Raw genomic sequence first — 288358 nt, 5'->3', positions numbered from 1 at the left:
TTAGATCTTTTTCATTCATATGTAAGTATATCACCATGTAGGGTGTTATCCATGAATATTGTTAGGAAACAGAGTAGGATTATTGATTAAAAAGCATTTTAACAGGTTTAAGAAATGTGTTCCTGTGTCTGTGTTCTTAAACTGCAATTCCCAGCATGCTATGTGATCCACTGGGCTGATACGAACTGCTATGAGCCTTACATTCACACATCTGTTAGTAAGCCACTGGTTGTCATTTGATTTATGCATAAATGTTTTCTTTGACTTCAGTTTTCATGCACAATAGATAATGCCTGCCCGGGGTTAGCAAAAGAGTAGCCAAAGGTAGGAAACATGTTGGAGCCCTAAACAAGAACCTTCATTAAGAGACTAGTTAAAACAAGCAAACCAATATTGCAATATAATTTCCTACAGACAACATGTTTGCCAGTTGGATTGGGAACCTACAAATTAGAGGATTACTCTGTTTGCCCAGTATTTTACTTTCTTCCACTGCCGTGGACATTTATATACTGTATATAGCACCAGCACATTCTGTGGGGTTTACAAATGGGAACATACACAGTAATAAAACAAACCCAGGAATTGTCCTACAGATAATGATGCAAGACCCTGCTTGCAAATTTACAATTTATAGGATAACAGCTTGATGATAACCAGTATTTTTATGTTCCTCATAAAATGATACATGTTTTCTACATTTATGTATTTATAGAGGCATTATATCTGATAGCGTAGGTACTGTACAAGCCCATGTGGTGCTGGACAAACCCACTTGGTGCTGGACACACCCACATAGCACTGGCCGCAGTTCCTCCCCTTCTCACAATAGGCCATTGATCATTTACAGTCCAAGGCTCAGACTCATGTGGCCCTTAATCTGGCCTTGGTTTTGAATGAAGTTTGCATGAGGTGAATTTTCAAGGAACGTGTGTAGGTTTGGAGGCTAGCTTACATTCTTATTAGTGAGAGAGGGCTTTCCACAGCTAAAAAAAACCCCAAATCCTGTAACAGCCACTGCCGTATCTATAATGGGTGCAGTGTGTGCAGTGCACACGGGCCCCTGGGTCCAGAGGGGGCCCACACCGCACACACTAAACCCATTTCTTCTATATACTTACCTTTCTGGTGTCCGAGTGTGGATCCCTTCTTCTCCCGAGTCCCGTTGCCGGCAGCCGCAGCAGCGCTGTTAGTGCTCTGTCTGAGCACTAGAGACTCTAGCACAGTGCCAGAGTCTACAGCGAATGTGCAGGTCTCCCAAAAAATGGCCGCGCCATTATTCCAGAGACTTGTGCATGCGCTGTAGACTCGGGCACTGTGCCAGAGTCTCTGGTGCTCAAACGTAGCGCTAACTGCCGGCTACGGGATGGGAGAGGAGGGGGCCCACACTCGGAGACTGCACACAGGTCCCCTCCTCTCTAGATACGCCCCTGGTAACAGCTATTGTGAGCATTTAATAAGTGTGGATGAGAGACGCAAATCCTAAGAGGAGCAGTGGGGTCGAGTTGGGAGATAATATTGTTGATAGCCTTGTATGGGGGCAGACCGCACATGCGCAGCAGCTATTGTTGGGGTTACCCCTAGAAAACTCGTGTTTTCAGGGAATAAGCCACAAATATTTAATGATACATGGGCCCCAATGAGAGCAAACATTAAAGTTTTTGTAGCCTCTTGTGTGAGATACGGGGGTATCCTAGATATTTTTCTTAGATGTATGTAACTTGTACAGGGTTTGGAACTTTGGATACAGATTGAATGTGAGAAATAAAGGACATTTCTGAGTGTAGGATTACATCTAGGCATTAAGTTTGAGGTGTGGGTTTATTGTCGCGTCAGCAGGAATATAGATGTCAGAAAGTTAACTTCTGGTGACTGGTGGCAATATAATTAAATCTGTTCTTCAAAGATTGAGTTTGACTTGGGGAAATGACATCTAAGATGAAATGTAAACCACCAGCAATAATCCTTGGAAAATAGCAAAAAGCCTTATAAGATAGGGCTTTTGTGTTTTAACAAACTAACCCCATAGTAGATTTACGTCCTAAAAGGTGCAAGTGTATTATTCTGCAGGTCTCCATGTGTCTCATTTGTGGAAAGAAATCTTTACTATGCACAGCATGTGTTAGACATGCCCCTTCCCACCCCCATTCCATTTCTCCAACCGTAGGAGTATCAGGTCTGCAACTGTGCATGTTTGTGCATTCAATAGGGGGTTTTCATTAGGCAATGCTACTGAGATGCGATTGCATCTACCCACAATCCCCCGCAGTGCCCACGAGCAGGACCTGCACTGCACATGCGCTGATTGGGAGATGCGATCGCATCTCAGTTATGCGAATGCCTCTACCTGATTGACAGGTAGAGGCGTTCACAGTACGGTATGGGGCAGCGACAGGGAGTTACGGGGGTGGTGACATAGCACCTTTTGGTGGGCATGGCGTCAGAAAGGGGCGTGTTCGGGGTGGCCGCAAAATGACATATGCAGCCGATGCGACCAGGAAAATGGCCACCCTGCACCTGTCTTCACAGTCTGGCTGCAAAGGGAGGGGGCATCCACAAATCACATCGCTGCCGGGTATTTGCAATGCTGGATGGTCTTGCCCTGTGCTGGGCGGCCTCCAGCATGTGATCACAGCCAGCTGCAGTTTTGCTAAAATAGCTGAATGTCTGAACAAATTTAAATCATGCAAAATATCTCAAACCAAACGGCCTCACGTATTTACCTACAGCCCAATGTACAGGAACTGCAGGACACAATGTAATCTGCCATACACAGTATTTCTCTGGGGCTTGGCAGCAGTTCACGTAATACATGACCTATATATCCAAGGGTATGGATCAGCAGATCTACATGGAAAAGGTCTACAGTCATTAGGTAGACAGTAGGAAATGTCGACAGGGTCAAAAGGTTGACACATGAAAAGGTCAACATGACAAAAGGTTGACACAAACAAGGTGGACACAATATTTTTTTGGTGTTTTCGCCGTCACAGCACGTGGAAGCCCAATTAGTGTACCGCCATGCTTCAGGCAAGGTGCCTCGCTCCACTGGTGATGCGTTCGGCACAGGTTAATGATCTCACCAACGGGAGCAGAGTATATAGTTGTCACTAGGATGTATCACCGGCGTTTGTGCAGAGTTCAGTCTCATACAGCTGAACTCTGCACAAACGCCGGTGATACGTCCTAGTGACGGCTATATAATCTGCTCCCGTTGGTGAGATCATTATCCTTAATAAAGGGTAGTAGCATAGCATACCCAACTGGTGGTTTTAAACAAACTGGGCTTACATTTCAAACATGGATTTTGTCCAGGATTATATGTGAAACGTTTGGCCCATAATCCAATTAATGGACTATTGAACAGCTTCTAACATATTCACACCTGGTCTGATTATCATATGAGATTTATTATTGCCACTCATTACATTTGATGCTGTTTTTATTTTTTGGTAAACAGTATTATAATATGTGATTAAATTGCATCTTATTTAACTATATTATAAGCACTCCTTTCTGCTACCTTTAACAAGGCTGTAAGTTGTTACTTTGTATCTACACCAGACCACCAGATGGTCAATTAGGAGCAGCTATCCTTTTTAAAAAAATTAGTGACTTTTTATATAGCTATTTCTAGGTGCGTCCGATTTACTTGCTGTTGAAAGTCTGGTTGTATTTATTATATGACCTGAAAAACACCATCGTCACCACGAATGAAGAAAGTATGTTAGAGCAAATCCAAATTCAAATCTATGTTAATTGTTCTGTTTGATATCAAGGGTGTTATTTTAGCAGACTGGGTACCAGTACTCCTGGAAACCTGCTTTGCATCAATTACTGAGGTAAAGAACAAAACAACAGAGCTATTGAGACAGCTGATAAATAATGAGCTACAGCATAGCTGTGTGTTTCAGAATAGGATATGGGCGGTCATTCCGACCCGTTCGCACGCAGTGGTTTGTTGCTGCGGTGCGAACGGGTCTGGAATGCGCATGCACGGCAGCCGCACTGCTCATGCGCATCGTTGCCCGGCGACATGGGTCGCCGGGTTACATCGCGACCAACGAAGAAAGCGGTCGCAGAGCCGACCGCAAGAAGATTGACAGAAAGAAGGCATTCCTGGGCGTCACCGGACCATTGCCTGCCGTTTTCGGGGAGTGGTGAAGAAAACGCAGGCGTGTCCTGGAGAACAGAGGGCGGATGTCTGACGTCAAAGCCGGCCCCAGCATCGCTGAGATCGTCGCACAGGGTAAGTATGTCCAGGCCTAGTCTTGTTCTGCATTAAAAAAATTTAGCTTAGCAGGGCTGCACAAGCGATCGCAGCCCTGCTAAGCTAAAATACACTCCCCCATAGGCGTGGACTAGTTGATCGCAGCAGCAGCAAAAAGTTGCTGGCTGCGATCAACTCGGAATGACCACCATAATACATTCATGTTAATAGGAGCCTTTTCCATGATTGGCCTCTTACAATCCAAAAACTTCAGCTATTGATAGTGGTGTGATTGAGTCTTTGGACAGCTTGATAACCTCTTCCTAATACATTTCTTATACACCAATTCCCTATCCAAACATCCCAAAGGTTAAATACAACATGAGTCAAAGCATTTTCCCATCTCTATATTTAGCCCTTGAAGTTGAGACTTGCAGTGGATTATTTTTAGCTCTCTTTCACGTAACCCAGTCTTTATCACTTCTTGTTCTTTTCTCATCCTGTTTACAGATTTCCAACTAAGACAAAAGTCATACAGGGAAATATACAATTTCAGGAGACTATTTCTACTCGCTGGTTTTGATCCATTTAAAGAGGGTTAGCAGCCAGCACCTACGTTACAGCATTGCCTATGGCTGTGTCACAGCGCGGCCCGAGAAATGTGTATAACCCTTTGTACTGATGTGAAACATACTGTAGCGGAAAATGAAATTACATTTTTTCATTTTCCTCCAAAATATCTAATTTAAAGGGCTCTGTTTATATTTCATGGCTATGTTTATTGTCAATTTGTGATTTAATCTGGAATAAGGCAAACAGTTCCTATGAATACGTTATCATCTAAATCAAAGGATGGACAAAATATGAAGGCCAAAAATAAATGAATTGGTTTCTTACAAGTGCAGGAAAGCAGAACAAGATCATGCATGCTCTGATTCCTGGCATTGAGAGTTTTAGCGTGCCTTAATCTAACAAAAAGACAGGTGTGTGGGCCCGCCAAACACTGCTGTGCAAATCCAAAGTCATGCAGAAAGTCAATCAACTTTAATGTACACACAAAACAAAGACATGTTTCCACTAATCTGGTCTCTCTTTCCAGCATAAGCTTCTTTAAACAACTTTAAAAATATATTCTTATGCTTTTAAGTATCTTTTTTCACTATATTTTACTACGTATTGCCTGCTTTGTGTATGTGTTTATATATGGAAACTCTAAACATGGTAAGTGCACAACGTTAAAGAAAGGAGTGGTGTCTGCTTACAATTATAGTGCTACAAACAGGAACCTGAAGATCTAATTAGGAACATGAAAACTATAATTTGGGTAGAGGAAAAAATAGATATATTTAGGAACATTTCTTTCACCAACCTACAATATCTTGAGGACTTGTATATTTTCAGTCATATCCTGTTTATTATACCTTTTGTATATGGATATATTTTTGTGTATGCGTTACACAACACTGTATGATTTACATCAAGCTTACGTACTAAACTACATTTAGCTGCATGAGAAAGGAATAAACGGAGTCTCTGTCATGTAGCAGTTCTGGGATTGTTCCCGTAAGCAGTATGATATTACCATTCAGTATAAACATGACTGCTAGGCTTTCATCTATAATACATCCAGTGACTCTAACTAGTGTGTATAAATGCTTTTCTCTGTATAATCTGTATAAAGTATTTATATTCACTGCTTTTCATTCATGCACTGGGTTGTTTTGATTGCTGCACTGGAAGCTGTAGAGAGTACAATAGGCTACCTGGTGGTGATACTGAGCACTATGAAGTCACTATCATGATCAGAATGTTATGTTTATTAATGCTCTTTGTTTATACACAGTCAGCATTTTCTGCAGTGCGGGGCTGATGAAACCACTATGTACAAAGGACAGATGTAAAATGAGCAGCAGGCCATCTTCATAACTGATATATGAAACTAAAATTCTGTGTGTGTGTGTGTGTGTGTGGGGGGGGGGGGGGTGTACATTAATGCTGCTCCTAATTAATTCTGGTTTACCAAGAGACAACAATAAAAAGGAAATGATTACTACTAGACCACCAATAGGAGTGCAGTTATTGGAAATTAATGATCATATATATTAAAATATAAACATTCAGGCTTGGACTGATCCACAGGGGTACAGGGGAAACCGCCGGTGGGCGCCACTGCCTGGGGGCCCACCTCCTGCTCTAAGGATCAGGTTCCAGGCTGTGCACTTGAATTATACATTATACATATGTTATCTTATACTGGACTATTGTGTATTTTCTGCAGTGCATTGCTGTTATTAATCTGTTAATAATCTGGTACATTATTTGGCATGCAGCAGCTGAATTTACTGTATATATTTATGAAGAAGCTCAGACGTTGCACTCTGTAATGGTTAGTCAAACCAATGAGGTAGCAGGCCACACCCCCTCTGCAGACTGGCCACAACCCTAGCATGGGCCCCTACCACTGCATTCCCCCAGTGGGCCCTACAAGCCCCAGTTCGACACTGTAAACATTTATTGACTAATTGACAAACAGCGTACACTTAATATAATGTACCAATAAACATACATATAATAAAAACAAAAACAATATAACATAAAAATTGTGGACTAGCTATATCTTAATCAGCACGGTGACTGATAGCGTTGATATCAGGTGCCAGGTAAATTACGCTATCACAGTATATTAATACTCATTAAGATCCATCATATGTTGAAAGGACCAAACAATAGTGTGTTTGGCTTTAGGGATAGACAGCCAAATCAAAGGATAAATAGAGGAAAAATAACTCCTGACTGTATGGACTGAGAAAATCCAGTCCAGGAGCTGATAAGCATTGATTGGCAGACACAGCGTTACTCATGATAGTGCACAGTCAGGGAACTTGATGGTGTAGGACCCGGTGATTGATAATATTCCCCAGCCAAGGCTCCAGAGGTGAAGGGTGATACTCTCTGGTCAGTCTGACATACAGCACTGCTGTTGGAAACAAGATGTTGGAAACAGATGTGGTAGTGCAGTTAATAAAAGCTGGTAATAATGGAATCTCCTGCCATCCTATCACAGAACACACAGAGTGTAACGAACTGGACGGTCCAGAAGTAGATCTCACCGTGCTGCTGTAGTGACCAGGTCAGCAAGGCTTGATATAAGCGTATTGGTAGCTAATGAAAGTCAGCACATATAGTCAATCAATCCATCACCAGTAATTGTGATTGCGACAACTTGGAATCATAATCCACTGTAGTCAGAGTCCATATAAAAGCACTTTAACGTGTTTCTCCATTCAATAGCGTGATGGTTTCTTCAGAGGGAAATACAGTGCTTACCCACAGTCATGTATTTATAGCACCCCTTAACCACTGAAGGACAAGCTAATGGGTCAGGTGATAAGGTCCACAAATCTATAGTATATGCTAAGGCACTTGCGGCATTAATTACACATATGTTTAAATTATATTCTTTGGGAATATCATCTGTTGGTAGATCAAGACTCAGATAGAAAAACGCATAGAGACAGCTGCCTGCCACATTTAAATGTATGGAGAGGGTGGTGACTAAATAATGGCTGACTTAGTGTCCAACATGGTCTGCTGCCATGCTTGTATACTGGTTCAAAAGCATAGTGAATTCTGCTAGGTAATTACAATTGACTACAACCACCAACATATTCTGCTGCACTATGGTGGTCATTCCGAGTTGTTCGCTCGTTATTTTTTTTCCGCAACGGAGCGATTAGTCGCTAATGCGCATGCGCAATGTCCGCAGTGCGACTGCGCCAAGAAAATTTGCTAAGAAGTTTGGTATTTTACTCACGGCATTACGAGGTTTTTTCTTCGTTCTGGTGATCGTAGTGTGATTGACAGGAAGTGGGTGTTTCTGGGCGGAAACTGGCCGTTTTATGGGTGTGTGCGAAAAAACGCTACCGTTTCTGGGAAAAACGCGGGAGTGGCTGGAGAAACGGGGGAGTGTCTGGGCGAACGCTGGGTGTGTCTGTGACGTCAAACCAGGAACGAAACTGACTGAACTGATCGCAGTGGCAGAGTAAGTCTCGAGCTACTCAGAAACTGCTAAGAACTGTCTATTCGCAAATCTGCTAATCTTTCGTTCGCAAATCTACTATGCTAAGATTCACTCCCAGTAGGCAGCGGCTTAGCGTGTGCAAAGCTGCTAAAAGCAGCTTGCGAGCGAACAACTCGGAATGAGGGCCTATATGTTTATATGCAAAGCTAATTCTGCTAGGTATGAATGATATAGACCCAGTTTAATGTTTGTGGAATGCATGGTTATTTTTGTAAGGTAATTTACTGCTTGGCATTTGAGGGGGTGGGGTGTGGCTACAGATTTCAATTATTGGTTTCACTTGTAGTAGTCCTCTAGTTAAGTTCAATGGTGTAGGCTGTGCAAAGCCGTTTGGCTGTGCGTTTACTATCTAAGCGCGCATTTTATCAAAGCGTGATAAAATTGCCACATAACAGCAGCGTTCTATCAGCGTTCAATCGAGGTGAAAAAGAAGGAAAACAGAAGCACACCAATCTAACAAAACAAAGAAAACTGAAGAACTAATAACAAATGTGAGTCACTTCTCAGATCACTCACCTCCTGATTGTTGCATCTGATTAAATAGCACAGAACTACCTTGGCCAATTCAAAAACTATCCATTTCACCTACAAATGCTTGTATCTGTATTATTGTAATTTTGTTTTTTAAGCACAGCTGCACCAATGCAATTTTACCTGCAAACACTTAAAACATCTAACATAATTACCATCGCTTCTTAAACCTCTTACAATCCTTTCATTTCTTACACTCCAGATACAATTCTGAACCCACTTTATCTACGCTTTTGACTCATTTCATACTAAATCTACACCCATTTCCTGTTACCCCACTTTCATTCACCTCTGCCCCATGGTCCTGCTACCCCACAACTCAGCCCTGCTCCCTCTCTCCCTTCCCTGTCACCTCCCCACACCCCCATCCACATCACACTGACCTCCCTCCTTGCCCACCTCCTGCAGTTTCCCCTCCTAGCTCAGGCACCCGCACCATTACCACTCTCTCATCATCCCTGCCCTCAAAGTTAATCTCACCTCATCGCTACAACAACCCTGATAATCTCATTCACATCTCTCCCACAAACTCATACCCCCTATCCTGTGCCCTCTGGAATGCCAGATCTGTTTGTAACAAACTGGTCCCCACTCATGACCTTTTCATTTCCAACTCCCTACACATGCTAGCCATTACTGAAACTTGGATTACGCCATCTGACACTACTTCTCCTTCTGCTCTCTCTGCTGGGGGCCTCACATTCACACCCCCCCCCCAACCTGGGGGTCGCCATGGGGGTGGTGTAGGGGTCCTTTTACCTTCTAGTTACTCCTACCAACTCATACCACCAGAACCATCCCTTACATTCTCTACATTTGAGGTCCATACTATACGCCTCTTCCAACCAGTACATCTTAGAGTAGCTGTCATTTACCGCCCCCCTGGCACTGCTTCCAAATTCATCGACAACTTTGCTTCCTGGCTTCCTCACTTCCTCTCTTCTGACATTCCCTCCATTATCCTAGGCGATTTCAACATCCCTATTGACATCCCCACACAATCCTCTGCCTCTAAACTCCTTAACCTCTCACTTGGTCTCTCCCAGTGGACCTCCTCACCCTCCCATGTGAATGGGAGCTCACTGGATCTGGTCTTCACTCACCGCTGTGATATTTCTGATTTTTTCCAACTCCCCATTTCCCCTCTCTGACCACCACCTGCTCTCCTTTAACCTATCTCTCTCGACTTCCCCATCTCTACCTCCTAAGGCTACCATCACTAAGTGTAACATTGAAGCTATTGACACCACATTCCTTTCCTCCTTGTTTGACTCACTTCTCTCTCCTATTCTCTCTCTCTCATGCCCTGAACAAGCTACCTCCACATATAATGCATCCCTTACTTCTGCTCTTGACTCTGTTGCTCCACCAACCACTATTCACCCTCGCAAATTAACACCTCAACCCTGGCACACCAAATGCACCAGATATCTGCAAAAATGCTCACGTACTGCTGAGCGACACTGGAGGAAATCACGCTCTTAGGCAGACTTTCTCCATTTCAGACTTATGCTTTCATCCTTCAGTGCTGCCCTTTCTCTTGCTAAACAGTCATACTTCAAGAACCTCATCTCCTCCCAGTCTTCCAACCCCCGGCACTTCTTTACCACTCTCAACTCACTCCTCTGCCCACCTCCACCTCGTCTCCCTTCCTCACTCTCTGCTCTTGACTTTGCCACTTACTTCACATCCAAAATTGACTCCATACGTCAGGATATCACATCACACCAGACCATCAGTAACCAGCCTTCTCCCATCCCTTACCAACCCTCCCCATCCCTCGCACCAACTCTGACATCTTTCTCCCATGCATCTGGAGAGGAAGTCATGGCCCTCATTCGTTCCTGTCCCCTCACCACCTCCCCACTTGACCCTATCCCCTCCTGCCTCCTCCGCTACCTCTCTCCTTCTGCTTGTTCCCATCTTTCCCACCTTCTCAATCTCTCCCTCTCATCAGGCACTGTCCCCTCTGCCTTCAAGCATGCACTCATCTCTCCTATTCTTAAAAAACCTACCCTTGATCCAAACACTCTCTCCAACTACTGACCCACCTCTCTCCTCCCTTTTGCCTCCAAACTCCTTGAGTGTATTGTCTACAACCGCCTTACTTCCTTTCTTTCCTCACACTCACTGCTTGACACATTCCAGTCTGGCTTCCGTCCTCTCCACTCCACTGAAACTGCCCTTACAAAAGTATGCAATGACCTCCATGCTGCTAAATCTAAGGGACACTACTCTCTACTTATTCTACTGGATCTCTCTGCTGCTTTTGACACTGTGGGCCATCCTCTCCTACTGCAAATCCTTCAACCCATTGGTCTGCGTGACACTGCCCTTTCTTGGCTGTCCTCCTACCTTTCTGAACGTTCATTCTCTGTCTCCTCTTATGACTCTACCTCCCCCTCACTTCCACTAACTGTAGGGGTACCCCAAGGTTCTGTCCTTGGTCCTCTTCTCTCCTCTCTCTATACGTCCTCACTAGGTAAGCTCATTAGTTCTTTTGGTTTCCAATATCATCTCTATGCTGATGACACTCAAATCTATCTTTCCTCTCCAGACCTCTCCCCTGCTCTCCTCACTCGTATCTCCAGCTTTCTCTCTGCTACCTCTTCCTGGATGTCCCAGCGCTTTCTTAAACTTAACATGTCTAAGAACGAGCTGATCATCTTCCCTCCCTCCCGCATAACCTCACCTCCTACAATCTCATTATCTATTGATGGCACTACTATCTCCTCTAGCCTCCAAGTGCGCTGTCTTGGAGTAATCCTTGACGCCTCCCTCTACTTCAAACCACACATTCAGCACCTCTCACAAACCTGTCGTTTTCATCTAAAAAATATTTCCAGGATTAGACCCTTTCTGACCCAGGATGCTACTAAGACTCTTATCCACTCACTGGTCATCTACAGACTGGACTACTGTAATCTCCTCCTAACTAGCATTACTGACAAATACCTCTCTCCACTCCAATCTATCCTCAATGCTGCTGCCCGGCTCATCTTCCTCACCAAATGCACTACGTCCACCTCTCCTCTCTTACTAGACCTTCACTGGCTCCCCTTCCCTTTTAGAATCCATTTCAAGCTTCTCACACTTGCTTACAAAGCCCTCACCCACTCCTCTCCCATCTACATCTCTGACCTTATCTCCCTTTACACTCCCACCCGTCCTCTTCGCTCTGCTAATGCATGCCGACTCTCCTGCCTACGGATTACTTCTTCCCACTCCTATCTCCAAGATTTTTCACGTGCTGCACCACTTCTCTGGAATCCCCTACCTCTCCCCCTCAGACTCTCCACCTCTCTACAAAACTTCAAACGGGCTCTCAAGACCCACTTCTTCACCAAATCCAGCCAAATCTCATCCTAAACCTCTGTTCCACGCTCTCTATGTACCCCATCTGTCTCACCCCTGTCTGTCTACCCCTCCCCTTTAGAATGTAAGCTCTCACGAGCAGGGCTCTCTTCCCTCATGTGCTTATCCTTTTCTTACTTTAATAATATTCAACTGCACCAAATCCAGCAGTCTTCTGACACCTGATACTTATTCCAGTGTCATCTGCTGATGTAGCTATGTTTATTTACCCTGTACTTGTCCTATATTGTCGTCAACTGTAAGTTGCTGTTTTCCTGCTTGAATTTTAGTTTATGTACTCTGTAATTGGGCGCTGCGGATCCCTTGTGGCGCCATATAAATAAAGGATAATAATAATAATAATAATAATATAGAGGCAGGACTGTCGTTACCAGGCCTTATGGTAATACCAGTCCACCCACCCGAGGCCCCTTCTAGGGCCAGCCGTGAGAGCTGACTTTATTTATGAATATTTCATTTAGTAATTAATCATTTTTATACAAATGTAACTTTTTTTTACTGACAATTGACATCTCCATTGTCACTTCAATTACTCAGCCATTTATGTGTTAGTGTTATTGGCTCCATAAGCTTGACCAAACTCATTGAGACAAATGGTTTAGACCACCAGTCCCGCAAATTATCAACGGCTTATGTTTGGAGGATATCTGTCTGTGGAATTCAGCAGGATAGTTATACCTCTTCCAGACCTCGAGCTTTGAACACGGGTTATTGGCACATGAGCGCGCATAACCCAAGATTAAGCGGTCTGAAAGATGCCAGGGGAAATATAATAGGTCGAGCGGTATTTCATCCCTGGTAGTGAGCAGGGTTGAAGTCATGTTCAACCCGGCTCACTGCGGTGTGAACAGGAGCTGGGTCCATGCGACCCATTTCTCGTTCACACTGTGTGAACGGGTGGCACTTGGTCGCACCCTGGGAGTTCCCATGTCAGGCTCCCGGGTGCGACCTGCCTCAGACGGTCTGAAAGGAGTATTACTGTCTTGACTTGTGCATGAATGATGAAATCCTTAAAACATGAGCTGTTGGGGGTGCATGAGAACAGGGGTTAAGAAAGGTTTATAGCAGTGGTTCCCAAAGTCTGTCCTCAAGAACCCCAACAGTTCAGATTTTCCAGGTTTCACAGAATCATACATGAAATAATTTGCTCCACCTGTGGATCTTTTAAAATGTGTCAGTGAGTAATAAATACACCTGTGCACCTGCTAGGTGACCTGAAAAACATGAACTGTTGGGGGTCCTTGGAGACAGAGTTTGGGAACCACTGATTATAGTTACAAGATACAGCTACAAGGGAATCGGTAGGATTTACCAACGATTGGGATGCCGGCTGTCAGTATACTGACAACAGTATCCCGATTATATATGCATCCCAGAATATATATGCATCAGTGATAGTGTTATTATAACTAGGTAATCTACACTCATTTGCATTTTGGATCTGCTCAGAATATATATGCATCAGTGATAGTGTTATTATAACTAGGTAATCTACACTGTCAATGTGTATATTATAAGCTATATTGTATTCTAGGATGAAACTTTATTGCAGCTTTGAAATAGTTGGTAACTGCTATCTTAGTGTTTGTTTTTAGTTGAGTTTTATGGCATGCTCTGTAAACGGGGGTGGGATGTTAGGCCTTGATTGCAATTACTAGAGACACATGGATACTTACCATTCATAAGGATAGATGCCTGGCTGAACAACAGCCAGCTGAACAGGGCTTTATTAGAAGGGCTTATTTAAAAGGGTTATGAAAATATTACAATATAGACTTACCCAGGACTTACCAGGACGAAAACAGACGGAAACAACCCACCGACAAAACAGAAAACATCGTCCCTTCCTTTCATTCCCAATCATCTGTGTATTTCAGCGTATGTAAATATTTTACCAACTAAAATCCTCATGACCCCTAAGAACAAAATGCAACCAATTTGGTAGACAACTATATACTTTGTGATTTACATGCGATTGTACATACCTGTTTGTCACTTTGCTCTATAATGCACAGTTAACATACAGCAGAACAACACCAGTAAATAGGCACCTGAACTTTTAACTTGAACAGGTAAAACCTTACACTCTCAGCCTAAAAAACACTGGCTTCATCTCAAACTAACTATGTTCCACAAATTGATTTTCTGCATTGCTCTTCATGGAGTATTCATAAAGGCCATTGCATCATTCAGTCTCCCAGCAACTCAGCCCTCTGTACATGTTGCCCCCTCAATTCTACACTCCCCTCTTATTAGCACTCATGAGCTTTTTACTTCCTTATACTCATTGACAATAACATCTACAACCTCTCACCATAAAAAACTTTCACAAACCTCTGACACCCACATTTATCTCTCTCTTCTGCTTCTGATAGCTGGTGACATTTCACCAAATCCAGGACCCAGCCACTTGCATCACTCGCATTCACCTGATTCACAGCAACATAGAAATCCAGCTAACCTCATAAACATCACATGTCTTCCATCACCCTCCAGATCACTAAAATGTGCCTTATGGAATGCACGCTCTGTTTGTAACAAATTAACATCTATCCATGACCTCTTCATATCTAACAACATCAATCTGCTGGCTATAACAAAAACCTGGCTCACACAATCTGACACAGCCTCCCCTGCAGCACTGGCACATGGTGGTCTCCACTTTACACACACCTCCAGACCCGATAACCATAAAGGAGGAGGAGTTGGACTTTTACTTTCCCAATCTTTTGCATATACTGTTCTACCACAGGTTCCATCACTCACATTTACATCATTTGAAGTACATTCTATTAGGGTTTACTCTCCTTTCTCTCTGCGTGTTGCAGCTATCTACCGCCCACCTGGGCATCCAAAACAATTTTTGGAAGATTTTTCTGCCTGGCTCCCTCACTTTCTATCCTCTGACATCTCCACCATTATCATGGGTGATTTCAATATTGCTATTGATTGTCCAATATCTGCTGCGCATGCCTCCAAACTACTCTCTCTAACCTCCTCTCTTGGCCTCTCCCAATGGACTGACTCCTCTACTCATCAGGCAGGCCACTGCCTTGATCTAGTATTCACCAAACTATGCTCCATCTCTGAACTCACTAACACTCCTTTCCCCCTATCAGATCACAACCTTATCACCTGCATGCTTTCCTCTGTTAATTCAAACCCTGTGTTGCGGAAGTTCTCCAATCTTCCTCAAACTCGCAGACATATTAACACAATTAATCTACAAGAACTTTCCACTTCACTCCAACAACTGCTTTCACCTATTTCTGCATTCACCTCTCCTGAGATGGCTGTATCACACCTTAATAAGACTCTAGAACTAGCCCTTGATGAAGTGGCTCCAGCTACCCATCACACTCCACGTAGGCCTAGATGTCAACCATGGCACTCCAAATCAACAAGACAACTACAAAAACTCACACGAAAACTTGAACGTCAGTGGCGTAAATCTCGTATTTCAAGTGACTTCCTCACATATAAGACAGTCTACCATTCTTATAAAAATGCCCTGGACACTGCCAAACAAACATATTTCCAAACTCTTATCTCTGCTCAAGCCTCTAACCCCAAACGACTCTTTAATACATTTAAATCACTTCTGAATCCTCCCGCACCTACCCCACCAGCCACTATCAAGGCACAGGATCTTGCTTCCTACTTCAAGGAGAAGATTGATAAGATCCGAGATGAAATGGTATGCTCTTCGGCAGCCAGTGACCTGCTCCGTTCTGTACCTGAACCCTCTGGCACTCTTTCTTCATTTGATCCCACAAATGAAGATGAAGTATCATCACTCTTCTCATCCTGCTTCTCTACTACCTCTCCTCTTGATCCTTTACCCTCACAAATAAGTAAAGCTCTGTCTCTGGTGCTCATCCCTACCTTAGCTAACATCTGTAATCTCTCTCTCTCTACTGGTATTTTTCCTTCACTTTTCAAGCATGCAGTGATTACTCCCATTTTAAAAAAAACAAAATTCTGACCCTAATTCTCTCTCAAACTACCGCCCTATCTCTCAGCTCCCTTGTCTCTCTAAGCTACTTGAGAGACTTGCCTACACTCGACTCACACACTTTCTTAACTCATACACTTTGTTGGACCCACTTCAGTCAGGCTTCCGATCCCAACATTCCACAGAGACGGCACTGACTAAAGTGGTTAATGATTTGGTCACTACGAAGTCTAAAGGCCACTACTCACTACTTATTCTTCTAGATCTATCTGCTGCATTTGACACTGTAGACCACTCTCTTCTCATACAGACACTACAATCCCTAGGTCTTAAAGACACAGCCCTTTCTTGGTTCCTATCGTACCTATCTAATCGCTCCTTCAGTGTTCGCTTCTCTGAATCTACCTCCTCTTCGCTACCTCTTTCAGTTGGAGTACCGCAAGGCTCAGTCTTGGGTCCTCTGCTTTTCTCTATCTATACCTCATCTCTTGGTAAACTAATCAGCTCTTTTGGTTTTCAGTATCATCTGTACGCAGATGATACTCAAATCTACCTATCCTCCCCTGACTTGTCCCTATCTGTACTGGACCGTGTCACTGAATGCCTTTCTGCCATCTCATCCTGGATGACATCTCGCCACCTCAAACTTAATATTTCAAAGACAGAGTTAATTATATTTCCACCGGCCAATAGTAGGTACCAACCTGATTTCTCTATCACTGTTGAAAACTCGACTATCTACCCTACCCCACAAGCTCGCTGCCTAGGTGTCATCCTTGACTCTGATCTGTCCTTTGTTCCCCACATTCAATCTGTCTCAAGATCATGTTACATGCATCTAAAAAACATATCCAAAATACGACCATACCTTACACAAGACACTGCTAAAACTCTAATCCACGCTCTCATTATCTCCCGCATTGATTATTGCAATAGTCTCCTAACTGGTCTTCCCAAAACAAGACTCTCACCACTACAATCCATTCTGAATGCAGCGGCGAGGCTTACCTTCCTCGCTAGACGTTCATCGTCTGCAGAGCCACTCTGTCAGTCCCTCCATTGGTTACCTGTACTCTACCGCATTCAATATAAAATACTTTTACTCACACACAAGGCCATTAACCAAACTACACCAACGTACATCACTTCGCTTATCACAAAATATCTCCCAACCCGACCTCTTCGCTCTTCACAAGATCTGCGTCTCTCATCCACACTCATTACTCGCTCCCACTCACGACTGCAGGACTTTCATCGGGCTGCACCCACCCTGTGGAATGCCCTACCACGCACAATAAGACTCTCCTCTAGTCTCCAAACCTTCAAGCGTTCCCTCAAAACTCACCTCTTTAGGCAAGCGTATCAAATTCCTGAACCGCCCACATAACTTTCATAAACCTTCCTATCAAATTACATCCACTCTTTACAGTCCACACATATCCTCACATGTCTTCTCATTCTATGCAATAGATAGCACCTTTCCTTGTGTACATATGCCTATTTCCCTATAGATTGTAAGCTTACGAGCAGGGCCTTCCTACCTCTATGACTGTTATCACCCAGTTTGTTATTGTTATTTCAAATTGTAAAGCGCAATGGAATTTGCTGCGCTATATAAGAAACTGTTAATAAATAAATAAATAAATAATTGTCAGTATGCAGGCAGTGGGGCAAGTGCAAATAGTCCCATTGCAGGCTCGCTGCGCTCGTCATGCTGCAGGCTCGGTAGCTCTCTGCGCTCGCCACAGGTTCTATTCCCACTCTATGGGTGTCATAGACACAGACAAGAGGGAATAGTCCCTGTTAGCCAGGATTCCGGCTTTTGGCATTGCTTGCGGTCGGGATACCGGCATCAGTAACATAACTGCATACCGCTACGAGTCTCCTTATCAGATTGTACACGTGTACACATGTGAATATATTCACATTCTTTTAAGAATATTGGTGATTCTTTGTATATGCTGAATGTGACTTTTATTTGACTACATTTCTTAATGTCTCATGTATTTTTCATGTCACACCCTTGATTTAACAGTCTGTATATGGATCAATTAGATTGAAACTGTATAAATGTTCAAGTATTACTAGTTTCAGATAAGGGAGAGAGAGAGAGAGAGAGAGAGAGAGAGAGATGGTAAGAAACCTTCTTTAGACATCACAGTAAGCACTAATTTTTATTATTTATTACCAGTTATTTATATAGCGCACACACATTTCTCAGCGCTTTACAGAGAATATTTGGCCATTCACATCAGTCCCTGCTCCAGTGGAGCTTACAATCTATATTCCCTACCACATGTACACACACACATTCACTCTAGGGAAGCCAATTAACCTACCAATATATTTTTGGATTTTGGGGGGAAACCAGAGTACCCGGAGGAAACCCACACAAGTATGGGGAGAATATACAAACTCCACAGAGTTATGGCCATGGTGGGAATCAAACCCATGACCTCAGTGCTGTGAGGCAGTAATGTTAACCATTACACCATCCGTGCCAGCTGCTGTTGTTTCGGACACTTACATATTGATCCCTCCAGCTAATATTATCTAACCAATAATCAATTATTCCTATGTTTAGTTCAATTATTACTGTTCATTGAAAGCAAGGGTATAGAAGATTTAAAAATGGGAAAACAGCACTGATGTATGAAAGCCCTTAGATCTTCCCAGTAAAGTGACTAATAAACATATATATATATATATATATATATATAAAAATAACTTATTTTGTTTCTCTAGTCTTTGATATAGGAACATTACTGGGAAATTCTAAAGGCTGTCTTTCCTGTTTTGAACTTCTCTGTTCCAAGTCATTGTCCTGTCCACAGCAAATACTGAAAATGTGATCTTCTGCAGGTCTTAAAGTTATCTCTGGATCATTTCATGTACTCCCTGCATAGGAGGTTGAAATATACAATAAACATCTAACTCCGCTAAAGCTCTGCCAAATAACTTTTTTATTCATAACACAGACTCTTCAGACATCTTATCTATTTGTGTTATACCCTGCTTAGAAGTTTCTTAATGTCCAAGTACTTGGTTGTGAACCCAGAATTCTATTGGTGGTATCCAATTAGCAGCAAATCGCGTCAATTGTTTGTGTGAATATTTCTTTTCTGCACCTATCACGTGAAAATTTCTGCAAAAATGTCTTTTCGCGGGTATGCGCACTCCCTTTTTTCACCCTATCCTACTCCAAACATGCGAAAATGGGATTTGTGTGAAAAAAAGTAAGTGAAAAATCAGGGTGAAAATAGGGAAATCAGCCTGTACCTGGCAAACTAACATAGGACAACAGTATAGAAGTGTATTATAGGTCATATTAAATATATGTGAGGCACTTATATTGGGTGAAATGGCTGTTAAATCCATTTTTTTTATAGAAAAAAAAGATAAAAGCAAGTTTTTTCCAGCAAAATAAGTGCTCAAATTGAATTTGGGATAAAAATGGGTTTAAGTATATATTTGGGTCATTTTATGAGAAAAAGTGTAAAAAGACCAACTACGACCACCTGCAAGCCTAAAAACACTTGTCCCACCCATAAAGCACCCCAATATACCTATACTATACCTTGAACCCCAAATTCCATCACTTTACACTTTTCACCCCAAAACTGACATGTTAGTTGTTTGTTTGTTTGTTTGTTTGTTTGTTTGTCTGTTTGTTTGTTTGTTTGTTTGTTTGTTTTTGGAGGGGGGGGTGTCCCAGGGGTTCTGAGCGAAATTACAACATTTTTACCTTAACATAGGGATTTTCCCTAACTTTTCACCTGCTCAGAGTAGTAAAAATTGCAGTAAAATTATTGCGGAAGACGTTTTTGACGCTAATTGGATTCACAGTAAAGGTCCATTTTTCACTGGGTTTTGGTATACAGGTTGAGTATCCCATATCCAAATATTCCGAAATACGGAATATTCCGAAATACGGACTTTTTTGAGTGAGAGTGACATAGTGAAACCTTCGTTTTTTGATGGCTCAATGTACACAAACTTTGTTTAATACACAAAGTTATTAAAAATATTGTATTAAATGACCTTCAGGCTGTGTGTATAAGGTGTATATGAAACATAAATGAATTGTGTGAATGTACACACACTTTGTTTAATGCACAAAGTTATAAAAAAATAAGAATTTACTTACCGATAATTCTATTTCTCGTAGTCCGTAGTGGATGCTGGGAACTCCGTAAGGACCATGGGGAATAGCGGCTCCGCAGGAGACTGGGCACAAAAGTAAAAGCTTTCTGACTAGCTGGTGTGCACTGGCTCCTCCCCCTATGACCCTCCTCCAAGCCTCAGTTAGGATACTGTGCCCGGACGAGCGTACATAATAAGGAAGGATCTTGAATCCCGGGTAAGACTCATACCAGCCACACCAATCACACCGTACAACTTGTGATCTGAACCCAGTTAACAGTATGATAAACGTAGGAGCCTCTGAAAAGATGGCTCACAACAATAAACTACCCGATTTTTGTAACAATAACTATATACAAGTATTGCAGACAATCCGCACTTGGGATGGGCGCCCAGCATCCACTACGGACTACGAGAAATAGAATTATCGATAAGTAAATTCTTATTTTCTCTGACGTCCTAGTGGATGCTGGGAACTCCGTAAGGACCATGGGGATTATACCAAAGCTCCCAAACGGGCGGGAGAGTGCGGATGACTCTGCAGCACCGAATGAGAGAACTCCAGGTCCTCCTCAGCCAGGGTATCAAATTTGTAGAATTTAGCAAACGTGTTTGCCCCTGACCAAGTAGCTGCTCGGCAAAGTTGTAAAGCCGAGACCCCTCGGGCAGCCGCCCAAGATGAGCCCACTTTCCTTGTGGAATGGGCTTTTACAGATTTTGGCTGTGGCAGGCCTGCCACAGAATGTGCAAGTTGAATTGTACTACAAATCCAACGAGCAATCGTCTGCTTAGAAGCAGGAGCACCCAGCTTGTTGGGTGCATACAGGATAAACAGCGAGTCAGATTTTCTGACTCCAGCCGTCCTGGAAACATATATTTTCAGGGCCCTGACTACGTCCAGCAACTTGGAGTCCTCCAAGTCCCTAGTAGCCGCAGGCACCACAATAGGCTGGTTCATGTGAAACGCTGAAACCACCTTAGGGAGAAATTGAGGGCAAGTCCTCAGTTCTGCCCTGTCTGAATGAAAAATTAGGTAAGGGCTTTTATATGACAAAGCCGCCAATTCTGAGACACGCCTGGCTGCAGCCAGGGCTAACAGCATGACCACTTTCCATGTGAGATATTTCAATTCCACAGTGGTGAGTGGTTCAAACCAATGTGATTTTAGGAGACTCAACACTACATTGAGATCCCAAGGTGCCACTGGAGGCACAAAAGGAGGCTGTATATGCAGTACCCCTTTTACAAACGTCTGAACTTCAGGCACTGAAGCCAGTTCTTTTTGGAAGAAGATCGACAGGGACGAAATTTGAACCTTAATGGACCCTAATTTTAGGCCCATAGATAGTCCTGTTTGCAGGAAATGCAGGAAACGACCCAGTTGAAATTCCTCTGTAGGGGCCTTCTTGGCCTCACACCACGCAACATATTTTCGCCAAATGCGGGGATAATGTTTTGCGGTTACATCCTTTCTGGCCTTGACCAGGGTAGGGATGACTTCATCTGGAATGCCTTTTTCCTTCAGGATCCGGCGTTCAACCTCCATGCCGTCAAACGCAGCCGCGGTAAGTCTTGGAACAGACAAGGTCCCTGCTGGAGCAGGTCCTTCCTTAGAGGTAGAGGCCACGGGTCCTCTGTGTTTATAATTCTCAATACCTTGGGTATGAGAGGCAGAGGAGGGAACACATACACTGACTGGTACACCCACGGTGTTACCAGAGCGTCCACAGCTATTGCCTGAGGGTCCCTTGACCTGGCGCAATATCTGTCTAGTTTTTTGTTGAGGCGGGACGCCATCATGTCCACCTTTGGTTTTTCCCAATGGTTTACAATCATGTGGAAGACTTCTGGATGAAGTCCCCACTCTCCCGGGTGGAGGTCGTGTCTGCTGAGGAAGTCTGCTTCCCAGTTGTCCACTCCCGGAATGAACACTGCTGACAGTGCTATCACATGATTTTCCGCCCAGCGAAGAATCCTTGCAGCTTCTGCCATTGCCCTCCTGCTTCTTGTGCCGCCCTGTCTGTTTACGTGGGCGACTGCCGTGATGTTGTCCGATTGGATCAATACCGACTGACCCTGAAGCAGAGGCCTTGCTTGGCTTGGGGCATTGTAAATTGCCCTTAGTTCCAGGATATTTATGTGAAGAGACGTTTCCATGCTTGACCACAAGCCCTGGAAATTTCTTCCCTGTGTGACTGCTCCCCAGCCTCTCAGGCTGGCATCCGTGGTCACCAGAATCCAGTCCTGAATGCCGAATCTGCGGCCCTCTAGAAGATGAGCACTCTGCAACCACCACAGGAGAGACACCCTTGTCCTTGGAGATAGGGTTATCCGCTGATGCATCTGAAGATGCGATCCGGACCATTTGTCCAGCAGATCCCACTGAAAAGTTCTTGCATGGAATCTTCCGAATGGAATCGCTTCGTAAGAAGCCACCATCTTTCCTAGGACCCTTGTGCAGTGATGCACTGACACTTGTCCTGGTTTCAGGAGGTTCCTGACTAGCTCGGATAACTCCCTGGCCTTCTCCTCCGGGAGAAACACCTTTTTCTGGACTGTGTCCAGAATCATCCCTAGGAACAGTAAACGTGTTGTTGGAATCAGCTGCGATTTTGGAATATTTAGAATCCACCCGTGCTGACGTAGTACCACCTGAGATAGTGCTACTCCGACCTCTAACTGTTCCCTGGATCTTGCCCTTATCAGGAGATCGTCCAAGTAAGGGATAATTAAGACGCCTTTTCTTCAAAGAAGAATCATCATTTCGGCCATTACCTTGGTAAAGACCCGTGGTGCCGTGGACAATCCAAACGGCAGCGTCTGAAACTGATAATGACAGTTCTGTACCACAAACCTGAGGTACCCTTGGTGAGAAGGGTAGATTGGGACATGGAGATGAGCATCTTTGATGTCCAGAGACACCATATAGTCCCCTTCAGATTTAAAATCGGTCTCACCGAGCCATCCGGCTTCGGTACCACAAACAGCGTGGAATAATACCCCTTTCCCTGTTGTAGGAGGGGTACCTTGATTATCACCTGCTGGGAATACAGCTTGTGAATAGCTTCCAATACTGCCTCCCTGTCGGAGGGAGACGTTGGTAGAGCAGACTTCAGGAAACCGGCGAGGGGGAGACGTCTCGAATTCCAATTTGTACCCCTGTGATACTACCTGCAGGATCCAGGGGTCCACTTGCGAGTGAGCCCACTGCGCGTTGAAATTTTTGAGACGGGCCCCCACCGTGCCTGAGTCCGCTTGTAAAGCCCCAGCGTCATGCTGAAGACTTGGCAGAAGCGGGGGAGGGCTTCTGATCCTGGGAAGAGGCTGCCTGCTGCAGTCTTTTTCCCCTTCCTCTGCCCCGGGGCAGAAATGAGTGGCCTTGTGCCCGCTTGCCCTTATGGGGACGAAAGGACTGAGTTTGAAAAGACGGTGTCTTTTTCTGCTGAGAGGTGACCTGGGGTAAAAAGGTGGATTTCCCAGCCGTCGCCGTGGCCACCAGGTCTGACAGACCGACCCCAAATAACTCCTCCCCTTTATACGGCAAAACTTCCATATGCCGTTTGGAATCCGCATCACCTGACCACTGTCGTGTCCATAAACTTCTTCTGGCAGAAATGGACAACGCACTTACTCTTGATGCCAGGGTGCAAATATCCCTCTGTGCATCTCGCATATATAGTAATGCATCCTTTAAATGCTCTATAGTCAATAATATACTGTCCCTATCCAGGGTATCAATATTTTCAGTCAGGGAATCCGACCAAGCCACTCCAGCGCTGCACATCCAGGCTGAGGCGATTGCTGGTCGTAGTATAACACCAGTATGTGTGTATATACCTTTTAGGATATTTTCCAGCTTTCTATCAGCTGGTTCCTTGAGGGCGGCCGTATCAGGAGACGGTAACGCCACTTGTTTTGATAAGCGTGTGAGCGCCTTATCTACCCTAGGGGGTGTTTCCCAACGCGCCCTAACCTCTGGCGGGAAAGGGTATAATGCCAATAATTTATTAGAAATCAGCAGTTTTTTATCGGGGGAAACCCACGCTTTGTCACACACCTCATTTAATTCATCTGATTCAGGAAAAACTATGGGTAGTTTTTTCACACCCCACATAATACCCCTTTTTGTGGTACTTGTAGTATCAGAAATGTTCAAAGCCTCCTTCATTGCCGTGATCATGTAACGTGTGGCCCTACTGGACATTACGTTTGTCTCGTCACCGTCGACACTGGAGTCAGTATCCGTATCTGGGTCTGTGTCGACCATCTGAGGTAACGGGCGCTTTACAGCCCCTGACGGTGTTTGAGACGCCTGGACAGGCACTAACTGATTTGCCGGCTGTCTCATGTCGTCAACAGTTTTTTGCAAAGTGCTGACACTGTCACGTAATTCCTTCCATACGACCATCCAGTCAGGTGTCGACTCCCTAGGGGGTGACATCACTATTACAGGCAATTGCTCCGCCTCCACATCATTTTCCTCCTCATACATGTCGACACAATCGTACCGACACACAGCACACACACAGGGAATGCTCTGATAGAGGACAGGACCCCACGAGCCCTTTGGGGAGACAGAGGGAGAGTTTGCCAGCACACACCAGAGCGCTATATATATGCAGGGATAACCTTATATAAGTGTTTCTCCCTTCTATAGCTGCTGTATAAGTATTTTCTGCCAATTAGTGCCCCCCCTCTCTTGTTTTACCCTGATTCTGTAGCAGGACTGCAGGGGAGAGTCAGGGAGCCGTCCTTCCAGCGGAGCTGTGAGGGAAAATGGCGCTTGTGTGCTGAGGAGATAGGCTCCGCCCCCTTTTCGGCGGCCTTTTCTCCCGCTTTTTTTAGGAAAACTGGCAGGGGTTAAATGCATCCATATAGCCCAGGAGCTATATGTGATGCATTTCTTTAGCCATATAAGGTTTAAAACTTGTTTTATTGCGTCTCAGGGCGCTCCTCCCCAGCGCCCTGCACCCTCAGTGACCGGAGTGTGAAGTGTGCTGAGAGCAATGGCGCACAGCTGCAGTGCTGTGCGCTACCTTATTGAAGACAGGAACGTCTTCTGCCGCCGATTTTTCCGGACCTCTTCGCTCTTCTGGCTCTGTAAGGGGGCCGGCGGCGCGGCTCCGGGACCCATCCAGGCTGAACCTGTGATCGTCCCTCTGGAGCTAATGTCCAGTAGCCAAGAAGCCCAATCCACTCTGCATGCAGGTGAGTTCGCTTCTTCTCCCCTTAGTCCCACGATGCAGTGAGCCTGTTGCCAGCAGGTCTCACTGAAAATAAAAAAACCAATTTAAAACTTTTACTCTAAGCAGCTCTGGAGAGCTACCTAGCATGCACCCTTCTCGGCCGGGCACAAAAATCTAACTGAGGCTTGGAGGAGGGTCATAGGGGGAGGAGCCAGTGCACACCAGCTAGTCAGAAAGCTTTTACTTTTGTGCCCAGTCTCCTGCGGAGCCGCTATTCCCCATGGTCCTTACGGAGTTCCCAGCATCCACTAGGACGTCAGAGAAATATTGGCTAAAATTGCCTTCAGGCTGTGTGTGTAAGGTGTATATGAAACGTAAATGCATTCTGTGCTTAGACTTGGGTCCCATCGCCATGATATCTCATTATGGTATGCAATTATTCCAAAATACAGAAAACTCCAATATCCAAAATACCTCTGGTCCCAAGCATTTTGGATAAGGGATACTCAACCTTACTATGCTTAGTTTAGTTTCAGGTAATGGCAGAAGTAACTAAATAGGGACGCATAGTCATCATTTACAGTCTACTAGTACAGGGTCAGACCGCCCCACAGAGGAATCCCCCGGTGGGCCCCACTACCTACTTCTCTAGGGATTAGGTTCCAGACTCTGTCATAGTGCACTTTATTTATACATTATTAATTTGTTACATTATACTGCACAGAACTATGGTGTATTTTCTACAGTGCATTACTGTTATCAATCTGGTACATTATTATGCATGTACTAGCAGTGTTTACTGTATATATTTATCATGGAGCACAGCCCATGCACTCTCTAATGGTAAGCCAAACCTCTGTGGTGGTTGGCCACACCCGTACTCAAGCCTTGCCACACCCTTAAGCATGGGATCCTACCACTGCATTTCCCTGGTGGGCCCTTCATGCTCCAGTCTGACACTGTACTAGTACACTTACCATGTCTCTGTGAAAGCCCGGAGAGATGAGGCACCTGACTGCTGTGGGGACGGGGCCAGGCACTTCTCATTATTAGGCCACAATGATGCAATTCTCATAGAAACACTAAATATTCGCCCTGCTCCCTTCTTATAAACCATAGAATACAGTTTATTTTCATTGGTTTTGAATATGATCGTTCAGATGGTGGCCTTCATTGATGACTAGTTACCAGCCCGTCAAAATAACGGAATAGCATAACAGTAATATCAGCGGCAGTGGCTGAACAAAGCAAAACTTTAATTACTCTGTCGGGCACCATTTAGTGGATTTGCATTTTTTTTTTTTTTTTCAGAAAAAGATGCGATTTTACGAATCACTATGGATTAATTCACATGGAAGTCACATGTCAAATGCAACTTTGTACTTCACATCATGACAATTTACCATTGGTGCAAACATTGTCCAAATAACATTGGTATAACTGGAAATCGCAAATTTACTAAGAATCGTTTTTGTTAAATCGTTCCACACCAAAATTGCGACAAAGTCAGACCTCAGTGCACTGATTTTTTTTTTTTTCAACCATGTTCACATGGAACAGACATTTTTTGTCTAAGACCCATCAAAAGTACCAACAAAATCTCGCAAAAAATCACGGATGTGTTCAAACTGAAATCTAAATTGCAGTGTAAAAATAAAGCAGCCAGTATTTAACCTGCACAGAAACAATATAACCCACCCAAATCTAACTCTCTCTGCACATGTTATATCTGCCTCCCCTGCAGTGCACATGGTTTTGCCCATTAGAGGAAAATGTTGTTTTTCAATCAACCTTGAATTAGGCCCTTTCTCCAATAGGACTAAAGGCGCTTAACAGATAGAATGAACATAATACAGTGCAGAAACAATGAAGTACAGAAAAGCTTGAGAGCATGGAGATGCTAAAGGGATAGTAAGGAAATGCTTGAGTAAACAGGAAAGTCTTGAGTCTGTATTTGAAGGATTCTAGAGTGGGTGCCTCTCGAGCTGTGCGGGGAAGTGAGTTCCATGGAGTTGGAGCCGCATGGATGAATTACGGGAGATTCTTGGTACTGTTAAAAGTCCTTTATCTACAGATTGCAGTAATCAAGTGAGATTATCAAACCTAGGAGAGAGATACAGTAGAGAGAAATGAAGTAATAATAATAATAATAATAATAATATATTTTTTTTATATAGCGCTCTTTCTTCAATAGGACTCAAGGCGCTTAACAGATACATTGCATAATATAGTACAGAAACAATGAAGTACAGAACATCTTTTCATAAAATACAGAAGCATGTAGGTACTAAAGGCTGTCTTCCTACCTCTCTGACCGTTCATTCTCTGTCTCTTCTCATGACTCCACCTCCCCCTCACTTCCACTAACTGTAGGTGTACCCCAAGGTTCTGTCCTTGGTCCTCTCCTCTTCTCTCTCTATACATCCTCACTAGGTAAGCTCATTAGTTCTTTTGGTTTCCAATATCATCTCTATGCTGATGACACCCAAATCTATCTTTCCTCTCCTGACCTCTCCCCTGCTCTCCTCACTCGTATCTCCAACTGTCTCTCTGCTACCTCTTCCTGGATGTCCCAGCGCTTTCTTAAACTTAACATGTCTAAGACCGAACTGATCATCTTTCCTCCCTCCCGCATAACCTCACCTCCTACAATCTCATTATCTATTGATGGCACTACTATTTCCTCTAGCCCCCAAGTGCGCTGTCTTGGAGTAATCCTTGACTCCTCCCTCTCCTTCAAACCACACATTCAGCACCTCTCACAAACCTGCCGTTTTTATCTAAAAAATATTTCCAGAATCAGACCCTTTCTGACCCAGGATGCTACTAAGAGTCTTATCCACTCACTGGTCATCACCAGACTGGATTACTGTAATCTCCTCCTGACTGGCATTCCTGACAAATACCTCTCTCCACTCCAATCTATCCTCAATGCTGCTGCCCGGCTCATTTTCCTCACCAAACGCACTACGTCTACCTCTCCTCTCTTACTAGACCTTCACTGGCTCCCCTTCCCTTTCAGAATCCATTTCAAGCTTCTCACACTCGCTTACAAAGCCCTCACCCACTCCTCTCCTATCTACATCTCTGATCTTATCTACCTTTACATTCCCACACATCCTCTTCGCTCTGCTAATGCACGACGACTTTCCTGCCTACAGATTACCTCCTCCCACTCCTACCTCCAAGATTTTTCGCGTGCTGCACCACTTCTCTGGAATTCCCTACCTCTCCCCCTCAGACTCTCCACCTCTCTACAAAACTTCAAACGGGCTCTCAAGACCCACTTCTTCACCAAACCTAGCCAAATCTCATCCTAACCCTCTGTTCTACACTCTCCATGTACCCCATCTGTGTCTCCCATGTCTGTCTACCCCTCCCCTTTAGAATGTAAGCTCTCACGAGCAGGGCCCTCTTCCCTCATGTGCTTATCCTTTCTTACTTTAATAATCTTCAACTGCATCAACTCCAGCAGTCTTCTGCCACCTGATACTTATTCCAGTGTCATCTGCTGATGTAACTATGTTTATTTACCCTGTACTTGTCCTATACTGTCATCAACTGTAAGTTGCTGTTTTCCTGTTTATTTATGTATTTTGTAATTGGGCGCTGCGGAACCCTTTTGGCGCCATATAAATAAAGGATAATAATAATAATAATAATAATAATAATAATAAAGGGACATTATGGAAATACTTCAGTAAACAGGAAAGTCTTGAGTCTAATTTTGAAGGATTGGGGCCTCTCACACTGTGCAGGGAAGTGAGTTCCATAGAGTCGGAGCCGCATGACTAAAAGCTCGACCCCCAGATAAATTGCGGGAGATTCAAGGTACTGCTAAAAGTCCTTTATCTACAGAGTGCAGTAATCGAGTGGGGCAGTATGGAATCAGAAGCTGATTCAGGTACCTTGGGCCCTGGTCATGTAGTGCTTTTAAACTCAGTAAGCCAACCTTGAAGATGATTCGCCGTCTTACAGGCAGCCAATGAAGGGAGTAGACAGTGTCGGACTGGGGCATGAAGGGCCCACTGGGAGAATGCAGTGATAGGGGCCCATGTTTAGGTATATGACCAGCCGCCACAGAGGCTTGACTAACCAGTTGAGAGTGCCTGGGCCCTTTGATAAATATATATAGTAAATACTGCTAGCACATGCATGAAAATGTACCAGATTAATAACAGCAATGGACTGTAGAAAATATACCATAGTCCTGTGCGGTATAATGTAACACACACACACACACACATATATATATATATATATATATATATATATATATATACATAATTCAAGTACACAGTCTGAAACCTGATCCATAGAGGAGGAGGTGGGGGTTTCCCCTGAACCCCTGTGTGACAGTCCAACCATGGGAGTAGAGGATGGGTGTTATGTAGCTAGAACGGGGCTGGTTGGTTAACAGCCTGGCAGCTGTGTTTGCACCAGCTGTAAGCGGTGCAATTCTTTTGCTGGGAGACCAAGGTAGAGGGCATTACAGTAGTCTAATCTAGATGATACAAATGCATGTATGACTTTTGGCAGATCATCTGAGGGAATTAAGTGCTTGATTCTGGCTATGTTCCTCAGGTGAAAGAATGAGGATTTGATTATGGCTGATATCTGATGTTTAAGTGTCAAGCCACCATCCAGGACAATGCCAAGATTCCGCACACGATCAGTGGTTTGTAATTCTGAATCCCCAAGTGTGAGTCCAGTTGGTTGGCTATGCTGTGGTCTTGTCCTTTGATATTGCGGTCCTATCATAAGGACCTCTGTTTTATCCAGGTTCAGTCGCAGCCAACTGGCACTCACCCACTCCTGGAGCTCAGCTAGACATCCATTTATGGTTGCTATTGGTTTATCAGTGCCCGGAGCAAAGGACAAGTACAATTGTGTATCATCTGCATAGCAGCGGTAGACCAGGCCATGGCGCCTGATTATTTCACCCAGTGGGAGCATGTATAATGCAAAAAGCAGGGGGGATAGTATAGAGTCTTGTGGGACACCACATGGCAATGGCACTGATGATGATGAGTATACTCCAGACGATACTCTCTGTGACCTGCATGTGAGAAATGATTTGAACCAGCTTAGGACTGTGACATCCAGCCCACAGAAATTTATCAGTCGCTCAATCAGAAGCCCATGGTCCATGGTATCAAATGCTGCAGAGAGATTGAACAGTCACCTCTATATCTTGCCATCAGAAGATCATTTAACACACGCACCAGGGCTGTTTCAGTGCTATGTCTTCTCCTGAATCCTGATTGGAATGGATCATACATATTATGGGTTGTCAGGTGGGTTTCCAGTTGATTTGCAACCTCTTTCTCAATAACCTTTCCTAGAAAAGGAAGGTTTGATACCGGTCTGTAGTTGGTCATGCAGTCGGGATCTAAATTAGGTTTTTTAAAAACAGGTCTAACAATTGCTTCCTTTAGGGGTCCAGGAAAAATGCCTGTCTGCAAAGAGCACTGAACAATTTTTGCAAAGACAGGACCAATTATATCCATACACCCTATTAGAAGCTTGGTTGAGGCAGGGTCCAGATCACAGGTGGTGGGACGCAAAATCCGAGCAATTTCAGCAATGTTCTTTTTCATCCACTGGGTCAAAGCTGGTCCATGAAGGCAGGTGGCTTATATTGGCAGGCTTTGTAGTTTGGCACTCCTTTTATGGCACTGTGGAGATTCCAGCCTGGATGGTGGATATTTTATTGCAAAGAAGTTTGCAAACTCGTTGCATCTTGCCTGGGAGAGGGTTTCATCAGTCTGCAGGCATGCTGGCTTGCAAAGCATCTCCACTGTGCGGAAAAGTTGAGCTGGCCTATTGTTTGCTGCTGTGATCTCATTTGACAGGAACTGTGATTTCTTATGGGTGATTGTCAATTGATATTCTTTATTATGCTTTATTAGTTTTATTTTGTCATCCACTAGGTTAGCCTTCCTCCATCGTCTTTACAGTCTACGCCCTCTTTTCTTGAGCTCACTAACACTGTGGACGAACCAGGGAGCTCGACGTTGTGGTTTACGAGGTCTTATACGCACAGTGACGATAATATCAATTGCAGCCATAACATCCCTATTATAATAACGGACTTGGGAGCAGGGATCTTCACAGGCACCCAGTATAGCAGAGAGATCCAGATTTCCTCCATCGTCTTTACAGTCTACGCCCTCTTTTCTTGAGCTCACTAACACTGTGGACGAACCAGGGAGCTCGACGTTGTGGTTTACGAGGTCTTATACGCACAGTGGCGATAATATCAATTGCAGCCATAACATCCCTATTATAATAACGGACTTGGGAGCAGGGATCTTCACAGGCACCCAGTATAGCAGAGAGATCCAGATTTGCTGCAAGAGCCTGGGGAGTCATACCCCTCCTTGGACGATACCTGGGCAACTACACGGGCAAAGATCTAATTTGAGGGGTTGCAACTGAGAAACAAAGCGAATGGTGGGCTGACCACATGACTGGGTTTATTTTTAGGTCAGTGACTTCTAATCCAATCTGAAAGACAAGGTCGAGAGTGTGACCACTTTTATGTTTGGCAGAAGGAATGACCTGTGTGAAGCCTAGACCTTCATTGTGCACAGGAGGTCTTGGCCAAGGCGTGAGAGCTCATCATCCACCCATGCACTGAAATCTCCAAGGATAAGCCATCTTTGATGTTCCAGAATCAGGCCAGCAACAGTGTCTGCAATTTCTTGTAGAAATATCTTTCCATATCCAGGGGGCCGGTAAATGAGAACTACTCTGAAACCTAATCCGGTGGAACTCCGGGCAGCAATGCACTTGAATGAGTGAGTAATTTGAATAGGGTGGACCCTATTGTACCAACCAATCAGCTTCTAACTGTCTTTTTACAGGCTGCGGGCCTATATGCTAATGCCGCCACAGCTGTAATAAATGTGTACGCAGATACTATGCAAAACTGTGCAAATGCTGCATCTGCCTAGTTATGTAATGAGATGCCCAGTGGTGGCATTGCCAGTCACAGCGGCTGTGTACAGAGATGCAGTATAACTCACAGATAAGTCAATTATCAGGCTTCTGTATAGTCCTATGGTTGCGCAGCGTGGATGCAGGAAGTGAGATCCCGGAGCCACTGGTACTGCACATGGGATCACAGGCGCAGACTGAGACACTCCCCATAAATGATTATGTTTTTGATGCTAATCCCCCATAACCTCCTCCAAATGGTCCCTGACTGCTGACTGTCAATAACTTTGCAAATAAATCCACTGTACAATGTTGTAAGACCATTGCAGCACATATGCAGTTCAACTGAGACGCGTGCTCAGTCGGCCAATCATCACTCCACTACTAAAACAAATAGGTTTGTGTACTTCTCTGAATCAGTGTTTGAAAACTGACAGAAACTGATTGGTTGGTGCTTTATCTCTCTCCACTTTATCGCTCTCCAAGCTTTTATAAATCTCCCCCATGGTCAGAAGCACATCTCAGTCTCAGAGTTAATTTACCTAGTAGGTACATTATATTGTATGCACTGTCCCAGGTGATCATTGGAAACAGAGAGACAGTGTTTGTTTTTAATGCATAGTGCACAATTTGCGGCATGCGCTAGCGGCATCAAGTCCTAGTTCTGATTGAGGAGGCACTGTTGCAATTTAAAACCTCCATCCCCACGTGTAGGTTTGCATTAACTGCTGTGAAGTGAAAGAGAGGAAGACGCAGAAGGATAGAGAGGAGAGAAGACCTCCTTAAGAAAAAAAAGATGCCGTAAAGCATAGAAGACCACCCGGACAGAAGCAAAGAAATCGCTGGTAAGGATGGGTCAGCAGCAGAAGGACAAAGAAGAAAAGGAGTTGGTGAGAAGCCCTTGGGTCAGCAGAGAGCTTCCCAGGTGAAGGCTGCACCTGGCAAGTTGACAAGGCCCAGCTATGGCGCTACACTGACCTCTGCGGGGCAGAGACGAAGTAGAGGAGGCACCCCACTCACTAGAGCTGTTTTGCCTGCCAGGGCCGGTTGAACCAGTGAAGTTCCTAGTGGGACACCCACTCCAGTAAATTTCACTTAAAGTTGGCATTAGGCTGTGGGCACAATTAGAGTTGGCAATAGGCTAAAGCCCATAATTGGGCACTAGGCACATGGGCATAAATAAAATCGAGCACTAGTCCCTTTGGCTTAATTAGATTCAGGCACTAGGCCTGTGGATAGTAAAAAAAAGAAGAAGCTTGATAAGCCCATGGGCAGTAATAGATTCAGGCGCTAGGCCCTATGCACAGGTTCCTGTATAGGGGTGTGAGGGCGCTTGCTGGCCATGTTTTCTGCCCGTTCTGCCTGTTTTCTCACCTGAAATACAAAACTGTACCTGTGTAATGGCTACATGGCACCACAGGTTTAAAGTAAGCCCTGCATCTGTGTATATCAGTGTGCATTCCTACCTCCATGACAAGGTAGGCTGTGACCCCTTGTCCACACAGCGTAGTTGTGTTCCACTTTCGGGGGTCAGTTTTAGGGCCCATGTGTTGTAGTTAGGCTAGTGTGGGAGTGATAGGGTATGGATGTTCGGAATTCAGACAGGGGAAGGTAAGTATACTTACCTGGCCCCCCTAACCCTATCTCCCACCCCCTCCGCGCAGCCTATACCGGAACATCAGATCATCACCATGAGAACATTGGAAAACATTGTATGTTTAATTAACTCAGTGACTGCTCATCTGAGCAGCTGCCATTACACTCTGGGGGGTTGAAGTGGGGGAATTTACGATTCCTGGGTGGCTGCTCTTCTGTGCAGCTGCCGGGTGGGGGGTTCTCGTGTGCTGACTCATCAGCAGTGATCGGCAGCATGACAGACACTGGGGGAGGGTGCAAGGAGGCAGTGGGGATGGGAGGACAACTGCAGGAAAATTATCTTCCGGCAGCCGGACACTCTGTGTATCTGACTGGTTGCATCATTTGCAACCTGATCAGAGAATGCACTGTCTGGTGTGTTCACAAATGATGCAACCATGCCAGGCAAGTGAATAAGAGCCTATTCACATGCTTGCCATGAACTCATCATCACAGGGGGCATGGTCATGGCCAGGGAATCTTACGAGGGTTTCCTGTAGTGGCTGTTCATGCATAATATGCAGCCTGCGCTTGCACTGATCCACCTAATGTTCACAGCACACACTGCCAGTCCAAGTGTTCTAAGGGATACCAGATAGGAAAGAGAATGGGGGAAAGAGGATGAGAAGGAATGAGGTAAAGAACGGGAGACAGTAAGAGAATAGGGGAAGAGAGAGAGAGAGAGAGGGAGAAGATAAGTCCACGCAATACTCGGCGCAACTTCTTTATAAATAAAACCTGGTGACAAATGTAATAATACAACAGTTCACCAGAACCTCACTCTGATCTGACAATTACCATAACCATTTTGACCATGTCTCTTTCCCAATAGTCCTAACCCTACGTGAAAGTTGGGACAGATTTAAGATCCTCTAGTTTGTAATCTTAGCACTCTTGCCTCTTTGGGGGTCATTCCGAGTTGATCGCTCGCTAGCTACTTTTTGCAGCCGTGCAAACGCATAGTCGCCGCCCACAGGGGAGTGTATATTTGCTGTGCAAGGGTGCTATCGCATGTGCAGCCGAGCAGTACAAAAATAGTTTGTGCAGTTTCTGAGTAGCTCTGAACTTACTTAGCCCTTGCGATCACTTCAGCCTGTCCGGTTCCAGAATTGACGTCAGACGCCCGCCCTGCAAACGCTTGAGCACACCTGCCTTTTTCCAACCACTCCCAGAAAATGGTCAGTTGACACCCATAAACGCATTCTTCCTGTCAATCTCCTTGCGATCGGCTGTGCGAATGTATTCTTAGTTAAATCCATTGCACAGCAACGACACGCTTTGTACCCGTAAGACGCTCCTGCGCATTGCAGTGCATATGCATGCGCAGTAGTGACCTGATTGCTGCGCTGCGATAAACGGCAGCATGCGATCAGGTCAGAATGACCCCCTTTGTCTCTTTGTTAATATACAGTTTTGTTTTATATATGTATTCCCAATTATAAAATGCAGCAATGCTGCATAAAATGTAAAAATAATAATTTTAGGTTGATTTTAATTTGTAAGTGAGCAGAAGCCATTTTCATATGTATAAATTACATTTTAAATATATTGTTGTAGATGAACCCATAATAAATATCAGAAGACAACACAATACATAACAGGTTAGTAGCCCAGCTTTTTCCACTGTATTTCCCTTTAACTTAAGTACAAATATAGTTATATATATCTGTGAAAAACAAACATTGCTTTAATACTTTCTCTAGTGCTTTGACTTAATTTTGTGGCAGTAAAGTTTACAGCACTTTTATTGACCAATCAACTTGTTGAGGACTAAAGTTCACTATTAATACCAGCTCAGTTCAAAGCACTGTCACTAACCTCACGTGGCTTAATTCAAGGAAAAATGTGTAATAAAGGTAGTGAATGGCAGCTTAACACGTAGTATGCTCCCTGCATTTCTTTTTAGCATTAAGGTTAATAGTTTGACCCCTTTAGTATTGTTGAAATCCACTGGGGGTATATTACAAAATCTATTGGAGAAGAGAGAAAAAGCTGTACACTAAATTGCTAAGATATGTTAGTCTTCTCTAAACTCAGAAACAAAACATCTCATTTCCAATTTCACTCATTTTAACTATTTTTTATTTTTAAATACACGTACTCAAAAAATACATTGGCATGTAGTATATATTTTTTTTATAAATATATTAGTTATTTTCTGTGAGTAAGATTTTTAATTCACATTGTAGCATACTTGTATCCATTGCCTTTGCATTTTAAAGTAGTCGACTATCTTATTTATAAAACAGCATAAAAACATAATGACAACACCCCAGATTATAGGCATAGCACATATAAAAGGTCCTTACTGATGGAGTAGGAGGGTGCTACTGTGCATACTCCATATTAGTTCCTACAGGGAGGCTTCATTACCTAACCAAGATGGCCACTGAACCTGCTACTGCACATGCGTGGCGACATCTTGTCACTGTGTTAGTGCACCACAGTGGTAGACAGATGTCTTCCATTTTGCTTCAGGAGAGACCTTGCAATCACTGCAATACCGTTACAGAGAACCACAATAGAGAGCCTGGTACTGCTTGTATCCATACCACTACCCAGATACAGTCACCAGCATAAGCTTCACTCCATGTTTTTCTACTGGGAAAGCATAACTGTGAGTAAATTTCTATTTCAAGGTGAGGAATAGTTCACGAGCATTGGCTAGTGAGGAGGTTATGTAAACTGGGGAAGAAAGCAACATGTGGGGCACAGATTGGTGACGTGGCAGCATAGAGGTATGGATGGGCAATATACAGGCTATATTGTGTTGATGCAGAAAAAGTGAAGGTAAGACTGTGTATATGAATTTTATCACAGAAAATGGTGTTTGTGCGCCATTTCGAAAATTAAATAAACTGCAGGTAGTGAGTGAAGTGTTTGCCCAGCCTATTGTATTTGCTTGTCAATGAAGTTATAGGGGCAGGGAGACACTTACAAAAAGTAGGTATCTTGCTCACGGGAGATCCAGGCAGCAGGAGGTCTGGATAAGAGAGGCAAGCATTATGTCAAGGGGGCAGGACCATGATGATGCAATAAACAGCGAATCAAGTCATCACGCGGGTGTTTGGTCTACTTTCCCGTGAGCCAGAATAGCTTCACTGAATTCTACTGCCTCCCAGAAATACAGAAGAATAGGCAAATATGGTCAGGGCCCCCACTAATTTCTTGTCTAAACGCCCCATATACCTTAATTTGGTAATGCAACACTCATTCAGACATAAGTATTAATTGAACGTGTATGAGATCTGCTGTTAAACACTATCACAAATGACAAAAAAAAAACAAAAAAACATTTTTTCCTGTTTTGTACAAAACAATGATGCATAGGTCTTCCAGGCGCAATAAATGTGCAGCCACTCGTATACAGGGCCTAATTCAGACCTGATCACTGAGCAGCGATTTTTGCTGTCCTTCCTTCAGATAGTCACCGCCTACAGGGGGAGAGTATTTGAGCTGTGCAAGTGTGTGATCACAAACTGATTTTGTGCAGTCTCTGCGCAGCCCAGGACTTACGCAGCCGCTGCGATTACTTCAGCCTGTCCGGGACCGGATTTGACGGCAGACACCCTCCCTGAAAACGCTTGGACACACCTGTGTTTTTCCAGACACTCCCAGAAAACGGCCACTCACAAACGCCCTCTTCCTGTCAATCTCCTTGCGATCGCCATGCAATCGTTTTTTTCGCACCATCCCGAGACTATGCACCGATGCTCGGTGTAGTAGTCCGACGTACCTGTGCATTGTGGTGCATACGCATGCGCAGTTCGGACCTGATCGCAGCCTGTGAGAAAGCGCAGCCTAGCAATCAGGTCTGAATTACCCCATAGTACAGTACAATATCCACCTAATGCTCACAGAATAAGTAGAGTCACAGTACAGATGTCCCATGCTATAAATAGCGTGATATGAAGACCAGACAGTGTTGATCCTCCAAAAATATCTTCGTAATGTCAGCCATGGAGAAAACAAGAAATGTATAATAGTGTAGTACTGCAAACAATAAGTAAAGATACCTTTATGAGCTGAATAATACAGGAGATTGTGTAAGCATTTCATTCGAGTGGATTCACAGACATCCCCCTCTTTTCTACCTACATACTGTACTTTGGAGGGGTTGATTCGTGTGTGTGTGTGTGTGTGTGTGTGTGTGTGTGTGTGTGTGTGTGTGTGTGTGTGTGTGTGTGTGCGCGCCAACTTACATACAATATATTTTCCTATTTTGTTTATGGTATTTTTTTTTTAAACAGTTTAACCATTTTTGGGAGCACTGCACATACAGACATCACCTGAATGGGTGTAGCATGGTACGCCGGCGGCCGGGCTTCCAACAGGCAGCATACCAGCACCGGAATCCCGTCTGCCGGCATACCGACAGCTGGGAGAGCGCAAATGTGCCCCTTGTGGGCACGGTGGCGTGATACGCTATCTATTTTCCTTCCAGGGGGGTCGTGGACCCCCAAGAGGGAGAAAAGATGTCGATATGCCGGGGGTCGGGATTCCGGTGCCGGTATACTGTGCGCTGGAATCCCAACAGTCGGCAACCTAAATACCACCCCACCTGAATAGGTTGTGCAAAGTAAATGAAAAAAGTTTTCCGTACATTTGTTTTACAAAAACATAGCCATCCAATTACAGCTCAGAGATGCGAATACCTGGATGCTTGCTCCAAGCTGTCCTTTGTCATTTGCAAATGACTACTGAATTGTTGGCTTGTATATAAATGTGTTGGCAGGGTGCTTCCTGCCTTACTGCGTAATCATGACTGGATTTAAAGATTTTATATAATGTATACAGTACATTGTAGCTATATATTATCTAAAAATATATTAAGTATATCTTACAAATATATCCCCATCTTCTCTGTCCATCATGCATTATGGTAAATGGCTGAACTGAGCGACAAATTAATATTATTTTATTTACATTAGTATATTGAAAACTTAATTCATTTGCGTGGAGAAGCTAGGAGAAAATGCCATTTGCCAAAATGTGCTGTGTCTATTGATCATTTTGTTTAGGCTTCTGCAACGTTCTCTTACCATGTGCCCTGTAGGCATGGCTATATTTACATCACTGGAAGCACATTACGCCCTACCCAAATTACTGTACTGCTCACATTCCTGCTCATACAATATGCTAAGATGGTATCTGGATGTTAGGTCAACACTAATAAGGTCGACCACTAATGGTCGACATGCATCATGTCGACATAGGAAAAAGGTTGACGTGGCAATGGTCGACACAGAAATAGGTCAACGTGAGGGTTTTTTTACAATTTTTTTATTTTTTTTACTTTTTCACACTTCACTATGCACGTTGACTACGATTGGGAATAGTAACCTGTGCCAATTGCAGTGGCAGCGGAGCAAGGCACCTTGCCTGAAGCATGGCGAGCAAAGCGCTAATTGGGGTTCCCAATTATTTTACGAAGAAAACAACAAAAAAACATAAAGAAACTCATGTCATCTTTTTTCTGTGTCACCCTTTTCCGTGTCATCCTTTTTCCCATGTCGACCTTTTTCCTATGTCAACCATGTGTCTGTTGACCTTTTAGGGTCGACCTAGACACTGTCGTCCTTTTTCAGGTCGACCCATTGATACATACCTACTAAGATCATGCCCTTCTCTATAATTATTTAGCTAGCCATACACTAGACCACCTTTCATCCAACCATTCAATCTGGTAACGTATGGCAGCACATGACATTCAGCTATTTTTTTACAAATCCCCGGAAAAAGCACAAAAACTGTCGTTCAGACAAGTTGCTTAAATCAAATAGATTAACTTGAGTTATGCTGCCCCAGTTAATTTATTGCACATCAGTCATCAGCATTGTCTCTGTTTAATCCACCTCCATTGATTTTTTATTCCCTCAGTTTCATGAACAGAAACAGTTGCTACATAATCACTGCGCAAAACAATAACTACCTCTTGGTATCTCAGACAGCCACAGGACTATTGTGGCTTATACTAATTCTTTACATGCCATCTACGAACTACTCACAGGGACCAATCCAATTACGTGCGGGTTAGGTCCTGCGAGGCATTCTCACAGTGAACTTGCGCTGTGAATTATACTTGCAAACCAATACCAAACTCACATTGATTTTCTAGATAACATTCACTTTAATTGTGCACACTCTCCTGAGCAGGTGAAAAGGTTGGGAAAATCTTTATCTTATAGTAAAGATGTTGTTTTACAGTACAGAACCTCCGGTACATTCATCCGAATGAATAATCCTGCACTTGTATGGGTTTAAATAACATTATTTACCCAATAAACACATGTCAGTTTCCAGGGGCGGATTGGGATGGAAAACCAGCCCGGGAAATTTCTGGAAGCAGCCCTAATGGAAGTGGGGTCTGTTGAAGGGGTGGGGTATGTTGAGAGGGTGGGATACTCTTCATAGAGCCTGACACAGCATTCCTTGCATCTTTTGCTGCAGTTGGGCCTCTGACATTTATGCTAATTCTACTACATAACCCTTCCATGGTGGCATTTGTCTATTCTCACTATATAGAGTACTTTACTGTCCTAATCAGTGGTCATTGCTTAGTCTGGCTCAAGTTCAGAACATGGGCACCCTGGTCTATTAGTTTCACTATTCACGTGGACATCTAATGGGAACAGTAACCTGTGGCAAGCAAAGTGGAGCGAGCCGCCCCGCCCGAAGTATGGCAAGCGACGCAAGCCCACGATGGTACATTTATTGTTTTCACCAGTGTAGTTATACTAATTCAAGGGATCCCATATTCTGAACTTGAATCCTCAGTTCTGCTAGATTCCTTATGCTCCTACACTATATTTTTGTTACATTCTGTGGTATGCGGTTAACTCGTCGAGATCCTGACTGTCACAATACCGATGCCGGGATCCCGACGGTGGGGGGCACCATACTGCTGCCGATATACCAGTGAAGTAGATCATTCCCCTTCTATGGGTGTCCACAACACCCATAGAGGGAGAATAGAACCTGAGGTGATTGAAGCTTGCCACCGAGCCTGCAAGGGGCTTCGTTTTGCTTGACCCCCTGCCGGCATTCTACCGCTCAGGATGCCGATGTCGGGATACAGATGGTAAATCATACCGAACCGCAGTCTCATCTGTACCTTTTATCCTCTTTCTTCTTTGTACATTCTGTCATGTGGTAAAGGGTAGGGTTGAGGATGCCGCACAAGACTAAGTGAGATTAAGTAAATATGTAATTGATATGTGTTTCCAAGAAAACCGACGAACCAGAAAAGCTTCCGGAATTGATCACCATCTACCATTGAACAGAAAAAGGTTCTTTTTTAGGTAGAAAAAAGAGGGTGATTGTCGATGGTGCTCCCATGGGTCTATTACATAGGTAATAAAGACAGGAGAGAAAGGAAAAAAGTGACCCTTGTTGGGAGCACTCCCTCTTGGAAACAACTATGATAGAAATTATGTATAGTGTATTGGATATTAAAACGTAACCTTTAATTTTAATGAATAATATGGGAGTACACACAAAAAATGTTTAAAAGATGATTAAATAATTTGAATCGTAAATTCGGGAATGCAACTGTGAACATAAGGATGAAAAAAACATTAAATAAAAGGCAAACGTGCGGCACAAGTTACGGCAAAACCAAGAGATTTACCCGCCAGGTGTTGATTACTGCAGTAGGTGCAATAGCAAAGGTATTGCCTTCAAACTTGACCTACAACACCTGGTATTCCTTAGTGGTCAACCACCTAAGTACTGACCAGGCCCAACACCGTATTGCTTCCAAGATCGGACGAGATTGGGCATGTACGGTGTGGTATGGTAGTAGATTTAAAGTTAATGAAGCAAAGACCTATAATGGGTATGCAGTTGTTGAATCCACCACAAGGCTGGTTGTGAAATGGGCAAAAAGTCTCTTAAAAAAGAGACCTATGTTTAACCATCATTGCACCAAGGTGTATTCCAAATGTATAGGTATACAGAGGTTTTAAATCATATGGTCAACCGATTTTGCCAAAAATAGCCGCCAATATGTTGCTTATATTTGTGCTATGCAACATTGATCCCAGAGGATTTTTCACATGTAGTAGGGCAATAGTGGACCCTAGTTATTCTGATGACATGCCAGCCAAATTTTTGAAATATCAAAACATGAATGTGTTGCAAGTATAGTTAGTACTGAAAATGCAAAAGGTCCTGAGCAATACACCATACTCCCCCTCCCCCTTCACACAGCGTATGGGGCAGGAAATGGGAATGCACCAGAAACCATGTATTCAGCTAAAACGACAGATTGGCAGGAGTGGATAGATAATTAGGGAATAAATCTCAAGAGACGTGATCTCCACTATCCACACTAAGGCTAACTAATTCATTAGAGCCTGAAATGTCAATTACTGTCTTGATTGCAGTCTGTAAATAATTGTACTTGCAGTATAGAAGCACACAAATAGTATTGTATGTGCTGTATGTCCACAGTGAGTCAAATAAGAGTTGTGAAACAAAATGTGAAAAAAACCCCAATTGTCAAAGTGAAAGGTGGATTGTTGCTGATTGTATATAACTTCATCAGCAACAGAGTGATACTAAGAAGTATCAAAATTGTTTCTTTATATGTATAGCACCTAACAGCAGCAGTTTGTAATATACAATTAAAGGATTGAATGAAATAAATAAAACTTTTTGCCTTATTATAGAAGCGGCATAAATTTGCCTGAATGAGACCGATGCACACAGTGTTTAATTACAGTTGTGCGTGGCTGGAGAGCGGGAGACAGAATAAAAATGCAGGATATATGTGGAGAGATACTTGCAGACGCCTGTGCGTGTGTCCTGCTGTTTTGATGCCGCTGACAGCTCGACGTGACGAGCTGTGTGTCTAAGCGGCTCCCCTGGTCTCCTCTCCTGCCGATGCCGCTGACAGCTCGGCGTGACGAGCCGTGTGTCTAAGCGGCTCTCCTGGTCTCCTCTTCTGCCGGTCTCCTGGTCACGTGAGCGCACTCACCGTGACCTCGTTCACCTCCCAACGTACGTTTCACAGGATGCTTGTTCACGGGTAGTGTGAACGTTAGAAGTGCAGACCTGGTTTATATTCAGAAGAAATGATTGTTAATTGATTACACTAGGTGGTGATTACGATGTAAAGGTCTGACTGCGCTTTATGAGCTTGATAAGAAAAAAGCAGGGTTAGATATGTTGCACTGAATGAAACTCCTTCGGATAATTAGTGAATGTATGCCTGCAATATATGTAAAAAGATGTCTTAAAAGGTGGATTTGAATGAATTGATTAAGGAAGGGAATTGTGTGAGAGTGCTGAAAGACATGTGTGTGCTGTGTAGGAAAAGAGTCTGAATATAAACCAGGTCTGCACTTCTAACGTTCACACTACCCGTGAACAAGCATCCTGTGAAACGTACGTTGGGAGGTGAACGAAGTCACGGTGAGTGCGCTCACGTGACCAGGAGACCGGCAGAAGAGGAGACCAGGAGAGCCGCTTAGACACACGGCTCGTCACGCCGAGCTGTCAGCGGCATCGGCAGGAGAGGAGACCAGGGGAGCCGCTTAGACACACAGCTCGTCACGTCGAGCTGTCAGCGGCATCAAAACAGCAGGACACACGCACAGGCGTCTGCAAGTATCTCTCCACATATATCCTGCATTTTTATTCTGTCTCCCGCTCTCCAGCCACGCACAACTGTAATTAAACACTGTGTGCATCGGTCTCATTCAGGCAAATTTATGCCGCTTCTATAATAAGGCAAAAAGTTTTATTTATTTCATTCAATCCTTTAATTGTATATTACAAACTGCTGCTGTTAGGTGCTATACATATAAAGAAACAATTTTGATACTTCTTAGTATCACTCTGTTGCTGATGAAGTTATATACAATCAGCAACAATCCACCTTTCACTTTGACAATTGGTTTTTTTTTCACATTTTGTTTCACAACTCTTATTTGACTCACTGTGGACATACAGCACATACAATACTATTTGTGTGCTTCTATACTGCAAGTACAATTATTTACAGACTGCAATCAAGACAGTAATTGACATTTCAGGCTCTAATGAATTAGTTAGCCTTAGTGTGGATAGTGGAGATCACGTCTCTTGAGATTTATTCCCTAATTATCTATCCACTCCTGCCAATCTGTCGTTTTAGCTGAATACATTGTTTCTGGTGCATTCCCATTTCCTGCCCCATACGCTGTGTGAAGGGGGAGGGGGAGTATGGTGTATTGCTCAGGACCTTTTGCATTTTCAGTACTAACTATACTTGCAACACATTCATGTTTTGATATTTCAAAAATTTGGCTGGCATGTCATCAGAATAACTAGGGTCCACCATTGCCCTACTACATGTGAAAAATCCTCTGGGATCAATGTTGCATAGCACAAATATAAGCAACATATTGGCGGCTATTTTTGGCAAAATCGGTTGACCATATGATTTAAAACCTCTGTATACCTATACATTTGGAATACACCTTGGTGCAATGATGGTTAAACATAGGTCTCTTTTTTAAGAGACTTTTTGCCCATTTCACAACCAGCCTTGTGGTGGATTCAACAACTGCATACCCATTATAGGTCTTTGCTTCATTAACTTTAAATCTACTACCATACCACACCGTACATGCCCAATCTCGTCCGATCTTGGAAGCAATACGGTGTTGGGCCTGGTCAGTACTTAGGTGGTTGACCACTAAGGAATACCAGGTGTTGTAGGTCAAGTTTGAAGGCAATACCTTTGCTATTGCACCTACTGCAGTAATCAACACCTGGCGGGTAAATCTCTTGGTTTTGCCGTAACTTGTGCCGCACGTTTGCCTTTTATTTAATGTTTTTTTCATCCTTATGTTCACAGTTGCATTCCCGAATTTACGATTCAAATTATTTAATCATCTTTTAAACATTTTTTGTGTGTACTCCCATATTATTCATTAAAATTAAAGGTTACGTTTTAATATCCAATACACTATACATAATTTCTATCATAGTTGTTTCCAAGAGGGAGTGCTCCCAACAAGGGTCACTTTTTTCCTTTCTCTCCTGTCTTTATTACATTCTGTCATGCCCTACACCTTACTCTTGTTCCACTTCACTTATTATATAGTCTCTCCTTTATTTTATCATAGTAATATTATTCTCATTATCTTTACTCTTCGTCCTTTACTTTCTCCAAATTTCTCTTTTTAGTTTCCTTAATTTTTTATCTGTCCACGCTCTCATGCTACATACTCATACTATATTATACCGCACACAGATCCCTTTCCCTCTATATTACAAAACACGCAAGTACATGTCCCTCTATACTACAACACACACAAGTCCCTGTCCCTCTGTGTTAGAAAACACACAAATCCTTATCCCTTTATATTACCAAACCCAAGTACATGTCCCTATATATTACAACACACGCAAGTACCTGTCCCTCTATAGTACAACAGTCCATATCCCTCTACATTACAACTCACGCAAGTCCCTGTCCCGCTATATTACAACACACAAGTCCCTGTCCCGCTATATTACAACACACAAGTCCCTGTCCCGCTATATTACAACACACAAGTCCCTGTCCCTCTGTATTACAGCACACGCAAGTACTTGTCCCGCTATATTAAAACACGCAAGTCCCTGTCCTTCTATATTACAACACCCGCAAGTCCCTGTCCTGCTATATTAGAACACACAAGTCCCTGTCCCTCTATATTACAACATACACATGTCCCTATCCCTCTATATTACAACTCACAAGTGCCTGTCTCTCTATATTACAACATGCAAGTCCCTGTCCTTTTATATTACAACACGCAAGTCCCTGTCACTCTGTATTACAACACACACAAGTACTTGTCCCTCTATATTACAACACGCAAGTCCCTGTCCCTCTATATTACAACACGCAAGTGCCTGTCTCTCTATATTACAATACGCAAGTACCTGTCTCTCTATATTACAACATGCAAATACTTGTCCCTCTATATTACAACACACAAGTCCCTGTCACTTTATATTACAACACACAAGTCCCTGTCACTTTATATTACAACCGCAAGTAAGTCCCTGTCCCTCTATATTACAACACGCAAGTACCTGTTCCCTTTTCTTGACTCTTTACACTCTTTGAAGCCTCTTTAGTCTTTATACTTTAGTCTCATTTATTTTGTCTTCCTTTTTCTCCATAATAGCTTACTGACATATTTTCCTTCCTAATCCCTGACATAGAGCCTCTTACTTGCCTTATTCATTCTCTCTCTCTATCACATACTTTTCTTTGCCACCTCAAATCATTTTCTTTCACTCCACTTTTATTTTCATTAGTAATCCATATACCTCTCTGTCCAATCCCTCATCCCTTCTTCTACTACATCTTACTGTACTTTACCGTGCACTGAGCTACTGAACCTCTTTCTGCCCCTGTAGTCGGTTCAGTCACTTCTCTGCAGCAGAGCAGTGCCGAGTGCTAGCCACGCCCCCTACATGACGTCATGCCTAGTCCGGAGCTTGCTGTATGAGGAAGTGCTGCACGGACTTCAGCATCACTGGCAGTTGCTGTGCACTGTGTGCAGGGGCCGTTTCCAAGCTCTGCCTGATCGGAGCTGAGCTCCGATCGCGGCCGGAGGCCAGGTGGAGGGGTGAGTCAGCCTGCTAAGGGGACAGTGGGACCGGCCAACCAGGAACTGGCCCGGTGTCCCGGCGTCCCAATCCGCCCCTGTCAGTTTCATGTGAAAAGTTCAATAATGGGTTAAATGATGTGGGACTGGTACATGGAGGTGTTGTATTGATGGGAGATGGATTTTAGAACTTGCATATGAGAGGTAAAAATGGGCCTAATACAGACCTGATCGCAGCAGCAAAATTGTTCTCTAATGGGCAAAATCATGGGGCTCATTCCGAGACGATCATTCACACTGACATGCGGGGGGACGCCCAGCACAGGGCAACCCTGCCCCACATGTCAGTGCCCCCCCCCCCCCGCAGAAGTGCAAAGGCATCGCACAGCGGTGATGCCTTTGCACTTCATGAGTAGCTCCCGGCCAGTGCGGCTTTAGTGATAAACTGAAGCGTACGATCGGGTCAGAATGGCCCCCCATGTGCAGCGCAGGTGTGGCAGATATAACATGTGCAGAGAGAGTTACATTTGGATGGGGTGTAACTCTCTGAAATCTAAATTGCAGTGCAAAAATAAAACAGCCAGTATTTACCCTGCACAGAAACAATATAACCCACCTAAATTTAACCCCTGTATTGCATGTGGCCCAGATATATAAGTTGCCACTTTTTGGTAGTCCAGGATTCCAGAAGGCGGTTTGCCCACTTTTTCATGCACTTCTCCCAGGTCACATTTTGCAGTCTTGCCGCTACTACCACAAAATGCCATTTCCAATTGGATATTGCATTTCTTGGGTGCGCGCATACATGCAATAGTTTCATAAAACAAACACATTGAATTGACCCCACAGTGGGTCTGATTCAGATTTGGTTGGAGTAGCTCTGCATGTTAATGCAGCAGGAGGTGTCTACTAAAAGTAGATGCCGTCTGCTGCAGTAGTGATCAAACCTGCGACCTAGGCACAGCATCGGATCACTGCAACACCACTGGGCAGCTTGCGGCACACATGGGGACATACAAGTCACCTGTTGCAGAGGCCAGGATATCTATGTCCAACAGCGGAGATCCATGGCCTCTTCCCTTCCCCTAAATGGCGGCAGCATGCCTCCGTTTTCACAAACGGAGACCATCATCGCCTACTCCCCACCCCCAAATGGCACCAGACTGTCAATCACTGCATAGAAAGGGCCCTGTGCATGTGCAAAGTATTGAACATCGGTACATTGCGGCATACGCCACAGAAACGCCAGGACCTAAATGAGATCCAGTATGTAAAACTAATCACAATCTACTTCTAATCTTTCTAAATGCTTAATTAAGACCCACACTTATTTTTAGATTTAAAGTAAACCTCACTAATATACTAAAATCATTATCGTAATTAAGAGAACTGCAACCAAACTAATAGTAGCAATATCTTCAAACACACCTGTGGTGAGTGCAACTAATTGGTGGAATTAATACTTCTTGGGTGCTATAATTAGCCCTGCCCCTTTCAAAATGTCTGTGATCCTTAAGCCCCATACACACTAGGCGATATTTTGCACAATATCGCTCAGAAAGGTCTTTCTTATCACCTAAATGGTACACTCATTATCCTTAACAATGCGCACTCCTGCACGTCGTTAACAACCCCCTCCATCATCTGTAGATGTACAGACGAGGGAGGTCCTCGTTAACGACAGCCATGCTGCAGATACAGCATGGCTGTCGTTCCCCCCACCGCCGCCCAATTCCCCACTGGCATCGGCAAGTGTTTATGCACTTGCCTATGCTGGCACCCCGCTGAATCCCTGCCGCCGCCAATATCGGCATCGGTGGGTGCTCAGCTAGTGTGTACTGGCCTTTAGGATCGATATATCTGCATGTTTTGGATACAATACAACCTGTTGTAAAACCAAAGCACAAAAAAACCTCCAGAGCATACAGAGGTCAGAGGGGCATTCCATAGCAGCATGTGTAATGTGACTGTGGTTGCCATAGTAGTCCATAACACTGCACATTTATAAATTATTTATAGCAGCCCCGAAGAAACAAACCAAGAAAATATAATTTTCTCACACCCTGCCACATCTAATTTTTTCTTGGTATTTCGGATTTAATAACAGTGCAAAATAATGTCTGTACCATTTTGCCACACTCTTACTTGCATCTATTATTAAATAAGCCCTATTATGAGTGAGGGGAAAGAATGTATCCTTGGGATCTGGAAAGCTAACCTTAACGTTTAAACCCCCTTCACGTCGCATGTTGTAACTGGTATATTACCGTTTCATTACCGTTTTGGTACCTTTCACACTGAACCCGGTTCTCCCATAGAAAACAGTGGTTGTCATTTTAAATGGACTTTTCTGGCCCACACATTATTAATAATTAATTATTAATAATTTGGCTAGTCGTACGATGGAACCCAGCAGCTTCAAGCATCTTTACCATGTTTTTGTAGATTACTGCATCCTTCACTGTCCCAGTGATTTGTCTAGCAATTTCTTCATCCCCTCTCATCCTAAACAGCTCCCTAACCTCCTCATCACTCCAATTTGCCATTTTAAACTGTATTCTGTATTAAAAAAATGCTTCTTCACTTTCATGTTTCCTCCAGTTTATTTCCTGCTTCTGACTGGTGACATCACGCATGGAGACAGCCTATCACCTTCTGTGGTTTGGAAATACAGTTTCAAAGCCTTTCACATTGCACAATGAAACGGGTCTGAACCGTATAGGACCCTGCTTTTTAACCGTTTTAAAATACCAGTAATCTGTAACCAGTAAATTCAAAGTGGCCCTTTCACACCGCAGCTAGAACCGTTTTGGAAGGCTTAAAAAATGGCAATTTACCAGGTTATAGCTGCGGTGTGAAAGGGGTATTAGACTACAAGAAAAATCACAACATCCCAGTTTACTAAACTAATGGTGTAGTTGATGTTTACAAGGAAATAGACGAGTTACACAATTTCCACGTACAAATATTTACAATGTAAAGCAAATACTCCTCAGTGTATCTGTGCACATACAGGTGGCTACTTACACGCGTTGTGCTGTCAGAGTGGCTCAGCTATTACTCGTATAATAACATCAGCTATTGCATGTAGCTGTCTCATCACTGTCTTACTTACATAGTTGCATGTGCACATGTCAGTAAATCACCCCTTTATTAGCTTGAAAAACTAAAATGAGAATATGTGCGATAAATTTAAGAGCAAAAAAAAAAAAAAAAACAGAATAAAAAAGAAAATAAGAGCAAGGGCCTTTGCATGATGGCTGATGGCTTTCCCTCCTGCTCAGTACAAAGCCTCTCTGCCAAAGGAAAGTAGGAATGAACTTTGCTGAGACGATAACTGGAGAGGGAGATGATGTGTCTGTAATAAGATGGGGATAATGGGGAGAGCGGGGAGGAATGGCTGGAGAGGGTAGCAGCTGGGGGAAGGGGGCTGAGGGGCCACACAGGGGTCACAAGAAGACTTCCAACATTAGCAGCAGACACACAGACAGACAGAGGGACCTAAGGGAGCAGCCCAAATCTGCATCTGTGGTGCAGCAGCAGTGAGAGAGCTGGGGGTGGCTCCCTGGGCTGGAGCTGGCTTATTGGTAAGCAGCCTAGTACTGATCTCTGTATGCACTGACTAGGGATGGATCGTATTACACCCAGTGCCTGCTCTCGGTGCGCTGTCTCCTGGCGTGCCCCGCTGCTGCTGCTGCCGGAGGCAGGGACTGTATGAGGGCACAGCGCTCCCAGCTCCCTATGAGGTAAGCGGCTGATCAGTGCCCAGGCTGCGTGCCATTATCAGAGGGGCGCTGCCAGCAGCCAGGGCACAGCCCCGCTCCCTGACACGCAGCACTCTTCTCCTCGGTGGCAAAGTTTCTCCAGGCAAGTGTCCTCCGTGCCCTGGGGAGGTGGCAGCGCTGGTCAGAAATAGCCCCCCTAGTGCCTGGTGAAGTTGTAGTGGGAGCTGCTGCTGCTGCTGTGTGCTGTGTGTACTGAGCTGTGTTGGGGGGATGGGAGTGGGCAGGGGGAGGAGGAGGTGTGTGAGCAGGGGGGTTAGGGCAGTCCACTCACTCTCTCTCTGCCATTTCATCAAGCTGGAGCTTTGAAGATCAGAGAGCTGAGTACACACAGCCGGGCCTGGGACGCTGCTTCTGGGGTCTGCAGGACACTGGGACTATGGGCACAGCCTGGTAAAGCCCGCTGGATTTGCCCCGGGAGCTGCGGATGGGAGCCCTGCCTCTGTGGACTAGTAGCAAGGAGGCTGCACTGCAAACTTAGATGGATACCAGGATTTGTGGCGTGTGTTTGGGGATGGGAAAGTAGCTCCTGGGAGCCCCTGATGAGTAGTTCCCTGTAGGTAAGTTGCCCTGGTCCTGTACTCAGGCTGATAGTTAAGCAATGTTGTGTGCTACCTGTGTACATGCGGAGAGAATTGCAGCAATGTGTGTGTAGTATGTTACCAGCCAGGAGTGATCCCTGCTTCTGCACATGCAATGGGTTGGCATGATACATGTGCTGTGTGTTACATTGTGTTATTATGTAGAGAAGGCAGCAGGATGGAGATGCCACAGTATACGCTCCCCTTGTGTCTGCTGCGCTTTCCTTGTCTGGTGTATTATACCGATGGCTGTGTTATTTCTCTGCTGGAACTTTGTATCCCATTTATCATTGTTAGCGTTGGAGAGGGCACGCTGGCATGATGTACCCGGGTCCTCCCCAATGCCCCCGGGTACGGAGAGAGCTGCATTTCATCGCGGACATAAATTATGCATGGGAACAAATAGGAGGACAGTCAGTTCGGTGCTATCTCCTTGCAGGGCTGGAGCAGAAGCCCAGCCTCCAGGCAGCTGACTGCTTTCTTACAAGTACAAACAAGAGCAACTTTTTGTTTTCTGTGCAATTATTATTTTGTCTGAGGACCTCCTGAAATGGATATGGTGGATTCCTGTGCAGGTGTAAATATCTTATTCTTAAAGACTGAACGTAACTGAGAGGTCACTGTGTGTGCAGGGTATGCTGTGCTAGAGAGACTGGATTGCAAATCTGGTGTTAGTGCAGTGCACCACCTACTGAAACCACACCTCGGTGCTGAGAGTGCCATGGTGCACTGTAATAGCGATTTGGGCTTTGCTGGGTTTGGGCAAATGATGGGTTTCCATGTGTTGTGGAACTATAAGACCCATCACACCCTGCCACGGCACACTGGGACTAACTATGTTGTCTAGCTGTTCCCTTCAACTGTTATTGTTGTTACTATTTTCGGCTTACGTGTGTGTGTGTGTGTGTGTGTGTGTGTGTGTGTGTATGTATATATATATATATATATATATATATATATATATATATATATGTTGACACTTTGCATAGGTATTGCACTTGCATGAAATATGATCTGTAGAAGTTAAGCTTTGTCATTTTTAGCATTTCTGTGTTTGGAAATTGGTGCTCATTCAGCTGCACTGGAAATGATGATTGTCCATTTGTTCTGCCTAAGAATGGGTGGTATAGCAATTATTAAACCCAGTGCCTGTTCAGTATATTCCTTATTCTATATAATGTGATTCTTTGCCAGTTATGCACAAAGCGTTTAGACTGGTGTGCAGCTTCTTTAAGGTAATAAGCAGAAAGCTATTTTCTTGAAGCTACACTTGCCTGGGGCTAGGCATTCATGTGGTTCCTGTAAATATACACCTGAAGAACATCCTGCAAACCAAATTGCCTGATGACACAGTACCTGTAAACATTTACCTTGCACAAAGAAATCCGTGGAAAGATGAATGTGTCCTGTCATTCATATCTAATTGCATACTTCAAGCATCTAATTATACCTGCTTAAAGAAATGAGAACACCTTTGAAGGCATTGTTGAATTTGTCAACCTACATATATCAGGCATAAAACAAATTATATGGAGACGGAAAATAAATGTGTTATTACCAGTCTAGCATAGAATAAATTGCTCAGTTTCCTACCTTTGAATCATTAGTTGGTTTTTGTCCCACTATCAAATATATAACATAGGAGGTGATTCTAAGCTACAACTCCCAACATCTTCAGCCGGCCACTGGTAGCTGTAATTAAGTAACAGGTAGCTGACCAGATGCTCCCCCGACCACGTCTGTGGCTTAGGCTAATCTTTCTTATGTGTCGCTGCTTGTATGGGAAAATGACGTGAATAACACTGATTCCTTCAGGCATTTTTGCAAAAAAGAACCGTATAGATAGTAAGAATATAGCGTTTGGAAGAACTCCAATGAATATAATTATCACTGAATAAATTAGGGATAGTGAGGTCATGACTTAATACCGCAGCGTGAGTACAGTGTAGTGATGTACAGCCGTGTTATCATCCATATCAGATATGTCCTGTTTTTATCTGTCTCCCAAGAAAGGAATATAAAACAACCTATCATACATAGTGGGACTGAATACAACTACAGTACAACTAAAGTTACCTACTCCCGCTTAACTAGGCTCTAAATACAGAGGAAACAAAGGGTGCTTAATCATGGCATAGAAAGGGTATTACTTACCCGTGGCTGGATAAATATGTTCTCGTGCAATAGTAAAGTGTATGTAATTAAAACTGTGAATGCTTTGCTCACGTCTGTTAGGAGATATGATCTGTTTTCATACATTAGATAAGCCATTACGGTTACAGTCAGAAATCTGTGTAAGCCATTAAATTAAGTTCTTACTAGCTTGGAGAATCGCTGCCAATTTCAGCTTCAGAATAAATTGTGTTCAGGTTTTTTTTCTTGTTGCCGAGAAATGTTGGAGGAAAATCATATTTTAACGGTCCAATGTCAATTCCAGAAGCTGCGGGGGGCATGTCATGGTCTATATTAAGTGTCACAGGCACAAGGCTCAGCACAGCTAATAATAAGTTGATTTAGTTTATTCAAACAGGAAGACTAGTAAATTGTCTCGCATCCAACAGGCTAATGTGTAAGTATGAGCAGTCATGAAATGGCTAGTGTACACACATAACATGAGGTGTGTCTCTTCATCCTAACTTTCTTTTTTCATTGCTCTTTTGTTTACTAACCCATATTAGCATTTTAACAGCAGCAAACTGAACTTCTGCCTTTGTTCTTCAACTTGAGCACATTGTGTAGATCATCCATCATTCTGTCCTTGGCCACAACAGGCTACTGGCCCCACATCCATTCCCAGCTATAGAGGAATTATCCGACTGTGAACAACACAGCTGCCTTTATCATTTTCTTCCCTTTCATATCAGCCAGCATTGTTGCTCCGTAGCAACAAAAGTTAACATGGTGAACACAAAATGAGTTTTGTTTTAGAGGAGGTACGTTCTGCTTGGGGCTCTCCAGGTACGGTTAGGCTACAATGCCCATGATTTGGGCAGCAGAGTGGTTAACATTGTTTACCTCAGAGCATGGATCATGAGTTTACTTTTAACCGAGCCAATGTCTATGTGGAGTTTGCATGTTCTCCCCACATTTGCTTGGATTTCCTCCTGGTACTGGGGTTTCTCCCACACTCCAATAACATGCTGGTTCCTTAATTGGCTGCGGACAACACATTAACCCTAGAGTGTGGATTTGATGCCATGGCTATATAACTCCTGCCAATTAGACAACAGAAAACATCATTGTGTCTGCTTTCAAGTGGAGATTTAAGCGACTTTGTCTTTATTAATACTTTTTAACATAGTAATTGACAGAGAATGTCCCCTTTGTCTGTTAAATGTCCTCAGCCTTAGCACCTGGTAATTAGTTTCCAAATTGAAGCCTGCAGATTGCAAAAATTAGTGTGAACCACTGTAGTGCCATGCCATGCAGGGTTTAGGGAAAATGTGTAGACTGGCTGCCACTGGGCAATTGCAGTTTACCTACACTTGGCATGCACTGAACACTCCCTGCAGCGTTTCTATGAAATTACGTCTACTTGAGCTGTAGGCTCTGTAAAATAGTACAAGCGTCTGTACTCTGGTTGCAGACACTTACAACTTGATATGCCAGGTTCTTTATTGCAGTGAATGTACTTTCTTAGCAGCTTAAAGAACCATGCAAAATTGTCTAAATGTGTTAATTCTATTGTTTTTAAAGGAGAAATCAATACTAACAAGTGTTTTTTTTTCTGTTGCTGCTCAGTATATAAATAAAGTGCCCTTAGGTATGTCGCAATAGACACACATGGAAGTAGTATACTTTGGTGTCATTTACACAAGTCACATTAAACTATATTTAAATCACATTTGTATAAACAGTGTTTGGTGATGTTATGACTTATAATTAGTGTTAGTGATGTCATCACTCTAGTATCCAATCAGGAGACTTATATATTATAAAGCATAATATGCCCCTTACTGTTCATTATATGTCATGGTATCTTACGGTGAGGTATAGTTTTATTATTATTTACAGTAATACGTACATAATGAAATATATTAAGTGTTATATAAATATCTATATGTTGTTTACTTTTATCTATTAATATCAGTGGTGTAGCGCTATAACATCCCATTGCTTTCTAGCATCCACATAGCCAATAGACTTGATGTATTCACAATTTTAAGAACGTGGTATTGAAACTCAAGAATACCTTTTGCAATTGGTAATTTGTAAGAGTAATGTAGCATCATTGGAGATAGATTTAAAAACCTTGTTCAGATAATGGGGGAACATGTCATCTAGCTGTATCCTTTTGTGTGTTTTGTCACTAATCTCCACATCCTCCATTGTCTCTAGAAAAGTGAATGTACAATTTGGGCTGTTTCTTTAATGCCTCTGGCTAGGGAAATCGCCTTTCAAATATCAAACCAAGCTAACACTGGGATTAAAAGCACCTCTATCAAGTGCAAAGCCATTGTCTCTGTGTCTGGACCACTCCCATCATCTTCAGAGATCACAGAGTTAGGTTCTTTTATCTGGAGGTAGAGGATATCTGAGTACTCTTGTGAAGCATACACTTCATTTTAAAACATTTACTGTTTATAGGGTGGATCCATCCGTTTTGTTTCTCTGTGGTTACATTTATTTTTACTAGCCTCAAAGTATTGTATACCAAAATAAAAGTAAACCACAAGACTGTTTATATGTAGCCTAGGGATATTTGGGCGTGGATACGTGTTCAGTGCCACTCATGGTATGCAGCTTTGTGTAACGTTCCTGGAAAGTTTAAACAATGTGCATTCTGCAAATAAACATATATAAACTAAGTACGTGTATTTGTTTAGTGCCAGTGATATGTCCAAGATTGTTTTTGTCTTTTTAGTCTCTTGCAACAAATAAGCTTGACATCAAACTAATTGAATAAAGGAACTGTGCCTGTGGCCTTATTGATGAGGTTGACATTAAGCAGCTTTGAAACTGGCATATTTCCACAGCAATGACTTTCAGGTAGACACTGAAGCAAAATGGGCACAAGTGGTTGGCACTGCGGCCATGGGTTTGATACCAGCAGGACACAATGGGGGGAATTCAATTATTATTGCGCCCTGATCTCCCATCTAAAGTGATGGGAGATCACAGGGGCGATATTCGATTGATCCCCGTTAACTCACTGATCATGCCCATTAGTGTCTGGTTTAGCTGCGTAAAGCAGCTAAACCCGACTAAACTAATGGGTGCCATCTCGAAAAGTGCCAAAATGGGTCACTTTTCACACAATTCAGCTCACACCTCTATGGGGGGTGTGATCTGAAATGTCAGCACCAGCAGGCGATTACACCTAAACGGAGCTACAATTGAATAGCAATTAAATTTTAATTGTCCCTGTGTTTATATGGTGTGTATGTGTGTGTGTGTGTGTGTGTGTGTGTGTGTGTGTGTGTGTAATTTGGATAGTAATTTCCATTGTTTTGATATAAATGTCCTTTAATATGGTACTTAGATTGTAGGCTGTATTACCATCTAATCACTGAGTTTGACTCCTCTCCATGCAGCTGCCTATCCTGGGGCTCCGTTGTTCCTCAATACTGAAACGGTAAAACCTTTAAGATCATCACTTTTAAAATGGCTGCAGTAAAGGAACTGACCAATCTCATTGGCTGTAGCTTCTTATTGGCCTTACCAATCAACTCTTCCCCAGCCCATCACACTGTCTCACAGCATAGTATTTGGCTGTATTTGATGAAACAACAGAACTTGAAATAGCTGCATGGAGCTGTCCCAGGGGCTCTGAGGAAGGAAAGGAGAGTACAATTTAGCAATTAAGTGGGAATACAGCTTCAGAGTTTGCAATGTATTAGTGTGAATCATTGTAGTATCATGCTGGGTTCAGAGAAAATTTATCAGACCTGTCCAACCCGCCCAACCGTCGTTCAGTGATGGAGATCATCTCCATACATCTGTACAGTTTATGAAGGCTATTCTATTATCACTCAGTTGCTCCTCCATGTCAGCTGGTCTGCTGCACTGTCATGCAGTCTATTGTTAGCTTAAGGGTGGTTGCAGTCTAAGGTGGGAATTCAATTGTTATCACCGCCCGATCTCCCGTCTAAAATGGCGATAGGTCGCAAGGGAGATATTCAATTGATGCTGGTTATCGCGCCTATATGTGTCAGGTTTAACCGTGTAAAACAGCTAAACCCAACTAAACTAAAGCAAAGAGTGCCGTATGGGCGCCTAAACAGGTCACTTTTTTGCACATTTCAGCTCACCACCCCCAGTGGGTGCGAGCTGAAATGCCGGCGCCGGCAGCTGCTTGCCCCAGACAGGAGCAATAATTTAATAGCTCCATGGGGCTGCAGGAGAGACAGTTGCCAGCGCTAACAATTGAATTCTTCCCTAAGTGTTCAGTGACTGTCCAATTGTCTGAATGTGTAATCAGTATGGCACTTTTTACCTGGCCACTCTTCCCCCACTAAAAGCTGTTGAGACACCCACAGGGCATGGGTATTGAGTGGACATGGCCTAATCTGGGAGGCATGCCCACACTTCTTCTCACTTAAAATCAACATAAATAATATACATGCACCACTTGCTTTAAAGGGGGACATTTGTCCCTCACTGCAGCTGTCTCTAGCACCCACCAACAAGCCTGAAAAATACTTTACAAATAGAGCTTAGATGTATGTTAGCTTAGAAGAAAAAGCTGCTAAGTGAGACTTTTTATTTGGCAAGTATTATTTGATTGTCCCGGGCTACCTTGGAGATGGTGGATTGGTAGATCCAGGTAGGAGGTGTACTGGTGTGGCACCGTGAATTGAAATTTGCAGATATCACTGACTTTCCGGAAATATATGCCAGTATAAGGTAAATAGACTCCGGGGTCTACACTGTGAAACAACATTTTAAATCAATGTTCTGTGTGGAGAGTGGCATTCAATGTTTAGGTAAGGTGTAATGAATTCCAAATCCTCTTATTAATATTTCGTTCTTTCCTTTGGTAATTGAGTCCCTTTAGCGTAACCAGGTATGTTTGTTCATGCAGTTAGCTTTGATAAGAGTTTTGTTATACAGATTTCTATTCTTGAAAGGAAGCATTTATTGATTTTGTAGATGAAAAGTCATACAATGTTGTTCTCAATTAAAAAAAAGAAATCCAGTAATATAGCATTACACTAATCTTTCTTCCTTTTTCTGATGTCAGTAATTTCTCAGTACAGAGGCACAGCTCACAGTGTTCATGTGAGGTGGCACTTGCTGAGTCACTGACTCCTTTATCTTCCTGACAGGAGTTTCAGAAAGTGCAGCTAGCTTCTGCCTTCTTATCAGGCATCCCACATTTCTGAAGGCTAGACAAATCACTTTGTTGGAGTAGGGAGCCCTGAGACAAGAATGAAAAAAGATAGAGACTTCAACTGTATGTTAACAAATTCTAAAAAATAATTATAATAAATATTTTTAAACATTTAGGTGGGAATTCAAGTGTGTTTGGGCATCTACAGTTCCCATCTAAAGTGACGTGAGCTATTCAATTTTCTATACCGATGAGCGCGAGTATCGCGGACATCCATTATTTCTACTCGCACCCTCCGGAGGTAGTGAGCAGAAATCTGCGAAAAGTCCTTTGTTTGGGCAGCTTGCCCAGTACTTTGCATTTGGGTGCAACAAGTGCGATAGGAAATGGGAACCCGTGGCACACACGCCCATCTGCAATGCAATTGAATATCACCAGTAGGATGCCCATTGTTCAAACGTGGCCAAAAGCAATTTAATTTCCCCCTTATAGTGCATTACTGCATTATTTTGTTTTGTGGACATGAAAACTGAGAAGTTATATTTTTTTTCAAGGAAGTTGCCCAATAGCAGATTTTGATGGCGGCCGCTGCAAATACAGTGTTTCTCTCCTGAGCCAGTCAATAAAGAAGCTCCACGTTTGTCACGTGAGAGGAAGGAGGAGTGTCAGTTTGTTGCTATGGCGAGGGGCTGGGTTTTCTGCTCACTACATCATGTCATGTGACTGTAGTTGGGGTAGTTGCATGACACTTGGCAGACTGTAACTCATTAATAGCGGCTTGAATGAAAATTGCAATGAAAAAAATGAACAAATCCTTGGGGCAGATTAAATTAAGCTCATTTTCCCATTATAGCTTCACGAGAAGTGCTTTTGCATACAAATCTGCATATGACGGTAAAGAAACGTTTGCTTATTTTTGAGTGCGAGCGCAAAAACAAGTGATGTTTAGTGTACCAGTTAAGGCCAGTACTGACTGGAGAGATGTGTGCTGAGCGATCTTAACAGAGACCGCTTAGCACACATCTCTCCCCCCGCTCAGCACAGCACGATGTGCTGAGTGAGGTGGGGGATGACCGGGGGCTGCTCACTTCACACAGCGCTGAAGTGAGCGACCCGCTAGATTGAGCCTGCATGCAGGCTCAATCTAGCAACGGCGATAGCGATGCGCGGGGCCATGCATTGCTATCGCTGGGGGGCATACACACGGCAGATCCGTGCTTAATGCTTAGATTTTAAGCACGGATCTCTCCGTGTGTACCCCCCTTAACAAGTGTGATTTATGTAAAAAAGCAAACAAAAAAAAACAGTTTTTTTTTTAAATGCTTATCAGGCACAGTAAGATTATCCATAGACAAGACATCCTGACCGTACATACTGCACACCTGTCTGGCTGAATCAAAAAGATCAGACTGTTGGCTAGGTCTTACAGGGATGGCACAGGGGGCCTGATTCAGGACCTATTGTTACTGCGGTGCATGTCGCAAAGTACTGATGTTTGATTCATTGCACTGGACCCATACTGTCAAGGGCGTAGCTACCATAGGTGCAGGCAGTGCAGATGCTATGGGGCCCAAAGCTGAGAGGGGCCCACCTTCCCTGTCAAATTTACATGTGTTGTATACATTTTTCGCCATTGGGTGGTACGTAGGGGTCCTTTCAAACTTTTTCCTTGGGGCCTGTAATATATCTAGGTATGCCCCTGGACCTGCTCATTGTAGTGTGGTATATAAAGAACTGGAGGGCATTTTAATGTTATATAATATGAACCGGCGAGCACTATATATCATAATGTGAATTGGGGGTACTGTGCGGCATAATGTGTACTGGCAGCTCTGAAATGTGACATAGGGTGAACTTAAGCACTACTGCGATTCATAAAAGAAACTAGGGCACTACTATGGGGCATAACATTAAATAAGGCTCTACTATGGTTCAGAAAATGAACTAGGGCACTATTCTAGGGCATAAAATTAACAACTGCTGCAAATAAGTGTCTCTCTAGAAGCATTGGGACAGGGGCCCCTTTTAAATGTTGCTATGGGGCCCTCAAAGTTCTGGCTACGCCTCTGCATTCTGTGCATGATTTGGACGGGTCCGCAATGTTACACACAGTATAGCGTGAGACTGTTAGTGACCAACAGTCTGATGCCTTTTGGGGGTCAGGGAGGGGCTGGTGGCAGTCTCCATTTACTAAAACAAAGACATGTCACCACCGCTGCTGGAAAGGAATGAGGCCAGGACCTCCATCGGATAACGGAGATTTCCTGGCCTCTTTGTTGCATCTGTGGCAGCCGACTTGTGCAACCTCATTGGTCATGCAGCCGGCCAGTGGTGTTGCAGATGATCCGATGCCACATCTTGGATCACTATTGAAAAAGCAGTAGGCATGATGCCCCCTGCTGCATTACAATAGTAGTGCTAGCGAGAAGAGGTGCTGTTGCCAGCGTTTCAACGCCGTTAACGCAGTAATTCCTCCTCCTAATTTAATTGAACCTTTTGATTATTCTTTTTCATTTTTTATGCTTTAGTTACTGTAATTCTGTGGATGAAGAGTGTTTGGAGAATTGAGGACAATTTATACTCAGCACCTTATGACAAATCTCTTAATTTCAGTGTTGAACAATAACGTTTAGTATTTATAAAGTGTCTTCATTAACTGAAAAAGTTGTGGCATGTTATCTTGTTGTATTTGGAATGATAGTGGATTATTGCAGAGGGGGGATGATATTGCATAGATTTGTCCTTTCTTGCTCGACACACACACACACACACACACACACACACACACACACACACACACACACACACACACACACACACACACACACATATATGCAAAGAATTTTGTTTTATGAAGCAAATAATCAATAAATGTCATCACAAGAGATTACTTGATTAAATTTATCACATAGGACGTAAGATTGAACAGGCTTTACAAGCAGCTTCTATAGAAATATCCATTATTAGTGGGCCATGCACCTGTCTACCACTGTATAGCTGAAGACTGGGCTAGCACTGTCACTAAGAATAACAATACCATTATAGGCAGGAGATACACTGTATTGATGGGCTATTTCTGGCATGACTGGAGTTATTCTGCACGTTGAGTAGGCTACATAAACTTTGGATATACATTTGGTGAAATATATTATGCGATGTGTGATATGTAATAAATGATATATAGTGAATGACCCCACAGTCACCTTCTGCTTTGACTTGGCTTTAACTTTATTTTATGAATTGCCCCACCACCAATTTTAGATACGGAATACCCCAAAGCACTTTAGACCGGTAGTCCTTTCAGTCATATATGTGATCCAAATGAAAACATCCATAATGTATTGTACTTTCCTTCCAATAACTATATCCCCAGTGTAGAAAATATATAGCGGAACCACCTTTACCACAGTAATTATCAAGACATTAGGTAGAATCATCCTCCTGATACTCCAATGAAATATTGCTTCAATTCTAAATTTTTTTAATTTTTTTATGGCAAATAAGAAATGAGTACAGTATTTTATGTATATGCTGTGGCTTAAGGCAGTGTTTAATTTCCAAATGACTGGGTTCCTGTGCAGCATGTGTGATGCTGGGATTGGCCACAGATAATACTACCATATGTTTCCACGAACCAGACGCTCTGTTACAGCTGCTAATGATAGGGTTGGGGTAAAGGTTTGGATAATGAAACTACCAGCTGTATATGTATACATTCCAAATATGAAATAGTGTTTCAGCATGTCACTGTTTCGTTATAGCAACATAAGACATGCTACCTTATTAATACATAACCCTTTCATCTGGGAGGCTATATGATGGCATAATAAATACTTGTCAATTGTTTGGCGCATTCTTCTCAACACAATCCCCTTTATCTTTTGTTTTAGTTACCTTAACACCTCTTTCCTCTCTGTATGCTCTGTATGCCAGCCGTCTCCTACCCAGCCACTGTAAGGCCATCTATTTAATGTAAGAAGAAAGGAAAGTGACAATTTGCAGGTCATATTTAATTTTATGTTTCCTAATATATTTTCAATTTTCTGTGACTCGGCCGTATTTATTACTGCAATTACTCTGGAAGGTCTTGATTTGCTGTGTGTTTTAAGACTGTAAAAATGACATTAAAATGTTGTTTTTGATATAGGCTGTAAAAATGTTATTTCAGGGTGATTGTTACATTCCATTTGTTAGCTGTGTAAATATTCAGAGCTATGCATCTAACGTTATGCTGGCAGCAAAAGTGGAACAAATGGGTTCATTATTATTGTAATCGAGGCAAAGTTTCACTTTAACTATATTCATGGGAGATACAAAAGTGTATTTCATATGTAAATAAGGGCCCTATGATCACAGCATTGACTCATCATTGCACCATCTCTGTTTGTTCCAAACTAAAGTTGGACAATTTAAAGAAGAGTTAGTAATGGGTATTTTGGCTTATCTGAGCTTTTCTTACTGAGAAGGCACCCAGCATGATTATTAAAGAACGACAATACTGTATAAAGCTTATTTATTTTTTCATTATTTAGGTGAAGCTTATCATCTATATATTAATAGCAGAAGGACAACTTTTATGAGTGACATATTTCTATGATACCGTTGTCTGTGCATATACCAAATTAAAGTTTTTTTTTTGTTTGTAGATTTGCAGAAAAATATTGGCGTTTTAATTGGTTGCTTCGTTTCGGAGTTATGTGGCAAAATGTCTGTCTGCTATTTGCAATGCATCACCATTGTGCTCTGGAAAATGTGACAGTTGGTGAATTCTCCCTGTGCACCTGCTGGGTGACCTGGTACATGTGACCCGCTGGGTGGTCTGGAAACTGTGACAGTTATTTGCAGCCACCCACTAAGAAGGGATTTTTTTTACTCCTAGAGGGTGAAAAGGGCTAAAATGTTCCGCCCAGCAAACCTTTGTCTGGTTTGCTGGGCGGAACATTCTTATAATGTCATCAGGAATATTTTGTTGGGAACAAAGTGATCAAAAGTGGATCACGTATGAAGATTGTGTTTTTCTGGAAAGAATTTAGGGGGAGATTTATCAAAGGTTGGCTAGAGATAAAGTGGAGAGAGAGTACCAACCAATCGGCTCCTAATTGACATTGTTCAAACAGCCTGTAACATTAATGATTGGTTGATACTTTATCTCTCTCCACTTTATTTCTCTCCAAGCTGTGATAAATATCAACCTGCATCATTAAGAAGGCAGCTATGGCAAGTACAATAACATTAGTTTGTCTAGTTATTAACCAATGTGTACCCTCTAAAAGAATTTAAAGGACAACTAACACACCCCCCAGAAAACTTTTTTTGATATAAATATTAAAGGAACTGACTTTCATATTCAACATTCATGAAATTTTACGTATGTTAGGCTATAGTCCTTCCCATATCACAACCAGGAAAGTACATTTTGGTCAGTTTAAAACCAAGTCTCTTAATATGAGCCAATAATCCCAAATATAAACTTTATTTTCATAAAAAATGGTGTGCCGTCGCTAGTCATAAACCTGTCTGAATTTACTAATCTATACATGTGATTTCCTCCCAGAATGTGGGAGGGAGTTACTCAACTCTATGCAGCTCTAGACTTCGGTGCTCCTCCCATTTTTACCCTTCTCATTTCACAGTTATGCATTATAGCAGTGGTTCCCCAAGGCACCCCAACAGTCCAGGTTTAAAGGATATCCATGCTTAGAAACAGGTGACTTAATTAGTACATCAGTTAGTGTGGTTATACCATCTGTGCAGAAGCAGGGATATCCTGGAATACCTGGACTGTTGGGGTGCCTTGAGGACCGCATTTGGCAACCACTGCATGATAGCAAAATCTTGCATTCTCACTTTCAGCAAGGGTATGTGATAGCATAGACTGTCCTGTATGACTTCTTAAGGTGGTATAGTTATAGCAGTGCCTGCGATGCAGTGCACACATCAGTCATACATATGGTAGCCTCTAATTTGCAGATTTTAATAACAAAATTGATTTCTCTATACCAAAGAATGGCCATCTGCTTTCTCATCTCACGAGGCTTACAGACAAGCCTTATTACTGAATAACATGTATATTATTACTACTACCACTTATTTATATAGTGAACACATATTCTGCAGTGCTTTACAGAGAATATTTGGCCATTCAAATCGGTCCCTGCCCCAGTGGAGCTTACAATCTATTTTTCCTACCACATGTATACACACACACAGGGTTAATTTGTGTTGGGAGCCAATTAACCTACCAGTATATTTTTGGTTTGTGGGAGGAAACCGGAGTATCCGTAGGAAACCCATGCAAGCACGGGAGAATATACAAACTCCACACAGTTAGGCCCATGGTGAGAATCGAACCCATGACCTCAGTGCTGTGAGGCAGTAATGCTAAGCATTACACCACCTGTTCTGCCCCAAAAAAATGTATAGGAAATTATCCTTACTTATCTGTATGAGAGCTGACGAGGAGCTGCATATACACCCACTAGTATAGCGTGAGTAGACACTGTATATGTCCAGAATATGAGACTATGCAGAGTTACATGGAATTGGGGCTCTGACCTTTTAATACCGCAGAGGTAAGAGGCATTCTCGCTGAGGGTGTGTTCATGCAAATGTGGCCATGCAGAGCAGCACGGTAAACGGATACACGTATCAGAGACGTATCTTTTCCACGTTATATAGGTCAGGTATACATTGGTAAAGATGACTTGTAATAAACCAGGACCATATAGTATGTTACCCATGTAGAGACACCGCCCCTATAGATGCATACTGTGCCTTTTTTTCGTGCTCGTGTCTTTTCAGTTATGTACGCCTGTTTTACTCCCAACTCTGTATAAGCACCATGGTCTTTTTAGTAGTATAAACTTTCATTTGAAGCGTTACATTACGTTATTGGATTGTCATGTGGCCCTTGTTTGTATTGTTCATTTCCAGCGCTGGGCGCCGTGGCCAAGTTTTCTCATCTGTGAAAACAAACGAGTCTTTGTAATTCATGAAATGTACCTCGGCCGCTATGCTACAAGTCTGTATTGATTATTGAAATACAAACTGAGCCAGGGGTGTTGTGTGCTGGCACCAGTAGATGGTACATGACAATTCTCATCAAATGCAGTTTGAGTCTTTCTGCCTTCATACCCAGTTGTGTTTGCAAGACGGATCAAGTGTGCTGCCATAGCCTCGTACAGATCAGCTCTGATTATTTATCTGTCAAACAGAACAATGTCTCTACGCACGCAGTTCTATCATGTCAGCCTTTGGCTGCACAGTCTAATCACTTCTTATTCTGTGGTTTGCAGAAGAGGTGTAACTGTAATTTATGCAAGTCTTTAGTTTGTAATTGGAAGGAGTGATCCGGTGTATGCCAAGTCATTGAGCTGTCTGAGGCTGCAGCTGAAATAAGGGGCTTCTGTCGCCCCCTGTACTACATAAACATCTTTATTGGTGTATTGTACACTTAGGAGCTGATCAGAAACAAGCTTGGATTTAATTGGTTCTCTACGCAACACCAAGAAAAGAAGATGAAAATATTGCTGCCTGGGATTGCGGCTTGGTTATTAGCAGATACCTCATCATTATACACATTGTTTACTCTCTGTTGAGGAATAAGGATGGTCTGAAAAAGTGTACGACCACAGTTTCTGGTGGCCATTTCTCATGTATTTACATGAACATTCACTGCACCTAGTCCCATCTGTATGATCTGCATTGTTCATTTAAGATGGGATATGAACAGGTGACAGTTACATGTGATTTCTGCTTATCTCAGCGATAGAAAATCTTTTATTGCCCAAATTCCTTAGAAAGTGTAAAAGGGGCAAATGAGTGACACAGAGTACCCTTGCCACTTTGCCAGCCATTCCTGGAGGTGTTGGTTGGCACATGCATGACCCAACTTTGCCGGTTCACACATGCGCAGAAGACTGGGTACTCAGACTTGAGATTCCAACCTTACTTTCAATAATATAACAAAAATAAGGTAAAAACCTGTAACCCCTCCACTCCAACAAATACCTTTTAAGATGTTAAATATAAAATGGCGGTGCTTCTACTTCCACAATCCTCTTCATGCTTTGCATTGATGACCTTTAACCAGGGTCTCTCTCCAGCAATACCTGGAGATAACATTCCTGATCCATTTCTCAGCCCCATCTTTTCTATTCCAGTCAGTGTCAGTTGGATAGAACACAGCACAGAAGGGAGCAGCTCAGTGTATATGACCCTTATAGCTTCATGCCGCAGTAAGTGAAAAGTTGCAGTCAGGGATTCCATACAGGTCTCATCAGATATGACTGGGATTTCTGGTGTATGTACTGTTTGTGTTTCAAAGACCTTTTAAAACTGTTAAACAACGTTCTAATCATATGCTGGCCATTTGCGCGGGTGTAGTAGGTTATGTCGGCGGCCGGGCTCCCGGCGACCAGCATACTGGCGCCGGGAGCCCGACCGCCGGCATACCGACAGTGTGGTGAGCGCAAAGGAGCCCCTTGCGGGCTCGCTGCGCTCGCCACGCTGCGGGCACGGTGTATTTTATTCTCCCTCCAGGGGTGTCGTGGACCCCCACGAGGGAGAATAGCTGTCGGTATGCTGGGTGTCGGGATCCCGGCGCCGGTATACTGTGCGCCGGGATCCCGACATTCGCATACTGAAGACCACCCATTTGCGCTGCATACAGAAAACACGTAGTGCAGCTTCCTAGAGAATGATGAATAAGTTGTGCTCGCTTTGGGGTGTAAAGTATTTTCCATCTCAGAAGTAGACCACTGCCTTTCAGATGGCAAAGCTTGGTACTGATAGCAGTGTCAACTCACTTTGTGCTCTCGGGCCTCAAGCACAAAATAATATTATGGGCTCACTGGAGCAGGGAATCGTTTATGCCTGCAAAATTTCCAAATGCACTCGCGGCACGAGGAGTAAAAAAAATGCTATATATTATTAATGGCATTTTTGTCAAATAGGAGAATTATTTAGACTGAGCCCATATAATATAATAATCTTACGTTTATACATTATTCAAAACAAGATTTTAAAATAAAAGTGCAGTTATCTTAGGTTTTCAGATTTTTTTTGCATGAAATAGACCGTACAAAGTGCTTTTACTAATCAAAGTAGCATTTAGTTCTCAGAGTGAATCAAATGAAGCACTAAGCACCAGCATCATTAAAAAGCATTGAATATATTTTTAAGATTTCTGCCAGCTTGTTCCCCCGTTCAAGAGGGAAGGATTGGTTTTCTATAATATTAAAAGCTGGCAAACAACTGAAATATAACTAGCACTACCAGAAGCCAATTAAGATCAAAGCCGACATTTTCAGTAGTGAGGCTTCATCGTTTTAATATTAAACATTTTTTTCACTTTGACATAGATCAAGAGGTGTTAATGCAGATTCTTTGAAACAAGTCAAGTAGTGTTTTTAAGTGACAGAACTGCTATTTGTTCTATCACAATCAATTAGTATCATGCCCTGGAATCCTCTGCATTTCTCCAATGCTGTATCTGAAGTATCAGTTGCTGACAAACAAGAAGAGCACTGTAAGCTTTCATCGCAGAAGACATGTTTGGAGGAGGGAGGGAAAGAAGAGACTAAGTACACAGTTATGTAGAACAAAGCACACACATTTGTATTCATCCCTCCCACATAATCTGAACAAAACATATACATGCATTAGATCAGAAAGTAGGCAGATGTTACCGTTGTAGAAATCATTAAAAAAAATGGTCATACTGGCAATCAAGACACTTTGGTGTCAGAATAGGGTATTATCACATGCTTCTGAAGCCCACTGCAGTGACAGTCTGGTAATGAGCGTTACCATCAAATTGACAGCCGCGTCTGAGCATAAGGAATCAATGTGATTTATTTTACAGCAGTTTATTTTTCCTCATTGAGCTTTGCCATTTATGGTATGGCCATAGTTATATTAAGAGAGCAGAGTCACCTGCATTCCTGGTGTACAGCTGATCTGCAGTAGCTTGCACGCCCAGCAAATGAGCCCCCCTTACCTGTTGAATGGTACAGTAGGAGCATACTTGCCAAGTCTAACCGATTGTCAGGAGACTACCTGAAATAGCAGCAATCTCCCTGGCGAGTGTAGCAATCCCCATGATTGCACCTTACCCCCCATTATGTAGCTATTAAAAGGAAATGGGATCATCTGTGCCATATCCCTGTATTGGTTATAAGGCACAGAGTGATCCCTATGGCTCCATGCATTTTAAAATAAGATTTTTCATGGCCACTTATATAGAACCACATGTAAAACACAATACATGAGCATGCCTGGAAATACAGCAGTGTCTTTTCATTAACAGGTAGCTCTTACTAACTGCTTTGGGGCTCATTTATATTTGGATGTAAGCAGCGGCAGCGCAGACCATACACAGTATGGGGGGTTTAAAACATACTGAACATTCCTCACAGATGTATAATACATGTCCGCTTTAACACTGCGCTTATAGGTGTTGCTTTCACAATCTCCCTGAAAAGCTGTTCAGAAGTAGGCAAGTTAGAGCAGGGGTGGGTGCATTTGAAGTGAATGATAATAAAAGTGTACATGGATACTTTCTTACCCACTATTAACAATACAAATGTAGTATTGCTGTGCCGCAAGTTCTTTCTACGTTGCTAGACATTATCCAAGTGGCTGCCTGTCCCATGCACAGACAATATTGCACTTTTGGGATATCATACACAGTATAACCTTTTATTTATAAAGAAACCAGTCTATGATTACAAGAGTGTAAGTTGATCATCCTTCTTGTAGGACCTGTATGCACTGATATTCAGGATGCCATTTAACAAATAATGTGATTTTGCACAGTAAGGTATGATTCCTTATACTGCATGTTGCTGCTATAGGAGCCTGCTCATGGGTAGCCATTAGACCGTGTATGTGCAGATGGTAGGATGAGGGGCATGGAGCCTGCTGGGAACAGAGCAGAAGATCCCTTTTGGCATCTCCCTCCCCATAGGGACCAAACAGCTGATGGCATCTCCTGATGGTGATACCTATTGGGTTAAGCTTTGTAAATAGCCCCAGACCACAGTTCATGTTGAGAATAATGCTGACTGCAATCTACTTATCTGCACACAGGAGATACCTCTGATCAGGGGTGTATCTAGGGGTCTGGGCGCCCCTGGCAAAGTAAGTGACTGGTGCCCCCATATTTGAAATAGGGGAGGTGCATGTGCAAAAAAGGGACATGATCTTGTGGGAAAGGGGCATGACCATACAATAGATCCCCCAATTCAAATTATGCTACACAGTAGTAACCCTTAAACACATTAAGGGGTATATTTAATTGAAGTCGAATGCTGCCGTCTGACCTATTCAATCTAACCCCAAATTATTCGACAAGTCGAGGAATTTGACTTGTCTAAAAAGCACGTGGATCGGCGGAATAGCTGCCGATCCGCGTGCTTGTGTCGAAAACGGGGTCAAAACTGATAGGTTTTGGCCCCCTTTTAACCATCTCAATTCGACTTTAAAAAAAGTCGAAGTGAGATGCAGAAGCAGAGACGGGGAGAGCCGCAGGCAGACGGGGAGAGCCGGAGGATGTATCACAGCCGCCGTTCACATCAGCATCCACCCGGCTCCAGAAAGCGAGACCTCGCTTGCTGGAGTCAGGTGGATGCTGATTCGAGGACGGGGAGAGGCAGAGGCGGGGGGGGGGGGAGATGGGGGAGAGCCACAGCCAGAAGGGGGAGAGCAGCGCTACAGCAGCGGTGTAGCGCTGCTCTCCCCCGTCTGCCCGTGGCTCTCCCCCGTCTAAGCTCCCGCATCTCAATTCGACTTTTTTTAAAGTCGAATTGAGAATGCATTTAATAGCCCAGGTCGGATCCATTCCAACAAATGAATGTCGGAATGGATCCGACTTCAATTGAATATACCCCTTTGTCCACACAGTAGCAGTTCCCTTTACACATTATGCCCACACAGTAATTCTTATAACACTGTGGAGACATCTGCAGTGCCTGGCCTGGCTGAGGAGGCAATGCCACCCAAGGCCAGGTAGTATAATCAAATAGTAGTGCAAAGAAGTGCAGTGCAGCACACTACCCAGTGGTGCAAGTAGAAAAAAGTCTTCGTGGTACTGTGCGTGCATGCCTTTGGCCAAAAAATGGGTGTGGCCACACCACATGGGGCATGGCCAAGGAAAATGGAGCCGTGATACACATATGACCCCAATAGTGCAGTGCCAGATACACATATGCCCCAATAGTGCAAGATACACACATGCCCCCACAGTGCCAGATACACACATGCCCACACAGTGCCAGACACACACATGCCCCCATAGTGCCAGATACACATAAGTCCCCATAGTGCCAGATATGCCCCCATGATGCTAGCCATGCCCCCACAGTGCCAGATATGCCCCCACAGTGCCAGATATGCCCCTACAGTGCCAGATACACATATGCCCCAACATTGCCAGATGTGCCTCCACATTGCCAGATACACATGCCCCCACAGTGCCAGTTATGCCCTTACAGTGCCACATATGCCCCCACAGTCATATAGTCTTCGTCCCCATCCCCCTCCCAGCACATAGCCATAGTCCCCTCTCAGTAGACAGCCATAGCCCCCACCTCCCCAAGCAATAGCCGTAGTCCCCCCAGCAAATAGCCATAGTCTCCACCTCTCCCATCACAGTCATACAATAGTCCCCACCCCCCTCCCATCACATAACAATAGTCCCCTGCCAGCATAGATAGTCATAGTCCCCCTCCCTGCAAATAGCCCCTCACCTCCCCAAGCACTTAGTCATAGTCCCCATCCCCCTCCCAGCACATAGCTGTAGTCCGCCCTTAGCACATAGTAGTAGTCTCCCCTATTCCCAGCACATACATAACCTCCCCACACAGTACATAGCCCTAGTCCCCACCCCACAACATCCCAGCAGATAGCCATAGAGTCTGGCAATACCTGCTGTGCCGAGCTGCCTGGGATGGCGGGCGGAGAATCACTCAGCAGGCAGGAGCTGGCGCCGGTGTGTCTGTCACCGCAACAAACTACATGAAGAAACTGAAAATAAACTACAGCTCCCAGCAGCCCTTGCCGCCAAGAGCTCCCTACAGCAAGGGTTGCTGGGAGTAGTAGTTTATTTTCGGTTTCTTCCCTGTAGTGCATTGCGGTGCTGGACACCGGCGCCAGCTCCTGCCTGCTGAGCAATCCTCCACCCTCCATCCCAGGCAATGCACAGGCAGCTCGGCACAGCAGGTATTGCCAGACACTATGGCTTAAGAGATTCCACCCATTGGCCGAGTGTGGCACCGTCGGAAGGCGCATCCTGCTTGGCTGGCGCCCCTGGCGAGTGCCATCCTGGCCAATGGGTAGATACACCCCTGCCTCTGATATCTCCTGCTTACAGTTTATGGTACAGTATATTGCAGAGACACTAAATAAGGGCCTTAAGCATGTGGAAACCACCATTCCTGCTTGATAATAGGCCGCATAAACCTGTGCTATGAAGAAAGTGCTTTTTTCTTTACGTGTATGCTAATAATTTACAACTAATTTACTTATCTATAGAGATACAGTATGCAAAATATTGCTACATTTTCTACATATATTGTATACTATGGGTTTCTAGACAACTCGGCAAGTTATGACAAGTTCAGATCTGAAAATGAGGCAAAAGATGATGGTTTGGCTCGTTTTCAGATCAGTGCAAACCAAGTCACATCCGAGTCGCTCATCTGTACCTAGAACTGGATCTATCATTTTTCTGGGCAACATGGTTTCTGTTTCGATCTGAACAAGGTAAGAGTGTTTCTCTACTCCCACAAACTATAACAAGTATGCAGTTTGTATATAAAATATACACCAAAACTATTAAAACTAGAGATGAGTGGGTTCGGTTTTAATCGGATTGACCCAAATCTCCTTATTGGCTATCGGACGTCACGTGTTTTGGTTAGCCAATAAGAAAAATCCAGAAAATAAGAAATTTCGATAATTCTGGCGTAAAGCACCAAGTAAATCCGAACCCGCTCATCTCTAATTAAAACATGTATATATTGAATTGGATTTGTTTTGTTATATGCACATATACTGATTTCAGGGACCTGCATGACTAAGAGATGTTAATACCTATGTGACATATCTTCCAATACAATACATTGGCCCTCATTCCGAGTTGATCGGTCGCAAGGCGAATTTAGCAGAGTTACACACGCTAAGCCGCCGCCTACTGGGAGTGAATCTTAGCTTCTTAAAATTGCGACCGATGTATTCGCAATATTGCGATTACTAACTACTTAGCAGTTTCAGAGTAGCTTCAGACTTACTCTGCCTGTGCGATCAGTTCAGTGCTTGTCGTTCCTGTTTGACGTCACAAACACACCCAGCGTTCGCCCAGGCACTCCCACCGTTTCTCCGGCCACTCCTGCGTTTTTTCCGGAAACGGTAGCGTTTTCAGCCACACGCCCTTGAAACGCCGTGTTTCCGCCCAGTAACACCCATTTCCTGTCAATCACATTACGATCGCCGGAGCGATGAAAAAGCCGTGAGTAAAATTACTTTCTACATAGCAAAGATACTTGGCGCAGTCGCAGTGCGAATATTGCGCATGCGCACTATGCGGAATTTCACTGCGATGCGATGAAAAATACCGAGCGAACGACTCGGAATGAGGGCCATTATACGTTACATGTGGTCAGGTGTGTTGTATACCCTACATGTGGCCATGTGTGACACTGGAAAGCACAGTGTCAATATTTGCAGATGATACTAAACTGTGCAAGGTAATTAAATCAGAAAGTGATGTGGTGTCTCTACAGAATGACTTATTTAAACTTGAAACCTGGGTGTGTAAATGGGGAATGAGGTTCAATATAGGAAAATGCAAAGTTATGCATTTTGGGACAAAAAACAAACATGCATCCTGCACTCTTAATGGGGACAATATAGTGGTAACTGTGGTGGAAAAAGATTTGGGCGTGCTCATAGATAATAAGCTTAATAACAGTACACAATGTCAAAATGCAGCAAAGAAGGCAAGTAAAGTGCTCGCATGCATAAAATGGGGCATTGAGACAAGGGACGAGGATGTAATCCTGCCGCTGTACAAATCATTGGTACGTCCGCACCTGGAATATTGTGTTCAGTTTTGGGCACCATATTATAAAAAAGATATCGGGGAACTAGAAAGAGTTCAAAGATGAGCTACTAAACTGATTAAAGGGTTAGTGACACTGGAGTACGAGGAAAGGCTTGCTAGGTTAAATATGTATACACTAGAAAAGAGGCGTCTAAGAGGAGATATTATTAATATCTTCAAATATGTAAAGGGTCATTACAAGGAGCTATCAGCGGATTTGTTTATTAAAAGAACTCTGTATAGGACACGTGGGCACTCGCTGAGGCTAGAGGAGAGAAAATTCCGTATACAACGTAGGAAAGGGTTCTTCGTGGTAAGGGCAATAAAGATTTGGAACTCCCTGCCAGAGAATGTAATAACGGCAGACTCTGTAAATACATTTAAGAACGGACTAGACACATTTTTAACTGGAAAAAGTATCCATGGTTATAGCATTTAACATAGTGTCATTAATATCTGGGAGTGGTAACAATCATAGTTGTCAATTGGTAATAAACTATTACTTCAGCAGGTGAATTATAATATGAAAATTTTTACACAGAATACAGGTTGAACCCAATGGGCATTTTGCCTCTTTTCAACCTCACTATGTAACTATGTAACTATATGTTACATGTGGCCAGGTGTGTTGTATATGTTACATACAGCCAGGTGTGTTGTATACGTTATATGGGGCCAGGTGTGTTATATACCCTACATGTGGCCAAGTGTTTTGTATACCCTACATGTTGCTAGGTTTGTTGCATATACATGTGGTGATGTGTTGTATATGAAACACGTGGCCAGGTGTGTTGTATACGCTACATTTGGGTAGGTGTGTTGTATACACTACATGTGGCTAGGTGTTTTGTATATGCTACATGTGGCTAGGTGTGTTGTATATGCTACATGTGGCTAGGTGTGTTGTATACACTACATGTGGCTAGGTGTGTTGTATATGCTACATGTGGCTAGGTGTGTTGTAAACGCTACATGTGACTAGGTGTGTTGTATACGCTACATGTGGCTAGGTGTGTTGTATACGCTACATGTGCCTAGGTGTGTTGTATACGCTATATGTGGCTAGGTGTGTTTTATACGCTACATGTGCCTAGGTGTGTTGTATACGCTACATGTGACTAGGTGTGTTGTATACGCTACATGTGACTAGGTGTGTTGTATACGCTACATGTGGCCAGGTGTGTTGTATATGCTACATGTGGCTAGGTGTGTTGTATATGCTACATATTGCTAGGTGTGTTGTATATGCCACATGTGGCTTGGTGTGTTGTATATGCTAGATGTGGCTAGGTGTGTTGTATATGCTAGATGTGGCTAGGTGTGTTGTATATGCTGCATGTGGCTTGGTGTGTTGTATACGCTACATGTGGCTAGGTGTGTTGTATACGCTACATGTGGCTAGGTGTGTTTATACGCTACATGTGGCTAGGTGTGTTGTATATGCTACATGTGGCTAGGTGTGTTGTATACTACTATCTCCTCTAGCCCCCATGTGCGCTGTCTTGGAGTAAACCTTGACTCCTCCCTCTCCTTCAAACCACACATTTAGCACCTCTCACAAACCTGCCATTTTCATCTAAAAAAATATTTCCAGGATCAGACCCTTTCTGACCCAGGATGCTATCTCCAGACTGGACTACTGTAATCTGCTTCTGACTGGCATTCCTGACAAATACCTCTCTCCACTCCAATCTATCCTCAGTGCTGCTGCCCGGCTCATCTTCCTCACCAAACGCACTACGTCCACCTCTCCTCTCTTACTAGACCTTCACTGGCTTCCCTTCCCTTTCAGAATTCATTTCAAGCTTCTCACACTCACTTACAAAGCCCTCACCCACTCCTCTCCTATCTACATCTCTGATCTTATCTCCCTTTACACTCCCACCCATCCTCTTCGCTCTGCTAATGCACGCCGACTCTCCTGCCTACGGATTACTTCCTCCCACTCCTACCTCCAAGATTTTTCATGTGCTGCACCACTTCTCTGGAATTCCCTACCTCTCCCCCTCAGACTCTCCACTTCTCGATAAAACTTCAAACGGGCTCTCAAGACCCACTTCTTCACCAAACCCAGCCAAATCTCATCCTAAACCTCTGTTCTACGCTCTCTATGTACCCCATCTGTCTCACCCCTGTCTGTCTACCCCTCCCCTTTAGAATGTAAGCTCTCACGAGCAGGGCCCTCTTCCCTCATGTGCTTTCCTTTCTTACTTTAATAATCTTCAACTGCACCAAATCCATCAGTCTTCTGCCACATGATACTTATTCCAGTGTCATCTGCTGATGTAACTATGTTTATTTACCCTGTACTTGTCCTATACTGTCATCAACTGTAAGTTGCTGTTTTCCTGTTTGATTATTTGTTTATGTACTCTGTAATTGGGCACTGCGGAACCCTTGTAGCGCCATATAAATAAAGGATAATAATAATAATAATATGCTACATGTGGCTAGGTGTGTTGTAGGACCTACATGTGGCCAGGTGTGTTTTATATGCAACAAGTGTCTAGGTGTGTTGTATAACCCACATGTGGCCAGGTGTTTTGTATATGCTACATGTGGCCAGGTGTGTTGTATATGCTACATATGTCCAGGTGTGTTGTATATAGTATCACAAGAAAGGGGTGTTCTTGGATGTTACACATGATATGGTGCAAAATGAAGGTAAATTTCTAACATAAATACAACATTTATAGCTTGTAGGAGTATGAACTGTATTACACAATGTAATGAAGAGCTGGTTGTTGGTGTTACTTAAAGTCAAGAGGATAAAAAGGGGCTTCTGTCTGGGTCACAACAAATATAGGAGTAATGCTATAGGTGGGTTGCTTTCAGAAAGCTTGAGCATCTAATTGCTGTACATAAGTTTAGGCGATCATGTTATGCACACTTTCACAGACAAATGCCTGATTCTGAGACGCACGCAATGACAATGTACACGTAGCTGAGGGATTATTTGTTACTCCACACGCACCAAAAAGTCTGAAAATCCCTGCAGTGCTTGCCGTACCCTGAGTGTATACACAGAAGCTGTGCAGTCGGCTCAGACAGTATCAGATACAAATCGGTGGGCGTTACTTGGAAATGGCCTGAAGTGAGTGTTAGGGGAGTGTCATGGGTGCAAGTGGCTGCGTTATCAGGCGCACAGTGCTTCCAAAGTGGCCATGTAGTGTTTTTGAGATCTGGTGTATATGTCACATTTTGCTAGGCGTGTTGTGTATGGTACACGAGGCTGGATGTGTTGTATACGCTACACGAGGCTGGGTGTGTTGTATACGCTACACGAGGCTGGGTGTGTTGTATACGCTACACGAGGCTGGGTGTGTTGTATATGCTACCTGAGGCTGGGTGTGTTGTATATGCTACACGAGGCTGGATGTGTTGTATACGCTACACGAGGCTGGGTGTGTTGTATACGCTACACAAGGCTGGGTGTGTTGTATACGCTACACGAGGCTGGGTGTGTTGTATACGCTACACGAGGCTGGGTGTGTTGTATACGCTACACGAGGCTGGGTGTGTTGTATATGCTACACGAGGCTGGATGTGTTGTATACGCTACACGAGGCCGGGTGTGTTGTATACGCTACACGAGGCTGGGTGTGTTGTATACGCTACACGAGGCTGGGTGTGTTGTATACGCTACACGAGGCTGCATAAGGTACACAAGGCTGCATCTATTATGGATGCAGTGTGCGCGGTGCACATTGGCCCCTGGGTCCAGGGGGGTCCATACCTTACACCCTGCACCCATGTTTAATCACTTAGCAGAGTCCCACATCGAAGCTGCAGCCATGACAAAAATCACCAGCAAAGTGGACGCTCTGCATGCACAGTAGTGAGTAGTCGCAGGAATACGTGGGCATCATGTTTACAGAGACCAGCACGTATGCAGTAGACTCTGGCTGAGTGTGCTGTATATGGTATGCATGGTTCAGTTGTTGTATACGGTACAAGAGGCTAGGAGTGTCATATACGGTACATGTTGCTGGATTAGTTGTATATGGTACATGTGGCTAGACGTGTGTATATAGTACATGTGGCTAGGTGTCTTGTATATGGTACATGTGACTACACGTGTTGTATATAGTACATGTGGCTAGGTGTCTTGTATATGGTACATGTGGCTAGGCGTGTTGTTTATAGTTCATGTAGCTAGACATGTTGTATATTGTACTTGTGGCTAGGCGTGTTGTTTATAGTACATGTGGCTAGACATGTATACTGTACTTGTGGCTAGGCGTGTTGTTTATAGTACATGTGGCTAGACATGTATACTGTACTTGTGGCTAGGCGTGTTGTATATAGTACATGTGGCTAGACATGTATATTGTACTTGTGGCTAGGTGTCTTGTATATGGTACATGTGGCTAGGTGTGTTGTATATAGTACATGTGGCTAGACATGTATATTGTACTTGTGGCTAGGTGTCTTGTATATGGTACATGTGGCTAGGTGTGTTGTATATAGTACATGTGGCTAGACATGTATATTGTACTTGTGGCTAGGTGTCTTGTATATGGTACATGTGGCTAGACGTGTTGTATATAGTACATGTGGCTAGGTGTCTTTATATGGTACATGTGGCTAAGCGTGTTGTATATAGTACATGTGGCTAGACATGTTGTATATTGTACTTGTGGCTAGGTGTGTTGTGTATGGTACATGTGGCTAGTCGTGTTGTATATAGTACATGTGGCTAGACATGTATATTGTACATGTGGCTAGGTGTGTTGTATATGGTACATGTGGCTAGGTGTGTTGTATATAGTACATGTGGCTAGACATGTATATTGTACTTGTGGCTAGGTGTCTTGTATATAGTACATGTGGCTAAGCGTGTTGTATATAGTACATGTAGCTAGACATGTATATTGTACATGTGGCTAGGTGTGTTGTATATGGTACATGTGGCTAGACATGTTGTATATTGTACATGTGGCTAGGTGTGTTGTATATGGTACATGTGGCTAGTCGTGTTGTATATAGTACATGTGGCTAGACATGTTGTTTATTGTACATGTGGCTAGGTGTGTTGTATATGGTACATGTGGCTAGTCGTGTTGTATATAGTACATGTGGCTAGACATGTTGTATATTGTACATGTGGCTAGGTGTGTTGTATATAGTACATGTGGCTAGTCGTGTTGTATATTGTACATGTGGCTAGACATGTTGTATATTATACATGTGGCTAGGTGTGTTGTATGTGGTACATGTGGCTAGGCGTGTTGTATATAGTACATGTGGCTAGACATGTTGTATATTGTACATGTGGCTAGTCGTGTTGTATATAGTACATGTGGCTAGACATGTTGTATATTGTACGTGTGGCTAGGTGTGTTGTATATGGTACATGTGGCTAGTCGTGTTGTATATAGTACATGTGGCTAGACATGTTGTATATTGTACTTGTGGCTAGGTGTGTTGTATATAGTACATGTGGCTAAACATGTATATTGTACTTGTGGCTAGGTGTCTTGTATATAGTTCATGTGGCTAGGCGTGTTGTATATAGTACATGTGGCTAGACATGTTGTATATTGTACTTGTGCCTAGTTGTGTTGAATATGGTGCTTTGTATACAATACATTTATATATCACCAAAAGAGTTTTACAATTGAGTAATCACACAATAATAACCAAGACTTCTTAGTAACAGACAAAAGGCCTAATTTACTAACTACTTACTGTTTGCAGCAGCTTTGCAATTTCAATCCTTAGGAATGCAAATGCATACCACTCAGTCACGCAGAGGAGTTTGCATACCTGCGCCGCAATCGCAGGACCTCACCATTGGGGAAATGCAGTAAGAATCACATCAGCGATCCTTGCTAAATCACCCCCAAAGATAAATACAGTTCTTTTAGCCAGATTTATACATTGGAAAAAAGAGTAAACATCCCAAAATATCAAATTTAATATAGGATGTTTCATTTGAATGAAAACAATTGTTTCAAGATGGTGTTATTGATTTAAATTGTATAACTAAAAACGGTCAAACTGTGATCTTTCACCAACCATATCTGAATAAAATTGTCCAAACAAAACCAGTCAAATATCTGGTTACGGCAGCCAGATTTGTAGCAAAATTATTATTTTTTTAACAATTTACTATCAATTGGCTGTTCTAGGCAGCCAATTCAATGCACTAGAAAGTAGAGAAACAAAACTACATCAAAACTATGTTATGTACATAAAGCCGATAAACTTCCATCCTTATGTGGAACTCATCAAAGTAATGCACATGCGATAAACACCTGTAAATATCACTAATGTTGTCAAATGGCTAATCTTACAAAACACACAATACTGTGAGGGTGACCAATAAAGGGTTAAAGACAGAGGGGTCTATTCATGAAGCAGTAAAAATTGTGGAGGAGTCGCACCCAATCAGCTGCTACGTATAATTTTATAGAATGCACTTTGTAAATGTTACCTCAACATCGATTGGTTTCCACGGGCAGCTTCTCCACTGGCTCACTTACCCACTCTTTTCACTTCTTCATGAATAGACCCCGCAACGTTCTGCTACCATCACTTCAGTGTTCATTAAGAAAACATCTGCATTATGTGCAATAATTACCCTCTACTGTAAATGATCACCTATATTATAAGTCGCCTGATATATCTGTATACAAGCACAAGCCTGAACTCGAAGAGGGCGTTTTATGCACATGTTAATGTACACTACTCTATACTTTGTCATACAGTCTTCATGACATACACAGTTGTACAGAGTTCCTGTAAACTGCTTCCTCTAGAAGGGTCACCAATATGTGAATGCACTGTCTGAGTTATATCACACGTAAAGGTAGTAAACCTGCGCAAATTACTAAATGAAGTGATTTACTGAAAAAATATTTATATGGATTGTGTGTTTAGGTAATTGTGTTGTCACAATGTGTCACTTTTGCAGACTTGTTTATATAAAGAAAAGAAAATGTATAAATATACGGCTTTGAATGATATTTGAAAAATCACTTAATGTGTCGGTTTACAGCAATGTTTCGTAAATTATGAAATATATTTTCATACTTGTCACAAATATTTATGCTGTGTCTACTTCAAAAACATCTCATGTTGCTTAGGACTGTGTCAGAGTAGTAATAAAAAGTATTTTTGGTTGCCTCACAGTTTGCTTTAGAATGGAAGAGATTTTTTAAATCCCGACTTCACTCATGTCTCCACTTGCCGACCAGACCAGCTTTGCACCTGGAATAAATTTTTTTTTTTTTTTAATGTTGTTTTGCTGGACAAGCCAAGCAATTATTTTTATTATTGCTTTATTCTGGAACGATAGAGCTTTCTTATGATAGTATTAATACAATGCAATCTACGAAATATACCCCTTAAATTACTCTTGTCACATGACTCTTTTTGCCAAAATAAGTTTACATTTAATGTGGGTGTTTGTTGCTTTTTTTTGTTATTATTGTTTTATTCATGTTTTTAAAATCGTTTTGTTTTTTTTTCTCTAATTTATTTAGGTTTATATTACTAGAGCATAAGTTCACAGGCAATAATGTAAAATTACACACATTTGCACAGTGTGTAAAGTGTAACTCCCGCAACACCACCTACATACATGAACCAGAATTGTTATGTATGTTTATTATATGAGTCTTAAGTTTGTGAGATAATTGTTTTGACAAAAATCCGTTTGCAAAATGGTGAGATTGCTATAACTGTGATGATTCTGGTATGTCCAATTAAAAGAGATTGGAACTGATAACACAAATATTGTGACCAACCAAATTATGTAGTGAACCAAGTTAACATTCTAACATTATTACATGGAAGAATGCATCTCATCAGAGTGACCTTTACTGCATAAAATTATCTATACACACACACACATATATTATATTATTCATTTATATATATATGATGAAAATGTAATTATTTACATTGAAACGTTGACAGACAGTATCCTGGGAGTTTTGTCTTGATTCATTCGCCGAGAGTGCCGCCTATACAGATGTGGTATTTTTGAGGGAGGTTCATTCCTCTCCCATTGGGAAGGCACCGGCTGTTTGAAATATTTGGAAATTCATGGAGTGCCACCTGACTGGTCGATATATATATATATATATATACAGTCCCGGAGATGCGGCACTCTGGTTCACTTAACAAGCAACAGGCGGGTGTGGACTCCCAGTATGTGTCAACGTTTCAATATTTATTTATATTGTCATCAGGATACAAATAAAGAAAAAACAAACATACCTTTATGCAAGCCCATCACCACGTGAATGCCGGCGTTGGGAGCGGGACTGCACACCCGCCCCTTTGCCGCGCTGAAAATGGACGTCATAGACCTGCGTCTAATTAGTCCCAGTGTTGTCACCATAGCAACCAAAACAAGCCTAGAGACATAAAGCGCACTATAAACACAAACGTATTAATACCATTCTAAACAATGTTCATCCCTAATCTCATAAGGGACATATGGACAAACAGACAAATTTTAGAAAGATAAAAGGAATTTAGGGGTACTCATGGCAATATATTACCGTAATGCTGCATAAGATACATTTTCATTAAGTCCCTTTGGGGCAATTACATTAAGACGATGGATCCATTGCGCTTCACAGCGCAATAATTGTAGGGATCTATTGCCCCCTCTAATATTGATAGGGACAGTGTCAATCATACGGTAACGGAGACTCGTGAGAGGGTGTTTAAAAAGTGCAAAATGGCGAGCTACGGGTTGATCACTCGTGCCCGATGTGATTGCTGCCCGTATAGCTGCCCTATGGTTGCCCATACGTTCTTTGAATTTGCTCTCAGTTTTACCAATATACGATAAACCGCAAGGGCAAATGATTTGGTAGATTACAAAGGAAGAATTGCATGTAAAGTGATGTCTGATAAAAAACTGTTTTCCTGAATGAGGATGACAAAAAACGTCTCCCGTAAGGAGAAATTGGCAAGTAGTACAGGTACATTTAAAGCATCCTACTCGAGTATTAGACAAAAAAGTAGCTTTCTTAATAGGCCGTACAGAGGTCAAAGTTTTGACCAAAGAATCTTTTAAATTTTTACCTCTTGAAAAACTGGGCATTAGCCCATGTTCCTGTAAATGTAATTTGTCATCACTTTGGATGATAGGCCATAATTTTTTTGCTTTATTCATAATGGCTGATGAGCGAACATTATATTGGCTCACCCAGGGTAACTTATTTTTATTTTTAGGGGTTCCAGATTCTATTACATCCCCTCTGGTCAATAAGTTAGTTCGATCCAACTTTAACACTTTGTCTTTGCATTGTAATAACAGGTTAAGTTTGTACCCACGTTCCAGAAAATTATCGATCATCACATCTAGTTGCTCAATTGCAACCCGCCTATCACTATTAATCCTCATCACCCTTACCATTTGCGAATACGGTAAACCGTTAATTAATGCTCTGGGGTGGCAGCTTTGTGGTTTCAATAGCATGTTTCTATCAGTTTCTTTGGAAAAAAGTTTAGTGTGCAGGCTCCTATTTTTAATGGATACATTTACATCTAAGAAATTAATGTTGTCATTACTGTAACTATAGGTAAATTTAATTGGATTCTCAGAATTATTGTGAATTTCTATTGCTTCTATAAGAATCTGTATATCACCTCTCCATACCAGAAATAAATCATCTATATATCTAACAAACATAAGAATCTTAGATGAAATAATCTCATTTGAGAAAAATAATAGATGCTCAATTAAGAACATCACCACATTTGCATAGGCTGGAGCCATAGAGCTCCCCATTGCACACCCCTTTGTTTGCAAATAAAACCGGTTATCATAAAGAAAAAAATTGTTATAAAGGATGAGTTCAAACATCTGGAGGATCACATCAATCACTTCATCAGAATAATCACTTTTAGTTTGTAGAAATAGTTTAAGCGCATGCAAACCCAAGGAGTGCGGTATAGATGTATACAAACTAACAACATCTATTACTACCAAATAGCTATCATCAGGAATCTCAGTAATAGTACTCAACCGGGTTAAAAAAGTAGTCGTATCAAGTAAGAAGGTTGGTTCCAATTGAATCAAAGGCTGCAGCAGAGAATCCAAAAAGGTTGCTAAAGGTTGCAGTAACGATACTGCAACCTTTAGCAACCTTTTTGGATTCTCTGCTGCAGCCTTTGATTCAATTGGAACCAACCTTCTTACTTGATACGACTACTTTTTTAACCCGGTTGAGTACTATTACTGAGATTCCTGATGATAGCTATTTGGTAGTAATAGATGTTGTTAGTTTGTATACATCTATACCGCACTCCTTGGGTTTGCATGCGCTTAAACTATTTCTACAAACTAAAAGTGATTATTCTGATGAAGTGATTGATGTGATCCTCCAGATGTTTGAACTCATCCTTTATAACAATTTTTTTCTTTATGATAACCGGTTTTATTTGCAAACAAAGGGGTGTGCAATGGGGAGCTCTATGGCTCCAGCCTATGCAAATGTGGTGATGTTCTTAATTGAGCATCTATTATTTTTCTCAAATGAGATTATTTCATCTAAGATTCTTATGTTTGTTAGATATATAGATGATTTATTTCTGGTATGGAGAGGTGATATACAGATTCTTATAGAAGCAATAGAAATTCACAATAATTCTGAGAATCCAATTAAATTTACCTATAGTTACAGTAATGACAACATTAATTTCTTAGATGTAAATGTATCCATTAAAAATAGGAGCCTGCACACTAAACTTTTTTCCAAAGAAACTGATAGAAACATGCTATTGAAACCACAAAGCTGCCACCCCAGAGCATTAATTAACGGTTTACCGTATTCGCAAATGGTAAGGGTGATGAGGATTAATAGTGATAGGCGGGTTGCAATTGAGCAACTAGATGTGATGATCGATAATTTTCTGGAACGTGGGTACAAACTTAACCTGTTATTACAATGCAAAGACAAAGTGTTAAAGTTGGATCGAACTAACTTATTGACCAGAGGGGATGTAATAGAATCTGGAACCCCTAAAAATAAAAATAAGTTACCCTGGGTGAGCCAATATAATGTTCGCTCATCAGCCATTATGAATAAATCAAAAAAATTATGGCCTATCATCCAAAGTGATGACAAATTACATTTACAGGAACATGGGCTAATGCCCAGTTTTTCAAGAGGTAAAAATGTAAAAGATTCTTTGGTCAAAACTTTGACCTCTGTACGGCCTATTAAGAAAGCTACTTTTTTGTCTAATACTCGAGTAGGATGCTTTAAATGTACCTGTACTACTTGCCAATTTCTCCTTACGGGAGACGTTTTTTGTCATCCTCATTCAGGAAAACAGTTTTTTATCAGACATCACTTTACATGCAATTCTTCCTTTGTAATCTACCAAATCATTTGCCCTTGCGGTTTATCGTATATTGGTAAAACTGAGAGCAAATTCAAAGAACGTATGGGCAACCATAGGGCAGCTATACGGGCAGCAATCACATCGGGCACGAGTGATCAACCCGTAGCTCGCCATTTTGCACTTTTTAAACACCCTCTCACGAGTCTCCGTTACCGTATGATTGACACTGTCCCTATCAATATTAGAGGGGGCAATAGATCCCTACAATTATTGCGCTGTGAAGCGCAATGGATCCATCGTCTTAATGTAATTGCCCCAAAGGGACTTAATGAAAATGTATCTTATGCAGCATTACGGTAATATATTGCCATGAGTACCCCTAAATTCCTTTTATCTTTCTAAAATTTGTCTGTTTGTCCATATGTCCCTTATGAGATTAGGGATGAACATTGTTTAGAATGGTATTAATACGTTTATGTTTATAGTGCGCTTTATGTCTCTAGGCTTGTTTTGGTTGCTATGGTGACGACACTGGGACTAATTAGACGCAGGTCTATGACGTCCATTTTCAGCGCGGCAAAGGGGCGGGTGTGCATTCCCGCTCCCGATGCCGGCATTCACGTGGTGATGGGCTTGCATAAAGGTATGTTTGTTTTTTCTTTATTTGTATCCTGATGACAATATAAATAAATATTGAAACGTTGACACATACTGGGAGTCCACACCCGCCTGTTGCTTGTTAAGTGAACCAGAGTGCCGCATCTCCGGGACTGTATCTTTATCTCTATGAGGGCACCGGTGCAGGTGATGTTTTTCGTTGAAGGGAGTGCCAGACTGACATGAGTTTTATATATATATATATATATATATATATATATATATATAGCATACACAGTAGTCTGTAGCAAGACCTCAGTGCTGTGCAGCAGTAATGCTAACCACTATATAATCTGTGGTTGGCTGTGGCTTCACTGACTGACACTCTATTAAACAGCACTGTAGCTGCATTCACATGCTTATGGTTACAGTGCAGGGAATTCACTATTGGTACCTATTCTTTATAATCAAAAAGTTAACGGTACTGATGACAAAATCACTAGCTGGTCACACATCTGCATACAATGGCTAGGGGAAGCGGTGAGGTAACCCGTAGCAATATGGGGCAGTATTAAGAGCAAGGTCGGAATGGCCCACAGCGGTACAGGGGAAACCCCCAGTGGGCCCCACTGCCTTGGGGCAAACCCCCTCCTCAAGGGATCAGGTTTCAGACTGTGCACTTGTATTAAATATCATTCACATCAATCACATGTTACATTACTGCACAGGACTATGGTGTATTTTCTACAGTGCATTACTGTTATTAATCATGCATACACTACCAATATTTACTACATATATACAGTATTTACCAAGGGGGTCAGACCATGAACTTGCTAATGGTTAACTAAGCCTCTAGGCATGGGCCCCTACCACTGCATTATCCTGGTGGGCCCTTCATACCCCAGTCCAACACTGATCGCGAGGCTCAGCTCACCAGCAATTGTTTTTTTAAAATATGTCCTTACATTACTTCTAAATTTCACCGCACCAATGCTGGTAATATCGCCCTCGGTCCTGCATGCACAGCACGGGAGCGCGTATCGTCAGCGACATAGGGGGTCACTCCGAGTTGATCGTAGCTGTGCTAAATTTAGTACATCTACGATGAGGAACATAGACATGCGGGGGGACGCCCAGCACAGGGCTAGCCCGCCCCGCATGTCAATCCCTGCCTCGTTGCTGAAGCACAGCGGCGATGCTTTTGTACCTCAGGAGTAGCTTTTATGTGCTGGCTGGGAGCTACTCGTCGCTGGCCGGGTCGCAGCAGCTGCGTGTGACGTCACACAGCTGCTGCGGCCCACCCCCTGCGCGGTCCGGTCACACCTGCGTTGGGTGGACCGCGCACACAAAACGGTGGCCAAACGCCGCCGTGCCGCCCCCTCCCACCCAGCGACCGCCTCTGTCTGTCAATCAGGCAGAGGCGATCGACTAGGCAACGACAGCCGCCGGCTGTCAGCTATGCGCCGGCGCATGCGCAGCTCTGACCTGAACGCTGCGCTGCGTAGAACTTCAGCGAGTATTCAGGTCAGAGTAACCCCCCTACTTCATACATAATAGACAATATCGCCAGCGCTGTGTCAGTATCGGCCACATTGTTCATTTTATCGTCTAGTGCAGGCTTTTTCAACCAGTGTGCCGTGGCACACTAGTGTGCCGCAACCAGTTGCAAGGTGTGCCGCGGAGCCAGAGCAGCTTCCTGCACCTTCAGAGTGAACTGTTGGCCCGGGCTCTTCTTAGAGGATCAGTCGTACTCTGGCCATGACGTATGCCTTGATGACGCAGCGGTGTGATATCATAGGTCACAGCCACTGCGTCTCACCACCCAGCCAGCCCACCCGCCTGTATACACATTTTCCAGTTCCCGCCTGCATACACAGCTTTCCTTGCCCACCCACATCCACACTTGTCCGACCGCCCGCTGCTCAGTATTCGCAGCACTCCACTATGAACAACCCCCGCCACTGAGGGACAGGGAGGAGAACAGCTAATTGGTAGGGGCTAATATTTTTTATGTTATTTCTCCTGTGGGGAGCAGTAGGATTTATGGATTTATGGGGGGAACAATGTGAATAATTCAAGTGGGGAGCAATAGGATTTATGTGGGGAGAAATGTGATTTATGTAGGGAGCAACATGATTTATGTGGGGAGCAATGTGATTGTTTTTCCTTTGTAGGCCAATGTATGTGGATTCTTTTTTTTACTGTGATGGCCAATGTGTGTTTTTAGTTTTTTTCTGTGGGGAACTGATGGTGTGCCTTGGCAATTTTAAAATGTTGTTCGGTGTGCCGTGAGTAAGAAAAGGTTGAAAATCACTGGTCTAGTGTGTACCCAGCTTTTGTCTTTTTGTCATTGCAAGGAAACATAAACCATTTGCCATTGTATCTTTCCCCAACATTCTTACTGGATGTGTATCACATTCTAATCCCTATAAACATTAAACTCCAAATTCCTGCAGTGATGAGATCCCAGCTGTCAGATTAAAAATTGTTACTTTGAAATAGTGACACTGAGAAAGTGATGGCAGCATGAGATCCTGGCGTCCTTAGACGGGTTACTTTATATGCCAGCATCACAGGCTTTTGGGGCAGCAGACAATGTGCTAGTGTCAGTAAGCACTTCCAAAAAGAATATGCTGATGTCTCTCTGATATAGTCTTAGGTGAGTGAAACTACACTGCTCAAGCGCTCCAGCATTACAGTCAATTGTACAATTGTCAAGCTGGACATACACAAAGATCAGGACACATTACCTGTCAAAAGGTATTTTAGATTTTTTTCACTTTAATGCATATAAAATGCAAAAATCGAAATCAAACCATCTTGCACACAGCTGAAACAATGTCAAATAGCTATTTAGGTAGCGTATATACACTGCTCAAAAAAATAAAGGGAACACTAAAATAACACATCCTAGATCTGAATGAATGAAATATTCTTATTAAATACTTTGTTCTTTACATAGTTGAATGTGCTGACAACAAAATCACACAAAAATTATCAATGGAAATCAAATTTATTAACCCATGGAGGTCTGGATTTGGAGTCACCCTCAAAATTAAAGTGGAAAAACACACTACAGGCTGATCCAACTTTGATGTAATGTCCTTAAAACAAGTCAAAATGAGGCTCAGTAGTGTGTGTGGCCTCCACGTGCCTGTATGACCTCCCTACAACGCCTGGGCATGCTCCTGATGAGGGGGCGGATGGTCTTCTGAGGGATCTCCTCCCAGACCTGGACTAAAGCATCCGCCAACTCCTGGACAGTCTGTGGTGCAACGTGGCATTGGTGGATGGAGCGAGATGATGTCCCAGATGTGCTCAATTGGATTCAGGTCTGGGGAACGGGCGGGCCAGTCCATAGCATCAATGCCTTCGTCTTGCAGGAACTGCTGACACACTCCAGCCACATGAGGTCTAGCATTGTCTTGCATTAGGAGGAACCCAGGGCCAACCGCACCAGCATATGGTCTCACAAGGGGTCTGAGGATCTCATCTCGGTACCTAATGGCAGTCAGTCTACCTCTGGCGAGCACATGGAGGTCTGTGCGGCCCCCCAAAGAGATGCCACCCCACACCATTACTGACCCACTGCCAAACCGGTCATGCTGGAGGATGTTGCAGGCAGCAGAACGTTCTCCTTGGCGTCTCCAGACTCTGTCATGTCTGTCATGTGCTCAGTGAGAACCTGCTTTCATCTGTGAAGAGCCCAGGGCACCAGTGGAAAATTTACCAATCTTGGTGTTCTCTGGAAAATGTCAAACGTCCTGCACGGTGTTGGGCTGTAAGCACAACCCCCACCTGTGGACGTCGGGCCCTCATACCACCCTCATGGAGTCTGTCTCTCATCGTTTGAGTAGACACATGCACATTTGTGGCTTGCTGGAGGTCATTTTGCAGGGCTCTGGCAGTGCTCCTCCTGTTCCTCCTTGCACAAAGGCAGAGGTAGCGGTCCTGCTGCTGGGTTGTTGCCCTCCTACGGCCTCCTCCACGTCTCCTGATGTACTGGCCTGTCTCCTGGTAGCGCCTCCATGCTCTGGACACTACGCTGACAGACACAGCAAACCTTCTTGCCACAGCTCGCATTGATGTGCCATCCTGGATGAGCTGCACTACCTGAGCCACTTGTGTGAGTTGTAGGGAGGTCATACAGGCACGTGGAGGCCAAGCACACTACTGAGCCTCATTTTGACTTATTTTAAGGACATTACATCAAAGTTCGATCAGCCTGTAGTGTGTTTTTCCACTTTAATTTTGAGGGTGACTCCAAATCTAGACCTCCATGGGTTAATAAATTTGATTTCAATTGATAATTTTTGTGTGATTTTGTTGTCAGCATATTCATCGATGTAAAGAACAAAGTATTTAATAAGAATATTTCATTCATTCAGATCTAGGATGTGTTGTTTTAGTGTTCCCTTTATTTTTTTGAGCAGTGTATATACGCTACCTAAATAGCTATTTGACATTGTTTCAGCTGTGTGCAAGATGGTTTGATTTCGATTTTTGCATTTTATATGCATTAAAGTGAAAAAAATCTAAAATACCTTTTGACAGGTAATGTGTCCTGATCTTTGTGTATGTCCAGCTTGACAATTGTACAATTGACTGTAATGCTGGAGCGCTAGACAGAAAATAAGATATGTGGGGAAGATGTAGTGATCTAGCAGTTTTACAGCTGATTCGTCAGTTTGAATTCTAGTTGTACTATGAGAAACGTTCTGTAACACACAACACAGACATTCGGTAGATGAAGAAGAGGGATACAAAACCAGACATTACAAACGGAAACATTATTTTATTGTTCACCTACTATTGGCAATCACAATGATTCTGGGTGCCGTCATTTAATGCCCCCCATGGTCTTGTACTGGATTTATAGCATTTAAGGGGGGGGGGGGGGTGTGTTTGTATTTCCTTTCACAAATATTATGCATATTTATTATTATTTATTACCAGTTGTTTATATAGCGCGCACATATTCCCCAGCACTTTACAGAGAATAACTTGGCCAATCACATCAGTCCCTGCCCCAGTAGGGCTTACAAACTATATTGCCTACCACATGTACATGTACACACACACACACATTCACGCTAGGGTTAATTTTTTTTTGTTGAGATCCAATTAACCCACTAGTATATTTTTGGATTGTGGGAGGAAACCGGAGTACCCGGAGGAAACCCACGCAAGTACGGGGAGAATATACAAACTCCACACAGTTAGAGCTGTGGTGGGAATTGAACCCATGACCTCAGTGCTGTGAGGCAGTAATTCTAACCATTACACCATCCGTACTGCTCTGTGCATATATGTTGTATACTGATTGTTAAGGTACATTTTTATCACCTCTGCCTGTCCTTTTTAGCTTTTGGTTTTAACGGAGACAATACAGATTACAGGTCCCTATTTTATAAAATAGGTGTACGTCTTGTTAGTGCTCCTGTATATAGTAGAGCACTGTAATGTGGTGCCGTAACCTTACTATGGGCTAGATTGTATCCGGACTATAGATCTACACTAAAAAGGTCTACAGTCAATAGGTCTACCACTAATGGTAGACATGCATTAGGTCGACAGGGTGAAAAGGTCGACATGGACAAAAGGTCAACATGTAAAAGGTAGACAGTTCAACAGGTTGATAGGTGTAAAAGGTCGATAGTTTCAAAAGGTCGACATGATAATGGTCGACACACATATGGTAGACAGGTTTTTTTATTTTTATATTATTCAACTTTTTCATACTTTACCATCCATGTGGACTACGATTGGGCATAGTAACCTGTGCCGAGTGCAGCGGTGCGAGGCACCTTGCCCAAAGCATGGCAAGCGAAGCAGTACACTAAGTCGATGCTAATCACAGAAGAAAAAAGGGAATAAGAATTGCTGAGAGGAATATATATATATATATATATATATATATATATATACATACAGCTGTGATTGTGGTGTCTTATTCTCCGAGCTCTGTATTAGTTTGTCACTGCTCTACTGGGTAAAATAGTGTAGGTGACAGAGTTAAGAGAATGTATTCAATGGTATTGTGCCAATAATTGTTGCTTTGGGCAAATACAATTAAAACCTTTTATAAAATAATAAATGATTAGAATGATTATTATCCTTTATTTATATGGCGCAACAAAGGTTACACAGCACCTTACCGAAAGGAAACAACTGTGTAATGGAAACCCTATTAGTGTGAGCCCAAGGCTGCCTGCCCCCCAATAAAAATCTTTCTATTCCCAGACAATGGCAACTCTGGACATATAATATTGTTATATTTTGGGTATCAACTATAAAGAGTAAATACACCAGCTATGACATATTTCCGTTTGGTGGGATGAAAAGAGATGGAAATTTTTAGCCCATTTCCAAAAAATAAAATAAACTATTTCTCTGCAGTGAAAAGCCACTTTATTCAGCGCATATTTCAATAAAGTAATAGAACTGACAAATTTGTACATGGGTTTGTAACAAATAACATTTAACCCAGCCACCCGTGTAACATGAATTGTTATTGTAGATAAATCCGCAGGGAAAAGACTGATAAATTAACAGTTGAAATTGACAAGTGACAAGACTTTTGGAAACATCATTTATCTTCTTTCAACAGTGAAGGTGATATCCATGCATTTCAAATGATGCCTTTTCCTGTATCCAGAACTGTGAAAATAACAGGCAGCAAGTTGAGTAAGCGTGCCGTTCCTCCCAAATCCTTATTTATAACAGTCTTAGCGCGCACCAGGCTATTATTCCCTAGTGCTACTAAACTGAACACTTTCTTGCAGTATATCTATTATGGACTTCATAACTCTTTGTATTTATTGCAGGGCATACCTCAGCATGTAGCAAGTTTCCAGCATGTACCTTTCGTGCAATCGCACATCTGTGCGTGCTGTATGTCTTTCTGGATGAAATAAAACATTTGTTAAATCTTTGCTGGGAGCATTCCAGAACTGATGAGATTTTTAAGAATGAGATCTAGTAATAACAACCTCCTCCTTATATGGAGTAAGATTTCGTAATACGGGCATCTGCGAAGTAAGAGTTTCCATAGCATTCAGTCCAGGTTTGGGAAAAACCCAGGTTTTAAAAAACAAAACAAAAAAAATACTTTTTGGGGGTTTAAATCGCTTTTTTTTTTTTTGTTTAAACCATTTATTTTTTTTGCAGTAATGTTTTAATGGAAAAAAAAATCAATCATGTATTAGAAACCTCGCTGTTTTAATGCTTCCTAACATTAATAATGTTGTTAGGCTTTAATTTGATATATTTTAAATATTTCAATAAAACCAATTTCTCTAACGTCCTAGTGGATGCTGGGGACTCCGTCAGGACCATGGGGAATAGCGGGCTCCGCAGGAGACAGGGCACATCTAAAAAGCTTTTTAGGTCACATGGTGTGTACTGGCTCCTCCCCCTATGACCCTCCTCCAAGCCTCAGTTAGGTTTTTGTGCCCGTCCGAGAAGGGTGCAAACTGGATGGCTCTCTTAAGGAGCTGTTTAGTAAAGTTTTTTTTTAGGTTTCTAATCAGTGATTCCTGCTGGCGACAGGATCACTGCAACGAGGGACTTAGGGGAGAGACTTGCAACTCACCTGCGTGCAGGAGGATTGAAGTTTTAGGCTACTGGACACTGAGCTCCAGAGGGAGTCGGAACACAGGTCAGCCTGGGGTTCGTCCCGGAGCCGCGCCGCCGATCCCCCTTACAGACGCTGAAGAAAGACGGCGGAACGGAGGTCCGGAAACAGGCGGCAGAAGACTTCACAGTCTTCAGAGAGGTAGCGCACAGCACTGCAGCTGTGCGCCATTGTTGCTACACGGCTCACTGACACGGTCACGGAGGGTGCAGGGCGCTGCTGGGGGCGCCCTGGGCAGCAATATAAATACCTATTTGGCAAATAAATACATCACATATAGCCATTAAGGCTATATGTATGTATTTAACCCAGGCCAGTTTTCCTAATAACCGGGAGAAAAGCCCGCCGTGAAAGGGGCGGAGCTTATTCTCCTCAGCACTCAGCGCCATTTTCCTGACCAGCTCCGCTGGTGAGGAAGGCTCCCACTCTCCCCTGCACTACAGAAACAGGGTTAAAGAGAAGGGGGGCATAAATTGGCGATATAATTATATATTAAGAGCCCATATATAGAAACAACACCTTCTAGGGTTGTTATATACATTATGGCGCTTTTGGTGTGTGCTGGCAAACTCTCCCTCTGTCTCCCCAAAGGGCTAGTGGGTCCTGTCCTCTATCAGAGCATTCCCTGTATGTGTGTGCTGTAGGTCGGTACGTGTGTGTCGACATGTATGAGGAAAATGTTGGTGAGGAGACGGAGAAAATTGCCTGTAATGGTGATGTCACTCTCTAGGGAGTCGACACCAGAATGGATGGCTTACTTATGGAATTACGTGATAATGTCAACACGCTGCAAGCCGGTTGACGACATGAGACAGCCGGCGGACAAATTAGTATCGGTCCAGGCGTCTCAGACACCGTCAGGGGCTTGTAAAAACGCCCATTTACCTCAGTCGGTCGACAGACACTGACACGGACACTGACCCCAGTGTCGACGGTGAAGAAACAAACGTATTTTTCCTTTAGGGCCACAAGTTACATGTTAAGGGCAATAAAGGAGGTGTTACGTATTTCTGATACCACAAGTACCACAAATAAGGGTATTTTGTAGGGTGGGAATAAACTACTTGTAGTTTTGCCTGAATCAGATAAATTAAATGAAGTGTGTGATGATACGTGGGGTTCCTCCGACAGAAAGTTATGGGCGGTATACCCTTTTTCCCGCCAGTAGTAAGGGCGAGTTGGAAAACACACCTTAGGGTGGACAAGGCGCTCACACGCATATAAAAAACATGGCGTTACCGTTTCCAGATACGGCCGCCCTCAAGGAGCCAGCTGATAGGAAGCTGAAAAATATCATAACAGTATATACACACATACTGGTGTTATACTACGACCAGCAATCGCCTCAGCCTGGATGTGCAGCGCTGAGGGGGCTTGGTCGGATTTCCTGACTGAAAATTTTGATACCCTTGACAGGGACAGGATTTTATTGTCTATAGAGCATTTTAGGGATGCATTTCTATATATGTGTGATGCGCAGAGGCATATTTGCATTCTGGCATCAAAGAGTAAATGTGATGTACATATCTGCCAGACGAAGACACGACAGTGGTCAGGTGAGGCAGATTCCAGACGGCATATGGAAGTATTGCCGTATAAAGGGGCGGTCCATTGGACCTGGTGGCCATGGCAACAGCTGAAAAATCCACCTTTTGTTACCCCGAGTCACATATTGGCAGAAAAGGACACAGTCTTTTCAGTCTCAGTCCTTTCGTCCCCATACGGGCAGGCGGGCGAAGGCCAGTCATATCTGCCCAGGGGGAGAGGAAAGGGAAGAAGACTGCAGCAAGCAGCTCATTCCCAGGAACAGAAGCTCCTCACGGCTTCTGCCAAGTCCGCAGCATAACGCTGGGGCCGTACAAGCGGACTCAGGTGCGGTAGGGGGTCATCTCAAGAGTTTCAGCAACACTCGCAAGGGAACTCCGGGATCCTACATGTAATATCCCAGGTGTACATTGGAAATTCGAGACGTCTCCCCCTCACACAATTCACAGGCTGTATTCCCAGCAGGTGATAATCAAAGTACCCTTCTTACAACAAGGAAGGGGGTAGTATTCCACACTATATTGTGGTACTGAAGCCAACCGGCTCGGTGAGATCTGAAATATTTGAACACTTACATACAAGCGTTCAAATCAAGATGGAGTCACTCGGAGCAGTGATAGCGAACCAGGAAGAAGGGGACGATATGATGTCACTGGATATCAGGGACGTTTACCTACAGGTCCAAATTTGCCCTTCTCACCAAGGGTACTTCAGGTTCCTGGTACAGAACTGTCACTATCAGTTCAGACGCTGCCGTTTGGATGGTCCACGGCGCCCCGGGTCTTTACCAAGGTAATGGCCGGAATGATGATTTTTCTTAAAAGAAACATGGACGCTTTCCTGATAAGGGCAAGGTCCAGAGAACAGTTGGAGGTCGGAGTAGCACTATCTTAAGTAGTTCTACGACAGCACGAGTGGATTCTAAATATTCCAAAATCGCAGCTTTTTCCGACGACACGTCTACTGTTCCTAGGGAAGATTCTGGACACAGTCCAGAAAAACGTGTTTCTCCCAGTGGAGAAAACCAGGGAGTTATCCGAGCTAATCGGGATCCTCCTAAAACCAGGAAAAGTGTCAGTGCATCATTGCACAAGAGTCCTGGTAAAAATGGTGGCTTATTACGAAGCAATTCCATTCGGCAGATTTCCCGCAAGAACTCTTCAGTGGGATCTGCTGGACAAATGGTCCGGATCGCATCCTCAGATGCATCAGCGGATAACCCTATATCCAAGGAAAAGGGTGTCTCTCCTGTGGTGATTACAGAGTGCTCATCTTCTAGAGGGCCGCAGATTCGGCATTCAGGATTGGATGCCGGTGACCACGGAGGCCAGCCTGAGAGGCTGGGGAACAGTCACACAGGGAAAGAATTTCCAGGGAAGTGTGATTAAGTCTGGAGAATTCTCTCCGCATAAATAAGCTTAGAGCAAATTTATAATGCTCTAAACTTAGCTAGACCTCTGCTTCAAGGTCAGCCGGTATTGATCCGGTGGGATAACATCACGGCAGTCGCCCACGTAAACAGAAGGGCGGCACAAGAAGCAGGAGGGCAGTGAAAACTGCAAGGATTTTTCGCTAGGCGGAAAATCATGTGATAGCACTGTCAGCAGTGTTCTTTCCGGGAGTGGACGACTGGGAAGCAGACTTCCTCAGCAGGCATGACCTCCACCCGGGAGAGTGGAAACTTCATAGGGAAGTTTTTCAACATGATTGTGGACCGTTGGCAAAGACCAAAGGTGGACATGATGGCGTCCCGCCCGAACAAAAACGGGACAGGTATTCCGCCAGGTCATGAGACCTTCAGGCGATAACTGTGGATGTTCTGGTAACACCGTGGGTGTACCAGTCTGTGTATGTGTTCCCTCCTCTGTTTCTCATAACCAGGGTATTGAGAATTATAAGACATAGAGGAGTATGAACTATACTAGTGGCTCCGGATTGGCCAAGAGGGACTTGGTACCCGGAACTTCAAGAAATGCTCACAGAGGACTAAGGGCCTGGGGAGCTAAGAAGGGACTTGATTCAGCAAGTACCATGTCTATTCCAAGACTTACCGCGGCTGCGTTTGACGGCATGGCGGTTGAATGCCGGATCCTGAGGGGAAAAGGCATTCCATAAGAGGTCATACCTACCCTGGTCAAAGCCAGGAAGGAGGTGACCGCACAACGTCATCACCACATGTGGTGAAAATATGTTGCGTGGGTGAGGCCAGGAAGGCTCCACGACGGAAATTCAACTAGGTCGATTTCTACACTTCCTGAAAACAGGAGTGTTTTGGACCTCAAATTGGGGTTCATTAACATTTAAATTTCGGCCCTGTAGATTTTCTTCCAGAAAGAATTGACTTCAGTTCCTGAAGTCCAGATTGTAAAGGATGTATTGCATATACAGCTTTTTTGTGCCCCTAGGGGCACCGTGAGATCTCAACATAGTGTTGGGATTTCTTAAAATCATATTGGTTTGAACCGCTCAAATCTGTGGATTTGAAATATCTCACATGGAAAGTGACCATGCTGTTGACAAATATCTCACATGGGAAGTGACCATGTTGTTAGCCCTGGCCTCGGCCAGGCGATTGTCAGAATGGGCGGCTTTGTCTTACAAAAGCCCATATTAAAATTTTCCATTTGAACAGGACAGAACTGGGACTCGTCTCCAGTTTCTTCATGAAGGGGTGTCAGCGTTTTCACCTGAAACAACCTCTTGTGGTGCCTGCGGCTACTAGGGACTTGGAGGACTCCAAGTTACTAGACGTGGTCAGGGCCCTAAAAATATATATATATATATATATATAGTTAGGACGGCTGGAGTCAGAAAGTCTGACTTGCTGTTTATACTGTATACACCCAACAAGCTGGGTGCTCATGCTTCTAAGCAGTCTATTGCACGCTGGATTTGTAGTACAATTCAGCTTGCACATTCTGTGGCAGGCCTGCCACAGACGAAATATGTAGATGCCCATTCCACAAGGAAGGTGGGCTCATCCTGGGCGGCTGCCCGAGGAGTCTCGGCATTACAACTTTGCCGAGCAGCTACGTGGTCAGGGGAGAACACGTTTGTAAAATTTTACAAATTTTGATACTCTGGCTAAGGAGGACCTGGAGTTCTCTCATTCGGTGCTGCAGAGTCATCCGCACTCTCCCGCCCGTTTGGGAGCTTTGGTATAATCCCCATGGTCCTGACGGAGTCCCCAGCATCCACTAGGACGTTAGAGAAAATAAGAATTTACTTACCGATAATTCTATTTCTCGTAGTCCGTAGTGGATGCTGGGCGCCCATCCCAAGTGCGGATTGTCTGCAATGCTTGTACATAGTTATTGTTACAAAAATCGGGTTATTACTATTGTTGTGAGCCATCTTTTCGGAGGCTACTTCGTTTTGTTATCATACTGTTAACTGGGTTCAGATCACAAGTTGTACGGTGTGATTGGTGTGGCTGGTATGAGTCTTACCCGGGATTCAAGATCCTTCCTTATTGTGTACGCTCGTCCGGGCACAGTACCTAACTGAGGCTTGGAGGAGGGTCATAGGGGGAGGAGCCAGTACACACCATGTGACCTAAAAAGCTTTTTAGATGTGCCCTGTCTCCTGCGGAGCCCGCTATTCCCCATGGTCCTGACGGAGTCCCCAGCATCCACTACGGACTACGAGAAATAGAATTATCGGTAAGTAAATTCTTATTTTTTTACAGCTTATTATTCCTATTACATCTGAATATATATATATATATATATATATATAGAGAGAGAGAGAGAGAGAGAGACTAAACATATTAATACATACAAAGTACACTCATAGATATATGAAATTGAAAATAAGAACAAGTTAATGTTAAGCATTAGTCTTAATTATTATAATTAAACAAATCTCAATAGTAATACTAACTGGAAAATGCAAAAGCACTTGTCAGAGAAACACACACACACACACACACACACACACACACACACACACACACACACACACGGAGGAGTTAAGCTTAAGCACTGGGCGTGTCACTGGCATTAAACATTTTGAATAAAAACAAATTTTAGTATAATACTTTATTTTTTTTAATAAGTCACTGCACCACTGCAAATGAGTGGTTTAAACCTGCCAACCCATAAGGCAGTGGTTCCCAAACTGTGTGCTTTGGCTCCATGAAGTGCCTCGTGACACTTGCAGAGGTGCCTTGGATTGGTGGTCAAGAACCAATTCAAATTATTTATGGTCAATATAATAAGCAAAACTAGTGCTGGTGGCTGTCAGTCATACAATATGGGGACAAACAGAAGCAAATCTTGTCCCTCACCACACAATTGAGCCTAAGGATGACATATAAATACAATTTACCTAAATTAATATTTCTTTCTAAATTTCTCAATAAGAAATTTTTGGTCTAGGGGTGCCGTGAAAAAAATTCTGATACTCTAGGGCGCCGTGATTCAAAAAAGTTTGGAAACCACTGCCATAAGGCATTCTCTTTGCACGGTATCCGGACTCCAGGTCGACAACAAAAAGGTCGACACACCTTAGGTCGACGTCAATTGGTCGACACACCTTAGGTTGACATGGACAAAAGGTCGACAGGAACAAGGTCGACATGGAAAAAGGCCGACATGAGTTTTTCACAATTTTTTTCTTTTTTGGAACCTTTTCATACTTAACGATCCACGTGGACTACGATTGGAACGGTAATCTATGCCGAGCGGAGCGAAGGCACCATGCCCGAAGCATGGCGAGCGAAGCGAGCCATGCGCGGGGACGCGGTGCACTAATTGGGGTTCCCGGTCACTCTACGAAGAAAACGACACCAAAAAAACATAAAAAACTCATGTCGACCTTGTTCCTGTTGACCTTTTTCCATGTCGACCTAAGGTGTGTCGACCAATTGGCGTCGACCTAAGGTGTGTCGACCTTTTTGTTGACGACCTGGAGTCCCAGACCCCTTTGCACAGGATGTATAGTCTAAGAGGGTATCCAATTAGCCCCGATGCCATTTCCGAAGAACAAAGCGAGCGGTTATCACGATTAATGACTGATGGTCATTATCACTGTTTCCACTTAGAGGCCGTTTTGATCAGCCGAAATTGGACCCGCGATTGCATGAAAAATCATGGGATCGGTGATCCCATGTGTTATTGTGGCTCTGGCAGGCCACTTCTCGTGAATTATGCTTCGGGTGCCTGAGGCACCCAAAACATAATCCCTGATAAGTGCCGGCATCAGGGATAAGAGCGCTCCACATCAGGGCAAATTGGATAGCCCTCGGCGATACAATTACCCTGGGTAATTGGATGCCCCCCTAAGCCTGAAGTAATACATTTCTATGCTGGGCTATAACAATATTTCAAGTTGTATGTGTTGTTTGGGCCAGTAGATGATGTGTATAATTAATTCATATTTCTTTACCTGACCACGAGCTTGTGTTAATTCAAGACTATAGGAAAGCACCGGTTGCAATAACAGAATAAATAGAAAATATGTAACTGTTTCAAATATAACTAAAGTCTTGTACAGCCATCTGTAGCACCTCTTCTTTCTGAGTTGTAGGATTATCCACGGCAGAAGTTCTGTGCTACATAAAGTTTACCATGTATACTGTAAGATTGGTAGATTACACACATATATGAAACAGTAACAAGAAAAGAGGAGACCTGACTATCAAATACTTGGTATATTTACTTAAGCTTTTATGCAGCTTTGCCAGCAGAATTGATATCGGCAGCAGTAATATTAAATGCAAACCATGCGTGTTGTACAATTAATATTACTGCCGTTTTTAAATTCTACCGCCTAAACCGCCGGCAATCTAGTTTTGTAAATATACCCCTTGGGCTCAATTGATGTATTTGCTTTAAGTTAATGCTACTATCTTCTGGGATTCATAAAACACTGCTGCAGTCACGTTCCATTTCAGATCACTTTTGTATTTGTATTTTGTAGCGTCTGTCCTAACAGGTTAATTTCTATACACAGCAATCCTATCACCCATGCATATGTAATATCTTACCATCAATATATCATAGAACTGCACAAGGGTTCACTAAGGAAACTGCAACCTCTGTGTTTCTTATACTGTAGGCCTGTTCATCCAATGATTACACCAAGGGGTATATGCAATTTCGGGCGAATTCCGGCAATTTTTCGCCCGTTTTTAAATTCGACACAATTCGACCGTCGAATTCCGGCCGGCGGGTGCCGGAATTCGACATATTCAATAAAAAACGGATTCGACAGTCCCGCTGTCGAAAAACGGACCAATTGACGGATTTTGAATCGACTTTTCAGATGGTACAAAAAACGGTAAAAAAAAACGAAAAAAAAATTGCGTGGGGTCCCCCCTCCTAAGCATAACCAGCCTCGGGCTCTTTGAGCTGGTCCTGGTTGCCAAAATACGGGGAAAAAAATGACAGGGGATCCCCCGGATTTTAACAACCAGCACCGGGCTCTGCGCCTGGTCCTGGTGCAAAAAATACGGGGGACAAAAAGAGTAGGGGTCCCCCGTATTTTTTGTACCAGCACCGGGCTCCACTAGCTGGACAGATAATGCCACAGCCGGGGGACACTTTTATACTGCTCCCTGCGGCCGTGGCATTAAATACCCAACTAGTCACCCCTGGCCGGGGTACCCTGGAGGAGTGGGGACCCCTTCAATCAAGGGGTCCCCCTCCAGCCACCCAAGGGCCAGGGCTGAAGCCCGAGGCTGTCCTCCCCATCCAAGGGCTGCGGATGGGGGGCTGATAGCCATGTGTAAAAATGAAAGAATATTGTTTTTTTGCAGAAGAACTACAAGTCCCAGCAAGCCTCCCCCGCAAGCTGGTACTTGGAGAACCACAAGTACCAGCATGCGGGGGGGAAACGGGCCCGCTGGTACCTGTAGTTCTACTGCAAAAAAAAATACCCAAATAAAAACAGGACACACACACCGTGAAAATACAACTTTATTTCACACATGCCGACACATACATACCTATGTTGACACGCCGACTGCCACGTCTCCAATGTCGACGAATTTGGGGTACCTGAAAATAAACTTAATACTCACCTAAATCCAGTGTCCTGTGATATTTGTAATCCACGTACTTGGCAAAACAAAAAAACGCATTTACCCGATCCACACGGACTGAAAGGGGTCCCATGTTTACACATGGGACCCCTTTCCCCAAATGCAGAGACCCCCCGTGACTGCTGTCACAGAAGGTCCCTTCAGCCAATCAGGGAGCGCCACGTCGTGGCACTCCACTGATTGGCTGTATGCGCGTCAGAGCTGTCAGACGCGCATAGAAAGCCCCCTCCATTATCTTCAATGGTGGGAACTTTGCGGTCAGCGGTGAGGTCACCCGCGGTCAGCGGCTGACCGCGGGTAACCGCACCGTTGACCGCAAAGTTCCCACCATTGAAACTAATGGAGGTGCTGTGCGATGCGCTGTCTACCAGCTCAGAAGCGCATAGGGAATCAGGAGAGTGCCAGGACGTGGCGCTCCCTGATTGCCTGAAGGGACCCTCTGTGACAGGAGTCACAGGGGGTGTCAGCATTCGGGGAAAGGGGTCCCATGTGTAAACATGGGACCCCTTTCAGTCCGTGTGGATCGGGTAAATGCGTTTTTTTATTTTGCCAAGTACGTGGATTACAAATATCACTGGACACTGGATTTAGGTGAGTATAATTTTATTTTCAGGTACACCCCGTGGATTCTACTTGGACAAGTGGACCGAACGTCGTGTCAACATAGGTAAGTATGTGTGTGTGTCGACATGTATGTAATAAAATTGTACTTTCAAGGTGTGCGTGTCCTGTTTTTATTTGGGTATTTTTTTGCAGTAGAACTACAGGTACCAGCGGGCCAGTTTCCCCCCCCCGCATGCTGGTACTTGTGGTTCTCCAAGTACCAGCTTGCGGGGGAGGCTTGCTGGGACTTGTAGTTCTTCTGCAAAAAAACAATATTCTTTCATTTTACTCAAGGCTATCAGCCCCCCATCCGCAGCCCTTGGATGGGGGGGACAGCCTCGGGCTTCACCCCTGGCCCTTGGGTGGCAGGGGGGGGGACCCCTTGATTTAAGGGGTCCCCACTCCTCCAGGGTACCCCGGCCAGGGGTGACTAGTTGGGTATTTAATGCCACGGCCGCAGGGAGCGGTATAAAAGTGTCCCCCGGCTGTGGCATTATCTGTCCAGCTAGTGGAGCCCGGTGCTGGTACAAAAAATACGGGGGACCCCTACTCTTTTTGTCTCCCGTATTTTTTGCACCAGGACCAGGCGCAGAGCCCGGTGCTGGTTGTTAAAATACGGGGGATCCCCTGTCATCCCCCCCCCCCCGTATTTTGGCAACCAGGACCGGCTCAAAGAGCCCGAGGCTGGTTATGCTTAGGAGGGGGGACCCCACGCAATTTTTTTTTCGGGTTTCTAACCCATTCCAGAAAAAAAAAAATATATATATATAAATAATACTTGTGCCTCCTAAATAGACAAACCAAGTACCTAATCCCTTCTAATATAAATAGATATGCTCATTGCAATAAAAAAAAACAAAACAAAAAAAACATGTTTTTAAAATTTTTTATTACATTCCGCCAGCAAAGTGAGGCGGATTGAAAATGACGAATTTACTGTCAAAAAGCACTGTTGTCGAATTTATATTCTTCAATTGAATATACTTTTGTCGAAAAGCCGCATTTGTACCATAGCAGAAATGTCGAATTTGTCAAATGTCGAATTTCAAAAAGTCGAATTTGAAAAGTCCGTTTTTTTGACGAAAAGTACTGTTATTGCATTGTCGAAAAAAAATTTTGGGCGAAAAAGTCCAGTTTTTCGACATTTTCGGGAATTCGACCGCAATTGCATATACCCCCAAACGTCTTTGCAGTTTTATCTTCAGTGCGTACAATTTTAATCATTACAGTCTTAACTTGAATGTTTTTATTTCATATGTGCATTCAGTTACTGAGTGAGAGTGGTGTAAAATTTGTCTGCACAAGTACATTTTCAGTTTTGATTAACACAAAACAGCAATACATAAGTTTAAAAGAAAGCAAAATAATTGTAATAGAAGGGGAAGTATAATGTCTTGTGTTGACTTGCAGCAGCCAGGGAACTCATTCAAAAGTTGTTCACTAAATGCTGCCATTTTTCTACGATACCCTATAGTCAGTGACCTTCCTTAGTCAATAAAGTGCCCTACTAGCAGTGATCAAAATATTTGCAGGACTTATGGTTACTAGTTTACATACTGTGATTATATGCAGCACAACATCAGCTGCTTAACATATATAGCAGCTTCCAGTCAACAAGATCATGGAAATCTTTTGTAGTTCAACATACATTTATATAATTTTTCTCTTACAAGGAGTTTTAAAATAAGATGTTTAAATTTGGGACTAAAAGCTTTATCCTATTATCCCCATCATTTTCTCCCAATGCCGGCACTTATTTGGGATTATGCTTTGGGTGACTCAGGCACCCAAAGTATAATACGTGATAAATGGCCGCCGGAGCCGCGATAACACATGGGATCGGGGACTTATCCCTGAACCCATGGGTTTTTGTGCAATCGTGAATCCAATTTCTGACGATCAAAACAGCCTCTAATTGGATACCGCCATAATGACCATCGGCATTGAGGCTAATAGGATACCGCCCCTAGGATATTATTCTTAGCAGTATTTAAGATCTTTTTATAAAATTGAATGTGAGTATGATGTGGAGGCAGAACATGACATGCATTAAATAGAAATAAATTAGTATGCAATTATAGTTTATGGTTTTGTGTTTTGTTTTTGTTCCAGGTGAAATCTATTTTCAGAACGTGGAGAGTGATCCAATTTGTGAACCATGAGGCTCTGTCTGCTTCATGCTGGCATGGTGCTCCTAACACTAACATTGGTCTATGCAGTTAGCTTTCCCGAAGATGATGAGCCCATCAACATCGTAGATTACCATTGTAAGTACATATTCACTTATCTTCAAGTGAACACACAGGAGATAGGCGATTTTTTGGGCTGAACTTGAGAAGGTAGCTTGTGTGGGCAACCTATATGTGGGCCATACAGCTACGGCCCCGTTCTGCCGATCTGAACGATGGGCATCGATAATCAGCCATCTGATGGTGGATCGGAGGAAATAGGGACGTTAAAAATACCAGCCTCATCGATCCTAACCATTTTTTAGTCAGAATTGGCAAGACGGAGGAAATCCAACATGTTGGATTTTTCAAATCCCCCGACCCCAGAGTTGGAAGTACGGGGAATTACCCTGATCTCTGCCTGATGTATGGGTCCCATTACATTATTTTACTGTGCTGTAGTCCGCTACATTTCTTCTAGAGCCTGAATAAAATACTTGCTTATGTGACTCTCTCAAATGAGCACAGGTTAATAGCTGTCAACATAATACTTTTCAGCTGAGGCATCTAATGCGATAGTGGTCTGAGCAGACGTGGGATCTTTATTAGAAATGTATGTATATTAAGTTAGATAAGTGTATTTTTTTAATAATCTTTTTCAGTGTTTATAAAATGAGAGTCTACCATGATCTACCATGAAGAAAAAGGGGAATTGTCTTGTGCAGTTGGTCAATACTAAAATATATGGACATGTTCAGGGACAAATCTATTAACTCTTGGGACTACCCCTGGAAAGTAGCGACATCTGCCAGCTGTAAAACGGTCTGAACAGTAATGAATGTACCTATTCTCTAATGAAGACATTCATAAAACCTAAACTGTTGGCGACACCCAAGGAGAGATTGGAGATTTACCTGTTGTCTATACACTGCACTTCAAGTCCCAGTAATGCTATTAGTCTCCTATGAATTATTAGTCTAAATTCTCACTAATATCAGTTAGCCCACAAAAGGCTATCTGCTTGACAGCCCTGCCTATCACCTATATGCAGAGTGCCCCAGTAATGGCCGCAATGGGGGCGTAGCTATACCCCTTTGTGAATTGCAGGATTCTCTGCAGAATCTTAACCAGCAAAAAAGGTGTGTGGCCATAGCATATTTGGGTCAAGGCTACACCTCACTGGCAGGACTCCAGACAGGTGCGGGTATTTTGTAGACCCTATCGGCACCCCTGGTGAAAGATACAGAATAAGGGAGCAGACTGAGTGAATGGGCAGGAAATATTGCCAAGGCAGAGCTAGCTTGTAGAGACACAATTACCCTGCCCATACAGAAGAGAGAATTTGTGAGCTACTTCCTTTCCCGGACATCAGTGCTAATCTTGCCGTATGTGAGTGCACAGCTTCATATAAGTGCACCTTATGGTTATTTAAAGCAGATCTTTTGAAAGACTACACATAATTTAAAAGGGCTGCAAGTCACATTTGCTGACATTGGTCATATTTTCTTCATTTATATTCAAGACGATGCAACAGGGATTTGCTTTAAACCCTTCTACACCTAGTGTATACAGCTAATCAATTCTGTGCATTGATTCTTTGGCTGTGTAATTCAGAATGATGGTGTATCCTATTTTAACTTGCAGATTCAAGGCAATATCCAGTATTTAGAGGACGCCCTTCAGGCAATGAATCACAGCACAGCTTGGACTTTCAACTGATGTTAAAAATTCGAGACACACTTTATGTTGCTGGAAGGTAATATTCTTTTAATCTGTTTACTTAAATTTGACTTTTATTTTTGTTGTTGTGCTTTCAGTCTTAAAATACTCTAATACTATTTAGTAAATAAAACATGTAATCTCTGTTAGAGCTATGTGTTTCAAGCTTAGAAGGTAATGGAACAGCAATAACGACCTACTGAGTTGCACTGAGCCACTGTGTGGCACAGCTTAGCTTTCTGATGCATTATCTCCTAGTAAGAGTCCTGTTCTGAGTTCTGTTACTGGGGGTTCTGGTATTGTGCTGCATCACATGCTTCTGTTGGGCCTGGTATTGTGCTGCATCACATGCTTCTGTTGGGCCTGGTATTGTGCTGCATCACATGCTTCTGTTGGGCCTGGTATTGTGCTGCATCACATGCTTCTGTTGTTGCATGTCAGCCTAGCTAGTGCAATAATAATACACCTTGTAACCTGTAACTTGTAACCTACAGCTTGCTAACATATTACAGGTTGAGTATCCCATATCCAGATATTCCGAAATACGGAATATTCCGAAATACAGACTTTTTTGAGTGAGAGTGAAATAATGAAACCTTTGTTTCTCTAACGTCCTAGTGGATGCTGGGAACTCCGTAAGGACCATGGGGAATAGCGGGCTCCGAAGGAGGCTGGGCACTCTAGAAAGATCTTAGACTACCTGGTGTGCACTGGCTCCTCCCACTATGACCCTCCTCCAAGCCTCAGTTAGATTTCGTGCCCGGCCGAGGTTGGATGCACACTAGGGGCTCTCCTGAGCTCTTAGAAAGTAATAGTCTTAGATTTTTTTATTTTCAGTGAGACCTGCTGGCAACAGGCTCACTGCAGCGAGGGACTAAGGGGAGAAGAAGCGAACTCGCCTGCTTGCAGCCGGATTGGGCTTCTTAGGCTACTGGACACCATTAGCTCCAGAGGGATCGACCGCAGGCCCAGCCTTGATGTTCGGTCCCGGAGCCGCGCCGCCGTCCCCCTTACAGAGCCAGAAGCAAGAAGATGGTCCGGAAAATCGGCGGCATGAAGACTCTGTCTTCACCAAGGTAGCGCACAGCACTGCAGCTGTGCGCCATTGCTCCTCTCACACACTTCACACTTCGGTCACTGAGGGTGCAGGGCGCTGGGGGGGGCGCCCTGAGGCAGCAATAAAAACACCTTGGCTGGCTAAAATACCTCAATATATGGCCCCAGGGGCTATATATGAGGTAAATACCCCTGCCAGAATTCCATAAAAAACGGGAGAATAGGCCGCGAAAAAGGGGCGGAGCCTATCTCCTCAGCACACTGGCGCCATTTTCCCTCACAGCTCCGCTGGAAGGAAGCTCCCTAGCTCTCCCCTGCAGTCTACAAAGGGTTAATAAAGAGAGGGGGGGGACTAAATTTAGGCGCAGTATACATTATATATAAAAAGCTATAGGGGACATAACTCAGTTAGTCCCTGCATTATATAGCGCTCTGGTGTGTGCTGGCATACTCTCACTCTGTCCCCCCAAAGGGCTTTTGTGGGTCCTGTCCTCGTTTAGAGCATTCCCTGTGTGTCTGCGGTGTGTCGGTACGGCTGTGTCGACATGTTGAATGAGGAGGCTTATATGGTGACGGAACAGAGGCCGATATATGTGATGTCGCCCCCTGTGGGGCCGACACCAGAGTGGATAGATAGGTAAAAGGTATTAACCGACAGTGTCAACTCCTTACATAAAAGGGTGGATGACGTAACAGCTGTGGGACAGCCGGCTTCGCAGCCCGCGCCTGCCCAGGCGTCTCAAAGGCCATCAGGGGCTCAAAAACGCCCGCTCTCTCAGATGGCAGACACAGATGTCGACACGGAGTCTGACTCCAGTGTCGACAAGGTGGAGACATATACACAATCCACTAGGAACATCCGTGACTTGATCCCGGCAATAAAAAATGTGTTATACATTTCTGACTTTAACCCAAGCACCTCTAAAAATGGGTTTTAGGTTTGGGGAGAAAAAACAGGCAGTGTTTTGTTCCCCCATCAGATGAATAAATGAAGTGTGTGAAAAGCGTGGGTTCCCCCGTTAAGAAACTGGTAATTTATAAAAAGTTACTGATGGCGTACCCTTTCCCGCCAGGAGGATAAGTTACGCTGGGAGATATCCCCTAGGGTGGATAAGGCGCTCACACGTTTGTCAAAAAAGGTGGCACTGCCGTCTTAGGATACGGCCACTTTAATAGGTACCTGTTGATAAAAAACAGGAGGCTATCCTGAAGTCTGTATTTACACACTCAGGTACTAGACTGAGACCTGCAGATAGTGCTGCTGCAGCGTGGTCGGTGACCCTGTCAAACAGGGATACTAGTTGGCAAACATAAAAACATATTAAAGACGTTGTCTTATATATTGGGGATGCACAGAGGGATATTTTGCCGGCTGGCATCCAAAATAAATGTAATGTCCCTTCTGTCAGGAGGGTATTAGAGACCTGTCACTGGACAGGTGATGCTGACTTAAAAAGCGCATAGAGAGCCTTATAAGGGTGAGGAATTATTTGGGGATGGTCTCTGGGACCTCGTATCCACAGCAACTGCTGGGAAGAAATAATTTTACCTCAGGTTTCCTCACAGACAAAGGTACAGTCCTTTCGGCTTCAGAAAAGCAAGCGGGTCAAATGGCGCTTCCTTTCTGTACAGAGACAAGGGTAGAGGGAAAAAGCTGCACCAGTCAGCCTGTTCCCAGAATCAAGATTCTTCCCCCGCCTCCTGTGAGTACACACCATGACGCGGGTGCTCCACAGGTGTAGCCAGGTACGGTGGGGGGCCGTCTCAAAAATTTCAGCAATTAGTGGGCTCGCTCACAGGTGGATCCCTGTTTCTTTCAAGTAGTATTTCAGGGGTACAAGCTGGAATTCGAGATGTCTCCCCCCAGCCGTTTCCTAAAATATGCCTTGCTGACAACTCCCTCAGGCAGGGAGGCTGTGCTAGAGGCAATTAATAAGCGGTATTCCCAGCAGGTAATACTCAAGGTGCCCCTACTTCAACAAGGACGGGGTTACTATTCCACACGGGTTGGGGTACCGAAACCGCATGGTTCGGTGTGACCCATTTTATATTTAAAATCCTTGAACATAAAAAAATTCAAGTTCAAGATGGAATCGCTCAGGGCGGTTATTGCAAGCCTGGACGAGGGGGATTACATGGTATCCCGGGACATCAAGGATGCTTACCTGCATGTCCCCATTTACCATCCTCGCCAGAAGTACCTCAGATTTGTGGTACAGGATTACCATTACCAAGTCCAGACACTGCCGTTTGGACTGTACATGGCACCGAGGGTGTTTTATCAAGGTAATGGCCGAAATGATGATACTCCTTCGAAAAAAGGGAGTTGTAATTGTCCCGTACTTGGACAATCTCGTTATAAGGGCGAGGTCCAAGGAGCAGTTGGTAGTCGGGGTAGCACTATTTTGGAAAGTGCTACAACAGCATAGTTGGATTCTAAACAGTCCAAAGTCACAGCTGGTTCCTATGACACGTCTACTGTTCCTGGGGATGGTTCTGGACATAAACCAGAAATAGTGTTTCTCCCGGAGGAGAAAGCCAAGGAGTTGTCATCTCTAGTCAGAGACCTCCTGAAACCAAAATAGGTAGCGGTGCATCATTGCACGCGAGTCCTGGGAAAAATGGTAGCTTCCTACAAAGCAATCCCATTAGGCAGGTTCCATACAAGAACTTTTCAGAGGGACCTGTTGGACAAGTGGTCCGGATCGCATCTTCCGATGCATAGGCTGATAACCCTGTCTCCAAGGACCAGGGTATCTCTACTGTGGTGGCTGCAGAGTGCCCATCTTCAAGAGGGCCGCAGGTTCGGCATACAGGACTAGGTCCTAGTGACCATGGATTCCAGCCTTTGAGGCTGGGGGGCAGTCACACAGGGAAGAAACTTCCAGGGACTTTGGTCAAGTCAGGTTATTTCCCTACACATAAATATTCTGGATCTGAGGGCCATTTACAATGCCCTGAGGCCAGCAAGGCCTCTGCTTCAAAACCAGCCGGTACTGATCCAATCAGACAACATCACGGCAGTCGCCCATGTAAACCAACAGGGCGGCACAAGAAGCAGGATGGCGATGGCAGAAGCCACAAGGATTCTCCGATAGGCGGAAAATCATGTGTTAGCACTGTCAGCAGTGTTCATTCCCGGAGTGGACAACTGGGAAGCAGATCTTCTCAACAGACACGACCTCCACCCGGGAGAATGGGGACTTCCTCCAGAAGTCTTCCAATAGGATTGTACACCATTGGGAAAGGCCACAGGTGGACATGATGGCGTCCCGCCTCAACAAAAAGCTATAAAAGATATTGCACCAGGTCAAGGGACCCTCAGGCGATAGCTATGGACGCTCTGGTAACACCGTGGGTGTACCAGTCGGTTTATGTGTTCTCCCCTCTGCCTCTCATACCCAAGGTACTGAGAATAATAAGAAGGCGAGGAGTAAGAACGATACTCGTGGATGGCCAAGAAGAGCTTGGTACCCAGAACTTCAAGAATTTATATCAGAGGACCCATGGCCTCTGCCACTCAGACAGGACCTGCGGCAGCAGGGGCCCTGTCTGTTCCAAGACTTACCGCGGCTGCGTTTGACGGCATGGCGGTTGAACGCCGGATCCTGAAGGAAAAGGGCATTCCGGAGGAAGTCATTCCTACGCTTACTAAAGCCAGGAAAGAGGTTACAGCAACTCATTATCACCGCATATGGCGAAAATATGTTGCATGGTGTGAGGCCGAAAGGGCCCCAACAGAGGAATTTCAACTAGGTCGATTTCTGCATTTCCTGCAAGCAGGAGTTAATATGGGCCTAAAACTAGGCTCCATTAAAGTACAGATCTCGGCTCTGTCGATTTTCTTTCAAAAAGAACTAGCTTCAGTACCTGAAGTTCAGATATATATAAAAGGAGTGCTGCATAGTCAGCCCCCGTTTGTGCCTCCTGTGGCACCTTGGGATCTCAACGTGGTGTTGAGTTTCTTAAAATCACATTGGTTTGAACCACTAAAAACCGTGGATCTGAAATATCTCACGTGGAAGGTGGTTATGTTATTGGCCTTGGCTTCTGCCAGGCGAGTATCAGAATTGGCGGCTTTGTCTTGTAAAAGCCCTTATTTGATTTTCCATATGGATAGGGCAGAATTGAGGACTCGTCCCCAGTTTCTCCCAAAGGTGGTGTCAGCGTTTCACCTGAACCAGCCTATTGTGGTGCCTGCGGCTACTAGGGACTTGGAGGACTCCAAGTTGCTAGACGTTGTCAGGGCACTGAAAATATGTTTCCAGAACGGCTAGAGTCAGAAAATCTGACTCGCTGTTTATCCTATATGCACCTAACAAGCTGGGTGCTCCTGCTTCTAAGCAGACTATTGCTCGTTGGATTTGTAGTACAATTCAGCTTGCACATACTGTGGCAGGCCTGCCACAGCCAAAATCTGTCAATGCCCATTCCACAAGGAAGGTGGGCTCATCTTGGGCGGCTGCCCGAGGGGTCTCGGCTTTACAACTTTGCCGAGCAGCTACTTGGTCAGGGGCAAACACGTTTGCAAAATTCTACAAATTTGATACCCTGGCTGAGGAGGACCTGGAGTTCTCTCATTCGGTGCTGCAGAGTCATCCGCACTCTCCCGCCCGTTTGGGAGCTTTGGTATAATCCCCATGGTCCTTACGGAGTTCCCAGCATCCACTAGGACGTTAGAGAAAATAAGAATTTACTCACCGGTAATTCTATTTCTCGTAGTCCGTAGTGGATGCTGGGCGCCCATCCCAAGTGCGGTTTATCTGCATTACTTGTACATAGTTATTGTTAACTAAATCGGGTTATTGTTGAGCCATCTGTTGAGAGGCTCTATTGTTTCATACTGTTAACTGTGTTTCATATCACGAGTTGTACGGTGTGATTGGTGTGGCTGGTATGAGTCTTACCCGGGATTCAAAATCCTTCCTTATTGTGTACGCTCGTCCGGGCACAGTACCTAACTGAGGCTTGGAGGAGGGTCATAGTGGGAGGAGCCAGTGCACACCAGGTAGTCTAAGATCTTTCTAGAGTGCCCAGCCTCCTTCGGAGCCCGCTATTCCCCATGGTCCTTACGGAGTTCCCAGCATCCACTACGGACTACGAGAAATAGAATTACCGGTGAGTAAATTCTTATTTTTTTGATGGCTCAATGTACACAAACTTTGTTTATTACACAAAGTTATTAAAAACATTGTATTAAATGACCTTCAGGCTGTGTGTATAAGGTGTATATGAAACATAAATGAGTTGTGTGAATGTACACACACTTTGTTTAATGCACAAAGTTGTAAAAAAATATTGGCTAAAATTACCTTCAGGCTGTGTGTGTAAGGTGTATATAAAACATAAATGTATTCTGTGCTTAGACTTGGGTCCTATCGCCATGATATCTCATTATGGTATGCAATTATTCCAAAATACGGAAAAATCCGATATCCAAAATACCTCTGGTCCCAAGCATTTTGGATAAGGGATACTCAACCTGTACTACACAATAGAGTATTCCTTATGCTGTTACTTTTCTTACTTAATTTTTATTGAAGACTTGTAAATGACACACCACACAAATCAAGAATAATTACGGAATAAAATCAGCCACATACACAAAAAACAGACAATTAACTTTCCATATATACAGTCATAGATTACTAACGGAAGGGATGACAAAGAAGACGGGGATTGCAACCTGTGAACGGGTCGAATGCGTGTAGATTACAGTCAAGGTTTCTATAACCATAAAATGAAATGTGTGGTGAAATACAGAACTAGGAATTGGCATGGAAACATCATATTACTATAGTTTTCTTCAGGTTTTCATTTAGTGCCAATATCAGGCACAGTTCTCAATTTGAGGTTTGGGCACATTACCACCAGACCACCATGTATTGCCCTGCTAAAAAGTACAATATTCTGTTCATGTAGGAGAAGGGTAATAAGATCCCAGTTACATTTGTAGATCTGTAGATCTGTCTGTTAAATTTGTCACTGGCTAATGTGTTTTACATTTCAATGAATGAGAAGTGATTTTTTTTGTATTATTATTAGTTTCATATTTCTTCATGAGCATACACAATGTAACAGAGATATGTATGTTTCTTTTTGGCCAAACTTGGTCCTCAGGATCCCTAACAGTTCCTGTTTTCCAGACCACATGTGGATCTTTTAAAATGTGTTATGGTGGGTACACACTAGAGCGACGAGTATTCGGTTCGACATCGGAACGAATCCCCGTCAGCCCTAAATTGTGTGTACACACTGGGGCGATGCTAATGAAGGTCGGAACAAACATGTTCCGTTCTCCATAAGCTTAATACAGGACGCTAGCGACAATGCTTGGTTCTATGTGCAGCACATAGAACCAAGCGTCCATCGCTAGCGGCCGTGGGAGCGCGCAATCCCCCATACACAATGAGCAATGTAGGCAAAATGTCGTTATGAAATGGCATTTTGTGCCGACATCGCTCTAGTGTTTACACAGTTTTAGTAATGAATGTACCTGTGCATCAACGCAATGGTCTGGAAAACATGAACTGTTATGGGGTCTCATTTTTTTTAAGGGGGCAATCACTTACAAGACCTTTTAAGTGTTTGCCCCCTTAAAAAAAAAAGTCTGAGATCGTCCGGCATCCCGCACCTCCGACGATTTCGGAATCCATTACATCCCACCGATGACATATACCAAGAGCTTTTCTCTTTTAGGGGATATGTATCAAAGCCTTGGAAAGAGAAAAGTGGAGACACCAATCAGATTCTGACATTTATCATCTTTGAATTTAAAGTTAGATACTAATTTGTTGCTTTGGGCTATACACCATACCGCTCACTGTGAGTCTCTGTGTATGTACTATACACCATACCACTCACTGTAAGTCGCTGTTTATGTACTATACACCATACCGCTCACTGTGAGTCTCTGTGTATGTACTATACACCATACCGCTCACTGTGAGTCTCTGTGTATGAACTATACACCATACCACTCACTGTGAGTCGCTGTGTATGAACTATACACCATACCGCTCACTGTGAGTCGCTGTGTATGAACTATACCTCTCACTGTGAGTCGCTGTGTATGTACTATACACCATACCACTCACTGTAAGTCGCTGTGTATGAACTATACACCATACCGCTCACTGTGAGTCTCTGTGTATGAACTATACACCATACCGCTCACTGTGAGTCGCTGTGTATGAACTATACACCATACCGCTCACTGTGAGTCGCTGTGTATGAACTATACACCATACCGCTCACTGTGAGTCGCTGTGTATGAACTATACCTCTCACTGTGAGTCTCTGTGTATGTACTATACACCATACCGCTCACTGTGAGTCTCTGTGTATGTACTATACACCATACCGCTCACTGTGAGTCTCTGTGTATGTACTATACACCATACCACTCACTGTAAGTCGCTGTGTATGAACTATACACCATACCGCTCACTGTGAGTCTCTGTGTATGTACTATACACCATACCACTCACTGTAAGTCGCTGTGTATGAACTATACACCATACCGCTCACTGTGAGTCTCTGTGTATGTACTATACACCATACCACTCACTGTGAGTCTCTGTGTATGTACTATACACCATACCGCTCACTGTGAGTCGCTGTGTATGAACTATACACCATACCGCTCACTGTGAGTCGCTGTGTATGAACTATACACCATACCGCTCACTGTGAGTCGCTGTGTATGAACTATACACCATACCGCTCACTGTGAGTCGCTGTGTATGAACTATACACCATACCGCTCACTGTGAGTCGCTGTGTATGAACTATACACCATACCGCTCACTGTGAGTCGCTGTGTATGAACTAAACCTCTCACTGTGAGTCGCTGTGTATGTACTATACACCATACCTCTCACTGTGAGTAGCTGTGTATGTACTATACACCATACATTCGCTATGAGTACATAGTTACATAGTCAGTGAGGTTGAAAAGAGGCAAAATGTCCATTGGGTTCAACTTGTATTCTGTGTTAATCTGTTTATATTATAATGCGCCTGCTGGAGTAATGGTGTAGTACCAGTTGACACCTATGAATCTCACCACTCCCAGATAATTTAATGTCAGTATGTTAAATGCTATAGCCCTGGATACATTTTCCAGTTAGAAATTTGTCCAATCCGTTTTTAAATGCATTTACAGAGTCCGCCATTATTACCTTCTCCGGCAGGGAGTTCCAAATCTTAATTGCCCTTACCGTGAAGAACCCTTTCCTACGTTGTGTACGGAATTTTCTCTCCTCTAGCCTCAGCGAGGGCCCACGTGTCCTATACAGAGTTCTTTTAATGAACAAATCCGCTGCTAGCTCTTTGTAATTACTCTTTACATATTTGAAGATATTAATAATGTCTCCTCTTAGTTGCCTCTTTTCTAGTGTATACATATTTAACCTAGTAAGCCTTTCCTCGCATTCCAGTGTTTCTAACCCTTTAATCAATTTAGTACCTCGCCTTTGAACTCTTTCTAGTTCCCCGATATCTTTTTTATAATACGGTGCCCAGAACTGAACACAATATTCCAGGTGCGGACGTACCAATGATTTGTACAGCGGCAGGATTACATCCTCGTACCTTGTCTCAATGCCCCATTTAATGCACGCAAGCACTTTACTTGCCTTATTTGCTGCAATTTGACCTTGTGTACTGTTATTAAACCTATTATCTATGAGCACCCCCAAATCTTTTTCCACAAGTTACCCCTATATTTTCCTCATCTAGAGTGTAGGATGCAAGCATGTCCTCACTATACTGCTCACTCTGAGTCGCTGAGTATGTACTGCACACCATAATGCTCACTGTGAGTAGCTGGGTATGTACTATACACCATACCGCTCACTGTGAGTCGCTGAGTATATACTGTACACCATACTGCTCACTGTGAGTTGCTGCTGAGTATGTACTATACACCATATCACTCACTGTGAGTCTCTGAGTATGTACTGTACACCATACTGCTCACTGTGAATCGCTGGGTATGTACTATACACCATACCACTCACTGTGAGTCTCTGAGTATGTACTGTACACCATACTGCTCACTGTGAATCGCTGGGTATGTACTATACACCATACCACTCACTGTGAGTCTCTGAGTATGTACTGTACACCATACTGCTCACTGCGAATCGCTGTGTATGTACTTTACCCCATACCACTCACTGTGAGTCTCTGAGTATGTACTGTACACCATACTGCTCACTGTGAGTCACTGCTGAGTATGTAATATACACCATACCACTCACTGTGAGTCTCTGAGTATGTACTGTACACCATACTGCTCACTGTGAGTCACTGCTGAGTATGTAATATACACCATACCACTCACTGTGAGCAGCTGAGCATGTCCTTTTCACCATACTACTCACCAGGGATGGACTAGAGTTCTAAAATAGCCCTGGTATTCTACTCTGCTCGCACGACAAGGGACAGTGTCCTCATCTCATGTGGGCATGATCACATCTTATGGGGGTGTGCCATGAGTCACGGTGGCCTGGCTGTGCAGCACACCCCTATCTCTGTATGCAGGTCAGCCCCGTCTCTGTGCAGAGCTGCTCGGCTAGGCTTTTAGGCTCGGTGTCGACAGGTTCTATTCCCACTCTATGGGTGTCGTGGACACCCACGAGTGGGAACAGTCCCTGTTAGTCAGCATGCCGACTGTCGGGATGTTCAGGTGGTAGGATGAAGGTGTAGGTATTATGACCGCCAGTCACATAACTACATCACTTCTGGCCAGTCCACTCACCTACTGTGAGTAGCTGAGCATGCACTTCTCATTATACTGCATGGAACTGTAATTGTCTTTCTTAGATCTCATTGGCCCGGATTTATTAAGCCTTGAAGAGTGATAAATAGCACGGTGATAAAGTACCAACTAATCAGCTCCTAACTTCAATGTCACAGGCTGTGTTTGAAAAATGACAACTAGGAGCTGGTTGGTTGGTACTTTACCACCATGCCATTTATCACATTCCAAGGCTTGATAAATCTGGGCCATTGTGAGAAATGTTTCAGACCTGGATGGCAGGCCTGGCAATATGCTTTTGTTTCCTGCAAATCTCATGATTAGGTCTCATTTCTTAGCAAAGAAAATTTCCCAGTAATGCAGAATGATTACTCTTTACTTATAAAGAAATGTTATCACCTTAAGAAATAAGATTCATGAATCTCTAGTGGAGCATACATTTGTGCAACAATAGCTCGCTAGAACATGCATACCCAGCTCAGGACCACAAAGAGAATGAGAGTTAGATTGCTCCATCACAAGTAGACACAAATGAAAGTGATACTTTTACTTCACAGGGAAAAACTGTAACCCAGCGTTAACCATCTTCACTCAGAGAAACTTTAGTAGGATTGCAGATCGTTTGTATTGTCTGACAAGGGACCTGAAAGTATAATTACAATGCTATGCATGAATAAATATAATGCCAGCACTTTCTCCATTTCCTGAAGTGGCTCTGTCTTTTTCTCCTACAGAGATCAGGTTTATGCCGTAAATTTAAACGAGGTGCACAAGACTGAAGTGACACCAAGCAGAGTAAGTGAAAGTAATACAGGAGCTGCCATCAAAAAGCTGCATTGACTTTTAAAAGCTAAAGAAAGAAAATGGCATTCAGAGTACATTTTATAGTTTGCTTATTTTGTTTATTCAGAAGCTGACATGGAGATCAGGTCAAGCCGACCGGAAGAATTGTGCGATGAAAGGAAAACGCAAGGTATGTTTTGGACTAACCTCTTGAAGTATCAAAAGATACTGTTGATGGGGTAAATATTGTAACTTCTAATGTTACATGTATTTGTTATTTCAGGATGAATGCCATAACTACATCAAGGTTTTTGTTCCAAGAAATGATGAGATGGTTTTTGTCTGTGGCACGAATGCTTACAATCCCATGTGTAGATATTACAGGGTAAGTGAGGCATCTTAGCACTTATGTCTCGGGCGCACATCACTTCACATGTGATCTAGGAACATGTCCAAGCAAACAATGACAGTTCCACATAGAGTTTTAACAGAACACAAATTGGGTCAAGGTAGTGTTGGTGTAAGAACTGGAAACTTAATGGTGGTGTTATGGTGGTCATTACGAGTTGTTCGCTAGCTGCTTTCGGCCGCTGTGCAGCGATCAGGCTAAAAAATGGCACTTCTGCGCATGCGTATGCGGCGCAATGCGCACGCGCGGCATACTATTACAGTGAACGATGTAGTTTCACACAGGGTCTAGCGAAGCTTTTCAGTCGCACTGCTGACCGCAGAGTGATTGACGTGAAGTAGACATTTCTGGGTGTCAACTGACCGTTTTCAGGGAGTGTTCGAAAAATCGCAGGCGTGGCTGGTCGAACGCAGGCGTGTTCATGACGTCCAAACAGGAACTGAACAGTCTGAAGTGATCGCAAGCGCTGAGTAGGTCTGAAGCTGCACAATTTTTTTTTATAGCCGCTGTGCGATCCTTTCGTTCGCACTTCTGCTAAGCTAAAATACACTCCCAGAGGGCGGCGGCTTAGCGTTTGCATGGCTGCTAAAAACTGCTAGCGAGCGATCAACTCGGAATGACCACCTATATCTTCACATGGGTCGGTGTTCATAGTTCCAGTGGGATGGTGGAACAACCTCTTTATGCAGGTGCACCTCTTGTAAAATAGGTTGTTACAGTGCAGTAATCTATGTTGTATCATTAAACTCTGTAGATTAAGCTAACAATCAGTAGGCTAGTCTCAAGTCATCCTTTTTATCTTCATCTTTTGCAGTTAAGTTCTTTAGAATATGATGGGGAAGAAATTAGTGGCTTGGCAAGGTGCCCATTTGATGCTAGACAGACCAACGTTGCTCTCTTTGCTGGTAAGAACATTTGCTGTATGTTTTTATAAGGCTATTTGATTTATCATTGCCAGGAGCAGAAATAAAAGAACAGCCATGTACTTATGTAAACTCCTTACATACCAACTGGCTAGCCATGTCATTAGAGTCTCGGAGTATAAACAGTAAAGTGCCAGTTAGATTGTTTTTCAGAAATGTTCTTTAGATTTACATAATTTTTTTCAAATCATTAATCTGTGTGTCTTTGTAATGTTATATGTTAGTAAATAATTAAAACCACTGTATGAAAACACCAAGTTCATGCCAAAGATTTCAGCTTATTGCTGACTGTGTGGTAGGAAGGTTGACATCTATGTATAATAACATATAACAGAACTGAACAGCAGCTTGGTATTCCAGAGCGTGCTGGAGAATGTGACAGACTGCTCCTCTTCCCAAGAAATTCTATAGCAGATGAGGGAAATACGGGATCTGTGCAAAAGGCACGTAGGGTTCCCAAATCATTTCTGGTTAACAGAAGTGGCCTGCTCTCACTATATTACACTGTTCTGTTCTTCTATTTTCTATACTGGCTCTTTTTTATGGCAATTAAAACTGTCCAAAGAAGATTCTGAAATACAATATAAAATGTAAATAGCATTTTTGTTACAACCCAACCGTTTAGTTTTTTTCAGAATCTTTATATTGCAATCACATCTAATATATACATTGTGTTGCTTTTACATTTGGTTGATTGCAGTTTTGTATGCAATCAGCTCTTTTCTGTTATGACGTCTTTTTGTTGACTGCACGACATTTTCATGGGTGCGATACAAATTACTGACGCCGACATCCAGACAATTAAAATGCAGACAGGGACGGGGTAATTATTTTACCCCTCCCCTGTTCCCTACCCTAACCCATCTGGGGTGGCAGCTAGAGGGGGTGTCAGCTGGGGCTAAGACTCGGGGGGTGACGAGTAGGGCTAACCCCCCCCCCCAACCTCTAGTGCCTAACCCTAACGTCGTTACCCCCCCGGGCCCTAACAATCACCTTGATACTTACCTTCAGGATATTGGCAGTCGGTGTTCCGGTGCTGGGATTCTGAGTAGTGTTGGGATTCTGGTGACGTTGACATGAACACCGGCATCCCACGTGCCGGAGTGCTAACCGAATCCCTTTTTCACCTATGGTATTTTTTAAAATGTGTTTTAAAATCTGTCTTATGAAGATGTGTTGATCGTAAACTTTATCCTTGTGGGAAAAGCATTCTGTCTGAATATAATTCATTTGAGAAAGCATTTTAATAACTGCTGCATGTATAGCTCCCTATTTTTAAGTTGGTCATCTCATCAGGAGTTCTGCTTTATTTCTTAGAAGGGAAGCTATACTCTGCTACCATGGCTGACTTCCAAGCCAGTGATGCTGTGATCTATCGAAGCATGGGGGATGGATTTGCTCTGAGGACAATTAAATATGACTCCAAGTGGCTAAAAGGTACTTGAGACCTGGCTTTTATTAATAATGACATAGAGATCAGACACCTACTTGATTTGGGAATGAAGCGTAACACAGTTTAATAGTATTTCTCAGAAATACACTGCATATTAAACACCCTGGATCCTTTTCGCTATGACACGGCTATATCTAGCATGCTGATGCATCAAGGTCTTTACTCTAAATGCATATTTTTTCCCATTTGCAAAATGGTTTATGATTGATTCTGCAGTAAAAAAAAATCTTAACTGTAATGTAAATCCTTTGAGGCCCTTTTACACTCCATTAGGCAGCATTAAAGACTGCAAGACCAATTAAGCTTGAATCCCCCCCGTATTTATACATCAAGTCAGGGATATGTAAGCTCACCGTGTTTGCATTTTACATATGAATTCAAGATGTGTTTTGCGTGGAATTTAGCTGATATATGTATCCTGTCTGGCTGATTTTCCAGAACCACATTTTCTGCATGCGATAGAATACGGAAGCTATATCTACTTCTTCTTTCGGGAGATTGCTGTGGAGCATAATAATTTAGGCAAGGTAAGTGCAGATTTGGGGGCGTTCCAAGTCCGAGGATTGAAATGGTGCTAGCAGAGATGCAGAGGGAAGTTCTCAGTAGAAATCAAGTTTACCAGCTAGAACAAGTCAGTGCTTGCGAAACCTCTCTGCTGTTATAAAATTATCCATTAGCCTTGGGGTGTTCATTTTCATCTGCTTCTTAGCCACAATTTCTATTACTGTGATATGTGCTTCGCTCTTCTTTAATTAATCTTCAAAGATGGACTTTACGTGACCTAGAAAACAAATGTACATTGTGAAGACTAGGGGGGTAATTCAGAGTTGATAGCAGCAGCAAATTTGTTAGCAGTTGGGCAAAACCATGGTGGTCATTCCGAGTTGTTCGCTCGCTGCTATTTTTAGCAGAATTGCTAATAGGCTAAAATCCGTCAGTTCTGCTCATGCGTATGCACAGCAGGGCGCACGCGCTAAGCAATTTTACACAAAACTATGCTATTTTACTCACGGGCGAACAAAGCTTTTCAATCGCTCTGCTGATCGTAGTCTGATTGACAGGAAGTGGGTGTTTCTGGGCGGAAACTGACCGTTTTCAGGGAGTGTGCTAAAAAACTCATGCGTGCGAGGTAAAAACGCAGGAGTGGCTGGAGAAGCGGGGGAGTGGCTGGCCGAACGCAGGGCGTGTTTTTGTGACGTCAAACCAGGAACTAAACGGACTGAGCTGATCGCAATCTAGGAGTAGGTCTGGAGCTACTCAGAAACTGCATGGAAATACTTATAGCAGAATTGCTAATCTTTCGTTAGCAATTGCTAATCTTTCGTTAGCAATTCTGCTATGCTAAGATACACTCCCAGAGGGCGGCGGCTTTGTGTTTGCATTTCTGCTAAAAGTAGCTACCAAGCGAACAACTCGGAATGAGGGCCCATGTGCACTGCAGGGGGGCAGATATAACATGTGCAGAGAGAGTTAGATTTGGGTGGGTCATTTTGTTTCTGTGCAGGGTAAATACTGGCTGCTTTATTTTTACACTGCAATTTAGATTTCAGTTTGAACACACCCCACCCAAATCTAACTCTCTCTGCACATGTTATATCTGCCCCCCCTCCCCCCGCAGTGCACATAGGGGGTCATTCCGAGTTTATTGCTAGCTGCCGTTGTTCGCAGCGCAGCGATCAGGCTAAAAATCTGCATTTTTGCGCATGCGTATGCTCCGCAATTCGTAAGCACGACGTACGGGTACAAAGCCCATTGTGCTTGTGCACAGGCTCTAGCGAAGTTTTCAGTCGCACTGGCGGCCGCAAGAAGATTGACAGGAAGGAGGCATTTCTGGGTGTCAACTGACCGTTTTCAGGGAGTGTTTGGAAAAACGCAGGCGTGTCTGAAAAAACGCAGGCGTGGCTGGGCGTTCGCTAGGCGGGTGTATGACGTCAAATCCGGACACAAATAGGCTGAAGTGATCGCAAGCGCTGAGTAGGTTCAGAGCTACTCAGAAACTGCACAAACTATTTTTGCAGAGCTCAGCTGCACATGCGTTCGCACTTCTGCTAAGCTAAAATACACTCCCCAGTGGGCGGCGGCATAGCGTTTGCACAGCTGCTAAATCTAGCTAGAAAGTGATCAACTCTGAATGACCCCCAGGATTTTGCCCAACTGCTAACAAATTTGCTGCTGCGATCAACTCTGAATTAGGCCCTAGGTGTCTTATAGATTGGTAAATTCAAAACTAATAATAGTACATGGCTTATTCCAAAATGGCTGACAGAATCCTGCCTGACCCTGATTAAGAAACCACTTTATTTCTTGGCAAGGATTAAATGCATAAATATGTTTAGATTTCTACAGAGGTTCCATTGTGCCTCCCAAATGTTAAATATTTAAATGACACAAATGCAGTTTATGATACTTTGGCTACATTATGGACATTCCACTGTAAATTATTAAACTATTTACGCATGGTTAATTAAATACTTTACAAAAGGTGGGGAATCTGTGCGAGTGTTGTGGGCTTTGTTCAGCGGTGCATTAAAATGGACATCAGGCTGTAGTTAAATACAGTCTGCTTTCTTTCAGGGCTTAATTCGGATAAACTGGAGCTTGCTGAAAGCAAACTTGTGCACAGTATTGGGAAACTAGGAGAAGCTACCAGTATACACTTGTCCTTTTTTGTCAATTTATACAGTAAACTTCTTTTTCTTTAAAAAAAAAAAAAAAAAAAAAAAGGAATTCAGATTATTCACGTGCTTTAAAAATAGGAGTGTCACGCAGGACTAGAACATGAGGCATTTAATTGTCACCTAAGGGATTGTGGGAGTAAACATGCAGATTCTTCACACAATTATTTAAGTGAGGATTAAATCACGTTTTCTTAGTTTGAGGCAATTTAATAGCAGGACCATCTGAATATTATTATTATCTTTATTTATATGGCGCAAGCAGGTGTCCAATGCGCCGTCCAGGGAAAATTATAATGATACATAAACTAATCACTATCAAAACAGTACAAGGGGAAATCAAACAGTGAAATATTTAGACATCTTAGTGAGTTGCTGTTAATAACAGTGGCAACAAATGCCCTGTGAAGGGCACACAGAAAGGATCAGAGTCGCTAACTTTTAATGCAAAAGCACTGGAAACCGGTATAGCACAGGGAGAGAACCAGGAGGCTGGAGGGCTCACATTCTAGGGGAGTAAAACGAAATAAAAAGGAGCGCTAAATAAATTAAAAACAATCGACCAAATAATAATAAAAATTGCAAACACCTGTGAAAATAGAAATGGTTAGTAAATAATGTTTTTAATGTATTTACTAACCATTTCTATTTTCACAGGTGTTTGCAATTTTTATTATTATTTGGTCCATTGTTTTTAATTTATTTAGCGCTCCTTTCATTTCGTTTTACTGCTATTAATTATCTAAAGGAGCAGCTTCACAATTTCCTTTGAAGCGCGGGTCAGTCATCACATTCACATTCTAGGGGAGTTACATTTTAAATAGGATTTTACTATAATCTGTTTTAGGCGCTTTTGGCTCATTGTAACCTTCTGACGCTAACGTTTATAATTACTCTTGTTGATTTCTAGTAGTCTTACGTTTTGGCTGTGGTTGGGTTTTTCAGGCTGTTCATTCCCGTGTGGCACGCATATGCAAAAATGACCTGGGGGGATCACAGAGAGTCCTGGAAAAACACTGGACATCATTTGTGAAGGCAAGGCTCAACTGCTCTGTTCCAGGGGATTCTTTCTTCTACTTTGATGTTCTGCAGTCTATAACAGACATAATAGAAATCAATGGCATTCCTACTGTTGTTGGCGTGTTTACTACACAGCTAAATAGGTAAAGAGGAGAACAATCTGACTTCAAATAGAGTCCTTCACTTTCTTCTTGGTTTCACAATAGTTTCCATTTAATAGTGCACACCAGAGAAATTCACATTTTTTTCTTTTCTCCTCTCAGTATACCAGGTTCAGCGGTTTGCGCTTTTACTATGGATGACATTGAGAAGGTATTCAGAGCAAGATTTAAAGAACAAAAGACTCCAGACTCTGTTTGGACAGCTGTACCAGAAGACAAAGTACCCAAACCAAGGTATTAAGCAAAAAGATTGGCTCTACAGATAGTAACGATAGATACAAAAAAAACACAGCTCTGAAAAAATGGTTGTTCTCCCCTCTGTATTTAAAAGGAGTTTTGGCTTCATATATCACAGGACTTTGTGACAAGTGCTATATTGCTCCCATTTACCAAAGGTTCTCCTTGTTTCAGGCCCGGTTGTTGTGCTAGGCATGGCCTTGCTGAAGGATACAGGGCCTCCACTGAATTTCCAGATGAAACTCTGGCCTTTATAAAGTCCCATCCATTGATGGATTCCGCAGTTCCTTCTATCACCGAAGAGCCTTGGTTCACTAAAACCCGTATCAGGTACAATATTAAGTATAAAGGCACACTTCACATGGGATCTTCAGCTATAAAATATTTTTCTATGTTGAATGGGATAATGGCAAAAAGAGAGATGCAATGGGGTCATATTTTGAGGAGACATTTAAAGTGCTGAGCCAGTATTCAGCCTGTCGATTCACTGGGCTCAAAAAAATCACTCCTGATGGGGCGATTCAATTGTTTTTGCGCCCCCGCACTTGCATCTAATCTCCTATCACTTTAGACGGGGTGGTATTCAAGTGATTGTTTCGGCAGGCGTGAGTAACTGGGAGGGTATCCGGACTCTGAGTCGACACCACGTAGGTCGACACCCATTGGTCGACAGTGAATAGGTCAACACTAGAAATATGTCGACACGGACAAGGTCTTCATGCAAAAAGGTCGACATGAGTTTTTAAAAAAATTTTTTTTTTTTTAACTTTTTCATACTTTACGATCCACATGGACTACGATTGGGAATGGTAACCTGTGCCGAGCGCAGCGGTAGTGGAGCAAGACACCTTGCCCGAAGCCGGACACGGTGCACTAATTGGGGTTCCTAGTCACTGAAGAAAGAAAACGACATAAAAAACCATGAAAAACTCATGTCGACCTTTTTTCATGTCCACCTAGCCACTGTCGACCAATAGGTGTTGACCTAATGGGTGTCGACCTAGACACTGTCGACCCTGAGTCCCATACCCACTGGGAGCCCAGTGCTTTTCGCACGTCGTGCCAAAATAGACATGTAAAAGTGGGTTTAGACGTGTAAAGTGGTTAACTCATGTTAACTATTGGGTGTGCTGCTGAAATGCGTCCAAAAGCTGGACTTTTCACACATTTCTCCTCACCACCCCAGGAGGGTACGAGCAATAATAATGGGCAACGTCCTTTCAGGGCAACAATTGAATAGCTCTATCGGGCGCTGGGCACCCTAAAAAAATGTAATCCCCCCCTCCTTAGACTAAATATTAGTTCATTCCACAAAATGGCTGCCAGCTCTTTGTACAGGTTACTGGTCTACTTTATTTGGTTATTGTGAATAAAATTATGTTTTTATATTTTAAGTGAGAATTATCATCTCTATCTATCATTCAATTCTAAAAGCCAGTGTAGTATTATTCTTCTTCTTCTTATTATTATTATTATTATAACTACTGTATATTTTGTTTATTCATTTCAGGTATAGATTGACAGCTGTAGCTGTGGACCACCTTGCTGGCCCTTACCTCAACTATACAGTCATATTTGTAGGCTCCGAAGCTGGCATTGTTCTGAAGATCTTGGCTAAAACTAATCCATTATCTTTGAATGACAGCGTATTGCTGGAAGAAATTGACGCCTACAACCGTGCTAAGTAAGCATTACCTTGTACAAAACAAATGTATTGATTCCACGTTAGTCTCCTGTATCAAGTAGAGCAGTTTCAGTCTGTTTACTTCTATTGATAGTAGGAAAAATACCTTTATAATAAGAATATAGGTTTAAACCTGAAATGATATATTTAACACAATAATCTGTACATCAATAATGTATATTTTCTCTGACGTCCTAGTGGATGCTGGGAACTCCGTAAGGACCATGGGAACTCCGTAAGGACCATGGGGAATAGACGGGCTCCGCAGGAGACTGGGCACTCTTAAAAGAAAGATTAGGTACTATATCTGGTGTGCACTGGCTCCTCCCTCTATGCCCCTCCTCCAGACCTCAGTTAGAATCTGTGCCCGGCCAGAGCTGGATGCACCTAGTGGGCTCTCCTGAGCTCACTAGAAAAGAAAATATTTGTTAGGTTTTTTATTTTCAGTGAGATCTGCTGGCAACAGACTCTCTGCTACGTGGGACTTAGGGGAGAGAAGCAAACCTACCTGCTTGCAGCTAGCTTGTGCTTCTAAGGCTACTGGACACCATTAGCTCCAGAGGGATCGAACACAGGGCCCGACCTCGATCGTCCATTCCCGGAGCTGCGCCGCCGTCCCCCTTGCAGAGCCAGAAGACGGAAGGTAAAGATGAAAAACGGCGGCTGAAGACTCCTGTCTTCATTAAGGTAGCGCACAGCACTGCAGCTGTGTGCCATTGCTCCCATAGCACACCACACACTCCGGTCACTGTTGGGTGCAGGGCGCTGGGGGGGGGGCGCCCTGGGCTGCAATTAGTTTACCATTTTGGCACAAATAGCACATAATACAGTGTATAACACTGTATATGTGCAAAAACCCCCGCCATTAACATTATAAAAAGCGGGAGAAGCCCGCCGCTGAGGGGGCGGGGCTATCTTCCTCAGCACAGCCAGTGCCATTTTCTCTTCACAGCTCCGCTGGAAGGACGCTCCCCAGGCTCTCCCCTGCAGTATCCAGTACAACAAGGGTAATAAAAAGAGAGGGGGGGCACATAAATTTAGGCGCAATTTGTGTTAATAAGCAGCTATTGGGAAAAATCACTCAGTATAGTGAAAATCCCTGTGTTATATAGCGCTGTGGTGTGTGCTGGCATACTCTCTCTCTGTCTCCCCAAAGGACTTTGTGGGGTCCTGTCCTCAGTCAGAGCATTCCCTGTGTGTGTGCGGTGTGTCGGTACGGCTGTGTCGACATGTTTGATGAGGAGGGCTACGTGGAGGCGGAGCAGGAGCCGATAAGTGTGATGTCGCCCCCTACGGGGCCGACACCGGAGTGGATGGATATGTGGAAGGTATTAACCGACAGTGTCAACTCTTTACATAAAAGGTTTGATGACGTAACAGCCTTGGGACAGCCGGCATCTCAGCCCGCGCCTGCCCAGGTGTCTCAGAGGCCATCAGGGGCTCAAAAACGCCCGCTAGCTCAGATGGAAGACACAGATGTCGACACGGAGTCTGACTCCAGTGTAGACGAGGATGAGACAAATGTACAGTCCACAAGGACCATCCGATGCATGATTACGGCAATGAAAAATGTGTTGCACATTTCTGACATTAACCCGGTTACCACTAAAAAGGGTATTATGTTTGGGGAGAAAAAACAGCCAGTGACTTTTCCCCCATCTGATGAATTAAATGAATTGTGTGAAGAAGCGTGGTGTTCCCCTGATAAGAAACTAGCGATTTCTAAGAGGTTACTGATGGCGTACCCTTTCCCGCCAACGGATAGGTTATGCTGGGAGACATCCCCGAGGGTGGACAAGGCGCTCACACGATTATCTAAAAGGGTGGCACTGCCGTCTCAGGATACGGCCGCCCTAAAGGAGCCTGCAGATAGAAAGCAGGAGGCTATCCTGAAGTCTGTATATACACACTCAGGTACTATACTGAGACCTGCTATTGCTTCAGCATGGATGTGTAGTGCTGCAGCAGCATGGTCTGATACCCTGTCAGACAACATTGATACCCTCGACAGGGATGCTATTTTGCTAACCATAGAGCATATAAAGGACGTCGTCTTGTATATGAGGGATGCACAGAGGGACATTTGCCGGCTGGTATCTAGAATTAATGCAATGTCCATTTCTGCCAGGAGAGTATTATGGACTCGGCAGTGGACAGGTGATGCTGATTCTAAAAGGCACATGGAGGTTTTGCCTTATAAGGGTGAGGAATTGTTTGGGGACGGTCTCTCGGACCTCGTATCCACAGCAACAGCTGGGAAGTCGACTTTTTTACCTCAGGTTCCCTCACAGCCAAAGAAAGCACCGTATTATCAAGTACAGTCCTTTCGGCCTCAGAAAGGCAAGCGGGTCAGAGGCGCATCCTTTCTGCCCAGAGGCAGGGGTAGAGGAAAAAGCTGCATCAGACAGCCAGTTCCCAGGAACAAAAATCCTCTCCTGCTTCCACTAAGTCTACCGCATGACGCTGGGGCTCCACAGGTGGAGCCAGGTGCGGTGGGGGCGCGTCTCCGGAACTTCAGCGACCAGTGGGTTCGCTCACAGGTGGATCTCTGGGTTCTACAAGTGGTATCTCAGGGATACATGCTGGAGTTCGAGGCGACTCCCCCTCGCCGTTACCTCAAATCAGCCTTGCCAGCGGCTCCCAAGGAAAGGGAGGTAGTGCTGGCGGCTATTCACAAGCTGTACCTTCAGCAGGTGATAATCAAGGTTCCCCTCCTTCAACAGGGACGGGGTTACTATTCCACAATGTTTGTGGTACCGAAACCAGACGGTTCGGTGAGACCCATTCTAAATTTAAAATCCTTGAACACTTATGTAAGGAAGTTCAAGTTCAAAATGGAATTGCTCAGGGCGATTATTGCAAGCCTGGAAGAGGGGGATTTTATGGTGTCGCTGGACATCAAGGACGCTTATCTGCATGTCCCCATTTACCCACCTCACCAGGAGTACCTCAGGTTTGTGGTACAGGACTGTCATTACCAATTCCAGACGTTGCCGTTTGGTCTGTCCACGGCACCGAGGGTATTTACCAAGGTATTGGCCGAAATGATGATACTCCTTCGGAAGAAGGGAGTTATAATTATCCCGTACTTGGACGATCTCCTTATAAAGGCGAGGTCCAAGGAGCAGTTGTTAGTCAACGTAGTACTATCTCGGGAAGTGCTGCAACAGCACGGCTGGATTCTGAATATCCCAAAGTCGCAGCTGATTCCTGCGACGCGTCTGCTGTTCTTGGGCATGATTCTGGACACAGAACAGAAGAAGGTGTTTCTCCCGGTGGAGAAGGCCCAGGAATTGTCATCTCTGGTCAGGGACCTCCTGAAACCAAAACAGGTGTCGGTGCATCACTGCACGCGAGTCCTGGGAAAGATGGTAGCTTCTTACGAAGCAATTCCCTTCGGCAGGTTCCATGCAAGGATCTTTCAGTGGGATCTGTTAGACAAGTGGTCCGGATCGCATCTTCAGATGCATCGGCTGATCAGTATACAGATGTGGATAAAACCACAGGGAACCAGCGCTCAAACCCTATTTGTAGTGGTGAGTGATACGGTTATAAAGTGAAGCTAAAATCAATAATGAAAAAGCAGGTAATATACTTAAGGTTGTTTATTCTAAGATGCTGAGATACTTTCTTTCCCAACAGGTATAAATTCGGTTTAAAAGTCAATCAGTGATTGGGGCACGCTCCTGGTTTGAGCTTAAATTCTGAAGTGCAAGGTTCAATTGAAAGAACAAATGCTGTAATCTTTGTAAAGTCGAAAAAAAGAAAAAGAAAAATGCCACAAAAAAATATTAATGATAATATGTACTAAAGTCCAAACGGTTTACAAGTCTATACAGACAGCGGCGTCCCGCTAATCTGTGCTCTGAAGTGAAGGATTCTCTTGTGAAGTGATGAACAGTTGACAGCGGTAGTGTATGCTTTGGTTAGAGTGGAGAATAAGGACCCTGGACTGGCGCTGACTCCCAGAGGAAGACCCTAACAGGTCGAAACGCGTTGGAGCTACCCATCTATACTACATTGGACTGAGGACGAATATTCACTACAAAGAAGGACAGTACTGCTAATCCTTTCCGCAAACCATCCGGTCACGTGATCCGGAGTTCCGGAAGCAACCGGTTGCCAGGCGACGGAAGAAGCCCGAGACAGAGGAGAGTGGAAGGCGGAGGGGAAGGGAGAAGGTAAGTCCCTGTAGGAGGAGGAGAGGCGCGGCCGGCCGCTCGGAGAGCCCCGGCCGGGTCCACTTCGCCTCTGTGACAGGCGCACACCCCAGGTAAGCGGCCCCACAGAGCGGGCCTGATTCGGGCGCTCTACTGTGGGACGTGCTGCAGGAGGAATAGCGCCAGTCCAGGGTCCTTATTCTCCACTCTAACCAAAGCATACACTACCGCTGTCAACTGTTCATCACTTCACAAGAGAATCCTTCACTTCAGAGCACAGATTAGCGGGACGCCGCTGTCTGTATAGACTTGTAAACCGTTTGGACTTTAGTACATATTATCATTAATATTTTTTTGTGGCATTTTTCTTTTTCTTTTTTTCGACTTTACAAAGATTACAGCATTTGTTCTTTCAATTGAACCTTGCACTTCAGAATTTAAGCTCAAACCAGGAGCGTGCCCCAATCACTGATTGACTTTTAAACCGAATTTATACCTGTTGGGAAAGAAAGTATCTCAGCATCTTAGAATAAACAACCTTAAGTATATTACCTGCTTTTTCATTATTGATTTTAGCTTCACTTTATAACCGTATCACTCACCACTACAAATAGGGTTTGAGCGCTGGTTCCCTGTGGTTTTATCCACATCTGTATACTTACCATTTAAGGGGGGGTGGGACACCCCTCATTACCAGCAGCACAGCCCGCCTCAGATTAACACCTCAGTGCGCAGAGAACCCATTTCTGCATCGGCTGATCACCCTGTCCCCGAGGGCCAGGGTGTCTCTGCTGTGGTGGCTGCAGAGTGCTCATCTTCTCGAGGGCCGCAGATTCGGCATACAGGACTGGGTCCTGGTGACCACGGATGCAAGCCTCCGAGGTTGGGGGGCAGTCACTCAGGGAAGGAACTTCCAAGGACAGTGGTCAAGTCAGGAGACTTCCCTTCACATAAATATTCTGGAACTAAGGGCCATTTACAACGCCCTGAGTCAAGCAGAACCCCTGCTTCAAAACCAACCGGTGCTGATTCAGTCAGACAACATCACGGCGGTCGCCCATGTAAACCGACAGGGCGGCACAAGAAGCAGGATGGCGATGGCAGAAGCCACAAGGATTCTTCGATGGGCGGAGAATCACGTGCTAGCACTGTCAGCAGTGTTCATTCCGGGAGTGGACAACTGGGAAGCAGACTTCCTCAGCAGGCACGACCTCCACCCGGGGGAGTGGGGACTTCATCCAGAAGTCTTCACGCTGATTGTAAATCGTTGGGAACGGCCACGGGTAGACATGATGGCGTCAAGCCTCAACAAAAAGCTAAAAAAATATTGCGCCAGGTCAAGAGACCCTCAGGCGATAGCTGTGGACGCACTAGTGACACCGTGGGTGTACCAGTCGGTTTATGTGTTCCCTCCTCTTCCTCTCATACCCAAGGTACTGAGGATTGTAAGAAAGAGAGGAGTAAGAACTATACTCATCGTTCCGGATTGGCTAAGAAGAACTTGGTACCCAGAACTACAAGAAATGATCTCAGAGGACCCATGGCCTCTGCCTCTCAGACAGGACCTGTTACAGCAGGGGCCCTGTCTGTTCCAAGACTTACCGCGGCTGCGTTTGACGGCATGGCGGTTGAACGCCGGATCCTAACGGAAAAGGGCATTCCAGATGAAGTGATTCCTACGCTGATAAAGGCTAGGAAAGACGTGACAGCACAACATTATCACCGTATATGGCGAAAATATGTTGCTTGGTGTGAGGCCAGGAAGGCCCCTACAGAGGAATTCCAGCTGGGTCGATTACTGCACTTCCTACAGTCAGGAGTGACTATGGGCCTAAAATTAGGATCCATAAAGGTCCAGATTTCGGCCCTATCTATTTTCTTTCAAAAAGAACTGGCTTCACTGCCTGAAGTTCAGACGTTTGTTAAGGGAGTGCTGCATATTCAGCCCCCTTTTGTGCCTCCAGTGGCACCTTGGGATCTTAACGTTGTGTTGGATTTCCTGAAATCCCACTGGTTTGAGCCACTTAAGACCGTGGAGCTAAAATATCTCACGTGGAAAGTGGTCATGCTATTTACCTTAGCTTCGGCTAGGCGTGTGTCAGAATTGGCGGCTTTGTCGTGTAAAAGCCCTTATCTGATCTTCCATATGGACAGGGCAGAATTGAGGACTCGTCCCCAATTTCTCCCTAAGGTGGTATCAGCGTTTCATTTGAACCAACCTATTGTGGTGCCTGCGGCTACTAGGGACTTGGAGGACTCCAAGTTACTAAGATGTAGTCAGGGCTTTGAAAATCTATGTAGCCAGGACGGCTGGAGTCAGGAAAACTGACTCGCTGTTTATCCTGCATGCGCCCAACATGCTGGGTGCTCCTGCTTCAAAGCAAACTATTGCGCGCTGGATCTGTAACACGATTCAGCAAGCTCATTCTGCGGCAGGATTGCCGCATCCTAAATCAGTAAAAGCCCATTCCACAAGGAAGGTGGGCTCTTCTTGGGTGGCTGCCCGAGGGGTCTCGGCTTTACAGCTTTCCCGAGCTGCTACTTGGTCGGGTTCAAACACATTTGCTAAGTTCTACAAGTTTGATACCCTGGCTGAGGAGGACCTTGCCTTTGCTCATGCGGTGCTGCAGAGTCATCCGCACTCTCCCGCCCGTTTGGGAGCTTTGGTATAATCCCCATGGTCCTTACGGAGTTCCCAGCATCCACTAGGAGGTCAGAGAAAATAAGAATTTACTCACCGGTAATTCTATTTCTCGTAGTCCGTAGTGGATGCTGGGCGCCCGTCCCAAGTGCGGACTTTCTGCAATACATGTATATAGTTATTGCTTAACTAAAGGGTTATTGTTATGAGCCATCTGTTACTGAGGCTCAGTTGTTGTTCATACTGTTAACTGGGTATGGTTATCACGAGTTGTACAGTGTGATTGGTGTGGCTAGTATGAGTCTTACCCTGGATTCCAAATCCTTTCCTAGTAATGTCAGCTCTTCCGGGCACAGTTTCTCTAACTGAGGTCTGGAGGAGGGGCATAGAGGGAGGAGCCAGTGCACACCAGATATAGTACCTAATCTTTCTTTTAAGAGTGCCCAGTCTCCTGCGGAGCCCGTCTATTCCCCATGGTCCTTATGGAGTTCCCATGGTCCTTACGGAGTTCCCAGCATCCACTACGGACTACGAGAAATAGAATTACCGGTGAGTAAATTCTTATTATTAGAGCTATTGTCCATATCTGACGTAGGCCCCAGACCTCTGTGTGTCTGAACAGCCACCACCCAGAAACGCAGCAGCAGTACATTGCCAATACCAATGCATCTGAACCACTACTGCGCCTCTGTGCATACACACCACCTTTTAGTGACGTAGATGCATGTGCAGTTGTAGAACATTGGCCATTTGCGATCGGCTTTGCTTGCGACTTAGAATCAACCCCATTGTATCAGTCCTGTGCAGCCTCCGATTACCAGCACTGTGCTAATGGCAAATAATGGACATAATGGTAGCACAGGGATGGTAAAAGCAAGGGGCTGGATTAAGGGGATATTGATCAAAGCTTGACGAGAGATAAAGTAGAGAGAGAGGTAAAGTGCCAATCATGTTACAGGCTGTGTTTGAAAAATGTCCGCCAGGAGCTGCTTGGTTGGTACTTTATCTCTCTCCCACAGAATGTGTAAAGTCATTTCTGAGCTTATGTGGTGGGTGCCTAGTAATAGCCGGGAGGGGAGAGCCTCATCCGATTTGTAAGCAGTTACTACGCTAATGAGGTAGCCTGGTTTTTAGTACACAAAGGGGATCTCAATGAAAGTCCATGGGTTGATTAGTTATCTCCCCCTGCTTTCGCCAAATGCTTTTGACGGGTGTGGTATGTTTCCCCGGCGGTGGGGATCCCGGCACCCAGCATACCGGCGCCGGGATCCCAACCGCCGGAATGCCAGCAGCTGGGAGAGCTCAAAAGAGCCCCTTGCTATGCGCGCCACGCTATTTATTCTCCCTCCACGGGTGTTGTGGACACCCCAAGAGGAAGAATACTTGTCGGTATACTGGCGGTCGAGATTCCGGCGTTGGTATTGTGAGCGCCGGGATCCCAACAGCCATTATATCAAGTGCCACCCACTTTTGACAACAACATTATTTAAGAGCATGTTTAGTGCATTGAAAATATGTTTTAGATAAAATTTCTAAAGGTCCATCTGGTGCAAAGGCTGCAGGAAAACCAGCTCTGCTTTGTAAGAAAACGGGGAGTGGACCTTTTCACTGCAGGTTGTGTTTACTTAGAGATAAGTAATCCGCTAAATAAGCACAGTTTGTGCTTTCCAGCAGAATGTGTAAGACAGGTGTTTTAGAGAATGCTCACTGACCAAATCCACAGAGGAATGAAATAATATCACACAATATGCTGACATAGAGCTACGTTTACGTTTCTCCTTTTATTTATTTCCTTTTCTGAAAAATAGATGTCTAGAACAACAGCTCCAGTATTACATTTCCATATGCTGGAATCCAGTGTTAGCTATGTTTAGATGTGAGTAGCCTGGTGTCGTCCTCATAGGGGTGAATTAATCTATGTGGCAGACACATTATCTAGAAAGTTCTCAGTAGGTTCCCAAACTCTCTGCCCAATGTGAGTGTTCCAGGGGAAATCTCTGCCCACTGTGAGTGTTCCAATGAAACTGTTTGCCCACTGTGAGTGTTCCAGGGAATATAACTTCTATACGGATGAACTTTATGGAAGGGTCATACAAACAATTAAAATGCTGCTATTTTAGGATGATGGTTAATTGCTGAAAAACTATTATATAGTAATGTCAGGGTACTACTGTGGGAGCTGGAGTGTGTAAACATAGTGGCTAATCAGAAATTACAGATGCCGTTTGCAGTCAATAAAAAAGCCACAACTATTGCAAGATACGGGTAGGTCAGCACCAGAAGCATATGCACCCCGGTTTCCACAACACATATGTCACTTACACTTACACCCATGTTTATAGCCATTTATTTTGCTGGAAACATGCAGTTTGGCTGTCCATAATACTTCACAGCAAAAACTACTCTCCACCTGTTGCATACGCACCCAATTGCTGAGCATTTGCAAGCAGACAATCAAAAGTTGTTCACTTTTACTTATGGCTGTGATCATCCAATATATTTGCACCTGCCCATGACCTCCTGCTAATGTATACAAATGTGTCCAGTCTGCATAGCTTGAAATTGGGAAAATCTTCCTCAATGTACTCGGCCTAAGTTAGAATTCCCGACTCTTCAGGCAGAAGCGGCCAACATCCCATCTATAGGTCAGAATTCAGATGGACACTTTTCTGCGAATGAGAAGAGCAGTTTAATGCAAGATGTGCTACTATCAGACCCACAATAACCAGTTTTGAGTCTTCATTCATTATTATGTCACACTTTAAACCCAACATCACTTTTAGGACAACAGCAATTTGGAGCAAGGTTTTTGATGCTGTGGGAGAAGAAATTATTATTTGATTTTTGAGAGTTAAGGCCCGTACACACTGGCCGATATATCGGCCGTTCTCTTGAACGGCCGATATATCGCGGGTCCGTCGGCCAGTGTGTATGGCCGATACGTCTGTGAACTCCGTCGTTCACAGACGTATCACGTCGGCCCCGCAACACAGCTGACGGCCAATATATCTAACGATATATTGGCGCGTCGCTGTGTGTTACCGGCGGTCGGCCGACCGCCCGTACACATGCTGCGGCAGCCGGCGGTGATTGACAGCTGAACTGGGCAGGCGTGTGTACACGCCCACCCAGTTCGTGACGTCAGTCCCCGATGGATCGGGCAGTGTGTATGCACAGCACACTGCCCGATCCGTCCATAGATATATCTGCCGGTCAATTGATCTGCAGATATACTGTATCTTTCCAGTGTGTACCCACCTTAACAGTATTTTTAAGCAAAACAAGCAGGAATGCAGAATGCTGTATTTTTAAAGCGGCAATCAAATGATTTCCTCTTTAAAAATTTGGGCATTCTCGGACGAAATACTACACCTCTGGCAAACTCGGACCCTATTACATTTACCCCGAAAACTTTGGTTTTATGTTTCAACCACCAAGCCTTAAACTACAAACACAACTCCCCATGTGTATGAATCACACATTATCGTCTCTTTTGTAGGTGTTATGGGGACAGTGAAGAAGACCGAAGAGTTCTATCTCTACAGCTGGACAAAGATCACCATTCCTTATTTGTGGCATTTTCAGGATGCATAATAAGACTCCCACTTAGTCGTTGTGATCGATACGGCTCTTGCAAAAAGTGTGTATCATTTTCTTACCGAATGGTTGCCAGATTGCTTCCGATTACATTGGGAGTCCTACTTACATCTTTCTCATTTATCTGCAGGTCTTGCATCAGTTCAAGAGATCCTTACTGTGCGTGGCTGAATCATGAAACCTGCGGCAGAGTAGAACCTGGCATATTGTAAGTGAGAGTCCTCTCTATGGCTGATTGTATTGATATAATGAAGGTTACCGGAATGCCTAAAGCATTTTATTAGGATTATATATGTCTTCTTTCCCCCACAATGCTTGTCAGTGTGACTGAAATGACTTGTGTTTAGTAATAGAAATTGCTGTGTGTGTTTTATATTGTATTTCTAACGTAATACTTCTGAGACAGAAAACATTCATCCTAGCAGGAATAGTAATATCTGCTTTCAATCCAGTTGGGAGATAAAGTATTGCACCTCTGGAGAATCCTATTAATTATCACAGAACAATCCTGCTGTACAAACAAGTGTAAATTGGCTTTCTATGTTTACACAATATTGTTCGTCTTGTTGGATCTTGCAGTTCTGATATTTTTTTATACGTGTAAAGTAGGGACAATGTAGAATGCTGGCTCTGAATAGTCCATAGTAACTATTTTCTTTCCTTGCTGTGTGCAGCTTTGGGTATGAACAGGATGTGGAGCATGGTAACACGGCACAGCTTGGAGATTGCCATGGTAAGTGCCTAACATTGATGTCTCATTACAGCCTTTTACTCTGTACAAATTACACCCAGAAACGCACATACTGTACCACTTTTCAACCTTAACTCGTTTTGTTTCATGAACTAAGCTGTCTTGCATTTACTACCAAAAATGAAATGTTGTTTTTCTTAGTATATTGCATTTTTTGGGCTATGTGCAACTGCTTAAGGACTTAAACAAAAGAAGAAACGTAGTTATAAAATAAATTCTATTTTTGCTTTTCATTAAGACTTTATAACTTTTTTTTTTTTGTTTCATTTGGCTTCTTTTTACTGATGACATGTTCCTTTAATTTTAGAAAAAATGCCTACTACAACTACACCAGATTACAAAATATTTGGCGATCCAACATCTGGTTAGTTTTATTAATTTTATCTAAAACAAACTGCCTTTTCTTTCGGTTCAGCATTTTCTGCTCTTATGACCCCCCCCCTTCTTCCCAAATCCCTTTCGCAGTTGGCCTCATTTCTGTGCTTCCACTTCATGCACTCACTTATTGCAAGGAAAGATAGCCCTTTTTTTGTTTGTTAATTTTTAAAAGGAATAGATCAATCACCTTTGTGTGACCGCATGTTGCCCGATTGCCCGTCATTGATTGATGCGTCAAATATTTTATTAAAAGTCTAATTAGTATGTGACATTTCCACAGCATGAAAGCCAGACAGCTTTCATTACAGCTATCCATACATTTGTCAAAACATGTTTCTCATCTATTAGTTATAGATGACGGTCACATTTTTCATACTACATCTCTATATTTGATTGCACATTTACTCAAATGTGTATTCCTGGGCTTTAAACGTTTGTCTTGTTCTGTTTTGTATGACTTCAATGGCTCAAAGTAATGAAACAAACGTAGCAACATAAATTCATTTATTAGACTTATTTACAGATTATGCTGTAACATAATATATTTGTTTGGTATAAATAAGTAGAGCTGTATGTCTGAATACAATTTAATGAACATTTGTTTGCTACCACAGACATTGAAGTTTCTTCCACTTCTCTAACCACAATGACAAGTAGCCCAGTCATTCTTCCTAAAGTGATTGGTTCCTGGAAACCCAGGATGACTGGCTCTCGGGAATTTGTGTATGAAGATGACCCAAACTCCTCTGATTATATTGATACATTAACAGGTGTCCCAAATGGTAAGGCCTTAAAGGGGAAGAACTTAAACTGAGTGAAAATCTGCAGCCACCAAACTACATTTTCGCAGTTTAAATGATGTGTATTCTAAGACATGCAGCAAATCTATATCACAGTGCTGCTCTAAGTGGGCTGACTGTGATTTCTGCACCCTGTAATACAGTATAACACTGTGTACTATGCAGTAACAAAGTAACTACTATTAGTAGAATGTGTGGCAGATTTCCACTCAGACATGGCAGTGTATTTTTGTTTTTGCTTCTTTTATGTTGAATGCTTTTTTTTATTATTTATTTCATCTTTTGCTTTTTTATTTTGTTCACTAATTGTGCGGAAAAGTAGTGTTACTTAGCTCAGAAAAAAATAAGATTATACAAGATATATTTTATATTCCCAGAGAAGTTATGAGACATTATATTAAATCATTTTAGGATTACATGATTTTATAGGGGTCTTTCACTCCACACTGGTACATTGGTAGAGATTTTTACCATTTGCATAATACAGGCCCATTGCCTGCAGGAACCTGCAGGCAATGGGCCTGTATTTGGGGAAATCTGCTGAAATTATAGACACCATACACTTTTACCGCTGGTGCAAGGTTTCTCCAGAAGAGATCCAAATTATTGTTATAGCTTTAAGGAATTTAGTAGCAGGTTACAAGAAAGCAGGGAAAATACACGCAGGCTTCCATATTTATTTGTAGCTCTGCTAAAACACCTGATTTTGCATATACGCATTTGTACACATTGGGATCTAAGGTTGACCCCGGTCAGTGGCCATTTTTTTTTTTAACCAGAGCGGCTGCGTGTGACGGCACACAGCCGCCTCGAAAATGGTCCCACCCTGCCCCCATTTTTCCAGGGCCACCCACGCAACACCTTAACCCCGCACCCACAACACCATCGCCAGTCAATCACATTGTGGTTGCATCTTTCGGGGATGCGACCATAATTTCTATGGCCATGCAGCCACTGTGTGCCCGCTACACATGCGCAGTTTGCAGCCACTGTGCGCCAAATGCCTATATGCAGGCTGGTCTAAATACCCCCCATTGTCTATAGCAAACATTATTTACAGTATATTCTTAGATTTTCTAACCTTCACACTACAATTCTGATTGATTACAAGGACAGTACCACAATTTTTATAAATTGGATATGCTACATGTGCAGCTAGCTATCCAGGGTCAAAACATTCACGATCACTAAATGAGAATCCGATCTCATCTCACTAGCTAATCAAAGTCTAATGCTACGCAAGTTACTTTGATTCAGTTCCTGTCCAGAATCCAAGATTGAAACAATAAGACCCTGTTTATACTATATTGCCTCGAAATCTTGGACTACACTACTGCTAGAGTGCAACTATTGTGACGTATGTAACTGCTTGCCACTATTACATGCAACCAGCTGAGCAATCTGTAACCTCTGGTTCATATAGGGATTGCCATGTACAGATGGTCTGGTGGGTTGCAAGCAATAGTGAAAAACTGTCACAAGTGTCACGATTGTCGGTGTAGTGCAGCGCAGCCATAGCTTAGAAGTCAGTAGCGTATAAGTATTTTTAAAGATTTGGACTTGAATAAGTTTAGTAAGTTCATTGATGTGAATAAATGGAGCCTAGAATCACATGGTTAGGTCAAAGGCATATTGTCTTATTTAAAGGTTTCTATAAAAAATCAGAGGGCCTATCATATCATCACCCATAGCACACTACACATCTGATATCTCTATGCGTCTGCCATTTTTCAGTTAAAAAAAAATATATTTACTGCCCAGTGATTAGATCAAGGTTTGGCCGCTTAATTTATTTTTATTTTTTTACTATTCTGAGTACCTTTTTTCATCTGTGTTCTTTTTTGTTATGTACTATTTATATTGTATGTTTTTATGTTCCTTTTTTATTGAGTTATTCAGTTCTTTTCTCAGTTCTGTGTTCAAGTTCATTTTTTTCTTTGCACACTGCCAATAAAGCTGATAACCCAGAGCATTTCTCGCTGAATGTTCAAAGGCCTTCCCACTAACATAAACCAGCTTTCTCTATACTTATAACATTTACTCCGTTTTAGTAGAAATGTTTCTACCACAGAATAAAGTAAACAATACAGCTTAAGTTAGAGCACATGTCTTAATTCTAACCACTTGTTTAAACTTTCAGAGTATTTCCCTTTCAGGCTTTCCTATGTGTGAAGAGTTTAACTTCTTGTATGTCTGAGGTTGCTCACTTACCTTCTTTGAGAGGTTAATGAACACTAACCTAATTTTTTTTCTCTGTAGGTTAGATCTAGAATCCATCCTTTATTTCTTCATGTACAATACAGTTAAAAGATTGTCAGTGAAACCCCCCTTCTTTTTTAACATAAATAGGTAAAATGAAATGAAATGTAGCTTAATGTAGAATATTCATTAAAAAGTAGACCGTAATATTGTAACAGCTCTACATCTATCAGTGGACCGTATGGGCCGGATATAATGACGCTCTAGTTTTTTTAAAGGGGAAATCATTTACAAGGCAAAACCATGCCTTGTAAGTGATTGCCCCTGTAAAAAAAAGGTCTGAGTTTGGCCGGCACCCTGCACGGCCGCCAAACTCGGGCATCATTACATACGGACCTATGTATCTATTCTACCCTGTGTTAGTTAACAACAAGCAGTGTAGATCCTGTTATGCCTCAAGCTTAATACACTTTGGGCCTGATTCACCGGTGCACACAGATAATGCACGGCTGCAAATTCTCACAGATTCTCAAGTACGAAAATATACAAACGGGAGTTCAAGCATTCCCCTTGTACACTGCCAAGCAGCCGACTTCACAAGCCCTGCGATGCCTTTATTGCATATGTGAGCAATGCTCAAGTGCGCTGGTGGTCCTAATTTCTCCACCATTGAATGCAACATCAACTATTGAGTTGCCCCTGCCTGGCACATGGTCTCCCTTGTAACTTTCTTAAGATATCACAGTCACATGCTGAACATGCATATAACACACCCATGACTCCTCCTCTTTTTGCGAAGACTTTAGGTTGTACGTAAATGCATATGCCATTGCTTAGTGTTTCTTGTGTGCACCCATAAGGATTTCTTTTGTAGTGCGCATGTGCAGTTTGACACTTACTGCTTCTAACGTGCATTCTCTCAGCTGCATACCTCTCTGAATCTGGTACTTCGTGTTTAAGAGAATAGAATAATATTTACGCTGTATTTAATTCCCAGGGATAAGCATTCAGCTGCTCTCATCCCTGAGAATCATAGAAAAGCAACATCACAGTTTTTCCAACGCACCTGTATGGGGTGGCCGCGAGGTGTCAGAGGAATGCCGAAACTTTGGCGCCATCATCACTAATTGAATTGCTCCCTATAAGTCTTATGTACTTTATAAATTCATTAAGGGGCCCATTTTCAACAAGTGATAAAATTTGTTGTGAATGCTAAAACTCGTTGCGTATGATAAATGGTGCTCCAGCCAATTGGCTCCCAACTGTCATTTTTCAAATATTTGGCAGTTAGAAGTTGAACACATGATGGTTGGGAGCTGATTGGCTGGAGCACCATTCATCATACGCAATGAGTTTTATGATTTACAATGAGTTTTATAGCTCATTGATAAATGAGCCCCTAAGTATTCACTTCTGCCTTTGTGGTCCAGGACAGACACGTAGGAAGCACAGGTGGACATATCTGCAGTTAGAGATTGTGAGCAGAAGCCCCTTGGACATTTTTGTTGGTCTTAATATTCGATGATGTTCAGATTGTGACCTGGACACTGACTGTCACTCTGTTATGATTTGTTCCCAATCTTTATGTATACAGGATTTATTAATTATTAATGTACTTTTCCTTACAACTCAAAGTGTTGCAAAATATATTTGCCTGACATTCGCATATATATTAAAGTGACAGTATATATCTATATGCAGTAATGGAAATGGGTATGATGTGATGAAAATGTAATGTAAATAAAATAAGCTTGTTTTAGAGGAGACCATCTGCAGTGTTGAAGACATTCGTTTTTTAAACGTTTGGGCCTGATTCAGATATGAACGCAATGCCAATATTCTTAAAGTTGAACGATTATCAGCTGACTGTGCATGCACCATGGTCACACTGCGCATGTACCAAGGTACCTTGGTGATGCCGCTCACAGGCAAGATTTCTTTGCAAAGTGACAATCAGGGACTGTTTGGGGGAGGTAAGAGGAGGTGTTGCCAGAAACACAGAGGTGTCACCAGCCGCTTTCGGGGCCCGTCTCAGCCTACATCTGCGATCCTGAATGCAGAAAATTGCAGCCAGCGTCTCAGTACCTGCGGCCATTCTGCATGAACAGAGAGTTACTTAGATGGTTGATTATCAAAGAATCTGCGACCACTGTTGCGTGTTTGTACGCAGCTTCTGGGATCTGCGAGGCTGTTGGTGAGAGTCCAGGCAGCTGTGGCTTTAGAATATTTTAGCTTGGTAGCTGCTTGACAAAAAAAAACGCAGCTGTGATTGCATTAGCGACCACATTGGAATCAGGCCCTTTGTCGTTTAAAGAGAAAATTGTTTTTTGTTTGGTTCAGCGATGTCACATTGTTAAGCAATATATGGTAATTGCTTTCAGATATGTACTGATTCCTCCACAATACATGCAACAAGCTGCCTGCACAGCGTGCAGTGCTGACCAAACTGTCCAAATCCACATTGTGTGGGCTTATAGCCAATCAAAAGTAGATCAAATTTAACTGATTTTCATTCTGGTATAGTCAAAACAGGGTCACACGATGACATCTACTTGTGTAGGGTTATTGTCTGGAAAGTAAGTGCATACTTTTTCAAATACTTGTTCTTATTTACCAGGGCATAATAAACAATCATCTACTACTCACCAAGTCCTAAAATTGTATAACTGTAATACCATGTGACAAATATCCTGCAACACTTTTACTTTGTCATTCGTATTCAAAAATAAGATTTTAAACCTACCGGTAAATCTTTTTCTCGTAGTCCGTAGAGGATGCTGGGACTCCGTAAGGACCATGGGGATAGACGGGCTCCGCAGGAGACATGGGCACTTTAAGAAAGACTTTGACTCTGGGTGTGCACTGGCTCCTCCCTCTATGCCCCTCCTCCAGACCTCAGTTAGAGAAACTGTGCCCAAAGGAGATGGACAGTACGAGCAAAGGATTTTAGTTAATCCAAGGGCAAGATTCATACCAGCCACACCAATCACACCGTATAACTTGTGTTAAACTAACCAGTTAACAGTATGAAAAACAACATAGTTTCGGTTCAAATCCGATGAAACTATAACATAACCCTTATTTAAGCAATAACTATATACAAGTCTTGCAGAAGTAGTCCGCACTTGGGACGGGCGCCCAGCATCCTCTACAGACTACGAGAAAAAGATTTACCATTTACCAGTAGGTTTAAAATCTTATTTTCTCTAACGTCCTAGAGGATGCTGGGACTCCGTAAGGACCATGGGGATTATACCAAAGCTCCCAAACGGGCGGGAGAGTGCGGATGACTGCAGCACCGATTGAGCAAAGGCAAGGTCCTCCTCAGCCAGGGTATCAAACTTGTAGAACTTAGCAAATGTGTTTGAACCCGACCAAGTAGCAGCTCGGCAAAGCTGTAAAGCCGAGACCCCTCGGGTAGCCGCCCAAGAAGAGCCCACCTTCCTTGTGGAATGGGCTTTTACTGATTTTGGTAACGGCAATCCTGCTGTAGAATGCGCTTGCTGGATCGTGTTACAGATCCAGCGAGCAATAGTCTGCTTTGAAGCAGGGCCGCCAACCTTGTTGGCTGCATACAGGACAAACAGTGCTTCTGTTTTTCTGATCCTAGCCGTTCTGGCCACGTAAATTTTCAAAGCCCTGACCACATCAAGGGACTCGGAATCCTCCAAGTCACGCGTAGCCACAGGCACGACAATAGGTTGGTTCATATGAAAGGATGAGACCACCTTAGGTAGGAATTGAGGACGGGTCTGCAACTCCGCTCTATCCATATGGAAAACCAGATAGGGGCTTTTATGTGATAAAGCTGCCAATTCCGAAACTCACCTAGCCGAAGCCAAGGCTAACAACATGACCACCTTCCACTTCCAAGTGAGATATTTTAACTCCACCGTTTTGAGTGGTTCAAACCAATGTGACTTAAGGAAACTTAACACCACGTTAAGGTCCCAAGACGCCACCGGAGGTACAAAAGTCTGTACTTCAGGTAGAGAGGCCAATTCCTTTTGAAAGAAAATGGATAAGGCCGAAATCTGAACTTTTATGAAGCCTAATTTTAGGCCCAAATTCACTCCAGTTTGCAGGAAGTGAAGGAGACGACCCAGATGGAATTCCTCCGTAGGAGCATTCCTGGCCTCACACCAAGAAACATATTTTCTCCATATTCGGTGATATTGTTTTGATGTCACGTCCTTCCTAGCCTTTATTAGCGTAGGAATGACCTCATCCGGAATACCTTTGTCCGCTAGGATCCGGCGTTCAACCGCCATGCCGTCAAACGCAGCCGCGGTAAGTCTTGGAACAGACAGGGCCCCTGCTGCAGCAGGTCCTGCCTTAGAGGAAGAGGCCACGGATCTTCTGTGAGCAATTCCTGTAGATCCGGATACCAAGTCCTTCGCGGCCAATCTGGAACAATAAGGATTGTTCTCACTCTTCTTTGTCTTATTATTCTGAACGCCTTGGGTATAAGAGGAAGAGGAGGAAACACATAGACCGACCGAAACACCCACGGTGTCACCAGGGCGTCCACAGCTATCGCCTGAGGATCTCTTGACCTGGCTCAAAACCTTTTTAACTTTGTGTTGAGACGGGACGCCATCATGTCTATCTGGGGCAGTTCCCACCGATCTGCGATCTGCGCGAAGACTTCCTGATGAAGTCCCCACTCTTTCGGATGCAGGTCGTGTCTGCTGAGGAAGTCTGCTTCCCAGTTCTCCACTCCCGGAATGAACACTGCTGACAGTGCGCTTACATGATTTTCCGCCGAGCGAAGAATCCTGGTGGCTTCCGCCATTGCCACCCTGCTCCTTGTGCCGCCTTGGCGGTTTACATGAGCTACTGCGGTGACATTGTCCGACTGAATCAGAACTGGTTTGTCGCGAAGTAATGCCTCCGCTTGACGTAGGGCGTTGTATATGGCCCTCAACTCCAGGATGTTGATGTGGAGACAAGTCTCTAGACCCGACCAAAGACCTTGGAAATTTCTTCCCTGTGTGACTGCTCCCCAACCTCGGAGACTTGCGTCTGTGGTCACCAGGATCCAGTCCTGAATGCCGAACCTGCGACCCTCTAGGAGGTGAGCACTCTGCAGCCACCACAGGAGAGACACCCTTGCTCTGGGGGACAGGGTGATCCTCTGATGCATTTGTAGATGTGACCCGGACCACTTGTCCAGTAGGTCCCATTGGAAGGTCCTCGCATGGAACCTACCGAAGGGAATGGCTTCGTACGATGCCACCATTTTCCCTAGGACTCGAGTGCAGTGATGCACTGACACCTGTTTTGGCTTCAATAGGTTCCTGACCAGAGTCATGAGTTCCTGAGATTTTTCCATTGGAAGAAAAACCTTCTTCTGGTTTGTGTCCAGAATCAAGCCCAAGTAGGTCAGACGCGTCGTAGGAACCAGCTGTGACTTCGGGATATTGAGAATCCAGCCGTGTTGCTGTAACACCTTCAAAGACAGAGACACGCTGTCCAGTAACTTCTCCCGAGATCTCGCTTTTATGAGGAGATCGTCCAAGTATGGGATAATTGTGACCCCTCGCTTGCGCAGGAGCACCATCATTTCCGCCATTACCTTGGTGAAAATCCTCGGGGCCGTTGAAAGCCCAAACGGCAACGTCTGAAATTGGTAATGACAATCTTGTACAGCAAATCTCAGGAATGCCTGATGAGGAGGAAATATTGGAACATGAAGGTATGCATCCTTTATGTCCAGGGAAACCATAAAATCCCCCCCTTCCAGGCTGGCGATGACCGCCCTGAGCGATTCCATCTTGAATTTGAACCTTTTCAAGTATAGGTTCAGGGATTTTAAATTCAAAATGGGTCTGACCGAACCGTCCGGTTTCGGAACCACAAACAGGGTTGAGTAATAACCCTTTCCTTTGTGCAGTAGAGGAATCTTGACCACTACCTGTTGAAGATACAATTTTTGTAACCGGCGAGGAGGCACCTCTTCGAATTCCAGCTTGTATCCCTGAGAAACAATTTCTATTGCCCAGGGATCCACCTGTGAATGAACCCAGATGTGGCTGAAAAGTCGAAGACGTGCCCCCACTTGAGCGGAATCCCCCAGGGAAGCCCCAGCGTCATGCGGTGGATTTTGCAGAGGCAGGGGAGGACTTCTGTTCCTGGGAACTAGCTGTGTGCAGCTTTTTTCCTCTGCCCTTACCTCTGGCAAGAAAGGACGATCCTCGTACTCTTTTGCTTTTATTCGAACGAAAGGACTGCATTTGATAATGAGGCGCTTTCTTAGGCTGTGAGGGAACATAAGGCAAAAAAATAGATTTACCTGCCGTAGCTGTGGAGACGAGGTCCGAGAGGCCTTCTCCAAATAACTCCTCACCTTTGTAAGGCAAAGACTTCATATGCCTCTTTGAGTCGGCATCACCCGTCCACTATCGGGTCCATAAGACTCGCCTAGCAGAAACAGACATAGCGTTTATTCTGGAACTTAGCAAACAAATGTCTCTTTGAACATCCCTCATATATAATGCAGCATCTTTTATATGCCCTAGGGTCATTAAAATGGTATCCTTATCTAGGGTCTCAATTTCCGTAGATAAGGAGTCTGTCCATGCTGCGACAGCACTACAAACCCAGGCCGACGCCATTGCCGGTCTAAGAATTGTACCTGAATGTGTGTAAATGGACTTCATGGTAACCTCCTGTCTGCGATCAGCAGCATCCTTGAGGGTAGCCGTATCTTGGGATGGCAGCGCTATCTTCTTTGATAAACGTGTTAAAGCCTTGTCCACCTTAGGAGAAGACTCCCATCGTATCCTATCCGTTTGCGGGAAAGGATACGCCATAAGAATCCTTTTGGGAATCTGCAGCCTCTTGTCTGGAGTTTTCCAAGCCTTTTCGCACAGCTCGCTCAGCTCATACGAGGATGGAAAAGTGACCTCAGGCTTTTTCTCTTTATACATGTGTACCCTCTTGTCAGTGACAGGGGGCTCCTCTGTGATATGCAAAACATCTTTTATTGCAATAATCATATATCGAATGCCCTTAGCCACTTTTGGCTGTAATTTTGCCTCCTCATAGTCGACACTGGAGTCTGAATCCGTGTCGGTATCTGTGTCCATTATTTGGGACAATGTGCGCTTCTGAGACCCGGAAGGTCCCGGTGACACAGGGACAGGCATGGTCTGACTACCTGACTGTTCCCTAGCCTCAGCCTTGTCTAATCTCTTGTGTAATAAATTTACACTAGCACTCAAGACATTCCACATCGCCATCCAGTCCGGTGTCGGCGCTGCCGACGGAGATCTGACATTCATACACTCCCCCTCCTCCTTAGGTGAGCCTTCCACTTCATACATGTCGACACACGCGTACCGACACACCCCACACACACAGGGAAGCTCTTATCTGAAGACAGTTCCCCACCAGGCCCTTTGGAGAGACAGAGAGAGAGTATGCCAGCACACACCCCAGCGCTATATAACCCAGGCAAAACACAGAATGTTTCCCCAGTAGCGCTGAAATAACATGTTTTTCACCAATTATGTGCCCCCCCCCCTCTTGAAAAACCCACTGTCACCTCAGTAAGCAGGGGAGAGTCCGGTGAGCTTCCTCTCAGCGCTGTGCTGTGGAGAAACAATGGCGCTGGTGAGAGCTGAGGGAGAAGCCCCGCCCCCTCGGCAGCGGCCTTCTGTCCCGCTCAAATTATTCAAAAACATGGCGGGGGCTCTTTATATACATGTACAGTGCCCAGCTGTAACATGTATATATGTGTTTATGCCATAATAGAGGTTTATATTGCTGCCCAGGGCGCCCCCCCTGCGCCCTGCACCCTTACAGTGACTGGAGTGTGTGAGGTGTATGGAAGCAATGGCGCACAGCTGCAGTGCTGTGCATTACCTCAGTGAAGATCACAAAGTCTTCTGCCGCCTTTGAAGCCTTCTTACTTCTCATACTCACCCGGCTTCTATCTTCTGGCTCTGCGAGGAGGACGGCGGTGCGGCTCTGGGACGAACTCCAGGGTGAGACCTGTGTTCCGACTCCCTCTGGAGCTAATGGTGTCCAGTAGCCTAAGAAACAGGACCTTGAAACTCAGAGAAGTAGGGCTGTTTCTCTCTCCTCAGTCCCACGATGCAGGGAGTCGGTTTCCAGCAGTGCTCCCTGAAAATAAAAAACCTAATTAAAATACTTTCTTAGCAGGAAACTCAGGAGAGCTCCCTGCAGTGCACCCATCACCTCTGGGCACAGTATCAATCTGAGGTCTGGAGGAGGGGCATAGAGAGAGGAGCCAGTGCACACCCAGAGTCAAAGTCTTTCTTAAAGTGCCCATGTCTCCTGCGGAGCCCGTCTATCCCCATGGTCCTTACGGAGTCCCAGCATCCTCTAGGACGTTAGAGAAAAATAAACAATATAAATATGAAGCCATGTGTAAAAAAAAAAAAACCTTAATACTTTCATATTAATAAAGATGATAATTCCTAGGAGCTCACAGAGAATTCAAATAGCTACTGTACATGCTGGGATCCACAGACCTATGTCAACATGATAACTTTTAAGTTAATGACTTTACTATTACTAACAGAATAACAAGTCTGTCTTTTATAGAATGGTAGACCCGTAAAACAAAACATTACAGTACAGATTGGGTTTGCAAAATTTCATGTGGACAAAACATATTTTCTGAAAATGCCTCTTAACTGACAGGAACAAAGTAGAGTTGTTTGGTCTTCGTATCACCACAAAAACCTCATAAAGTCCATCAAGCCCAATGATACGGGTGGTGGCAAGTTGTCATTGTTTTGCCTTACACCTATTTAGACTACCATATACTACAGGTAGATGTAAGGCACTCTATCCTACAACTAAGGCTTGGCCAAAATTGGATTGCATAACAGAGTAATGATCTTAAATACTCCAGTATATCTACAACTGAAAGGATTAATGCTTTGCAATAGACAGGTCAAAGACCAGGCAAACACGTATTAAGATGCTATTGTTGAATCTTGTGAAAACTGTGCACAAATTAATGTTTTAAATTATCGATGAATTGAAGCAGTGTTGGAAGGTGCAATTTACCAAATTTCCTTAACGAGACTGATAACCACATCCAGAAAAGTTACTGTACATGAGTACAGCTAAAGTTAGTTCCACAAGATTTTGAATCACGAGGCATACATACTTTTTGATATATTTGTTGAATTATGATGACAGAGTGTAATCTGGTATGTGTTATTTGTCACAAGGATAGATTTATCAAATTATAGGACTAGATGAGAACAAGATGATTGGTGTTTTATGTTTTCGTACATAGAAATACAGATTTGAAAGATATTGTACTTCTCAGATGACTAGTTACATATATTTGATGACAAGAAGTAATGATACTCCGTAGCAGTAAATTAGTTCAGGATATGTGGTATCTGGGCTGCCATGAGAAGTGTCAAGCCCTGGTACTAAGGTGGGCGATGCTATGATGTTTAGTGGTGTGGCCACACGTGTTATGTATCACAGACCCCATGAGTAAATGCTGCAGTACCGCTCTGTGGTAGGGTAGCATGCTAATGAGGAGGGCATGGTCACACCATTTAGGGTATGCGGCTGTGCCACCATGGCAGGCACAGGCCCTGGTACATTGTACCCACCCCTTCTCTCTTTCCACCCTTAGTAATATATATTTACATTATACATTTCTACTATAATATATGTTGGAATATGCTGAGAGATTGTTTTATAACACATAGTAATTATATTCTTCCTGATGTCAAAACACCAAAACAAGAAATCTGTATCTTGACAACTAATAAAACCTTCTATAACTTTTCATGTAAACGTAAATATAGAATCAAACCTTATATTAGGCAGTAACGTATACTGTTCTACAACTCCCATAGCAAATTATTTGCTCATTACAAAGTAGTATTTGTTAAAAGTACATTATCACAAAAACAGTACAACTGACAATTAAATTTACCTTAAATGCAATATTATATTGTGCATCGCGGTATTTGTGTACAGCATTGCAGAAAGTCAGGTCAGCCATTACTCCAAATACATGGATACCACCACTCATTATATTGCAACATTTATTTGCTCTGTTTCATACAGCACTTTGAGAATGAGCAACCTCAATCATCAACACATAAATACTTCCATAAGAATTCACAGCCTTTATAGCATGACAGTGTGGATCTTTATGAAGGCAACCCCAGGAGCACCTTCTATTTACACATGTGTGTCTCAAATGGCCCACCCAGCCCACATCAAGAGGCATGTGCAGAAATCTTTAGGAGATTGAGATTAAAGAAGAGTTTAAACATTACACCAAAGTCTAACCTCCTACACAATTAATACCTGCTATTTCAAATGCTTTAATCCCAAAACACAGTTAGAATTAGCCTTTTTTGTGACTCAAATAAGAGTATGGGGACATAAGAACCTCTTTGTTAACAAGTAACTTTTTTATAATAGTGCTTGGAATGCCCCCATAAAAGCACTTCTCCACCAAAGGGACCAAAAAGTGAATATTTCCCCCACGACTCTACAAAGCACATTAAATAACAGCCTCTTCCCCAACTCTTTGACAAGCCCACTGCAGCCTGGTCTGGTGTCCAACATAGCAGGGAGGCCACTCTCATGTCCCCCTAATCCCAGCTGTTCACCGCAGAAGTGATGCCTCAATTAGTGGAGACTTCAAAACAGTATGCTCCCCACCTCCCAGAGGCTACCATTCCTGTGTTGAAAAATGCTGGGTCTCTGCCCACCCATTCCTGACTGTGAGGGCTGGATAATTAACAAGAATTGGACACCTAAAACACCACCTCAGCCATCCTATTATAATGGGCAGCAGATTAGGTGGTTTGACCATTACTAGTTTCTTTTACACGCTATGGCTGTTTGACCAATTCACTTATGACTGTGGGCTGAACATGCACTTATTTAAGGACCATATCTTGCATATTCTTGCACTATGCATGCTCTAGAATATATCATATGCAAGTTCAGGCGATGCAGAGTCATTTGCATTTTAGTTACATCTACCCTTATAACTGAAGAGGCATTATTGGGCATATATATGTCTGTTTCTAGGTGTATTATTTGTACCAGGAATAGGCTGGTGATAATGGTGATGAGGAGCAATCCAAATGTACTGATAGGGGGTGGGTGTACTGAAAAGGCACACACTGGTACAGGTACACATCCGTGCATTCAATATAGGAGCCTATAGATGATATGCATTCACTGTGCATGAGATGATGTGAGTTTGGTACATGTATTATCTGGACATATTTACTATTGCGGTCACTATCGCAGGTATGTTTCGTCACTTACAGGTATACAGTATTTAATTACTATCCAATTTGTTACTGTTGACAATGAACATTTGTTGCCCGGTCTTTAGAGAGCGGTTATTTTGTTATCCCTCAGTAAGGCTTGTACATCCTTGGAATGTAGGACTGCATGGAGTAAATCATTTCTGACCATGTGCTGGCATCTTGGAAACTTTTTAATTTCTGTAAAACTGTCTAAAAGCAAGTCTGGCCTCTAATATAAATGATGTTCCTTCCCTTCTGATTTTCTGCTTGACTTTCCATCAGCGTTATTATGTGGTTGTGCTATTTCATCCTTGACTATGTGTAATCATATCATAACAGCTAAAATCCTATTAAAATAAGAAAACATGGCTGCAAGCACAAGGACCTAGTCCAAATGCCATAAAATCAAGGGCTCACGTCACCGCCTAGAAATGACTTTATATGGTTATTTCCATGGTTTGTTTTTACAAACATTACTTTTAACAGGATCATAATTGTCCCTTAAAATATCTGTGTATACCTTGTATTTCTTCAAGTATTTTATTCAATAAAAGTTCTCAATTTCGCAGTACACAAATTAGTATATTACAGAGCACAAGCCGTACCTAGCACAAAATATAATTGCCGCTATGTTGTAGCTGTCACTCGATTTAATTTTCAAGTTCATCATTCACTCTTTCCAATTTGTTTCCTATCCTGATTGACACTAGGACTGATAGAAAGGAGACGGAGAATGGAATGCAAATGATTCTATTAAGATAAACACATTTAATGAGATGTCACTGTTTTGAAGATAAATTACTTGTTCTAAGTTGCTTAGATATGTCCTGAAATTTGGCTTCTATTTATTTTTACAGGTGTAAGATGGGAAGTACAGTCAGGAGAATCCAACCAAATGGTGCACATGAATGTCCTGATCACGTGTGTCCTGGCTGCATTTGTCCTCGGAGCTTTCATTGCAGGGGTGGTCGTCTATTGTTATCGGGAGATGTTTGCACGGAAATCGAGGAAGATACACAAAGATGCAGAGTCTGCACAATCCTGTACTGACTCAAGTGGAAGTTTTGCCAAACTTAATGGATTGTTTGACAGCCCTGTAAAAGAATATCAGCAAAGCATTGATTCACCCAAGCATTATACAAATATATTGACTAGTAGAAAGGAGTTGGCGCCCAATGGTGAAATGAAGTCCATTATGATGGACAATCAAGGACAGCCACCAGAACTAGCTGCACTTCCAACTCCTGAATCTACACCAGTGCTTCAGCAAAAGAGCCTACATCCCATTAAAAACCAATGGGAAAAGACGCAAAACAACTTCAACATTTCACGCAAAGAAACTCCTCTTAAAAGTCCGCAGTTTTTTCCATCCAGTCCTCCTCCTCACTCACCTCTAGCTCATGGACAAATCCCAAGTGCCGTTGTTCTTCCAAATGCCACCCATGACTATAATACATCTTTTTCAAATTCAAATGCACACAAAGCGGATAAAAAACTTCATAACATTGAGCATTCTTTGGTAAAACAGTCAAGTAAAAGAGATCATCGTCGTTCTGTGGATTCCAGGAACACGTTGAATGACTTTTTAAAACATCTGAATGAGTCTACTGGAAATCCCAAAGGAATGATGGCAGATATTCAAGTCGCTCATCAGAACAGCCACCAGGCTCCACATCAGACATTAATGCTTGATACAATGGGAAACTTGTCAGAAATTCCACCTAAAGTCCCCAATAGGGAAGCATCCTTGTATTCCCCCTCTTCAACTCTTCCAAGAAACAGCCCAACAAAACGTGTGGATGTGCCTTCCACACCAAATGGGCAAATGACATCTTTAGAAATGCAAAGAAGCTATCATAAAAACTCTTCACAGAGACATTCAATATCAGCTCTCCCTAAAACTATGAACTCACCAAATGGTGTTTTGATTTCAAGACAGCCTAGTGTTAATAGAGGTGGTTACATGCCTCCAAGTCCTAATCCAAGGGTGGACTACATCCAAGGAACACCTGTAATTGTCCATCAACAGACTTCCTTATCACGGCAAAGCAGTTACACAGGGCATGGAACTCTTCCTCGTATGGGAATAAAGAGAACACCATCTATAAAACCGGATGTGCCACCAAAACCCTCATTTGCTCCACAAAATACATCAGTTAGACAGCTAAATAAATATAGCTACTGAGACCTGTCATCTTGTTTCAGATGTATATGGTGATGAAACATGGTGTTGTCCTAGAAACTGTCAGGCAGAGACATGGTTGCTTGCTGAACCTGTCCCCATATAAGTGGCCAAAGAAGCTGTCTTTAATTTGTCAGTATCACCTTTTGCCAGAGACAGGAACTGCCGGATATGCTTGTAAGGAACAAAACAAAGGAAAGTGCTGGTCATTTTACTTCTTTTGTTTGGAGCAAAGTGGACATGTAGCACAGTGGGGGCTACTTTACAGTTAAAAAAAAAACTGATACAGTACTAAGATTTAAAATATACTTGAAAAACGGGCTTTCATTTTAAACTGCCGCTGTGTGTAGCCATCCCATTAAATGTGAACATATTAATATGTATGTATTCACCTTGCCTCTTGCACAACTATCAGAAAAGTGTCTCAATTAAAGGTTGCATTTTAGGCAATTTACCTACTATCGTCTCAACACTAAAATATATCATCCGTCATCCGTGGTGTCACTCCATGTGTCACAGTTAATTCTGACGTGTGTGTGTGTGTTTTGTATGTGTGCTTAAGCCATACATACAAACACTTCTGCACGTAAGGATTCTCATTGCAATTTCTATGCTATGATACTGTTTACATTGAGCATGACTGGACAAATAGTTAATATCCTTCCACTAGTATTCTGCTGGTTGTGCAGCTGAGGGGAAACAGCTGTCTCTCCTCTCTGCCTTCCAGGGTAATTGGCTTGGCTGAACATGGTACCTCGTGCAAGAATGTAAAGATTTCTTAGAACTGTTATGCTGCTATTAAAACATTATTGTGTGATTCACTGGACATGCTGGAGAGAATCTATCTTCATGGTTGTTTGCTCTTAGCATTAGTTAATAACTAGTGCTACTTGGCCACTGTGAAATTAATCTCATTCATTTTAACTAGTGTTAAAAGAAACAATGGCTAGGGAACAAAAAAATTATATTTTTTTGTACTTGGAAAAGTAAAGATAATGCAGGTCTCCTTACATGAAACTATTAGTTATACAAGTCTATGGAAACATTGATGGCTGATGGGATGGCATTGGGCATAGCTGTAAGATGCTATACCCAGTGATCATTGCCATCAAGGGTGTTGAATCGCCCAGAGCTATGAACAAACTATGAAGACTGAATAGTAATGGCTTCAGATAGTGGATGAATAGTGATGTATTCTCAGTCCATCTGACATGTGAAGTCAGTATGTTAGGGATCTACAGATACTGTATAAGGTTCAGTCCTACTGTTTCATTGTGAGTACATGTTATTGCTGAGCTTGTTAACACAAGAAGATATTCTAATGGAACACCTTAAACAATAAGCAATTTTAGCCTGTAGACTATATCTGAATCTCTATACATTTCATTTTTGTACTTCTTTTTTTTACTCTATTCTTTAAAAAACAATCTGCACTAATAGCTTTGTGGAGGCAGTGTTAGCTTTTCTTTGAATGTGAGGGGGAAAAAATGTGTGTGTATATATGTTACCAGTGTTTTTAAAAGGGCAGTGGTGGTAAATAATGAAGATAAATAGCATATGTGGTCTATATTTTTCTAATGGTATTCTCTGCTTATAGCAGAACTCAATAGATCTCTCCTTATTAGAAAAGTAAATGGCCACTAAACTTAAATATAAGGTCACCCTTTATGAAATGGCATCTGGTAACAGTTATAAATATCTATGCAAAAGTTTACAGTGTATACACTTTTTGGTGACTAGCTAAGTGTGTCCATTATTAGATATACCTACAAAGTACTCCATTATCATTAAAAGCCTTATTTCAAAGTATTTTGGGCTGTAATAAATCCTGGTAAACCTTTTGCATGTATGTTTGTGAATGTTATTTGTAGCTCTTTCATATAAAACTTCTTTTCGTTTTAGGATTAATAGTCCTTGAAATGGCTAGTATTTTGGATGAAAAGATTCAATGCTTTTTAATACCGGGGAGGCTGTGTAAACCTAGAGAATATAAAAGTTCATGTGTCCGGAACATAACTAAGAGTGAAACCAACGCATTCAGAGCCTTTAGGCAGCGCATACAGCCTCTCAAACTCCTACAGAAGTAAAAAATGACACAACTGCTATGTAACATAAAAATAATATACAGTAGTTGTGTACATTATGGCCACGCTGCCCAGAATGAAATAAAGAATTTTACATTAGTGCAATTACAGTACTTGTATTTCATGTACGAGTGATTTTTGGGTCATGCAGGTAATGACAATATTCTGTAAATATGTGTGAGGGTAGCCGAATCTGTGCATTTTGTGCCTTATTCATAAAAATACAATTTACTATAGTATGTCAAGTGTCTCATTATAGCACACTATTTTTTTTCTGGGTGTCCGAAACCTTAGGAAGAAACCCTGTTAATTAATAGGATGAACACCAGTTGGAGTTGCTTCCATATTTACTAAGACAGACTTTCTGCTACAGAACATTAAGGGATCAAGATCAAGCAAATTCTAAATGACCATAAAGATTTAGAAGCTAATGCAGCACCTGCTAGAATTGTGTTGTACTGTTTACAAGTACCTCTCATTGACTGATGTTTAACACAGATGTCTTATCATTTTAAAGATCCACAGAAATATAATAAACGTTATGGAGTATAACGTAGACTGTTTTGATAGCAGAGGTTGCATTTGTTTTAGTATTATACAAAACAGAACCTGATTTAAATGATGTCTAATTAGATTATATTTTATACACAGAAGGGAAACAGAACTCATTGTTTCACTATTTTCTTTTTCTTTTTTTGTATAAAATGTATCTATTAAAAAACATATGTTAAACTGTATTTCTCGTGGCCAAAGCTGAGAACTCTAATTTTTAGATTTATTTTTTTGGGGAGGGGGAGGGAGACATAATTTAATTAATACCAGTTATGCAATTTATGTCAACGTTATCATTCATTTTAAAGTGAAAATGCTGATGTGTTTTCATGTGTAAGATTGTGGTGTGAGCGCACTAGAGATTGAACAGCCAAACCACAAAATTTGTTAATCTGGATAACATTGTACTGCCTTGTAGACTGTAATGTGAGTTCTATCAGTATTTATGTTGATGTTTCTAACATTCAATCTAGGCTAAAAATTCTTTTAATAAAAAGTGCTTTATCCATTTGTGCAAAAGTTTAAAAAAAATTAGATTGTATCTTTTTTTTATATTTGTCCAGCATATAAAAGTAACCATTGAAATAAGTTGCTCTCTCCTGTTCTGTAGAGTACTTTAACGTGTAGATATCTTGTAAAGTTGTATTGTGAATGTGTAAATAATTCTGTACTTTTGGGTTTTTAACACAGCATGTAAAGTTAAAATAAAATACTCAAGTGAAATAATGATTTTTGGATCTTAAATTAATTATGTTTGGAACAGAAAAATATAGACAGAAGGCAGGCAGTCACAAGACTTTCATTATATTTAAGTTTTGTCTTATTTGTGACATGTCAACATTTGGGTACTTTTTTTTTTATCATTCTAAGCTTTAAAAAACTGCCATATAGTAAGTCGTTATTTGAACAGGAAACTGAATCTGTGAATGCCTTACATATGGAACTTCTCTCCTCTGTGTTGAGGCACCATGGCCGGTTCTAGCCCTTGTGGCGCCCCAGGCAAATATAGGGGCGTGGCTTCATACAGGGGCGTGGTCAGTTACGCCCCCTGTAGAGTTGTGCCCCATGTAGCGTTTTGCCCCCATTTGTGCCCCCTGTAGAGTAGCGCCGCTTAAAAAAAATTAATACTTACTATCCCCGCTCCTGATTCCCGACCGCTGCTGACCTCCGCCGTGCCGCTCCTCGGATCTATGGGAGAGACGTCATGACGTCTCTCCCATAGCACAGCATAGACACTAGAGGTAAATTATGACCCATAGCGTCTATGTGCCAGTCCCACAATGCTGTGCGGTGCACGATGATGTCATCGCGCATGCACAGCAAAGGTCCTCTACACGAAGGGAAACTAGACGGGTAGCGTCTACCCGTCTAGTTTCCTTCACAGCGCAGCACAGCACCGGGGGGCACTGACCAACACTAGCGGATCTTGCCATGGCGCGGCGCCCTCCGGACGGCGCAGGAGCCCTCCGGAAGGCGGCACCCCGGGCAAAGTCCCATGTGCCCGTGGCAAGATCCGCTACTGTGGGAACCTCATCTCTTCATTCATTATTTGTAAGTGTCTTTAAGTATTATAACAAAGGTGGCTTGATCTAGTTACAGAAATAAATATATTTCAAATATTTATTAAGTACAGGGACAATGCTTGAATTAATGTTGGATGTATATAATGATGGATATACTGTAAGTAAAATGTGACAGAGGTGCTGCTTGGTACTGCCACCTGAAGTAGTAGTGAGAGCCACATTAATGCTGTATAAGGCCCCAAGCAGATAGCCAGGTTTGGAGTGATGACGTTCATCTCAGCAGTGGCATCCCATTTTCATCATTCCAGTATTGCCTAATATTGATTATACCGCCATTTATCCTGTTACGGCATCATTGATTATGTATATTTGACATTGGCAGTGATCCCCGTGTGACTAGCACCATCATTGCTTGCATGTTACGGCAGCACTGTGCCAGATTATACAAGCGCTGCCTATATATTAATTATACCATTAAGGTGAAATTCTTGTCAGTCTTGTCAAAGCAGCCAACAACACTATGATCACACATTTGCACCAGCCCTATACCTGGTGCAAGAAAGCCATTATAAAGCAGATGTATCTCTGCACATGACTGAATAGCCCACAATTCCACCTACACACCCTAGGAACACAGCCTGTTGTCACCCTGTTACATCCATATAGGAGAGATGCAGGTGAGCTGTGTTCAACTCTGAATCTCCGGTAGTTTAAAGTTGAATATGCTCAGCTCAGAAGCAAGCGCAGTGCGAAAAGTTGCAAGATCATCTACAAAATGGGCTTGAATAAGGCTCATAGTCTAGACCAGTGATTCTCAAATAGATGTAGCGACACCGTAGTCTATCATGGAGAGGAAGCAGCAGACTCAATAGGACTAAGAGGAAATTAAGGGTAAGTAACTATAATATAGTAAAAGGGGAGGGGTTTCATAAGGTAAAAATGCTGGGAGTCTGTGCTTTTGGTGGGTATGGTGAGATGGGCGGGTTGAGGGTAAGAGTCTGTTCTTTTTTTATGGGTATGGATGAGGGGAGTTAGGGGTATTATGGGTGTTTTATGGGGTTGGGTACGAAATACCAGCGGTCAGGATCCCGACAGCATAATCCTAATGAATCCCAGTGAGTATTCTAGCCCTAACCCACCCCTTCTGCGACCTAACCCTAACTAGCCATCCCCTTTGGCAGCCTAACCCTAACTGACTCCCTAGTGCAGAGATTTTCAACCTTTTACAACTCGCGGCACACTGAACAAGATATAAATATTGCCAAGGCACATTCAAATATATTGGTGATGCATGATGCAGTTGTGGGTCCTAGGATTCATGTCGCAGCTTCTCCATAGGTAACACCTGAGCGCATCTGAGAAAGCCAGAAGAGCCCAACATTGCCCGGGCCCAAAATGAGAACTGGCTCTGCAACCGCTAAACCCACCAGTATTGATCGTTCCAGGGCCTCAGTAGAGGCAAAACACTGACAGGCCTGGCTGTGCTTCTGTGGCGGCACACCTGGAGACTGCTCAGGGCACACTAGTGTGCCATGGCACAGTGGTTGAAAAACACTGCCCTAGTGCCTAAACCTAACCGGAAAACTAACCCTAATACCATCTGGATCCATTCTGACTGCATCCCGTTTTATGTAAAGAACTTATGAGTGTGGGCAGCAAAGTTAATTAATTTATATATTCAAATTTTGTGTCACGTATGTAATAGTCACTCTTCAGCATGTCATGACTTAAAAAAAAAGTTTGAGATCCACTGGTCTACATGTATTACCTATTACATTTGTCTGCATTGAGTTCACTCCTCATTTGGTCCAAGTCCTTATCTTAGGTTTAATAATCATACCTTGCATAGTTTCCTCTGCAAATATTGACACCATTCTTAGACTTTCTACAAGATCATTATTGCAGGGAATCACTTTAATGCAATCTGAACATTCCATTTCTAACAATGGTCTGTCTGCTTCCTATCGCTCACACATCTACTATGTACATATTTGCTTCTCTAGTCCCAAAGCTTTTATCTTACGTCCTAGAGATAAGCAGAGGTGCAAAGTACCTGCAATAAAGTGTAATAATTCCACTGTTGATGTGCCATTCTGTGGAAAGACATTCCTCACTGTGGGGATGATGATGAGTTGGGGAAAAAGCAAAGAACAGCAAGTAACTCTGCACCTTGGTAAAATCTTGCTGTACTGCAGGTGGGGCAGAGGTAACACGTGCAGAGAGATTTAGATTTGAGAGCAATGTGTCCAAATTAAAATTTCAATTGTGTAAAAATAAAGCTGCCCAGCATCCGTGGGCATGCGTGAGCCAGTGTCACTTCTGTGCTGGGATGCGGCCACTGCAGGGAGTCCCCACCGGCAGGGGTGGATTTAGGGGTAAGGGAGTAACAACCGCCTCCAGCCTGCCTAATTTTATTATTTGTATTGATTTGTTACAAGCCCTCATTTGATGATACATAATCTAATAAAATAATAATAAAAAAGCCACTAACTATGAAATGTTTTATTTTTAATTATGTATACAGTACATATTTACTAAGTGCGACAGCTTACAGGGGCAGTATGTGCATATCCTACCGGTTTATACCTTACTTCATTCAAGATGGCATATTGGGCCCTTATTCAGGTTAGATCGTTGGTGCAATGCAAATGCATATTCCCAAATTTCTGGCCAGTGCACACGCGCAGGACTTGTTCTGCGCGTACGCAGCCCAGGATATGCGATCGCAGCCCAGGAGATGCTGTTGACAGGCAGAGGCGTTTGCAGGGAGGTCGGGTCGGCGACGCGGCATTGTGGTTGCGTGGCATCGGAAATACAGATGGGTCTGGCCCGTTTTCGGGGCGGCCACGTGACGTCACACACATCCATTGCAAAGAAAAAAATGTCCGCACTGCGCCTGCCTTCGCAGCCAGGAGCTACCCTTGTTTTGCGGGGTCTGCGATGTGATCACAACTGAATTGCTGGCTGCCATTAGCATGCTGGGCGGCCTTTCCTTGTGCTGAGCGGCCCCCAGCATGAGATTCTCACCGGTTGCAGTTTTGCTAAATTAGCGAAACTGCAGCTGAAGCTGAATAAGGTCCTTGGTACAGTACAGTGGAAATATTTTGCCGTTACTGGTACTTTTTGGGCTGACGTTAACAATACAAGCATCCAAGTGCCACCCCCAAACAAGTGCCACCCCTAGGCACATGCCACACGTGACATGGGAAATTCCCCACTGCCCAACTGTTGTCTGGACCAAAGTCATTTCTTTTTGGTGTGCACTACACCTACAGCTACTCAGTACTAGTAGGGCTCGTCCTATGCATTGTGTGTGCATATGTGAGGATGAGCCCCACATGCAGGCCCGATGCTACCCGCTCAGCAAAGGGATGCAAAGCAGGTAGGCACTAGGCTGGGAGAGGTGCACTCCCTGCTCTGCATCCCTGTGCTGCGCCTGGCCTCCCTGCTGCTGCAGCTGCTGTGCCTGTCACACCGTTTGACAGGCAGCGGCGCCGGCAGCTTGAAGCTCCCCTCTAGCCCTTTGCAGTGCCCGTCCGTGTCCTGGCCGGAAAGGGGCTGGGGCTTCACTGCGCCAAGGGGTGGGGCTACACAGGACCATGCTGCAGGAGGAGGACAGAAACTGCTGCAGATCCATCCAGATTCCAGCCAGCCAAATGGTATGTTGAAGGAGAGTGAGAAAGTGTGTGTGTGTGTGTGTGTGTGTCTGTTTGTATGTATGTGTGTGTGTATCTACAGTATGTGTGTATATCTATGTGTATGTGTATCTACAGTATGTGTGTGTGTGTATCTATGTGTATGTATGTATGTATCTGTGTGTGGGAGGGGGGGCATAATTTGTAAAAAAAAAGGCACTTCTGAGGGCATTACATAGGCGTGCGCTCGGGAGGTTTCTGTCCTCCCTGAGTTCGCCTAATCATGTCCGGTCCCCACCTCACAGTGCCGATCGAAACTCCCTGCGCCCAAGCCCGCACCCGTCCATTCTAAATTTGGTGTAGGCTGCCAGCCAATCAGAGTTCGTGGACTGGCCGCGGCGGCTCTTGATTGGCTGCCGGACAGCAAGCTTTGATAGGCTGACTGCTGGCGCCATGTTTCAAATGGCCGCCGCTACAGGAAGGCTTCTGTCAGTGAGGAGCGAGATTTAGGAGAGACGCTCCTCCCCTCACACAGAACAAGAAGCCGCAGCGAGCCAGTAACAGCAGCGGTGGTGAGCACTATTGGGGGGATTATCTGTATCTTGCACCTCTTTGGGGGGGGGGGAACACAATCTGTATCTGACAACGCTGGGGCCATACTGTGTTGCGTAATGTGAATTTCTGCTCATACTGTGTTCCTTTATGTGAATTTCAGCTTATACCGTGTTGCGTAATGTGAATTTCGTCTCATACTGTATTGCGTAATGTGAATTTCTGCTCATACTGTGTGCCTTAATGTGAATTTCAGCTTATATCGTGTTGCATAATGTGAATTTTGGATCATACTGTGTGGCGTAATGTGAATTTCTGCTCCTACTGTATATATGGAAAGAACCAGCGCTATTAAATACATTTAAAATAAATATGTGATGATGCTAGACAGTATGTATGAAGTAAAAAAATATTTTTAATTAACTTCATACATACCGTCTAGCATCATCACATATTTATTTTAAATATATATAATAGCGCTGGAGAGCATGGGGACATGTGTGACAAATGCTGGTGTCCTGTGTAAGAGGAGTCTGATGGTATAGAAAGAGCCCAATGTGGCTCTGACGTCACGTGTGTAAATTTAAAACTTTACTTCTGTTGTATTAAAACTGAAATGTTCTGCCCCCTAAATCGCCCATACTTTACAGATTGTCCCACTCAAAACAGGGTGTAGATGACGGGGGTGCAAGGGGTGTGGGCTGTGTGTGTGTGGTGGGAATGCACCTCGGCCGACCACTCGCTCGTTCCGCCACTTGGTCAGGGATAGGTTGCAGAAGTGTAAGCAGCGATAGGGTGCAGCGGCAGCTAGGGCTCAGGGTTATGCTGTAGCAGACAGTCAGTACCGGCTGGTTTCATTTTATTTCTCTGGGGTGTATTATATCTACATTATCATTAGGAACTAGAGAGAAATTAGATTAAGCCATGTGATTTTACTGAGAGAATGTAAAATACTGCTAGACACGCCCCTACTGCGGTGCACCCCCTAATAAAATTAGCTGTGCACGCCTATGGGGCATTATAAATAACCGGCGCTACTACAGCAGCTATTATGCATACAACCGTCGCTACTACAGGGGCTTTTATGTGTATAACCGGCGCTACTACAGGGGCTATTATGCGTATAACTTGTGCTACTACAGGGGCTATTATGTGTATAAACCACTAGTATGCGCAGGGTAATGTGAATAAGATTGTGCTGCTGTGTGGCGTCATTTGGAATGGGGGTACTATTGTGTGGCCACTCCCCTTCCTTGTGAGATCACACCCCTTTTTGCAGCACGCTGTCCCTTGCCCACATGTCTTCTGTAACAAAGGGGTTACAAGTCTCCACCACTGGTCTTGTGCTATATTAGTGCTATTTAACATGAAACTAGACAATATACTTGAAAACAACTATCACAATAAATAAATAAATTCCAGTACTGCCATTATTTTCTTGAAACTCTCCCGCCGTTTTAGATTTCCTTTTTAAGCTACTTTTCTAATGCGATGTTAAGATGCATTAGCGCTCATTTAATTCCATTTGCATGCCCCATATAAACGTCAATATGTGGATTTTCTGTGGTTTTTATTAAAGTCATAAATATCTAATTTGCAGCTACGTATCATACATCACTAGGCTCAGGCGACTAGAACATAATTAGCTGCAGGCTCACAGCTAAGCACACTGCTGTGGTTGGAGAACCTTGCATATTACTCTGATGTATGTCATAATTCTCTCCCATCTTTTACTGTGCCTCTGCAAATGCACAACTAAAATATGGACAAGTACAAAGCAATATGTTTTATTTAAAAATAGTTCTGAAAACAGTCTATTACCCTGTGTCAGAAGGCTGATAAATAAGAGTAACAGCAGCACCGTGCGAAATGTACTGCAGAACACTGCGTCTCAAATACACAACTTCATGGACACACCTGTACAGATCGGTTTCAAAGGCATTGTGATCTCTTCCTGCCCCACTGTCATTCAGATGCAGGCAGTGCTGAGCCTACTCATTTTCAGTAGCCTTAGGAAGAAACTGTCAGAGGGAAAAAGTGGAACAGACATTCAGTAATAGGTAGCGATCTGTCAAGCTGTGTAGGGTTAGCATGAAATTACCAGCTTATGCTCCTGCAATTCATGAAAAAGAAACGGTCATTGTTAGCACACAACATTCCTATTCACCAACAATGTAGCAATGTTATATTAATGTGTCATTGATTGAGATTAATCTGTATTATCTATCTGCAATCTATTAATTGTTAAAGAGGCAAAGCTATTTTCCTATGTGTGCTTTCTACTTATACAGTGTGTTCTTAGCTGCATACTCTAAAGGAGGGTACAGACGGAGAGATCGTGCTTAAATTCTAAGCAATCTGATGGATCTCTCCGTGTGTATGCCCATAGCGATAGCAATACACGGCCCCGCATGTCGCTATCTCTGACTCAAGATTTGGCATGCATGCCAAATCTAGTAGATCGTTTACTTCACTGCTCTGTGAAGTGAGCGCCCCCCCACTGTCACCCCGCTTCGCTCAGCACACATCGCAATATAACATGTGCAGAGAGAGTTATAGGCCCTACAAACTGGCCGACAGCACTCAAAGATATGAATGATCTCGTTCATTAATGAACGAGATACCATTCATATCTTTGAGTGTGGAGGCACCAGCGATAAACGATGCGCGTCCCCGTGCTCGTTCATCGCTGGTGCACCGTCGGCTGTGCATGCAGGCCAATATGGACGATCTCATCCATATTTGCCTGCACTTCAGTGGAGCCAGGTGACGGGGTGAGTGAAGAAACTTCACTCCCCCCGTCACTGCCCTCCCGCCGCCGGGTCGCCCGTCGGCCGTATCCGCCGTCGGGCAGCACGGCGGCGGATCTTTATATGTGTAGGGCCGATTAGATATGGGTGGGGTGTCTAAGGCACCCCTGCAAGTATCCTGAGGAACTGTCATACAGTATTGTCCTCAACTGTTTCATTATTAACAACTGTCATTCTTAGGGTATGATGCCTCTAATTGAATCTTCTCCTTATGTAGCTAGGTAAAAACAATCCGAATAAGACGTTTTCGCACAGCGGGCAATCAGATCTAAACTGCGCATGTATATGCACCGCAATGCGCAAGCGCGACAGACCATAGCAACAGGGATCGCCGGTCAGCGACGGGGTGGTCTGAAAATTACGAACCAACTGGTGATCGCAAGGTGATTGACAGGAAGAGGCCGTTTGTGGGTGGCAACTGACTGTTTCCAGGGAGTTTCCGGAAAAAATGCAGACGGGACCCGGCATTTTGAAGGAGGGTTTCTGACGTCACTTCCGGCCCCGATCATCGCAACGGCTGAGTAAGTCCTGGGCAGTGCAGAGACTGCACAAACTTATGTTTGTGCAGCTCTGCCAATGAATGCGATCACACACCTGCAAAAAGGTAATACCCTACCCTGTAGGCGGCGACTAACTGGTCACAGGAATGCAAAAAACTCACCCTAGCGATCAGGTCTTAATTAGGCCCTATATTTCTTAATGTTTTCCTAAGTAAAGGAAAAACTTCTTTGTTTAAAGTCCTCTACTCAAAGGGAAACAGAACTGCTTAAGTCTACTGTGGACATTGAACCAGAAGCACCAAATAGTATTATTCTCTTCTTGAGCTATTGTGCAGATTGGCATACTAGTTACTTTACTTGCTGGAACATACAAGGAACAATGACAAGAACCTTTTATTTACTTCTCCTTCAGTGTGTAGAATTTGTTTAAATTAGATCATTTTTAAAATGTAATTTATCTGAAGATGATTAGCCAGTAACCTGTTTTCGCTTTTGGTAGGAACTTGACCAATGGTCCTACTTGAGATTTTGGCTGAAGCTGTGTGGCAAGCTACTAAGTGCAGCTATCTCAGCATAGCAGGTGCTAAAAATCCACAAAACAATCAGTGGCTAGTGGCTGAGTCATTTGGACAAGACTAATAGTGACAGCAACATTTGCAATTTTTCATATTTGTGGAGTTTTAAGTAATACACTAATAACCTGTGCGCAAAATAATGTTGTGTTTACAGAGTTTGAACAATAATAAGACTTTGAGCATTCTTCCCAGTGGTTGGCTTTCAGCAGGGGCGGATTTAGGGGTGAGGGCACCCCCAGGTACAACAGTAACGGATGCCCCCCACCTGCCTAATTTTATTAGTTTTATTGATTGGTTATAAGCCCTCATTTGACTATAGCTAACTTAATAGAATAATAAAAAAAGGCACTAACTATGACATTTTTTATTTTTTGTTATGTATACATATTTACTAAGTTGGACAGCTTACAGGGAAAGTATGTGCATGTCCTACCCGTTTACACTCCATTCAAGATGGAATATGGTACAGTACAGTGGATATATTTTGCAGTTACTGGTAATTTTTGGGCTGACAGTTTCAACACATACATCAAAGTGTCGTCCCCAAACAAGTGCCGCCCCTAGGCACGTGCCTCATGTGCCTAATGGGAAATTCTCCACTGGCTTTCAGAGATCTGTTTCACCAACATCTTGATTACTGAAAGTTGCCAATCACTACTGTTATATACAGGGACGTAGGGAGGGTGGATCAAGTGGAGCTCGAGCTCCAGGCGCCGCTGGAGACAGAAGGCGCCAGCTCCCTGTAACAAAGCTGAGAGCTGGGATCTCAGGGTAGGAGGAGATGACTAAAAGAGAGGAAGGGGTGGCCACCACATGGCCTGCATGTTCCATGTCACTGATTGCAGTGCAGAGTCCAGTACAGTGTGGCGTGGTGTGTTAGGGAAGTGGGGAGGTTTGGCGGCTTGTCAGAAGAAGCTTCCTGGCTGTCAGGTATCTGCATTCAGTGATCTGGAACATGCAGGCAGTGTGGTGGCCACCCCTTCCCTTTCCTCAGCCCTTTCCTTCTGCCCACAGAGGCCCAGCCTGTCAATTACATAGAAGCTCCGCCCTTCCAGCCTAGAACGAGGAGCTGCTCTGCTGCTGCCCACTTGGTGAGAATTACTGTGTGTATACTGTGTGTATATGTGTGTGTATGTGTTTATGTCTGTGTATACTGTGTGTTTATGTGTATATGTCTGTGTGCGTGTAAATGTGTTTGAAAATGTGTGTATACAGTATGTCTGTGTGCATGTGTGTTTGTGTATACATGTATGTGTATGTTTGTGTATATATTTTTGTATACCATATATGTGTGTGTATATTTGTGTTTGTGTATGTATATGTCTGTGTATAGGTGTGTGTGTTTATGTATATCTGTGTGCATATTTGTGTATTTATGTGTGTTATATATCTGTGTATATGTGTGTGTGTTTATGTATGTTTGTGCATAAAAATGTGTGTGAATCTATGTATGTATTAGTGATGAGCGGGTTCAGTTCCTCGAAATCCGAACCCCCCCGAACTTCACCCATTTTACACAGTTCGAGGCGGACTCGAATCTTCCGGCCTTGCTCGGCTAACCTGAGCGCGCCCGAACGTCATCATCCCGCAGTCGGATTCTCGCGAGATTCGTATTCTATATAATGAGCCGCGCGTCGCCGCCATTTTCACTCGTACATTGGAGATGATAGGAAGAGGACGTGTGCAGCGTTCTCTCAGTTGTGTTCAGTGTGCTGCAAATATCTGTGCTCAGTGTGCTGCAAATATCTGTGCTCAGTGTGCTTGCAAATATCTGTGCTCAGTGTGCTGAAAATATCTACGTTCTCTGCCTGAAAAACGCTCCATATCTGTGCTGCATTGTAGTATATAGTAGGAGGACAGTGCAGAATTTTGCTGACCAGTGACCACCAGTATTATATCAGTACGGTACAGTAGTCCACTGCTCTACCTACCTCTGTGTCGTCAAGTATACTATCCATCCATACCTGTGGTGCATTTAAGTTTTGCGCAGTATATATAGTAGGAGGACAGTGCATAATTTTGCTGACCACCAGTATATAATATATATAGCAGTACGGTACAGTATGCCACTGCTCTACCTACCTCTGTGTCGTCAAGTATACTATCCATCCATACCTGTGGTGCATTTTAGTTGTTGTGCGCAGTAGTAGGAGGACAGTGCATAATTTTGCTGACCACCAGTATATAATATATAGCAGTACGGTACAGTATGCCACTGCTCTACCTACCTCTGTGTCGTCAAGTATACTATCCATCCATACCTGTGGTGCATTTTAGTTGTTGTGCGCAGTAGTAGGAGGACAGTGCATAATTTTGCTGACCACCAGTATATAATATATAGCAGTACGGTACAGTAGTCCACTGCTCTACCTACCTCTGTGTCGTTAAGTATACTCTCCATCCATACCTGTGGTGCATTTAAGTTTTGTGCAGTATATATATAGTAGGAGGACAGTGCATAATTTTGCTGACCACCTGTATATAATATATAGCAGTACGGTACAGTAGTCCACTGCTCTACCTACCTCTGTGTCGTCAAGTATACTATCCATCCATATTCCATACCTGTGGTGCATTTAAGTTTTGCGCAGTATATATAGTAGGAGGACAGTGCATAATTTTGCTGACCACCAGTATATAATATATAGCAGTACGGTACAGTAGTCCATTGCTATTGATATATTACTGGCATATAATTCCACACATTAAAAAATGGAGAACAAAAATGTGGAGGGTAAAATAGGGAAAGATCAAGATCCACTTCCACCTCATGCTGAAGCTGCTGCCACTAGTCATGGCCGAGACGTTGAAATGCCATCAACGTCGTCTGCCAAGGCCGATGCCCAATGTCATAGTAGAGAGCATGTAAAATCCAAAAAACAAAAGTTCAGTAAAATGACCCAAAAATCTAAATTAAAAGCGTCTGATGAGAAGCGTAAACTTGCCAATATGCCATTTACGACACGGAGTGGCAAGGAACGGCTGAGGCCCTGGCCTATGTTCATGGCTAGTGGTTCAGATTCACATGAGGGTGGAAGCACTCATCCTCTCGTTAGAAAACTGCAGTGCCACTCCTAGATGGGCCAGGTGTTTGTGTCGGCCACTTGGGTCACTTAGCTTAGCCACACAGCTACCTCATTGCACCTCTTTTTTTCTTTGCATCATGTGCTGTTTGTGGACTATTTTTTGAAGTGCCATCCTGTCTGACACTGCAGTGCCACTCCTAGATGGGCCAGGTATTTGTGTCAGCCACTTGGGTCGCTTAGCTTAGCATCCAGCGACCTTGGTGCACCTCTTTTTCTTTGCATCATGTGCTGTTTGGGGACTATTTTTTAAGTGCCATCCTGTCTGACAATGCAGTGCCACTCCTAGATGGGCCAGGTGTTTGTGTCGGTCACTTGGGTCACTTAGCTTAGTCACACAGCTACCTCATTGCATCTCTTTTTTTCTTTGCATCATGTGCTGTTTGGGGACTATTTTTTAAATCTGCCATCCTGCCTGACACTGCAGTGCCACTCCTAGATGGGCCAGGTGTTTGTGTCGGCCACTTGGGTCGCTTAACTTAGTCATCCAGGGACCTTGGTGCAAATTTTAGGACTAAAAATAATATTGTGAGGTGTGAGGTGTTCAGAATAGACTGGAAATGAGTGGAAATTATGGTTATTGAGGTTAATAATGCTGTGGGATCAAAATGACCCCCAAATTCTATGATTTAAGCTGTTTTTGAGGGTTTTTTGTAAAAAAAAAAACACCCGAATCCGACCAAAAATTTTCAGGGAGGTTTTGGCAAAATGCGTCCGAATCCAAAACACGGCCGCGGAACCGAATCCAAAACCAAAACACAAAATTCAAAAAATGGCCGGTGCACATCACTAGTATGTATGTATGTATGTATGTATGTATGTATGTGTGGTGGAGGGTGGAGGCGCCGTGACATGGCCCTGCTCCGGGTGTCATGTCTCCACACTACGCCTCTGGTTATATAGCAGTAATACTGTATTTGTTTACGGTAATTAGAAATAAATAGGAGACAATGGGGTACATTTACTAAGCAGTGATAAGAGTGGAGAAGTGAGCCAGTGGAGAAATTTTCCCATCAACCAATCAGCAGCTCTGTATCATTTTATAGTATGCAAATTATAGATGTTACTTCAGTGCTGATTGGTTGCCATGGGAAACTTCTCCACTGGCTCACTTCTCCACTCTTATCACTGCTTAGTAAATGTACCCCAATGTCTGCAATATTGTTTATTCTCTCCATTTGGTCTCTAACTCTACTTTTTTAAACTAACACATGTATTACTAGATGGGCCAAGTGGTTTTTATATACCATCAAATTCTATGTTTCTATGTATTAACAAACACATGAAGATTATCATTTAATAAGAATCAGTTACAAGCTTTAAAATCACAATGCACCTATGCATACACAAACGTGTGCCTAAATATGCGGGTTGGTGTGTGTTCTGGAAACAGGAAAATATTACACTACAAAGTCCAACAAAGTGTTAGCCCTACATGACAACCCCTTTATTCATTTTAGCTTTGCAGTTTTTCCTTGTACTGTAGTTTAAATATATACAATAATGTGCAAAAGTTTTAGTTAGGTGTGGAAAAAATGCTGCAAAGTAAGAATGCTTTAAAAAAAAAATAGAAGTGTTAATAGTTTATTTTTATCAATTAGTAAAATTCATAGTAAATGAACAGAAGAGAATTCTAAATCAAATCAATATTTTGGGGGTGACCACCCTTTGCCTTCAAAACAGCATCAATTTTCTAGGTACACTTGCACAACGTCAGGGATTTTGTAGGATTATACTCAGGTGTATAATGAACCAAACAGGTATAATGATCATCATTTTCATATGTAGGTTGAAACACCGTCATTAACTGAAACAGCTGTGTAGGAGGCTTAAAACTGGATGAGGAACAGCCAAACTCTGCTACATAGGTGATGTTGTGGAAGTCAGAGGTCATACACCACGGCAAGATTGAGCACAACAACAAGACACAAGATAGTTATACTGCATCGGCAAGGTCTCGCCAAGGTAAAAATTTCAAAGCAGACTGGGGTTTCAAGATGTGCTGTTCAAGCTCTTTTGAAGAACCACAAGTAAACGGGCAATGTTGAGGAACGTAGACACAGTGGTCAGCCAAGGACACATCATGCTTACTTCCCTTCAAAATCGGAAGAGGTCCAGCAGTGCCATCAGTTCAGAACTGTCAGAAACCAGTGGGACAGAGGTACACCCATCTACTGTTCAGAGAAGTCTGGCCAGAAGTTGTCTTCATTAAAGAATTGTTGCAAAAAAAGCCATTCCTTCAACATAGAAACACGGCTTAGTGACTCAATTATGCACAAAAACATAGGAACTGGGGTGCAGAAAAATGACAGCAGGTGCACTGGATTGAGGAGCCAAAATGTTAAATATTTGGTTATAACAGAAGGCAGTTTGTTTCCCCGAAGGGCTGGACAGTGGTACAATAATGAGTGTCTGAAGGCAACAGTTAAGCATGGTGGAGGTTCCGTGCAAGTTTGGGGCTGCATTTCAGCAAATGGAGTTGGGGATTTGTTCAGGATTAATGGTGTCCTCAGTGGTGAGAAATACAGGCAGGTACTTATCCATTATGCAATACCATCAGGGAGGCAGCTGATTGGCCCCAGATTTATTTAGCAGCAGGACAACAACACCAAACATAGGGGGTCATCCAGATCTGATTGCTAGGCAGTGATTTTTGCTGTCCTGCGATCAAAAAGTCGCCATCTACAGGAGGAGTGTATTTTCGCTGTGCAAGTGTGTGATTGCATGTGTAGCAGAGCTGCACAAACTGATTTTGTGCAGTCTCTGCGCAGCCCAGGACTTACTCAGCCGCTGTGGTCATATCAGGCTGGTCAGGGCCGGAGCTGACGTCAAACATCCACCCTGAAAACGCTTCAGTCCGCCTGCGTTTTTCCAGACACTCCCTTAAAACAGTCAGTTGCCACCCACAAACGGCCTCTTCCTGTCAATCACCTTGCAAACGCCCGTGCGAATGGATCCTCCGCACCATCCTGTCACTGACCGGTGAAGCCCGTTGTAGCCATTTGACGCGCCGGCGCATTGCGGTGCATGCGCAGTTCGGATCAGCGATCTGATCTGAATTAGTCCCACTGATTAACTTTTGTTAATTGATAAAAAACTATTAACACTTCTATTTTTAAAGCATTCTTACTTTGCAGTATTTTCTGCACAAAAATATTATCTATTCATACTTTTTATATATATTTTTCCCCTACACTTCTGCTTAGTTTCAGTCTTACATTATTTATAATAGTGATAGGACATCAGGACTGACTTTATTATACTTTTGTATATTTGAATGTTGTTATTATACTGATCAAGAGCACCTAGAAGTGAACCCACAGCTGAAGGCTCACAATGCAACCTATTATAGGGGGTCATTCCGACCTGATTGCACGCTAGCTATTTTTTGCAGCACTGCGATCAGGTCAAAACTCTGCAAAACTGCGCATGCACCGCAATGCGCAGGCGCGTCGTACGGGTACAAAGTGGGTCGGTGCTGGGCGATGGATTTAACGAAGAATCCATTTGCACAGCCGATTGCAAGAAGATTGACAGAATGAAGGCGTTTATAGGTGTCAACTGACTGTTTTCAGGGAGTGGTTGGAAAAATGCAGGCGTGTCCAAGCGTTTGCAGGGCGGATGTCCGACGTCAATTCCGGGACCGGACAGGCTGAAGTAATCGCAGCGGCTGAGTAAGTTCAGACCTACACAGAAACTGCACAAACTGTCTTTGTACTGATCGGCTGCACAAGCAATCGCACACTTGCAAAGCGAAAATACACTCCCCCATAGGCGGCGACTATCTGATCGCAGCGCTGCAAAATATAGCTAGCGAGCTATCATTTTGGAATGACCTCCATAGTACTGAGAAGAGACCTAGGCACGGATATAGCACAGTGCATTGTATGCTGTATTAAACTACCCTCAGTCAGATGCAGTTTTATAACACAAACCATATTTTTTTATTATACTTGCCTAAAGTCATAGGCGTGCGTTGAGGTGGCCTGATTCAGAGTCACATGCAATGCTGATGTTCAAGTAAGTGAACAATTATTTGCAACCATGCATGCCTGAGAATATCTAAAAACTCCTAGGTGCAGTTGTGATCAATTCAGACGGTATTAGAAAGGTGGTGGAAAAGCGATGGGCTTTCCTGGGTGGTGACTGACAGGTGGTTAGTAGTGCACGCAAATATGGTCCGCTGAGTGGGCGTATTATGGGAGGGTCATGGCCGTGTCAAAGCAAGTGGATGTGTTAGCAGATGCACAACGGCAAGCATAGGAGGCTGTGATAATACAGTAAAATTGCACCTGACATAGGGCTGGTGCAATTTTCAATGGTGGGACCATTGGTGGGATACAGTATAAGGACACCCCAATTGGTATTGCAGACTACACGGTAACACGGGCACCAAAAGTGGGTGTCTCAGTCCTTGCACATTTGGCTGCAGGGATGTACACAAGGGAAGGAGTATGCAGATCATTTGCATAAACTCCCAGACAGGTGACCGCCAATACACGCTGCTGCGTTTGCTTTTGTGTGCGACTCACAATCAGCCTCAAGGCATGCAGGATGTGAGCTCACACACTCCTTGTTCTGCCTCAAGCTCTATCTTATGTGTATTTTCCCTGCATCTTGGTTGGCTCTCACGGAATCCAAGATGGCCGAGGTGAAAATGTTCCACATTTGCTGTGAGTGAATGATTTTTTATGACATGTACAGATGGAGCCGCTCTCATCTAGTGCAGCTCCATCGCAAATGTGCACTCCCGGCAGGACTAGGCGATCCGGCTCCTAGCCCCGCTATGGAAGTGCACAGAGACGTTCCCATTGTAGTGAAAGGGGCGCGTACGCATCAAGGACGAGCACACGGCCCGGACGCTGCGTGGCTCCATCTGTACAGTAAACACAGGGACTGTCATGAGATATGGAGCGGCGTGGTAATACTACACTAGCACCTTATCTATAAATTATGTGGCAGCTCTTTGCATGAGCATTTGTAATCTGTAACAGCCCCTCCCCCCTTTCTTGGCATCCCTAGGTGGACTACGAACATTTAAAGTGCAGGTGCTCAGAACAGTCATAAATTCCTGGCCTTCACATGAAAGAACAAAATAATATTTTCCAATAAAACTGCCCAATTTTTGCATTGATTCATATGACTCATAGTATTGTTGTAGGTGATGTTCTGTAGTTCATTGCAATCTATTTAAAATAAAATAATAAACTAAGATTTGTTGAAATGAAAATATATGGGTTCAGTATGATTTCCCGATGGATGGGATTCCGGCTATCAGTATACCGACAGCAGCATCCCAACCATCAGAATCCCGACAGCCCCCTAATTAGCCTCACCTTTTCCCTACCCTAACACTCCCTTCTGGGTGCCTAACCCAAGCCCTCTCCGCTTGGTCTCTATCCCTAACTCTCCCTTCCCCGCTGCCTAAACCTAACCCTCTCCGCTTGATGACTAACCCTAACCTCCCCTTCTAAGTGCCTAAACCCAACTCTCCCCCCCACCCCAGCCCCCCCCCCCCCCCCCCCCCACACACACACACACACACACACACCAGGGCCGAAACTAGGATTTCTGTCACCCGGGGCAAGGTAGTCATTTGACCCCCCCCCCCCCCCGCAAAAAATAAATAAAATTATTTTACAATAAATAAATAAAAATAATAAAATAAAAAATAAATAAATAAATAAATAAATAAAAATATTATATATATATATATATATATATATCTCTTTCAGAACTTTTTAACCTGAAAAACTGCCTTTTCTAACATAAATTTCATATCCAGGAAAAAGTGTCCCCATTTTACACATTGCGGCAGGAAAAAGTGTCCCCATTTTACACATTGCGGCAGGAAAAAGTGTCCCCATTTTACACATTGCGGCAGGCACGTGTCCCCATTTTACACAGTAAGCTGGCAAGTGTCCCCATTTTACACATTGCGGCAGGCACAGGTCCCCATTTTACACATTGCGGCAGGCACAGGTCCCCATTTTACACAGTACGCAGGCACAGGTCCCCATTTTACACAGTACGCTGGCACAGGTCCCCATTTTACACAGTACGCTGGCACAGGTCCCCATTTTACACAGTACGCTGGCACAGGTCCCCATTTTACACAGTACGCTGGCACAGGTCCCCATTTTACACAGTACGCTGGCACAGGTCCCCATTTTACACATTACGCTGGCACAGGTCCCCATTTTACACAGTACGCAGGCACAGGTCCCCATTTTACACAGTACGCTGGCACAGGTCCCCATTTTACACAGTACGCTGGCACAGGTCCCCATTTTACACAGTACGCAGGCACAGGTCCCCATTTTACACAGTACGCAGGCACAGGTCCCCATTTTACACAGTACGCTGGCACAGGTCCCCATTTTACACAGTACGCTGGCACAGGTCCCCATTTTACACAGTACGCTGGCACAGGTCCCCATTTTACACAGTACGCTGGCACAGGTCCCCATTTTACACAGTACGCAGGCACAGGTCCCCATTTTACACAGTACGCTGGCAAGTGTCCCCATTTTACACAGTACGCTGGCACAGGTCCCCATTTTACACAGTACGCTGGCACAGGTCCCCATTTTACACAGTACGCTGGCACAGGTCCCCATTTTACACATTACGCTGGCACAGGTCCCCATTTTACACAGTACGCAGGCACAGGTCCCCATTTTACACAGTACGCTGGCACAGGTCCCCATTTTACACAGTACGCTGGCACAGGTCCCCATTTTACACAGTACGCTGGCACAGGTCCCCATTTTACACAGTACGCTGGCACAGGTCCCCATTTTACACAGTACGCTGGCACAGGTCCCCATTTTACACAGTACGCTGGCACAGGTCCCCATTTTACACAGTACGCAGGCACAGGTCCCCATTTTACACAGTACGCAGGCACAGGTCCCCATTTTAAACATTACGGCAGGTGGTGGGGAGAGGGAGGGAGGGAGAGAGAGAGAGAGAGAGAGAGAGGAAGGGAGAGGGGCTGACTTACATTTGAAGCGGTTCTCGCCGCTCTTCAGCCGCCTCTCCCTCCTCGTCTGCGCGGCTCCGGGCTCCCCCTTCAGTTCTCCCTCCTCCGGCGGGGTTTCGTTGAATGACGCGTTTGCGCCGTGACGTCACGACGCAATCGCGTCATTCCGCGAAACCCCGCCCCCGAGCTGGGCACTCAGGAGAAGGGGGTTTAAAAGTGCCGCGGCGGTGTTTGGGGGTCTCGGCGCCCCCTCCAATCCGGCGCCCAGGTCGCCTGCCCCCCTAGCCCCCCCCTAGTTTCGGCCCTGCACACACACACACACACACACACACCGTGTGTCAGGACTCCAGCATGTCCTGCTGCAAGAATGATCAGGATGCCAGCTGTCAGTAATGTGACACCGGCATCCCGAGCGGCGTCAGTATGTGGACGCCGGCATTGCGTCCTCCTTCGGGATTTCGGCGTCGGTATATTGATCGCCAGAATCCCATCTGTCGGGAAGCTAACTGCTTCTCATATACAGTATATAAGGTGCGCCATTCATCGTCTTTAATAAACCGGCATGTTTCAGTGCTTTACTGTACTGTTGTCAGGAAATAAGCAAATAACAAACATGTCTTACCTTAAGTACTGTGCCACCCAAAGTGAAACCGCGCCATAAGCCATGGACCGAGTTCCTACTTGGGCGTCTGTAAATTACGTCATCGTGCTCTGACCAGGTGCTGGTCGCATATATCATGTGACCAATCACCATGACAATGCAAAACCACTGTACAGCAACAGCACTGTCAATATAAAGCAAATACACATATAAAAATACAATGTATTCAAGCGATTTAGACAAATAGTATATCAATAACACATGAAATCAGCAATATAATAAACATCAATATTTAATAAGCAGAGAATACGAGATTTTCATTGAAACCATGGGTTGCAATGACTTCAAGCGGATAGATCCACTGCTCACACTGTAATAATAAGAGCTTACGGTCGCCTCCTCTCACTGGCTTGGGAATTGACTCTATCATCTATTAAACAAATTGTATAAGTTATGATTAAACTTAGCCAAGTGGCATGCTACTGGTTGGTCACTACTTTTGCTTTTCAAGGCAGCTCTGATGGAAGAATTATGGGTAGCGATACTTTCTTTAAATTTACATTGAGTTTTTCCAACATATGACACTCTGCATGGATAAATGATTTGGTAAATTACATATGAACTATTGCAAGTGAGATGGTGATGGATAAAGTATTTTTACCAGCAATTAAACATTGACATGTCACACAGGTATACCTAAAGCATCCCATTTTTTTAGCAATCAAAAAATGTGTAGAAATGATAAGCTCCATATCTGTAAAGTCTGGCTTTACAAGGAGATCCCATAAATGATGCCCTCTTGATTAGCATGCCATTAATTCTGTATTGGCTATTGACAAAGCACCATTGGTTTTAAGTATATGCAAATGTTTTTGGGCTATAGTTTTGATAAGAGATGACCTGACATTAAATTGGTTCACCTTGGTAGGACCTCATTAAATCTATTCTTGATTATCTTCTCCAACAAAACCTTATAATCCATACATAAAACCTTTTTTTTTTTAGCTACCAAATGAGTACTGAAACAACCACGCGTAACAATTTTCCAATAAACTGTGTCAATCTGTGTACCGGCAACTAGTACACACTGTGTAACGGCAACTAGAATATAACTGTGTCAATCTGTGTATCGGCAACTAGTACACACTGTGTAACGGCAACTAGAATATAACTGTGTCAATCTGTGTATCGGCAACTAGTACACACTGTGTAACGGCAACTAGAATATAACTGTGTCAATCTGTGTATCGGCAACTAGTACACACTGTGTAACGGCAACTAGAATATAACTGTGTCAATCTGTGTACCGGCAACTAGTACACACTGTGTAACGGCAACTAGAATATAACTGTGTCAATCTGTGTACCGGCAACTAGTACACACTGTGTAACGGCAACTAGAATATAACTGTGTCAATCTGTGTACCGGCAACTAGTACACACTGTGTAACGGCAACTAGAATATAACTGTGTCAATCTGTGTACCGGCAACTAGTACACACTGTGTAACGGCAACTAGAATATAACTGTGTCAATCTGTGTATCGGCAACTAGTACACACTGTGTATCGGCAACTGGAATATTACCACTGACATGTCTAATGCAGATCATCTGTGAATATGGTAATCCTAGTTTTAAACTGTTAGGGTGACAATCACTCTACAAGAAAGTGTTGCGATCTGTCTGTTTATAATGTACTGCTGTCATTAGTGCGGCTCCATCTAACTTTCACATCTAAAAAAAACAATAGTACCCTGTTTGATTCTGACTGTAAATTTTACCTGGGCAATCTTTAAGATTATGATCATCCATAAAATCTCTGAAAGGACGGTCAGCATCATGCCACACAATAAACAAGTCGTCTATATAACTAGTATAAAACCACACCTTCAAGGCTACGTCTAGGTTATCCAAAAATATTCTCTGCTCAACAAAAAACATGAAAGCATTGACAAATGCCGGGGGTACCGCTGAGCCCTGGGCAACCCCCTTAATCTGTAAATGATATCGATCGTCGAACATAAAATAGTTTTTAGTCAAAATAAACTCCAAAAGCAGCAGAAAAAAAAATCTATATACCCATCATCAAACAGATCACTCTTTTCTAATAAATCTTTAACTGTAAGCATTCCCACCTTGTATAAGATCACTGTATAAACTGGTAACGTCTGCAAACACCATCCATAATTCATATGTAACATTATTGCAGATTATCCAATTCTTTGAGAAACATAGTTGTGTCCAATAAAAAGTTCAGATGTTTCTGGACTAGCGGTTATAGAACAGAGGTCAAGTATATAGATATTGGTTAGGAGCGCAATCATCCAGGAGGGGGATTAACCCATCTATGAATCTTTGGGAGGGTATACAGTGATGATTATATATATATATATATATATATATATATATATATATACACACACTGTTAATAACCTATCCATTTTCAGAAGGGAAATATTCACATTACAACACAGTCATAAATAAAAATGATATAGGATGCATCTAGCTTACAGGGAAGTGCACGATAGACAGGCATCATGCCAACCTGTTACACGGTTTTCTGCCGACCACTCATTTAAAACCAGCTATTGTGATTTTACAGCAAAAAAATGCTTTTGAACTGCTGTTGAAAAGGGAAGTGCTCCAGTTGGATCACAGGGTGAAAAGAGAAAAGGAAGCTGCTCAGGATAATTGATGGGGAATGTGAGTTGCAAGTCGCACAGGAACTCTGGAGTGGCACCGGCCCAGGGGGATCACGTTCAGCTGAAGGTAAGCAGCACTTGATTAAGAACGGGTTTTTTTCCTACCGAATAGGGAACCCTAGGGAGTTAATTGGCAATGTTTAAATAGCAGGATAAAAAGAAAGGATTGAATTGTATTCAGTGTCTCCACAATGGGGATATGCCAAGATTAGTGCCACCAAAGTTGTTAAACGCTAACACATTTAACCTCTTCCACACCTAATAGTTTTTCTTTGTTTTTATTTTTATTTAATAGTAAGAGTCTGAGGTAAGAACACAATTGCAGCTACCCTGACAGCTTCCTGCTGCTCATTGTACATTAAACTTAGTCTGTTTAAGCTCACAATGATATGCTCATTTTAAATGACTGTTTGTGTGGCTTAGTATGAATTCCTGAGTGACTTTTGTTGCTAATACATTCATTCATCAGGGGAATAATGGTTTATAGCAGAAAATGTGATGTAGCCATTGCAGCCTAAAACAGAATACATTTGACTGAGTAATTAATTCTTTATATTCAGGCTTCTCTTATTTATCACTTTTGGAGATAGAAGGTTTAAACATCTGGGGTTTAAATTGTGGGCACCATAGACTTGGCACCAGGGATGGGTGAGCATGTACTCTGGAGGAGACAGGGGACGCTGCCAGGGGCAGACAGCCCATGATTTTATATTCCACAGTTTTAGTGATTAACCACCGCGATCGCCCACCCAGTTCCAGTGGCAGAACAGTGCTAAGAGGAGCAGCAACAAAAAGGCAAAGTGCGCAGCCGCATGCTGCCCCTAGGGGGTGCAGCTCTTCATCTTCCCTCTGATCTGCCCCCTCCATCCGGACCATCACATCTGGACCACTGCTCTTCCCTGTTTCCTACACATCCCAATTCAGGTAAGCTTATTCCTACTCACCCCATAAGCAAAGGCCCTATTTAGAGGTGGTTTCAATTTACCCTGTAGCCTCCCCTTACCTTCTTTTTTCCATTTGCACACACTACCCACCTTTCCTCTGCGCCCCTTCACCACCATCTTTTCTGCAGCCCAGTCTTTCATAGCTAATTAAATCTGCCCCATAAGACTCACTCCAGAATTTAATCAGCCAGGACACTGGTCACTGAGCAGTCCTTAAAATAAACTTAACTGTATTTCTCATACGTCCTATGGGATGTTGGGGACTCCAACAGGACCATGGGGTATAGACGGATCCGCAGGAGCTTGGGCACACTATAAAGACTTAAACTGGGTGTGAACTGGCTCCTCCCTCTATGCCCCTCCTCCAGACCTCAGTTAGACTTTGTGCCCAGGAGTGAATGGACACACACTAGGGGAGCTCTACTGAGTTTCTCTGAAAGATTTTAGTTAGGTTTGTTATTTTCAGGTAGACCTGCTGGCTACAGGCTCTCTGCAGCGTGGGAGTGAGGGGAGAGAAGCAGGACCTACTTCTTCTTAGTTTAAAGGCTCTGCTTCTCGGCTACTGGACACCATTAGCTCCAGAGCGTTCGATCACTTGGTTCGCCTAGCTGCTTGTTCCCGGAGCCGCGCCGTCAATCCCCTCATGAAAGCCGGAAGAAAGAAGCCGGGGGAGTATTGGAAGAAAAGAAGACTTCAGTGACGGCAGAAGACTTCAGTAACGGAGGTAACAGCAGCGGTAGTGCTGCGCTCCATGCTCCCACACACCAACGTCTCTGGCAGGGCGCTGGGGGGGAGCGCCCTGGGGGCATGTTGCTGAGGGTCTACAATGCTGGTGGGGGACATATTTCGGTGCCTGGGCACAGCGTATGTTCACTCCACCAGGGTGCCGCAGGGGGGAGAGACAGCGGTAGCGCTGCGCTCCCTGCTCCCACACATACCATCACCTGCAGGGTGCAGGGCGCTGGGGGGGAGCACTCTGGCCAGCATATAGCATATAATATGTAGTTCACTGGCGGGGGGACATACTTCGGTTCCCGCCCCGCCAGTGCGCCGCGAACGGGAGGGAGCAGCAGCAGTAGCGCTGCGCTCTCTGCTCCCGCTCTCCATCGGCCTGCAGGGTGCAGGGCGCTGGGGGGGAGCGCCCTGGGTGGCATTTATAAAAAGGATCCCGGGCGGGGGAATATACCCGGACACCGGGTGTCTTCGCCCCGCCAGGGTACCGCAGCATGCACGCTGCGGTCCATGGCTCCCACACACCAACGGCTTCCGTGGGTGCGGGGCGCAGGGGGGGGGGGGGGGCGACGCCCTGGGCTGCGTTGGGACATAAAGCGAGTTATACAGGGGGTTAACCCCTGTATATAGGGTCCCCAGCTAGTTTTTGGGTTTATATATTTTTATAATTTGAGCGGGCTTAAGCGCGCCGGGAAGGGGCGGAGCTTAGCCCTCACAGGGAAATCAGTACCATTTTCCTCAGATCCCCGCCAGGACTTGCTGGATAGTGAGTTGGAGGGGGGGCACAGTGTTTTAAAGCTATATAGGTGTCATATAGCCTTAGGTTTGATAAGGGGCGCATAATTACATATATTCACGGTTTCCTTGTTTGTACCCACTATTGGTTAGTCGACATATGTCGGCAGGTGTGAGGGCTTTGTCACAAGCTGCTGTGGGGATAACTGTCGGCTTCGCCAGCGCATGGCAGTACTTGATTCGGGAAATTAAGTATTAGCAAATTGGTGTTTGTGTGATTAAAACAGTAAACACGATAGGCGAGATACAGTTGTTTGGGGATGCCCTGTCGGCATCAACGGTATTTCCTGGGTAAAAAAAATAAAAAAAAAATGTCAGGCTGTTATTGCCTTGTACCTGTATATATATATATATATATATATATTTATATAATCATCACTCTATACCCTCCCAAATCTGTATCGGTTGAAACAGCTGTTGGGCTGTGCCTGTATGTGTACACTTGTCGCCTTGATATGGAATAAATCTTCTTCATTTTCTCATCTAAACCGTGAGTGCTGGCTTGTTTTGCTTTTTCCAATGAGCTGGATAAGCGAGTGCCTTTATGTTATTTTACTGCCTTGCACCATCTATTCATTCTGTACTATGGTTTTGAGTGCTGTCATTTTTGCTCTTATATATTTTTATTGGAATATGTGGGGGGAGTGTTATCAGAATTGTATTTGTATCCTTCCTTCGGACCCCTCGGGGTTCCGTGATTATTTTTTGCCCGCTTACTATTCCTTTCTGTCGACATTTACTAAGTTTCTGTCAACCTCAATGTTCCTGGTAGATCCACATCGGGGGCGTGTCAGTACATGGTCATACACATTCACAACACATTACCGTCACTAGAGACCTGACAGGTCTGGCCAATCCACTTGCATATAGGTTATATCTATATGTGTATATATGTAGATATAGGTTTATATATGCATGGTTAGGATATATGTGTTTTATTGTGTATTACCTGATGTATATCCATGAATGCTGAAATAATGGTATTCTTATCATGTACTGGTTGCTCTGTTGATTAAGCTCTAGATTGGCCATGACGAGTTGCTTCGATCCTCTCAAGGAGTCCCAATATTCTTCTCTTCACATCGCGGAGAGAAAATTATGACAGTCAACTCCTGGCCGACGCAGAGCCCGGTCGCAAGGGATCATACACCGGCAGCTAAGTGAAATTTTATTTCTATACTTTGACCATGTTGCGCTGTATGCACTTGAGGGAGTGTTGTATTCGGGTAGGCATCCGATAGAATTACCCTACCCAGTGTGGGTAGGCTTGTCTATGTTTATTCTACCTTATAACATTGCAGCAGGCTGCCACGTGACAGAGGTGTGACCGGAAAAATGCTGAGGATGTCTCCGGGAGATGATGGAGGAAGGTATACAGCTGTTTGGTGGCCTATGGTCAGTCAATCTCGGCGGATTCCTCTGGTAAGTCTAACTTCGTGTGTTAGCCTCTTTCACAACGGTTGGTGACGCATTCTTTTGTGGGATGTGGTCATTTTAACCGGTTCGATACAGTCCTTTTTTCTGTTCTGTGTAGTCAGGGGAAGGTGAAAAGGTAAGAGTTCTGCAGCCTTGTTAGGTACACAGAAGTGGATGTCGTTTTTGTTTCCTCCACATCCACCACTTGTCGCTGAGTCTATCGGGCTGGTCCCCGCTCCGGCGAGCACTTGTCTACTATGCTTCGGTTGGTCAAGAAATAGACTGGGACCTGTGGGTTATTTATAGAATCCAAAGGGGAACATTTGGAGTTACGGTTGTTTCCCTTTACTGTTTTTCTAATAGTTCTTGCCATTCCATTCTGGAAGGGAAGATAGTACACAACGCCGTACAGAGGTGCGTCAGGATTAGAGCATTATCCGGTGGTCCCTGTATAAAGGTGCAAATCGTTGTTTCTCTCTGACTTTTCCTTGACACAGGGATCGGCTGTTGTTTCCAACAACACAAAGGTTGGAGGTGGTTTTTTCAGAGTTGATAATGACCAGTAAACGTTCGGGGGTTTTCCATGTGAAAAGAGGTCTGCAGATCCAGGGTTGGATTGGTTTTCCTGTGACACTTCATCAAGGTGTTCAGTTATTTAACCGGTTGGCTGCGGCCGGAGAGGCCTTTTTTGGTGAGAGGCTTTATTGCCGGAGTGGTTTTCAAGAGACCAGTTGAAAAGGTGGTCCGGGTCTCACCTGCACACGCACATGAATATAAGCCTAACGGCCAGGACATCGCTCCTGTGGTGTCTGCTCGGTTCTCTCCTTCTAGAGCAGGCTTTTTAAACCAGTGTGCCGTGGCACACTAGTGTGCCGCGACCAGTTGCAAGGTGTGCCGCGGAGCCAGAGCGGCTTCCTCCACCTTCAGAGTGAACTGTTTGCCCGGGCTCTTCTTAGAGGATCAGTCGTGCTCCGACCGTGACCTATGCTTTGAAGACGCGGCGGTGTGATGTCATAGGTCATGGACGCTGCGTCTCACCACCCACATCTTCCAGTTCCTGCCTGCATACACAGCTTTCCTTGCCCACCCACATCCACACCTGCCAGACCGCCCGCTGCTCAGTATTTGCAGCACTCTACAATGAACAACTCCCACCACTGAGAGACAGGGAGGAGGACAGCTGACTGGTAGGGGCTAATATCTGTTATTTTATTTCTCCTGTGGGCAACAATAGGCACCTTGATAAAGACCATACTGGTTGAAACGCGTTGGTGTTTCCTGCGGCCCTGAACTCGGTGAAGGTAAAAGCTTAATAGGGGAAGCTTCTGTATTACCCCTATACGCCCATCATTGTGCCTTCCACCGAAGGTCACTTAGGGTACGCATGCTAAGTCTTTTAATTGTAAACGTGTTTAAATAAACTTTTATAAGTCTGCACTATGATTCCCCAATATTTGTCTTTCATGTACCACTGCTTGAGGACAGAGACAAAGAATTGAAAAACGGTTGGGTTGACTGAATTCAAGTTTTATCACGTTTACTGTTTGGTTGGAGGACCCAGGACGAGGCCAGATAAGAGAATCTACATTTGACTGTTAAAATTAATTTTATTGGGACATTGCTTCAAACTATTGGCCTGATCTTCTATATTCAAAGGAGATCAGCAAAAGGATTGACTGTAGTATATATATTTTTTTGAACTTTAACCGGCTTTGAAATTGATCCACTGAGACTGTTCTTTCATACCCATTCTGAACGCTAAACGTAGAAGGTTTTTTTAATTTACTGACATCTAATAGAGTGTCTTATACCCTTGATCAGTGCGCAGGAATTGTGTTTTTTGTGTTTAAACAATAGGATTTATGTGGGGAGAATAAGGATTTATGGATTTATGGGGGGAACAATGTGAATAATTAATGTAGGGAGCAACATGATTTATGTGGGGAGCAATGTTATTGTATTTTCTGTGTAAGCCAATGTATGTGTTTTTTTTACTGTGAGGGCCAATGTGTGCTTTTTGTTTTTTTCTGTGTGGAACTGATGGTGCGCCTTGGCAATTTTAAAATATTGTTCGGTGTGCCGCGAGTAAAAAAAGGTTGAAAATCACTGTTCTAGAGGAATGAAGGTTCGGGTTCTGGGTGTAAATCCTGATGTCCGTGCATATAGATCTCCGAGATGGAGGAGCAGTACTTGCAAGAGACGTGTTTCCAGGGGAGAGTTGGAAAACTTGTCTGATATAAACTTGCTTGAATTAAGAGTTAGTTTCGACAAACGTATTCTTCGTGTTCTGCCCGTGTTAGTTCTGCTCGACGTCTTGTCAGCAGTGGCATAAGTGAACTGCTATGGCGGAACAAGGAGCAAAGCGGCAATGGCAGTAGATGCATAGTTTTGCCGTTGGGTGGAGAGTCTGGTAACCGCTATATTAACAAGCTTCGTTCCGGAGGTGAACGACGGAGAAATAGATTTCCTCTGCTGCCGTGATCTCCATCCGGGAAAAATTCGGTCGTCATCGAGGAGTTTTCACAGTCGTGACAAGTCTTTGAGGATTGTCGCAATTGGATATGTTGGCGTCTCGCCTCCAGGAGAGGCCTCAGGGTTATTGTTCCAGGTCAGGGGACGCTTAAGCTATAGCAGTGGACAACCTCGTGACACCATGGTTTTTAGTCGGTCTAGGTGGCCTCTCCGCTTTCATTTTGGTTTGAAGGTGATGAACGTGGGATGAACTAAGGTTCAGGCGATCCTCTTGGATTCGGTCTTACCACGGAGGGGTTGCTATCCAGGTGTTCATGATTTACTCATAGAAGATTCCTGACCTTTTTCTTTACAACAGGATCAGGCCGTGTTTCAAGACTTACCGCGGCTGCGTCTGACGTTGGGCGGTGGAATGCCATATCCTAATCCGAAAGGGTGTTCCCAGTGAAGTCCTTTCCTTAATTCGTTAAGTTACGGAAGAAGTAACGGCTAAGCTTTACCACTGTATCCAGGAAGGCTCCTATGGAAGCTTTTCAGCTAGGTCGTTCTTATCCATGCTTTACAAACCGGTGTGGAGGCAAGTTTAGAGTTGGAAGTGTGGCCTAATAGTTTCTTTACGAAAACTTTTTTCTTGGAAAGTGGTCATGCTCTTGGCTTTGACATCCGTAAAGCGGGTGTTGGATGTGGTGGTTTTGTCTCACAAGAGCCTTGTTTGATCTTTCGTGTGGATAGAAAGGAATTGAGAACTTGTTTAGTAGTTCTGCCGAGAGTGGTTTTCTGGGTTTCCCAGAATTTGCCCTATATTGATGCCGGTGGTTACTTAGGCATTAGCTGATTCAAATTCCCTCGATGTAGTCAGGGATTTGAATATTTAGGTCGCCAGTTTGGTTACGCGCTGGATTTGGATGCTATTTGGCATGTTCGTTCTACGGCTGGATTGCCGTCACCGAAGTCGGTGGAGGCCCATTATACTGGGAAGATGGGCTCTTCTTGGGCGGATGCCCGAGGAGTCTCAGCGGGTCAACTTTGCAGAGTGGATACTTGGTCGGGTTCAAGCGCTTTTGCTATGCTCTGCAAGTTTGATACCCTGGTCGAGGGGGACCTTTTGTTTGCTCAATAGGTGCTGCAGAGTCGTTCGCACTCTCCCGCCCGTTCTGGAGCTTTGGTATTGACCCCATGGTCCTGTTGGAGTCCCCAGCATCCTCTAGGACGTATGAGAAAATAGGATTTTGGTACTTACCGGTAAATCCTTTTCTCTTAGTCCGTAGAGGATGCTGGGCACCCGTCCCAGTGCGTACTGTGTCTACAGTTATTGCTTTTGGTTATACTTTCGTGGTGTTTCTTCTCTGTCAGACTGTTGCTGATGCTGTTCAGGCAATGGCATGAGGTGTCTTATTATTGGTTGTGTTAGCACACAGGTTGTGTTACTTATTCTTTCAGCATGTGGCTGTGTCTTTTTCATGCCGTAGGCTGGTTTTCTATTGAATGCCACGTTCTGCGGTATGTTCGTGGTTTGAGCTGGTATGACACTCACCGTGTTTAGAAATTCTTTCCTCGAAATGTCCATCTCTCCTGGGCACAGTTTCTGACTGAGGTCTGGAGGAGGGGCATAGAGGGAGGAGCCAGTTCACACCAAGTTTAAGTCTTTATAGTGTGCCCAAGCTCCTGCGGATCCGTCTATACCCCATGGTCCTGTTGGAGTCCCCAGCATCCTCTACGGACTAAGAGAAAAGGATTTACCGGTAAGTACCAAAATCCTATTTTTGTGTTTTACACTGCAGCACCAGAAAAGATCAGTCCTGGGCAGCAGGGCTGTAATAGTAAAGCGCCGGGCATAGGGCTTACTGTAGTGTGTAAGACCCCTGTAATAGTAAAGTGCCAGGCATAGGGCTTACTGTAGCGTGAGACCCCTGTAATAGTAAAGTGCCGGGCATACGGCTTACTGTAGCGTGTAAGACCCCTGTAATAGTAAAGCGCCGGGCATAGGGCTTACTGTAGCCTGTGAGACCCGTGTAATAATAAAGCACTGAGCATAGGGCTTACTGTAGCGTGTAAGACCCCTGTAATAGTTAAGTGCCGGGCATAGGGCTTACTGTAGCCTGTGAGACCCGTGTAATAGTAAAGCACTGAGCATAGGGCTTACTGTAGTGTGTAAGATCCCTGTAATAGTAAAGTGCCAGGCATAGGGCTTACTGTAGCGTGAGACCCCTGTAATAGTAAAGTGCCGGGCATAGGGCTTACTGTAGCGTGTGAGACCCCTGTAATAGTAAGGTGTCAGGCATAGGGCTTAATGTAGCGTGCGAGACCCCTATAATAGTAAAGCACTGGGCATAGGGCTTACGGTAGCGTGTGAGACCCCTGTAATAGTAAAGTGCCGGGCATAGGGCTTACTATAGTGTGTAAAACCCCTGTAATAGTAAAGTGCCAGGCATAGGGCTTACTTTAGCATGTGAGACCCCTGTAATAGTAAAGCACTGGGCAGAGGGCTTACTGTAGTGTGAGACCCCTGTAAAAGTTAAGTGCTGGGCAAAGGGCTTACTGTAGTGTGTGAGTCCCCTGTAATAGTACAGCGCTGTAAGGAATCAAAATGTGCGGAGTTGCAGCACTGAGAACAATACATGTGGATAGAGCATCTAATGTGTTGAGCGTCGGACACAGGGGGTGATCAGACCTGATCGCACACAGGCATTATTTTACAGTGCTGCGATAAGGTAGTTGCTGCCTACAGGGGGAGGGGGTAATCAATGTGCAGGGGTGCGAACGCTTGTGCAGAGAGCTGCACAAACAAAATTTTGTGCGGTCTCTGCACAGCTCAGGACTTACTCAACCGATGCGATGATCCGGCGAGGAGCTGACGTCAGGAATCCTCCCTCCAATCGGCTGGGCACGCCTGCGTTTTTCCGGACACGCCCTAGAAATGGTCAGTTGACACCCACAAATGGCCTCTTCCTATCAATCTTTCTGTGATCAACAGTGCGATCGCTTTCTTCTTTAAATCCGTCACTATCCGGCAATCCCCATCTCCGGCGGCCGACACGCCTGCGCATTGTGGAGCATACGCATGCGCAGTTCAGACCCAATTGCACCACTGCAAAAAAAGCTAGAGTGCGATCGGGTCTGAATGACCCCCCACATTACTTGTTGGCTATACACCTATTTGCAGGCTGCCAGTATAAGGATTCTTAGGCAGATGCACACACTTGTTAGAGGCGCACACACACACTACTTTTTGGGCCCATACCATTCTATTCATTTCAACGTATCCCACATGCTGGCCACGCCCCCTGGCCCATTCAGTTCTGGAGAAGGTGCCATGGCCTCATGATATGCCTGTGCTTGATATTGCACCCCAACAGGCACACATACTTCAAAGAATTGTTTAAAATTTTTGTTAAATTTAGCTTCTGTGTCAATTTTATGGCGCAGTGGTATTATGCTTGTTATCAGTGCATACAAATCGCCATTAGAGATGAGCAAGACTTTATACATTCGTCAGATGAATATTCGCTTCTCTTTTGGCTGTGAAATTGTGTATGTTCTGTCCGACAGAATGTGGCCTTATATGTTTCCTCCCAGTGCAACTACAACCACTCAGCACAGAGACGGAGTCCAATGTAATGAAGATTAATACTACTCAGTGCTATAAAGTGAGCAGTGCAACTAGTGCTGCCTCCCAGGGCACGGGGCCGAAGGGGAGTAACCAGGGCTTAAAGTGGTCCTGGAGAGGTGGGGGAACTCATCTCCACTATCACCTGCGCACCATAGGCGCGCGCCGCAGAAAGGGGTGTGGCCTCACTAAGAAGGGGCGTGGTCACACAATAGTACCCCCAATTAAAAATCAGCTCCATTACACCTAATTACATCACTGTTACTTTAACATTAATGAAAAAACTGAGCCAGCCTAAAACTACACCTGCAACCTGGGAAGCATATAAGTTAACCCAATACACAGCCAAGATGGGGGTAGGGGACCCCAGCTGGATACATACAGAGCAGTATCACTATATAAACACAGCGAGGGGGTCTCAGCCCCGGTACTCACAGAAAGATCCCGAACAGCAGTGCAACAACTCCGAGCTCCTGTAGCTGCACCCTCATCGTCCACTGCAGGGGCAAACACAGGATTTGGTAGGGTGGGGGGCGTGTGTGTGTGTCATATATAAATAAAATGCCCCCGCACACACACTGGGACTGCAGACTGTACATACACACACACACTGGGACTGCAGTCTGCCCCACCACACCATGACTGCAAATTACAAACACACACTGGGACCGCAGACTGTCCCCCCCACACACTCACAGACACTTAAACTGCAGAATACATTACACACATGCTCATCCCCCCCCCCCCTCCCACACACACACATACATACACAATAGGACTGCAAATTACACACACACACATATGCTGGGACTGCAGATAGTACACACACACTCCCCTTCTCCCTCCTTCCCCAGGGACAGCAGCAGCTCACATCTGACCTGTGTAAGTGTAATTATGGGAGGCACTGGCAGCTGTGGACTGGAGCCGAGGAAGACGGGAGTTCCTGCCGAGGAGTAGTGCAGTGAGTGTCCCCTGCACTGCTTGGGAAATGAAAGGGCTGCACGGAGCTGTGCCGCGGCAGCACAGATCACAGTTCAAGCTTGAGGATTCTCTCACAAATAAATAAACAATAATCGGTGCACTGCGATGGGTCTGCCTGTCAGTCCTCCTGCATCGCAGTGCAATGATTATTGTTTATTTATTTGTGAGAGAAGCCACAAGCTTGAACTGTGAAATGTGCTGTCCACCGGCATCATAGAGATGGGGACAGCCGGTGGCACTGCACTGGAGGGAGGCGGCTATCCGGGGACTGCTAGACGCGGGAGAGAGGAGGGAGTACACCTCTGTCAGTGGGACGGAGGAGTAGCAGAGTGCGTCAGTGGGTCCCAGCTGTAGTGAGGTTTGACGTTGTCTGCAGCCGTCAGCCATTCCTGCGGACCGGCTGCTGATCAAAAGAAGAGGCCGCTCTTTGAATCTGATTATGGCGCCGATTGTGCACCAATCACGGCTAGCGGACCGCCAGCCAATGAGAAGGTGCCACTAGGCAGCTTCTCATTGGCTGGCGGTGCGCGAGCCATGATTGGCTCACATGCTCACCCACTTTTTTTTTTTAAAAAAGCCTTGCTTTCTTTTTATTGGCAGCCGGTCCGCCCATGAGCCAGGATTGGCTGGCGGCTGCTGCAAGTTTCCAAGTACACTGAGCAGACGCTAGTGGCCGGACGGAGGCGGAACTGGTTCCGCCTTCAATTTGAAGTGACGGAACGCAGTTCCGGCCCACTTTAAGCACTGGGAGTAACAATTGTTGCCCCTGAAGCACCTGTGCCCAGCTTGTGGGATGACTGGATGGGCACTCACTGCTCCCAGCCTCCTCTTTGTGATGATGTAAAAAACTATTACGCCTACAAAAGAATCTATTCTTTTTTTATAAGACATTTTAAGTGAATGAAAAATGTAACACAACTTTTACATTCACTGGAGTGTTTAAAATCACAAATGGCAGACATGACACCCCTGTAACTAAATCTGGTTTGCATGTGTGAGATTTGTTCCTTAAAATAGAAATGAAAGTCTAGCAAAGTATCCAGTGCACCCAAGAAAGTGATGCAGCTGGCTAAAACCTATTATAAAGCAATTTTGTGAGTTTAGAAAAGCACAAGAAACTGCATATGGCAGGGAACGGAATGGGGAATTCAAACAGGTTGTACAATGTAAGTGATTCTGTTTTCAGCAGCAGTGAACCTGCTAATGGAATACACAAAATGGGAACATAGAGCTTGAAAACTGGCAGATTAAACCAGCCCCGAGGAAAATCTCCCTGGATAGGGTTCTGTAATGATAATGACACCGGCTGTAATGATGCTAAGAGCGGTAAACTAAATTAAAGAATATACAGAGGATTAAACATAATCTTAAACTGTAAATTAGATCAGTATTTTAAGTTAAACAACTGCAAAAAAATAAAGTTTAAAAATGCATTGTGTTTTTTCTTCAAAGCTAGCATAGAAACCCAGAGCTCCTAGGAAGAAAAATTCAATCTACAATATGTAATGGCTGAACCAGCCAATAGACAAAACTGCATGAGGAGTGCTGCCTGGTTCACAATCCAGTTATCTGGGCTCCAGGCCAGTCTCTGGTATGAGGCCTTTTTGAACACAGAAGAGGGAGATATGAGGGAGGGAGGTCAAGGACCAAAAAGCACTATAATTATATCTTTATATAATTATATATGCTGCAGTGATATTTTATCATATTAGATAATCTACACTCATCATTTGCAGTTTGGGTCTGCTTAGAAAATACATGCTGCAGTGATAGTCTATTATATTAGGTAATCTATACTGTCAAATTTATCATAAGATATATTGTATTCTAGGATGATACTTTATTTCAACTTTAAATAGTTGGTAAACTCCTATCTCAGTGTTTGTTTTAGTTGAGTTTTATTGCATGCTCTGTAACTGGGGGAGGGGTGTTAAATTAATCCTTAATTGCAATTATCAGACACAAATGGATACTTACCATTCTTAAGGAAAGATGCTAGGCTGAACAGGGTTGCCTAAGAAGGGTTGTTTTAAAAAAGTTAAGAAAATATTACTATATAGACTTACACAGTTCTTAAACAGGATGAAAACAGACAGAAACATCCAACCAATGTTGCAACAAAACAACCACCCTTCCTTGCCTCCTCAATAAAAATCATCTTTGCATTTAAATGTATGTATATATCTTTCAAACTGTAATCCTCATGACCTCTAAAAACAGAATGCAACCAATTTTGTATAAAACCAGTTGTATTGTGATGTGAATGTGACTGTACTGTGTTTGTCATTTTGCTTTGTCATGCTCAGTTAACATACAGCGGAACAACAACAGTAAACAGGCACCTGAACTTTTAACTTTAACAAGTGAAACCTTACACTCTAGCCTAGATAATTTTGCTTTAATCTCAAATGAACCATGTACCACAAATTGATTTTCTGCATTGCACTTCATGGAGTATTCATAAAGGCCATTACATCATTTAATCTCCCAGCAACTCACCCCTCTGTATATGTTGCCCCCTCAATTATTCACTCCCCTCTTATGCTAGCCATACATCAGACCAACTTTTCTCCAACACTCCAAACTTCCAACCATCCAACTTGTCTGTTCAACTAAAACAGTGCTCCACACATCTAACCAACTTTTCATCAGTGCTCCACACATCTAACCATCTTTTCATCAGACCAACCAACCTGCCAACTTCTATCCAACTTGTGATGTCACGGAAGTAGGCAAACAGTACTTCAGTTTTGGGGGTGTTTTAATTCAAAATATACAGAAGTGTCTTTATTTCAGTGAAACTGGGCTTTTCTTTCATCACCATATATTTATTAAATTCACTTATTTTTATAGTAAACTATGGATCCCAGCATGGTTGGCCTGCCAAGGCAAGTTGGAACTTGGAGAACCACAAGTACCAGCATGCGAGGTATTAATGGGCCTGCTGGTACTTGTAGTTCCACAGTAAAAGAAATACAGAAATAAACACACATACACACACCTTGAAAGTATAAGTTTGCTTACACACTTACCTACATCCCACGCCTCCATTCATGTCCCCTTGTCCAGTAGAATCCATTAGGGTACCTGTAAAAAAAAAAAAATACTCACCTACTTCCAGTGAAGATTGGTCCTCAGACATCCAGGGGTTAAAAAAAGTTTTCCTGTTAATTATGCAGGTATTAGCTCCACTATAGCTGAAGATTTTATCTCATTGTGGATACATTTTTAATTCTAGACTTACAATGTAACAATTGGAAAAACAAATAGTTTCAGTTATGTTCAGTTAGGAATGGAATTCTCACTGCTCAATTATGAGCAGTATAATACCCCTTTTACACATGCAGCAAAAACCCGGGTTTTTGCAGGTGAATGCGCATCAACCTCGGTTTTTGGTATGTTTGAAAGGAAACTAGCTGAGAAGCAGTCAGGCTGAGACCTGGGAATGTTCTGCTTTACAGTCCTGGGAAATTCCCAGGTCGCATGAGTACAAACAAGTACAAACAGCTCGCACCCACAAATAAGTGTGGCTGTATGTGGCACTCGCAGTACCACCAGACTCACAGATTTTTGTTCTAACCACCTACTGGTATTCTCACTGCAGCTAAACACCATTCATTATTACAGTACATGTAAGCTCTCACAAGCACGGCCCTCTCCCCTCATGTGCTTTTCCTTCTCTTACACTATGCTATACTCAATACTCCCTTCGATGGCACCATACTCTCGGTTTTCTGCCACCCTGTTCCAGTGCCAGGTTTTGCTGATGTAGCTATGCTTAAATACCTTGTACTTGTCCTATATTGTCTGGAACTGTATGTGCTGTTTTCTTGTTCTGCTCATTTGTTTATGTACTCTGTAATGGGCGCTGCAGAGCCCACGTGGCACCATATAAATAAATAAAAATATTATTATTATTATTATTATTATTAATAATAATATTATCTACATATTTTGGACTCATGGTTTGCGCCAGCTTCACTGTATAGTATAACAGTATATGAAGCTATATGTGCGTTGGCTCTTATTGTGGCGGCGCTCGCAAGTGGCGGGAGGGGATGGCACTGTGGAATTGGTGTGCCCACATCTCGCTCTCCATCACGTCTCTCTCTCACCCCCCACATCTCAATCTCCATCACGTCTCTCTCTCACCCCCACATCTCGCTCTCTATCACGTCTCTCTCACAACTTGTGATGTCACAGAAGTAGGCAGAAAGCCCAACACAGTAATGCCCCCTGCACAATATTATGCCACACACACACACCGCAATGCCCATGATACATTATGCTCTACAGTAAAGCTTCTAATTACTTATAAATTACCTGCTCATTGCCAAAGGTTTCACGTGTTGAGTGTCATGCCCCTTGCCAGGGGTTTCATGTGCTGAGTGTCTTGCTATTTGCCAGCAAGTGTGCGCAGCCAGGCAGGAATGTACCAGCAGCAGGTCAGTGCTCCCATCTCAGTGTCTGCTCTTTCACCAGTCTAGTGTCCCCCATCATTACTGCCCCCCCAACCAAGTGTCTCCCCCTCTCAGCCAGCCCACTTGCCCATTTTACTGCCCCCCTTTCCCATCCTGCCCAGTACTCAAAATTTTCCACGGGTGCTCAATCGCAGGAGCACCCACAGAATCGGCGCCCATGTGTGTGTGTGTGTGTGTGTGTGTGTGTGTGTGTATAATGTGTGTGTGTCGTGAGGTGGGACTCAGCAATCAGACGTCTAAATAAATGACACTAAGGATCCCCTCTGGTGAGTCTCACCAAAGGGGGTCCTTTGTGTCATTTATTCTGACATCTCCACCATCATCATGGGCAATTTCAATATTACTATTGATTGTCCAAAATCTGCTGCTCATTCCTCCAAACTACTCTATCTAACCTCTTCTCTCGGCCTCTCCCAATGGACTGACTCCTCTACTCATCAGGAGGGCCACTGCCTTGATCTACTATTCACCAGACTATGCTCCATTTCTGAACTCACTAACACTCCTTTCCCCCTCTCAGATCACAACCTTATCACCTTCATGCTCTCCTCCATTAATTCAAAAACTGTGTTTCTGACGTCCTCCAATCCTCCTCAAACCCGCAGAAATATTAACACTATTAATCTTCAAGAACTTTCCACCTCACTCCCAACAACTGCTTTCACCTATTTCTGCATTCACCTCTCCTGAGATGGCTGTATCACACCTGAACCAGACTCTAGAAATAGCCTTTGATGAAGTGGCTCCAGCTACCCATCACACTCCATGTAGGCCTAGATGTCAACCATGGCACCCTAAATTAAAAAGATATCTACAAAAACTCACATGTAAACTTGAATGTCAGTGGCGTAAATCTCGTATTTCAAGCGACTTTGTCACATATAAGATTGTCTACTACTCTTATAGAAATGCCCTGGACACTGCCAAACAAACATATTTCTAAACTCTCATCTCTGCTCAAGCCTCTAACCCCAAATGAATCTTTAATACATTTAAATCACTTCTGAATCTTCCCTCACCTACCCCACTAGCCACTATCGAGGCACAAGATCTTGCTTCCTACTTCTAGGAGAAGATTGATAAGATCCAAGATGAAATTATATGCTCTTCTTCAGCCAGTGACCTGTTCAGTTCTTTACCTGAACCCTCTGGCACTCTCTCTTCATTTGATCCCACAAATGAAGATGAAGTATCTTCACTCTTCTCATCCTGCATCTCTACTACCTCTCCTCTTGATCATTTACTCTCACAAATAAGTAAAGCTCTGTCTCCGGTGCTCATCCCTACCTCAACTAACGTTAACTAACATCTGTAATCTCTCTCTCTCTCTACTGGTATTTTTCCATCACTGTTCAAGCCTGCAGTGATTACTCCCATTTTGAAAAAACAAAATTCTGACCCTAACTCTCTCTCAAACTACCGCCCTATCTCTCAGCTCCCTTGTCTCTCTAAACTACTTGAGAGACTTGCCTACACTCGACTCACACACTTAACTCACACAATTTATTGGACCCACTTCAGCCAGGCTTCCGTTCCCAACACTCCACAGACAAAGCACTGACTAAAGTGGTTAATGATTTGGTCACTACGAAGTCTAAAGGCCATTACTCACTTCTTATTCTTTTAGATATATCTGTGCCTTTGACACTGTTGACCACTCTCTTCTCATACAAACACTAAAATCCCTAGAGCTTAAAGACACAGCCCTTTCTTGGTTCCTATCCTACCTATTTAATCGCTCCTTCCGTTTTAGCTTCTCTGAATCTACCTCCTCTAAGCTACTTCTTTCATTTGGAGTACCGCAAGGCTCAGTCTTAGGACCTCTGTTTTTCTCAATCTATACTTCATCTCATCTGTTTGCAGATGATACTCAAATCTACCTATCCTCCCCTGATTTGTCTCTATGTGTACTGGGCCGTGTCACTGAATGCCTTTCTGCCATTTCATCCTGGATGATGTCTCGCCACCTCAAACTTAATATTTCAAAAACAGAGTTAATTAGATTTCCACCGGCCAATAGTAGGTACCAACCTAATATCTCTATCACTGTTGAAAACTCGACAATCAACCCTACACCACAAGCTTGCTGCCTAGGTGTCATCCTTGACTCTGATCTGTCCTTTGTTCCCCACATTCAATCTGTCTCAAAATCATGTTACATGCATCTAAAAACCATATCCTAATACGACACTTCTAAGACTCTAATCCATGCTCTCATTATCTCCCGCATTGATTATTGCAATAGTCTCCTAACTGGTCTTCCCAAAACGAGACTCTCACCACTACAATCCATTCTGAATGCAGCTGCAAGGCTAATCTTTCTCGACAGACGTTCATCGTCTGCAGATCCACTCTGTCAGTCCCTCCATTGGTTACCTGACCCGACCTCTTCGCTCTTCACATGATCTGTGTCTCTCATCCACACCCATTATGTGCTCCCACTCATGACTGAAGTACTTTCTTCGGGCTGCACCCACTCTGTGGAATGCCCTGCCACGCACAATAAGACTCTCCTCTAGTCTCCAAACCTTCAAGCTCTTCAGGCAAGCGTATCAAATTCCTGTACTGCCCACAAAACTTTCATAAACTTTCCTATCAAATTGCATCCACTCTGCACAGTCCACACATATCCTCACATGTCTTCTCATTTGCTTCCTCCCAACCCCGGTCCATCATTGCTGTGTGACCATATCATACAGCCCACCAAGAACCTTTGCAATCTGGTGGACAACTATGCAGTAGATAGCATCTATCCTTGTGTACCATGCCTATTTCCCTATAGATTGTAAGCTTGCGAGCAGGGACTTTCTGCCTCTATGACTGTTTGTTATTACCCAGTTTTGTTATATCATTCTTATTTCCAATTGTAAAGCGCAACAGAATTTGCTGCGCTATATAAGAAACTGTTAATAAATAAATAAATAAAATCTTTCGGTAGTGTGTGTGGATACATGCATGGTCTCCATAGCAGAGGCGGAACTACCGCCAGTGCAACCAGTGCATTGCACTGGGGCCCGCCACTGTCCAGGGGCCCAAAGCATGTAATGAGTCAAACTGACTCATTACATGCCGCTGTCAGCTGCGGGCAACCGCTGCCCGCAGCACACAACCGCCCGCAGGACACAGGAGTCAGAGAGGAGCGCAGCGGTCACGGGCATGGGGGTAAGAAGAAGAAGGGAGGTGGAGGAGGGAGCCGCAGCAGTGCTTTGTTACTGGTTGATGCGCTGCTGCTGCTGTCCCTCTGCTTCACTATAGGCTGTCTTCCGAGAACAACCTATAGTGAAGCAGAGGGACAGCAGCAGCAGCGCCTCAACCAATAACACAGCGCTGCTGCGGCTCCCTCCTTCACCTCCCTCCTCCTCCTTCTCTCCTGCCCGGGAATCGTGATCAGAAGCTGCACCGAGGAGCCTGAGCCAGCGGAGAGGGTAAGTATAATTCTTTCTTTTGTGCAAAAAGGGTGAATCTGCCTGCCGCAATGTGTAAAAAGGGTGAATCTGCCTGCCGCAATGTGTAAAAAGGCGGAATCTGCCTGCCGTAATGTGTAAAAAGGGGGAATCTTTGCCGCAATGTGTAAAAAGGGGGAATCTGCCTGCCGCAATGTGTAAAAAGGGGGAATCTTTGCAGCAATGTGTAAAAGGGGGGAATCTGCCTGACGTAATGTGTAAATAGGGGGAATCTGTCTGCTGTTATGTGTAACAAGGGCACGCTGTCTGCCGTTATGTGTAAAAAGTGTACGCTGTCTGCCGCTATGTGTAACAAGGGCACGCTGTCTGCCGTTATGTGTAAAAAGGGCACCCTGTCTGCCGTTATGTGTGAAAAGGGCACGCTGTCTGCCGTTATGTGTAAAAAGGGCACGCTGTCTGCCGCTATGTGTAAAAAGGGCACGCTGTCTGCCGTTGTGTAAAAATGGGACGCTGTCTGCCGTTATGTGTAAAAAGTGCACGCTGTCTGCCGCTATGTGTAAAAAGGGCACGCTGTCTGCCGTTATGTGTAAAAAGGGGGACGCTGTCCGCCGTAATGTGCACTGCCCCTGTTTTGCATGCAGGGGTGGGGCTCCGATGCCGTTTCTTGCACACAGTGCTAAAATGTCTAATTACGGCACTGTTGCTAGGTATCCATTCCTCTGGCCCTGAGCAGGTCCCCCTCACCAGATCCTCTCCAGGGGTGAGGGGGTGGACTTGGATGGGATGGGGGGGGGGGGGGGCAACTCATTTTGTCGCACTTGGGCCCACCGCTCGCTAGTTCCACCACTGCTCCATAGAAAAATGTATTTAAAATATAGTGCCTAAAGAATTATACCCTGACAAAATATTTACCTTTTGACACATTACATTTTGCCTTATATCAATCAACTAATGAAAAAAAGGCTACAGTTCTTAAAATGAATAAACATTAAGACTAGAATAACAAGGTTGGAAACATGATCAGTCCCCGATTTAAAACTTTGCTGCAATTTCAGTCTACCAGCTTTGAGCGCATTGATTGGAGAATATTTGCCCATACTTCCTTGCTGAATTGTTCAAATTCAGTCATGTTTCGTGTTCAGTGGCCAAGTCCATACACAGTTTTTCTTCACTTGCCACTCAAAGACATTCATCTTCTTGGCCTTAAGCCACTGTTGTTTTCTTGGTGGTATATTTAAGGTCTTTGTTGTGCTAGAAAGTGAACCACCTGCTCATCTTTAGATGTCTAGCAGAGGGCTGCAGGTTTTCCTCAATTAGGGTGTCCATCTTCCCTTCAATCCTGGCCAATTGCCCAGTCCTTAATGAAGAGAACCCCCCACCCCCATATAATATTGTCACCGCCATGCTTTACAGTAGGTTAGGTATGTTTTGTGCGGTGTGCTGTGTTTGGTTTTGGCTAAACATGGCACTTGGAGTTCAGTCCAGAAAGTTCTCTCTTGGTCTAACCTGATCATACAACCTTTTGCCACATGGCATCAGAATCTGCCAAGTGTGTCACTTTTTCAGAGGAGGCTTCTTTATTTGCACCCTGCATACAGGCCTACCCTGTGTCAAGCTTGTGAAATAATTGTCACATACACAGACTAATATCAGCCATAATGACTTGTAAATCCTTCAAAGATGCCATTGGCTTCTTGGTAGCTTCCCTGCTCAATATCCTACCGTCTCGGTCATCCAGGTGTTGGCGCCATACACTTTCCACTTCTTATTAATGCATTGAACAGTACAGTACTCAGAGGGAGATTATTAAAAGTCTTTGAAACCTTTCTGTATCCTTCTCCTAGCTTGTATCTCTCAACAACTTTATTCTGGAGCCCCTTTGAAGGCACCTTTCCAACCATGGTGAATTATTTGCATTACCATGCACTACTAGCAGTGCAAAAACAGCCGATTTAGTTATGTAGTAATTAAAACCACTACAATTAATGTAAATTATCCTGCTGTGTGATCTGGAAGGTCAATGGCTGTATCAGAGCAAGTGTATAATGGTTACTTTAAGGGTATGATCACTTACCCAAACCATGTACAGTATATTAGTAATGAAATTATATTAATTGTTAATATTTTGTGTAAATGTTATTTTCGTTTTCAAGCAGAGGATTATAATATGTAAATAAAGCTTTCATTGTATGTATTTTACTTTCCAGGTTGTAATGTGTCAAAGTTAAGGCTTTTGAGAGGTATGATGATTTTCTGTAGGCACTGGATGTAAATGTTAAAAAAAAGAAAAAAAAATCCAGACATTTTATTTCACAATAATTCTCTTGCTTTAAGTACAAAAAAAAGTAGTTTAAATTACACTGATGTTTCTTGAAAAGTTCAGAGCTTACATCAATTTAGCCAAGATTTGTGATAACATTCATACGCCGGAAATCATATTGAAGCTAATTGTGAATTAAATGAGACAACCTCATTAATCTCTTTGCACCTAATGATGTACTTTTTAATGCTGGGCATGCACATGCAGATAAAATGCCTGTCACACCGACAGGCATTTTATCTGGCAACCTGTGACCCTGCAGATATTGTGGACATACAATGTGAGATCTGTCACAGTGTATTGGTCACGACATCTGTGCTCTGCCCCAGGGGAGGAAACATGTCCGCTGGTCACTTGCAGCAGGATATACACTGCCTAATGAGGCTGATTGTCAACTGAGAAAATATCATAACAGACAGACATGCTGGAGAATCCATTGATGTTTTCTGATTGATTGCCCATATGCACTCTACAATTTCTGGGTAATCTGCTGATATCGGGTGGATCGGCCAGCTAACTGCAGCGTGTATGTCCAGCTTTAGATGGAGAACTTACCTGTTTAAAGTTCTGCTTACTGAGCGGCAGGCTCAAAATATACATATAACTGTAATGCCCCATAAATGTGAGGAGTCAAGAGAGGTTGTGTGAGGAGAGTTCTAGGAGAGAGATACTGTACGAGTGAGAGGGGACAAAGGAGAAATGCCATGTGTTATGACAGAGTATATATGGACATAGCAGAAAACACAGCTTAGAGAGCACCTGATTTGTGTGAGGGTGCATGCTATGAGGAAGTTGTATGAAATCTACAGAGGAACTCAGGCATCAAAGGTCACATTGCTGCAGCGGTCATGCAACGGCGGTCGCAGTGAAAATTTATTTTCAAAGTGTTTGACAGTGAGGCAGCATTTGTGGGCAGTAACAGGGGTTTGTCACTCAAATATAGGCGAGTCAGCACCATTGTACAGCCAAGTCACAGCCTGTGGCTGTGCTCCTGTACTCAGCAAAAATGGCTCCAGCGTCTTACTTCTGATGGCCACGCTGCATGACGATAGGGTTACTAAAGTCAATGACTGACTGATGTGCATCCGTTGGTTGGTACAAATGCCGGTGGCTACAATATATGCGTTATTTGAAAAAGTTTATTAGGTTATGCATAAATTTTAAGTAATAGCAAAGATGAGATCGACATTAAAGTAGACATGAGCCGGTTCGGTTCTCAGAGAACCGAACCCTACCGGACTTCACGTCACGAGCCCGGACCCACCTGACTCGGAAACCGGAACGAGGCAAAACGTCATCATCCCGCTGTCGGATTCCATATAAGGACTCGCGCGTCGCCGCCATTTTTACTCCGGCATTGGAGAGTGTAGAGAGAGGACGTGTCTCCGTTCTCTCAGTGTCCTCAGTGTCCGTGTCTTGTGCTGCATCTGTCCAGTCACAGTGGTTGTGTCCTCTGCTGCCATATGTCCAGTGCTGCTGTATTAGTCCAGTCCATTGCAGTGGTGCTGTGTTGTCCTGCAACAGTCCAGTAGTGGCGTCCCTGTGCTGTTCGTATATTTCCAGTGGTACTGCTGTATATGTCCAGCGGTACTGCCGTATATGTCCAGCGGTACTGCCGTATATGTCCAGCGGTACTGCCGTATAAATCCAGTAATCCTGCAGTATAATTACAGTGGTCCTGCCATATAATTCCAGTAATCCTGCTGTATAATTCCAGTGGTACTGGCGTATAATTCCAGTGATCCTGACGTATAATTCCAGTGATCCTCCCGTATAATTCCAGTAATCCTGCCTGTATAATTACAGTAATCCTGCCGTATAATTCCTGTGATCCTGCCATATAATTACAGTAATCCTGACGTATAATTACAGTAATCCTGCCATATAATTACAGTAATCCTGACATATAATTACAGTGATCCTGCCATATAATTACAGTAATCCTGACGTATAATTCCAGTGATCCTGCCGTATAATTCCAGTAATCCTGCCGTATAATTACAGTGATCCTGCCGTATAATTACAGTGATCCTGCCGTATAATTCCTGTAATCTTGCCGTATAATTACAGTAATCCTGCCATATAATTACAGTGATCCTGCCGTATAATTACAGTAATCCTGCCGTATAATTCCAGTGATCCTGCCGTATAATTCCAGTAATCCATATATAATTCCAGTGATCCTGCCATATAATTACAGTGGTACTGGCGTATAATTACAGTGATCCTGCCATATAAATCCATGATCCTGCCATATAATTCCAGTGATCCTGCCGTATAATTCCAGTAATCCTGCCGTATAATTACAGTGGTACTGGCGTATAATTAGTGATCCTGCCGTATAATTACAGTGGTACTGGCGTATAAATGGGGCGGTATGGATGGTGTAATGGTTAGCATTACTGCCTCACAGCACTGAGGTCATGGGTTCAGTTCCCACCATGGCCCTAACTGTGGGGAGTTTGTATATTCTCCCCGTACTTGCGTGGGTTTCCTCCGGGTACCCCGGTTCCCTCCCACAATCCAAAAATATACTGGTAGGTTAATTGGCTCCCAACAAAATTATCCATAGCGTGAATGAGTCTGCGTGTACATGTGGTAGAGAATATAGATTCTAAGCTCCACTGGGGCAGGGACTGATGTGAATGGGCAAATATCCTCTGTACAGCGCTGCGGAATATGTGTGCGCTATATAAATAACTGGTAATAGATAAATAAATAAATCCAGTCATACTGCTATATATATATATATATATATATATATATATATTCTCTGTTGCAAAGTGGATTTCTGAGGCCATAACAGCTATGCTGGTGTTAGACGTGCATCTGGTATCCACCATTAGTGCAGTGGGACTTCAGTGCCAACCCTAGATGGACCAGGTGTTTGTGCCGCACACTTGTGTCGCTTAGCTTAGTCATACAGCTACCTCATTGCCCTCTTTTACTTCTTGCCATGATGTGCTATTTAGGTACTATTTTTTTTTAAGTGCCCTCCTGTCTGACACTGCAATGCCACTCCTAGATGGGCCAAGTGTTTGTGTCGCTTAGCTTAGTTATACAGCTACATCATTGCACCTCTTTTACATCTTTGCATGATGTGCTATTTGGGGCCTTTTTTTATATCTGCCCTCCTGTCTGACACTGCAGTGCCACTCCTAGATGGGCTAGGTGTTTCTGCCGCACACTTGTGTCGCTTAGCTTAGTTATACAGCAACCTTGGTGCACCTCTTTTTCATCTTTGCATCATGTGCTGTTTGGGGCATGGTTTTTTCAAGTGCCATCCTGTCTGACACTGCCGTATAAGTCCAGGGGTACTGCTGTATTAGTCCAGGGGTACTGCCGTCTACGTCCACCCATTGCAGAATTGTTGAAAAATGACAGGGGCATGCTGGAGATGCTGTCAGTGGACTGAAAAATTGCTGGCCACTTTCGACATTCAGTCTCTGCATGCCACTACTAGATGGGCCAGGTGGTTGTGTCGCTTAGCTTAGTCATACAGCAACCTCTGTGCACCTTTTTTTCTTCTATGCATCATGTGCTGTTTGGAGCCTATTTTTTAAATCTGAAATCCTGTCTGACACTGCAGTGTAACTCCTAGCTTGGCCAGGTGTTTGTCCTGCTTAGCTTAGTCATACAGCCACCTCGGTACAATCTTTTGGTCTAAAAACAATATTGTGAGGTGTGAGGTGTTCAGAATAGACTGCAAATGAGTGGAAAGGAATGTTAATAATACCATAGGATCAAAATTACCCCCAAATGCTGTGCTTTTAGCTGTTTTTATGTTTTTTTCCCAAAAATCATCCAGATCCAAAACCAAAACCAAAACACGAAAGGGTGGTTTTGACAGAACCGAGCTAAAACCAAAACACGAGCAGGGAATTAGAACCAAAACCAGAACGCAAAACACGAAAAGTGCCCGCCGCACATCTCTACATAAAAGCATAAATAATAAAGAAATATCACAACAATGATTAAGATCCAATACATTATGGCCAAGAGGACAATATAATTAGTATGTCCTACTGTACATCTCAGACTTATGAATATAGAAATGACATAACAATATAAAACAAACATGAAAAAGAAAAAGAAACCCACCCCCCACCCCCCCAAAAAAAAAAAAACAACAACAAAAAACACACAGGAATTTCAAAAGCTCAGTACAATATTTCCTATAGGTTGTAAGCTTGCGAGCAGGGCATTCCTACCTATATGACTGTCTGTTATTACTCAGTTTTGTTTTATCATTGTTTCCAATTGCTGCAGAATTTGTTGTGCTATATAAGAAACTGTTAATAAATAAGTACATAATATAAAGGAAATATTACACTTCAGTATCCTCCTCTCTCTGGGTCCAAACAAGACAGACTTAATAGATTAAGATAATTGACTGTAAAGGTGCCAGCTAGCAGTTTCACAGAATTTAAATATTTTAGACATTTCAGAAGAATCCAAATATTCAATAAATAAACCACATTTTTTGTAGAACTGCTCAACCCCAGTTTCAATATCAAAATATACTAGTTGCATCAGAAACGCCCAAAGCTCACCCAAAGTCAGAGGGGCAGGCATTATTCAACGGCATAATAAGATCTTTTTGGCTGTGTGTGGATAGTGGATAGTAAAAACTGTGCTCGACCTATTATGTTGGTATCTGCCAAGGTTGAGCGCAGTTTTTCTTCTAAATATATTAAACTGAAGAAAGCACTTACAAATTCCATTACCTTATCCCAACAGCACCTGATCTTAGAACATTCCCATTGGTTATGGAAAAAGGTGGTGTCAGGACACTTATATTTAGGACAAAAACCCGACTTATCAGCCATCATGTGTTTTCTTCTACTCTGAGATATGCAGTAAGAGCCCTATGCATAATTTTCACGAGTCTCCTGCAACATAAATGAATGCAGAAAATGCATTGTATCATCAGAATGATGGACGAGGCCAACATATCATATCCGTGGTACACACCAGAATGATGTAATGAACGATACAACAATCCCGCGTTCTGTCCTTCATTACACTGCACTGGGACTCATGCGATATCTTATGATTAGTCGATCAGAAGATATTGCTTGCGACCGACGGGAACGTATACTTGCACATGCACACTGCCCAATATGCACAACATGTTGTTCCAATTCCTCCAAAAACAACATATCGTAGCAATATTGACCAGGTGTGTACACACCCTGACTCCTCACCAGATAAAGATTAAATTCATCATTATGATTTTATGAGATGACTTTAATGTTTAGATGTCTCATATATGGGTTATACGTGAAGAAGTCTTAAAAAACCCCAGTACTAGTTTAGTGATGAAAATATTTATAATAAAAATATGTATCAGAAAAAAGAAAGAGAGAAAAAAAGGAATGACACCTCAATAAAGAAAAGCCCCGCTTTCCCATGCTATGTAGAGGTGTCTAGGGGCATTGACTGAACTTTGCTTCACAAATGTTTACTTAATAAATTCCATGTCCTTCCCTTTGTGTTTTAAAACTTCATAAAAACACACCTGGAAATCAGCCTTTCCCAACTTGCTGCAACCTGTCTCCCATCTTCTATGAATCTGAGAGCGCCTGCATCACATTGCACTGCTAGGTCTCGTCTATACAGCTGCCAGTTTTATGTTACAGCAGAGGGAGGGAGTTATAGGATCAGCTGCAGCTTAATTGGACAGAGAACAAGCAGGTGTTCAGCTCAGTTTTTGGCTGTTTTCCAAACTTTGTTGCTGGAAGCAGATCATTAAAATTACCAATGTGCGCTTAGCAGGGAGAAAACTTTCAAAAGTAACTCGCACATAACAACAATTTAAGAACTTGTTAATATTCAATCTGAAGGTCTTCAGAGTGTCACGCTACATATGGCAGGTAAACTGGTTTAAACTGGCATCTTTATGATACCAAACAAGACATTTGATATTACTAGTAAGAAGTTTTGTTTTTGTTTTGTTTGTTTTTGCTTTATATCTAGATTTACAAAAGGAGAATTAGCAAAGTGAGATCTTATAAAATGTGTCATTGTATAGAGGTATCTCTGTCTCTAAATCCAGCATAATTGTACCAATTGATGTTGTTTACTTGCTTAGGGTTACTTTCAGAGGATTCCATATCAAACATAGTTTTCTTACTAGTTAACAGCATGCTGGACTTGACCAAGAAACTGGCTTGAAAAAAAACACTGTCAGATTTTTTGGGTCAGCCCGACAATCGGCCGATTTTTCGGGAAATTGTAGGCACTAATATCTAAGCTACACACCAACAGATTATATTTTCTAAAGTTACCATAAGTTTGCATATGTCCGCCCGCAAGGAGGAAAACATAGGAAATGTAGGCAGATTATTGAGAATGCACACACACTGCTCAATGGCCCTCATTCCGAGTTATTTGCTCGCAAGCTGCTTTTAGCAGCTTTGCACACGCTAAACCGCCGCCTACTGGGAGTGAATCTTAGCTTATCAAAATTGCGAACGAAAGGTTCTCAAAATTGCGAAAAGACTTCTCTGTGCAGTTTCTGAGTAGCTCGAGACTTACTCTTCCAGTGCGATCAGTTCAGTGCTTGTCGTTCCTGGTTTGACGTCACAAACACACCCAGCGTTCGCCCAGACACTCCTCCGTTTCTCCAGCCACTCCCGCGTTTTTCCCAGAAACTGTAGCGTTTTTACACACACTCCCATAAAACGGCCTGTTTCCGCCCAGAAACACCCACTTCCTGTCAATCACATTACGATCACCAAAACGAAGAAAAAACCTCGTAATGCCGTGAGTAAAATACCTAACTGCATAGCAAATTTACTTGGCGCAGTCGCACTGCGGACATTGCGCATGCGCATTAGCGACTAATCGCTCCGTTGCGAGAAAAATATAACGAGCGAACAACTCGGAATGACCCCCAATGTCGGGAGTTTGTGGTCGAGATTTTTTATTTGGGACGACAGATCACAAAATCAATAGCTTGTGCGTGTGAGCAAGATTTTCCAGAATTATCACCGAAAACGATCCTTTGTACACACTGTACAATAAATTTGCCCGAAAACCCAATTATTATCAAATCGCCCCATAATTGTATAGTGTGTACCTAGCTTCCCCAACACTTTCAGTACTATAGGATCACACTAATTACATACTGATTAAAAGAAACAGCAGGGCCTCACTACTGTGCACTTCCCTTTAGGGATGGCCAATTGTCAGTCTGCATTTAATGAACAAGATGATCGATCAATATTCATACACCATTAGGGTTTAGGTAAATATTGCATATTCACAATTAAAAAAAGTTGTGGGGGGGGGAGGAGGAGGGTGGCCCAATTTATATTATCAATTCCTACTATACTTGAGGAAATATTCAAAGTTGGTTTAATTGCTGAATACAAAATAGATGTGATGAAATCTGAAGTTTTACCTTTGACTAGACATGACCTGCTCATCTACTTTCCATATTGCTACCTCCATGTTTAAATATTTACTGTAGGTATTTTTATTACTCCGTCTATACACAGTAACAGTATACATGCAGCCTATTGTCCTTAAATAATAGACACAATCTTACTTTCTTTACTGGGAAGAATGGTGTTTATTAAGAGTATGCTATTCCCTAAACTTGCCTATCCTCCGCAAATGATCCCTATGTTTTATCTAAAACTGATATGGCAAAATGTTCAGTAGCTTTTCAACTCTGACTTTTGGAATAGTAATAGCCCAGAATATCTAGAAATAGGCTAATCTACCAGAAAGTTAAAGGGGGTGTGGGTTTACCAGATGTTTATACCTATTCCACTCAAAACTTCCTAAGGGAGTTAAGCAGAATATAATTTTATAGACACCTATAAGCAGCAGTTAAAGGGAGCCGGAACAGGGTGGAACCGAGTTCCGGCAGTAATAATTGGAGGAATCCGTTCCGCCACCGCCCACCCACCTTACCCTGCCACAAAAGCAGTAAGCACTGCTAGTAGGATCATAGCCTGCCCTGCAGGCTTCTCTATGGGGGCTGCCCCTCCTCCACACATCATCATAGTCTGTCCGTCTGTCTGTCTGTCTGTCTGTGTCTGTCTGATTAAGAAGGTTACTCGCACTCGGCATCTGCACAAGATTTGTATTTATTGTATAAATGAGTCAGATGTATTAAACCAACATACGGTTTTAAGGATACAAATAGTGTTAGCACTGGGTTGGTGGTGCTCCCAGATAATAGTTCATTAAACTTTGTATGAAGTGGAATTATGTGCAGGCAAAATAACAGAAGCAACCATGTGTCTTTTCTGGGGCACACTTTTGCTTTATAACAAAAATATTTTTTTAACTAAAATTTTACTTGTATTATTATAATCACAATTAAAAGGATGAGGGACAGACATTCAAATATATTAACTTGATTGTAAAATATAAATTTAGGTGAGAAATTGGTAAGTAAGCGAAAATATAATTTTTCCTTTATATAATGTAATAATCTTCCACATATGTATGGAATGTTTGAAATAATGGGGCTCCTTGGGCTCAATCTATGTTCCAATATGATAGTACCTCGGTTGAATATACAGCCTCTATATCTCTGGGCACCAAACTTAATGTTGTGGGTTAAAGTAAAAAATACCTTTGGTACCTAGAAATCCCTGGTGGTCTCCCATCCAGGTACTAACTAGGTCCGACAGTACATAGCTTCCAAGGTCAAAGAAAATTGGGCAAAATTGTGGTGTGACCATAGATCAGTATAATCTTTAATAATTTGAGGACTAAACATATTTTTTTATATATTAATTGGTAATGGTATATCAAATTGGAAAATGAAACATCCATATATTGAGTGAGAAAATCAATTCTATATTACTGAAAGTATATTGTATGTCAAGAGAAAATAGGTAATGACTTAGATAATGCTGAGTGGTGTTTGGTTATTGGAGGTTGTACATAGACAATCTATGAAAGGTGTAAATAAGGAGTAATATCATGTGATCTAACGCCTTCTGCTTTCCTGTCATCTGTATAAACATTGAATGACAGAATAAGAGAGTGTCAGAGTTGGATATTGACTCTAAGAAAGAATAGAGTAACACTTCTGCTATCCCATTGGTGTCATATATGAGGCCCTGTTGTATAATGCATTGCAGATAACATTGGGGAGAGCTGTTTGTGGTGTAAATTGTGTAAGGGGGTGAGATGTGTAAAAGTGGCACTACTGTGTGCATTACTTGTAAGCAGCACTACTGTTGGCATCGTGTGTATAAGTGATACTACTACTGTGGGCATTATGTGTAAGTGCCACTACTGTGGCATTTTGTGTTATGGGTACTACTACTGTAGGCATTATGTGTGTAAGCGTCACTACTACTGTGGGCATTGCACATAAGGGGAATTACACTGTGGTGTATACAGGATACTACTGTGTAGCGTAATGTGAATATGGACCACTACTGTGTATTGTAACAGGAGTAAAGGGCACTATTGTGTGTCTAAACGTGAGTAAGGGGCACTACTATGTGGTGTAATAGGAATTAAGGGGACTACGTGCGGTGTAATGAGGAGAAGCTTGTGCTACTGTGTGACGTAATTATAATTGTTGAATTGGGGGTACTATTGTCTGGCCATTCCCCTTCCTTGTGAGAAGGGGCATGGCCTTCGGTGCACACTGTTCTTTTAAACAGTATAAGATGTAGGGTACAAATTTATAATTTGCAGGGGGTGCCGGACACTCTAGCACTGACCCTGGTTTCGGCCTAATAATGGGGGGTTTGGGTAGGAGGCAAAGGATATAAGTTCCACCACCTCTCCAGGGTCACTTTAAGCACTGCCTATAAGACATGGGGGCTAATCCAGACCTGATCGTAGATGTGCTAAATTTAGCACATCTACGATCAGTCACAATGACATGCTGGGGGACGCCCAGCTCAGGACTAGCCCGCCCCGCATGTCAGTCCCTGCCCCATCGCACAAGTGCAAAAGCATAGCACAGCGGCGATGCTTTTGTACTTGAAGAGTAGCTCCCAGCCAGCGCAGCTCCTGCATGTCGACAGGGAGCTATTCATCACTGCCCAGGTCACAGCGGCTTCGTGTGACGTCACGCAGCCGCCGCGGCCCCCCCCCCCCCAATGGTCTGGACACACCTGCATTGCCTAGTCCGCGCCCCCTAAATGGTGGGCAAATGCCGCTGGCCCGCCCCCTCCTGCCCAGCGACCACGGCAGAGGCGACCGCAGGGCTATGGCAGCCGTCGGCTGTCTGGCATGCGCCGGCGCCCTGCGGCACCGGCACATGTGCAGTTCAGACCTGATCGCTGCTGTGCGATCAGGTCTGAATCAGCCCCATGCACAGCACCGATCAGGTCTGAATCAGCTTCATGGTCTGTTATACATACACATCTTGGTTCTAATCTACATGTAACCATATTTATACCATTATGAGGTAATCCAGATTTACCCACTTTGCACTATATCCCATTTTATGTCTTGGAAACAGAAATGAATTGCAGCTATTAGAAACATTTTGATCCTGGTGGTGCCTTCTATTCTTTCCAACAACTGAAAGATATTTAAGATGTTCCTAATTACTATTTCTTTGTGTACTTGGAAGTTAGACACTATATCAATAACAAAGTGACCACTGGCTCATAAGACTTATTACTAGATACCTCCTCACCCTTTACCTTGAATTTACTCTTTAATCTGATCTCCAATTTTAAGTATAAACTCAGATATTTGTACAATAATCTTCTTCCCACTTATGTAATGGGTGTGTGGAGGAAGGGTTGGTCATTCTGAGCTAAGGATTTTACAGTCTTTGCGTTCTCCGCCCATGTTATGAAGTCAGTTTCATCAGTACTGAAATGGGTTATATCGTCCCAATTACAGGAAATTCATATTAAATTTCTAAAGAGGGCGTACATTTCCCAAGCCCATCGTAGTCATATGTTCCAGAATAAATCCAACAACTGTCTAAAATACTCTATGTCATCTGCTCACTTTGTCCACAATGTCTGGCAGTGTCCTAAAATCAAAAGATTTTGTGGCAAAGTATATCATTTTATTCAACAAATTGTTGGACAGAGATTACCATTTTCCTTGAAACCATTCTTCTTAGCTGATTTTACTTTGTGACTACCAACCAGTGCCGTAACTTGGTATGTGCGCTGTGTGCCTTGCACACAGCGCAGTGTGAGCTGGGGCGCATCCAGCCACCAACAAAATGTAATGTATATACTACTCCGCCGCCTTTCCCCCCCAAAGGCGGTGTTAAATCAGCAGCGCAGAAAACACCCCCCGGGACACTGGAGGCGGAGGGAGAGGCAGCGGGCACAGGACAGCGCTGTCTGCAGTAGAGAAGAGCAGGCAGCGCTGAAGATGGAGAATGCCAAGCCGCCCCTGTCAGCCGCCACAGGTCGGATCTTCACCGATCCGAGCTGCAGCTCTCCCGGATCCCCGCGGCACTGGCAGGCAAACTCGTAGCCACCAGCGCCGCATAGAAGACAGGACGGGGCAGCTGAGCGCAGCAGGAGGCGGAGCAAATGGCCAGCCTGCTGCGCTTATAGATGTTGCTCCCGTCCCTGCTGTAGCTCCGCCCACGTGCGATGCGCCGGCTCTCATCCCTGCTGCTGCTGGCCTCCCACTTGGGGTGCTCACTCCTTGTTCCTGCCGCCACCACCGGGCTCCCACATCATGGGGTGCACGGTGCACCCAGTTCCTGCCGCCGCTAGAGCAATGCAGTGCACCCAGTGGTCTGGTAGGCTTTAATATGAATTCAAAATCATCATACGTATATCTATGTTCCTCTCCCACCCTGCACAAACCACTCTCACCCTGCGTCCTCTCTCAACCTGTACACCCCCCTCTCACCCTGTACACCCCCCTCTCACCCTGCACAACACCCTCTTACCGGGCGTCCTCTCTCACCCTGTACACCCCCCTCTCACCCTGCACAACCCCCTCTCACCCTGCATCCTCTCTCACCCTGTACGCCCCCCTCTCACCCTGCATCCTCTCTCACCCTGTGCACCCCCCTCTCACCCTGCGTCCTCTCTCACCCTGTACACCCCCCTCTCACCCTGTACACCCCCTCTCACCCTGTACACCCTCCTCTTACCCTATGTCCTCTCTTACCCTGAACACCCCCCTCTCACCCTGCACACCCCCCTCTCACCCTGCGTCCTCTCCCACACTGCACCCCCCCTCTCACCTGGTGCCCCTTTCCCACCCTGCAACCCTCTCCCACGCAGTGTCCCAATCCCCAATATGCCCCTCTCCCACCCTGCATCCTCTCCCACCCAGCATCCCTCCCTTCTTCTGTCCCTTTCCCTATTATGTCCTCCTCCCACCCAATGCCCCACCCCTCTCCGTCCTTCTTCCAACATGTGTCCTCCCTGTAAACGTCGGTTTATTTACAGGACTAAAAGCAACACTTTAAAAAGACAATTAATACACTTTAAATGGAGCCGCTGCGGCCGCTATACTCAATCCTTAACCTACGTACTTATTACACCATTAGCATACAGAGCCCCGTACCGTGTACGTACTTTGCGTACAAACGCCGCTCTGGCTGTGCAGAGTACACTCAGTGCAAACACACCCAAAGATACTCCGTGAGCCCTTAGCAGCTACACATGTGATTGTAATACACTTATAACCTTAGCAAGGAAATGGGACACAGCACCAATTGTAAATTCAATACTATGTTGGGGTCTAACCCACCAACAGTTCTTTACTTGCAGGGGGTTACAATATAAACAATACAATACAATACAATAGAATAATGGCTACAATCAATGGTACATACGTGTTTGGTTTCGCCTGCGCTTCCCAGTCTGGTCCTCAGTTATCAAGGTAGCTGACCTTCAGAGTCTGTCTTTGACCTGGCATGCAGCTGGCTCTTTTATACAATATTCCAAAACCTAACACAATGGATACTGTAATCTCTTTGTCCATTGGGCACAGGGATGGTCACAGTACAGGAGAGGTCATAGGTTGGTTTGAATAGGTGGGCAATGTCTGTTCCAGGTGCACTTGCAGGTGGTCTCCTCTGGGTTCCCGCCGAATAACAAATGTACAGTAAAAACAGTTTATATTTATATTCTGCTCCTGCGCATAACTATCCGCAGGAGCGTGCGATCTTCTGCAAACCAACACCGGAATATTGCCCTTAAAATACCCTACAGCTGGATACCAAACACCACCTTATAACCTTGTTCTGTGCCCTCCTATCCTGTAAAGGTGAATCCCTTTGTTCTGATACCATTTAAACTGTTGTAACTTCCTGGTGTGATGCAGGGAGACTATGTGTACATTGTGCACTATTTGGATTAAATATGTAATGTGTTTTTATGGCTTTTCCATGCGACTACAAACACTACCGTAAATACTCATACCACGCGCTAATGCGCAGTACCGCAGGAGTGACCATACGCAAATTGCAAATATGCGCATGCACGGCAGAGCAAGTACGCGCACAGAGGCCATCTGTGTGTAGTTTGTACGTGATGTGTGTATTGCAATATTTTTCGACTTCGACATCCCACTCATCCAGTGCCTCTTAAGGACACGCCCCTTTTTCAGTGCACGTGCCTTTGACGTGCGCAACAGTACACCCAGGAGTGGAAACTATACCCCTTTAAATTTCCATATCTTCACTTCAAAATTCCCACTCCGGCACTATATATTGTCGAAGTAAAAAAAAAATTACATAAAGAGAACATACAAACTACACACATATAAGTCGCTATACTTGCAAATATGCGCAGCGAGCACAGCAATACATGGTAACACACGCATTTACACGGACATGCCACAGAGATGGATTTGACACTTATTTCATACAGTACATAATTATAATAATATCAAGCGCCAGACATCATGATGATTTAAAATTATCTAATGAGTTAATGTCATAAATGGGTATTATTTGAACGAAACAAGATAGACCTGTCATGTTTACTATTGAGGCAACCAGATTGATGTGTAGATTCATTTGATGCTTGTTGTGAAGTTGTGGGACATTGCAGAGGATAATTATGATTAAATGTATAAAAGCTAAAATCACTTTTATTAGAACAATATATATTCCAAACAGGTGGTGGACAGAAAACTCAGGCCAGCCCCTTTGGACGTCCCCAAGGCTGAACCTGTTCAGCATATACAAAGAAACTAGTGACTCATCATGAATGAGAGTCCCCTCCCCCAAACTAGATAACACATTTTTGCTGATCACACAGGAAGGTAGTTACTGTTTTGGTCTCAGAGGAAGATGGAGTCCCAGCATTACTTTACAGAGAGAGAGAGTGATATGGAAAGACGAATTTATATAACTTAAGGATAATGGTATTGTATGCTGGCATGTAACTGTATGTAACTGTATGTATTAACTGCTCACTGTGTGAGTTGTAATCATGTAACTATAGGTATACTGTACTTTGTATAATTGAATCCATATCCTTTTAATAACAAATATATACATCAATGAGCTTTGGAACTCAGACAATGTGTGGGTGTATTGTTTTCTCTTATGGGATGCAGTGTTTTGCGATGTATAGCGCACATTCATGGGATATGGTATTAAGAGGTGCAGGCGTTTACAATATATATTAGAGCGGCATTTTAAATATTTGTGAGAAAGCAATTTGGCATTCTTAATATATATATATATATATATATATATATATTTACAAGTTCATGCAACGGGCGGCACTCTCGGATTTATTTCAAATAAAGGACCCGGACACGCCTGGGTGTCCGGGTCCTTTATTTGAAATAAGTCTGAGAATGCCGCCCGTTGCATGAACTTGTAAACTACACGGAATGAGGGCATCAGGCTTGTTGTGCGTATATGCTGAGTGGAGTGCCGAGTGATTCTATGACTATATATATATATATATATATAATTCATCTGCCTGCCTCTTTATTAGGGGCCCCATTGTCTGAAGTGCCCCGGGCCCCTTATAGCCTTAATCCGGCTATGGGCAGTGGGCACAGTACAGCGCTGTTTGCAGTAGAGGACAGCAGGCAGCGCTGATGCTGCGATACAAAGAGAATGGGGACACAGAAAACAAGGAAGAGGCAGCAGGACAGCTCTGGAGACTGGTGAGTTAACTGAGCGCAATGTAATGTGTAAAAAAGGGGACGCTGTCTGCCGTAATGTGTAAAAAGGGGGACGTTGTCTGCCGTAATGTGTAAAAAGGGGACGCTGTCTGCCGTTATGTGTAACAAGGGGGACGCTGTCTGCCGAAGTGTGTAAAAAAGGGGAAGCTGTCTGCCGAAATGTGTAAAAAAGGGGACGTTGTCTACCGTAATGTGTAACAAGGGGGACGCTGTCTGCCGAAGTGTGTAAAAAAGGGGACGCTGTCTGCCGAAATGTGTAAAAAGGGGACGCTGTCTGCCGTAATGTGCAAAAGGGGCTCTACCTGGTGTAGTGGCGCTACTGGGCAGCATAATTTGATAATGGAGACTACTGTGCACCGTAGTATGAATTGGTATTATTTTGTGACCACGCCCCTTCCCCACGAAGCCACGCCCCTATATATTTTTTGTGCACCTATCTTTCATTGGGGGGCGGGGGGGGGGCAATGCCGTTTCTTGCACACAGCGCTAAAATGCCTAGTTACGGCACTGCTACCAACTATTATTCCTACTAATGTATTACCCTTATTAACAGTGCTAGTTACTCTTGTTGTTTTTATGAGATTGTAATACGGATGTTGTTGTTGTTATTATTATTATTATTATATGAAATATTTGAATGATTTTGAAACTATATGTGTATAGATTTTTTAAATAAATTTTTAATATAGTTATCCACATAATCAGACAGCACTCTCATTTTATACTATGTCTAGGAAACTTATCTTAGAAGGATATAAATGGATTTGTAACGCAACTCTGTCTTTGGAATTACTTAAACAAGATACTATACTTAACTACGACATGTGTACTGCACTGTTTGACACTGAAAAAGGAGCTTGTCAATTTTACAAAAATTTGGAAATGTTTCTAGCTTATTTACTTGCAGAGACTTCCGCCCACGTTTTGAAGGTGTTTCAGAATATCACGTGGTCTTTGTTGAGAAACATCACCTAGCTTCATTTAACTATTTACTTGATATGTTCACCTTTTTTGACTGACATGACAACTTAGTCACCATACATGCGTGGCAGTCCCTCTACCCACCAACCCTCCGCTCTTTCCCTACTCTCCTCCCCTTTAATAGAATGAATTGAAAAGAGACAATTGAAATAAGCATTTTGCAATGAAAGACCTGTGTCAGTCAGACTGATTTGTTTCAGATATCCTTGTTGTGTTATTTGAATTACAGATCACTCTTTCAACATTAGCTGCAGTTTATCAGACAATTATTCTGTTCTTCCAGTTTCATTTACCCTGCTTTTCTCCAAAAAATGTATATGTTATTTGTTGTACCAATTTTGAAACTACATGTACTGTCTGCTGTTTTGGATCTGTGATTTTTGAATTCAATAAAATAGTTTTAGTTTGTTTAAAAAAAGTGTGTGTGTGTGTGTGGGGGGGGGGGGGGGGGGGGATGACCCAACACATGCACATCAAAGCAAGACCATGTAAGTATATCATCATTGCTGCAGCATTGTGATTTTTGGATCGATTCTATTAGAACATCATGTCCAGAATCTATCAATAAATCATGATGCATCAGGCATGAAAATCAAGCTTTACATAAGAGACAATGCCGATCCATGCAGTGCCAATTCTGCATTATAACTTTTTGGTGAAATTACTTTTTCACTATTTTACTATTTACTATTTAAATATATTGGGCCCCAAACCACAATTGAACGTAATTATCAAGTCATTGATGAGCTGATAGAATAGAACTAAATTAGCATTACAGGGATGGTGGGAGAGAAAACCCCTCTTCCACTAACATGCAGATAGTATAACAGGGTGCAAGCCTCGTTCCCATCAAAGTACCAGCAACTTCCTTATAAAATGAAGCATTAAAAATAACAGAGATATGGAGTAAGATAAACTCTATAAACCAAATTGGGATTATTTATTGGACATATTAGGTCTTGCATTAACTTTGACACAATGCTACTATAATAATGAGTATAATATCGACAAATTACCCCATCGCAAAGTGTGAAATACTATTTTTCCCTCAACTAAATATTAGTAGATGCAGAAGGTGTCACTGATAGCAGTGACACCCAGTGCGGTCATATAAGTTGCATGCGGCGTGGACTTGCTGGTAAGGGGCATGGCCTCATGGGCAGGGGTGTGGCCTTGAGGTCTGAACTCTTGATTTGTCACTCCATGTGTCCCGGAGATGCAGGCTGCCCCTGGGGACCAATGAGAGTGCAGAGCCATCTCCTACACAGTGATAGGAGTAGAGTGCTGCACGTAATGTCACAGGGAAGCACCCTGCTCCTGTCACTGAAGAGAAGTTGGTACTTTGATGCCACCCCTCGGTGGGTGACATCCAGGTGCGGGCCCCACCCACCTTGTGATGCCACTGAGTAGACGGTTTAATGTTCTTATAAATGTTCCCTTAAAAAATTGCATAATACATATTATATATTCCTATCAGGTAGAGGTTAATATGCAAAACCTTTGTGAAGTGCTCACATGCCTTGGGAGAAATGTATCAAACTTTTTAAAGAGTAGAGAAGAGTGGAAATGGCCATTGCACCATTTCACTTTTTTACCTATCATGTTACAAAGTGTACTTAATAAGTGTTAAGGTAAGGCAATATGCTCCGTCAGCGACATCGCCTAGTGTTTCCCCTACCAGTCAACTATATCACTCAGGAGGGGGGAAATGAGCGATATAGATCAAGTGTGTATGCACCTTTACTAACCAGCGGATTGTTTACTATTGGCAACTTCTCCACTCTTCTCACACAGAGATTTAATACATCTCCTCATGGTCGTTTAAAGGGAATGTTTACCTTCGGAGATATATGCTTCCAGCCAGAAATGAATCTTCATTTCACTTAATTTCCCCATCATGTTTTTGGGTCCTCCAGAAGTCTGGATAATTCATGCTAGTGGTAAGATAACTTCTTGCAGCCAGCACAACTTCTTGCAGCCAAAGCAATTAAATTGGAATGCCCCAGTAAGACGACTATCATATTAATGGTATCCGGTCTCTATGTCTAGGTCAACCACTATTGGTTGACATGGTTTCTAGGTCGACAGGGACTCTAGGTCAACATGTTCCAGGTCGACATGACATAAGGTCTAATGAGTTTTTAACTTTTTTAATTTTTTTTTACTTTTTCATACTTTACGATCCACGTGGACTACAAATGGGAACGGTAACCTGTGCCGAGCTCGCTCACCATGCGAGGGGACACGGTGCACTAATTGGGGTTCCCGGTCACTGTACAGAGAAAATGACACCAAAAAAAGTGAAAAAACTCATGTCGACCTTCTGTCATGTCGACCTAGTACATGTTGACCTAGAGTCCCTGTTGACATAGAAACCATGTCGACCAATGGTGGTCGACCTAGACACTGTCGACCTAAGTCTGGTCGACCCTACATACCACACCCCATATTAGCACTGTAATATATTAGATTGTGTGGGGTTGGCAGCCAACTACCAATGTCAGAAAGCCACTGTACTGTAACCTAGCTGTACCGGTGGTCACATTACTGAACAGAGAGACTGACAGCTATATAACAAAGAAGATAGCAAAACTGTACTTTGTGTAATTCTGGTAAAATGTCAGTTAATGTTAGAAAGGAAGAAATGTCCTGTAAAACATAAAGTTTAAGTTTATTTGCGATGTAGTGGAAAATATTATAAGAATTCATGATATATGATGTGTAATTCTTTTAAACAGAAACTCTACAAAAAAACAGTGAATGTTTGCGTTAAAATTAATCAAATTGTGTATACAGAAGTGTTCCTATATATGGTATCAATTTAAACCAGTGCTTAGGTGAGATTTATTTGCTAAGGTGTGTGTTATTGTATTATGTGTTTGACTATGTACTTAAGTGAATGTATGTAATGGTGTGTATTGTAAGGGTAAAGGGACATTCATGTTTACATTACGACTGTTTGCCCATGTGCCAAGACAGTGGCGGAACTAGCGAGCGGTGGGCCCAGGTGCGACAAAATGCTTTGCCCCCCCCATCCCATCCAAGTCCACCCCCTCACCCCTGGAGAGGATCTGGTGAGGGGGACCTGCTCAGGGCCAGAGAAATGGATACCTAGCAACAGTGCCGTGACTAGACATTTTAGCACTGTGTGCAAGAAACGGCATCGGAGCCCCACCCCTGCATGCAAAACAGGGGCAGTGCGCGCAAAAATACATAGTGGCGTGGCTTCGTGGGGAAGGGGTGTGGCCACAAAATAATACCAATTCATAAAACGGTGCACAGTAGTCTCCATTATTCAAATTACGCCGCACAGTAGCACCACTACACCAGGTAGAGACCCTTTTACACCTTACGGCGGACAGATTCCTCTTTTTACACATTACGGCAGACAGCGTCCCCTTTTTACACATTACGGCAGACAACGTTCCCCTTTTTACACATTACGGCAGACAACGTCCCCCTTTTTACACATTACGGCAGACAGCGTGCACTTTTTACACATAACGGCAGACAGCATCCCCTTTTTACACAAAACGGCAGACAGCATCCCCTTTTTACACAAAACGGCAGACAGCATCCCCTTTTTACACATAACGGCAGACAGCGTGCCCTTGTTACACATAACGGCAGGCAGCGTGCCCTTGTTACACATAGCGGCAGACAGCGTGCCCTTGTTACACATTACGGCCGACAGCATGCCCTTGTTACACATTACGGCAGACAGCGTCCCCCTTTTTACACATTACGGCAGGCAGATTCCCCTTTTTTACACATTGCGGCAGGCAGATTCCCCCTTTTTACACATTGCGGCAAGCAGATTCAACATTTTTACACATTGCGGCAGGCAGATTCCCCCTTTTTACACATTGCGGCAGGCAGATTCCCCATTTTTACACATTGCGGCAAGCAGATTCCCCATTTTTACACATTGCGGCAGGCAGATTCCCCATAGTTACACATTGCGTCAGGCAGATTCCCCCTTTTTACACATTGCGGCAGGCAGATTCCCCCTTTTTACACATTGCGACAGATAGTCGAAAGAAAGAAAGAAAGAAAGAAAGAGAAAGAAAGAAAGAAAGAAAGAAAGAAAGAAAGAAAGAGAAAGAATTATACTTACCCTCTCCGCTGGCTCAGGCTCCTCGGTGCAGCTTCTGGTCACTCACGATTCCCGGGCAGGAGAGACGGAGGAGGAGGGAGCCGCAGCAGCGCTGTGTTATTGGTGGAGGCGCTGCTGCCCCTCTGCTTCACTATAGGCTGTTCTCGGAAGACAGCCTATAGTGAAGCAGAGGGACAGCAGCAGCAGCAGCGCCTCAACCAGTAACAAAGCGCTGCTGCGGCTCCCTCCTCCACCTCCCTCCTCCTCCTTCCCCCGTACCGCTGCTCCTCTCCTCTCCTCTCTGGGTGGCTGTGCGCTGCGGGCAGCGGTTGCGCGCAGCGCACAGCGGCATGTAATGAGTCAGTTTGACTCATTACATGCTTTGGGCCCCTGGACAGTGGCGGGCCCCAGTGCAACGCACTGGTTGCACTGGCGGTAGTTCCGCCTCTGTGCCAAGACCCATGTATACGTGCTTCCCAAGCACTCACTGGGCTGATGCAGAGGGAATACTAAGCAAATTTGTACAGTGTGTCTTGCAGGAAGTTGCTGTGCACATGCCCAGATTGTGATGCAGGCATATACATCTATGCAGGCTTGTGCGAATCTGACACATCATACGCCCAGGGCCACTTGGAGTAGAGAACGGGGAAGGGAAAGGGCATTATAACTCAGATGGATTCCAGTAAGGTCATGTTTAGTCCTAACTTCGATATATGATGATTTTGTGGGTGTGTGTAATGCGTGTATTGCATGCCAAACAACTGGTTTACTACACGAGTATACGCATTAAAGCAAAATGTGACTGTATATAATGTACAGTATGTCTGGCATAAAGAGAGTGCATATGCTACTAATGCCAATTTGTGTAATTTTACATGCAGCTTTTTTGAGAAAAAATTATGATCAGCTGCTGCCACTATTCGAGGTATAGGGGCATATTTGGTAATTATAAAGTTTTAGAATACAATTTCTTATCACCACTATTTGCAGCGATAAAATTTTTTACATTTACAGCAATGTACTAAAACTCATATGCAGGGAGAAGGGCTCCGAAAGCAATCTTTTCACTTATGTATTGTGAGCCAGGGTCATTCTGCACATAAGTGGCTTGGTGACAATGCACGTGTGGTGGACATTACTGGGGAGGGTTCTGGAGGAATCCTCTTCTGGTCATTTTTGCTAAATACATGGTGTTATCCTATGAATGTGAACCTTGGTAAATTGGGCAGCACTGCAGTCTCCATAGAAGCAGAGATATCTGCTGCAATCAGAATCAGCTTTATTCGCCAGGTATACTTGCACATACTAGGAATTTGTCTTCAGTTTGCTATACAACAGCCAAGTAGGTAACAGATTAGCAGGCGGGGGCAAGTAAAGTTATACAGATAGGAATACCATAGGGACACAAGTGAGTTACATATACGTCTAGTCAGTCAATTTTCAGGAGTTCAGCAAGCGGACCACTTGGGGAAAGTAACTTTTGAGGCTTTTGGTGGACCTGGTGGGGACGGCCCTGTAACGCCTGCCTGAAGGAAGCAAGTTAAACATGCTGTGGCCAGGGTGTAGCTGGTCTATCTTCGTTGCTTGCTTTTTAGCTCTGGACAGGTACAGATCCTGGACTTAGGGAAGGTCAGCCCCGATGATATTCTCTGCGGTTCTGACCACCTTTTGGAGCCTGCATCTGTTCCCTGCGCTGGCGGAGCTGTACCATATCAGTATCGAGGAGCACAGTACCGACTCCACAATCGCGGAGTAGAAGAGGAGCAGATGTTGAACTTCCTTAGTTGCCTGAGGAAGAGCAACCTCTGCTGCGCTTTCCCAACAGTGGCGTCAGTGTTGGACCCCCATTTAAGGTCCCGGGAGATTGTGGTCCCAAGAAACTTGAAGGAGTCCACTAGCGATACCACACTGTCAGCAATCGTTAACGGAGGTGCACTAGCTGACTTTTTCCTGAAGTCCACTATCACCCCGACAGTTTTGAGGGGGTTGAGCTCAAGGTTGTTGTGGCTGCACCACTGGGCCAACCGGTCTACTTCCCGTCTATAGGCCAATTCGTCCCTGTCCTTAATGAGGCCGATGACGGTGGTGTCATCAGCGAATTTGATGATCTTTACTGATTGCGCCTCCAAGGTGCAGTCATTTGTGTACAGGGAGAAGAGCAGGGGTGAGAGGACACAGTCCTGAGGGGTCCCTGTACTAATGGACCGCGCTTGAGAGGAGAATTCCCCTGCTTTCACCACCTGTGTCCTATCTGTTAGGAAGTCTACTATCCAGGAACAGGTAGCTTCTGGGACCCCTAGGCGAAGTCATTTGGTGTGGAGGATGCTGGGGACAATTGTATTGAAGGCCGAGCAGAAATCGAGAAACAGGACCCTTGCGTAGGTACTGGGAATGTCTAGGTGCTGTAGAATGTAGTGCAGGCCCAGGTTGACTGCATCCTTGACACACCGATTTGATCGATAGGTGAACTTGTTGGGGGTCCAGTTGGGGGCCAGTCACAGTTTTCAGCTGATTCAAAACCAGACGCTGAAATGTTTTCATGACCACAGACGTCAGTGCTATCGGCCTGTAGTCGTTCAGGTTCGTGATAGAGGGTTTCTTGGGGACCAGAACGATAGTAGACCTTTTGAGGCAGGAAGGGACTTTCTGTAGCTCCAGCAATTTGTTGAAGATCTTGGTGAATATTGGGGCAAGCTGACCCACACATGCTCTTAGGGCAGATGATGACACTCTGTCAGGACCCAGAGCTTTCCTGGGTTTGGCCCTTTTGAACGATGCCTCTATAGTACAATTGGGGGATACTTTATAATTGTGGGTACCCCTCGAAAATAGCTGTTTTCTGCAAATATTTAAGAATATTATTTAGACCCCATAATGCAGTAGTGAATATCATTTAGTAGAACTTTGTAACCAGTCTTGTTTTATTTTCAGTATCCAGATACACAGGCATTACTTGTTCAGACAAAAAAATGACAACTGTCCCGGAAAAAATACATGTATGGAGGTTAGATGTGTTTCCTATATATTATGTGTTTGGATCATTGCTTTTCAATTTCCTAGGTGAGCAGTGAGCAGAATATGTTACATGGGGACACACACACACACAGGCTTCTCTACTGAGTGGTTAATCTACTATGTACAGCTGCCTAAAAGCAAGATGCTCTTCCATTGCCCTTTGAACAACTCACTTTGTTGGGGACATGAACTCATTAAAAGCTATGGAAAGTGCAGACTCGAGGTGTTTGCTCATTTTATCTGCAACATGTCTGATCGTTACTGCAAATCAGTTGGTGGTTGATATCTGTTCCAAATGACTACATTAAGCTGAATTCACTGTTAAGCTTCTGTAACTATATATAGATTTTCCTGGAATTGGGGTACATAGTATTATCTATTCACTGCTATCATGATGAGATGATCCAATCAGCAACAATAATCACACATCAAGTGGCATTCACATGTTGCTTTAATCATATTGAGGAACCCAAAGTGTCCCATTAAAACACAGCTCATATCATTACACTGTAAATATATCCATGGATGCCTGGGATTTTCCTTTTATCCTTGTCCTCCCATCAGTGTGAAACATCAGATAATGTGATACATCTGACAAGGTAATGTCTTCCAAATATTTTTAGTATCCAATGTTTATTAGTGTTTCCATGAACACTTTCTCGGGACAATCATCAATAGACCATTATCATAATTTGTGCTTAGAAACCCCCAAGCCCTCGCATTTTACCATGCGCCAGCATGCTGGTCCATCCTCCTCTGCTGCGCCTTCTTCCTAGTGATATTCAGGAAGATGGAACATGCAGATGCTATCACTGTGCGGCGCCATCTTCCCAAAGATGTCACTAGGACGATAGCGTAGGCGGAGGAGTTACCCTCTTGCCAGCACAAGGTAGGTATACTCTGGATGCACGGTGTGTGGTGCGGGGGCCCTCCTGCCAGAGCCGTAACTAGGTGTGTGCGGATGGGGCATTGCACACAGCGCAGTGTCTCTGTGGGCGCACCATCCGCATCCACACTGATTGGCCGCCTAAGCTGCAGCGCTGCCTGCTGTCCATCTAATGTATATTAGTAGCGCTGCGCCTGGCACCTTCCCTGCCGGAGGCAGCGCTGCTAATATACATTACATGCACAGTAGGCAGCGCTGCGGCTGGACAGTCTGTGAGACGAGTCTCTCTTCCCCCGTGCTCTGCTCCACCCCCCCTCCTCCTGCTCTCCCTGCACTGTACCTTCCGGCCGGGTCCCGGGTCTCTCCTTCCCTCCCCTCCAGGGGCGGAACTGCCAGAGGGGGCACCTCCTCCATTGTCCCCCGTGCCGTGCCCTGCTGTAATAGAGCGACTCAGTGCTCTGCTGAGTACTCTGATTGTTTCCGGGACCCTGGCTAAGGAGATGGAGGGAGACAGTGTGCAGCCGTTCAGAGAGGGGGGCGGAGCGGCTGTCACTGTGAGGACAGTGAACGGGAATCCGGGAGAGCCTCAGATAACCAGCAGCAGCAGTGACTGAAAGTAACATGGACGGGGGGTATGTGGGGGGACTGCTGAGCATAGACTACAGTGACTGCAGCAAATAAGTGATTTGCTGCAGCCTCTGCTGTCGTTGCTCAGCAGCCCCTTGGAGGACCCCCTGTTGCCTGTTGTGCACATCCACCACGTGTATGAGGCTCCTAGTCCCAGCAGCATGATGCACCCCAACACAGAGAGAAGGAAAGGTCGGAAGGATGGAGGAGCCTGGTGTGCAGAGCCCGCATGCCCCTGCTCACTGCCCCAACAGGAGGTCGGCACCCTGCAGAGGTAATGGCACTGTGTTCTACTGCATATGTGTGCTGTTGCTACTACTGCTGAGCAGGTCATAAACTACACCCTGTATACTGCAGCACTGATTCAGTGTATAGCACTGCCGTAACTACCTGTGTGCCCTGAGGGCGCACGGCCAGTGGCTTGTAATGAGTCAAATTGACTCAATACAAGCCGCCTGTTCTGTGCCGTGCGCCGCGCTGGAGGTGAGCAGCAGCGCCGGAGGCAGGGAAGGAGAAGGAGCAGGGAGACGCAGAAGCGCTATGTAATTGGCAGTAGCGCCGCTGCAGCAGTCCCCTCTCCTTCTGTATTGACTGCCCGGTGCTGCTGTGAATGCTGGGATGCGCATCCCTCATCCCAGCATTCACAGCGGCGGGCAGCCAATGCGCAAGGAGAGGGACAGCTGCAGCGGTGACACCACCAATTACATAGCGCTGCTGCGGCTCCAGTCCCCCTCCCTCCTTCTCCGCTGCCCGGGAATGGATTTGCCAGCACCGAGGAGCTTGACTGCCAGCATGGAGAGATGGTAAGTATTTCTCTCACTCTCTCTCTTCTGTCTGACATAATGTGTAAAAAGGGGGACGCTATCTGCCGTAATGTTTAAAAAGGGGGACGCTGTCTGCCGTAATGTGTAAAAAGGGGGACGCTGTCTGCCGTAATGTGTAAAAAGGGGGACGCTGTCTGCCGTAATGTGTAAAAAGGGGGACGCTGTCTGCCATAATGTGTAAAAAGGGCATGCTGTCAGCCGTAATGTGTAAAAAGGGGGACGCTGTCTGCCGTAATGTGTAAAAAGGGGGACGCTGTCTGCCGTAACGTGTAAAAAGGGGACGCTGTCTGCCGTAACGTATAAAAAGGGGGATGCTGTCTGCCGTAATGTGTAAAAAGTGGATGCTGTCTGCCGTAATGTGTAAAAAGGGGCACTACCTGGTGTAGTGGCGCTACTGTGCAGCGTAATTTGAATAATGGAGACTACTGTGCACAGTATGAATTGGTATTATTTTGTGGCCACGCTCCTTCCCCATGAAGCCACGCCCTTCTTTTTGTTTTTGCTCGCGTGCGGCGCGCACTGCCCCTATCTTGCATGTAGGGGGGGTGCCAATGCTGTTTCTTGCACACAGCGCTAAAATGCCTAGTTACGGCACTGCCTCCTGCATCCAGAGGCCTGTGTGCACCATACACCTTGCACCCACAGTAAATACGCATATGGAGTCACATTTGTCAACAGTTCGCCACTTGCATTAAAGGACTACTTTTATTTTTAAGCATTATTGCAAAAACGTACATAATACATAAAAAGTTAACTATTTTTTTATTTGAGCAGTGAATGTTACAGTGTTTAAAGTTCAAAATTTGCAATTTTCTTTTTCTTTTGAGGTCTGCTGTTCACACACTCGAGCCGTTTGTACTTATCAAACTGGCTAGAACATGGATGAACCTCTTAAATATTTTTAATTTGGCTTTAATCTGGAATTTGAGATATTCCAGTGAATTTTCAAATTCTGGAACTGATGTGACAAACTCCTTTGCAAAATATTTTGCAGCCCACTAAGCTTCTCTAGTTTTGATCACTGTTTGAATTCTTTAAAGAGCATGGCCTGCACATGTGATGCTGTCTCTGAACAGTCTCATATATGGAACAGGCAGGTCACGGTGTACCTTATAAACTGGGTCTGTTTGTGTTTGTAGACTTCTGTATATTTGTTGAGGGATTGCTGAAAATTTGCTGTGTTAAGGAATGCTGTGAGCCACACCAGAGGCGTCACTAGGGTTGGTGTCACCCGGTGTTGTAACTCATGGTGTCACCCCCCACCCTATCGACCTACTCTTGTATCAGTCCATGCAGAAACCTTGAGAGCAGGGGCCAGTGTTAGAATGTTTGGTGCTCCCAGCAAATGAGAAATTTGCGCCCTCTATCCATATGCAATAAAGGGACAGTGCGTGCCGATGCACACCACCAATAGTACCCCCAATTCAAATTAACGCCACACCATAGCACACAATAGCATACGATCTTATTCACATTACAATGCCCACAGTAGTTGTGCTTGAAGACCCTCCCACCCCTTTCTGTATATATATATTTAATCATTTTGTGCCCCGTATTCCCCTTCACTTATATTTATTTAGAATTTTATACTCCCCCTTATATTTTTTATGCTCATTATTACCCAAGCCCTTTATATATTTTATATCCATCACCCTCCACTCCTATTTTTTGCCCATTAACCCACCCCTAATATATTTTATGTCCATCAGACCCCACCAGTTATATACTTTTAGCACATCAGCCCCACACCATCCCCTTATATAATGTATACACATCTACCCCTTATCTATTCTACACTGCCACACACTTTTGTAATATACCTTTAGTTGGCAGTGTGTTCTGTCAGCTGAGGGGGATAGACTGCGGAAATGTATGTCCAGGTCCTTCCTATTCTAACGGTGCAGCAGCAGCAGCAGCAGCAGCAGCACTCAAGCCTCCGCCCGTTGTCCATTCCAGAATGGTATGCGGTGCCGGAGTGCGCGATGACGTCACGAGGGAGTGACGTACAGCACCCGGCATCGTTTCCATAGAGACTGCGGCAGGACGGACCCAGCGGTGTCGCGGCGGTGAATTAATTGACAGTCCGGCTCATCAGTCAGCGGGGATTGCGTGATCTTGGTGCCCCAGGAAGCAGTGGGTGTGGGTGCTGCCGCGGGCATGTTTGTCAAGTCAGTAGTTGGGATGGGGTGTGTGTAAGCAGCTCTTTTTGGTGTCACCCCATTGAAGGGTGACACCCGGGTGCGGGCCGCACCCCCCGCACCCCCCTCATGACGCCACTGAGCCACACAGAGCTACTGTAGAAAGCAGCCTAACAGCTGGCTGCGGACAAAAGCAATCACAGGTCTAGATTTGGATTCCGCATTAGAAAAACAACTATAGGTTCCTTAAGGTACACAACAAAAAAGGATCAAATACTGTGCACACTAGGAGCAGCAATTCAGAATAGGTACACAGTATGTCACCCAACACACATATACAATACACTACACGCAAAAAGGGAACACAGTCAATAATAGCACTCACTAATACATAAAAAAAGTTAATTATATATACAATACAATATTAATTATATATACAATACATATATGAAAAAGTTCATATCTGGAATTCTTCTATGAATAGTGAAGAATCCGGACCTAAACATCTTGTCAGTTTGTAGTTGTACGTGAATCTAGATACATTAACCACTTAACTGACAAATTCTTTTACCAAAAAACACTCCGAAATTGTTGTTGTTTTTTTTAGAGAATTAGGTGAAGAACATGTATTTAAAATTATCAAAATAACTTTATTTAAATAAAATATATTTTTTTCATATATATTTAAAAAACATTATATTTACCCCCCCCAAACATGGGAACATCGGTCATCACCATCGGAACATTGCGACCATTGTAAATATCGCGGCCATCGCGGTTATCATTTTAAAAGCTGAGACAGGCTTCCGGTCCCTCTGAAAGCGGTAGCAGTGGGAAGTTTATCTTCCCTCATTGTCTATCTGACTGGTCGCATCCTGTGCAACCAGGTCAGATAAAGCATTTGCTCGTGTGGTCGCATCTGATGCGACCATGCCAGGCAAGTGGTTAAATGGAGAAGAAAAAGGAATAAAGTGTAGTAGGTTCTAAGCAACTGGATATTTCAGATAAAAGGGTGACAGACTCCAGGTTGGCACATCCTTCACCGCTCTTATCTAGATATGTTCATTTTGTCGTACCATACTCACACCCAAGTGAAGAAGGTTCCACTCATAAGGGTATCTTTACGAAACACTGATATGGAAGTCCTCAGACGTCTACTTTCTACAGCGGGTCACCCAACAGTGGCCCTCATTCCGAGTTGTTCGCTCGGTATTTTTCATCGCATCGCAGTGAAAATCCGCTTAGTACGCATGCGCAATGTTCGCACTGCGACTGCGCCAAGTAACTTTACTACGAAGAAAGTATTTTTACTCACGGCTTTTTCTTCGCTCCGGCGAACGTAATGTGATTGACAGGAAATGGGTGTTACTGGGCGGAAACACGGCGTTTCAGGGGCGTGTGGCTGAAAACGCTACCGTTTCCGGAAAAAACGCAGGAGTGGCCGGGGAAACGGTGGGAGTGCCTGGGCGAACGCTGGGTGTGTTTGTGACGTCAACCAGGAACGACAAGCACTGAAATGATCGCACAGGCAGAGTAAGTCTGGAGCTACTCTGAAACTGCTAAGTAGTTAGTAATCGCATTATTGCGAATACATCGGTCGCAATTTTAAGAAGCTAAGATTCACTCCCAGTAGGCGGCGGCTTAGCGTGTGTAACTCTGCTAAAATCGCCTTGCGACCGATCAACTCGGAATGAGGGCCAGTGCACAGAAAGAAAACAGGTGGGAGAACCCTACGTGCAGCTACAATTGCTGCACAATTCACATCAAGGCTTCTTTCCTAGCTGAGTGAGATTCTCGACCTTTCTTGATCATCCCTGGACAAAATATGACATATTAAAAATATCCTATTGCATATCAGTGTTAGTACGGTACACCAATTTGAACATATCTAGGTAAGAACAGTGAAGGATGTGCCAACATGGGGTCTATCACTCTTTTGAAATATCCACTAGCTTAAGGCCTATTACACTTTATTCCTTTTTTCTTCTCCATTTAATGTATCTGGAGAACATTATCCTTTGAAGATCCTCGTACAACTACAGACTGACAAGAAGTTTAGGTCTGGATTCTACACTATTAATGGGAGAATTCCTGATATGAACTTTTACATATACACAGTGGCGCCGAGAGGGGGGAGCAGGTACTATTTACCAGGGCCCAGGCATGATGGAGGGGCCCAGAGGGACCCCAAGTCCCCATACCTCCTTACCTGGCAGCAGCACTTGCAGCTCTTCTCCCCAGCCCAGCACACGCTGCTGTGTGCTGGGCTGAGTGTGGCCAGGGAGGAACTTAAAGTACTATTTTGTGTTTTTTTTCCCGAAGTGTGCAGGGCCACGCCTCCCATGAGTAGGCCACTCCCCCTAAAAAAAAGTACCTGGGCCTGACCACGCTCTCTACTACCCTGCATATACGTATTGTATATCATTTACTTTTCATGTATTAGTGAGCGCTATTATTTATTAACCATAGATTCTTGCTTAAGCGAAAATGATGTCCGCAAACATAGTGAGCTGTCATTTATTTATTTCACAGCTCCGGACCTCCAGTGTTTTGGGTCTCAGACTCTTGAAGTATGTGTTCTAATATGCCATGTACAGTAAGTGTACAGAGTTCCCGAACACACAGCTCAATGTGTCTGCCCACTGGCTGTTTATTATACAACCATGCCATTATAATGAAAGAAATGTTTAAGGTGCATTGCCTCAGTTTTCCTTTTGATAAATAACCCCATTTGTGTTCACTGTGCACATGAATACCAAATAGACCAATCTCTACTCCCCAGGCTTAAAATGATAAAACACTATCAAATAATAAAGACCTGAAGCTGGAACTCACTTATTGAAAAGTAATGATTTTGAATATATTTGGCATAAAATGCATTACACGCTACTTTATGGCAATTATCATTAGAGTTGTGCAAAATTCATGTATATTATGTATCCTGTATATATAATTCCTAATTATTTGCTAGAGTACCCTGTAGCACTTACCTCTGTGTTCCACGGTGGGGTATTAGTCTTTCATTTACAGTTGCCTCTTCCCATCCCTGTCAGATCATCAAGCCATTATCAATAGTTTAAACTGAGTAATGTGAGTAATGTGAAATGCTTATTGGGCCTAATTCAGAGTTGATTGCAGCAGCAAATTTGTTAGCAAATGGGCAAAACCATGTGCACTGCAGGGGGGGGGGGGGCAGATATAACATGTGCAGAGAGAGTTAGATTTGGGTGGGATGTGTTCAAAATGAAGTCTAAATTGCAGTGTAAAAATAAAGCAAATTTGCTGCTGCGATCAAGTCTGAATTACCCCCATTTTGCTACACTGCGGAAATCCAATGATATCTGATTTGTAGCATGTCAATGGAGTGTGGGAGAAGACTGAAAACTGAAAAATTGTGACACTCGCAGATATAGACCATGCAGTACAGGGAAGGGCTATGTTCACTCTAGATGTTGCGTCTAGAACACTACTGGGCATAAGCAAGTATTTATATTTGCAAAACAATTTCATTGGATCTATATTGTACATTTAGGGGACTATTTATTAAAATGATATTTAATTAAAGGTGATAAAAAATAGCTTTTTGCTACTGTTTACTATCTTACTAGAGAGAGTAAAGGGCCCTACAGACTCGGCGACCCGCCACCAAGCTGCCCGACCGCCGATACGGCAGACGGACGACCCGGCGGCGGGGGGGAGGTGACGGGGGTAGTGACGTTTCTTCACTCCCTCCGTCACTTGGCTCCATAGCAATGCATGCTAATATGAACGATATTGTCCATATTGGCCTGCATGTTTAAACGAGCCGGCACCAGCGATGAACCAACGTGGGGCCGCCCATCGTTCATCGCTGGTGCCTACACACTGAAAGATATGAACGGTATCTCATTCATTAATGAACAAGATCATTCATATCTTTCACTGGTATCGACCAGTGTGTAGGGCTGTTAAGTTATCACCCCTGATGCTGAAGTCCCATTCACTACTGAGCATGCACGGTGGCATGCAGGACATGAGAACCCAGCTTCTGTTCCACTGCTATAATAAAAACAAAGCTTTTATTTTTTTTTATTAAAAAAACTTAGGGGGGGAATATATTAACGCTTAGAAAGAGATAAAGTGGAGAGAGATACAATACCAAAAATCAGCTTCTGTCAGTTTGCACAGGTTGTGTTTGAAAAATGACAGGAGCTGATTAGTTGATACTTTATATCTCTGTAATGCTAGGTACACACAAGACGATATGTCGCCCGATCCCGTGGATCGAAGCAACATATTGGGTACATAATCTAGGATGTACCCATGATATGCGTGCTTTCGCTGGTCGTTGGTGACATCCCCCTTCCACCCTGCAGCAGGCCCGACAGAGGAAATCGCTAGCGATGACGTGCAGAATGCAGCAAATCATATGGCTCCCTCCTGTCAGACCAGGCATTGGCAGATGTGTATGTACTTGCCGCATGCTGGATCCCGTCGGCAGCGATGTGGGGCTTGGTAAACATCGCTATGTGTGTACCCAGCATAAGCTTTGAGAAATCTCCCCCCTAAATTATTTAGTTAAATGTTATGTCCCCTTTCTGGCCAACAGGCATCGCAGAGATACTTAATAAATAGGCTAACCTATTGCCTTTGGTGACAAGAGCAGGTGATGCTTAATGATAACAATCTCTGATGTGCGTAATGTGGATTACTGTATCCTGGATGAGGAAATCACACATTTGTCAGGAAAGAATGTCATTTTAAAATGATGTAATCATATGTAACCTCCAAATATTATCTCCAAATATTATCTCTATATATAAAGGGTGAGGATTGGCAGAATACATTACCAGTTGATCTTCCTAATGACCCTAAATATCATGTTTCATACATACATGAACACATTGATAAAATATCCTCCACTATCACATCATAAAAACATATGGCCATATAGTATATTAAGGCAGTGTTCCAAAAATACAGTTCCCAATAGAATTTATTGTATATCTGGAAGGTGGTTTTGGGACCATACTCGGGAACCATCCTACAGTGGTTTATTTTATTTTATTTTCACTTTAAAGTACACCCTTGTAATGTTATACTGGGAGGCTTGTATACACAAATTCAACACTGATCATGACAGAGAGTTCCCCTGCACTCCATACTGGTTACATTGAAGACAGAATAGTAGACATTTAAAGCTGTGTTGCGCACCCCCTCCCTCCCCCCCCCCCCTTCCCCTGGTCATGGCGGCTTACTAAAACACTGCGATTTAGAGTTGACCCATGAAAACCTCTCTCTTAACTTTAAAAATGCCCACCTTTATTAAATTTGCCTCACCCTCCCCACAGCACAGCTTGATTTTGTCAGGATGCATTTTCAAGTTGTGATTACTCCTTACTTAAATGTGGTATTCTATAGGTCATCAAACATTTTATATGCCAGAGAAATATTAGATTTGATCTCAGAAGACATTTCTTGCTTTTTTTTAAATTATATGTTTGTTAGTCTTCTTAAAAATCATGTATTTCATACAAAATAGAAACTTTGCAAAGTGTGATTTTACCAAGCAGCTGTTTTCATAGGGGGTAATTCCAAGTTGATCGCAGCAGGAATTTTGATAGCAATTGGGTAAAACCATGTGCACTGCAGGGGAGGCAGATATAACACGTGCAGAAAGAGTTAGATTTGGGTGGGTTATTTTATTTCTGTGCAGGGTAAATACTGGCTGCTTTATTTTTACACTGCAAATTAGATTGCAGATTAAACACACCCCACCAGAGCCGGCCCTAACCAATATGATGCCCTAGGCAACATTTTGGCTGGTGCCCCCTAGCACCACCGCTGGTTCTGCCTCTGACCTTGCACCTCTTTCCCTGCACCATCACCCCTCACCCATAGCAGTCCTTGTACCCCCTATATTTTAAATAGGAACAGTTCGCACATTTGACGCACAGCCCAGAAAGGGGCATCTTCTTGCTGGGAAGGGGCATGGCCACACAATAGTAACCCCAATTCCAATTACGCCACACAGTACTGCAACTTTATTCACATTTTATCTTGCGATAGTGTCCATAATTCATATTACATCCCACAGTAGTATCACTTTACCGTATAAACGTTACTCCTCACAGTAGAGCCCCTTATTCACATTACATCACACTGAATTGCTCCTAATTCACATTACACCACACCTTATTGCTCTTTATTCACATTAGATGACACAGTAGTGCCCTTTCTATATGCAACGCCACATAGTAGAGCACCTTATACACATAATGCCACACATTAGTAATGCATTTATACACAATTCCACACAGTAATGCCCCTTACACATGAGACACATTAATGCCCTTATAAACATAATGTACCTTACACATTATGACAACCTTTATTAATGCCCTTATACACACAATGACACACAGTGCCCCCTACACATTTGCTGCACATTATTAGTGCCCCTATACACATAATGACACACATACAGTAGTACCCTGTTACACATATGCCGCACATTATTAATGCCCTTATACACATAATGACACACATAGTGGCCCTTTACACATATGTTGCACATTATTAATGCATTTTTACATGACACACATAATGCTCCTTACACATATTCTGAACACTACTGCACAACCAACCCACTCACGTGCACATAGCACTCACACTTCCACTAACACTCTGACCTCTGCCTCTGCTTGGATACAGATGTGTCCTCACAAATCTTGCATCAATGCTAATGTCGGGCACCTTTTTTTAATGAAAATGCATCTTATTTGCATTGCTATGTGGCTAGGATGCACAAGCAGCTTCTGCTGATTAAACTGATATGCAGCATGCCTATATACTGTGTGAGACTGTGGCTGTATCTGCATATGAAATGCTACATACAGAATATAGGCATGCCGCATATCATTTTAATCAGCAGAAGCTTATGATGCCCCTAGGCATATCAAATGCCCTAGGCAATTGCCTAGTTTGCCTATGCCTATGGCCGGCTCTGCACCCCACCCAAATCTAACTCTCTCTGCACATGTTATATCTGCCTCCCCTGCAGTGCACATGGTTTTGCCCAATTGCTAACAAAAATCCTGCTACGATCAACTTGGAATTACCCCCATAGTTAATATTCCTGAAGTAACAAGAAAGAAAAAATAAATAAACTTTTACTACAGCGTTTAAGCTATCATTATTAAACCTTGCTCACAGAAATGCACCACCCATTACAAATTATATTATGTCAGATTTACACATATGTTAATTTAATGTAAAAGTGCAGATTGAGTACATATTTATCAATATTTTTTTATTTTTTTTATTTTTTTTTAGGGGTGGGTGGTTAGGTGTTATTTTATTGTGTTTCAATTTTTAGACTAAAATAAAACCCACCAAACCGTTTGAGAAATGCAATATACAGTATATAGTAAATAGTCAATGAAATTTCCATCAGACGCTTTAGTTTATACTATAGTGGTTGGAAGTTAGAGGTTTCCTTTACAGCAATCATAAACTGGCACTCCTTGTAAGAACGCAACTGAGGAGTTGTAATGGCTGCCCTGATTCTTTTGTAGTATGTTGTAGGCAGGCGATAGACATTGAGAAAAAAAATAGGATTTTAATACCTACCGGTAAATCCTTTTCTCCTAGTCCGTAGAGGATGCTGGGGTCCACTTCAGTACCATGGGGTATAGATGGTTCCGCAGGAGCCATGGGCACTTTAAGACTTTTCAAGGGTGTGAACTGGCTCCTCCCTCTATGGCCCTCCTCCAGACCTCAGTATAAGAACTGTGCCCAGGGAGACGGACATTTCGAGGAAAGGATTTACTTTTAATTAAACGGTGAGATTCATACCAGCTCACACCTCAACCATGCCGCACAACATGGCATTCAACATAACACACGCCAACAGGCATGAACCATTTGCAGCAACATGCTGAAAATAATTGTAACACAACACTTGTGTAACTACAACAAAATAACTACTGCAGGTAAAGTACGCACTGGGTTGGGTGCCCAGCATCCTCTACGGACTAGGAGAAAAGGATTTACCGGTAGGTATTAAAATCCTATTTTCTCATACGTCCTAGGGGATGCTGGGGTCCACTTCAGTACCATGGGGTTATACCAAAGCTCCAGTATGGGCGGGAGAGTGCAGATGACCCTGCAGCAACGATTGACCAAGCTTGAGTTCCTCATCGGCCAAGGTGTCAAACTTGTAGAACTTTGCAAACGTGTTTGACCCTGACCAAGTAGCTGCTCCGCAAAGTTGTAATGCCGAGACCCCCTGGGCAGCTGCCCCAGGATGAGCCCACCTTTCTAGTAGAATAGGCATTTACCGACTTCGGTATCGGCAATCCTGCTGTGGAATAAGCGTGCTGAATCGTCCCTCTGATCCAGCGCACAATAGTCTGCTTAGAAGCAGGACACCCAATCTTGTTGGGAGCATACAGGACAAACAGAGCCTCTGTTTTCCTTATCCGAGCTGTTCTTGCGACATAAATTTTCAAAGCTCTGACCACATCAAGAGACTTTGACTCAGTGAAAGTGTCAGTAGCCACTGGCACCACAATAGGTTGGTTCATATGGAAAGACGAAACCACCTTTGGAAGAAATTGTTGGCGAGTTCTCAACTCTGCCCTATCTTCATGGAAGATCAGGTAAGGGCTCTTGTGAGACAAGGCCCCCAACTCAGACACCCGCCTTGCGGATGCCAAGGCCAAAAGCATCACCACTTTCCAAGTGAGAAACTTCAATTCTATCTCCTGTAGAGGTTCAAACCAATCCGACCGAAGGAATTGCAACACCACGTTAAGGTCCCATGGTGCCACTGGAGGCACAAATGGAGGCTGGATGTGCAGCACCCCTTTCACGAACGTCTGAACTTCTGGAAGGGCGGCCAATTGTTTTTGAAAGAAAACTGACGAGGCCGAAATCTGGACCTTGATTGAACCCAATCTTAGGCCCGCATCCACACCAGTCTGCAGAAAATGAAGAAAACGTCCCAACTGAAACGCCTCCGTAGGAGCCTTCTTGGATTCACACTAAGACACATATTTCCTCCAAATATGGTGGAAATGTTTAGACGTTACTCCTTTCCTGGTCTGAATAAGAGTGGGGATGACTTCTTTGGGAATACCCTTTCGGGCTAGGATCCGGCGCTCAACAGCCATGCCGTCAAACGTAGCCGCGGTAAGTCTTGATACACACACGGCCCCTGCTGCAGCAGGTCCTCGTGAGGAGGAAGAGGCCAAGGATCTTCTATATGCAAATCCTGAAGATCTGGATACCAAGCCCTCCTTGGCCAGTCTGGGGCAATGAGGATTGCTCGAACCATTGTTCACCTTATGATTTTGAGAACTTTTGGTATCAGTGGAAGTGGAGGGAAGACATATACCGACCAAAACACCCACTGGGTCACCAGTGCATCCACTGCTATTGCTTGAGGGTCTCTCGACCTGGAACAATATCTCTGAAGCTTCTTGTTGAGACGAGATGCCATCATGTCTACTTGAGGAACTCCCCAAAGACTTGTCACCTCTGTGAAGACTTCTTGGTGGAGGCCCTATTCTCCTGGAGGGAGATCGTGTCTGCTGAGGAAGTCTGCTTCCCAGTTGTCCACTCCCAGAATGAAAATTGCTGACAAAGCCCTTGCATGCCTTTCTGCCCAGCGGAGAATCTCTGTCACCTCTGCCATTGCCGCTCTGCTTTTCGTTCCGCCTTGACGGTGTATGTACACGACTGCTGTTACATTGTCCGACTGAATCTGCACGGGTTGATCTTGAAGAAGATGTACTGCTTGTAGAAGGCCATTGTAAATGGCTCTCAATTCCAGAATGTTTATGGGAAGGCAGGTTTCCTGACTTGACCATTTTCCTTGGAAGCTTTCCCCCTGTGTGACTGCTCCCCAGACTCGGAGACTTGCATCCGTGGTTACTAGGACCCAGTCCTGAATCCCGTACCTGCATCCCTCTAGTAGGTGAGAACTGTGTAGCCACCACAGGAGCGAAATCCTGGTTTTGGAGGACAGGATTATCTTCCGGTGCATGTGTAGGTGGGATCCGGACCACTTGTCCAACAGGTCCCACTGGAATATTCTGGAATGGAATCGGCCAAACTGTATGGCCTCGTAGGCCGCAACCATTTTCCCCAACAACCAAATGCATTGATGTATTGACACTCTTGTTGGTTTCTAAATCTGTTTGACCATTCTCTGGATTTCAAGAGCCTTTTCTAATGGCAGAAATACTCTCTGTACTTCTGTGTCCAGTATCATCCACAGAAAGGACAATCTTGTTGTCGGTTCCAATTGTGATTTCGAAAAATTCATGATCCAACCGTGTTGTTGGAGTACTGACAGGGAGAGTGCAATGTTCTGCACCAACCGTTCCCTGGATCTCGCTTTCATCAGGAGAACGTCCAGGTAAGGAATTAAATTGACTCCTTGTTGTCAAAGGAGGACCATCATCTCTGCCATCACCTTGGTGAATACCCTCGGTGCCGTGGAAAGCCCGAACGGCAACATCTGGTAACTGGTAATGGGAATCCTGTACTGCGAATCTCAGATAAGATTGGTGAGGAGGATAAATGGGAACATGCAAGTAAGCATCTTTTATGTCTACTGACACCATGAATTCCCTTTCCTCCAGACTGGAAATCACTGCCCTCAGAGATTCCATCTTGAACTTGAACCTTTTGAGGTAGAGATTCAGATTTTTCAGGTTTAAAATTGGTCTGACCGAGCCGTCCGGCTTCGGAACTACGAGAAGGCTTGAATAAAAACCTTCTCCTTGCTGTGACAAGGGTACCAGGACAATGACTTGATCCTGACATAATTTTTGAATTGCAGCTGTTACGACTTCTCTGTCTGGAAGAGAAGCTGGCAAGGTCGATTTGGAAAATCGGCATGGGGGGACGTCTTGAAACTCCAGTTTGACACTATTTGTAAGACCCATGGGTCCAGGCCAGATTGAAGCCAGATCTGACTGAACAGTTTCAGACGTGCTCCCACCCGAGCGGACTCCCGCAAGGGAGCCCCAGCGTCATGCTGCAGATTTGGCAGAAGCAGGGGTTGATTTCTGCGATCCTGGAGACGCTGCAGATTTCTTTCCTCTTCCCCTTCCTCTACCTGCAAAGAAGGGGGGACCTTTGGCCTTTTTGTGTTTGTTGGCCTGAGAGGACTGCATGTGAGACTGCTGTGTCTTTTTCGCCGGTGCAGGAGCATAAGGCAAGAATGTCGACTTACCTGCGGTAGCCGCAGAGACTAACGCATCCAGCCCATCTCCAAACAAGGCCTCACCCTTATACGGGAGAGCCTCCATATTTCTTTTGGAATCTGCATCAGCATTCCACTGGCGAATCCACAACGCCCTCCGAGCTGATACTGCCATGGTAGTGGCTTTTGAACCCAAGAGTCCAATATCTTTCATGGCTTCTACCATGTATGCAGCAGCATCTTTGATATGGTAACAAAGATTTAAGGGAAAAAAATTGTGCGCAATCTAGCTGCTGGAAGAGACACACTTTCCTGAAGGATCCTTCTCCCTCCACCATAAGTGCCACGATAAAGAAAAGATGGAAAGCGTAACTTATCCTGCGCTCGTCTTTGTTTCCATCGACAGCAATCAGATGCTCAATGTAAATTATGTGGGAGCATAAAAAAGATTAAAAGAGTGGATATAGTGAAGCACAATTTAATACATATAAATTTCATATAACACACTTATAAAATCCATAAACATATTCATAGCAGCAAAAATTGAATCAATTGCACAGAAATTCCCATGGGCAAAAAAGACTGGTGGATAATTACCAATGTGTACAGAACTGTAAAAACAGTTCTAAACCAGCATGCGGGTTTTTGTTTTGGAGGATTCCGGAAATCCCCTCAATCCTCATATGACTGGAACAGAATGGCAAGTCCTCCAGTATATTGTCCCACGGCACCTGTGCGTTCCACCGACGCGTTTCTACTCCAAACAGGAGTCTTTTTCAAGGTGTAATGTTCACAAAGCTGCTACCTCAGTACTGATATTTGAACCCTCAAACAACCAATCAGAACATCCTGAACAAAAACCCGCATGCTGGTTTAGAACTGTTTTTACAGTTCTGTACACATTGGTAATTATCCACCAGTCTTTTTTGCCCATGGGAATTTCTGTGCAATTGATTCAATTTTTGCTGCTATGAATATGTTTATGGATTTTATAAGTGTGTTATATGAATTTTATATGTATTAAATTGTGCTTCACTATATCCACTCTTTTAATCTTTTTTATGCTCCCACATAATTTACATTGAGCATCTGATTGCTGTCGATGGAAACAAAGACGAGCGCAGGATAAGTTACACTTTCCATCTTTTCTTAATCGTAGCATCTTTGATATGACCTAACGTTAGGAGTATCTCGTCTCTATCTATCGAGTCAATTTCCGATGACAAGTTATCTGACCATTTTTCGATAGCCCTACTCACCCACGCACAAGCAATGGTGGGCCTGAGCATAGTACCATTGGCCACATAAATAGATTTTAACGTAGTCTCCAACTTGTGGTCTGCCTGCTCCTTCAGTGAAGCCGTCCCAGGTGCAGGAAGAATCACCTTTTTAGTTAACCTTGACAGGGCACTGTCTAATACGGGGGGGGGGTGACTCCCATCTTTTCCTGTCCTCTGCCGGGAAAGGATAACCAACCTGAATCCTTTAGGGAATCTGAAATTTCTTTTCAGGGTTTACCCAAACTCCCTCAAATAGAGTATTAAGCTCATGAGAAGGAGGGAAAGTTACATTAATTTTCCTTTCTTTATAAAAATAAGCCTTCTCCTGAGGTACAGGAGGGGCTTCCGTAACTTCCAAAACTTCCTTTATAGCAACAATAATATATTGAATGCTTTTTGCCAATTTAGGATCTATCCCCCTGGAATCACTATCGTCGTCACAGGAATCAGAGTCCGTGTCGGTATCAGTATGTACTATTTGTGCAAATGGTCTCTTATGTGACCCAGAGGGGTCGCCTGCAGATGAAAAGGTAGAATTATGAAAAAACACATCTTCCACTGATTTGCTCCAGCTCTCTGCATGAGACTTAGACTTATCTTATCTCTTACTGATATGATTCACACTATCACGTAATTCTTTCACCCATTCAGGCTCGTGGTGTGCCGGCAGCGCCACCACATTACAACTCTATGTCCCTAAAATGGCTCCCTCAGGGGAAGAGCTCCCTGCCTCAGACATGTCACACACGTGCACAAACACACCACAGACACTCCGGGGCTTATATGGGACAGACCCACAGTAAAATCTGTCAGAAGGACACAGATAGGATTTGCCAGTTCACAACCCAGCGCCAGTAATAAATTGTCTGTGAAACACAAAATGCCCACTGACATGTAGCGCTTTTATAATGGTAATCACACAATATATAGCACCAAATTTCACTGTGCCCCCCCCTGTTTTGCACCCTGATACTTGGTTCAGCAGTGGAGGAGGACCAGCATTCTTCTCTGCAGCCTGGAAGGAGAGAAAATGGCGCTGAGCAGTGTGCTGGCTGACTGAGGAGGAAGCCCCACCCCTGTAAAGGCGCGTTTCTCCTCAGCATTTATGAGGTCGTTTTTTATACTGGCGGGGGTAGGACTGTGCCTCAGCGTCTTATGTCCCTTTTATTTACCAGTTTTACTAGGTTTCATGCTGCCCAGGGCGCCCCCCCCCCCCCTTGCGCCCTGCACCCTGCAGTGCCTGTGTATGTGTGGGTAGCATGGCACGCAGCGTTCCCAGCAGTTCTCCCTGAAAATAAAAAACTAACAAAAGTCTTTTCAGAGAAACTCAGTAGAGCTCCCCTGGAGTGCATCCAGTCTGCCTGGGCACATTTTCTAAACTAAGGAGGAGGGGCATAGAGGGATGAGCCAGTTCACACCCTTGAAAAGTCTTAAAGTGCCCATGGCTCCTGCGGAACCATCTATACCCCATGGTACTGAAGTGGACCCCAGCATCCTCTAGGACGTATGAGAAAATTGTTTAATTTGTCAAAACATCCATTATGGTTACATGCCACGTAATCTACTGCAAACAATGGCATTTTATACCCATGTGATGTCCATTGCTGTGTTCAAAATGGAATGGAATGGTGAAAATTCCATAGACCCTTCTATTAGCTATATAATCCATTGCTAAAATTAAATATAATGTGCCATACTTACAAGACACACAGGGTCTGATTCTGAGTCAGATGCTGCTAAACAGCCCTTCTCTGGTGTTTAGCCGTGCATCCCAATGTGCGTCACATGCCCACTGCCAGCATCTTTACACACTGATGTACCATTGGGTGCAACTTTAGACCTATGGCAGGTTTAGATTCTTCACCTAGGTATGGCCTCCAATGTGAGTTACTAAGTATCTGTGTATTCAAACACTTCTTCAACACATCCGAGATGCACCTATAATCAAGATGCATGTGCGGTGAGACTTAGCATGACATAGCATGCCACTCAGAATTAGTGATGAGCGGGTTCGGTTCCTCGGAAACGAACCCACCCGAACTTCACCCATTTTACACGGGTCCGAGGCATACTCGGATTCTCCCGTATGGCTCGGTTAACCCGAGCGCGCCCGAACGTCATCATCCCGCTGTCGGATTCTCGCGAGATTCGGATTCTATATAAGCAGCCGCGCGTTGCCGCCATTTTCACTCGTGCATTGGAAATGTTAGGGAGAGGACGTGGCTAGCGTCCTCTCCGTTTATTGTTGAACTTGATTGATTGTGCTTTATTGCTTAATTGTGGGGAGGACTGGGGAGCAGCTGTATAATATAGGAGGAGTACAGTGCAGAGTTTTGCTGATCAGTGACCACCAGTTGTATCCGTTCTCTGCCTGAAAAAAACGCTCCTTATCTGTGCTCAGTGTGCTGCATATATCTGTGCTCACACTGCTTAATTGTGGGGACAGGGGAGCAGCTGTATATATAGCAGGAGTACAGTGCAGAGTTTTGCTGACAGTGACCACCAGTCCAGTATACGTTGTCTGCCTGAAAAACACTCCATATTTGTGCTCAGTGTGCTGCTTTATTGTGGGGACTGGGGACCACCAGTATAATATTATATAGGAGGAGTAGTACAGTGCAGAGTTTTGCTGACCAGTGACCACCAGTATACGTTGTCTGCCTAAAAAACACTCCATATCTGTGCTGCATTGTAGACAGTATATAGTAGGAGTACAGTGCAAAATTTTGCTGACCACCAGTATATAATATATAGGAGTACGGTACAGAAGGCCACTGCTGTACCTACCTCTGAGTCGTCAAGTATACTGTCCATCCATACCTGTGGTGCATTTCAGTTTTGCACAGTTTGCTGACCACCAGTATATAATATATAGCATTACGGTACAGTAGGCCACTGCTGTACCTACCTCTGTGTCGTCAAGTTTACTATCCATCCATACCTGTGGTGCATTTCAGTTTTGCACAGTTTGCTGACCACCAGTATATAATATATAGCAGTACGGTACAGTAGGCCACTGCTGTACCTACCTCTGTGTCGTCAAGTATACTATCCATCCATACCTGTGGTGCATTTCAGTTTTGCACAGTTTGCTGACCACCAGTATATAATATATAGCATTACGGTACAGTAGACCACTGCTGTACCTACCTCTGTGTCGTCAAGTATACTATCCATCCCTACCTGTGGTGCATTTCAGTTTTGCACAGTTTGCTGACCACCAGTATATAATATATAGCATTACGGTACAGTAGGCCACTGCTGTACCTACCTCTGTGTCGTCAAGTATACTATCCATCCATACCTGTGGTGCATTTCAGTTTTGCACAGTTTACTGACCACCGGTATATAATATATAGCAGTACGGTACAGTAGGCCACTGCTGTACCTACCTCTGTGTCGTAAAGTATACTATCCATCCATACCTGTGGTGCATTTCATTTTTGCACAGTTTGCTGACCACCAGTATATAATATATAGCAGTACGGTACAGTAGGCCACTGCTGTACCTACCTCTGTGTCGTCAAGTATACTATCCATCCATACCTGTGGTGCATTTCATTTTTGCACAGTTTGCTGACCACCAGCATATAATATATAGCAGTATGGTACAGTAGGCCACTGCTGTACCTACCTCTGTGTCGTCAAGTATACTATCCATCCATACCTGTGGTGCATTTCATTTTTGCACAGTTTGCTGACCACCAGTATATAATATATAGCAGTACGGTACAGTAGGCCACTGCTGTACCTACCTCTGTGTCGTCAAGTATACTATCCATCCATACCTGTGGTGCATTTCATTTTTGCACAGTTTGCTGACCACCAGTATATAATATATAGCAGTACGGTACAGTAGGCCACTGCTGTACCTACCTCTGTGTCGTCAAGTATACTATCCATCCATACCTGTGGTGCATTTCAGTTTTGCACAGTTTGCTGACCACCAGTATATAATATATAGCAGTACGGTACAGTAGGCCACTTCTGTACCTACCTCTGTGTCGTCAAGTATACTATCCATCCATACCTGTGGTGCATTTTATTTTTGCACAGTTTGCTGACCACCAGTATATAATATATAGCAGTACGGTACAGTAGGCCACTGCTGTACCTACCTCTGTGTCGTCAAGTATACTATCCATCCATACCTGTGGTGCATTTCATTTTTGCACAGTTTGCTGACCACCAGTATATAATATATAGCAGTACGGTACAGTAGGCCACTGCTGTACCTACCTCTGTGTCGTCAAGTATACTATCCATCCATACCTGTGGTGCATTTCATTTTTGCACAGTTTGCTGACCACCAGTATATAATATATAGCAGTACGGTACAGTAGGCCACTGCTGTACCTACCTCTGTGTCGTCAAGTATACTATCCATCCATACCTGTGGTGCATTTCATTTTTGCACAGTTTGCTGACCACCAGTATATAATATATAGCAGTACGGTACAGTAGGCCACTGCTGTACCTACCTCTGTGTCGTCAAGTATACTATCCATCCATACCTGTGGTGCATTTTATTTTTGCACAGTTTGCTGACCACCAGTATATAATATATAGCAGTACGGTACAGTAGGCCACTGCTGTACCTACCTCTGTGTCGTCAAGTATACTATCCATCCATACCTGTGGTGCATTTCATTTTTGCACAGTTTGCTGACCACCAGTATATAATATATAGCAGTACGGTACAGTAGGCCACTGCTGTACCTACCTCTGTGTCGTCAAGTATACTATCCATCCATACCTGTGGTGCATTTCATTTTTGCACAGTTTGCTGACCACCAGTATATAATATATAGCAGTACGGTACAGTAGGCCACTGCTGTACCTACCTCTGTGTCGTCAAGTATACTATCCATCCATACCTGTGGTGCATTTCATTTTTGCACAGTTTGCTGACCACCAGTATATAATATATAGCAGTACGGTACAGTAGGTCACTGCTGTACCTACCTCTATGTCGTCAAGTATACTATCCATCCATACCTGTGGTGCATTTCAGTTTTGCACAGTTTGCTGACCACCAGTATATAATATATAGCAGTACGGTACAGTAGGCCACTGCTGTACCTACCTCTGTGTCGTCAAGTATACTATCCATCCATACCTGTGGTGCATTTCAGTTTTGCACAGTTTGCTGACCACCAGTATATAATATATAGCAGTACGGTACAGTAGGCCACTGCTGTACCTACCTCTGTGTCGTCAAGTATACTATCCATCCATACCTGTGGTGCATTTTATTTTTGCACAGTTTGCTGACCACCAGTATATAATATATAGCAGTACGGTACAGTAGGCCACTGCTGTACCTACCTCTGTGTCGTCAAGTATACTATCCATCCATACCTGTGGTGCATTTCATTTTTGCACAGTTTGCTGACCACCAGTATATAATATATAGCAGTACGGTACAGTAGGCCACTGCTGTACCTACCTCTGTGTCGTCAAGTATACTATCCATCCATACCTGTGGTGCATTTCATTTTTGCACAGTTTGCTGACCACCAGTATATAATATATAGCAGTACGGTACAGTAGGCCACTGCTGTACCTACCTCTGTGTCGTCAAGTATACTATCCATCCATACCTGTGGTGCATTTCATTTTTGCACAGTTTGCTGACCACCAGTATATAACATATAGCAGTACGGTACAGTAGGTCACTGCTGTACCTACCTCTGTGTCGTCAAGTATACTATCCATCCATACCTGTGGTGCATTTCAGTTTTGCACAGTTTGCTGACCACCAGTATATAATATATAGCAGTACGGTACAGTAGGCCACTGCTGTACCTACCTCTGTGTCGTCAAGTATACTATCCATCCATACCTGTGGTGCATTTTATTTTTGCACAGTTTGCTGACCACCAGTATATAATATATAGCAGTACGGTACAGTAGGCCACTGCTGTACCTACCTCTGTGTCGTCAAGTATACTATCCATCCATACCTGTGGTGCATTTCATTTTTGCACAGTTTGCTGACCACCAGTATATAATATATAGCAGTACGGTACAGTAGGCCACTGCTGTACCTACCTCTGTGTCGTCAAGTATACTATCCATCCATACCTGTGGTGCATTTCATTTTTGCACAGTTTGTTGACCACCAGTATATAATATATAGCAGTACGGTACAGTAGGCCACTGCTGTACCTACCTCTGTGTCGTCAAGTATACTATCCATCCATACCTGTGGTGCATTTCATTTTTGCACAGTTTGCTGACCACCAGTATATAATATATAGCAGTACGGTACAGTAGGCCACTGCTGTACCTACCTCTGTGTCGTCAAGTATACTATCCATCCATACCTGTGGTGCATTTCATTTTTGCACAGTTTGCTGACCACCAGTATATAATATATAGCAGTACGGTACAGTAGGCCACTGCTGTACCTACCTCTGTGTCGTCAAGTATACTATCCATCCATACCTGTGGTGCATTTCATTTTTGCACAGTTTGCTGACCACCAGTATATAATATATAGCAGTACGGTACAGTAGGCCACTGCTGTACCTACCTCTGTGTCGTCAAGTATACTATCCATCCATACCTGTGGTGCATTTTATTTTTGCACAGTTTGCTGACCACCAGTATATAATATATAGCAGTACGGTACAGTAGGCCACTGCTGTACCTACCTCTGTGTCGTCAAGTATACTATCCATCCATACCTGTGGTGCATTTCATTTTTGCACAGTTTGCTGACCACCAGTATATAATATATAGCAGTACGGTACAGTAGGCCACTGCTGTACCTACCTCTGTGTCGTCAAGTATACTATCCATCCATACCTGTGGTGCATTTCATTTTTGCACAGTTTGCTGACCACCAGTATATAATATATAGCAGTACGGTACAGTAGGCCACTGCTGTACCTACCTCTGTGTCGTCAAGTATACTATCCATCCATACCTGTGGTGCATTTCATTTTTGCACAGTTTGCTGACCACCAGTATATAATATATAGCAGTACGGTACAGTAGGCCACTGCTGTACCTACCTCTGTGTCGTCAAGTATACTATCCATCCATACCTGTGGTGCATTTCATTTTTGCACAGTTTGCTGACCACCAGTATATAATATATAGCAGTACGGTACAGTAGGTCACTGCTGTACCTACCTCTATGTCGTCAAGTATACTATCCATCCATACCTGTGGTGCATTTCAGTTTTGCACAGTTTGCTGACCACCAGTATATAATATATAGCAGTACGGTACAGTAGGCCACTGCTGTACCTACCTCTGTGTCGTCAAGTATACTATCCATCCATACCTGTGGTGCATTTCAGTTTTGCACAGTTTGCTGACCACCAGTATATAATATATAGCAGTACGGTACAGTAGGCCACTGCTGTACCTACCTCTGTGTCGTCAAGTATACTATCCATCCATACCTGTGGTGCATTTTATTTTTGCACAGTTTGCTGACCACCAGTATATAATATATAGCAGTACGGTACAGTAGGCCACTGCTGTACCTACCTCTGTGTCGTCAAGTATACTATCCATCCATACCTGTGGTGCATTTCATTTTTGCACAGTTTGCTGACCACCAGTATATAATATATAGCAGTACGGTACAGTAGGCCACTGCTGTACCTACCTCTGTGTCGTCAAGTATACTATCCATCCATACCTGTGGTGCATTTCATTTTTGCACAGTTTGCTGACCACCAGTATATAATATATAGCAGTACGGTACAGTAGGCCACTGCTGTACCTACCTCTGTGTCGTCAAGTATACTATCCATCCATACCTGTGGTGCATTTCATTTTTGCACAGTTTGCTGACCACCAGTATATAACATATAGCAGTACGGTACAGTAGGTCACTGCTGTACCTACCTCTGTGTCGTCAAGTATACTATCCATCCATACCTGTGGTGCATTTCAGTTTTGCACAGTTTGCTGACCACCAGTATATAATATATAGCAGTACGGTACAGTAGGCCACTGCTGTACCTACCTCTGTGTCGTCAAGTATACTATCCATCCATACCTGTGGTGCATTTTATTTTTGCACAGTTTGCTGACCACCAGTATATAATATATAGCAGTACGGTACAGTAGGCCACTGCTGTACCTACCTCTGTGTCGTCAAGTATACTATCCATCCATACCTGTGGTGCATTTCATTTTTGCACAGTTTGCTGACCACCAGTATATAATATATAGCAGTACGGTACAGTAGGCCACTGCTGTACCTACCTCTGTGTCGTCAAGTATACTATCCATCCATACCTGTGGTGCATTTCATTTTTGCACAGTTTGTTGACCACCAGTATATAATATATAGCAGTACGGTACAGTAGGCCACTGCTGTACCTACCTCTGTGTCGTCAAGTATACTATCCATCCATACCTGTGGTGCATTTCATTTTTGCACAGTTTGCTGACCACCAGTATATAATATATAGCAGTACGGTACAGTAGGTCACTGCTGTACCTACCACTGTGTCGTCAAGTATACTATCCATCCATACCTGTGGTGCATTTCAGTTTTGTACAGTTTGCTGACCACCAGTATATAATATATAGCAGTACGGTACAGTAGGCCACTGCTCTACCTACCTCTGTGTCGTCAAGTATACTATCCATCCATGCAAGAGACAAAATTACCAAGGTAATTTGTCCGGCGCTGTCAAGAAGATATGCTTGACCTTTAAGCTGCTGTTTAAAGGGATAGTTAGTCCCTGGATAGACAATAGATTAAGAATATATACAGCGCTAAAAAAACTGGATATGGAAAAACAATCACAATTTATTATAAAAATTGTTGCAACAAATAAATTCATATATATATATATAAAATAATGTTTCATATGAAAAGGTGTCAAACAGGGCAGGCACAGCAAGTTTGTTTGGTAAGTTACCACACGAGGATACCGGACATCATGCACTGATAAGAGTTCCTGGAATTATTGCCACAGTCCTGGGTGCAGTTTTCAATGCTAGCAGATAGAGTCCAAATGCAGAGGCAGACCTTTATGTGCTTATTGAAAGCTGGATCTATTGCGCCTTAATGGACTTCTGCAGTTTTCCCAATTTGCTGTTGGACTTCTAGGCTCGTTCTGGGTATAGATGGTGATTCCAGTGGTGTACAGTTCCTCCTTATACTATCCATCCATACCTGTGGTGCATTTCAGTTGTGCGCAGTATATATAGTAGTAGGCCATTGCTATTGATACTGGCATATAATTCCACACATTAAAAAATGGAGAACAAAAATGTGGAGGTTAAAATAGGGAAAGATCAAGATCCACTTCCACCTCGTGCTGAAGCTGCTGCCACTAGTCATGGCCGAGATGATGAAATGCCATCAACGTCGTCTGCCAAGGCCGATGCCCAATGTCATAGTAGAGAGCATGTAAAATCCAAAAAACAAAAGTTCAGTAAAATGACCCACAAATCAAAATTGAAAGCGTCTGATGAGAAGCGTAAACTTGCCAATATGCCATTTACGACACAGAGTGGCAAGGAACGGCTGAGGCCATGGCCTATGTTCATGGCTAGTGGTTCAGCTTCACATGAGGATGGAAGCACTCATCCTCTCGCTAGAAAAATGAAAAGACTTAAGCTGGCAAAAGCACAGCAAAGAACTGTGTGTTCTTCTAAATCACAAATCCCCAAGGAGAGTCCAATTGTGTCGGTTGCGATGCCTGACCTTCCCAACACTGGACGGGAAGAGCTTGCACCTTCCACCATTTGCACGCCCCCTGCAAGTGCTTGAAGGAGCACCCGCAGTCCAGTTCCTGATAGTCAAATTGAAGATGTCACTGTTGAAGTACACCAGGATGAGGATATGGGTGTTGCTGGCGCTGGGGAGGAAATTGACAAGGAGGATTCTGATGGTGAGGTGGTTTGTTTAAGTCAGGCACCCGGGGATACACCTGTTGTCCGTGGGACGAATATGGCCATTGACATGCCTGGTCAAAATACAAAAAAAATCAGCTCTTCGGTGTGGAATTATTTCAACACAAATACGGACAACAGGTGTCAAGCCGTGTGTTGCCTTTGTCAAGCTGTAATAAGTAGGGGTAAGGGCGTTAACCACCTAGGAACATCCTCCCTTATACGTCACCTGGACCGCATTCCTCAGAAGTCAGTGACAAGTTCAAAAACTTTGGGTGACAGCGGAAGGAGTCCACTGACAACTAAATCCCTTCCTCTTGTAACCAAGCTCCTGCAAACCACACCACCAACTCCCTCAGTGTCAATTTCCTCCTTACCCAGGAAAGCCAATAGTCCTGCAGGCCATGTCACTGTCAAGTCTGACGAGTCCTCTCCTGCCTGGGATTCCTCCGATGCATCCTTGAGTGTAACGCCTACTGCTGCTGGCGCTGCTGTTGTTGCTGCTGGGAGTCGATCGTCATCCCAGAGGGGAAGTCGGAAGACCACTTTTACTACTTCCAGTAAGCAATTGACTGTCCAACAGTCCTTTGCGAGGAAGATGAAATATCACAGCAGTCATCCTGCTGCAAAGCAGATAACTAGGGCCTTGGCAGCCTGGGCGGTGAGAAACGTGGTTCCGGTATCCACCGTTAATTCAGAGGCAACTAGAGACTTGATTGAGGTACTGTGTCCCCGGTACCAAATACCATCTAGGTTCCATTTCTCTAGGCAGGCGATACCGAAAATGTACACAGACCTCAGAAAAAGAGTCACCAGTGTCCTAAAAAATGCAGTTGTACCCAATGTCCACTTAACCACGGACATGTGGACAAGTGGAGCAGGGCAGACTCAGGACTATATGACTGTGACAGCCCACTGGGTAGATGTATTGCCTCCCGCAGCAAGAACAGCAGCGGCGGCACCAGTAGCAGCATCTCGCAAACGCCAACTCGTTCCTAGGCAGGCTACGCTTTGTATCACCGCTTTCCAGAAGAGGCACACAGCTGACAACGTCTTACGGAAACTGAGGAAGATCATCGCAGAATGGCTTACCCCAATTGGACTCTCCTGGGGATTTGTGACATCGGACAACGCCAGCAATATTGTGCGTGCATTACATCTGGGCAAATTCCAGCACGTCCCATGTTTTGCACATACATTGAATTTGGTGTTGCAGAATTATTTAAAAAACGACAGGGGCGTGCAAGAGTTGCACCTGACTCAAGCGGGGAATGCACCTGACTCAAGCGCAGTGGAGAATGATTTCAACGTTGTGCAAGGTTCTGCAACCCTTTGAACTTGCCACATGTGAAGTCAGTTCAGACACTGCCAGCCTGAGTCAGGTCATTCCCCTCATCAGGCTTTTGCAGAAGAAGCTGGAGACATTGAAGGAGGAGCTAAAACAGAGCGATTCCGCTAGGCATGTGGGACTTGTGGATGGAGCCCTTAAGTTGCTTAACCAGGATTCACGGGTGGTCAATCTGTTGAAATCAGAGCACTAAATTTTGGCCACCGTGCTCGATCCTAGATTTAAAACCTACGTTGTATCTCTCTTTCCGGCAGACACAAGTCTGCAGAGGTTCAAAGACCTGCTGGTGAGAAAATTGTCAAGTCAAGCGGAACGTGACCCGTCAACATCTCCTCCTTCACATTCTCCCGCAACTGGGGGTGCGAGGAAAAGGCTAAGAATTCCGAGCCCACCCGCTGGCGGTGATGCAGAGCAGTCTGGAGCGAGTGCTGACATCTGGTCCGGACTGAAGGACCTGCCAACAATTACTGACATGTCGTCTACTGTCACTGCATATGATTCTCTCACCATTGAAAGAATGGTGGAGGATTATATGAGTGACCGCATCCAAGTAGGCACGTCAGACAGTCCGTACTTATACTGGCAGGAAAAAGAGGCAATTTGGAGGCACTTGCACAAACTGGCTTTATTCTACCTAAGTTGCCCTCCCTCCAGTGTGTACTCCGAAAGAGTGTTTAGTGCAGCCGCTCACCTTGTCAGAATCGGCGTACGAGGTTACTTCCAGAAAATGTGGAGAAGATGATGTTCATCAAAATGAATTATAATCAATTCCTCCGTGGAGACATTCACCAGCAGCAATTGCCTCCAGAAAGTACACAGGGACCTGAGATGGTGGATTCCAGTGGGGACGAATTAATAATCTGTGAGGAGGGGGATGTACACAGTGAAAGGGGTGAGGAATCGGAGGATGATGATGAGGTGGACATCTTGCCTCTGTAGAGCCAGTTTGTGCAAGGAGAGATTGATTGCTTCTTTTTTTGGTGGGGGCCCAAACCAACCAGTCATTTCAGTCACAGTCATGTGGCAGACCCTGTCGCTGAAATGATGGGTTTGTTAAAGTGTGCATGTCCTGTTTAGACAACATAAGGGTGGGTGGGAGGGCCCAATGACAATTCCATCTTGCACCTCTTTTTTTCTTTCATTTTTCTTTGCATCATGTGCTGTTTGGGGACAATTTTTTGAAGTGCCATCCTGCCTGACACTGCAGTGCCACTCCTAGATGGGCCAGGTGTTTGTGTCGGCCACTTGTGTCGCTTAGCTTAGTCACACAGCGACCTTGGTGCGCCTCTTTTTTTCTTTGCATCATGTGCTGTTTGGGGACAATTTTTTTGAAGTGCCATCCTGCCTGACACTGCAGTGCCACTCCTAGATGGGCCAGGTGTTTGTGTCGGCCACTTGTGTCGCTTAGGTTAGCCATCCAGCGACCTTGGTGCGCCTCTTTTTTTCTTTGCATCATGTGCTGTTTGGGGACAATTTTTTTGAAGTGCCATCCTGCCTGACACTGCAGTGCCACTCCTAGATGGGCCAGTGTTTGTGTCGGCCACTTGGGTCGCTTAGCTTAGCCATCCAGCGACCTTGGTGCGCCTCTTTTTTTTTTTTGCATCATGTGCTGTTTGGGGACAATTTTTTTGAAGTGCCATCCTGCCTGACACTGCAGTGCCACTCCTAGATGGGCCAGGTGTTTGTGTCGGCCACTTGCGTCGCTTAGCTTAGCCATCCAGCGACCTCGGTGCAAATTTTAGGACTAAAAATAATATTGTGAGGTGTGAGGTGTTCAGAATAGACTGAAAATTAGTGATGAGCGGGTTCGGTTCCTCGGAATCCGAACCCGCCCGAACTTCAGGGTTTTTTACACGGGGCCGAGCGACTCGGATCTTCCCGCCTTGCTCGGTTAACCCGAGCGCGCCCGAACGTCATCATCCCGCTGTCGGATTCTCGCGAGGCTCGGATTCTGTCGCGAGACTCGGATTCTATATAAGGAGCCGCGCGTCGCCGCCATTTTCACACGTGCATTGAGATTGATAGGGAGAGGACGTGGCTGGCGTCCTCTCCGTTTAGACTAGAGTACTAGAGAGAGACACAAATTTTGGGGAGCATATTATTAGGAGGAGTACTACTTGCTGCTGATAGTGTGACCAGTGACCACCAGTTTAATTAATCCGTTCTCTGCCTGAAAAAAAACGATACACAGTGTGACACAGTCACATACCATATCTGTGCTCAGCCCAGTGTGCTGCATCATATGTAATACTGTATATCATTATCTGACTGTGCTGAGTGCTCACTGCTCACACAGCTTAATTGTGGGGGAGACTGGGGAGCAGTTATAGCAGGAGTACATATTTTAAGTACAGTGCACACTTTTGCTGCCAGAGTGCCACTGCCAGTGTGACTGACCAGTGACCACTGACCACCAGTATTGTCATTGTCTGCTGTCCACCAGTATATTGTGATTGTCTGCCTGAAAAAGTTAAACACTCGTCGTGTGGTGTTTTTATAAACGCATTCTGCAGACAGTGTCCAGCAGGTCCGTCATTACATAATATATACCTGTCCAGCTGCAGTACTAGTGTGATATATATATATTTTAATTTTATCTCATTATCATCCAGTCTATATTAGCAGCAGACACAGTACGGTAGTCCACGGCTGTAGCTACCTCTGTGTCGGCAGTCGCTCGTCCATCCATAATTGTATACCACCTACCCGTGTTTTTTTTTGTCCGGCTGCAGTACTAGTGTGATATATATATATTTTAATTTTATCTCATTATCATCCAGTCTATATTAGCAGCAGACACAGTACGGTAGTCCACGGCTGTAGCTACCTCTGTGTCGGCAGTCGCTCGTCCATCCATAATTGTATACCACCTACCCGTGTTTTTTTTTTCTTTTATCTTCTTGATACTAGTAGCTTACTTTAGGAGTCTGCAGTGCAGAGTCTGACAGACAGTGTCCAGCAGGTCCGTCATTACATAATATATACCTGTCCGGCTGCAGTACTAGTGTGATATATATATATATTTTAATTTTATCTCATTATCATCCAGTCTATATTAGCAGCAGACACAGTACGGTAGTCCACGGCTGTAGCTACCTCTGTGTCGGCAGTCGCTCGTCCATCCATAATTGTATACCACCTACCCGTGTTTTTTTTTTTCTATCTTCTTGATACTAGTAGCTTACTTTAGGAGTCTGCAGTGCTGAGTCTGACAGACAGTGTCCAGCAGGTCCGTCATTACATAATATATACCTGTCCGGCTGCAGTACTAGTGTGATATATATATATTTTAAATTTATCTCATTATCATCCAGTCTATATTAGCAGCAGACACAGTATGGTAGTCCACGGCTGTAGCTACCTCTGTGTCGGCAGTCGCTCGTCCATCCATAATTGTATACCACCTACCCGTGGTTTTTTTTCTTTCTATCTTCTTGATACTAGTAGCTTACTTTAGGAGTCTGCAGTGCTGAGTCTGACAGACAGTGTCCAGCAGGTCCGTCATTATATAATATATACCTGTCCGGCTGCAGTACTAGTGTGATATATATATATATATATTTTAATTTTATCTCATTATCATCCAGTTTATATTAGCAGCAGACACAGTACGGTAGTCCACGGCTGTAGCTACCTCTGTGTCTGCAGTCGCTCGTCATCCATAAGTATACTAGTATCCATCCATCTCCATTGTTTACCTGAGGTGCCTTTTAGTTGTGCCTATTAAAATATGGAGAACAAAAATGTTGAGGTTCCAAAAATAGGGAAAGATCAAGAACGACTTCCACCTCGTGCTGAAGCTGCTGCCACTAGTCATGGCCGAGACGATGAAATGCCAGCAACGTCGTCTGCCAAGGCCGATGCCCAATGTCATAGTACAGAGCATGTACAATCCAAAACACCAAATATCAGTAAAAAAAGGACTCAAAAATCTAAAATAAAATTGTCGGAGGAGAAGCGTAAACTTGCCAATATGCCATTTACCACACGGAGTGGCAAGGAACGGCTGAGGCCCTGGCCTATGTTCATGGCTAGTGGTTCAGCTTCACATGAGGATGGAAGCACTCAGCCTCTCGCTAGAAAAATGAAAAGACAAGCTGGCAAAAGCACAGCAAAGAACTGTGCGTTCTTCGAAATCCCAAATCCACAAGGAGAGTCCAATTGTGTCGGTTGCGATGCCTGACCTTCCCAACACTGGACGTGAAGAGCATGCGCCTTCCACCATTTGCACGCCCCCTGCAAGTGCTGGAAGGAGCACCCGCAGTCCAGTTCCTGATAGTCAGATTGAAGATGTCAGTGTTGAAGTACACCAGGATGAGGAGGATATGGGTGTTGCTGGCGCTGGGGAGGAAATTGACAAGGAGGATTCTGATGGTGAGGTGGTTTGTTTAAGTCAGGCACCCAGGGAGACACCTGTTGTCCGTTGGAGGAATATGGCCATTGACATGCCTGGTGAAAATACCAAAAAAATCAGCTCTTCGGTGTGGAAGTATTTCAACAGAAATGCGGACAACATTTGTCAAGCCGTGTGTTGCCTTTGTCAAGCTGTAATAAGTAGGGGTAAGGACGTTAACCACCTCGGAACATCCTCCCTTATACGTCACCTGCAGCGCATTCATAATAAGTCAGTGACAAGTTCAAAAACTTTGGGCGACAGCGGAAGCAGTCCACTGACCAGTAAATCCCTTCCTCTTGTAACCAAGCTCACGCAAACCACCCCACCAACTCCCTCAGTGTCAATTTCCTCCTTCCCCAGGAATGCCAATAGTCCTGCAGTCCATGTCACTGGCAATTCTGACGAGTCCTCTCCTGCCTGGGATTCCTCCGATGCATCCTTGCGTGTAACGCCTACTGCTGCTGGCGCTGCTGTTGTTGCTGCTGGGAGTCGATGGTCATCCCAGAGGGGAAGTCGTAAGACCACTTTTACTACTTCCACCAAGCAATTGACTGTCCAACAGTCCTTTGCGAGGAAGATGAAATATCACAGCAGTCATCCTGCTGCAAAGCGGATAACTGATGCCTTGGCATCCTGGGTGGTGAGAAACGTGGTTCCGGTATCCATCATTACTGCAGAGCCAACTAGAGACTTGTTGGAGGTACTGTGTCCCCGGTACCAAATACCATCTAGGTTCCATTTCTCTAGGCAGGCGATACCGAAAATGTACACAGACCTCAGAAAAAGAGTCACCAGTGTCCTAAAAAATGCAGCTGTACCCAATGTCCACTTAACCACGGACATGTGGACAAGTGGAGCAGGGCAGGGTCAGGACTATATGACTGTGACAGCCCACTGGGTAGATGTATGGACTCCCGCCGCAAGAACAGCAGCGGCGGCACCAGTAGCAGCATCTCGCAAACGCCAACTCTTTCCTAGGCAGGCTACGCTTTGTATCACCGGTTTCCAGAATACGCACACAGCTGAAAACCTCTTACGGCAACTGAGGAAGATCATCGCGGAATGGCTTACCCCAATTGGACTCTCCTGTGGATTTGTGGCATCGGACAACGCCAGCAATATTGTGTGTGCATTAAGTATGGGCAAAGTCCAGCACGTCCCATGTTTTGCACATACCTTGAATTTGGTGGTGCAGAATTATTTAAAAAACGAGAGGGGCGTGCAAGAGATGCTGTCGGTGGCCAGAAGAATTGCGGGACACTTTCGGCGTACAGGCACCACGTACAGAAGACTGGAGCACCACCAAAAACGCCTGAACCTGCCCTGCCATCATCTGAAGCAAGAAGTGGTAACGAGGTGGAATTCAACCCTATATATGCTTCAGAGGTTGGAGGAGCAGCAAAAGGCCATTCAAGCCTATACAATTGAGCACGATATAGGAGGTGGAATGCACCTGTCTCAAGCGCAGTGGAGAATGATTTCAACGTTGTGCAAGGTTCTGCTGCCCTTTGAACTTGCCACACGTGAAGTCAGTTCAGACACTGCCAGCCTGAGTCAGGTCATTCCCCTCATCAGGCTTTTGCAGAAGAAGCTGGAGACATTGAAGGAGGAGCTAACACAGAGCGATTCCGCTAAGCATGTGGGACTTGTGGATGGAGCCCTTAATTCGCTTAACAAGGATTCACGGGTGGTCAATCTGTTGAAATCAGAGCACTACATTTTGGCCACCGTGCTCGATCCTAGATTTAAAACCTACCTTGGATCTCTCTTTTCGGCACACACAAGTCTGCTGGGGTTCAAAGACCTGCTGGTGAGAAAATTGTCAAGTCAAGCGGAACGCGACCTGTCAACATCTCCTCCTTCACATTCTCCCGCAACTGGGGGTGCGAGGAAAAGGCTAAGAATTCCGAGCCCACCCGCTGGCGGTCATGCAGGGCAGTCTGGAGCGACTGCTGATGCTGACATCTGGTCCGGACTGAAGGACCTGCCAACGATTACGGCCATGTCGTCTACTGGCACTGCATATGATTCTCTCCCCATTGAAAGAATGGTGGAGGATTATATGAGTGACCGCATCCAAGTAGGCACGTCAGACAGTCCGTACTTATACTGGCAGGAAAAAGAGGCAATTTGGAGGCCCTTGCACAAACTGGCTTTATTCTACCTAAGTTGCCCTCCCACAAGTGTGTACTCCGAAAGAGTGTTTAGTGCCGCCGCTCACCTTGTCAGCAATCGGCGTACGAGGTTACTTCCAGAAAATGTGGAGAAGATGATGTTCATTAAAATGAATTATAATCAATTCCTCCGTGGAGACATTTACCAGCAGCAATTGCCTCCACAAAGTACACAGGGAGCTGAGATGGCGGATTCCAGTGGGGACGAATTGATAATCTGTGAGGAGCGGGATGTACACGGTGATATATCGGAGGATGATGATGAGGTGGACATCTTGCCTCTGTAGAGCCAGTTTGTGCAAGGAGAGATTAATTGCTTCTTTTTCGGTGGGGGTCCAAACCAACCCGTCATTTCAGTCACAGTCGTGTGGCAGACCCTGTCACTGAAATGATGGGTTGGTTAAAGTGTGCATGTCCTGTTTATACAACATAAGGGTGGGTGGGAGGGCCCAAGGACAATTCCATCTTGCACCTCTTTTTTCTTTCATTTTTCTTTGCGTCATGTGCTGTTTGGGGAGTGTTTTTTGGAAGGGCCATCCTGCGTGACACTGCAGTGCCACTCCTAGATGGGCCAGGTGTTTGTGTCGGCCACTAGGGTCGCTTAGCTTACTCACACAGCTACCTCATTGCGCCTCTTTTTTTCTTTGCGTCATGTGCTGTTTGGGGAGTGTTTTTTGGAAGGGCCATCCTGCGTGACACTGCAGTGCCACTCCTAGATGGGCCAGGTGTTTGTGTCGGCCACTAGGGTCGCTTAGCTTACTCACACAGCTACCTCATTGCGCCTCTTTTTTTCTTTGCGTCATGTGCTGTTTGGGGAGTGTTTTTTGGAAGGGCCATCCTGCGTGACACTGCAGTGCCACTCCTAGATGGGCCAGGTGTTTGTGTCGGCCACTAGGGTCGCTTAGCTTACTCACACAGCTACCTCATTGCGCCTCTTTTTTTCTTTGCGTCATGTGCTGTTTGGGGAGTGTTTTTTGGAAGGGCCATCCTGCGTGACACTGCAGTGCCACTCCTAGATGGGCCAGGTGTTTGTGTCGGCCACTAGGGTCGCTTAGCTTACTCACACTGCTACCTCATTGCGCCTCTTTTTTTCTTTGCGTCATGTGCTGTTTGGGGAGTGCTTTTTGGAAGGGCCATCCTGCGTGACACTGCAGTGCCACTCCTAGATGGGCCAGGTGTTTGTGTCGGCCACTAGGGTCGCTTAGCTTAGTCATCCAGCGACCTCGGTGCAAATTTTAGGACTAAAAATAATATTGTGAGGTGTGAGGTGTTCAGAATAGACTGAAAATGAGTGGAAATTATGGTTTTTGAGGTTAATAATACTTTGGGATCAAAATGACCCCCAAATTCTATGATTTAAGCTGTTTTTTAGGGTTTTTTGAAAAAAACACCCGAATCCAAAACACACCCGAATCCGACAAAAAAAATTCGGTGAGGTTTTGCCAAAACGCGGTCGAACCCAAAATACGGCCGCGGAACCGAACCCAAAACCAAAACACAAAACCCGAAAAATTTCAAGTGCACATCTCTACTGAAAATGAGTGGAAATTATGGTTATTGAGGTTAATAATACTATGGGATCAAAATGACCCCCAAATTCTATGATTTAAGCTGTTTTTGAGGGTTTTTTGTAAAAAAAAAACCGAATCCAAAACACACCCGAAGCCGACAAAAAATTTTCAGGGAGGTTTTGCCAAAACGCGTCCGAATCCAAAACACGGCCGCGGAACCGAATCCAAATACAAAACACAAAACCCGAAAAATGTCCGGTGCACATCACTACTCAGAATCAGGCCTATAGCATGCAGTGGAACAAAACCGTGCATGCAGTGCAACCACAACTAGAGTAGTGCAAACACGGCAGAGTCAGCACATATCTGACATGGGCTTAGAATTGTAGGATTGAAGCTAATGAGAATTCAGGTCAGGTGTTACCATTGTTCATTACTGAGAAGCAGTTGATTACAGGCACCTGTAAGAATGTGTTAAAAGGGTTCCAGGCACAAGGGAACAATGGCCCTCATTCCGAGTTGATCGGTCGCAAGGCGAATTTAGCAGAGTTACACACGCTAAGCCGCCGCCTACTGGGAGTGTATCTTAGCATCTTAAAATTGCGACCGATGTATTCGCAATATTGCGCTCACAAACTACTTAGCAGTTTTAGAGTAGCTCCAGACTTACTCTGCCTGTGTGATCAGTTCAGTGCTTGTCGTTCCTGGTTTGACGTCACAAACACACCCAGCGTTCGCCCAACCACTCCCCCGTTTCTCCGGCCACTCCTGCGTTTTTTCCGGAAACGGTAGCGTTTTCAGCCACACTCCCATAAAACGGCCTGTTTCCGCCCAGTAACACCCATTTCCTGTCAATCACATTACGATCGCCGGAGCGATGAAAAAGCCGTGAGTAAAAATACTATCTTCATAGCAAAGATACTTGGCGCAGTCGCAGTGCGAATATTGCGCATGCGTACTAAGCGGAATTTCACTGCGATGCGATGAAAAATACAGAGCGAACGACTCGGAATGAGGGCCAATGCTTCTCATGATGACTCGGTGAATAGCATCCAGAAGGGGTTGCGGGGTCATTTGGGCCACAGGACCTGTACTAAGGTGAACCAATATCGCCATGAACTCTTACTGATGTGAATCCATCCTCTCTTCCTTCCTTCGTTCCTCTTAATGCATTTGTTTTCTTATTTAATCATTTTTTGTCTGCTTAAGTCTCTAGTCTTACAGGACCGATTCTAGGCCTTGTGGCGCCCAGGGTGGAAGTTTTCTATGGCGTCCCCCCCCCCCCCGACAGGTAAAACAGCGCCGGTGTGCTGAAAAATAGGGGCGTGGCTTCACAGGGAAGGGGTGTGGCCACAGTTATGCCCCGTGTAGTTGTGCCCCCAGTAGATTTGCCCCTATAGTTTTGCACCCTGTAGCTATGCCCTCAGTAGTTGTGTCCCCTGTAGCTGTGCTTCCAGTAGAGCTGTACCCCCAGTAGCTTTGCCCCCTGTAGATTTGCCCCCTGTGGTTGTGCACCCTGTAGTTTTGCCCCCTGTAGCTGTGCCCCAGTAGAGTTGTGCCCACTGTAGCTGTGCCCCCAGTAGATGTGACACCAGTAGAGTTGTGCCCCCAGTAGTGTTTTGCCCCCTGCAGATGTGCCCCCTGTAGTTTTGCCCCAGTAGCTGTGCCCTCAGTAGGTGGGCTCCCAGTAGTTTTTGTCCACTATAGCTGTGCCCCCTATAGCTGTGCCCCCTGTAGTTGTGCCCTCTGTAGTTTTGCCCCCTGTTTCTGTGCCCTCAGTAGTTGTGACCATGTAGTTTTGCCCCCTGTTGTTGTGCCCTCAGTAGCTGTACCCCTGTAGTTTTGCTCCCTGTTGCTGTGCCACCTGTAGTTGTGCCCTCAGTAGTTTTGCCCCCTGTAGCTGTGCTCCCTGTAGTTGTGCCCCTGTAGTTTTGCCCCCTGTTGCTGTGCCCTCAGAAGTTGTGCCCCCGTAAATTTGCCCCCTGTTGCTGTGCCGCGTGTAGTTTTGCCCCCTGTTGCTGTGCCGCGTGTAGTTTTGCCCCCTGTTGCTGTGCCCTCAGTAGTTGTGCCCCTGTAGTTTTGCTCCCTGTTGCTGTGCCCTCAGTAGTTGTGCCCACTGTTGCTGTGCCCCTAGTGGCGGCGCTTACACAAAAAAAAAAACTCACCAGCCCCGCTCCTGCTTCCCGACCGCTGCTGCTGTCCTCCGTCTCCGGCCGCCGCTCCTCGGATCTACAGAAGAGACGTCATGATGTCTGACCCAGAGCGCCGCACACAGCACAGACACTACAGGTCAATTATGACCTCTAGCATCTGCAGCCGCTCCCACAATGCCGTTTGGTGTGATGACGTCAGGCGCACGGCACGGCTCCAGTGGGTCAGGCGGGCGCCTCGGGCAAAAAGCCTGTTTGCCCGCGGCAAAAGCCACTACTGTAGTTTTACTATGTTTGTCTGAATTCTCAGCAAAGTTATCCGCCTGCTCTAGCAGGAGCTGGCCATGTTTAGCCCATGGGCTGTTGTTTGGCCACCGCTTTTTTTTAGATGTACGACTTTGCTTTACTATATAGAAACAATGACATCTACACATGTGGACTTGGATATTATTGATAAAAGGATGCTGTATATGTTTTACCTTACTCTAAACTATATTCACTTATATCCCTGTGTGACTTATGGTGGTTACCCCATGAAATAAGATGATGCTCAATGGGTTTCATCAATACATCCAGCTGCATTTCTGGAAGGATTTGGCAAAGAAAAAGCCAGAAAGGCATTTTAGGTTCATGTGTACTGTGTTTTGTACTGGCTCCATTACAAGATTCACATTTAGTTTTAATTATCGTTGATCATTTTAAATTTGTTTTGCATCAATAATGGAGTACTAAATGTAATTAGTATCTTAAGTTGAATAACGAGGAAGCACAATTACCTTCTGATTGTGTGTTTCTAGCCTAGCTCTGGTAGAATGAAGGAAATTGTGAGTATGCCTATAAAATCTGTGACAAAAGTGACATTCCAGAGGTTTTCACTTTCATATGATAATGTAAAACTCACTATTACACACAAACATCCTGAAACCTTTAACACCTTTATCAGGAGACAAGGTTCAACAATTGATTTTATAAAAATGGTAAATGTGTCTTCCTATCACACTAACATTTCCTAATGAGGCATGAAGAGCTGGCTGGTAAGATGAACATCTCTATCTCATCCAATGTGGCCATGTCAGTGTTCCATCTGTTCGGTGTTGGTCATGTGTATGTCCAGGATTTTACTCCCTAGTAATGGAGCCTACATAAGGAAGCTATTTGATCAGTTGGCTCTAACTATAAATAAATAAATGAATGAAAGTTACCTGAGTCTTACTTCTATCCTCCATTATCTCCACTTGCTGCTGTCATTCTCTAGTGCTCTCAGCAGACAGGGGAGCATCCTGAGAGAGAATGAGCTGTGTGACAAGCGCAAACAAGGTGACCCTAAGAAGCGGGACACTGGATAGATGATCTGGGCAGAGAGTGCTGATAGTCTAGTGCAGTGGTCTCCAACCTTAATTGGTGTGTGAGCTACTTTTGGTAAATAAAATCTCTGAAAGAGCTACCCCCAATGTGCGTGTTCCTGCAAAAGTGGGTGTGGCATCAAAAAAGTGGGTGTGGTCTCACAACTGCAAGTATTGGCCCCCCCGCATAGCGCCAGATACACAAATAATTCCCCGCCGCAGTGCCAGATACACAAATAATGCTCCGCCACAGTGCCAGATACACAAATAATGCCCCCCAGTAGTGCCAGATACACAAATAATGCCCCCCAGCAGTGCCAGATACACAAATAATACCCCCAGCAGTGCCAGATACACAAATAATACCCCCAGCAGTGCCAGATACACAAATAATGCCCCTCAACAGTGCCAGATACACAAATAATGCCCCTCAGCAGTGCCAGATACACAAATAATGACCCCCAGCAGTGCCAGATACACAAATAATGCTCATCAGCAGTGCCAGATATACAAATAATGCCCCCCAGCAGTGCCAGATACACAAATAATGCCCCTACCAGTGCCAGATACAATGCCTCTACCAGTGCCCCCACAGTGCCAGAAACAATGTCCCCCACAGTGCCAGATACAGTGTCCCTCACAGTGCCAGATACAGTGTTCCCCACAGTGCCAGATACAATGCACCCACAGTGCCAGATACAGTGCACCCACAGTGCCAGATACAATGCACCCACAGTGCCAGATACAATGCCCCAACAGTGCCAGATACAGTGCACCCACAGTGCCAGATCAGTGCCCCCACAGTGCCAGATACAATGCCCCCCACAGTTCCAAATACAATGCCCCCCCCCCCACAGTGCCAGATACAATGTCTCCCCGCAGTGCCAGATACAATGTCTCCCCTGTAGTGCCAGATTCGGTGCCCCCACAGTGCCAGATACAGTGCCCCCCACAGTGCCAGATACAATGCCCCCCAGAGTGCCAGATACAGTGTCGGATACAATGCCCCCCCCCACCCCACACACACACACACACACACACACACACACACACACACACAGTGCTCACCGCTGCTGGCTTCTTCTCTATGAAGGACGGAAGGGGAGGAGAGAGCAGCGCAGTGCAGCGTGCACCTCTACTGTCTGTGACATCCGGAGAGCGGGACGGTGGGGGTGGAGCTTGCTTTTTCGGAGGAAATAGACTCACGCCCAGCTGGAGCTCCATGAATTTGCACTTCTAATTTAACACATCAAAGTTCTGTGGGACATCACACAAGTCTTGACTCTAATAAAAGACCGTGTTTACCCACAGAAGTAAATTGCACTATGCACAAAATCATCTTTGGTTCACTATAAGGTTTTAGAGTATTGGCGAGATTGGGCCACCCTTAGGATCCAATCTATTTCCCATAAAATCACCAGTAGCATTATAATATCCAGCTCATACGTGGATCTTCCTCATCATTTGAGGACTTGCCGCACTATTTTTGGATGGTGGCTTCTAAAGAGCTTTCTCTTCAAACCGATTTCCCCTGATGAAGTCCTTATAAGGACGAAACGCGTCTGTTACATTGTATAATTCTCTTCTTAAAAGGCAGCAACCCTCAGAAACTAGTAGTCCTGTAGGGGTTTGTCTCTTTGTACATCAGTTATGAATTTGTACTATGAATAATTGTACAATAAATGTTATTAATATTTGTATTCGGTTGCTGGTTGAAGTTTAATAGATATATTTTAATTGATATATTTTAATTTGGCCATTGTGCACCCTCAATTTGTTTTATTTATATATCGAAATCCTATACAACAAAAGACCGTACAACGTGCAATACATCGTGGGTCATTTATATGCTAGAATGTCCCTGTAAATTAAAATATATAGGGAAAACAAAACGTCCATTAAAAATCAGAATTCAGGAACACATCCGGAGTATAAGAAATAAACAGGAACACCACATCATCCCGAGACATTTCAAGAATTTCCATAGCTCAGAGACGAAAGGATTAACTGTGAGAATCCTAGAGAATGTCAAATTGGGGCCCAGAGGTGGAGATAGGGAAAAAAAACTTTCCCAAAGGGAGATGTATTGGATCTATGAACTTAAAACTTTGGCCCCAAGAGGACTCAATGATAATTATGAGATTGCCCCATTCCTCTGAAAGAGTATATTAGTGTGTGGCCAGTTTTATTTAATTATTTTTGAGATATTTTAATATATTTTAGTCCTGAATATGTTTAAAATATGCACTGATTTTAAGTATTTTTATATATACTTTATATGTATATCCTGTACAGTATATGCCCTATATATATATATTTTTAAATTTTATTGACTCTTAATGATCCCCATTACTAATATCCTCTTTTATATATGATATAGTCTCTTATTATATTTATACGACTTCTTATTTTAATAATGCATCTAAATCCTTCATTTACAATGTTTAAGCAATATAATGATGAAATTCTGGGATAAAGATTCACTCATAAGGTTAATTGATTAAGAGTGACATTATAAAGTACGATTGCATCTGTCTCCCTTTACTACAGCATTGTGCTGTATGGACTCCTTTGGCAGCATGATATGTTCCAACAGACGCACACGAGAGCAGCAGGGACGGGCGGCGCTGTGACCGTCTTAGTCCCACGCATGCTCAGTCAGTGCGCCTGATGCTGGAACAACTGAGGGCGGAAGCGCTGCCCGGCACGCTCGTGACTTCCGGCGGACACGGGCTCCGGGAGCGGGTACGCCGCTCGATTTCATGTTCCCTGGGGACCCAGCATCGCGGTGTATATGTGGGGGGGAGACACAGTAATTCATATTACAATATTATAATAATTAAAAGTTTTAAATTAAGTTGGTTGTTATTTCCCACTCAGGACCGGAAGTGACATCACTTCCGGAAATTACCTGAGTGGAGCTAATTGCCCAATTAAGAGGGGTATAAATATAGGCACATGTGAGCCATTGTGTATGCACTCCTGAGGAAGTCCAGCAGTACAGCAACGGACGAAACGCGTTGAGTGACAGACGAACACATCTGCTATCAGATAAGCTGTTTTATATCTATTTTATGGTACGGGCAACTTGTTTTTGTGTTAATGGTAAATAATTTTTTTTTAAACTGTATTACACTATGGTGTGTTCTACTCTTCATCCTTTGCATTGCACGGTTTGAGACCGCAAACACAGACGTGACCAGTACATTAAGGAGTCCACTGCCAGAAGCGGGGAACGGCATTGATTTTCTGAGAAACGTTGATCAAAAGTGGTTATGAGACCACTTCACACGGTACACCTCTAATTTTAGGGTGTTCTTGGTGGAGGTACACTATATTGTCTATATTGCACTAGGGGCGCCTCTCTCATTTGTTTTTCTAGAATTATCGAAGATCTGCCGGAACAGCGGATCATTTTGGAGAATAGGCTGCCACCCCAGAGGATATAGGGGAAGTGCTCTGGACATTTTAAGAATTTATTATAAAATACATGGACTTTTAGAGGAAGGTTTATTGCGCCAATTATCACTTCTTTTATTCCCAAATTACTATTGTTCGCTTGGATATAGGGCCGCAACCTTCAAATCTCCTTACATACATGGCTTCCCTCAGATCTCAAATAGGGGGACCAAGGAGAGGAGACATGTGTCACAAAATTTTTAATGAGAGTGAGAATCAATCCCCCCGTATTAATGACAGTTTGGACGACAAATTCTGGCACATTGAGAAATTACTTGTAAAAGAAATGAAGATTTGGTGGGACATCACCAGCCTGGAACAATATATTAAAGTAAACAGGGTACCCCGAGGCCTTAGGGTCCTTAAACAACCAACTTTTAACATTCAGAACGAACAGTTCATGAAGGAATGGGATCAAATATTACACGACTGTTCAATAAAATTAATGAGCCTTATAATAGAAGAGAAGAAGAGGGATCTAGTCATCATAGAGGAGGAAATCAAAAAAGATGAAACAACCTTGGAGCCGTATAAAGGGAAGGAAGACTACAAAATTAATGAAGTCGTATTGGTGAAGAAATTGGAGAAGATCGAGGGTGAAGTAGTACTTATCAAGGAAAAGAAATATAAACGAGATCGGATGGACTATACGAATAACAAAATTAAAAAGTGGAATGGAATCAGGAACTCCGACAATCAGAAGAATTGGGATTACCAAAAGAACTGGGAGCAGAAAGGTCACCCACAAAGACAGGGATATTACAAACAGAAGGAATATGGGAAACAACCAGGAACCCCAAGGAAAGTACATTTTGAAACAAAGAACAGGTATTCATCATTAGGAAGATTGAATTCTGAAACAGATGTGGATGATTTTTTATCACCAGTAGCCTCAGGGCAGAGGACACAGGGAGATCGACAGATCAAGGAAGTAATAAGAAGGGCCTCACCACTAAAAAGAAGACTCGAAGAGGAAGAAGAGGGGGCCTTAAGCGAGTACAAAAAAAGAAGAAACATGAGGCCGTAAAAATTCCAGCAATGGGGGAGAAAGGGATCTTTAATTTATCAGAATACCAACTGACACCTATAGAAAATACACTGCTGACAAAAGGACTGTCTTTCGCACCCACATCTCAGATGGATCATTTCGAGGTTTTCACCGATCTGAATAAGTACGTGAGGAAACTCACTTTGAAAAGACATTTTCAGAAAAAGAATATAGGGCAAAATGAGAATGGACAAAGTACGTCAAAATCAGGACTAAAACTCCCTTCAAAATTGTATCCCCTTGAATCTAAAAGCAATCAAATAGATCTTTTTTATGAACTTGTGAAGAAAGACCTAGAACATCTAGAACACGGATCGGGAAAAAATCTTTCCAACTTTGAGAAGAAAGCACTCAAACATTTGAAAGACAACAAAGAAATAGTTATACGTCAAGCAGATAAAGGAGGTGGCCTGGTTGTCATTAACCACAAGGATTATGAAGCAGAAGCTTTCCGGCTACTAGGGGACACCACCTCTTATAGAAAATTGTCTAATGATCCCACACAGGCTTTTGTGGATGAACTAAGACCGATTCTGGTAAAGGCTTTACATGAAGAGGTCCTGGTGAAAGATGAATATCAGTTTTTGATGATCAACTATCCCACCATACCCATCTTTTATTTTCTGCCTAAAATCCATAAGCGTTTGGTAAACCCCCCCGGGAGACCTATAGTGGCAGGAATTAATTCACTAACGGCAAATATATCAGAATATGTTGAAATCTTCCTGAAGAAATATGTGCCTAAACTGAAATCATATGTTAAGGACACAACATCATTGTTGCAAATCCTGAAAGAGCAGGAATGGAAACCTGGTTACCTATGGGTAACGATTGATGTTCAGTCGTTATATACGTCCATAAACCATGAAAAAGGGATTAGTTCATGTCTGGAATTTTTAAATGACGACCCCGACTTGGACACAAAACATAAAGATCTGATTTGTATTTTAATTGATTTTATATTGAAACACAATTATTTTAAATTTTTAGAGGATTTTTATTTACAGACATGCGGAACTGCAATGGGTACGGTTTTCGCACCCAGCTTCGCCATTCTACAAATGGGAAGCTGGGAACAGAAATACATCTATGCGAATAATCCTTTCTCGGAGAACATAATCTTATATAAAAGATATATCGATGATATACTTCTAATTTTGAATGGTACGGTGGACACATTTTACGATTTTATGGCACATATTGAGAGTAATGATTTTAACCTGTCCTTCACCCACAAAACAGATGATACTTGGATTGAATATTTGGACTTGATATTAATGGCAGAAGGGGACGAAGTTATCACAAAAAATTTTGTGAAAAAAGTTGACAGCAATTCTTATGTACATTTCAAAAGCAATCATGCAACGAAATGGAAAACAAATATACCCTACTCACAATTCTGCCGAGTTAAAAGAAATTGCAGTAAGGTAGAGGATTGTGAGGAACAAATCACATTATATGGAGAAAGATTCCTAGAAAGAGGCTATCCTTAGGATCTGGTGGAGGAGGCGAAAAATAAAACACACGCTACAGAACGAGACACTCTTTTAGCATATAGAAACAGAACCCCAAAAGAACAAGGTTTTAACTTTATCACTAGGTTCAATTGCCAGGAAAAACGAATACGCGCCATTTTAAATAGACATTGGGGTATTCTAAAGATGGACACCATTTTGAACACTATTCTACCAGAAAAACCTATGGTGGTTTTCAAAAAGGCTAAGAATTTGAAAGACCACCTGGCACCAAGCATGATATCATCATTGAAACCAGAGATAAAGACACAATGGGATATGAAAGGTCTTTTTAAGTGCCAACATTGTAATGTTTGTCAATTTGTACATCCCCGATCAAGCTCCTTTACCAACTCAGAAGGATCGAAATCCTATACAACAAAAGACCGTACAACGTGCAATACATCGTGGGTCATTTATATGCTAGAATGTCCCTGTAAATTAAAATATATAGGGAAAACAAAACGTCCATTAAAAATCAGAATTCAGGAACACATCCGGAGTATAAGAAATAAACAGGAACACCACATCATCCCGAGACATTTCAAGAATTTCCATAGCTCAGAGACGAAAGGATTAACTGTGAGAATCCTAGAGAATGTCAAATTGGGGCCCAGAGGTGGAGATAGGGAAAAAAAACTTTCCCAAAGGGAGATGTATTGGATCTATGAACTTAAAACTTTGGCCCCAAGAGGACTCAATGATAATTATGAGATTGCCCCATTCCTCTGAAAGAGTATATTAGTGTGTGGCCAGTTTTATTTAATTATTTTTGAGATATTTTAATATATTTTAGTCCTGAATATGTTTAAAATATGCACTGATTTTAAGTATTTTTATATATACTTTATATGTATATCCTGTACAGTATATGCCCTATATATATATATTTTTAAATTTTATTGACTCTTAATGATCCCCATTACTAATATCCTCTTTTATATATGATATAGTCTCTTATTATATTTATACGACTTCTTATTTTAATAATGCATCTAAATCCTTCATTTACAATGTTTAAGCAATATAATGATGAAATTCTGGGATAAAGATTCACTCATAAGGTTAATTGATTAAGAGTGACATTATAAAGTACGATTGCATCTGTCTCCCTTTACTACAGCATTGTGCTGTATGGACTCCTTTGGCAGCATGATATGTTCCAACAGACGCACACGAGAGCAGCGGGGACGGGCGGCGCTGTGACCGTCTTAGTCCCACGCATGCTCAGTCAGTGCGCCTGATGCTGGAACAACTGAGGGCGGAAGCGCTGCCCGGCACGCTCGTGACTTCCGGCGGTCACGGGCTCCGGGAGCGGGTACGCCGCTCGATTTCATGTTCCCTGGGGACCCAGCATCGCGGTGTATATGTGGGGGGGAGACACAGTAATTCATATTACAATATTATAATAATTAAAAGTTTTAAATTAAGTTGGTTGTTATTTCCCACTCAGGACCGGAAGTGACATCACTTCCGGAAATTACCTGAGTGGAGCTAATTGCCCAATTAAGAGGGGTATAAATATAGGCACAAGTGAGCCATTGTGTATGCACTCCTGAGGAAGTCCAGCAGTACAGCAACGGACGAAACGCGTTGAGTGACAGACGAACACATCTGCTATCAGATAAGCTGTTTTATATCTATTTTATGGTACGGGCAACTTGTTTTTGTGTTAATGGTAAATAATTTTTTTTTAAACTGTATTACACTATGGTGTGTTCTACTCTTCATCCTTTGCATTGCACGGTTTGAGACCGCAAACACAGACGTGACCAGTACATTAAGGAGTCCACTGCCAGAAGCGGGGAACGGCATTGATTTTCTGAGAAACGTTGATCAAAAGTGGTTATGAGACCACTTCACACGGTACACCTCTAATTTTAGGGTGTTCTTGGTGGAGGTACACTATATTGTCTATATTGCACTAGGGGCGCCTCTCTCGTTTGTTTTTCTAGAATTATCGAAGATCTGCCGGAACAGCGGATCATTTTGGAGAATAGGCTGCCACCCCAGAGGATATAGGGGAAGTGCTCTGGACATTTTAAGAATTTATTATAAAATACATGGACTTTTAGAGGAAGGTTTATTGCGCCAATTATCACTTCTTTTATTCCCCAATATATATATATATATATATATATATATATAATCGTGCTCTACCTGGTGCAAAGTGTATAATGTGCTCTACCTGGTGCAATGTCTATAACGTGCTCTGCCTGGCGCAAAGTGTATAACGTGCTTTACCTGGTGCAATGTGTATAACGTGCTTTACCTGTTGCAATGTGTATAATATGCTCTGCCTGGCGCAAAGTGTATAACGTGCTCTACCTGGTGCAATGTTTTATTTTGTGCTCTACCTAGTGCAATATGTATAATGTGCTTTAACTGGTGCAATATGTATAATGTGCTTTACCTGGTGCAATGTGTATAACGTGCTCTACCTGGTGCAATGTGTATAATGTGCTTTACCCGCTGCAGTGTGTATAATGTGCTCTACCTGGTGCAGTGTGTATAATGTGCTCTACCTAGTGCAATATGTATAATGTGCTTTACCTGGTGCAATGTGTGTAATGTGCTTTACCTGGTGCAATGTGTATAATCATAATGTGCTCTGCCTGGCGCAAAGTGTATACCGTGCACTACCTGGCACAAAGTGTAGAACGTGCTCTACCTGGCGCAGTGTGTATATGAGGTTCTACCTGGTGCAATGTGTATAAGCGGCACTACTGTGTGGTATAATGTGAATTGGCACTATTATGTGGCCACGCCCCTTTCCCACTAAGCCACACCCCTAAAATGTTGCTGCACGCCTGCTGCGCGCACTTAGTGCATATCAGCAGGCATTGTGAGCAGTAATCCCTCCCACTTGACAGACTCCACCCCTTCAACAGACACCCCCTCGCTATTAGGGCTGATTCCATAAATTTCCCGGGCTGGTTTTCGATCCCAGCCTGCCCCTGTCAGGTGCTAATAAGGTTATCATCTGATATATAATGATCCAGTGTATAAGGTTGTGATAATTGATGTTTATGTTATATGCTGTCGATATTATCAATAAATTAGTTATTGTGTTGACCTGTTCATTGTATAAATCAATGAGCTGATCTGCTTTCATCCATGTTGCTATATTATTGTTTTGTTCACACTGTTACTACTCTGCCAGAGTATAATTTTCTAGAAAATAACAAAAGCTGCATTCAGTTGTTCCAGTTCAATAAACGTACTGGGTTGGCTTTTGCAGCACAGTGTGCTATAGCGTGTTAGTATTGGGCAGAGGGTTCCTGAATCTCCCCTGGTGTATTTCCAGAACACTCCCAAGCAGAGAAAGCCATGATTCAAGTGGAGGCACTGAAAACCAAGTACAAAAGTGAGAAGCACCTACATCATTTAACATACTGTACTTAAACCCTCACAATGTAGACTACAGAGTGGGAAGTTAGGAAGGAACTATATAATAATCTACAGATGTGCCTACATATACTATAATAGTAATAATAATAATTTTATTTATATAGCGCTCTTTCTCCAATAGGACTCAAGGCGCTTAGCATAATATAGTACAGAAAATAATAAAGTACAATTTCATAAAATACAGAAGCATGAAGATACTAAAAGGGACATTATGGAAATTCTTGAGTAAACAGAAAAGTCTTGAGTCTACTTTTGAAGGATTCTATAGTTGGGGCCTCTCGCACTGTGCGGGTAAGTGAGTTCCATAGAGTCGGAGCCGCATGACTAAAAGCTCGACCCCCAGATGAATTACGGTAGATTCTAGGTACTGCTAAAAGTCCTTCATCTACAGATCGCAGTAATCGAGTGGGGCAGTATGGGGTCAGAAGCTGTTTCAGGTACCTTGGGCTGTATACATATTGTACCAAATAGCCCCATTTGGCACACCGCAGACTTTGCAATTTAGCTGCGTCATGCAACTTTATGTTAAAATAAGCATCTTAATCTGCAACTTTATGACAATTCCCTTGAAATAAAAATATAAATCTAAAGTACCTAGTTATGAGCACGTTATAGACATTGCACCAGGTAGCGCACAATATATATATATATATATATATATATATATATATATATATATAACAAATTCTGAGGGGGCACAATGGCCAAATTAAAATATATCAATTAAAATAGATCTATTAAAATTCAACCAGCAACCGAATACAAATATTAATAACATCTATTGTAAAATTATTCATAGTACAAATTCATAACTGATTATTTTTATTATTATTATTATTATTATTATTATTATTATTATTATCAACAGTTTCTTATACAGCGCAGAAGATTTTGTTGAACTTTACAGTTGGAAACAACAGTGAACCCATAAAGACTCTTCAGTCATAAGCATTAATGCGACTTAAATGCATACCTCCCTGTATTGCTGTACTTGCTGGTGCCCATGTTCTGATCATGCCCAGTGCAAATTCATTCTACCAGTTTATTGTGGGAGGAAACCAGAGTACCTTGAGGACAGGAAGAATATACAAATTCCACACAGGTGGGACTTGGTGGAAATCAAGCCCACAACCTCAGTGTTGTGAGGCAGTAATGCTAACCATTACACCAACTGTGCTACCCTGCATCAGCCCCAATATGGGTACTGGCATGCATATGACAATGCTAAATTCCTTTGTCGTATAAACAACCCTTTATGAAGCTAAGAACACTGTACGCTGTTTGCTCAAGAAGTACCGTAATGGTACGCTATTGGCGTAGCGATCGCTCAGCCGTAGGCGAGACGCTCAAGCGTCACGTTCGCTCACGGCCCAGTGATCACAGGACACGTTATTGGCTATGTCTAGGGGAATGATTCGCTATGGCGTAGCATACGCTCGAGACCACGAGGAGGTCACCAGCGGCGCAGACGCTCACAACGCTATACCTTTATGTTAAAACCTTATACCAATGAAATACACTGAATACCTTAATGTGAGTACAGGGTGTAAGTGCAACCTTGTGTAACCTGACTATCTACAAAGCTGCTTGAGCGTCACCGACGCTCAAATGAACACTTATCACTATAGAAAATACACAGATGCTGGTTTAGGTTCCAAGGCCTATTAACTGTATTATATCTAATATACTTGTAAAAGGGGATAACAGTACAAATGATACACTACAATATAACAAAGACTTCCTAACCACAGAACTAAACAATAAATACAAAAAGACAATACTACACTGACCTAAATGCAATACAATACTATAAGAGATATAAGAGATATAAGAGAAAAGAGGAGAGAAAAGAGGAGAGAGAGAGAGAGAGAGAGAGAGAGAGAGAGAGAGAGAGAGAGAGAGAGACGGAGAGAGATGAGAGAAATTGGCTCACAGTAAGACAATGATAACATTAAATAAGAGACAACATGGTTGCAGATAAAACTACACATGTGAGAGACAATCGCTGCGCAGTTAGTCAATGCTGAATACAGCATGGGATGGAAGCTAGACTCCATTTTGAGAAACCTCCCATAATTCTAAAGACTGCACCACATGCCTGAAAGGGGGAGGGGAAGACATCCAGCAGCAGCCATTTTAGATTTGCAGGTCCAAACACATGGCACTCTATACTAAACCACAATCACATAGCAGAAAACACAAGACTCCATTTTCTTCCAAAATGTCCAAGCCTCAAAACAATGCATATGTTCTGATTTTACAATTCCAAACCATCTAAAACACCTTTCACAATGTAATCCAACTTCCTAGAACCATCTCATAATTTCACATCCCAAACAACTTCAGTATCTCAATAACCAGAGCATATTCATCACAAGACCAGATCACAATGTAATTAACACAAACGTAACTGCATGGTGGTATTTATGATTAACAGGATATATATATTATAACTAACCAGCACAATCTATTTTAAATCTCCATTGGCAAACAAATACCACAAATATTATGCTACAGATTGTATACTGTTCCAATTTATCACAGACTTCACAGAGTATCCACAAACACCCAACAATCACACAACCAAGTTACAATATCCTATTTAAACCAGAAAGCAATCCGTCTGTTTCCTTATCTAGCCATGTGAAGTTCAATACTTAGCCTTTAGTTTGGAAGATGTCCTGGGGATTCAGCCGCCATGCTGCTTGGTGCCAGGTAGCTGTGTGTGTGTCTGTGAGTGTAGCTACATTACATCTGTTCTCTGAGGCCACACCTGACCACTACCTTCCTGTTTGACCAGTACCTGGGGGAGGGGTCTTTCTTTCTCCTTTGTATTGAGTCACCATTCTCTTTGTATATGCTAATCAGGTTCAGCCCTGAAAACTTAGTAAAATGTTGTCTTGAGCATCATATTGTTCTAACAATATGATCTTAGCTTTTATACATATAATCATATCTATCCGCTGCAATGTCCCACAACAACACAACAGGCCTCAAACTAAACCACACCTGATTCTGCTTGCTTCAATACCAAACATGATGTGTTTATCTGGTTCGGTTCGAATGATACACATCCATGACATTAATTCATTAGCCAATTCTAAATCTCCATGATGTCTGGTGCTGTTCATTATTATAACCATGTACTGTATGAAACAAGTGCCGAATCCATCTCTGTGCCATGTCCGAGCAAATGCGTGTGTTTCCATATATTGCTGTGCTCGCTGCGCATATTTGCAAGTATAGCGACTTATATGTGTGCAGTTTATATGGTCTCTCTATGTAATATTTTTGACTTTGACAGTCCACCCTTTGGCAGTCACCAATAACTGCCACTTCCTAAAACATTTCAAAAAGAGAAAAATATATGTCAGGGGTTAATACATTTCAATGGTTGGGTAAGGGAGGAGAGAGGAGAAGGTGTGAAGAGGGTATGACCTAGTGAGATAGCAGAAGCATGTGTGTATGAATCCATGTTTGGGGGGTCATGTATCATCGTGCCGTACGTGTTGTACATCAAGCTTCGAGGTATTGCGAAGTATACATTTGAATTCCTTCTTATCCCGTACTAAGGGTCTGTGGATGGGCTGTCAAACTTTACCGAGCTCATTTCGGCTGTGGTTGTAACAAAATGGGGGAGCACATTTTAGTTGATGATACATGAATGGGGGAGGTATGTGGTTGCTGATATCTGTGCCTGTATTCCCTGTCGACTATGTGTGTTATTACCTGAGGGTTGTAGAGATGAAGATAAAGAACACTTATGGAGAATGCAATGATATTCTATGTCAGGGAAATGTACATCTGTCGTTGAGGTTGTGTTCGGTATCTGTTGAGAGTCGTCTTCTTTGCGCTGTATTGCTCCTTAGGCATGAGCAAATAGCTTTGTCTGAGCCATCAGATTTACAAAAATGTTGGGCTAGCGTGAGTTTAAAGATACTAGGGAAACTGGGGATCTATGGCAAAGTTCATCAAGTGTCCATATTTAAAGTTGTCAAATCTTCTTCTTTGGTCAATCCGTTGTCTGTATACATCTCGTCTCGTCAGCTTCCTCGTCCAAGGGGGTCTTTGTATCTTGGAGAAAAGCAGAAAAACAGGTGAAAGAAACGGACCGTATAATCGCATTTTCATCACATTCTGGTTTCTATCATTGGGTCATAAATCAAATCCAGGTTAATTACAGTTTCCTCACTCCTCAAGCTCATCACTTTTGTACTTTGTTTGCACCTCATTAAAGCCTGCCCGCATCTAAATATCAATCCAATCGATATAACGACACCTAAGATACATAGTAGAAACTTTCCAACATCCATTATGACTCCTTGAGCCCAGTCTCCCAAACCGGAGAACCAATTTCGCGGGTTCAACCATGACACCCAACCAGTCAGCTCATTACCTACAGCAGCAAGGGTGAGATTGTGTTTTCGACGAAATTCCCACTTCAATTGGAGAATATCGTCCATCTTTTGGTCTATGACCTCTACCGGATCCTTGGTGCTATTTGTGATATACGTGCAACACTTTATGCCGTACTGTGTTGCCAATGTAACACAATATCCGCCTGTTACTGCTGTAAGATAATTAAGAACCATCCTATGCTGAACTAGTTCTGTTTTATAAGCTTGAAGTTCTCTTCCAGTGTATCTAAACGTGTCATCATACATTTCAGTGATATTATCCAACAAATTGGCGAGTGCGGAAATGTATCTATAATTCATCACTCCCCGAGCGGTACGAGTGAAATCTAACGCTACCAGAACCTGAATCCCGGTGGATTCATGGATAAGATCAGAGGCCGGATGCTCTAACCTTTCTGACAGTTGTCTTTTAACTCGGTGCTCGTAATGAGTGTGAGTATAAGGAGCTTGGGCACCACGGTGTATGTCCTTCATTTTGTCATGTGTAACAGTCATCACTTCAGGCAATACTTTTCCAATACAACACAACCCTTCAGAGTTTGGGGCAAGCCGCTCATACGCCTTTCTCCCGCATATGAAATATGCGTCATCGGGGAGAACATAAGGGACGGAGAAGGACATGACCATGTTACAAACCTTCCAGGTGAAATCTCCTGACCCTAATTCTTCCATCTGCTTAATACACGTATCAGTTTGTACGATATGTGCACAGTATCCTGGTGATACCTCTCCAACTCTAGTAATCCTATTCCCTAAGGTATATCGATACCGGAAAGATTTTCCTCTACTGGCTATGTGGCGTACGAGCTCTGTATCTGTAGGCATTCTATCTGCTCTGTGTGAAAAGGTCATGGTAAGGTTGCTCCATGACACTTCCCAATTTCCCGGTTTTCTGGGATTGGAGATGTTAAAACATAAGAGGGACCTATCCACATGGTATTGGTGGAGCTTCAAACTAGGAGGGCTGGAGATGTTAAACCTCCGGTCCACCGGTCTCCCACCACTTAGCTCAAGTACCTCCCCTAACGTTAAAGGAAATGGTACTAGCCCTGATTTGCTGTGTCCCTGAGGTACTTGAGAGCATACCCAACAATCTGTTTGGTTTAACACGTTACCCACTAAGGAGTGATAGTCACTCAATGGATGCCGGTCTATATGGATATTAAAACTAGATTGGCATTTCTTTATGCATCCATCTTCAACCAGATTATCACAGAGCCTACAGATACAATTTTCTTCAGCTAACAATCCATCACAGTTGTTTACAAATAACATGGTTGTTAGATCGTGCCCGGTACTCGCCTTTGCTTGGTGATTGGGTTGCTATTGGAAATTTACACCTCCGTCTCAGTCATCAGGACCTTTCTGGATCCTTTCTCGACCTCACTGGTACTCTCACCGAAACAGACTGCTCTGGTCAACATCATGGTTAACGGGAAAAATCCATATCACAGTCTCTTGGGGCAAGTCCATCTTACAGGAGGAGAAAAGAAGAAATTTGTAAATGGGGTATAAGAAAATCAGTTTGAGGGGGAGAGAACTCGTTACGATAATAAGTTCTCTCGTCTTGTTGTTCTTCTTGTTCTGCTGTCCTCTCAAAGGTGTTGTCTCTCAGTCTTCAAAAACGATCATTCTGGTGATGCAATATTCCTTCCTAACCGACGATCTTTCTGTAAGGAGCAAAAATCTGGCATTACCATTGGTCCAACTGAGGGGTGACATACCATCTTTAAATCATGGAAACATGAGTGGGAAGAGAGAGACAACAAAAAAAACAAAAGAGATAGAGAACAATTCATGTGCATATATACATTACCTAACTCGACAATAACCATCAATAAGAAAAGAGAAACAAAGCATTTTTAAACATTGTCAACATTAAGAAAACATTGTCAGACTATTTGGCTGTCATATCTATGTGTCTACTGGTCTCCTTGAGCAGTCCCTCCCCACCAGCACCTGCATTACTCCACTGTCTGTATCTGGCCAGAAATACATTGTGGCGGAGGTCATGCTGGGGTTTGGTAGACTTCTGCAAGGACCAAGTGGATATGCAATGTGTGAATTCTTACCACTACTAGTCAGAGATGGGGATAGAGAGAGGGAGAGAAAAACATTTTTCACAAATACATTTACAACTTTTCACCTGGTCATTCCTGTGTCTTTAGTGAATGACCTCCCACTTCATTAACCGTTACTTCAGGCTTGCCTCCATTCCTAATAATCACCTTTCCTGCCTATGTGATCCTTGATTATAATGGTGTGTATTGTAATTTTGCTCATTTCTTGGTCTAGGGGGTCTAACTTTATGTGGGTTGTTGCAGTTACTGGCATAATGCCCTTCTCTTTTGCACAGATCACAAATCCTTAAGTTCCTCCATGTGCCAATGGCCTGGGGTTTTGGTTGATTTGATGCCTCCTCAAACGCTCGGATGTTCATCATCATCAACCGCTTTCCCTGTACCTACCTGATTCCTTGGATACCATGATTATGTCGTTGTCTAGGGGGTTGGTATGCCTTCTGTGAATCTTTGATCATACAGTTAGATCTTTCCTAGGATCTGGGTAATCAGACATGATTGATCTCAATTCTGTCCGGGACCAGGGATGGCGCATTGCACTGTCCTTGACGGGAATGGTTCCCTGATCATCAGTCTTCCCATTGGGGACTGTGATCACCCTGACAGGACTAAACTCAATCACATCACCTTGTTTTGGTCTTATAATATGGGGTACATTTGTTTGTGCGTGATATAAAACATTGTACGTACCTGTGGACACGACCTCACCTGACCCTCCGTTAGGGGGTTTGATTATTGCCTTTACCAATTTGGTCGCGTCCACCTGGATGTCTTGTAGGATGGCTTCTTTAAGAGGTGCCGACATCGTTCTGGGCTCACTTTCTTGTTGGTAATCCTGAGGGAAGTTTAACATGGGGTGCGACTTGCACAGGTTAACATTTGTAATTTTTTTACACTTTCATTTTCATAAACATTATTACATTTAACACTTTCATTCTTAATACAGTTACTAAGTGCATTTTTATCGTACAACATTGTGCCATTTCTCTGCAACCATAATCCTCTTCAATGCCATGTCTCTCCTCTCAAGATGTATGGTGGAGGAGGAGCTGTGGCAATCAACTTCCTGACTGCCCCAGATCCTGCCGCCAGAGCCAAACCTCTCTGTATCTCACCTTCCTGGTGCCATAACTGTAAATATTCATAATGTTTATTTTGTCTCTTCGTTGGTTCAACGAGACTTATCCTCCTCCTTAAATTTTTTTGTAACACTACTGGACTGAAGCTACCTATTCTTGGGAATTTGTCCCTGTCTTGTACAGTCATTCTCTCCCATTCATCACATAAAACTTCAGCGTGATTTCCATATTTCTTACACATCACATATCGTGCCGACCCGATGGATCGGTTCTCTGAATCAACCCGAACCGAGGTTGATCGCCCCCTACCTGAACAAATGGCCCCCATAATCTGCAGGCGTTGCCTATTCCTCCTTGAATATCAAGGCTTTCAGCGAACCCTTACAAACAAACCAAGATGTCCTTGGGCAGGCCGGCGGTGGTGGTTTATCAAGTACCCCACTTACTTCTCGCCCACGTTGGCCTGTGCTGCAATCACTGTAGCCAGAGCTGCTGGACCCAACCTAGGGCCCCTGTGAACCTTTAGTTTACTGGAACATATGAGGGTTACCCGCAGGACACTTACTCTTTCCAGTAAAGTTGGGGTTGTTAGATAGTTCCTGAGTGACCAGCGAACTTCCCTTCCAAAAATAAAAAATTACACAAATCACGTCAGAATGTACAGATAGCGTTTGTGACCACTTTACTCTAATGGTATTAGGTCAGATTACTAACTACTGCACACAATAACGTGCGGTCCAATCGTTCAGTATACGAGCACTACTTGTCATGTACTGAAAGATCAATGGAATCTATGTTTCCGGCTGCGATTCCTTCAGCCAGAGCTTGTATGGCCTATATGGGTTCTGCACCAACACCCCAGGCGTTGTGCCACTGGACTTTTATAGCGGACCTTTTACCTTACGACCTCCTGGTCTTGCTACCTTATGACCTCCTGGTCTTGTTACCTTATGATCCGCTATACTCTAATGCTCAAATATTATTTAACCAGGGATGCCTCCCTGGCCACCGTATATGTCACTTACACGTATGTCCCTTGACGAGTACCCGGCTTTCCTTTTGGTTCCACCTTAAAGTTATATAAACTTTTGTATACAAAACACACTCACTCAACACATGTACACTTTTGTTTCTATATCTATTTCTGCGCAGAAATTTGTCTTTAGCCCAACAGTGTTACCAATTAGGAGCAGGATCTGTTAAACTAAATTTCAGATTTTCTAAAAATAGATTTGCGTTATTTACCGCTTCGCGTTATCTACCGCTGTGCGTTACTTATCGCCTTTGCGTTACTTCACTTTATCACAACTTGAGCTACGTGGGCGTAACCGGACGCTACGTTGCGTAATGAACGCTGCATGCGTCTGCCTTTTGGATTGCGTACGCTAGTCTTTGTTAGCGACACGTGTACGCAATGCAAAGGATCCACCGTAACACAATATATTTATTTATCAATGTAGGTGATCCCTGATCATCTACCGCAATCCACACTGACTGCCTTGTATCTCAGACAAACCGTGTGTTTGTTCTATACTTTAACTATCACCTCTACTATGAAATAACAGCAAATCTCTTTTTAGCACTTTCTATCAACTATAAAATTGGCAAACAGGAATGTGAGATGTGAAACTTACACAGATGAAAATGCAATTCTAAATTTAATCTAATAACATACATTGATGTAAGCACACGCATATGAAATTACATATAAGTACCAATCACTATTACTTATGATTGACTATGATATAGATTAAATAAATGCATAAAAAAAAAAAAACCTCATTAAATGATGATTTCTTTTTGACAGTGGATGGCTGATTGTTTCCTGAGTCAACTGAAAACCAGCCGCTCAGAAAAAAAAAAAAAATTTTTTTTTTGACCTTCCCAAAATGGCCGCTGCTCCTCCCCCTTCCACCTCCATGAGGGTCACACAAAATGGTGGACAGACCATGCGGCCTCTTGTCGCAAAGAAAGTCATCATTCAAAACTCCTAAAGTTATTCTAGGCCTGAGTGTGTAGTTGGCACCAAATTGAAATAAAAACCAGATTTTCAAAGACAATAGCGTACTGTTCTTACCTCCGGTTACCGGGTTCCTTCAGCACTCTTTATCTAAGCGAAGCAGACGCTTATCCCGTCAGCACTGTGAGACAACCTCCCACCCTTTGCTGGAGGGATAATGTCTGCTGATCTACCTAGTGCAGATATGAGAAGTATAGGACGAGCCCGCAATTGACAATGCTAAATTCCTTTGTCGTATAAACAACCCTTTATGAAGCTAAGAACACTGTACGCTGTTTGCTCAAGAAGTACCGTAATGGTACGCTATTGGCGTAGCGATCGCTCAGCCGTAGGCGAGACGCTCAAGCGTCACGTTCGCTCACGGCCCAGTGATCACAGGACACGTTATTGGCTATGTCTAGGGGAATGATTCGCTATGGCGTAGCATACGCTCGAGACCACGAGGAGGTCACCAGCGGCGCAGACGCTCACAACGCTATACCTTTATGTTAAAACCTTATACCAATGAAATACACTGAATACCTTAATGTGAGTACAGGGTGTAAGTGCAACCTTGTGTAACCTGACTATCTACAAAGCTGCTTGAGCGTCACCGACGCTCAAATGAACACTTATCACTATAGAAAATACACAGATGCTGGTTTAGGTTCCAAGGCCTATTAACTGTATTATATCTAATATACTTGTAAAAGGGGATAACAGTACAAATGATACACTACAATATAACAAAGACTTCCTAACCACAGAACTAAACAATAAATACAAAAAGACAATACTACACTGACCTAAATGCAATACAATACTATAAGAGATATAAGAGATATAAGAGAAAAGAGGAGAGAAAAGAGGAGAGAGAGAGAGAGAGAGAGAGAGAGAGAGAGAGAGAGAGAGAGAGAGAGAGAGAGAGAGAGAGACGGAGAGAGATGAGAGAAATTGGCTCACAGTAAGACAATGATAACATTAAATAAGAGACAACATGGTTGCAGATAAAACTACACATGTGAGAGACAATCGCTGCGCAGTTAGTCAATGCTGAATACAGCATGGGATGGAAGCTAGACTCCATTTTGAGAAACCTCCCATAATTCTAAAGACTGCACCACATGCCTGAAAGGGGGAGGGGAAGACATCCAGCAGCAGCCATTTTAGATTTGCAGGTCCAAACACATGGCACTCTATACTAAACCACAATCACATAGCAGAAAACACAAGACTCCATTTTCTTCCAAAATGTCCAAGCCTCAAAACAATGCATATGTTCTGATTTTACAATTCCAAACCATCTAAAACACCTTTCACAATGTAATCCAACTTCCTAGAACCATCTCATAATTTCACATCCCAAACAACTTCAGTATCTCAATAACCAGAGCATATTCATCACAAGACCAGATCACAATGTAATTAACACAAACGTAACTGCATGGTGGTATTTATGATTAACAGGATATATATATTATAACTAACCAGCACAATCTATTTTAAATCTCCATTGGCAAACAAATACCACAAATATTATGCTACAGATTGTATACTGTTCCAATTTATCACAGACTTCACAGAGTATCCACAAACACCCAACAATCACACAACCAAGTTACAATATCCTATTTAAACCAGAAAGCAATCCGTCTGTTTCCTTATCTAGCCATGTGAAGTTCAATACTTAGCCTTTAGTTTGGAAGATGTCCTGGGGATTCAGCCGCCATGCTGCTTGGTGCCAGGTAGCTGTGTGTGTGTCTGTGAGTGTAGCTACATTACATCTGTTCTCTGAGGCCACACCTGACCACTACCTTCCTGTTTGACCAGTACCTGGGGGAGGGGTCTTTCTTTCTCCTTTGTATTGAGTCACCATTCTCTTTGTATATGCTAATCAGGTTCAGCCCTGAAAACTTAGTAAAATGTTGTCTTGAGCATCATATTGTTCTAACAATATGATCTTAGCTTTTATACATATAATCATATCTATCCGCTGCAATGTCCCACAACAACACAACAGGCCTCAAACTAAACCACACCTGATTCTGCTTGCTTCAATACCAAACATGATGTGTTTATCTGGTTCGGTTCGAATGATACACATCCATGACATTAATTCATTAGCCAATTCTAAATCTCCATGATGTCTGGTGCTGTTCATTATTATAACCATGTACTGTATGAAACAAGTGCCGAATCCATCTCTGTGCCATGTCCGAGCAAATGCGTGTGTTTCCATATATTGCTGTGCTCGCTGCACATATTTGCAAGTATAGCGACTTATATGTGTGCAGTTTATATGGTCTCTCTATGTAATATTTTTGACTTTGACACATAAAATATATATATATTTTTTAAATAAGCATGGAACCTTCCATTGTTACATAATTAGAAATAAGCTCAAACTTTTTTGATGCAAGACACTTATACTCTTCTGTGAAATATACTTGCTGTGGTCAGTAGTATTACAATCTCCAGTTAAGGGCCCTACACACCTTGCGATTGGCCGCTGAGGTGCCCGACTACCGATATGGCCGGCAGGCAACCCGGCAGCAGGGGGAGGTGACGGTGGGAGTGAAGCTTCTTCACTTCCCCAGTCACCCGACTCTATAGCACTGCATGCTAATATGGACGAGATTGTCCATATTGGCTTGCATGTTTAAATGAGCCGGCACCAACTATGAACGAGAGCTGGGCCGCGGATCGTTCATCGTTGGTGCATACACTGAAAGATATGAACGATATCTCATTAATTAATGAACAGAGGCGTATCTAGTACGGGGCGAGCAGGGCATGTGCCCTGGGCGCCGTGGCAGCCCCAGCAGAGGGGGGCGCCACCGGCACGGCCCGCTCGCCCCATGCGTCAGGGTTTCGGCGGCGCTGGCGAAGGAAGCGAGCGGGTCCTCGGCGTGTACAGTCTCTGAGCACTGCTGAGGATTGTACATCCACCCAGAGGCAGGGGCAGAATGGGGCAGGGTCTCTGGCAGAGCGGTGCAGTGCCGTGTATCCGGAGCCGGGCAGCGCGCTGTGTGCTGGGCAGGGAGCTCCCGGACCCCCTGCTCTCCGGGGTGATGGTCGGTGGAAGTTCTCCATTACAGCAGACACATGTCTGGCCCCGGATTGGCGCTGGCCGTGCCCGCCCTGCCTGCTGCCACCACAGCAGCCAGGCTGGCTGACAGGGGCCGGTACCCAGCTGGCGGGAGACACCGGGGGAAGTGGGAGAGTCCCTGCAGCGTCTTCCCGGTGTACTGCAGGCTGCACACAGTGTGGCCTGGGCGGTTAGTGTGTGTGGACTGTGGAGGAGGGATGAGGACATTGAGCGCCGACGCAGCCCCCGGAGTGCGGCCACTGAGAGAACGGCTCCTGCACCCTCAACATGTGGGCCATTAACAGCAGGCGAGCAGGCAAGCAGGCCGGGGGGGGGGGGGGGGACACACGATAGTGTGAGTGTGTACATTCTTCCAGTCCAGCGTGTTTGTGTCTCGGGGGGGGGGGGGGGGGGTTTGGTGCAGGACAGTGCGAGTGTGTTAATTTTTTCAGTGTGTGTGTGTGTGTGTGTGTATGGGGGTGAGGGGGGGTGCAGGACAGTGTGAGTGTGTGTGTTAATTTTTCCAGTGTGTGTGTGTGTGTGTGTGTGTGTGTGTGGGGGGGGGGGGCAGTGTGAGTGTGTGTTAATTGTTGCAGTCCAGTGTGTGTGGGGGAGGGGAAAGTATGATAATGTGTGTGTGTGTAGTCTGAGTGTATGTGTGTGGGGTTTGGGGTGGCCAGTCTGTGTGTGTGTGTAATCTACAGTCTGACTGTGTGTGTGTGTGTGTGTGTGTGTGTGTGTGTGTGTGTGTGTGTGTGTAAGGGGGTGGGGCAGTCTGTGTGTGTGTTTGATATTGGCTTTACACCTATAGGGCGGGATGTACTAATGCTTACCGCCACGGTAAGCATTAGTACCATTTACCACAGATACCATTTACCGAAGAGGGATACGTATTAAACCAAGGGCACTGAGATGCCCTTCTCACTCACCATCCGGAGCCAAGCTGGTGGAAAGCCAGCAGCAGGGGCAGCATGCCGGATATCAGCAGCCGAGGGTGCAGGTTGTGAGGCACCTGCGGAGTGGTGCAGAGCCCAAAGCCGGAGATCGGCAGCATGTTGACCGGCAACAAGTGGTTTCTTCCACGTTCAACATGCTGCCGATCTCCGGCTTTGGGCTACGCAGGGTTCGGGGGATGGGTGTCCTCTGCCGGTGTACTGCAGCTCCGGGGGTGCGTGCTCCGGAGGCTATCAGCACTGTTGAATATCCAGCTGCCTCAAGTATGTACAGCCCGCACCCTCGGCTGCTGATATCCGGCATGCTGCTGCTGGCTGTGCCCCCGCCCGGCTCGGCCACACAGCTGTATGGTGAAAGGGCATCTCAGTGCCCAAGGTTTAATACATATGCCTCAGTAAATGGCCTCTGCGGTAAACGATACTAATGCTTACCGTTGCAGTAACAGCGCGGGAGGACGGCGCACATCGGGATCCTGCAGCAGGAGAGAAGAACACCCTTCGAAGCGTAGCAGACCACACTGAAAAGGGTGCATCCCCGGTGCGGTGCTCTGCATCCCGGGTGGCGCTGAAGATGTGGAGTTTCGGAGGTGGCAGAAGCGCCGCAGCTTGGGGTGAGAAACTGCTGCAACCCTTCTGCTGCTAAACTCTGCAGTTAGTCAATTAAGGGGGTAGGCTCCCCTCACCACAGTGCCCCGCAGGCCTTGTTAATTCAGGGGGTAGGCTCCCCTCACTCTATAATGTGAATTTTGGCTCATACCGTGTGCTATAATGTGAATTTCGGCTCATACCGTGTGCTATAATGTGAATTTCGGCTCATACCGTGTGCTATAATGTGAATTTCGGCTCATACCGTGTGCTATAATGTGAATTTTGGCTCATACCGTGTGCTATAATGTGAATTTCGGCTCATACAGTGTGCTATAATGTGAATTTCGGCTCATACCGTGTGCTGTAATGTGAAAGGGGCAACAGTACTAGATAGTATAAGGGGTCCTACTACACTGAAGGATACGCCCCATTTGAGTGACCACGCCCCCTTGCGCGCATAATTGCTACCTTCACTTTTTCATTCCCCCTTCAAAAATTCGACCACTGCACCTACATCTAAACATACATACCCTGACATCTTTATATACAGTGACACCGATGGTGTGCACACATACTTTCCTTTGGTAGGTTTGTTTTTTTATTTTTATTTTTTGGGGGGGGGCGCCATTATTGATCTTGCCCTGGGCTCCAAAAACCCTAGTTACGCCTCTGTTAATGAAAGAGATCGTTCATATCTTTAAGTGAAATCGCTAAGTGTGTAGGGCCTATTAGTATTAGTATAACCATCTCTAGGTTCCTTGCCAAGTTTACACAATTTGAATATTGTCGTTTCTTGTCACATCTCATAAAAAAGTATTTTATTATTCCAACAATGAGTATGTTAGACGGTTTCTTGCCTGCCCTG

The 288358-nt window shown here is 43.8% G+C and overlaps 1 protein-coding gene, 1 long non-coding RNA gene and 2 pseudogenes across 15 annotated transcripts; 2 read left to right on the top strand and 2 right to left on the bottom strand.

Moving 5' to 3' along the window:
• Positions 1–41745: 41745 nt before the first annotated feature.
• Positions 41746–41864, bottom strand: LOC134938978 (5S ribosomal RNA; annotated as a pseudogene).
• A 2785-nt stretch (positions 41865–44649) lies between these two features.
• Positions 44650–44768, top strand: LOC134938977 (5S ribosomal RNA; annotated as a pseudogene).
• Positions 44769–50217: 5449 nt separating this feature from the next.
• On the top strand, positions 50218–157544 carry SEMA6D (semaphorin 6D). 11 transcript variants are annotated; one of them, XM_063926067.1, is made up of 21 exons: positions 50270–50400; positions 71956–72054; positions 91920–91996; positions 104251–104405; positions 105951–106062; positions 117582–117642; positions 117758–117820; positions 117914–118015; positions 118854–118944; positions 120280–120399; positions 120854–120942; positions 124036–124253; positions 124374–124505; positions 124683–124838; positions 126019–126192; positions 136493–136633; positions 136721–136798; positions 137265–137323; positions 137649–137705; positions 138334–138501; positions 152858–157544. In XM_063926067.1, exons 4-21 carry the CDS (start codon positions 104297–104299, stop codon positions 154183–154185), a joined length of 3258 nt encoding a protein of 1085 aa, XP_063782137.1. In that variant the 5' UTR covers positions 50270–50400; positions 71956–72054; positions 91920–91996; positions 104251–104296; the 3' UTR covers positions 154186–157544. The 11 variants fall into 11 exon arrangements, with proteins under 11 accessions (XP_063782138.1, XP_063782137.1, XP_063782131.1 ...); XM_063926062.1 differs by lacking the exon at positions 50270–50400 and adding an exon at positions 50698–50996; XM_063926061.1 differs by lacking the exons at positions 71956–72054; positions 91920–91996 and adding an exon at positions 50734–50996.
• Positions 120451–206548, bottom strand: LOC134932044 (uncharacterized). Of its 4 annotated transcripts, XR_010179238.1 has the most exons (6): positions 190628–190790; positions 190185–190246; positions 177104–177266; positions 135419–135662; positions 124010–124183; positions 120451–121196 (listed from the first exon to the last, which is right to left on the bottom strand). It is a non-coding gene; the product is annotated as an uncharacterized LOC134932044 (long non-coding RNA). The 4 variants fall into 4 exon arrangements; XR_010179237.1 differs by lacking the exons at positions 190185–190246; positions 190628–190790 and adding an exon at positions 206457–206548; XR_010179235.1 differs by lacking the exon at positions 190628–190790 and having other exon boundaries at positions 190185–190475.
• Between the last annotated feature and the right edge of the window lie 81810 nt (positions 206549–288358).

This window comes from Pseudophryne corroboree, chromosome 6, assembly GCF_028390025.1.
Source record: "Pseudophryne corroboree isolate aPseCor3 chromosome 6, aPseCor3.hap2, whole genome shotgun sequence".
In the NCBI taxonomy this organism is placed as follows: Eukaryota; Metazoa; Chordata; class Amphibia; order Anura; family Myobatrachidae; genus Pseudophryne; species Pseudophryne corroboree.
The sequence above is the reverse complement of the archived record's forward strand: the minus strand, read 5'-3'. Positions and strand labels throughout refer to the sequence as shown.

Coding starts and splice junctions, on each gene's coding strand:
- SEMA6D (XM_063926068.1), top strand. CDS start 104,297: ATGAGGCTCTGTCTGCTTCATGCTGGCATGGTGCTCCTAACACTAACA. Junction 118,016..118,853: donor CCATGTGTAGATATTACAGG/GTAAGTGAGGCA, acceptor CATCTTTTGCAG/TTAAGTTCTTTAGAATATGA. Junction 118,945..120,279: donor CAACGTTGCTCTCTTTGCTG/GTAAGAACATTT, acceptor TTTATTTCTTAG/AAGGGAAGCTATACTCTGCT.